The 273,188-nt window shown below is 25.5% G+C and overlaps 24 protein-coding genes, 4 long non-coding RNA genes and 2 other non-coding genes across 52 annotated transcripts; 15 read left to right on the top strand and 15 right to left on the bottom strand.

Moving 5' to 3' along the window:
- Nucleotides 1–29,584: 29,584 nt before the first annotated feature.
- TRNAR-UCU (transfer RNA arginine (anticodon UCU)) lies at nucleotides 29,585–29,657 on the bottom strand. The gene has a single exon. It is a non-coding gene; the product is annotated as a tRNA-Arg (tRNA).
- A 641-nt stretch (nucleotides 29,658–30,298) lies between these two features.
- Nucleotides 30,299–39,853, top strand: LOC107073080 (calpain-D). 2 transcript variants are annotated; one of them, XM_015333521.2, is made up of 10 exons: nucleotides 30,299–32,019; nucleotides 32,568–32,962; nucleotides 33,032–34,395; nucleotides 34,500–34,733; nucleotides 34,825–35,519; nucleotides 35,596–35,632; nucleotides 35,704–36,029; nucleotides 36,175–36,517; nucleotides 36,637–36,815; nucleotides 37,136–39,853. In XM_015333521.2, exons 1-10 carry the CDS (start codon nucleotides 31,352–31,354, stop codon nucleotides 37,314–37,316), a joined length of 4,422 nt encoding a protein of 1,473 aa, XP_015189007.1. In that variant the 5' UTR covers nucleotides 30,299–31,351; the 3' UTR covers nucleotides 37,317–39,853. The 2 variants fall into 2 exon arrangements, with proteins under 2 accessions (XP_015189007.1, XP_089034845.1); XM_089178719.1 differs by having other exon boundaries at nucleotides 31,572–32,002.
- An 8,462-nt stretch (nucleotides 39,854–48,315) lies between these two features.
- Nup58 (nuclear pore complex protein Nup58) lies at nucleotides 48,316–51,795 on the top strand. 4 transcript variants are annotated; one of them, XM_015333520.2, is made up of 8 exons: nucleotides 48,316–48,519; nucleotides 48,639–48,967; nucleotides 49,054–49,261; nucleotides 49,348–49,721; nucleotides 49,800–50,024; nucleotides 50,107–50,181; nucleotides 50,719–50,751; nucleotides 51,429–51,619. In XM_015333520.2, the coding sequence occupies exons 1-7, from the start codon at nucleotides 48,449–48,451 to the stop codon at nucleotides 50,727–50,729; spliced, it is 1,293 nt and encodes a 430-aa protein (XP_015189006.2). In that variant the 5' UTR covers nucleotides 48,316–48,448; the 3' UTR covers nucleotides 50,730–50,751; nucleotides 51,429–51,619. The 4 variants fall into 4 exon arrangements, with proteins under 4 accessions (XP_015189006.2, XP_015189005.2, XP_015189004.2 ...); XM_015333519.2 differs by lacking the exon at nucleotides 50,719–50,751 and adding an exon at nucleotides 50,328–50,350; XM_015333518.2 differs by lacking the exon at nucleotides 50,719–50,751 and having other exon boundaries at nucleotides 51,429–51,795.
- Nucleotides 51,729–55,030, bottom strand: LOC107073078 (protein FAM114A2). 4 transcript variants are annotated; one of them, XM_089178475.1, is made up of 7 exons: nucleotides 54,755–55,030; nucleotides 53,591–54,683; nucleotides 52,906–53,507; nucleotides 52,498–52,821; nucleotides 52,329–52,406; nucleotides 52,053–52,097; nucleotides 51,729–51,867 (listed from the first exon to the last, which is right to left on the bottom strand). In XM_089178475.1, the coding sequence occupies exons 1-5, from the start codon at nucleotides 54,761–54,763 to the stop codon at nucleotides 52,332–52,334; spliced, it is 2,103 nt and encodes a 700-aa protein (XP_089034601.1). In that variant the 5' UTR covers nucleotides 54,764–55,030; the 3' UTR covers nucleotides 51,729–51,867; nucleotides 52,053–52,097; nucleotides 52,329–52,331. The 4 variants fall into 4 exon arrangements, with proteins under 4 accessions (XP_089034601.1, XP_089034602.1, XP_015189002.2 ...); XM_089178476.1 differs by lacking the exon at nucleotides 52,053–52,097; XM_015333516.2 differs by lacking the exons at nucleotides 51,729–51,867; nucleotides 52,053–52,097 and having other exon boundaries at nucleotides 52,204–52,406; nucleotides 53,591–54,410; nucleotides 54,489–54,683.
- A 4,051-nt stretch (nucleotides 55,031–59,081) lies between these two features.
- LOC149030565 (U1 spliceosomal RNA) lies at nucleotides 59,082–59,244 on the bottom strand. Its single transcript, XR_016178660.1, has one exon. It is a non-coding gene; the product is annotated as a U1 spliceosomal RNA (small nuclear RNA).
- A 4,572-nt stretch (nucleotides 59,245–63,816) lies between these two features.
- Nucleotides 63,817–81,967, top strand: LOC107073073 (somatomedin-B and thrombospondin type-1 domain-containing protein). 2 transcript variants are annotated; one of them, XM_089178496.1, is made up of 6 exons: nucleotides 63,817–63,839; nucleotides 64,798–65,082; nucleotides 73,058–73,261; nucleotides 74,522–74,600; nucleotides 78,862–78,935; nucleotides 80,431–81,967. In XM_089178496.1, the coding sequence occupies exons 2-6, from the start codon at nucleotides 64,806–64,808 to the stop codon at nucleotides 81,093–81,095; spliced, it is 1,299 nt and encodes a 432-aa protein (XP_089034622.1). In that variant the 5' UTR covers nucleotides 63,817–63,839; nucleotides 64,798–64,805; the 3' UTR covers nucleotides 81,096–81,967. The 2 variants fall into 2 exon arrangements, with proteins under 2 accessions (XP_089034622.1, XP_015188990.2); XM_015333504.2 differs by lacking the exon at nucleotides 63,817–63,839 and having other exon boundaries at nucleotides 64,216–65,082.
- Nucleotides 81,968–86,042: 4,075 nt separating this feature from the next.
- On the top strand, nucleotides 86,043–93,563 carry PPO (phenoloxidase subunit A3). Its single transcript, XM_015333522.2, has 9 exons — nucleotides 86,043–86,300; nucleotides 86,805–86,997; nucleotides 87,092–87,315; nucleotides 87,864–88,066; nucleotides 88,420–88,837; nucleotides 88,923–89,051; nucleotides 89,137–89,464; nucleotides 89,646–89,878; nucleotides 92,362–93,563. The coding sequence occupies exons 1-9, from the start codon at nucleotides 86,187–86,189 to the stop codon at nucleotides 92,605–92,607; spliced, it is 2,088 nt and encodes a 695-aa protein (XP_015189008.1). The 5' UTR covers nucleotides 86,043–86,186; the 3' UTR covers nucleotides 92,608–93,563.
- An 18,109-nt stretch (nucleotides 93,564–111,672) lies between these two features.
- On the bottom strand, nucleotides 111,673–112,734 carry LOC149030564 (uncharacterized). The gene is made up of 3 exons (XR_016178609.1): nucleotides 112,654–112,734; nucleotides 112,457–112,544; nucleotides 111,673–112,306 (listed from the first exon to the last, which is right to left on the bottom strand). It is a non-coding gene; the product is annotated as an uncharacterized LOC149030564 (long non-coding RNA).
- An 8,494-nt stretch (nucleotides 112,735–121,228) lies between these two features.
- On the top strand, nucleotides 121,229–122,368 carry LOC149030563 (uncharacterized). Its single transcript, XR_016178608.1, has 3 exons — nucleotides 121,229–121,376; nucleotides 121,486–121,573; nucleotides 121,726–122,368. It is a non-coding gene; the product is annotated as an uncharacterized LOC149030563 (long non-coding RNA).
- Nucleotides 122,369–122,469: 101 nt separating this feature from the next.
- LOC149030562 (uncharacterized) lies at nucleotides 122,470–123,593 on the top strand. The gene is made up of 3 exons (XR_016178619.1): nucleotides 122,470–122,682; nucleotides 122,777–123,207; nucleotides 123,299–123,593. It is a non-coding gene; the product is annotated as an uncharacterized LOC149030562 (long non-coding RNA).
- A 39,772-nt stretch (nucleotides 123,594–163,365) lies between these two features.
- On the bottom strand, nucleotides 163,366–171,631 carry LOC107072596 (facilitated trehalose transporter Tret1). Of its 3 annotated transcripts, none has more exons than XM_015332656.2 (3): nucleotides 171,492–171,631; nucleotides 165,479–165,590; nucleotides 163,366–165,100 (listed from the first exon to the last, which is right to left on the bottom strand). In XM_015332656.2, exons 1-3 carry the CDS (start codon nucleotides 171,495–171,497, stop codon nucleotides 163,536–163,538), a joined length of 1,683 nt encoding a protein of 560 aa, XP_015188142.1. In that variant the 5' UTR covers nucleotides 171,498–171,631; the 3' UTR covers nucleotides 163,366–163,535. The 3 variants fall into 3 exon arrangements, with proteins under 3 accessions (XP_015188142.1, XP_089034597.1, XP_015188141.1); XM_089178471.1 differs by lacking the exon at nucleotides 171,492–171,631 and adding an exon at nucleotides 169,533–169,666; XM_015332655.2 differs by lacking the exon at nucleotides 171,492–171,631 and adding an exon at nucleotides 169,052–169,446.
- LOC149030561 (uncharacterized) lies at nucleotides 171,600–179,564 on the bottom strand. The gene is made up of 6 exons (XM_089178470.1): nucleotides 179,124–179,564; nucleotides 178,061–179,046; nucleotides 176,025–176,172; nucleotides 174,101–175,940; nucleotides 172,251–174,003; nucleotides 171,600–171,697 (listed from the first exon to the last, which is right to left on the bottom strand). The coding sequence occupies exons 1-5, from the start codon at nucleotides 179,230–179,232 to the stop codon at nucleotides 173,955–173,957; spliced, it is 3,132 nt and encodes a 1,043-aa protein (XP_089034596.1). The 5' UTR covers nucleotides 179,233–179,564; the 3' UTR covers nucleotides 171,600–171,697; nucleotides 172,251–173,954.
- A 503-nt stretch (nucleotides 179,565–180,067) lies between these two features.
- Bet3 (blocked early in transport 3) lies at nucleotides 180,068–181,156 on the top strand. Its single transcript, XM_015332637.2, has 2 exons — nucleotides 180,068–180,407; nucleotides 180,613–181,156. The coding sequence occupies exons 1-2, from the start codon at nucleotides 180,369–180,371 to the stop codon at nucleotides 181,108–181,110; spliced, it is 537 nt and encodes a 178-aa protein (XP_015188123.1). The 5' UTR covers nucleotides 180,068–180,368; the 3' UTR covers nucleotides 181,111–181,156.
- Nucleotides 181,157–181,298: 142 nt separating this feature from the next.
- Nucleotides 181,299–183,075, top strand: LOC107072583 (E3 ubiquitin-protein ligase RNF180). 2 transcript variants are annotated; one of them, XM_015332636.2, is made up of 3 exons: nucleotides 181,299–181,835; nucleotides 182,017–182,220; nucleotides 182,369–183,075. In XM_015332636.2, exons 1-3 carry the CDS (start codon nucleotides 181,647–181,649, stop codon nucleotides 182,369–182,371), a joined length of 396 nt encoding a protein of 131 aa, XP_015188122.2. In that variant the 5' UTR covers nucleotides 181,299–181,646; the 3' UTR covers nucleotides 182,372–183,075. The 2 variants fall into 2 exon arrangements, with proteins under 2 accessions (XP_015188122.2, XP_015188121.2); XM_015332635.2 differs by having other exon boundaries at nucleotides 182,017–183,075.
- Nucleotides 183,076–184,702: 1,627 nt separating this feature from the next.
- red (LysM peptidoglycan-binding domain-containing protein red) lies at nucleotides 184,703–186,444 on the bottom strand. Its single transcript, XM_015332663.2, has 5 exons — nucleotides 186,045–186,444; nucleotides 185,590–185,901; nucleotides 185,360–185,512; nucleotides 185,113–185,237; nucleotides 184,703–185,018 (listed from the first exon to the last, which is right to left on the bottom strand). Exons 2-5 carry the CDS (start codon nucleotides 185,764–185,766, stop codon nucleotides 184,784–184,786), a joined length of 690 nt encoding a protein of 229 aa, XP_015188149.1. The 5' UTR covers nucleotides 185,767–185,901; nucleotides 186,045–186,444; the 3' UTR covers nucleotides 184,703–184,783.
- Nucleotides 186,445–186,888: 444 nt separating this feature from the next.
- Catsup (zinc transporter catecholamines up) lies at nucleotides 186,889–188,922 on the top strand. Its single transcript, XM_089178713.1, has 3 exons — nucleotides 186,889–188,289; nucleotides 188,369–188,444; nucleotides 188,536–188,922. Exons 1-3 carry the CDS (start codon nucleotides 187,300–187,302, stop codon nucleotides 188,709–188,711), a joined length of 1,242 nt encoding a protein of 413 aa, XP_089034839.1. The 5' UTR covers nucleotides 186,889–187,299; the 3' UTR covers nucleotides 188,712–188,922.
- A 148-nt stretch (nucleotides 188,923–189,070) lies between these two features.
- LOC107072581 (uncharacterized) lies at nucleotides 189,071–191,509 on the bottom strand. The gene is made up of 6 exons (XM_089178714.1): nucleotides 191,326–191,509; nucleotides 190,932–191,100; nucleotides 190,691–190,839; nucleotides 189,626–189,794; nucleotides 189,337–189,510; nucleotides 189,071–189,208 (listed from the first exon to the last, which is right to left on the bottom strand). Exons 1-6 carry the CDS (start codon nucleotides 191,365–191,367, stop codon nucleotides 189,087–189,089), a joined length of 825 nt encoding a protein of 274 aa, XP_089034840.1. The 5' UTR covers nucleotides 191,368–191,509; the 3' UTR covers nucleotides 189,071–189,086.
- An 88-nt stretch (nucleotides 191,510–191,597) lies between these two features.
- LOC107072594 (uncharacterized) lies at nucleotides 191,598–192,350 on the top strand. The gene is made up of 2 exons (XM_015332651.2): nucleotides 191,598–191,738; nucleotides 191,861–192,350. The coding sequence occupies exons 1-2, from the start codon at nucleotides 191,618–191,620 to the stop codon at nucleotides 192,076–192,078; spliced, it is 339 nt and encodes a 112-aa protein (XP_015188137.1). The 5' UTR covers nucleotides 191,598–191,617; the 3' UTR covers nucleotides 192,079–192,350.
- Nucleotides 192,351–192,843: 493 nt separating this feature from the next.
- Nucleotides 192,844–201,086, bottom strand: LOC107072593 (uncharacterized). Of its 6 annotated transcripts, none has more exons than XM_089178710.1 (7): nucleotides 200,758–201,082; nucleotides 199,334–200,067; nucleotides 198,734–199,114; nucleotides 198,447–198,611; nucleotides 196,538–196,733; nucleotides 193,531–193,602; nucleotides 192,844–193,190 (listed from the first exon to the last, which is right to left on the bottom strand). In XM_089178710.1, exons 2-7 carry the CDS (start codon nucleotides 199,934–199,936, stop codon nucleotides 193,114–193,116), a joined length of 1,494 nt encoding a protein of 497 aa, XP_089034836.1. In that variant the 5' UTR covers nucleotides 199,937–200,067; nucleotides 200,758–201,082; the 3' UTR covers nucleotides 192,844–193,113. The 6 variants fall into 6 exon arrangements, with proteins under 6 accessions (XP_089034836.1, XP_089034838.1, XP_015188134.1 ...); XM_089178712.1 differs by having other exon boundaries at nucleotides 193,531–193,613; nucleotides 200,758–201,078; XM_015332648.2 differs by lacking the exon at nucleotides 193,531–193,602 and having other exon boundaries at nucleotides 200,758–201,079.
- A 905-nt stretch (nucleotides 201,087–201,991) lies between these two features.
- Nucleotides 201,992–205,461, top strand: Ttc19 (tetratricopeptide repeat domain 19). Its single transcript, XM_015332633.2, has 4 exons — nucleotides 201,992–202,680; nucleotides 202,809–203,071; nucleotides 203,152–203,459; nucleotides 203,546–205,461. Exons 1-4 carry the CDS (start codon nucleotides 202,375–202,377, stop codon nucleotides 203,737–203,739), a joined length of 1,071 nt encoding a protein of 356 aa, XP_015188119.2. The 5' UTR covers nucleotides 201,992–202,374; the 3' UTR covers nucleotides 203,740–205,461.
- On the bottom strand, nucleotides 205,275–210,670 carry Cka (Connector of kinase to AP-1). Of its 3 annotated transcripts, none has more exons than XM_015332654.2 (11): nucleotides 209,879–210,670; nucleotides 208,751–208,854; nucleotides 208,241–208,417; nucleotides 207,946–208,132; nucleotides 207,490–207,651; nucleotides 207,261–207,366; nucleotides 207,049–207,143; nucleotides 206,640–206,818; nucleotides 206,188–206,525; nucleotides 205,772–206,083; nucleotides 205,275–205,665 (listed from the first exon to the last, which is right to left on the bottom strand). In XM_015332654.2, the coding sequence occupies exons 1-11, from the start codon at nucleotides 210,143–210,145 to the stop codon at nucleotides 205,496–205,498; spliced, it is 2,097 nt and encodes a 698-aa protein (XP_015188140.1). In that variant the 5' UTR covers nucleotides 210,146–210,670; the 3' UTR covers nucleotides 205,275–205,495. The 3 variants fall into 3 exon arrangements, with proteins under 3 accessions (XP_015188140.1, XP_015188139.1, XP_015188138.1); XM_015332653.2 differs by having other exon boundaries at nucleotides 207,049–207,170; nucleotides 207,952–208,132; nucleotides 209,879–210,669; XM_015332652.2 differs by having other exon boundaries at nucleotides 207,049–207,170; nucleotides 209,879–210,668.
- On the top strand, nucleotides 210,577–212,709 carry LOC149030560 (uncharacterized). Its single transcript, XR_016178548.1, has 2 exons — nucleotides 210,577–210,703; nucleotides 211,027–212,709. It is a non-coding gene; the product is annotated as an uncharacterized LOC149030560 (long non-coding RNA).
- Nucleotides 211,718–215,448, bottom strand: LOC107072597 (SAP30-binding protein). Of its 3 annotated transcripts, XM_015332660.2 has the most exons (4): nucleotides 215,205–215,448; nucleotides 214,874–214,963; nucleotides 213,977–214,800; nucleotides 211,718–213,330 (listed from the first exon to the last, which is right to left on the bottom strand). In XM_015332660.2, the coding sequence occupies exons 2-4, from the start codon at nucleotides 214,912–214,914 to the stop codon at nucleotides 213,248–213,250; spliced, it is 948 nt and encodes a 315-aa protein (XP_015188146.1). In that variant the 5' UTR covers nucleotides 214,915–214,963; nucleotides 215,205–215,448; the 3' UTR covers nucleotides 211,718–213,247. The 3 variants fall into 3 exon arrangements, with proteins under 3 accessions (XP_015188146.1, XP_015188143.1, XP_089034594.1); XM_015332657.2 differs by lacking the exon at nucleotides 211,718–213,330 and having other exon boundaries at nucleotides 213,778–214,800; nucleotides 215,205–215,430; XM_089178468.1 differs by lacking the exon at nucleotides 211,718–213,330 and having other exon boundaries at nucleotides 213,778–214,963; nucleotides 215,205–215,431.
- A 1,233-nt stretch (nucleotides 215,449–216,681) lies between these two features.
- Gga (ADP-ribosylation factor-binding protein Gga) lies at nucleotides 216,682–223,027 on the top strand. The gene is made up of 11 exons (XM_089178467.1): nucleotides 216,682–217,490; nucleotides 217,749–217,909; nucleotides 217,988–218,221; nucleotides 218,306–218,479; nucleotides 218,584–218,803; nucleotides 218,932–219,279; nucleotides 219,377–219,488; nucleotides 219,609–219,955; nucleotides 220,033–220,199; nucleotides 220,305–220,415; nucleotides 220,506–223,027. Exons 1-11 carry the CDS (start codon nucleotides 217,379–217,381, stop codon nucleotides 220,596–220,598), a joined length of 2,079 nt encoding a protein of 692 aa, XP_089034593.1. The 5' UTR covers nucleotides 216,682–217,378; the 3' UTR covers nucleotides 220,599–223,027.
- Nucleotides 223,028–224,511: 1,484 nt separating this feature from the next.
- On the bottom strand, nucleotides 224,512–228,422 carry Art3 (arginine methyltransferase 3). The gene is made up of 8 exons (XM_015332644.2): nucleotides 228,263–228,422; nucleotides 227,695–228,036; nucleotides 226,676–226,845; nucleotides 226,391–226,546; nucleotides 226,115–226,302; nucleotides 225,746–225,972; nucleotides 225,270–225,629; nucleotides 224,512–225,174 (listed from the first exon to the last, which is right to left on the bottom strand). Exons 1-8 carry the CDS (start codon nucleotides 228,273–228,275, stop codon nucleotides 225,065–225,067), a joined length of 1,566 nt encoding a protein of 521 aa, XP_015188130.1. The 5' UTR covers nucleotides 228,276–228,422; the 3' UTR covers nucleotides 224,512–225,064.
- A 133-nt stretch (nucleotides 228,423–228,555) lies between these two features.
- Nucleotides 228,556–230,516, top strand: Pdhb (Pyruvate dehydrogenase E1 beta subunit). Of its 2 annotated transcripts, none has more exons than XM_015332646.2 (5): nucleotides 228,556–228,789; nucleotides 228,878–228,940; nucleotides 229,349–229,555; nucleotides 229,623–230,253; nucleotides 230,338–230,516. In XM_015332646.2, exons 1-5 carry the CDS (start codon nucleotides 228,778–228,780, stop codon nucleotides 230,484–230,486), a joined length of 1,062 nt encoding a protein of 353 aa, XP_015188132.1. In that variant the 5' UTR covers nucleotides 228,556–228,777; the 3' UTR covers nucleotides 230,487–230,516. The 2 variants fall into 2 exon arrangements, with proteins under 2 accessions (XP_015188132.1, XP_015188133.1); XM_015332647.2 differs by having other exon boundaries at nucleotides 228,558–228,749.
- On the bottom strand, nucleotides 230,502–233,007 carry Fibp (acidic fibroblast growth factor intracellular-binding protein). The gene is made up of 6 exons (XM_015332643.2): nucleotides 232,776–233,007; nucleotides 232,493–232,694; nucleotides 232,191–232,418; nucleotides 231,872–232,099; nucleotides 231,540–231,794; nucleotides 230,502–231,455 (listed from the first exon to the last, which is right to left on the bottom strand). Exons 1-6 carry the CDS (start codon nucleotides 232,858–232,860, stop codon nucleotides 231,377–231,379), a joined length of 1,077 nt encoding a protein of 358 aa, XP_015188129.1. The 5' UTR covers nucleotides 232,861–233,007; the 3' UTR covers nucleotides 230,502–231,376.
- A 2,119-nt stretch (nucleotides 233,008–235,126) lies between these two features.
- LOC107072586 (uncharacterized) lies at nucleotides 235,127–241,226 on the top strand. Its single transcript, XM_089178660.1, has 5 exons — nucleotides 235,127–235,299; nucleotides 235,449–235,609; nucleotides 235,894–235,985; nucleotides 236,119–236,297; nucleotides 241,204–241,226. The coding sequence occupies exons 2-4, from the start codon at nucleotides 235,449–235,451 to the stop codon at nucleotides 236,181–236,183; spliced, it is 318 nt and encodes a 105-aa protein (XP_089034786.1). The 5' UTR covers nucleotides 235,127–235,299; the 3' UTR covers nucleotides 236,184–236,297; nucleotides 241,204–241,226.
- A 2,557-nt stretch (nucleotides 241,227–243,783) lies between these two features.
- On the bottom strand, nucleotides 243,784–257,890 carry daw (activin beta chain dawdle). Its single transcript, XM_015332642.2, has 4 exons — nucleotides 256,817–257,890; nucleotides 248,514–248,771; nucleotides 246,369–246,751; nucleotides 243,784–244,713 (listed from the first exon to the last, which is right to left on the bottom strand). The coding sequence occupies exons 1-4, from the start codon at nucleotides 257,280–257,282 to the stop codon at nucleotides 244,561–244,563; spliced, it is 1,260 nt and encodes a 419-aa protein (XP_015188128.1). The 5' UTR covers nucleotides 257,283–257,890; the 3' UTR covers nucleotides 243,784–244,560.
- A 4,356-nt stretch (nucleotides 257,891–262,246) lies between these two features.
- On the bottom strand, nucleotides 262,247–271,011 carry CtsL4 (Cathepsin L4). Of its 2 annotated transcripts, XM_089178658.1 has the most exons (6): nucleotides 270,485–271,011; nucleotides 267,600–267,706; nucleotides 267,156–267,332; nucleotides 265,053–265,415; nucleotides 264,165–264,325; nucleotides 262,247–262,521 (listed from the first exon to the last, which is right to left on the bottom strand). In XM_089178658.1, exons 1-6 carry the CDS (start codon nucleotides 270,552–270,554, stop codon nucleotides 262,323–262,325), a joined length of 1,077 nt encoding a protein of 358 aa, XP_089034784.1. In that variant the 5' UTR covers nucleotides 270,555–271,011; the 3' UTR covers nucleotides 262,247–262,322. The 2 variants fall into 2 exon arrangements, with proteins under 2 accessions (XP_089034784.1, XP_089034785.1); XM_089178659.1 differs by lacking the exon at nucleotides 270,485–271,011 and having other exon boundaries at nucleotides 267,600–268,474.
- Nucleotides 271,012–273,188: the final 2,177 nt, after the last annotated feature.

Below are 273,188 nucleotides of genomic sequence, written 5' to 3'. Positions count from 1 at the left end.
TGATTTATTTTGTTATTAATATGTTATGGTAATTTTGATATTGAATTGAATTATATGACAATGAAATATAGGAGCAATTAATTTTCTGATTTATTATTTTTTTTATAGAAATTTTCTTATTAAATATGTTATGGTAATTTTGACATTGAATTGAATTATAATATGACAATCCAAAAGATTGGAACAATTAATTTCTTGATTTATGTTTTACTTACAAAATCTGATTAATTGATTTTAAAGGACTTATTTTCTGCTATAAAAAAAAAAATAAATAAAAATTTCTTTCAGAATTCTAAGGAAAAATAAGATAAACCTTTCGTAAGTTTATGGTTTAGTTATTACCGATAGTACCACTATAGTAGTATATATATATATATCTATATATATATATATATATATATATATATATATTGGTCACTTATATAGGTTGAAAAAAAGAAATGACATAAATTACATAATGAGTGAAACGAGCTTGTTTCTCTTACATGTTGACTTATATTTTCTGTGGTTATACATTACAAGATGAGTGTTATCATATATATTAATATATATATATATATATATTTCTTATACATATAATCTTTTATATTACATTATTGTTTTATATTTTATTTTAATTTATTATTTATCTCCTAGAGTAATTAATGTATGATTTATTTTTTATTACTTATCATTACGAGATAAGTGCTCCCATATATATTTTAATATATATATATATTTTTTTAATTTGGTTTTTTTTTTTTTTTAACCCTCAGTAATGTGTTGAGATTTAAGAATAACTTATGTTAGGACATTATGAAATCACGATGAGTTTCTTTCGTTATGTCGGTCAGGCACATTACATATATAAACTGATTGTGAGAAAAGATTGCGGCCATTGACTTTGCCATTTCCGTTTTACCAGCTTGTCTGCTAACTATAAGTAAAAGAAAATAAGAAAGAATAATAATAATAATAATAATAAAAGGAAGAAGAAGTAAAAGAAGAAGAAGAAGAAGAAGAAGAAGAAGAATCAAAAGACTTGATCTAAAGAGAAAACACACTTTTTTTTTTTATGATACTCGTATTAGTTTTATTTAGTTTGAAATACGAGTTTAAACAAGTTTTATATATCGATTTTATACCTCAACATTTTTTATACAAGTATACATATATACATATATATATATATATACAGGTGATTATACGAATACTAGATATTTCATTTTATTTGTTAATATCAAAAGTTTCGAAGTAATAATAAATGAAAGAAATAAACGAAGAAATTTTTCTAGATATTTATATTATATATAAAAATTTTCAAATTTATTATTAAACTATATATATATATATTAATAGGAAAGTTTTATTATTAAAAAATGCATCTAGCATAAGTAAAAAGATCAATCATTTTTATTTAACGTAAAGATATTTGAATTTATCAATTAAAAAATTTTTTTTTTACTTAAATATTATATTATATATAAATTAAATATATATTAAAACTTACATATTACGTTATATATCAATTTTTCTATATATTTATATTAAATATATAACATTTTTAAAATTTATTATTAAATGATTAATAGGAAAATTTTATTATTAAAAAAAATGCATCTAACATAAGTAAAAAGATCAAACACCTTAATACTCCACACTCACATTTTTATCTTCTTCTCTACTATTGCATATAAAAATAAATATAAATAAATATATTATGTTAATGTGAAGATACACACACATACACACACACAACAGTACCTACTGTGTGAAAAATACAATTTTGTTTTTTTTTAAATAAGGGTTACTTTTTTTTTTTTTTTTGAAAGGTAACAACAACAACAACAACAACAAGTACTTTTTATTTCTTTCGTTATGTCAACGGTTTTTGCCCATCTGCACACTCATACATGTACAAAAATACATGTGTAAAAAATCGTGTTTTTGAATTGAATTATAAAAGGTCCTAAGGTATATATATATATATATATATATATATATATATATATATATAACAGAATAGAGTCTATGCTTTTGTATTTGTATATGTTGAAAAGAAATGCACCCTAGGACGTAAGGATTTATTCTTTATATAAATGATAACAAAAAGATTCCCCTTACGTTACCTTTCCTCTGACCACACCTTTGAGAAAACAGATCTTCAAGAAAACTTCTGTGTGTGATCTACGATCCGTTGTTAAAAATATCCTTTTCTCAATACACATTCTTCATACATTTCTTTCATACTCAAACCATTAAAAATGACAAAAATTTATTATTTAAATTTATTATTTTTCCATTCTTTTCTATTTGTTTTTTTTTTTTTTTTTTTAAAGTAAATAATAATTAATTCAAATAATGAGTACAATAAAATGGTTTACATTATATATGATTTATTTATTCTGATAAATATAATTATGATAAATATATATATTAAAGATATTTTTATTTTTAATTAATTAATAATTTATAATAAATTATAATAATAAATATAAAAATATAATATAATAGTAAAAATTATATAATGATTAATTATTTACAGTATTATAAACTTAACATAAATTATAAACTTTTTATTAAATACAATTTTGATTTTGTTTCTTCTTTTATAATATAAATATTTTTTATACTATATAAAAATAATAATTTTATAATAATAATTTTTACATTATTTTTTATAAAATGAAACGATCGTACATATGCATATATATATATATAAATACGATCTGATACGATATGATACATCTATATATATCTATGTATATATATTATCCCAAATATATAATATGGTTATATACATATGTTATAAAACGGTAAATATATGTATATCGAACCACGTAATCCTTTTACGTCACTTGGGTCACGGAAGAAGAAGAAGAAGAAGAAGAATATCGTACTCGGTGATTACGTAAATCCAAACTTGATTACAGACTCGCATAATTTCATAGAAAGAAAGAGAAAGATGATTAAAAAAAAAAAAAAAAAAATGAAGAGAAAAGACGTTATCACGATCTTTGTATAAACGTTGATGATGTTTTCCTTCTTTTTGCATAAAAAAAAAAATATCTATTTTATGACGTCATTATTTGATTGATGGATAAGGCCAAATGTTTTTACATTTTTATATGTATGTTTTTTTTCTTCTTTATTATGTAAAATATCCTTTTTGTGTAAACTGTATCTGATATAATGCAGTTTTACTAAAATTATATCTATATATATATATATATATATATATATATATATATATATATATATATATATATATAATTGTTGTTTGCAACAAATAACCATATTATGTTTATTTGGGTTATTATATTATAATTATATTTGATATTATTAATAATAATTAATATTTATATTAAATAATAATATAATATATAATTATACATATTAAATATTTACCGTTTTACAACAAATATATCATATTATATGTTTGGGTTTATTATATTATAATTATATTTAATAATATTCATAATAAATATATATTAAATAATAATATAATATATAATTATAATTTATAATGTAATTATATTTTGATAATTAATTATCTTTAAAAAATATTAATAATATAATTAATTATAATTATATTATATAATTACAAATTATTAAGTTATATTTATTTATCCTATTTATAATAATTTAAATTGAATATTATATTTTTATATTATTCTTATATATTTTATAATATTATATTTATATAATAATATAATAATATAATAATATTTAATTTTATTTTATTTTATTAATTATAAAATTATAATAATATAATAATATAATATAATATTATATTTATATAATATTATAAAATATATAAGATATTAATATATTATAATATTATTATAATTTAATATTAATTAGATTAAAATTAAATTATTATCTAATATATTTAATAATAAAATAAATTTCTATATTTTATATATCGTTATAATTATAATAATATATTTAATAAAAAAAAAAAAATCAACAAATAAATTGAAAAATAAAATATACATTAATTATAATTAAATATTGAAATGAATTTAGATATTTTATTTATATACATAGATGATACACATAGACTATTTAATTAATTTATATATTTTATTATATACACATATAGATACACATACTAATATCTAGTAGTAAATCGATATTTATAAATGGCGATAGTTGTTCACCTTTAAACTTTAATGGTCCTTTTTCTTTTTTTTTTTTTTTTTTTCATAATAACATATAGTTTCTTCTTTCAACATAGTCAAAGTACAAAGCTGTAATAGAATTTAATCTATGTTCCTTTTAAATAGCATAACTCAGTTGACTAACTATAGTAGAAATGTGTTCAGTTACTTTGCTTAAGCTTAACTTTCTTTTACATCAAGTATATAGTTCTTTTGTTCTCATCGATATTTTAACGTTAAAAGGGTGCAGCTAAATACTTTTTCACACTTTTAACTTTGAAAGGCCGACAGTAGTACGCTGACGACAAATTACTATGATTATGATTAGAATAACCACAGTGACGAGGATAGTGACGAGGATAGTGACGATATGATAATAGTGACGATAATGATTTTTATTTTTTTTCTTTTTTTTTTTTTCTAGTAAAAATGGTTTGGTTAAGTTTTAAATGTTACTTTTGTTTTATTATTTAATTTTATATTATGAAGGATTTTTTTTCTTTTTTTTTTTTATTAAAAACAGTATAAGTATATATATATTATTTTTTTACTATATATTATTTTATTATAATATATAATACTATAGATTATTATGTATTATATATTATGTAATAATTATAATATATTATTTATTATTTAATTTAATTAATTAAATTTAACTTAATTAATAATTAAATTAATTATAAAAATTATTTAAAAAATCATAAAATTAATATATATATATATTATAATATATAATAGTATAGAGAGATTATTATATATTAATATAATATGTAATAATGATAATAATTAATTTCAATACTTAATAATTAAATTAGATATAAAAATTATGAAAAATAAATTATTATTATTAAAATTAAATTAATTATAATACTATATAGTATTATATAATATACATTACAAACTTGATTATTCCAATTGATCAAAAGATAATATTAGATATTTGACTAAAACAATGTTTACTTAATTAAATAATTAATCATAATTAACATTTACAATTTATATTTCTAATGAACAATTTTTAATTCAAATTATAATATATACTTAATATTATAAATAATTTTCACATTAAAAGTATCATATATCATATATTCATTTTTTCTCATGTATTATAAAATACATGATTTATGATTTATCTTATTATTACATAGACATAAATTCTAATTTATATTTCTCCAGAGCTTTTGCGAAGTTGGAAGAGAAAAAGATATTTACAAAAAAAAAATCAAAAAAAAAAAATATCTCTCGAGAAAATTATATTTGAAATGGATACGTGTAATATATATATATATATATATAGATTTATCTTTTAAAGTATGTATATTTCACTCTCACACTATCTGTTAATTATTTTCTTCTGTTTTTTTTTTTTTCATATGTAATACGTCAATGATTTTTATTTCTTTTTTTTTTTCATTTGTTGACGTCATACTTCTCTTTCTTTTACTTTCTTTTATCATTAAAATGATGAGATAATAATGCAAAAAGGTGTAGTATGTTTAAAACGAATGAAATTTGTAAGAATGTGAGTAAAACCGGTCATAGGCCATAACTCGTTCGATATAACACTGTATATATATATATACACCATGAAGAAAAATTCGAAATAACAAACAACGTTTGTAAATTTTATCAGAAAACATACGATAGAGTAATAATAAATGATCGATCGATTGATCGATCTTCCTGACCTTACCCTGACGTACGAATGATACAAACATATTACTTGATATTATAATTGCAATTTTTAATATTAATTTTTTGATTTTTTTGTTTTTTTTTTCAGAAATAACACGCTAATGTACCGTGTTTCTATTTATTCGAAGAAATTTCATTTTTTATCTATCACATTGCCAATTTCTAAAAGGAAAATTTAATGAGAGAAGGATGAGGAAAGAAAATTCATACATTTCTATAATGATTTGTTTCAATATAGAAGATTAATATAATTTTAATCTGTACTTTTTAGCTCACCATATATAAGAATTTGTACTTTTCAACCCACGAGATGCTAGAAACTGTAGTTTTCAGCCCACCAAGTGCAAGATTCTGTACCTTTAAGCCTACCACTTGTAAGATTCTGTATATTTCAACCCACTAGATGCAAGAGACTATAGTTTTCAGCTCACCAAGTGCAGGATTCTGTACTTTTAAGCCTACTACATGCAAGATTCTGTACTTTTAAGTCTACTACATGCAAGACTCTGTATTTTTCAGGCCACCACATGTAAGTTTCTGTACTTTTAAGTCTACCACATGCAAGACTCTGTATTTTTCAGGCCATCACATGTAAGAATCTGTACTTCTAAGACCATCACATATAAGATTCTGTACTTTTAAGCCTACTACATGCAAGACTCTGTATTTTTCAGGCCACCACATGTAAGAATCTGTACTTTTAAGACCACCACATATAAGATTCTGTACTTTTAAGTCTACTACATGCAAGACTCTGTATTTTTCAGGCCACCACATGTAAGTTTCTGTACTTTTAAGCTTACTACATGCAAGACTCTGTATTTTTCAGACCACCACATGCAAGATTCTATACTTTTAAACCTACAACATATAAGAGGCCCTGAAGGAGACCCTATAGGAGGCCTGAAAAGTACAGAATCTTGCATATGATGGGCTGGAAATTACAGATTCTTACATGTGATGGTTTAAAATGTACAAAAACTACCATTCAGAGATATTGATGAATGATATCAATGAAAATTTGTTCTCATAATTTCTTCAAGATTTGTTTTTATTTTTTTCACATCATCTTATTCGTTCACCTTTAAATTTAACGATGCATCAATTTGCATGCATGCACACGGGTGAATACGATTATGCATTTGTTTACGAATAACATTGCAATAGTAGGATTAGACGATGACACAACGTGCAATTACAATACGCAAAGTTACAATACGATCAATACATCAATTACAATACATCACTGATAATAATTTAGGTTTTCCCTTTTACCCTCTATTGTATTACTCAATCTATTTCCCTCCTTGTTTTTCTTTCGTTCCCATTAACCACCCACACAACCACCCACTTTTCGTATATTCCTAGTGGATCGATCGTTTTCATGCAAATTACATGAGTCGTCTAGTGTCCAGGACAAACTAACCATTTCTGTTTTACAATTTATACCTGTATTCGTGTAATATAATTGTGTATGTATTTTTTTTTTTTTTTAGTTTGAACAATTAGTTTTGTAGAATTTTTTTTTATATTAAACGATGACTATATGTTATTTGAATTGAATGATGATTAAAATTAAATAAAAAATATTATTTTATCACCTATCATTATCTAAATCAATAATAATATATTATATATAAATAAAATATAATAATATATGTATATAATATATATTATAATAATTATTATACAATATATATTATATTATATACTATATACATTTATAATAATAAAAATATTTATTATATATATTAGTATATATTTATTATTATTATTATTATTATTATTATTATTTATTATTAGTATTTTATTTAATAATATAATTTATATTGTATAATAACATATATATTAATATTATTATTATTATATATATTATTATATATATTTATAATATTATATTAATATAATTTATTATTATATTTTTATATTATTATTATATTTGTAATACTATATTAATTATAATTTACAATATTATTATTTTAATATTATTTTTATTATATATATTATTATTATTATTATACAAGGAAATTATGATACATTTTTATATAAAGAAAATCATTAAAAAAGAATATATCCATATATGTATTTAATGATACATTTTCACGTCTATTTTCATGAATAGAAACCAAATAAAAATATAAAAAGTAGAAGAAGAAGAAGAAGAAGAAGAAGAAATAGAAAAAGAAATAAAAAAACCACCAATGAATGAACCATTTGAATGAACAAAATGAGGATATAAAAATAATAATAAAAAATTAAAAAAGAAACAACTTTACTCCTAACATTGAAATACCATAAATACTTATATCATTTTTTTTTTCTTTTTTTTTTTTTTTTTAACATACATATAACCATATGAAAGTAAAAATGTTAGAAAAAGATAGATAGAATTAGAAAGAAGAGAAGAAGTAGGATATTCCCGGATGAATCAGTCTTTCGTTTTCAACCAACGACGAGAAGAGCCGACAAGAGGTGCTTTCCCTTCATAAAGTGCATACACACACACACACATACACAAACACACACACACACAAAATTCAATACGAATACAAATATTCACGTATATTCACACGTACACGTTTGTAATATATGCATCCATACAAACACATATATTTAGTCACACACAGAGTTAAATACGAATAGGAATATTCACGTATATTCACATATACGTTTGTAATGCATGCATACACACATGCATGCATACATACATACATACATATATACATACACAAACGAACCCCCTTCTAATTCGAGCGAAGCTTGTTGCCTTACGAATATACGTTCCTTGAAAACGTATTTGCGAGTCCAACGTTCGCGAGTTAAATTTATTCTATCCGGAATAGTAGAGGGGTAAAACAGGGGAAAGGGGACGGGGTGGGGGGGGAGAGTGAGAGGAACGTGGACACAGGAAAAGAATGAGGGTGAAGGGGGTCGAAGTGTGTGTGAAAAGGGGTTGTTGTTGAGTAAAAGAACTTTGATGATTAATCAATTTGCTTACGATATTTCATTTTCAAATGATTTCTAAATTAATATATATATTTATAGTTATAATATAATTATAATATAGTTATAATATTATAATAATAAGTTATAAGTTATAATAATATTATAATATTATATTATATATATATATATATATATAGTATTATTATATATAATATATAATATATATGTTTATAATATAATTATAATATAGTTATAAATTAAGTAAAAGTAAATATTATAATAATAAGTTATAAGTTATAATAATATTATAATATAATATTATATATATAGTATTATTATATATATAATATATAATAATATATAGTATATAATATAATATATATTATATTTATTTTATAATTAATATATATATGTGTATAGAGTTATAATATAATTATAATATAGTTATAAGTTAAGTAAAAGTAAATATTATAATAAATTAAAAGTAGATAATAATAAATTAATATATTATATATATATAATATTATTATTAAAAAATTTCATTTAAAAATGTATAATAATTTTGTTATATATAATAATGATTATATATAAATATAAGAGACTGTAGTTGAAACTCCTAGGAAATATACAAAGCTTGTAAGATACTCGAAATAAGATTATTTGCGGACAGTAGGATGATTCGATGGAAGTTCCCGTTGACTACTCTCATAATCCTATAACTATATCTATATTTTGTCGTAGTTATATGATCCAAGAAAATATTCTTCAATCATCCAACTTTACGTTATACCAACATCCTTCTCTTTTATTTTATATTTTGTTGTTTTTGTTTTTGTTTTGTTTTGTTTTGTTTTGTTTTGCAATATTGCAATAGAAACACAAACTACAAACAAATCATCTATTTAAGTACGAATAAGATAAAACGATGACGATGATGATGACGATGATGATGATTATGATAATGTAATGATGATGATGATGATGATGATGATGATGATGATCTCAATCAAATGAAACTCAATATTTCATTCCAAAATATTAAATTTGTATTATATTTATTTGATGCATTTGTGCGTCTCAACAAAGTTCATCTTCTCTTTCTAACTTTTATTTCTAGGTCATAGAATAGAATAGAAGAATAGAATAAGAAAATAGAATGAAACAGATTCGTTCTTCTTTCAAGCATAGAAAAAAGAAACCTTTTCCACGATTCTACGATATAAGAGATTATACTTCCTAAATCTTATTGTATACTAAAAAATGTAATGTAAAGAATGTGAATGCGAACATTGTACAATAGAAAAAAAAAAATAATAAAGAAAGATAGGAGAAAATAGAACGAGAGATAGAAAATGTGGAAGGAAGTAAATGCCAGGTGTAACGATGCATAAAAAGGAAGAAGATGATATTTTATCTATGTGTGAACTAATATTTTACTTATATAGTTTATATTATTAATTAATATTATTGAATAATATTAATATTGAGATCTCTGGCAGGGGCCTGGTTATGTAGCAATTCGACCTATCTATTCTAATTTTGAATTTAGCCACCAGATAGCGTATTCAAGTGTTGGAGAGATCCCACGTGGTGTAGCAATTCGATCTATCTATTCTATTAAATTATGATGATGTTAATGAGCTAATAATTTGAATAATACGTGGCCCATTGCTGGGCCCATTAATCGGCCAATGATCAACTACCATTAATGGGCCGATAATAACTGCCGGTAATGGGCCGATAATAAATGCCGGTAATGGGCCGATAATAAGTGCCGGTAATGGGCCGATAATAAGTGCCGGTAATGGGCCGATAATAAATGCCGGTAATGGGCCGATAATAAATGCCGGTAATGGGCCGATAATAAATGCCGGTAATGGGCCGATAATAAATGCCGGTAATGGGCCAGTAATAAATGCCGGTAATGGGCCAGTAATAAATGCCGGTAATGGGCCGATAATAAATGCCGGTAATGGGCCAGTAATAAATGCCGGTAATGGGCCGATAATAAATGCCGGTAATGGGCCAGTAATAAATGCCGGTAATGGGCCAGTAATAAATGCCGGTAATGGGCCGATAATAAATGCCGGTAATGGGCCGATAATAAATGCCGGTAATGGGCCGATAATAAATGCCGGTAATGGGCCGATAATAAATGCCGGTAATGGGCCGATAATAAATGCCGGTAATGGGCCGATAATAACTACCATTACTTTTATGTTTCAGGTAAGCCATTCTCAAGTTCTGATGGAGCTACCAAAGCACTAAAGTTTTAAGGTGTTTTTTTATACTACTGTTTTTGCAATAAAAAATTAATTAAAATGAAAAAATAAAAATTCATTTATATAGTTTAAGACTCAATTTAACAAACCCAACAACTTTTAGATCGATATCTTTTATAGTTTTCTTGGAAAAAATTCGCGAAAATAGCCTTTTTTTTAGGTGCTCAGAGTAGAAGATCCCCTTAAGGGATATCGAAATAATCAAAGGGCGACTTTTTTGAAGGGCATTCTCCTCACGAAAGCTCCTCTTATGAGTGTGGATGCAAGAGACCCTTCTGGTTGTCATGACAACCAAATAGAGAGAGAGAGAGAGAAAGGGAGAGAGAGAAAGAGAGAAAGAGAGAGAGAGAACTAGCAAGCAACCCCAATATACTACATACATATATATGTATATGTAAATGTATTTGTATATGTGCACATAGAAATGGCCTGTTCGTATAACCATGCGAAAGCAACCGATTAATCTATCCTCGGTGATCTTCGATGACTATGTTTATGTGTGCGTGAGTCCATCGACATTGAAAAAAAAGGAAGAAGAAAAAAAAAAACCCGAAGTGAATCGAATCGATCGAAAAACATGCCTAATCTCCCTTAGGAATAAATTTATCTAACACGAAAATAACAGCACGTATTTTTAAGTGATAAGTTCTTTCGAAGAAGAACGATCGATACGACATACAACTACGATTATGTTTGTTGTGTTTGTTTCGTGTATTCATTTTAGTAATAGTATATAACAAAAGTTTTTATTTTTTTTTTTATTTTTTTCTTATAAATTAACATTTTGTTTGATGAAATTATTTAGAAAAAAAAAAAATATATATATATATATATTTTTGTAATATATTAAATGTATTCAACAAGTTTTGAGTTTGTTGGGAAAGTTTTTTGTATTCTTGTTTTTAGAATAAAATGTAATAATATAAAATGTTTTCTATATCTTGAATAAATTTTATCGAATAATATATAATTATTATTATTAATATTATTTTCGACTTTATATGTTAAAGTGATGAGAAGTGAAGAATTTTTATATTTTTGTGATTTTAAACAAAAAAAAAATATCTTATATAATAATATTTATTATATTTATTAATTAAATTTAATTATTAAATTAATTCTAAACAAATTTTAAATTATTATATATATATATATTAAATTTAAATAATTAATATGATATAATAATTATTTATATAATTATTAAATAATATTATAATATATTATATAATATATTATATAATAATAAATAAATATTATATATAAAATAACTAATTATTATTATATAATATATTATTATATAATAATATATTAATATATATTATAATATACTTTTATTTATTATATTATTATATTATATTATATAATAAATTTAATAATATATAATTATATATTTATATTATTAATTATATTATATATATTATATATATTATATATATATATATATATATATATATATATATATATATATATATATATATATATATAATATGCAAATTAATATCTAACAAAACAAAATCAATGTAAAAATCATAATTAGAAAAAAAAGAAAAACAACAGAAAAAGAAATGATCTAACGACATGAATATAAATGATTTGTTATATTTTACCGAGTAACATTGTTCAAATCAAAATCATATTAAATGATAATCACTTTTCTTCGACTTTGCTCAGTTTAAAAGATGTTTACGCACTTTGTAAGTAATAGATAACGAACACGTTGTTTTATTGTATATTTTTTCTTTCTTTTCTTTTCTTTTCTTTTTATTTCTCTTTTTTTTTTCTTTTTTAACGATAGTGTGTTGTAGTACGACCGATCGAATAATTTATTTTTTTTTCTACAAGTGTTTTATTCGATTATCGTGCACTTTTCCATTCGTAAAAAAATGAAATGAAAAAAAAAATGAAATTTTTCAAATGATAAAAATCAATAGATAAATAATAGATGAATGTTACATCATAAAAAGATGAAAATGTTCTTCATTCGAATATTTTCTGAATAATATTTTAAATAGTTAATTAACAAAATCAAAAGAAGAATCTAAGAAATGGGGAATCCAAATTGTAGAAAATTTGTCTCCTTTTAGATAATTCAATGAGTAAAATCATTCTAATCTAATCTAATCATATCTGGGGTATCTCTAAATCTTAAAAAAAATTCAATCACATTGGTATCTTCGTTATGATGTATTAAACACCATCGATCTTATAATAGTGATCATAGTAAATTAATTCTTAAGTATATCTATACATATCATATATGTATTTGTAGGTTATGTTTTAAATAATTTAAATTATAATATTTTTAAGGTATAAAATTATTTTAAATATATGTATTTTATCATTTATTTATTTAAATTTATCAAAAAATAAAAAAAGAAATTATCAAAAGAAAAACAAAATAAAACAAAACATTTTGAAGTAAATGACTAAACAACAAAATTTCGTTATAATTTTCTGTAAATTATTTTAGATATATTTTATAATATTTTTATAATATAAAATTATTTAAAATATATGTATTTTATCATTTATTTATTTAAATTTATCAAAAAATAAAAAAAGAAATTATCAAAAGAAAAACAAAATAAAACAAAACATTTTGAAGTAAATGACTAAACAACAAAATTTCGTTATAATTTTCTTTATATTATTTTAGATATATTTTATAATATTTTTATGATATATAACATTATTTTAAATATATGTTATCATTTGTTTATATAAATTTATCAAAAAAAAAAAAAAAAAAAAAAAAAACAAGACAGTTATCAAAAACACGAAATCAGAACAAAAGAAAACTTTCCAATGGAAATAATGACTAATAGAAAAAAAAAAACAAAGATTCAATTTACTTTAGTAAATTATTCGTTTAGTCATTGAGTAAAAAATGAAAAAAAAAAGTAAAAAAAAAAAAAAAATAAAAGATATGACTGGTGACATTGTATACAAGTGGCGTGACACGTGTATGAATATCGATGAACCTCGTAGGGGGTCTTCTTTCCTATACTTCGTTTATATTAGGTTTAATTGAAGCAATGATTTAAATGCCCTCTAAATGGATAGAAGTCGCATTGTAATATTAGTCTGCCAATGTGTCTGATGACGAATATACATACGTCTCGATTAAACGATAATTTCATATATATATATATATAGATATATATTTAAATGTATACGTAGTTACGTAAACATATTTACATAACTTTACAAAGGAACACCTGTCTTTTAAACATTGATTAATCCCAAGTACAAACGTATTTAACGTATTTAAACCGATTATTATTAAAGTGATCCAATTGTTATATCATTTATAATATTTTTTATATAAAACATCTTGTGTTTTTTTATTTAATTAAAAAATAAATAAAAAAAAATAGAAAAATTAATCGTCGTATTTTATTAGTTCTATCATTTTTTTAATTTTAATTTTAATAATTATTTATTAGTATTCTTATTATGGTATTTGTATAGTATTTTATTATAGTGTTTATATAGTATTTTATTATAGTATTTGTATATTATTTATTTAGTATTTCATTATTACTATCTGTACTTACTGTATATCATTTATATCTTACTGTATATCATTTATAAAGTATTTTATTATAGTATTTGTATAGTATTTTATTATATTATTTATATAGTATTTTATTATAGTATTTGTATAGTATTTTATTATATTATTTATATATTATTTATAACATATTTTATTATAGTATATATATACTATTTTATTATAGTATTTATATATATTATTTATAATACATAATATTTATATATATACAGTAATTTATACAGTATTTATATTGTATTAAAAATAAATAAATAATACAATATTTATACAGTAATTATTCAGTATTTATATAAAGTAATTTATTATAGTATTTATAAAGTAGTTTATTATATATTATTTGTGTAAAGTATTTCATTATATTATTTATATACAGTATTTAATCATAGTATTTATAAAGTATTTTATTATAATATTTATATATAGTATATTATTATATTATTTATAAAACATTTTATTATATATTATTTAAATAATATTTTATTATATTAATAACATTAATATTTTTCTTTTTAATTACAATATTAATATACTTTATTTCATTTGTAATTCTATTTACTATTACAAATATTTAAATTACACTTATTTGTTTTATTTTTTTATAATTCAATAACATAAAAAATATTAGAATAAATAATAATTAAAATTGAAAACCCTATTTGCATAATCTCTCAGCAATTTGATATTACAATAGTAAATTCATTTGTTCCTATAATTATAAATAAACTTATGATTATCTTACAGACGTTAATGAGTTATTCTAATATCTCATATATTGTATTTTCTTTTTTTTTTGTTACATTTTTTTATATATATATATATATATTTTTTTTTTTTTTTAGTAAATATACAGAAGAACGTGTTCTCTAGTTCTTAATCGTTAAAATTAACTCTATCACATGAGTATAACTCGTGCTCGTTTATAACACGTGATTCCGGTGTTGCATTACCTCTTTGCTATTACATACAACACACACACACACACACACACAGATGTGTATATATATATATATATATATATATATACATATATATATATATATATATAAACATTCGTCGACGAAACGTATTGTATGTTTTAAACTATAACATGGTTTTAATACAAAAGAAATTGATTTGATTGATTAAAAAAAGAAATAATAATAATAATAATAATAATAATAATTAAATCATATAAAAAAGAAAATGGGAAATAATATTATAGTAATTTAATATGTAACATATTTAATAATCGAATAATATCTATAATAAATGTATACGTGTATGAGTGTTTGTACATTTTATACATTTTATGATTCTCTCAGTAATGTTTTATCTAATAATAAATTATGTTGAAGAAGAGAGAGAGAGATAGAAAGAGAGAGAGAGAGAGAGAGAGAGAGAGGAAAGACTAATCGTTTGAATTTCAATGACAAATAAAAAGTAGTAGTTTTAATTACGTGACAAACTATTATCTATATGTATATAGTATATACATGTTCTATATAGTATAGAATGTTCTGGGTCATTCGCACACAGTTGAAAGAAACATGACGTTCATTAGTGCATTTAAACGAAGTCAACAGAATGATTAGTACCAGTTTTTCAAGTAATATTTGAAACTTACGATGTCATATGAGACATTTTGTAGAAAATCATTTCTAAGAAAAGGTGTTTTAGTACTTTATCTTATCTTTTATTATTTAACATTTGACAATAATTAACATTTTAAAGATAAATAAAAAAATAAAAAAAGCATTTAAGTTATTTAATTTAAAAATAATTATATAGAATATTATTATTTTATTAATATTTATTATAATATTATAAATATACTCTATATTAAATTATAATAATAATATTATTTTATATATATATATAATATTTATTATTTTTATTATTATTAATTATTTATTATAATATTATAATATTATTATAATTTATTATAGTATTTATAATATTATAATAATAATATTATAAATATTATAATAATAAATTATATTATTATAATATATTAAAATAATATAAATTACAATAATAATATTATAATATATATAATATTTATTATTTTTATTAGAATATTATAAATATTATTATATTATTATATATATTAGAATATTATAAATATTATTATTATATATATTTATATATTTATATATTTATATATTTATTAATATTAATTACTTATTAATAATAATTTCTGATATGCAAGTATCATTATTTAAGTTATATTTTAATTTAAAAAAATTATACAGTCTTTCACTCATCATTCCTCATTTTAGAAATTTGTTTTATAAAGTTAAAAAAGAAATAATTAAATATTTTTCATTCAATGCTAAATATCACAGTATTATAATTATACTGTATTTTTAATGAATAATGTTTTCAAATTATTATTTAATGCAAAGTTTATGAGTATTATTACACATATATTTCTTGATATAACAATTTTATTTTATTTTTTTTTTTTTCAAATTATTTCAATGTAACAAACAAAAATTGTTGTATATTATATACGTCATTTAAAAAAAAAACATGTGTCTGTTTTTTAAAAGGAAAGAAAAAAAAATAAGGTTTTTTTTTTTTGATTAAATGTTAAGTAGGTATCATAGTATTATTCGTGAATAAGAATGAACTATAATATTATATGAACGACGAGTTTCTGCTCCGTTTCGTACCGAAACCCCAGACACTTTCACCGCGTGATCAGAGAACCGTAAAACGATGACGTGGATAATACTTTTGTAGAACTCGGTTCTTCTGTAGTTTCGTGCTGATCATTCTCACGTCTAAAGAAATCCACCTGTATGATAAAAAAATATCTAAAAACATATACATACACACATATACACACACATTCAATTGATAAATATCAATGTTATCATCATCTGGAAACAATTTGATTTCAAGTGCATATTTAAGTAGTAGCGTTGTTTTTAAACTGGTTGATAATCTCTGCTGCCAGCGGATGAATTTATTTTATTTTTTTTTTTTTTTTTTTTTTTTTAACAGAAAAACTTGATTTCTCATGTTTCGTATAATAATAATTCTATATTATTTGATATCACCCAACTAATTTATGATAAATACTGTCTGTGTATTCTGTGCATATATGTTTTTATAAATATTGCTTAATCATCTTCCTTATTTATGCAAACATATGTATACATGTATAACAAATTATAATGACGTTTTATTGTCTGCCACTTGATCGTATCAATTATTTTTCTTTTTTCTTTTTTCTCATTTATTTTCTTACCGATAAAACAGATACCTATATATATATATATATATATAAACGCGTTGAACAAAAGTATTGGTAGAAATGAATTTTTTTTTCTTGTTTTTTCTTTACCTCTCATAACTTTTATTAAAAAATTTCCGATTTTTATGAAAGATAAAATGATAAAACGTATATTATATTTTTATTTATATTATATAATTGATTTAAATATTTTTAATTAAAATTATATTGTTTTTTTTCCTTTTCTTTTTTTACAAATTTAAAAGAACTTTAAAAAACTATATTTTTTTCTTATTTTAGAAATAACATATAATTATTAAAATATACACATTTAATATTTTTTAATATTATTAAATAATTAAATTAATAATTAAATATATAATTATTAAAATATTATTTAATAATTATTTAATAATAAAATATAACATAAAAAAATATTATTTAATAATAAAACACTTTAATAATTAAATATATAATCATTAAAATATACACTTAATATTTTATAATATAATTTAATAATTAAATTAATAATCAAACATATAATTATTCAAATACACATTTAATATTTCATAATATAATTTAATAATTAGATTAATAATTAAAAATATGTAATTATTAAAATATATTTAAAAAAAAAAAAAGACAAATTTACCTAAAAAATTATATTTTATTTTATCTTTAACAATATGTACTTTTGTTCAACACTGTGCGCAGCAATTATCAAAAAGTGAAAAATATAAATGAAACGAGGCAGAGACAATGAACGTAAAATATTCCTCAAAAAAAAAAAAAATAATAATAAACTGTAACCGAAATATCCAATATTAATACCATTGAAATAGGCTAAGAATACTGGCTATGGATTTCGGTTTGACAATATAAAATATCATCATTTATGTTAGTCACTTTTGACAACTGCGCATTAAATACAATCACACGCAGACAACACTTTAGTGACTGTAGGTAGTAAATTTGGGGACGGAGGGGAGTTTAGAAAGGTTAAAGGTAGAGGGGAATTTTTTTTTATTTTGAAATTGGACCCTCTTCAAAAAAACCCAAAACCTGACATAAGAAAATTTGAAAGAATACCCAAGAATTGAAACAAATCGAAAATAAAACACCCTTTTTATTTTTACCCCTTGTGGGATTTGAACCTGCGACGTTGGGTTCCAAAAACGAACGTCCTAACCATTACCCTAAACTACAACTTCACACTTTTCATATTTAATATATATTATATGTTTAAATACAGAATATTATAAAAATTTACAATAATTTTGTATTTTGTTGTTTTTAGAAATGTAAAAAAAAATTAAAAAATAAAAAAAAACCTGAAATATTTGTTAATGATAAACTATTATTAATATTTAATCGTAAAAACGATGATGTCATAAGGTATGTATTGTATTATTTATGTGTATCAGATCGATTACGTGTTTTACAGCCACTCGAAAGATTATATTCGATAAGAAATGAACAAAATTCTTTTTTCAATGGGAGATAATTTAATCTGAGATATTTCATCGACTAAGATATATATCTTAAATATATATATATATGTATATAGGTACATATAAGTTTGTTTTTTTATAAATGTATCTTTAAGTGTTCAGTAATAACACTTTTCTTTTATTTTTTATTTTCTTTTTTTTTTTTTTGTACACAATTAATTAAAAAAGACCGTATATACAAAAATATAATAATACAAAAGATAATTAAAGGACCGATAAAATGAAAAATGGGATTCATTAAAGGAGATAACAACAATTTCTGCGTAAATGATAAGAAGCTTTTTTTGTTTTTTTTTTTTTTGTTTGTTTGTTACTTGAAAATATCTTTTTTTTTTATTTGTATTTGTCATTTCGTTTTACAAAATAAAAAAGAACAAAAAAAAAAGAAAAAAAGAATTAAATAAGACGTGTTACAAATGAAAGATACAATTTCATAATAAACGATTTGAAATATTGCAATTTATTTATTTATATTGAAAAATATTCTCTATAAGTTAATATTATTTTGTTATTTATGTTCAAATGATATTAATTAAATGTTTATTAAACTTTTGTATTATCTTATGTACATTTTATTTACACGTAAATATTATTTGTTCGTATAATTTTGTTGAAATTAAATAATTTTATTCAATTCTTTAACTTTAGGTTATTATTTTGTGTGTGTGTGTGTGTATATGTGTGTGTATTTATACTTTGAAATTATTTTACTAAAAAGGAAATTCTTGTTAAATATATATATATATATATATATATATATATATATATATATATATATATGTGCATTTGAAGATATTTGTACCCATAATTATGAAAAGTGGTCTATTGTAAGTCATGTATCTCTTGTTTCAAGATATTTCAAAATTTATACTTGAACACTATTGGAATTCTACACAATATTGAAATAACAAACATTATCTAACAATTTATTTTGTGATAATATCGATTTCAAATTACATTAAATTTATTTAGTTTATAATAATAATGTAATGCGTAATAACTGATAAATTAATTTTTTTTATTAATTTTGACTTATGTTAGACGACTATTTTCATAATTACGGGCACAATTGTACGTTTATATAAAAGGAATAAGAAATCAATGATAAATGAATAACTTCGTAAAATCGTTTGCTCTTTTTAAATGTCGTCACGTTTCTATAGTAAGGATAAATTCACGTACCGTTCGTTTCTAACAAGTAGAACTTTATAAGAATAACGGAAAAGGCCAAGCGAAAGGAAAGTGTTCTTCTGTTCTTTTCAAAACGAAGGAGAGCAACAGCAGCAGCAGCAACAGCAGCAGCAGCAGACAATGCAAAGATAAATACGAATAGAAAGATCCTTTTACATGGGTTGTATATCATGTGTAGATAACTAAAATAATCTAAGATGTTCTCTATGATTTTCTTATCAAATATTTAATTTAATATAATTCTAAAGTATTTAATTAATTATAACAACATATACAATAATACTACAATTTACAATGGAATAAATAAAATAATAATGCATAAAAATGTATAAAAAAGTAAAGTTAGTTATGTTATTATGTAAATCTGAAAAAAATGTACGACGTGAATATAGCTAAATAATTCAATTATAATACAACACCATCTATTGAAAACTTACAGTATCTAAAAATCTTGATAACCTTTAAATAATAAATGCTTAAAATTGCAATAAAAAATAACAAATTGATCAAATTAATATTCAATAATAATTTGTGGGAATTTAAATTAATAAAACAATATAAAATAAATACTAATAAACACACAAAAAATATATAAAAAGTAAACTTAGTTATGTCATTATGTAAATCTGAAAAAAATGTACGACGTGAATATAGCTAAATAATTCAATTATAATACAACACCATCTATTGAAAACTTACAGTATCTAAAAATCTTGATAACCTTTAAATAATAAATCCTTAAAGTTGCAATAAAAAATAACAAATTGATCAAGTTAATATTCAATAATAATTTGTGGGAATTTAAATTAATAAAACAATATAAAATAAATAATAACACACGAAAAAATATATAAAAAGCATAGTTAGTTATGTCATTATGTAAATCTGAAAAAAATGTACGACGTGAATATAGCAAAATAACTAAAATATAATACAACACCATCTATTGGAAATTTACAATACCTAAACACCTAAATAACCCTTAAATACAATCAATCTTTAAATTTGCGATAAAAAATATAAAATAAACGCGATAAAAACTATCCTATATTCAAAGTTGAACAAAAAATTACACGAAATAAAATACATTTCATTAAAATAGGTTAACTAATTTCGAAATTCATCACAAATCAACAATGTAACACACTGAATTTTTATATATTAATCCTTAAACTTGAATACCTTCAAGTAGAAGTAAACAAAATAATAATATTACATAAATAATAAAATAATAATCATAAAATAAGACACTGATTATAAGAACAATTATAAATAAGAAAAAAAATAAATAAATGACCAAGATGTGATTGGTATCTCTTCGTACAAGCTAGCACCGATAATTTGCTACACGGAAAATTCTGATTACTTCGAGTGATTCTTATATAACATATGTGTTTAGTATGTATACAAGAAACACACATATTTATATATATATATATATATATATATATTTTACATTTAAACACAAAACACGTATGGTTAATAAACACATAATTTGACAATGAGATAATAAATTAGATCATTAATGTTTTTAAAATGTTATATAATTTCTTTTTTGATTAGAAAAAAAAAACAAATTCATACAAAATTTGATATACTAAATACCAAGAGACAAATAATTTGAGATTTATTTGAATTATGGTGGTATGATGATGTGTTAGTGTATATAATAAAATAATAATTGATTCGAGGGATGTTGATTGTGTGAGTCAGGCATTTATAGTAATTCACAGTGGGTCATCATCGTTTAAACGTAACGAGGATAATAAAGGAGAGAGAGAGAGAGAGAGAGAGAGAGAGAGAGAGAGAGAGAGAGTAAAATAAAAGAGAGAAGAGTGAAAAGAGTGAAAAGAGGTGTGATGATAAAAAGAGAAGAAAAGAAGTTAGGCGGATAAATTCGATTTTATCTTGTCTCATCTGGAAGCTACTTGTTTCGTCATAATGATAAATCAAAAGCAACGCATTCTAAACCGGTTAGAAGTATCTTTATCTTAAGTAAATCCTACGTTAAACAATGAATGTTCAATTTCTTATATTCCTCTTTACATATTAAGATAATACACGAGCATAAATGCTATGTGCATGATTTATTTTTCTTTCATAAATATTTATTTTTATCATTAATTGAAAATTATTCATTTAATCAATTAATTATCAAGAAACATAATAAAACAATTTGATTTTATTTGATTTGATTTATAAATAGTAATAAATAAATTTGTGTATTATTATTATTATTATTATTATTAATATTTATTTATTTTTTTATTTATATAATATTATATATTTTAATATATGTTCTGTTATATTATATATATTACATTTAAATTACAATATATTTTATATTAATATAATTATACAATTTGTATATTAATTTAATTTATATACATACATACATATATATATATATATATATATATATATATATATATATATATATATATATATAATAAATAAGTAATTTGTATATTATTTATTTATTTATTTATAAATAATTTATAATTTATATTAATATTATTAATAAAATTTTTTATTTATTAGTTTTTACTATTATTAATATAATATAATATTAATATAATATTAATATTAATATAATATATAATATAATATATAATATTAATATAATATTAATATAATATATAGTATTAATATAATATTAATATATTATATAATATACAATATAATATATAACATATAATATATATTATTATTAATACAATATATAATAAATAATACAATTTATATATATATATATATATATATATATATTATTTATTTATTTATTTATTTATGCACGTAATAAATAATATATATGTATATTATATATTAATAAAATAATACAAAAATAATATTATAATATAATATGTATAATAAATAAATTAATATATTATTTCTATAAACACACGAATGAAAGGTTTTCTACTTTATAAATGTTGCTGATTAAATCTATGAAAGGATTCATTTCAAATGAAACACTCTGTATACTTTTCTGGTTACCTATTATGGTTAAAGGTTGTTTAATTAACCGTTTGCACCCACGTGTTATTTGTGTGGGCGACAGAAAAAGAAAGAGAAAGATATAGAAAGGTATACCTTAAACGGTGCAGGGTCAAAACATATTAAACGAGTGACGTCCATTGATTATTAATGACAACATTTCGATTATTTTCTACCAAGTGGCAACACGCATTGAATAAATTATAGTTTATGTACTACTATGATCAATATATACATTATATACTACTATGATCAATATATGCATTGTATACTACTACTACTATGATCAAAACATAACACACATTATTTATTAAATAAAACACAAACTATATTTCTTCAATTCAATTAAAATATATATTTTGTTTTCTTTGCAGAATAATAAAATAATCTTTGAAATAATTTGTATAAATTATTGTTATAAACTTCGGGAATTTTCTTAGAAAATTACCAAAGAGAACTGACTTGAATGATTTCTATTAATTCAAAATGGCGTACACGAAGTAATTTCTTCAATTGAGGGAACAGACAAATATTGCGTACAATGCTATTATATAATTTAATTATTATATAAAATTAAATACAAATTATACCAAATTATTAATTTATGTTTTATTAATTATTATATAAAAGAATAAGAAAAAAATTTTATTTTATCTTTTTATTATATAATTTATAATATAATATAATATAATATATATACAATTTTTTTTATATTTTATATAATTTAATTATCATATAATTAAATTTTATTTTTCTTATTAATTTAAATATAATTAATAATATATAATTTTATATGTTTTATATAATTTAATTATTATATATAATTAAATTTTATTTTTCTTATTAATTTAAATATAATTAATAATATATAATTTTATATGTTTTATATAATTTAATTATTATACATTAAAATTGTATATATTATCATAATATTATATTTTATAATATATAAAATTTAAATATAATTAATAATATATAGTAAATAATAATTCATTTAATATAAATTCACATTTATTGAAATACGAACATTAAACATAAATACCAAGAATAATTATTAAATCAATCTAACATATCAATGCACATACATAATTATCACACTCTCCCATTTCTTTTCTCCTTCAGAAAGTCATTGAATTTGTAACTAACATACGAGATGAGTTAGTAAGTTAGTTAGCTTATGAAACTTCTAAAAATAAATTATTTTGCAAGTAGTATACATGAGTCATTGTTTTAATAACGATTGAATGTAACGCGTCGATCACACGTTGATAACGCCTCATGTTTAAATTTATATATACTTTTTTTTTGTCTACTTCTTCTTCTTTTTAATTCTTTTATCGATGATCAAATACTTTACAATTAGAAAGAAAAGTATAGAAATATATATATATATATATATGTGTTATGTGTACCACAACGTATCTTCTCTTTTACCAATAATACTCGTTTTCATGATAACAAGAATAACACGAGTAAATATCATCACTATGATAAGAATAAAAACAACAAAAACTTCTTTCAACAATTTATTGCGAGAAAACCGGATTTTCTATATGATGCCATTGACCCATGTATATGTATATGTATATATATACGTATTCATACATGATTCACATAAGTGTGTGTATATGTGCTGTTTGATATGAAAAATATCGAAGTGTAATTATAGTCAGAATAAGAAAATATAACTATCTAAAATAAATATAATATAATACATCATTAGTCTTCTCGAAAAGTTCAATTGTGGATAACCTATTAACTTCCCCCCACCCTTTCATTCTACTTCAAATACTCAACATAACCTCTTAACTTAGGTCTTAGTTTGTCCGCACCCTCATTTGTATTAAAATGTAATCTGTATATTTTGTTTATTTAATTTATGCATTTGTACAATGTACAAAGATTTGTCTTTTATTACCAAAAAAATTGTTTTATAATTAATTAACAATTATAAATATTATTAAATATTATTTTTACATTATTATTAAATATTATAAAAACAATTTATAACCTATTAACTTCCCCCAATTCTAATGAAGATTAAAAAGAAATATCTTTTTATTGAAATATATTAATGATCCGAGAATAATTTTATTTACAATATTGTAATCAGTGATTTTTTCTTTTTTTTTTACGATAATATTTGACGATGATTATTTTGTATTTATTATAATTTATATATATAAAAAAAATATGAGAAAAAAAAAGAAGAAATTAAATTGATGAAGATTATGCGAAAATTGACGGAGACGAAATATGACGAAAAAATGATTTTTATTTACGTGGGATAATACATATATATATATATAGGACATAAATAACATATTATAGAAATAATTTCTTATCGGTGATAATGAGAGACCATCGTAAACAATTTTACGATAGTCCAAGTACTTTTTCTTATTCTTTTTCTTCTTCTATTTTTTTTATTTATTTTTTTTATTTTTTTTTTCTTCAAAAAATACGATATGTTTACCTCGAATATAAAAAAGTATCTTTATGTATGTGTAGATATACGAGCAGTGTGCATGCATGTTTGTGTGTGTGTATGTGTGTGTATTTGTACGATGTTATTTTCTTCCAGGCAAACATATTTTTCAAACGCGGAGGAGGATTTAAGGTCAAAAGTCTTTTTTTTTTTTCTTCTTCTTCTTCTTTTTTACTTTTCCTTTCATAAAACTTGACCACTCGTTGAGAAGAGAAAAAAAGAAAAAAAAAAAAGGAAGAAGAAAATATTGATCGATAGTAAAACATTTTTATTTTGTTCAACAAATTGATCTAAATTTATTTGAAATAGTTTTACGAGGAGAAAATAATTTTTTTATATTTTATGGTAAAAAATTGTGTCATTTGTTATACACGTTAATTGATATTTTTTATAAATGTTTATGAAAATTGAAACAATATATAAATTATATTATATTATATTATATTATATATTATAATATTATTATATAAATTTAATATTATTTATTTATTTATTTACTAAATAAATTATGTATTGTATTATAATATTATAATATTATAATAACCTATATATATATATATATTAACACCTAAAACTTTATAACCTAACCTTAAATTAACATATTATATTATTAATAATATAATATAATAATATAGTATATAATAATATAATATAATAATATAATATAATAATATAATATAATATATAATTATAATAATAATCTATCTATCTATCTATCTATCTATCTATCTATATTATAATAATATAATAATAATATAATAGTAATATAATAATAATATTATATATAATATATACTTAATTCTAATTATGCCCTAATATAATATTAGATATTAATATTAACAATATAAAAAACAATATAAAACAATATAAACAACATTATATATAATATATATTATAATATTATAATATATAATATAATATATATTATATAGAAATAAATTTTTAATCAAAAGAGTATAGTCAGAGTGTGAATTTGGGTTTGAACATAGATGAGATTTACTTGGCATAATATTTCCTTATTTATTAAGAAATGTACATAATTTGCAACACGTTGTAAGAAACATAAATATTCATCATTATTTTTCTTTGAATATATCAACGAAAAAGAGTGAGAGAGTGAAAGAGAGAGAGAGAGAAAGTTAATTAAGTTGGACGACACTTCGAATTAACTCATTGATCCACACGAGATTGAAATTTGAATTCTAATCACATAGTAGATGTAAGTCACGTTTCAAGGCTTGAACTTAAACACTTAACGTGCCAAAGCTTATTTCGATATGTAAATGTGTAACTTTTGTGTGTATGTGTGTGTGTAAACGTGGATAGATTTTATGTGGATTTTTTTTTTATTCATGTATTTTCTTGGCTCAACTTGAAAAACAGTTCTTATAAGAACGGGTTTTTTTATAGAAATAATTATGTACTCGTGTAATGTCTATTGGATATTTTCCATAGTTACTTAGAATTATTTAAATACTCTTTAAGATGAAAATTTCTATTACAATTTAACGCGTAATATTCGTAACAAAGTTTTAACTAATTGGCATTGGTCCATTTTGATGAAAAATATGGGAATAACATTGTGTAGAAATTACGTTTAGAAATGTTCTATTTAGAAACAACGATTCTCTTGGAATAAACAAATTTTGGAATAAACATATTTAAAATAAATTTATATATTTTAAATATAATTAATAGAAATTAATTTATATATTTTTATATATATTTAATAGAAATTAATTTATATATTTTTCATATTTAATATAATTTTATATATTTTTACATATTTAATAGAAATTAATTTATATATTTTTAATATATTTAATAGAAATTAATTTATATATTTTTATATATTTAATAGAAATTAATTTATATATTTTTAATATATTTAATATAAATTTATATATTTTTAAATATATTATTTAAATTAATTATATTTAATAAAAATATATATATATATATATATATATATATATATATATATATATATATATATATTTAAATATATTACAATTACTAACTATATATATATATATTTAAATATATTACAATTACTAACTATATATATATATATATATATATATATATATATATACTACTTAGTATTTGTAATATATTTAAAAAGTTATTTTTCAAATAGACTTTATTTCCACATTACAAATTAGAAATGATATTTATTTAAATTTAAATCAAATTAATTGATTACATTAAAAATTACTTCTCAAATATATATATATATATATATATATATATATATATCAAAATAACATATTCTTATTATTATTTTTTATACAAACTAAATATGAAATCTAACAGAAGTAAGAAAAGATAGAAAATGATTGATTCAAATGAACTAAACAAGCCGAACAAGAAGAAGAAGAAGAAGAATATGAAGAGACCTTCATAAATGAAAAGAAGCATAGACATATACTATGCTTCATTAAAGATCTCATAACTCTAATTTAAGTTACTTGGAAATAACTAACACATTAGTATGATACAGACAGGTTGCCTTATAAAATCGTTTGCGTAACTCGATTGAAAATACAGTTGTGTTTCCGCTTGTTTAATCTTAGATCGTATCTCTCCTCATTCGTGTTTTACAATTAGACTGACTCGTGCCAATGTTTAGATGACGTTTTTCTATCTCTCGAAGGCTAACGAACAAAAAAAATTAAAAATAACAAAACAAAACAAAACAAAAAACAGATATATAACATCATCCGTTTCATTTTCATGTAATTGGTTTTTTTCTTTTCTTTTTTTTAATTCGATATCATTCATAATTTCACCTACGAGTAAAACAACAACAAAAAATGAACAATAAATTTATTCGTAAGATAACAGACAGGAAAAAATAAAAAAAATAAAAAAATAAAAAGCTTTTTTTATCATTTCAATAATCATCGATTATTCTTAAATTTATGATAAATCATTTCATGATAATTAGATCTTGATCGCGTGTTTGTCGTTAGATCATATAGAATAAATATAATAAAAAAAAATAAAAAAAAAATAAAAATTAGAATAAATTAGAATGAGAGTAAACTAGATAAGTAGAGATTATAATAGATGAGGAAAATAACTAGAAGAGAATATTATTTACATTTTACAACTACGTATTCATTATAACGATTACAAAGTGAAATCGTATAAGAGGCGTCTAACTGTCTGGGCAAGCAAATCTCACACACTGGCTGTCGTCCAAAGACCAACAACGAGATAGTCTCTCAATCATTCGTATAATTTACTTCAATAGTGTGAAAAAAAAAATAATAATATACATGAAAATGAAAATGAAAATGAAAATGAAAATATTATCTCAACGTCTAATAACAAGAATAAACATTTAATACGTTAAATATGAATTTTCATTTATTCTATTTGATTTATGTATTTTTTTTCTTTTCTTTTTATTTAACATAAATAATAAATTTTGTAAATGTAAGAAAAAAATAAATAAATAAATCGTTGTTGTATCATAAGTAAAATAAATAGAAATTTAAAAAAAAAAAAACAAGAGCAAAAAGAAATTCATCCCTGGTGGGGATCGAACCCACGACCTTTGGATTAGAAGTCCAACGCGCTATCCTCTGCGCCACAGGGACTTGATGACAAGTGTTGCGTATCGACAATATTTCAGAAAAAAACTTCATTTTAACCTTTTATCACTAGATGTCGCCACTATTACCATTCAATGTATGCAGTAGCGTATCATAGTAAAAGAATGATAAAAATGTGAACGACATTTTTTTTTCTTAATCATTTAACATATTAAACATAATAGTAATAGTAAATTCATACAGTTTTTCTAGCATTTCATTAACTTTACTATCTTTTTCCTATCAAGTGTATATAAAATAAAGATTAAAATCAATATCTAATCCAATGTTTATAAATTTTATAATTACTTGAAATTAAGGTTATGTGCAATATCGTGTAATGCAATATATGTAAAACAAAAACTGTTTATAGGTAAAAAGTGTACAAAATTTTAATATATTCTTAAATTTATGAAATTTATAAAAAAATCATAAGTAAACATGGACATTTTTAAGATGACATTTAAACGTGGGCCATTAATGATACATCCCTGAGTTGCAAGTGTTGCAAATCCGTAGGAACGGAACGATCAACACAGAGGGAACCAAACCGAAGATATAGACTCTACAGGAGTATTTAGTTATATATATACATACATATAAAACATATGTATGTATGTATGTAGAAGTACTACATGTATGCATCTGTTTCTGTCTGTCTCTCTCTCTCTTTCTCCTTCTGCCTATCACCTTTCCAAACGATTGATCTATCCTAGTCTCTGTGGCGCTCGTCGACGAAGCATCATAAACAAAGTGCATGTTGCCCTGTGCCTAACATACATGTAATAATAAATGTGACTGTATGTGCAAGTGCAAATGTAGAGTGTGTGTGTGTATATATATATATATATATATGTGTGTGTTGCAGCAAGGAGACGCGTCGAGCGTCGTTGTCATTTTGCGTGGTTCCTCGAAGAGTGTGTATAATAAAGGATAAGAACACAATTGCACGGATTGTCATTTGACGTTCATCGAACAGTGAATAAAAAGAACGTAATTATTAATAATAATAATAATAATAAGAAGAAGAAGAAAAAGAGAGAGAGAAAAGTAGTAAGAAAAATGGGAAGGAAAACGACGAAAACGAAAATGAAGTATTTCGAGGGAAACAGAGAGAGGGAAAGAGAGTGAGTTGAGTGGAACCAAAAAAGAAAAGGATAGAAAAGTAAAAGGAAGAAAAGAAAAGGAAAGAAAGAAAAGGAAGAGACGCGTGTGTTGTGATTTCTGTGCGCGCGTAAGAGAGAGAGAGAGAGAGAGAGAAAAGTGGATGAGATCTAGAGAGAAAGAGGGGAAGAACAAGATGGCGGGCGAGAAACATATGACAAAGAACGGCGGACTACCGCCGTGGCCGAGGGCGATGTTCGCTCGGTTGTTCCTCGTCTCTGGGTATTGCTGATCCTGGATATATACAGGTTTTTTCTGGGCTAGATAAAGGGGTGTTTTTTTGGCACCGGTAGTGGTGTTCCTTTCGAACGGGAGTTTTCTATAGAAAACGAGAAAGAAAGGAAGAGCGAGCAAGAGGGGAAATAGTGTGTGTACGTGTGTAAGAGAGAGAAAGAGAGAGAGAGAGAGAGGGTTAGATATAAGGGGTGGAAGAAAAGGTAGATAGATATATAGAGTGAGGGAAGCAAGGGGGGAATCGTGACTGCCAAGAGAGTCGGTGATCCTGTGACCGAAGGAGCCATGACTACGCGTGGAGAATGGGCTCGATCGCATCGGTGTTGCAATGGCATTGCTCGGAGTGCGCTCTGATAAATCCAACGGAGAGCGCCCGATGCGCCAGGTGCGGCCTGGCACGAATCAGGAGCGATGACGAAAGGGCTAACAGACGACTCAGCACCGGAGGAGAGGAGTTGAATTCCGAGCGCGGGGAACCTCCTCCGCGCCGGATGAGACAGTTACGTCGTAAGGAGGGGAAGAAAGACCTCGAGGAAGAAGAAGAAGGAGAAGGGGAAGAAGAGGAAGAAGAACGGGCCCAGGAGGAACCGGTGCCACTGGAGGACCAGGAGGAAAAAGGGGGAATTCAACCCGCCGAAGAGGAAGCTATTGCTATTGCTAATGCTGCTTCTTCTTCTTCTTCATCATCGTCCTCCTCCTCGCCGTCGTCCTCATCCTCTTCCTCGTCGTCGTCGTCGTCATCGTCGTCGTCGCCGTCGTCCTCGGAATCCTTACCACCTACTCCACCACCGAGACTCAACTTTCACAGACTCTGTACCACTAACACTGCTACCACCACTACCATCACCACCACCACCACAACCACCACCATCACCACCATTGCTGAGAATCATCCAACAACAACTGATCACGAGGATACCACCATCGTCCGCGAGCCCAACGATTCCCTTGCAGTAGGCTTTTTTCAACGGTGAGGAGATCTCGTTCCCTCACCATTTTACCCTATTTGTTTTTTATTTATTTTTTTTTTTTTTTCTTTTTTATATATTTTTTTCTCTTCGTTCTTGCCAACTCGATGTCTGGTTCCATCTGTTTATCGATGGAAGATTCTTCCCTGCTATGAAAACATTGCACGCAGTACCTTGTTTATATCTTATAGAAGAGAACTATGATCAACAAATCTTGTTATGATCTTGGCAATGAAATTATATTTAGGATGCACACATATTCTTTCATGGTATTATTGTTTTTGAATTCTATATTTACATCTTTGTTGTCATAGGAATAACCGATATTCATTGTACCTATGACAACTTCTTGTTCCTTTATTGTTTTACCTTGGCACACACGAATGTATTATTGTCAATTTTATTTCGAACAAACCGTTGGCGTATTGTAGATTATTTATTTTATATTTTTTTCTTATCTATACCTCTTTCCAAAGATTTCTTCAAAGACAATTCTAACTATTATTTGTTAATGTTTAATAGACATCTTTTGTTTCTATTTATTTTGTAGCATTCGTAAGAATTCGTCTGTATCCAATGCTCTTAAGAAGAGATCACATTATGGTTCATGGAGTGGGAATATATCCGACAAAGAGCCACTTAAACGATCCACTTCTGTACCTTCCTTAGTGACACGGTGGACCTGCATTCGTTGTTTGTTGGATAATAGTTGTAGCTCCACATTGGTTTGTGCGGCCTGTGATGCTAGTTTTTCTATAGCCCAGCTCGACGAAAGACACATTGGAAGGGCAAGGAAGGGCAAAAAACTGAATCAGTGTAAAATCAAACAAGAACCTAAAGTAGAATTGTTGAAAAATGCAGTATTTGGAAATTTGAGTAAAAATTTGAACGCTGGCTATAGTATAACGTATGCTCCTGCTAATGCAAAGAGAGTTTATAACAAAGGTAATTAATATTTAAATGATGATTGTAATTTATATGATTGAATGATGTTAATAATTTGAATCTATTTAGGTATGGCACAATTGACAAGTATCAGTCGCAGTGAAAGAGGAAGAAACGTACGCGAGGAGTGGACATTACCTACACTCGAAACGATGGATCCAACGTCGCTTCCCTATTCAGATAATGCAGAAACTTCTCAACGTTCTCCAAAACGTCACAGTCCTTCTATGTACGAAAGAGTTAAATCCAAAGTGAGTCGTTCTTTGTCTAATGGCTCAGTTGTGCAAAAGCTCTCCGATCTTGTTATTCAAAGACCCACCAGCTTAGTAGTGTCAGAAGCACAAGATGATGCCTTGTGGAGTTGCGATAATTGTACTCTCGATAATGCATCTGGATTGGAGCAATGCGAGGCGTGTGAAGCACCTAGAAGCCCAGCACCGTGCAGTGGTGTTGTTATAAGTGTTCCTGCTTGGGAGACGCGTGCACTCTCTTCGGCAGGTCCACTATCTTATAGACGATCTTTCTCTGATGTTAATTCTATTACAAATGTTACTCAGAGGAAGACCATTAATCGTAGGAGTCTTAATGACGAAGAACCACCAGCGGTACCTCCACATTCCATTGGTTTCACTTCAAAACCAAAGTATTCTTATATAGGTATCAGCGAGCCTGACGTTCCACCACCATTGCCAAAGAAGCAAAGCAGCAAATTAGGTTTACTAGCCACCAAGGCACATAGCGAAGCTACCAGTCCTGTTAGTGATGTAGCCAGTGTGAGTCCTTTAAAACGTATGTGGACGTGTCAAAAGTGTTCTTATGCCTACAATCCCCTGTGGTCTGTGGCTTGCGATATTTGTGGTTCCCCTAGATCACCACCTTCTCTCACGCAACCTAGTTTAATAACCGTGACGAAGGATGGAGCTAGTTGTCCTATGCGAGTGCAGTCTCCCATAATAGTGTCACGAGACAGTGTCAGATATATCCCACCACCAAAGTCGGCTACCTTAGCTACTGCAGAGTCTGATTTGGACGATCAATTGGATCCTCCTTCTCCGGCCTGGACTTGTAAGAAGTGTACATTACTTAATGCCGCTTCGCGTACCACATGCGAAGCATGCGGCGGCTCCAAACTTAAAAGCATCATGCACTTAGAAGACGCTACGTTAAGGAAAGGGGAGAGTTGGGTATGCCCCTCTTGTACATTAAGAAATCCGCTGTCAGCACAAACTTGTAATGCTTGTAAGACGTTAGCAGACTTTTTAGAAGTGCCCAAGGACAATAGAATTCAAGGACAAAGAAGTCCAAGTCCAAGACTTTGTCAACTTGCTAATTCAAAAGTTGTTACTCCAAGGTATAGAAATTCCGTACGAAGAAACGGTTCCTCGATAGCTGACAAGAGACATTCAAGATCCAAAGATCCAAGTCATACTCAAGTAAGAACTTTCTTTTGTTTTTGGGAGAGTAATGTTTTATATTTTCTATGCTCTTTTCTTTCTCTGATAATGTTATGTGATTTTGATTTTTCTAACTTTTACAGTGGCAATGTAAGTTGTGTACTTATGAAAATAAGAGTACAAACAGAACTTGCGAAATGTGCCAAAATTCGAAGACCTTATCCGAAGCATCAGGTGATAGACTTAGAATTATCGAGCCTGGCACTAGTACTCTTACAATGCAACGTCAGGAAAGTGTGGTGATGGAAAATTTAAGACAATTGGAGGAAAGAGAAGCATTAGAAAAATGGGAACGTATAGTACGTTATTGTAAAGAGGTAAATATTGAACCTTTATTCATTTGAATCAAGTTCAAAAATCCTAAACAAATTATCAAGTTTCTATTTAATACTTCAATATTTTGTTTAGACGAACGAGCCTTTCGTTGACGATTCATTTCCACCAGCTCCAAAATCTTTGTACTATAATCCCGCGGATACGAAAGATAATCACGTAGTTCAATGGAGAAGACCTCATCAAATAAATGTTGATTCGAGCGTAGATTCTAAACTGCCATGGGCTGTTTTTAGAACACCCTTGCCATCGGATATTTCGCAAGGAGTATTAGGAAATTGTTGGTTGCTTTCGGCATTAGCCGTATTAGCGGAAAGCGACGAACTTGTTAGAAGAGTTCTCGTCATGAGAGAAACGTGTCCTGAAGGAGCTTATCAAGTTAGATTATGTAAGGATGGAAAATGGACAACAGTATTGGTCGATGATCTCTTGCCGTGTGATAAAAGAGGCCACTTAGTTTATTCCCAAGCAAAAAGAAAACAATTGTGGGTACCGTTGATAGAAAAGGCTGTTGCTAAAATTCATGGCTGTTATGAAGCATTGGTATCTGGTAGAGCTATAGAAGGTTTAGCTACGTTAACCGGTGCACCATGCGAAAGTGTACCCTTGCAACCTTCGGCGTTACCAAGCGAAGATGAACTTGATAAGGATTTAATTTGGGCACAACTTTTGTCCTCGAGACAAGCTATGTTTTTGATGGGTGCTAGTTGTGGAGGTGGAAATATGAAGGTCGACGAAGAAGAGTATCAACGAAGAGGTTTAAGACCTAGGTTAGATACTTTAAACTTCATTTCCTAATCAAAAAACATAAATATATTATTTTAAATATTTCAATTGTTATTCCAGGCATGCGTATTCTGTTCTTGATGTACGTGACGTTCAGGTTAGTTACAAATTAATATTGTAATCATATTTGATTAAATAATTCAACTGAAATGGAATCATTTTCTTTAGGGAATACGTTTGTTGAGACTACGAAATCCTTGGGGTCATTACAGTTGGAAAGGAGATTGGTCTGACGATAGTCCAATATGGACACCGCAATTACGAGAAATGTTAATGCCTCATGGTGCTTCTGACGGTGTATTTTGGATTTCCTTTGACGATGTATTAAAATATTTCGATTGTATTGATATATGCAAGACGAGAGTTGGTTGGAGTGAAGTTAGATTACGTGGTACCCTCCCACCGTTGTCATCTCTGAGGCATTTATCATGTGTATTGTTAACGGTATTAGAACCAACCGAGACTGAGTTCACATTATTTCAAGAAGGTCAAAGGTAGGAATACAAATGATTATTTTGAACCTTGTTGTCTCTCTGTATGCGTATGTGTGTATCGAGTATAAAAAGAATTGAGTATACAAAATGTATTCTTAAGAATTGTTTCTTTCTTGTTTATTTTGTTTGATATCATACCATATAGGAATTCCGAAAAATCTCAACGTTCTCAGTTAGATCTATGTGTGGTTGTATTTCGTACACGATCACCAGCAGCACCAGAGGTGGGGAGATTGGTTGAGCATAGCAAACGGCAGGTACGAGGATTCGTTGGATGTCACAAAATGTTAGAAAGAGATTTGTACATAGTCGTATGTTTGGCATTTAATCATTGGCATACCGGTATGGAGGACACGTCAAGTTATCCGGAATATGTTCTTGCAATACATAGCTCTAAAAGACTTTTAGTTGAACAAATTTCTCCTCCTGCGTTCGTTTTAGCCGATGCTATTATAAGTTTAACGTTAGCAAAAGGACAGCGACACGAGGTAATGTATAAATTTAGGGTTTGTTTTTTATTTTTAAATCTCTTAACTGAGTTATCATGAAATGTTTTTTCTGCATACAAATATGAATTAATCAAAGTTGTCTTTTTTTCTTTTTTTAGGGAAGAGAAGGTATGACAGCATATTATTTAACTAAAGGATGGGCTGGTTTGGTGGTAATGGTGGAAAATCGTCATGTTAATAAATGGATACATGTAAAATGTGACTGCCATGAAAGCTACAACGTTGTGTCCACAAGAGGACAGCTCAGAACTGCCGATAGTGTTCCCCCACTTCACAGGTCAATTATATTTCATAATGATTATATATATATATATATATATTAGGTTGGCAAGGAAATAATTTCGGCTTGCACCAATTGATAAAGTTATGTTTGTTTCATTATTCTTTTGTTAATGTTAGAATTTGGTTCTTTTGAGGTTTGATAGTTGACACTTTTTAGATTGCTACAGAAACAAATTCCGTATAATTTTGTTTACAACTGTTAGATTTTAGAAACAATTGAGTTTTATTTGCACATTAGAAAATTGAAATTACTTTCTTGCCAAGGCGAAATAATTAAATGAATTATTATATTTCAATTGTTATTTGTTTTTACAGACAAGTTATCATAGTCTTAACACAATTGGAAGGTAGCGGAGGTTTTTCAATAGCACATCGACTCACTCACCGATTAGCTAACAGTGGAAATTTGCACGATTGGGGACCACCCGATACCCAACATCATCCTCAAATAGATACTCAGGTCGAAGGTTTACACAGTCCTCGTTTAATCACGTGAAATTGAAAATAGTGTGTTTTACGACGACTGACTTTCGTTTAATACGCAGAGCAGCAGGGCCGCCGACCGACGCGTTTCAAGAAAAAAAGATTTAAAAAAATAACAGGAAAAAAAAGTGTTCACTTTTGTTCCCACAACAACAACAACAACAACAACAAAAATATCTTTTAATATTATTACAATAAGGAAAATGAAAAGAACAAAGAAGCAACGTAAGTTGAAAGATTTCGATTAAAGTGAAAATGAAAAAGATTTCAAATGTTGAAATCAAAATTTCTCAAAAAGAACAACATCAATGAAAAATGAATGGAAGATAGAAAAAGTAATATTAAAAACAATTAAACGTAGGAAAAATTCTTCAAGGCATAGTTAAAAACATCTCAATCCCAGAATAATTAATAAAATAAAATAAAATAAAATAAATAAATAAATTTTGTGCTTTCTAAACTTGACGGTCTCAAATTCTCACGAAGAAGAAAAGAAAATTTGTCCTTAAGGGGACGCAGATAAATTATGCTCGGCAACGTAAACGACAGAATACAATAATTAGAAGAAGAAAGAATTAAATTAAATAAATAAATAAAAAGGAAAAAAAAGAAGGAATTATAATAATAATAATTATAATAATTATAATAATAATAATAATAATAATAGTAATATTAATAATAATATTAATTATGATAGAGTTCACCGAAGTTAACAAATTGATAATATTTTCTTTTTTGCATTGATTGTATTGATTAATAAATTTCAATTTCGCGTTTTGAACGAGAAAGCACGTATTTTAAAAAAATAAATCAATCAATAAAAGGAACATACAAACGAACAAAAGAAAACAAAAAAGAAAGAAAAAAATCGGGGTGCTGATTATTATTATTATTAGAATATCCTCTGCTGCTGGAACCATTGATTCATAAAACAAACAAACATAATTTAAGAGAATAATAATAATAATAATAATAATAATAATAAAAAGAAAAATATTTATGCGAATTAAACAAACAAACAAACAAATAAACAAAAAATAATACACACAAGTTGAAAAATCTAGAAGTTGTTGCGTTGAGATCGATGCACGCTATCTTTTCAGATAATAATTACTGCCAAAGGTATATACAAAACAGATTTAAAAGAAAAATATATTAGAACACGCATTTAAAATAAAATATATAATTAAAGAGAGAAAAAAATAAAAAAACAAAAATACAAAAACAAAAATACAAAATACAAAAAGAAAAGAAGAAAAAGAGAAAATGATTGTGTTGTGTTTTTCAAAATGGACGGACGTTTGTCTCTTTTGCGTGTGCGTAGGGTGCAATAGCTTACATTTTACAATTTCACAATAATTATATATATATATATATATATATATATATATATTTCATTCAAACAACTTCTTTTGTAAAAATAGAAAAAGAAAAAAATACAGAATGAGTTTTCTTCTAAATATAATAATATGAAAATAAAAAAATGATAATAAAAAAATGTTTGCACTTTTATCTATTTTTATTATTATTATTATTATTATTATTATTATTATTATTATTATTATTATTATTATTATCTTCTAGCATATATTTCATTTGAAAATAACCAAAAGTGTTGGTGGTGTGCATTAATATCAACGAAACGGCTTGTGTAACGACACACACACCCACACACACACTCTTTTTGCTTGTTGATAACCAAACCCCACAAAAAAAAAAAAAAAATAAATAAATAAAGAAAAGAATAAATATGAAAGAAAAAGAAGAAGAAAAAGAATAAGAATTATTTTCTCAACTTAACATTTAAGCATCTCATTCATAAGAAATGAAATGACAAGTATAAGAATTACAAAAATAAAAAGGAAAAATACAAAACCTAATAAATGAAAAATAAAAATAAAATAATAATATAATGTAAAGATTAAAAAAAAAAAAAAAAAAAAAAAAAAAAAACAGAATAATAATAAAAAAGAAAAGAAAAATAATTGATAACTTTTAGAATTCATAATAATAAGGATTTATGAGAAAAGAGCACACAATGATGATTGATGATGATGATGATGCATAATTATAATAATAAACTACGATTAAAAAAAAAGACAAACAAACAAACAACAACAACATTGTTTTTTGGAATTGCTTCGAGTTTTTGCTTACAACAAAAAAAAAAAAAAAGAGAACGTTAACGTAATAAAATGTTAATTAGAAATGATAAATACGATTTTCAACAATTTCTCATTTCTCCTCACTGTGTTTGCCTATCGTGCATTTATATCGCTGAGAGAGAGAGAGAGAGAGAGAGAGAGAGAGAGAGAGAGAGAATTGCTTTTACATTAAATAAAAATAATAATAATAATAATAATGATGATGATGATGATGATGATGATGATGATGATGATAATTATGAAGATAACGATAATGACAATGACGAGATTATGATAATGATAATTATGATGAAGATGATGATGATGATGATGATTGAAGCTCATCCGCGACATGTACAAATGTAAGGAGGAGAAGATGAACTTTTGAAAGAAAAAAAAAACAAAGTTCTCTTGAAATTCATTCATTGAGATTATTAATTCTAGGCGTGTCGTTTAACTTGCCCAACATTATTTGTAGCTTTTCATCTATTTATACGTGGATAATGATGATGATGATGATGATGATGATGATGCAGTGCTTTAATTTATTCAAATTTTGTGGTAGCACATTGCTACAGAACCAAAGACACAACCCCTTCCTCCTCCTCCTCCTCCCTTACCCCCTTACCCCCTTACCCCTCCTTTCCCACCCTTGTTTTAGGAATATTAAAACGATGTTAATAAATATGTAATATTATTATTAACGCGTTCACTGCCATTCTATGCAATTTATCTTTATTTCACAATTGCGTTTGTATATTTGATTTGATTTTTGATTTTGTTGTCGTTGTTGTTGTTGTTGTTGTTCTTGTTCATTTTTAATTGTATTTATTTTGTGTGCTTGTTTTACTCGCTCTCTCTCTCTCTCTCTCTCTCTCTCTCTCTCTCTCTTGCTCTCTCTTTTGCTCTCTTTTTATTTAATTTATTTTTATTACATTTGAATGATTGAAAAGGAAACAGGGGGGGGAAGGAGGGGGGTACAAGTAATTCTGTACTTTTATCTCATCAAATTAAAAACACAAGAATGGTATTATACTTGTATTTCTTTTCCTTTTCAAGCTACTCAATTTTTAAATGATTTTTAAATTAGATCAATAATAATAATAATAATAAATAAATAAATAAATAAATTTGTTAAAAGTATTATCGTAATAATCTAAACGTAATTTTGTACACACACTTATGCAAAAGTGTATGTAACACATTCCCTAGTAGCAGAAAAATATTGAAAAAAAAAAATATTCAATACACATGTGTATTTAATATTTAACACGTTTCGTGTCACGTGTATCCCACCGGTGGTACACGTTAAACTTGTTCTTCAGGCCACGTGTACCATCGGTGGTACACTTACCATTTTATGCATTGAAAATATATGTTTATAATAAATTGAATTGTGTAAAAAAAAAGTATTCCTATTAAAATATACAAAATGGAGTATAGAACAAAGTAGTAAATAAGTTTGTTTAATTGTTATATATTTACAATAATTAATAATTACATGGTAATGTGATTGTTGGATTTTGTTAAAGCAAAATAAAATGGCCTGAGTGACTAGTCAGATATAAAAAGGGGCTTCTTGGCACGTAACGTGTTAAAATACATTGTAAATCTCTTTGTAATATTAAATACACATGATGTATTCAATATTTGTCAATATTTTGTGCTATAACTAGAGGCTTGATTATTTACTAATAAGTAATCATTGTGTAATAGCAAGTATGGCAGTTAGCGATGTTACAAAAATCGAATTTATGCTAATAATTTATATTACGCGAGTCACAACACACAGTTCTCCTCTTACATTTATATTTATTTTAAACATATTTTATATATATATATATATTCCTAAAGAATCAACAGTGCCGCCGCTAATTCACAAGATGAAGAAAAAGAAAAAGAAGAAGAAGAAGAAGAAGAAAAATGGAAAGAAAAAGGGGAAGAATAAAGAAAAGAAAAAGAAAAAAAGATTAGAGCACACGTTAATAAAATTAATTTTTTGTTGATTCATAAATTTGTAATAATAAAAATCTAAAAAGATAATTTGTTTTAGGAACCACGTTTTAGAGTATGTCCTATTATTATACACATACATACATACATACATACATACATGCATACATAAATTACACAAATAATACATTAATATGTATTTACCGATATAGACAAGAAAAAACAAACAAACAATAAAAATATAAAATAACAAAAAAGAAATAAGCATTTTGTGATCTTCGACGAGTTGAAGAAGAAGAAATTTTCATTCTCATCATAGCTTATATTAATATATATATATATATATATAATATCATTTTCCATTATAAAAAAAAAAAATTACAAATAAAAACAAACAAACAAATGGAAAATCGTTACGATCTAACATGGCATTGCCTTTTGTATCGCGAAATAAATAATTAAATAAATAAATAAACAAAAACAAATGTTAACTTGCAATAATGACACGAAGAAAAATAAAACAAACAAACAAATTGTTCTCCTCTTCTACGTTCGATTTTAACAAAAAAAAAAAAAAAAAAAATCGATTATTATTAATTAGCAATTTAAGAATTGTTATTGAAAAAAAAAAAAAAAAATAATAAAAAATAAAATATTAAAACATCGTCGAATCGATAAACCGTGTATTTTCACCGAGAGATTTATTTACATTGCATACAACAAAACACACAACATACATACATACATTTTACACAAATTTAACAAACAAAAAAAAAACAAAAATTTTAAATTAAATGTAAAGTCAAGAGAAGAAGAAGAAGAAGAAGAAGAAGAACACAAAATTAATAAGGGAAATAATAAAACACCATAAAAAAAATAGATGTTTGTAAAAGTATGGGAGAAAAGAATAAATGTAAGAAACGTTTTCGATATTACTCAAACGCTATAATAATAATAATAATAATAGTAATAATGATAATATAATAATAATAATAATAATAATAATAATAATAATAATTTTATGTATAACGAGTCTAAGGAAGAAATATTTATTAAAAAGTTCGAATATATGTAAAACTTCTTTCTTTCTTTTTTTTCTTTTTTCTTTCTTTTTTTTATATAACATTTTCTTTTTAAAGAAAAAATTTTCAAATTATTAATAATTAGATCAATTAAATGAATCTCATCATTTTGTAATATTTCAATACCAAAAATGTATATAAATAAAATTATATATATATAATATAATATAGTAGATTATATTTATATAATATTATTATAATTATAGTAATATTATAATTTATAAAATTAAATATAATTTATAATATTATATATAATATATTATAAATATATATTTAATTTTATAATATATAATTAATTATATAATATTATAAAATATATATATATATATATATATATATATATATATATATATATATATAATTTTATTTATATACATTTTTGGTATTGAAATATTACAAAATGATGAGATTCATTTAATTGATCTAATTATTAATAATTTGAATGATTGTACTATGGTTTTGCATAAACTTGATCTAATTTGTTCAAATATCATTTTCTGCACTCAATGAAGAATACCGTGATGTGACAATATAGTAATATCGCTGTGATCAGACTACGACGATGATCTTTTTTCATTCAAAATGAACGTGTCTAAACGATGCTTTTATTTTTTTGTTTTTCGTCATTAGACGAAATAAACAAGCAATAGTATCACCACAAAAATTTACCCCCTCCCCCCCAAAAAATAAGAATACTAATAATAATACTAATAATAATACTAATACTAATAATAATAATATTAATAATAATCCTAACAAAAAACAAAAAAAAATAAAGATACAACAAAAATAGTACAAAATACTAAACTTGCTACACATACATCGGTTTTATTTCTTTCATGGTGAACGAGGAATTACATCTCATGCTAAAATATGATAATAATAATTAATAATTAATAATAATAATAATAATGATAATTATAATATTAATAATAATAATAATAATGAATGCTAGTACGTGATTTTAAAAAGAATAGGAAAAACAAAACAAAACAAAAGTATCGAACAACTTTAAATTGTTTATAATTGTCAAGCCTTTTCCCCGAGTATCGAAAATAATTAGAATGTAATTAGAAATTATAAAAGAGAGAGAGAGAGAGAGAGAGAGAGAGAGATATGAACACGAAAGTAATTTACTTTCGTAATATAAGCGGTTCTTATAATAAAAATTAAAATAAAATTAAAAAAAAAAACAATTTAAATAAATAAATAAATGTTTCTTCGTTGTATAGTTCGGTAGAGTTCCGGTGCTAAATAAATAAATGAATTATTATTATTATAGGATCGTTTACACACGTGTGCACTTCAATTGTCACGTATTATTTAATAAATAATACTTCAATCAATATTTATTTATTATAAATATAGATATATAAAAAAAAAACATAAGAACAAATGAAAAAGAAATGATAGAGACATGCATTTTTCTTTGAACAAATGATCTCAAAAATTATATAATATTATATTATTTATTTATAATCAAATGAATAAACAAATTAGCTTGGCCTAAACAAATCTTTCTAATGTGTGAAATAATAATCGGCCTCGGAATGCAATATATATATATATATATATATTGGTTATTAAAAACAGAAAAACTTATTGTTATTGTTGTAATTTTTATTTTGTTTTTAAGAAAATATTTTTAGTTAATTTTAAGTTTTATTTCTTTTTTTTTTATGGGGTTTTTATTTTATATTAAATATATTATATGAGCACTGTACAAAAATAATATTTTATTAATTTCTAAAAAACTTGAGTAATAAATTGTTTAAAAAAAAGAAAAAAAAAGAGAAAAAAAACAAGGTGGCCTAATTTAATGGAAAAAATAATTTGATCACACGTATGAAATTAAAAAAAAAAAAAAAAAAATAATTAAAATATAATTTCACAATGTGGACTCATGTATAAAATAAAATATAATAAATTTACAATATATATATATATGTAATCAGTATATTTAATATACTGAGTTATTAAAAAAAAAAAAAAAAAAACAGAAATGTTTGATCGTTACCATAATAATAAAACAAATATTATTATTGTCAAAATTACACGTTGTTGAAACGTAAAAAAAAAAAAAAAGAAAAAAGAAAAAAAAGAAAGAAAGGAAGAAAGAAAAAAAATAAAAAAAAATAAAAAATAAAAACTTAGGCTCGTTCCACCGAAGTGTACAGCTTGTTGTTCATTGCATATACGAAAAAAAATACCATTATATATATACATACATACACATACATATAAGCATAAAACCTTTAATATAACCAGCAATATTTAATTATATAATACAATTTGGTAAACAAATGAACAAAAAAATACACTCTAGATATCTGATTATTCGTTTTGCTATTGTAAAAGCTGACCTTTAGTGCCATAAACTTAAATCACAGTTGATAATGATGATAATGATAATGATAATGATAATGATAATGATAATGATAATGATAATGATAATGATAATAAGAATGATAATGATAATAAAAATGATGAGGATGATGATGATGATGAGAAGAAGAAAAAGGATGAGTGGAAAGAAATGATGGTGGAGAAGAAGAAGGTTTGAATTGATTTTCATAAAAATAAAAATCATTAAAAAAAAGATAAAGCAAATAAAAAAAAAATAAAAAATAAACAAAAAACAATGAAGAAATAAAATGATAATTAAAAAGGATTTTTAAAATAGCACCTTAAACCGATCAAGTCAGTGGTAATAATATTTTCTAACGACGATTTTTCTTTTTCTAACGAACAAAAAGAAACAACAACAACAAAAAATGAATAGAAAAGATATACTATATATATATATATATATATATATATATTATTATATATATTTTACATATTGTATATAATATAGTTACCAAACGATGATATATATATAATATAATAATATAATATCATATTATATAATAATATTATATAGTATAATATATAATTTCAATTATATTATAATTAATATAATATTTTTTATAATATAAAAAATATTATACTTAATATATTATATTATATTATAAGTATATTATAATATAATATTAATATAATATAATATAATTTATTTTATATATATATATATATTATTAAATTATAATACAATATTAATATAATAATTATTATAATATATTATATATTATAATTATATTATAATATAATATTAATATAATATATAATAATTATATTATTATTAATTATAATTATAATATAATATATTATAATATATATATATATATATATATATATATATGGAATATAATATTATAATATTATATTATTATATAATATATAATGTATTATATATAATAAATATTATTTAATACAATATTATATATTAAATAATAAAATATAATATTATATTATATTTATATATATTATTTATAATATATATACATTGTACGTAGATTTATGGATAATTAATATAAATTAATTATATTACAAGGAAAGAAAAAATAAAATAAAGTAAAATGAAATAAAATTAAATGATATTAATAATTGTAATTATAATAACAATAATAATAATAAGAATAATAATAATATATACGCCTAATATATCGTTGGTATATTTAAATATAATATTATTATTATTAGCACGGCATTGTTGATATCTTTACATCTAATTGAATATTTAGAATAATCGCACGGCATCGCAAAAGTACCTAGGAATATTTAATATATTCTTTATTATATGAGAGAAAGAGAGAAAGAATGAAAGATTGAAAGAGAGAGAGAGAGAGAGAGAGAGAGAGAGAGAGAGAGAGAGAAAGATTGAGAGAAAAAAAGAGATAAAATTAAATGAAAACCCCATATAAAAAAAAAGGACACGTACTTACAAGCATAAAAAATAAAAATAAAATACATTCAAAACATATACACATAGATATTACTACCAACATGCAGGATATACATAAAATACATCAAAATTACATATGTATATGCATAAATAAACACATACATGCGTACATACACACATGCTCGCACATGCTCTGTCTCATTGTAATTTGTATGATAGAAACAATTAATATTGTCGTGTCAATCATTATGCATAAAAAAATATATATATATATATATATATATATATATATATAAAATACATAATTCATCTAAAATATCACCAGATAGTAGGAGGGAGCTATTTTAATCATTAAACTCTATAAAAAAAAGATATGAAAAAGATAAAAAAAAGGGAAATAAATAATTTAAAAAAAAAAAAAAAAAAAAGGAAAAGAAAAAAAGAAATACAAAATAAACGTTGTGTTTTACAGCGTAAAATTATATACCGGGTGTCTTCTAAAAAAAAAATAAAAAAAAATTAAATTCACCTTTCCTGCTACTGCTACTGCTACTGCTACTGCTGCTGCTGCTGCTGCTGCTGTTGCTTTTGTTTTTGTTATCTATTTTATTAATTAAATTTTATAATCGAATTATATGCTCATCTTTTTTCAGTTATGTATGATTAATTGATTGATTCATTGATTGATGAAAATGATCGATAAGAATTAATGATGATATTAATTAATTATGAGATTAAAAAAAGAAAAAAACAGAGAGAGAGAAAGATGTGTTGTAACGTTTTAGAAAATTGTTGTTTTTTTTTTTTTTTTAATGTGATTTTTATCACAATTTATATTGTATCGTAGATATTGTATGATATAAACAAATCGAAAAAAGAATTTTATTTATTACGGTCAAAGAAACCCGGAATGTTATTAACCGATTAATGTTACAAATCTAAAGAAAAAAATTCTATTGGATATAATCTGACAAAATTCTTTTTTGAAAAGAATAAGATTAAAAGAAAAAGATTAAACATGTAAAAGTATGAGAGAAAGAGAGAGAAAAAAAAGCTCATTTTTAGTCTTGTTCAACAGACGACTGTGATCATTTTAGAAATGTCACCCCACGTACGAAATTCACAATTCTCAACGTACGAAATCGAACCAGCAATCAACTTTGTGATAGTCTACTGTGTACCGAATCTGGTAAAATTCGTTAAAATAATCCCCAATTTTTCCTCTAGATAAGCTGTATAATTAAATTAGAACTTTGTCACGTACACGCAAAAGAAAGAAAGAAAGAAGGAAAGAAAGATGGAAAGATGAAAAGAAATAGAAAACAAAATAAAACAAACCAATAAAAGAAAAAAAATAAGAAACGTATTTAATACATTTAAAGATGATAATGATGATAATGATGATGAATAATATGGAAAATAAATTGTGTTATTCCCTGATTTGTATCACGTAGGCACATTTAATAATAAATCGAAATATTATCTATGTTTTTTTATATATATATAATATATCGTATGTATACCCCTTTTCTATTCAATCCACCATTTTTTTTTTTTTAATACAAAGTTAGCAAATTTGTATAAGTAAAAACCTACTTTAAGATTATTATACTTTCAAAAACTGATATTTATTTTTATTGTAAAAGAATATTTTATTTAAATGATTAAAAATTTATTTTATAATTATAATTATATATAATAATAATAATAATAATAATAATATTATATTTTATTTTATAATCCTAAAAAATGTGTTTCTGTGTATACAAATTTTGTAATGTTGTATTACAAGAAAATTTTTTGATTGTTTTTATTTGAACAGTGTCATTGATTAGTTTGTTTGTTTTTGTTATTTAATTAATTTACTTTTAAAATTGACAATATTTTAATCGTATCGTTTCTACGTATAATAATTTATATCAATACAAATATATAATTTATTATTAATAATATTTTATTTTATTTTTTAAAGTTGCAAAACAAGTAATACATATACGAAAGTATTTGGCGCGTAATTTTTAAATTTTTAATTCAATGTATTGTCTGTAGAGGGAAGTACCAGTCTTTACTTAATAGAAATTGTATACCTTTTTCTAATTTTGGAGGTTAAACACATTGAATTTGAATAGTATATTAAAAAGTGTAATTATTTATTATTAGTATTTAATTTTAATCCATAAAAATGTCATCGTTTACGTTCGGAACGCCTACTATAACCTCAAGTAGTTCAGGTTTTGGATTTGGTACTCAAAGGTATATAATATACTTTTTCATAATGTAACTTTGTATATTGAAATATTGGTATATTATGATAAAAATTAATAATATTACGATTTATAATGATAAATGTTTAATGATATTGGTTTAAATAGCACGTCTTTTACTTCAACGACACCTGCAACTGGATTAACATTTGGAACACCAACCCCAGCGGCTACTACCAGCAACTTAAATTTTGGTTTTGGAACAACACCAACAACTGCTACACCTAATCAACCAACTGGCACATTTTTAGGAACTGGAACAGCTACGACAACTGCAACATCAAACTTCTTTTCAACTCCGACAACTTCTGCAGCTCCATTGTTTACGGGACGTACTTTTGGAACGCCTGTTCAAAACAATACAAATACCATAAAAGCACCTATAAATACTACACCTGCTACAGGAGGTTTAATGTTTGGAACTTCTACCAGTACACGTAAATATTAATAATAACAAATATTAAAATATAATAATTAAATAAAATAACTCTGTACTTTAGCAAGATGATTTATATATTTACAGCATCCTTGTTTGGTTCTGTTAGTACTGGTGGTTTAGCAGCTACTAAATTAACAACCACTACAACTACCACTACAACTGCTAGTAAAGGATTAGGTGGATTAGATGTTTCTGTTAATAATAAAGGTCTTTCTCAAGGTAGCAATAGTCCAACTGCAGCGAAGGAAAATTTATTACCCAATGAATTGTGCCAAACCATAGATAAATTCAAGTAATTTCAAATGTTTTATTCTATATAAATCGATTATATTATTTATTTTAATTCTATAGATATTAATCTTCTTTCATTTTAATCAGAGAATTTGTGAAAAAACAGAAGGTTTTATCTTCCGATATAGCGAGAGGTTCTGCTAGACCACTGAATCGTTGTGCAGAGGATACAGCATCTTTAATGGAACTTTTAACAACATTGGCAGGATCTGTACAACGTGATCGTTCTTTTGCTGATAAACTGAAACAAGATACGGCTAAGGCATTACAAAATGCAGAAATAGCTCAAAGAACAAACGATACACCATCTGGATTGCAATATGAAAATAACGCACCACTTTTATTTTTTATGGAATTAGCAGAAAACTTTGAACACGACTTAATGTTATTTAGATCTCAAATTGAAACAACAGAGAAACATATACAAACGATGATGGCACCAAAGACTTTAACTCCACAAGGTATAATAATAATTATTAATTAGTTATTAAATAACATTGATTACAATATAAGATAAAAATTATATTATTTCTTTATAGAATTAACTATGGCTATGAGTAAACTTCATGAATCATTAGTCGCTGTTGCTGGAAAATTGCAAGGTGTACACTCAAAAGTACAACAACAGAAAGAACAATATTTAAATTTTAGAAAATACGTCTTGAAAGATAACACTAACGTTTTTGATGATATTAAAACAAACGATAAATCATTGGGAAACACTATGGGAAGAATTACTAGTGGGCCAACACCTTTTGGTCCAGGTAGTATACCATTATTATTATACTAAATATGTGTATATATATATATAGATTATATATTATTTGAATAATTTTGTTTAAATAGGCAACAGAAGTTTCATATCTTCAACAGCATTGATTTCTTCTCAAACTGCCAGTTTAGATGCACGAAATTCTTTAGGTAATTAAATAAGTGATTAACTTCAAGTAAAAATTGCAATACTAATTTAATTTCACGCTAAAGACTAAGTCGTCTCTTCTCCCTAAAACAACAACGTGTGTTATTCTCGTTGTTACAAATTTCCCATAAACATGTCCTACCTTCAGGTCTTGCGTGGATCTAGTGTAAGGTAGAAATCACTAACATTTAACGTCCGTATTAAGTACTGTAGAAGTAATTATGTATATAAAAAAAAGACATAAATCTGCTCTGTCCATTTGTCTTATTTAAATATATAATATACAGGATGTCACAGATTTTTCCAATCAAAAGATATCAGTGAATTTTATGTAAAAAAATAAAAAAAAAAAAACAAAAAAAATAAAAATAAAAAAAATGTTATATCCTTTCTTATTTTCATACATAAAATACACAGATAATTATTTGACTGGAAGATTAATCTCAGACATCCTGTATATTCATATAGTTTGTTTTTTTTTCCTTCGTTTATACATTATATTATTATTTTATGATTTGATTTTAATTTTGCGTTTGCAGGGGAAATGTAGAAGCTGTATTTTAGTTATTGAGGTATTCAATTTTACTTCTTTCTTTTTTTGTGTTATGAACTCTTATGGGAAATATTAATGGAAGCTTTCCTGTTTTAATATTATTGGGAACAAACTCTTGTGTTCATCGTCTATCGTTCATCGTTTATAATACATATGGGCAAAACAAAAAGAAACCAAAAAAAAGAATAGAAAAATAAAAAATGTTGTCTTGCTTTTTAAGGAATGGCTGCGTATTTTATGTCTGCTTTTAATTGCTCCTGCTTTTATCTCATCTCAAAGTTATTATAATATATTTGCATAATGTTATTTAAGAAGTGCTGGGTACAAAATTGAATGTAAAAGAAAAAAACAATACTTTAACAAATGTAAGTGCAACACCATCCGGGGTAAGATGTAGTCGATGTGATTCAGGAATTTTTCAAATTTAGAAAATGAAATTTGTAGTTACGTTAAAAAACTAACTAATTATTTCTATTATATTATTAATGTGTATATATATATATGTATGTAGATATATATATATATCTTCTACATATATATGTGGATTAAAATTGCTGATAAAGTGTGTAACTATCGTAAATCATAATTTTATGAATTCATGGAAAACATCAAACAGCTTCAGCTAATGTACGTACATTTAAGTTTACCATGATATTTTGAAAGAATTCAATTTGATTAATAAATATGTTGTTACAGTTTGGGGTAATACGACACCAGTTCCTTCTGCTATAAACTCAACCATAGATACATCATCGATCAAGCCACCAACAGCTAGTTTGAACTTCAATGCTCCATCAAATCTTACCGCACCTATGACAACTATCGAATCTAATGCTAATTTCCAACTACAGAAACCACCGATTGGAAATAAAAGAGGGAAACATTAAGTTTTCTTTCTTTTTTTTTTTTTTTTTAACATTTCTCTTTCTCTTATTTTTCATTACTCGTCGTAAAAATATTAAATATAATATTAAGTTGTCAACATCTTTTTTTTTTGTTTTTTGTTTGTTTGTTTGTTTGTATTCATATTGTTTTTAATTATTTGTAATATATATATATATATATCAAATTTTCATGCATGGTTATTTACTCTCGTGTCTATTTAATTTAATGAATACAAAGTGAATTAGAAAATCTAAAAAAATAATATACATATTTATGAACCATCACCTTATAATAAAGCTTTTCATGTATAAAATATATATATATATATATAATTGAATTAGGTAATTTTGTTTTTTCTAAAATAATTTTTCATTATATTTACATTTAAATCTTTCTATCTATTATTATGTTTTTCATATATATATATATACGAACCTGCATTTGTTGATTATGTATTTTTAACAAAATTATAATATTTTCCTGCAAATGAAAATATTATTTAATAATAATTTAACTATCTTTAATTATTAGATTATTATATATATATATATATATAACATAATTTATATTCTTCTCATGGACCATGTTATCGGAACAGATAATTACAATTTATTTATTAGTTTTTTTTTTCTTCTTTTCTTTTCCTTAATATTAAATAGTTCTATTTTACTATGTATTTTTTTTGTAATAAACAAAAATATTTGCATTTACCATTTATAGAGCACCGACTTGTAAAATAGGAATAAGTAATTTAAAAGCATCTTCAATGTACGAGCTTGCATTTTCAGCCTAAAGAAATAAAATCAAAAAAACGTAATATTAGCAACGATGATATTATTGTACATAACTTATAAGATATTTATAATATTTATATATTTACTTCGAGAAAAATTGTTGTTATATTAGCATTGATGCTGTCTGAATTATTAGACATTTTAATAAACTCGTTTAATACATTACAAAAGTTTGTAGCCAACAAACTAATCTCATCAGTTATGATATGCGTTAGATCAACGAGTGCTTCAGCTTCACTCGCTGTACTACGTCTTTCTTTAATTAAAAGTAACTCTGCAGTTTTGTGAAACCTCTCCACACTGACAGCAGTAAACTTTGCTATGGTAGAAATAGCATATTGAAAAATTTCTAGATTTGTATGAGACATAGGTGTAGCAAGATAAGAGCTAGATTTAGCTTCATTCAAAACCTATAAAAATAAAAAATGTATTCTCACTAAATAAGAAGTGTATAGGCAAGCAACAAATAGATATTGTCAATACAATTTTCTTACATGATCGAGTTGTTCGTACGTGATGGCAAGTTCTAAATTTTGGCAAGCATCTGCTAAACGACTTTTCAGATCTTTGTCTTTACTTGGTCTATTTTCATCATCATCATCTAAATCACAAAGCTCTTTAACTTGTTCTAATGTTTCTTGCAAATATACCAAATCCTCCGTGTCAAGGTTAATCAAATGCGATTGAATTTTAATGTTACATTGTTTCGACAACATTTCTAATGCTTCTAAATGAACCAAACCTTGATAATCGTCAAACAAAGATTCGAAATGAACTTTCCTAGCTAATTGTTTCTCTTCTATTGTTTTCTCTTCTGATTCTGCCTTCTCTTTAACTTCTCTTAGTATTTGAGATAAATTAGGTTTGTTTCCTTCGGTCATGAAAAATGCTTTCTTCTTTTTCAAACCAGGATCACCTTCTTGCAAAACTTCCATTGTCTTTTTACCGATAGCTTCTAAAGTGTCCAAACCACCACTCATTACTTTACTACCAGTTGATTCGACTAATTTAGTGATGGATGATACTCCATATAGAAAACTACTTAAACCAAAAGTTCCTTGCGATAAATTGGATACATTTTCTTTAGAATCTTTTACTGTAAATACAAATGTAAATTAGATAATTATTTATTTATATTAACATATAGTTATAGATTAAAAAAAGAATAATTTATTATACCAGGAATTACAGTTTTTTCTTTTTCATCTGTCTCTTTATCTTGTTCTTTTTCTTTTTGAGAATTTTCTATCATATGTGACTCGCTAGTATCCGGTATGTTTATCGTCTCTTCCAAAAGTGATAAACCTTGACTAACATGACTTGTCAAAGTAGAAACTCCAACAGTAGCAGTGTTTATTAATGAACTTACACCCCAATTACCCCAATTCGACCATAATGAATTATCAGAATCTTTGTCATCCATTGACAATCTATCTAATACAGGTTGAATTTTCTGTTCTGTCAAATCTTCTTCTAATTCAATGCTATTACCAAGTTTTTCCCAACCTTGTGGTTTAAATATCTCTTTAAATTTTTTATCAGACTTCAATTCCTCAGGCATGTCTATTTCAGGATCATCTGTGTCTGACAATTTACTGGAAACAATGTTCATACCTTTAATAGGTTCTTTAGAAATGACATTTGTCGAGGTTATATTTTCTTGAACATTTGTTGAGATTAGATTTTTTTCAATCACATTTTGTTCAATCGTTTTACATTTAATTTCAGATTCTTTTTCAATCTTAGTTCCTAACTTTCGAGCACCAAGTTTTTTAATACCATCAGTTGTTCTTCGAGGTCTTGACGACGTTTCTTCTTTCATATTAGTCTTAGAACTTACTTTCATAGAATTATCTTTAATCGTAGCTGAAGTTTTTGATGAACTATCTTCAACTATCACAGTTTTTGTTATTGTATCAGAACTAGCAGAAGCATTATCTTCCATTTTGTTTGTTAATACTTTAGTTTCCTTATCGTCAGACTTTTTAGTAACTGTATCCTTTAAATTACCAATTTTATCATTATCGGATGAAATTTCTCTTTTGTATGAACGATATCTAGGTTTTTCACAGATTACCATATTTCTCCTAGGTACTCGTGGAATGCATTCAGTGTCATCGTCAGATTCAGAATCAACTACCGATTGCATTGTATTCCATTTCATATCATCAACTTTAGTCTTGGAAGTTCCGCCATGTGCTAATTCCTCATCAGCGCTCTCAAAATCGTCACTTTCTGACGTTGCCATAATTATCATCAAAATTGAGGTTATCTAGAATTTTTTATTTTTTTTTATTTTTTTATTTATTGATATATCTCACTTTTTCGTTCTTTTATTATTACATTTATCATTCAATTGTGTGTTACATGTCGTATACTTATCATCATCATCATTATCATCATCATACGTCACGATGAATACACATGGTTAACAACATACATATAATTGAGTACTGTAATTCAAATTGTTTTAATCTATCACGTGGTATACATATAAAAACTATTATTAATATTTATATACAGTTATCGAACAACAACGTTAAAATAAATGCCTTCGTGGCACAACATCTGTTTTATTAAATGTCCAAACTGCGCATGCGAGATAACATTAATTTAAATAGACTCTCAAATGAAAACTAGTCCCTTTAAATTAACCTCAATTAATCCTCAATAATATTACATACTATCATCTTGTTTATCATCACTTATTATGTCAATTAATATATTTATTTAACAAATAATATTAAAATTGTAAAAAATATCATTGTTTCAATTATATTTGTAATTGTACAATTAAATATTTCATTTTATAGTTAATATTAAGACTCGCATTTAATCGACCAATCAACGACGTCTTCTTCGCGTATTGATACCAATTTCTCGAACTATTTTCCTTACTTGGAAGAAAACAAAAATATCGCAAATTAACTTTGGTTTTATTTTTTAATTAACATTGTTAATAACAATGAAAAGAAGATATTGCATGTGTTAGTCATTTCTTCTTTTTTTTTTTTTTTATTAATTATCGTTTATAAAAAGATTTTATATAAGAGAATTATTCAAATAAAATGAAATGTATCATTCTGCGCATGCGTATTCTTCGTGTAATTGTTTGAATTTCGCGCCATTTCCACATTTTAAAATTAAAAAGTTATTCCGCCTTTTTTCTATACTATAAATCAATGTATTTAATAAAATACTTTTAGATATTTTCTATGTAAATAAATAAATAAATAAATAATAATAATAAATAATAAATATATATATATATATTGAAAATCCTTACACAATTTATTAATAAAGCGAATATATGATATTAATTAATTTCCTTTCTTTTGCTAAAATAAATACATATATTCATATCATTTCAATATCATACTTTTATTTATCTTGAAACAAATTGCCTCAGAGTAATTTGAATTTTGCGTGATGGCATTGTTGCAAGTTCCGAGTGTAAACTCGTTGGGTAGTTCGCAAAAGGAATCGTCCTGAATATAATAGGAAGGTTTCAAAGGGGGGAGGTAAGAGTTATCTTCCTGGCGCGTGAGTGCAAGGTGTAAACAAGAGAGAAATAGAAAGATAGAGAAATGAGAAAGATGAGAAAGATAGAAGAAAGATGGAAAGATAGAGAGGAAAGGGGGATGAGTGAGTGAGAGAGAGTGATGAGAGAGAGAGAGAGGTGAGATAGAAACGAGACGGGCCGAATTGAATTCTTGCTCAAGTTGAAACAACCAGATCGTTGGGTATCGTTGATTAATCTTACTTCTGTCAGAACAAACAGTGTTTGTAACGTTACCACTTCCATATGCTACCCCAACATAGAAACCGTTTCAAAGATTGAGGACACTTTGGTTACCGACAACGACGATGGCAATTAATTTAACTCCATTCTAACTGTCCCAAGAGCTTTCTTAGTTGAGTTTATAACGATATTGACACGGTCCAATGGTTTTCTTTTAAAATACACTTTATCTATCTATCTCTTTATTTCATAGATTTACATCTATATTCCATTAGCCTTTATTATTTTTTCTTAATTATTGTCTTCTTATTATTTTCTAATTAAAATAATATTAATCCTTATAGGTTATCATAGGTTTTTGTGATGGAGGAAGGAATACAACTATATGAAATTATTAATTATTTAATTATTAATAAGATATTTTTATTGAAGTGACAACTTCTTTAGAATGGGTGTGATTTGAAAAAATGAATTATTTACTTTTCTTGTAATTATTATAAAAATACGCGCCTGTATGAATGCAACCCTCCAGACACACTTGGAAAATGTGAAAGATAGGCAACCCGTCATACATACGTGTATAAACAGTTTTGACTGCAAAAAAATTCCGTCCCATTAGATGGCGCTCGCAAGCAGCATTTTCAAAGTGTGTCTGGAGGGTTGCATGCAAACAGGCGCGTATTTTTATAATTACCTTAATAATTAAATAAATAATTACAAATTAAAGGTACAAATAATATTATAATATTATAATTTCATATCATTACATATTACTGTAATTATTTTATATAATAATATTTTATTAATAATAAACAAAAATCATAATATTCTAATATTTAATTATAATATATGAGAAAGAGAGAGAGAGAGAGAGAGAGGTAGAAGAGATTAATTTTGCGAAACACCCAATGTGTAATTTCAAGGTAAGAATATATGCACTAGATAAACCTTTGCCACTTTGTGTGACGAACTTAATGAGATTTCTGCAAAGAAACATCTTCCTTTCTCTTAAATTTATTTCTTTCATTAAAACATCTAATCATTTTTTTTCTTTTTATTATTTATTATTACTTTATTAAATAATAACGAGACGTTTCAAAAAAAAAAAAAAAATGATTTCCTCTTTTTCCGACAAAAATGTTCAACTTTTAAGTCAAACTATAGAAAAAAAAAAAAGAAAAAAAGAAAGAAAGAAAGAAAGAAATGTTTCATTACCAAATTTAATACGTCTGAAAAAGGGTTAAATTGTGACAAAAATACATACAAAAATAAATTTTTTTGTAAATATAAACTTTATATTTTATTATTATTATTATACATTGTCATGTATAATCAAATTGGAAATAAATTACGATTAAAATTATTCCTCTTTCTATTTTACACATTTATTTTGATTTTTATTTTTATTTGAATTATCATTGAATGTAAATGAGAATTTGGGGATGGACTTTTATGATAAAAAAAGAGAGAGAGAGAGAGATGATAAATATAAATGTAAAACAACCTTCTCTCTATTTTATTTACGAAGTTTTGATAAAGCCTGCTAATATTTCTCAAAAATAAATGAATGGGGTTTTCTCGGTTTTGTATTTAAATACGATATTTTATTCATTTATTGAGAAGGGGAAAGGGACTTTAAATTATTCTGTAAATTTCATAGTAAAAAATTTTATCTTCGAAATACTATTTTAAAATGCATATATATGTGCTAATGAGAGAATTATTGTATAATGACATATATATATATATATATATATATATGTATAAATCCTTTTATAATACCCACTGCTTAATTTTATTTCAAAACTTACTGAATAAAAAGACTTTGAACTCTAGAAAAATCCTTTGAGAGTTGTAAAAAATATGTTTTCTTATACTACATGTGAAAAAAATTAAATTAAAAGAAAAATAAAAACATTAAATGTTTAATACATCTTAATGAGAATCTTAGCAATAATTTTTCCTTATTAAATGTAACTTAGTTACTAGTTACTAAATATCCCTTTGACTGTTAGAGAAATAATATTGCTAGAAAAATCATATTGCTAAAGAAATTATACACACACAGTGGAGGAGGGGATTTAATATTTGTGATAATGAGAACCCCCTCTTTTTTTCGAGGTTTCCTTAATGCCAATTTAATAATAAATAAAAATAAAATCAAAAGAAATTAATTATATTGGCTAAAGAAATGATTATAATTGCAAGAGCAAAATAACATTTGTTTTAGGGAAATTTTATAATACTCTACATAGAATTTATATGGATAGAAACAATGGTATATTAATAATAATAATAATAATAATAATAATAATAATAATAATAATAATTAATAAATAATAATAAAAAGAAATTATATTGCTAAAGAAACTATATTGTAAGTGTAAAATAAAATTGCTCTAGAGAAATTTATAAATGCTACAAGAATTTATATATAACTATATAAAGAAAATAATATACTAATAATAATAATAATAATAATAATAATACTAATAATAATAATAAAAAGAAATAAATATTGCAAGAAAAAAAATTGCTAGGAAAATTTGTATAATGCTATAAAATTTATATAACTAAAGAAAATGATTTAATAGTAATAATAATATAATATTTAATAATAATAAAAAGAATTTATATTTCCAATAGTTAAATTAAATTGCTAGGAAAATTTATAAATGGCTACAAGAATTTCTATAACTAAAGAAAATGATTTAATAATAATAATAATATTTAATAATAATAAAAAGAAATTTATTATATTTCCAACAGCAAAATAAAATTACTAGGGAAACTATAAATGCTATAAAACTTAAATATCTAGAGAAAACTGATATTATTTCTAGTATTATTTTTAGGAATTTTATATTATTATTTATTAATAAATAATAATTACTACTAGAAAGAAAATTATATTTTGAAATTGAATTATCAGGGATAGCGCGAACGCAGTCCCTACTACCAAAAATTGTACGCCCGAGATATCCACATTAGGGATATTCGCAAGGGTCAGCTCAACCTAAGTGCAATGGAAGAGCCTCACCCTGGAGGAACCGCCTTGGTGATCACGGTAACCTCTGCGCCAGGTAAGTATGCTTTCCTTCGTTTCGGCAACCTATTTCAAATCATTTCAATAACGTAATACTAGCGAGAAACTTCAACACCCCATGCGAATACTAGCGACAATTTTTGGTACTAAAGTCTACTCTCTACAGGGAATCAAACACATGCTTGATATACATGTGCATACACACATATATATATATATATATACAATGTATATATGAATGTGAATTCTAATGAATCCTTATGAAATTATTTAAATAGGTTACGTTAGTTAATTAAATGTTACAGAATATTAAAACATGATGTTTCTATTATTATAAACATTCATTTTAATAAAATTACATTAAACTAAATGCGAACAAAACGGATGGGCGTGTTATATACGTTTCAATGTGTGCTTAAGTAATATTAAAAATAATAAATTTAAAATAATAATGAAAAAAAAAAAAAACATTGAAAGAGAGTTAATAAACGTACATTGATAGTTACGCTAGTTAATAACTTTTTTTTTTGTCGAATAAATAATGTTATTTTCCCTCGTGTATAAGAGTTCAACCCTTTTATTATTCAACTAACAATGGAAACACGTTCAATGTCATGGGAGTTTAATATAAAAAAAAAAAAAAAGAAATTAAAGAATATTCCTTGGAGATATTCTATGTGAATACGTAGACCATATATAATGCTTATAATTAGTGAAGAAACATTATATAGGGTGTCTGGGATTTTTTTCGGTTAAATGGTGTCGATGTATATTCTTAAATGAAGATATTATATTAGAAAATATATAAATATAGAAAATGTATAAATATATATAATATATAATTATATAATATATAGAAAAAAATATTAATGATTAAATATATATTAAATATATAAAATATATAAATATAAAATATATAAAAAAAATATTATTAATTAAATATATAATAAATATATAAAATATAATTATAAAAAATAAAAAATAAAATATATTAATAATTAAATATATATTAAATATATAAAATATATAAATATTATTATAAAAAATAAAAAATAAAAAATATTAATAACTAAATATATACATATATATATATATATATATATATATATAGGGGAAAAAATTCTGTATGGTATGCTATAAATATTAAAAATTATTAACAATTAAATAAAGAAAAATATAAGAAAATAGGCAAAACATAATTTATCTATGTTAACAATTTTCTTTCATTCCACTAATACAAAAAACTTATTAAAAATGAAAAAGAAAAGTAGTAAAAAAGAAATAAAAAAGAAATAAAAAAGAAAGAACAAGTTACAACCAAAGAAGGAAGGCATAGGACAATATTCTAAGAAGGTGCTGGTTTTGTAAAGCAGATATTGCTAAAGTTTTACAGTACTTTATAATCACGAACGACATAATCTTCCTTCCCTTTTACATTTCTCATTTCTCATTGTCCTACTGTACTTTCTTTCCATTTTAGTTTTCTTTACGAAATAATTAGCAATCGTTGCTATCGGTATTTTTGCGTTAACATTCAAAAACTAAACTAAATTACTTTTATTTCTTTTTATAATTAATTATTTCAAACTCATGTATATATATATATATATTATATATTTAATATTTAATATTAAAAATTGTAATATGAAATATTACAAATGAAAGTTTAAAAAAGTTGTTTACATTGGAGTTTAATATTAACACAATAATTATTTAAAATGTTTATATTATTATTTACCATTGCAGGTAACACACGGTTAATTAAATTCATTTAATTACCCCATACAGTTTACCGTTGTAATAAATGTAATATTTATCTCTGTACAGTACAAGAGTAATATTTATTAATAAAATCTTTCATTATTGAAAATGTATATTTTAGATGTGTAGCCTCAATTGGTCATATTATTCATTTGCTTTGCTCTTTATTATTATTATTAATAATTTATTAATATCGATTGTGTGTGTGTGTGACATAGATTTAAATTGCACAAATAATTTTCTATATTTCAATGTTATTTCATTTCTTTATTTTCTTACTTTCTTTCTATATGATTTTTTTCTATACGTTTAACGTTAACATTTCTTGTTATTTTTTTAAATATTTGACCATGTGAATTTACAGATGGACTGGTATAAAATTGCATCGAGAGAGATAAATTCCTGTTGATTCAATGTTAATTTGTATAAAAGGGGGTTTTAAAATTCGATAAAGTCGAAAATTCGATACGTAAAACTTTTGATAAAAATAATCCTTTATTGTTAATCATTTATTGAAAATAAATCAATAAATCTAACGAAGCATTTTAATTTTAATTTTAATTTTTATCTTTGTGTTTTTTATTTATTTATTTTTTTTTTTTTGAGAGAGAGAGAGAGAGAGAGAGAGAGAGTATGTTAAAAGAAACATATTGAATATTTCAAATATAAAAAACATTTCATTGATTTCAAATATTGAAATTAAATTGCCTTCAAATGAAAAGTCATTTAATAATTTTTCAATAAATAAGATTGGATTTTATCGGACTATTTTCACGAGCACACATCTTATCGTGATATTTTCAATAAAATTCAATCCTCAATACCCGGTTTTGACAACTTTGGAATATGGTACCCCATCTGCGAATTTCAAATATTAATCTACGCTTTTATTTTTCATACTTTTTTATATCTTTATTCATCACTTGTATATATATATATAGAGTATATATATAGATAGAGTATATATATAGGGTGTTTGCAAGAGAGAAATTCATTTTCCCTGGTTGAATATTTACCGAATATATATGTCTGTATATACATATATGTAAAATTCTCGTTCTTTGTGTGTATGTATCATCGATATTTGGTTGTTATGATTTATTGACAAATAATACATATGTATAATATTGATTATTTTCTAATGAAATTTTCATTATAATCATATTATTTTATTACTATCTAATAGTACTTACGATCATTTAGTATAGAATTAATTTAATATTAATTTCTATAATTTTGTTATCATTCACAAATATTATTTATTTTATTATTCAAAACATTTCATTGACAACAAGGTTATATCAAAATAAAAATATCATTTGAATTAATTTATAATACATTAGTCATTTACAATGACCAATATTATATAACTTATAAAAAAATGATTTAACATTTATAAGAAATAAAATATTACATTTAATATTAAACATTTTTAAGTATTACATTTTTTATATTATTTAGAGTAGATTTTGCAGATTTATTTAAAAAATTCTGATACACACACACAAACAAACACATCCTATTAATTATTATAATAATTATATATATATTTATAATATTATATATATTTAATATTACATAATATAATATATATGTATTTTTATATATACAATTATATATACTAATTGTTATTATTATATTATAATTATATATATATATATATATATATATATATATATATTTAATTAATAAATACATATAAATAATATATATACATATTTATATGAGTAATATATAATAATAAAAATATATATAATAATATAATATATTTTATATAATAATTATTATTAACATATTATAATTTATATATTTTAATAATATATATAATATAATATAATATAAATAATATATAACATATTATATATATTATATATAATATATATTAATATATATATATAATAAAAACATATATAATAATATATTTTTTTATTATATATAATATTATTATTATAAATAATTAATTATAATATATATGTAATTTAATTAATAAATATAAGTAGAGTATTTAATATATATAATGTATAATAATAATAAAAAATATATATATATATATAATTAAATAAATTAATAGTAATACACTAATAAATTATTTATATTAAATCATTGATCTTAATCATTGATCTCAATCATTGATCATCAATTGATTTATATCAAATCAATAATTTTCCATATTATATTAAAATAAAAGATTGCAAACTATGAATAATTAATCTTCAAATACGAATATACATTTAGCAGATCACGAATAAAAAAAAAAAAAAGAACAAAAAAAAATGTTAATTCGTCATAAAAGATAATCACTGAGGATTAAGGGGATGAGAAGGGACCATCATGTTATAGGGGGATATGGGGGTTGGTTTTAAATGAGGAATGAAGGAGGTTTAAACGTTAAGTGGTCGTACGTTGATAATTCAGGCATGCGCTCGTAAGGTGGCGGCTGGTTTAACCTGCTCAAGGGTTTTGTTAAAAGGATTCGTTGAAGTAACAGGACTATCAACTATCAAGGACGAATACGAATATTATAATGTAATATTATATCAAAGAATGAAAGAAATAAAATAAAAAAAAGAAAGACAGGGTGAATTGTGAAGGTGTGATGGGGATGAGTTTGTGAGTGAGTCAGACAGATTGGTGAAAGTATTAGTGTGTTTGTGTGTTTGAGTGTGTGTGTGTGTGTGTATGGGTGGGCGCGCGCGCACCAGACGCGACGTGTTAAAAGGGGGAGAATTGTGTGTGCTATCCCGTGATACGATGCTGTGTGGGTGGGGGTGGTGGTGGTGGTACACCCTCGTTCTCGTTCAAATCGCCTCAGTTCATTCGCGACTCTCTTGACACGAGGGTGAAACGGGAAACATCGCTTGTTTTTTTTACATATATATGTATATATATATATATAGATTTATATTGTATTTATGTAATATATAAATAATCGGGATAATAATTTGGCGATTTAAATCAAAGTTATTTGAGTGAAAGTGAAAGGGAGATATTTGATTTTGTTACTGTTTTAATTTATTTTATTTTATTTTATTTTTTTTTTTTATTAATTTGGTATATTTGTAATTTGCAATTTTTTATAATGTGATATATAAATTTTAATTTGCAATTTTTATGTATAATAATATAAATTTTAATTATAAAGGCATTTTAAAATTGCCAGTAATTAATTTTAATTTTTCTAATTTGTAATTTGTAATTTGTAATTTGTAATTTTTATATATATATATATAAATTGAAATTTTAATTAAATGTATTTTCAAAATTACGAATCATCAATTTTAAGTTTCAATTTGTTATTTTAATATATAACAATATAAATTTTAATTAATGGCATTTTAAAAAAATTGCGAGTAATTAATTTGAATATTTCTAAATTTGTAATTTGTAACTTGTAATTAATAATTTTGATATATAATAATATAAATTTTAATATAAACGTATCTTTAAAATAACAACTATCGGTAGGATATCAAAAAAAAAAATCATTCAACCAGAGAAACGAACATGTTGATTAAATATTTGTCATTATCGAAATTATCATCGTTATCATCCTTGTGTTATTGTTATTATTTTATTAAACGATGAACGAACGATTTATATTATAAACAATTAAATATAATTAAAATAAGAAAAAAACGATAGATTCAAATAATATCGTTTGATTTTGTTACACACGGTTGTTGTTGTTGTTGTTTTATTTTTTTTTCCTTTTTCTTTTAATTCCTTTTCTTTTCTTTTCTTTTCTTTTTTTGTTTTAGTTTCTTTTTGCAATATTATTTTGTTATCATTCGAATGGGGAATTGATTATTAATAATATAATATCACGTTGATTGGAAGAACACAAAATGATGTTGATAAAAAAGATGATGGATGTTACAATGATATTCGATTTATTGAAATTAAAGATCATTATACTCGGTTTGATTTTGTACATTGACACAAGTCAAGCCGGAAGTTGCAGTGCCGCTAAGCTTTGTTGTCAAGGAAGAGATTCCGGTTGTGTCATACAAAAAGAATCACCAAATGCCATAATCGAAAGCCCACGAGACAAACCTTGTTACTGCGATCACGCGTGTCTCAAACTTGCCGACTGTTGCGACGATTTTAAAGAAACATGCGGGGGTGAGTTTGATCAAAATCTATTTTTTTTATTTTTAAAACCAAATCCTTTTCATCAAAACCTGCTCACAAATAGATTTCCTTTTCTTTCTTTTTTATTTTATTTAAATAACTACTACTATTATAATATATTTATTTTTTTTTTTTAACAGCGGGTATTTTATTTATATAGTAAAATATTAATATATTTAATATATTATAATATATACATATAAAAATAGGTTTTATTTTTATTCTATTTAAATAAATACTAATATAATTAATTAATTTTTTTAATAGTTTATTATAAATAAAATTTTCTTTTTTATATATATATATTTTTAATAATATATTATATATTTTGTGTATATACTATATTAAATTTTTATTTTATTATTGTATATTTTATTTCATTTTTATTATATTATATGTTAAAATTAAATTTATTATATATTAGTATTTTAATATATATATATATATATAAATAAAATTAAAATTATTTTAAATAAATAAAATACTAATATTTTTAATCTATAATATATACCTATAAAAATAGGTTTTATTTTTTCTTATTTTTTTACTTTATTTAAATAAATACTATTATAATAAATTAATATATATTTTATAATATCTTATATAAATTATATTATATTACAGTTAGTGTGTGTAATAATATTTATATTATTTAATAATATATTAAATAATATAATATATAATAATAAAGTGTGTAATATAATTTATATCATAATAAAATATATAAATATTATTAATAATAAAATATTATTATACTAAGCTATTAACATTTCGAAATAAGTATGAATATTATTGGACAAGTTCTGTTAAAAGGGGGTTTGTTTGTAATTATGATTTATTTTTCCTATTTAAAAAAAAAAAAAACTTTTCTATTTCAACGAGTTTTTTTTTATTACATTTTTTTATTTTTTTATTTTTTTTTTTTATTTTATTTCTTTAGGACGAATTACATGTAAAGTTCTTTTCCTTTTTTTTTTCTTTTTTCTTTTTTACAGTATACAGGATTCAAACGATGCGAATTAAATTGAAAAATTTACATATTTTGCATTTCTTTTTTTTTCATTTGTCTTCTCTTTCGTGTATCATCAAAGTGTGTCAGCTTTTAATGTTCGATAATTTTGCAAAATTATTATACGAGTTAATTTTAAAGTGCACTTTTTTTTGTTTTTTCGTTTTTTCTTTTTTTCATTTTTTCATTTTTTCTTTTTCCAATTTCCAAGTTACATAATTGCGAAGTAATTTAAAGGTAATTAGTTACCTTTAAGCAAAGTTCACTTTGAACAAGTAGATGATAGAGAAAAGTTAATCATTTTTTTTTTCTGATATTTTTTTTCTGATATATGTATATATATATATAAGTATAGATACTTATCATACATAATATATGTAATATATAATTTTTATTTATTATATACGTGTATCATATATATTAAATAATATAAAAAATATAAGAGAAAATATCATAAAATATGTAATTTCGATTTGATGCTGTTGTTCGCATTAATTTGTTTCATGGAATTCAATCTTCAAGTAAAAAAAGAAAAACAAGAAATAAAATAATATAAAATATAAAATATAAAATAAAATAAAATAAAATAAAATAATAAAAATAAGAAAATAAGAAAATAAAATATGTAGTTTCGGTTTAAAGTTGTTTGCATTAATTTGTTTCATGGGATACAATCTTCAAGTAAAAAAGAAAGAAAAAAAAGAAAGAACAAAAATAAAATAAAAAATAAAAAATATAAAATATAAAATAAAAATAAAAATAAGAAAATAAGAAAATAAAATGTGTACTTTCGATATAATGTTGTTATCTGCATTAATTTGTTTCATGGGATACAATCTTCAAGTAAAAAAAAAAGAAAAAAAAAAGAAAGAACAAAAGTAAAAAATAAAAAATAAAAAAATAAAAAATAAAAAATAAAATATAAAATATAAAACACAAAATAAAATAAAAAGAAAATACACATGTCAGGTAAACGGATAGGTGTAGTAGGACTCGAGTACAAAATTGACGTGACGAACGCGATAAATTCAATGTGTGACGTTTTCAAACACATACGACAAGTTTTCCCACCCTCCCTCCTCCTCCTCCTCCTCCTCTCACCCTCAACCCCATTCGTAATCTCATTTAACGGGTTTTACACGCTTTTCACTACCATATAAGCGTAATAATATATTTATATACGTATATATGTTACAAAGAAACATATTTAATTATATACAATTGTAACACATACGTTTTCTATTATTAAATTTATTCAGATTCTTTTTTTTTTGTTTTTTAAATTTATTTCTTATAGGGGTGCCCCGTCACGCGTTGCTGTGGCTCACAATCAGTCCGATACACACGTCTTTAAGTCAACGAATTATCTTATACCGCCATCGAGACATATAATTGGCAATAAAATAATATTGCGAACTATAAATTGAGATATAAACTATCCTATCTTTCAAGTTGGATGAAACTGCACACAGTGTGCCAAATTTGATTAATATCGGTTCAGTAGTTTAGGAGTCCATTGTGGACAAACAACGTGACACCTAATTTATATCTATTAAGATTATATTTTTTCGTAATTTTTTTTTTAGCAGTAGAATAAAATTTCGACAAAATTTTTTAATACAATTAAACATGAAAAAAAAAAGGAAATGAATGAGAATGAAATGATTAAACGTTCAAATCGTGAATTATTATTAATATATGTATTTTTGTGTACACATAAAATATGTGTATATTTTTTTGTCTACAATGAGATACATTGATTGGGGGATGTTAAATACCTTGATAATGTGTTCGATATATCTCAAATGATAGTTAATTAAATCGAATGAAATATACTGCATATATTGTATTTTAAAAAGCACGAAAGTATATTAGTTTGATGTAAAAAAGTTTAGAGAAAAAAAAAAAAGAAAAAATTAATTAATATTCTTTTGTGTTGATTGTTTGGGGCAATAAAAATATGCAAATCATATGGAATAAATATGTCAAAGTATGCAAATAATATGCGACACATAGGACAAAAAATTGCCTTTTACGTTTTCTACAAAAGTCATATTAAACAACAACAACAACAACAACAACAACAACAACAAAACGAATACAAACATTTTAAGTAAGTTTCATAAAGGACAATATGAATTTAATTTATTATTGAATTTTTGAACAAAATAGGATATATTGTCGAATTTATATTATACAATATATTTTGTATTTTTAAATTATAATATCAATAGATTTTCTAAATTACAATATAAATAGATTCTAAATAATAATAATATTAATAATAATAATAATAATATATTAATTATTATATATTTAAAATATTTCATATATTTAAAATATTATTATTAATATGTAATAAAATTATAAGAGTAATTAATAATATATTAATTATTATATTTTAAAATATTTAACATATTAAAAATATTATTATTAATATGTAATAAAATTATACGAGTAATTGATAATATATTAATTATTATATTTTAAAATATTTAATATATTTAAAATATTATTATTAATATATAATAAAATTATAAGAGTAATTGATAATATATTAATTATTATATATTTAAAATATTTAATATATATTTAAAATATTATTATTATCATATAATAAAATTATATATAAGAGTAATTAATAGTATATTAATTATTATATTTTAAAATATTTAATATATTTGAAATATTAGTATTATTATTATTATAAAATTATAAGAGTAATTAATAATATATTAATTAACAATTATTTAAAGTATATATATCGAACATTTTATTTAATGTAAATTTTTGAAGTACAAATTCCAACGAAAGTTTTACTTTTTTTTTACTTTCCTTTTTTTTCTTTTAACATTTTTAATATTTCCATGTTATTAGAAATTCTGAGTATTGTACAGATGTAATTCTCTCTCTTTCTCTCTCTCTCTCTCTCTTTCTCTCATTCTCTTCTCTCTCTCTCTCTCTTTTTTATTCGTGAAGTAAGTTAGATGTATGAGAAATCGATATTTCGAATTAATAGGATTTTATACCGCTCGACCTAATTTCTTTCTTTCAGTTTTTTTTTCCTATTTTTTTTTTTTTTTTTTTTTTTTGAAAGAGAGGGAAAGACAGAGATAGACAGAAATAGAAAAAAAAATAGAGACAGAGAGTGAGAGAGTGAACAAGAGAGCGAGAAAGAGAAAGAAATTGTATCGTTTAATTAAAATCGTGAAAATTGCGTTTAAAGCAACGAACTTTGATGAGAATGGTAGAAAATAGAAAAAAAGAAAAAAAAAAATAAAAAATGAACACAATTGATAAGATAATTCTGTTAAATGGTGGTGGTGGTGGTGGTGGTTGATAGTGGTGGAAGGGTGGAAGTTTGTGTTTCTATAATTTTCCATTAATAAATTATCAATTATAAAATTTGTACTTTTAAAGTTTATTTTAAATATCATCGAATATTACTTTAAATAAACTCATCAAATTATGAACAATACAAATTTATTATTATCATTTATTATTATCATTTATTATTATTATTATTATTATTATATTTTATGATTATCGTTCATGCATTAAAATTCAAATAATAAATTGTTTTCTTTTTTTTTTTTCTATGAGAATTTATTACAACATTTTTATGAAGAACTATAGTTGTTCAGGTGAATTCGATAATGTTAGAGAAAAAGAGAAAGAAAAAGAGAGAGAGAGAGAGAGAGAGAGAGAGAGAGAGAGAGAGAGAAAGAGAGTGAGTGAGGGAGTGAGTGAGAGAAAATGAATAAGTACGGAAAAGGATTCATAGTGATTTGCTAAAGGATAGGAAAGGAAACTAAAGGAAGAGAGATGCAAAAGCTTTCTACCGGAAGACGATTAACTTGCTTCCGGGTACCGGAAGTTAAAGTCTTCTGTCATCTTCAAGACATAAGAAGAAGAAGAAGAAGAAGAAGAAGCTACTTAATTCATCACGTTTCTCTTATTATTACTTCTTACTATTACTAAATCGAGTGTATTTTAAAATACAAACATTATTTATCTTCTTATATTAAATCCTTAGAGAGAGAGAGAGAGTGAGTACTATGGACGCATATATGCGTTTGATAAAAATTATCAACCTTATTGTTTGAAGCATATACGTGTTTGTTAATATTAATGTAAATTAATATAATCTTTATATTAATTAATTTAAATTATATTCATAAAGAAAAAGTTTAATTATTAAATATAATTTATTATTAAAATCTATAGTTAATAATAAATTAATTTCGTATTATTATATTATTTATAATATATAATTAGTATATTATTAATATTATATTATATATATGTATTATTATATATATTATTATGTTATAATTATAATTTTATATAATAATTATTAATATATTATAATTATACATATATATATAATAGACATATATAATATATATAATATATTTAATTAACACATATAAGTAATATTAATATATATATATATATATACTTATATGCATAATAAATAATAATAAGAAATATATATAAATATATAATATATAATAATGAAAAAAAAAAAAAATATAAAATAACATATTTTATTATAAAACTTTAATTATTAAATATAATTTATTATTAGAATCTAGTTAATAATAAATTACTTCGTTCCTATAAAACATTTTAGTTCCAAGTATTCACCACTCAAAGTGTTAACAAATATCAAACCTTTCAACAAATTCTATTTTATATTACTGTTATTTCAAATCAATCGATTTTATTATTCATTTATTTTCAACTAGTTTTCAATATATATATATAAACAAATAGAAAAAAAAAAAACCATTTACTTTTGATTTGACAACTTCGTAAACGTGAAAAAAAAAAGAAAAGTAAACAAACAAAAGTAAACAACAAGCAAAAAAAACCTGACGTTTGGATGGTTAAATCGATTTTTATTTTTATTGTTATTATTATTGTTGTTATTGTTGTTGTTGTTGTTGTTAGAGTAAACGTTTGTTGGATATTTTTTCTTTTTTCTTTTTAAAATTACCTTCATATTTCCTATGCATCGAGAATAATAGAATTTGATGAGAGAGATTGTCTCACTATATAGGTGAAAAAAAAAAAAAACAAACACACACACACACACAGCCATATACATTTTGGTCTCGTTTTATTGGCATTGAAGTTCACCAAAGGCAAATGGATGAAATTATTTAGTTCTCGACGTACTATAGTCAATCAATCGATCACCACACCCCCTTCCTTCCTCCCTGTTTAAAGATCGTTGCTAATGTAAAAGGGAATAGGTTTTCGAACGAAGGAATGCTTGTGAAACAACAACAACAACAACACACACACACACACACACACACACGCACATAATAATATATAGGCTATATTCCTATCATTGTAATTAACAATACGTAATTTTGTTCTCATTCTTGTGAAAATATTTCTTGTTTTCGTATATTTCAATAGTTCAATTTTATCAAAAAAAAAAAAAAAAAAAAAAAATAATAAAATCAAATCAAATGAAATATATTATAAAATAAAAATATATAATATAAAATAATATAATATAAATATATAATATAATAAATATTATATTAAATAAATAATTACATTTAATACACCAAATTAAATTCTATCCACATTGATATTTAAATGATTTAGAATTAGAGTGAATAATCATCATTTGTCATTTTTATGGGTTTCAAATTATCGAAAATAATTGAAATTATATTTAAAATAATAATATGGGGGAGGGGTGTTAATATTATAATATATAGTATATATATAGCGTGATGTAATTGATTTATAAAAATAATTTATTAACACCTTATTATTATTTTAAATATTTTATAATATTTTAAATGTTTTTGATATTTTTTAAAACATACTTTATATTTTTAATAGACATTTCTTTTTTTTAATCTTTTTTTTTATTGTCATTTATTTCTCAAATCCACAAAATATTCGATAACATTTATGATTTTTTTTTCTTTTTTTTTTTTTTGTAGAACCGTTGTTTCGTTTCGTTTAGTTTCGTTTCGATAACAATTTGATTAAGAATAAATCTTTAGACATTTGTTGAAATCTGGCTATTATTTTCAACACGAATTCGATGGTTCTATTCACGAATGATGGACGGTCGAGGGGAACAGAGGGGGGTGGCTGGGAAACGAAGAATTCGTCATGAATGAATCGATCTGCCTAACTCTCTCTCTCTCTCTCTCTCTCTCTACACCAATACGTGTATATAACTATGTATATACACTGTATGCACTCCTATATATACATATATATACGTTTTTCTATTAGCTCTATTGAATTCTCAAAAAGACTATACGGAATATATAAACTTTTAGGTTGGTATTCATAATCATTTCTTTTTCTTTTTTTATTTTACATTTTTTAATTTCTCATCCCCTTCGTCCCCTCTTTCTCCACCTTTCTCTTTTCTCATTCTTTCTTTCTTTCTTTCTTGTTATTTTTTATTCGATAAAACAAATGTTCATTTTATGTTGTTTTTGTTATGTTCATTTTTATATTATTATAATAAATTTATAATATAACCTAATATATATTACAATAAAATATATTATACATTGTAATGTATATATATAATTTAATTAATAATTCATTAAATTAACTACCAAATAAGAAATGATTATAAATACATCTGTTAATTCTATCAAATATCATACTTTCAATTATTATTTTCAATAATTTTCAACCATAAAAATAACAAATTATTATTCACTTTTATTCAAACTATAATTCTAAATAATGTCAATATCAATATGGATAGAATGTAATTATTCAATTTATTAAATATAACCATATAAGAAATGATTGTAAATATTTATCTCGAATTCGTCTACACTTTTATTATTTTTTCAAAAACCTCCACTCCTTTTTCCCCCATAATTATTTTCTACAAGTGTATATTTAACATTAATGAAATATTTCATTTGTTTATTTTTTTGTTTTTGTTTACAGTGGTAGATTGTACAGTAAGCGAATGGAGCGAGTGGTCAGCTTGCAATACAGGATGTGGCAGTGGAACACAAAAACGTACTCGCAGTATAAGAAACTCTGAGAAAAATGGTGGAAAACATTGTCCAAGACTGGATCAAATCAGAAGCTGTCGAAGCTTTCAATCTTGTCATTCTGGAATTCTTCGTCCTTTGCTTCACGACAGGAGTGAGTGATCATCATTACGATAGTCTCTACAGTGTACACCATAAAGAAAAAATAAACCCCAAAAATTTGGCTTTACTTTTTCGTCATTCTTTTGTTCTCTAGTTTCATTCTAATAGATGCTACACGTAATTTTCCTATAAACACGATTTATAAATTATAAAAACCATTTTATCAATATACAAAGAAAAAAAAAAACAACTGTAATGAATCTTTGTAAAACATTGCATTTTGTAATATAATTTTTGTTTAATATTTATTTACAAATCTATGTGTGAGTGAACCCCTATCGATGTTGTAGAAAGTTTATTTTTTGTTTTGTTTTTTATATTGTTATTACACATTATTATAAAATATTTTATAATATTAATTCATTATATATATATATATTAATTTAAAATTAATTATTTTATTTTATTGAATTATTTTAAAATTAATATTCCCATTTTTTCTGGGTTTCCTTTTAGTCGCCTCTTACGACAAGCAGGGATTACTGAGGGGGTATTCTTCCCCGCCAACCCCCACGGGGTGTTATAGAAACTTTATTACCTATACTTCATTCGAATTTATATTTCGTCATTTCTTTTTTTTTCTACAGTTCTCTTTTTTTCCATTTAAATTCTACGCACTTTTTCTACTAGAAATTTTTGTAATTTTATCGAAGTGAAAACATCTTTAGAATGGGTGTGATTTGAAAAAATGAAACGCGGTGATGTAGTGGAAAAACGAAACCAAGATTTGCAAACATCTTTTAAAGTGTCTTATTATTTATTATACTTTCTTTGTAATTATTATAAAAATGCGCGCCTGTATGAATGCAACCCTCCAGACACACTTTGAAAATGTTGCTTGCGAGCGTCATCTGTCGGGACGGAATTTTTTTCTGCCCGAAAGATAGGCAATCCGTCATACATACGTGTATAAACAGTTTTGAGTGCAAAAAATATTTCGTCTCAGTAGATGTCGCTCGCAAGCAACATTTTCAATATGTGTCTGGAGGGTTGCATACGAACAGGCGCGCATTTTTATAATTAAATTAATAATTAAATAAATAATTACAAATTAAAAGTATAAATAATATTATAATAATATTATATAATAAATTATCCTCTAAACTTGTTTATTTGAAGGTTTTCACTTCTAACTTGTGTGATATGCACACACATGCTTTTTTTTTTTTTTTATTATTTTCTTCTCTATTTCAATTATGTTGAATCATACTTTTAGAAAATGCTTGACGATTATCGATTGATCTTTTCGCAGGTGTGACATTACTCTCCTTTTTACCTGCCGGATACAACGGTTCAGAAGTTGGCATTGGAAATGAAATACCGAAAATAAGGTAAGAAATATAATATACACGATGTGAGTAAAACAACAACAACAATATTGTGACATTAAACTTTATAATATTATTTGTTTTTTAATTCTTTTAATTATCGGGTTTTTTTTTCATTCATAAATATTTGTAAAACACCATACTTTTGATAACACATTGGATATTACATGATTTTCACTTAATATACAGTAGATTTAGAAAGTATTCGTACACGGATCAATTTGAAATAAAATGTTTTGAAATTGTAGTTTATTAAATAATTTTTGTTAAATATATTATAAAATTTATAGTGTGTGTTTATATTATAATAAGCTACTTACTTTATTAATTAATAAACTAACTTTTTTATAAACGATGAATTTACACATATTCTTGAAAGTATTTATTATAAATGTACGGAAACAAAAAATTATTTATTTTAAATTATAAAATTGAAAGAGAGAAAGAAAATGAAATTAATTTCTACAATTAATAAACACTTTGAAATTTTATATTTAACGTTAAAAACGTTAGAATTATATTAATAATTAAATAAATTAAAATTCTCCTATAAATAATATAGAGGGAAAATTATTTCTAAATTCAATTCAATCATTTTATAAATGGACTTCACGTTATTCGTAAATTTTTATATAAAAATCTGTTGTTTTTTTTCTCTTTCTCTCTCTCTCTCTCCATCGAAAAACCGTTTCAAATAATATTTTCTCGTTCGACTTTAAATAATACGTTTTTATGCAAAACGTCAAGCGAAATCGTGGTACAACTTTTATTTTTTTTTTGTCTGTTTTCAGTTACACGTCGTGCAATATTTCACGTACGTTTACTAAATCTCATTCGATGGTACACGACAGCTTTTTTTCTATTTTGGTTTGTCAGGTTCTTGTTTTTCTTTTTTTTTTTTTGTTTAATGTTTTATATGTTTAATTTTATACGACATCATTTTTTGGGATTTTATTTCTTGTTTTTTGTTTTTTTTTTGTTTTTTATTTTCCCAAGGATTTTTTTATTTTACAACGGTCGTTACTAACAGCTCGATAAGGGTGGGAAAGGGTTTGGGGTTTGAGTGAGGTGACAAAAAAAAATATATAAAACGAAATTCTATGTTGACAACATGATGAAAATTATTTCACGCATGATATATATACATATATATATATATATATAGATATTATATGATATATGTTATATATATTTTCTTATTGATATATAATTTATTTAAAAAATTATTTTCTATTTCATTACATCTATTGTAAAGACTTTCAAGAAAGAAAACTATAAATTCATCGTTTATAAAACATTTGTTAATAAACTGCAATTTCACAACATTTTATTTCAAATTGATCGGTGCACGAATACTTTCTACACCCACTGTATATATATATACATACATTGAAATTTACAAGTCTATCCATCGATCGAACGTTTATTTATTTATCCATCTGTCTATCTATCTATCTATCTATCTATTTATCTATCTATCTACCTATCTATCTAGTTACCAATCTATGCATGTATCCATGTATGTATGAATGTATGTATATATGTATGTATTACAACTTTACCATTTCCTGAAAATTTTCCATGAAAAATCCTACAAATAGATTCGTGGTACGAACAAAACGATGTTTATCTTTATTGATAGATCATAAAGTTAATAGTTATTTCGTTACATTCAAATCATACAGTTCTTCAAACATTTTCTTGTTGTTTATAAATCAATTTTTTTTTTCATACAACAATTTCAATATTTCTTTTTCCCCAATTGTCCTATTCTTCTATTACCGAACACAACAGTCAACAAAATAAATATATTCATATTACACATTTGTGATTTTTCTATAGAAAAGTAAAATTATAAAAGTACGAAAGTAAATTATCCTAAATATTGTATTTTTTATAATGTTCATATATTAAAAACAATAATAATATGTGACCATAATTATGAAAGTAATCTAAGTCATATATCTCTTGTTTCGAGATATTTCAAGATTTATACTTGAACACCATATAAATTCCATACAATATTGAAATAACAAATATTATCTAATGATTCATTTTTGATAATATCGGTTTCAAATTACATTGAATTTATTTATAGTTTATAATAATAATGTAGTGCGTAATAACAGATAAACTCATTTTTTTATTAATTTTGTCTTATGTTAGACCACTTTCATAATTATGGGCACATAAATATGATTAAACGTTGAAAATAAAAATATTGAATTATTTGTCATAAAGAAAAAAAAAAAAAGAAGAAAAGAAAAGAAAAAAACAAAGAACCAATTGCCATAACATTTGAATTACTTTTTTTTCTCTTTTTTCCATTGCCAGATCTGTGTCAAACTTTTTATATGAAGTCAATTTTAAAAAATAATTTATACCAGTGAAAAATAAAAATGTTTAATCAAAAAACAAAAAACAAAAAAAACAAAAAAAGAAAATAAAAAATCAAAGAGAAACGTTTAAAAGAAGAAAATCCGTGTATATAAAAATGGGTTCGTTCGTTCAAATTTTAAACAATGATCAAAAGAAAGAGAAAAGGATTAAAAATATAAAACAAACTGTTGGAAAAGAGAATCTCTCTTTTTCTCTCATTGTTTTTTCTTTAATTTTATCCTTTTTCTTTTTTTCTTTTGTGAATATACACCCCTACATCCCGTATATATATATATATATATATATCTATCTCGTATTAAATATTAAAATGTAATATACGCGAAATATACGAGAATGAAATAGGAAAATATTCTCTCGCAAGTCCGAATTTCCAGAAAAAAGAAATAATAATAATCATAATAATAATAATAATAAAACGAAATAAGAAAAAAAAAAAAAATAAAAAAAAAATAAAATATATAAAAAGAGAACAAAAACGTGGTGAAATGCAAGAGTACTACTATATACCATAAAGAATCACTTTGTGTTAAAAGTGAATATTATACATACGTACGTATGCGTAAATACGAAACGTGTATATGTTTCACATGTATATGTATGTGTATACGTATGACCCACATATGTCAACGAAAGATCTTTTTAACTCTTTTAAAAGGTGAATTTATCTCGATAGACGCCAATCACACGATTTTGAAAAAGTATTTCGATGACGTGTATACGACTCCATCAACAATGAATTTATATACTTCATATATATATGTGGGTGTATATACGTGTATATATATATATGTATATCAATGTCGTTCTTGTACAAACATTTTTCTCATTCTCTTTCGCAATATTTTTGATTATTTTCTCTCTCTCATTCACACTCACATACTCACACACTTCCAACTGCGGTTTTCCCTTATTTTCCATCCAAAGAACGAATTTTTATTTTTTTATTATTATTTTTTTGTAGTGTACGGTAACAACCAATCCCAACGTAGAGTACTCGAAAAATAATGATGATTTTCATGTTTATTCGTTATTTATCGTATATTTGTTACCACTTTAAAAATAAAATTGCCACTCGAGACACAACGATCATTCATATCCTACTACACAACCAACCAACCAACCAACCAACCAACCAACCAACCAACAAGCCCTAGATTCGTTTGTTATACCTTATATGGGATGATATTGTTTAATAAATTGTTTTATCCAAAATATCAGAGAAAAATATTTAAAGAAATAAAGAGAAAGAAACGCAACAAAATGTCATTAACAAAATGATAATTTTATTATCAAACATTTCCATGATGAATCAAAACAAATGGGAAAAGAAAATATTTTATATCGTTTTAAAATAATTTATTAAATAAATTGTGTGATCGAACGAAAAAAAAAAAGAAGAAAAAAAGAGATATAATATGGGGATAATGAATCTTTCCCTTTCCCTCCCAAAAAGAAAACAAAATTATTATTTTTTTTTTTTTAAATAGAACGACTGATTTTTAATATAATAATATTAATAAAATAAAAGTTTTTTTTTTTAATAATTATCATATTTTTAAAAAAAGAAAAAAGATAATAATATTTTTGTAATTTACTTTTATAATTATTGTTTATATATCAAAATCAAAAAGTCATGAATTATTTTATTATTTATTTTATTATTTGGAACACACGTGATTTCTTTCCCCACCTCCACCCCCCAAAAGAAAAGAAACAAAATGATGATTTTTTAAAAATAAAACGAATGATTATTATTTATTAGAAATAAATTTATGTTATTTGTTCAATTGATATGATATAAAATACGATCGAAGAGTATAATAATGTTAGTTGTAATCGAATATATATTTCATATACCTTTCAGCCATAGGTGTGTTGCATTCACTATCGTGCGTGCTTCCAAAGCTTGCAAACGGATATCATCTTCCTTGGCCGAAGGTAAGGATAAATTTCATATAGACCAATATATTATTATTATTATTATTATTATTATTATTATTATTATTATTATTATTATTATATTCAACATTGTTTAATAGAAATAGAAAATAGTGCAAAACACACAACCCCAATTAAATTTCCTATTATTATATCAATGTCATATTATATTACGTATAATATTATGAAATATTTACAATTAATTTTTGCAACCTATGAAAATGCATAATCGAATAAATCATTAAAAAGTAACGTGATTGAAAAATCTATATTACAAAAATTTATTTATATTTAATTCATTATTTTATGGGTATTTTATTTCAATAAATAAACAGATGCACGAATATTTTTATTATTTACATCTATATTTTATTATTAAATATTAATCAATGAATATTCACAATACTGACCAAAAATATTTTTAAATATTAAACTTACATAAAAACAAAACAAACAAAAAAAAAAGAAATAAAAAGCATGTTTTTTGTTTTTAGTAAAAAAAATCTTGTATCAACGTTTTCCTATAATATTTTCCTTGTTTTTTTTTTTTTTTTTCTACGTATGACACCGGTTGGCGAATAAAAGCAAAACAAAAGAAAACAAAAAAAAATAATAAACAGAAAACCGCAAAAAAAAAATCAAAATAATAAAAAATGTGTCCGATTTCGCACTGGAAAAAATAATCTCAAAAGATTTTCCTTTTTCAAATAAAAACACCGTTTCTTTGTCCTCAATATTTCTTTTTTTTTCTCTATTTCTCTCTCTTTCTGCAGAAATAAACAATACAATACAATATTGGATAGGTTTCAGATAGGTATTAATAAAAAAAAAAAAAAGAAATGATTTGAACTAAAAAAAAAAAATTGCAAGTAATTATTTAAAAAAAAGAAAACGATAAAACGCCACTAATTTTCTATTAAAACTAATTATCCTAATTGCCAAAAAAAAACAAAATACACAAAAACTTTTAATTTTAATATTAGATATTTTCATTGCAAATATTCAATGAATATAAAATTTCAATTAATCAAATTATTCAAATTAGTCAGTTAATTAATAAAAAGAAAAATTACTCAATCTACAAAAAATTACAATGAATCATTCCAAAAACAAAACAAAAAACACCACTAATTTTCTATTAAAACTAATTATCCTAATTGACAAAAAAAAAACACAATAAATTCTCCTAATATTAAATGTTTCATTGAAGATATTTTATACCAATAAAATTTTAATTAATTAAATCATTCATATTAATCAATTAATTAATCAAAAGAGAAACTACTCAATCTAAAAAAAAAAAAAAATTACAATTAATCATTACCAATAAAAAAAAACACCCTTAATTTCTTATTAAAACTAATTATCTCAATTGTCAAAAAACTATCCTAACTATAAATTCAATAACTTTTGAAAATATTCATTGACAATAAAAATGTCCATAGAAATGAAATGACATTAACATTTTTTTTTCTTCTCATTTCCTATTTTTCAGGTACCAGAATATGCGTGGAACGACAGGAAGATGATATGGAAGAAGATAAACAAATGAAAAATGAACAAGAAAATGATGGAATTAATATTAGTAATAGTAATAGTATTAATAATAATAATAACAATAATAATAATAGAATGACTAGTAGTATTAGTAGAATTAAAAGTAGTATCAGTAATAGTATTACTAGTAGTAGTAGTAGTATTAAAGAAGGTAGAAGGAGAGGAGGAAAGTTGTTCGTGGGTATTGGCAGATGGAAACTATCGACGTCCGTTGATGCCGGAAGTGCTGTTAGAATTGCTATGAATTCGAGCTGCCATGGTAAATGGATAGGCGATTCTAGGCATCTCATCGATTGCTATGATCCAACTTGTACTGATAATACTAATACTACTACACGTTTACGCGTCGATAAACGTCTACGAAGAAGTTTACGATTCAACGATAATCATAATAATAATATAATCAATGATAAAAGCCATGATGATAATGATAATGATAATGATAATGAAGATTATAATAATAAGAAGGATCACAATGAAGATGACAATTATTTACGAAGGACCAAAACTATTAAGGAAAGGTGCAGAAGAAGGAGAAGGGCCAGACGACGAAAGAGAAGCCGAAGAAGAAGACAACACGATCATTTTATTGTCAAATCCTAATTCTAACTAATAATAATTAATTATAATTTATTTTAGTAATAATTAATATGTATTTATATTACTATGTAACTAGTAATTTATATTATTTACTATAACTATAGTAATAATTAATTATGATTATTTTAATACCTCGTATATATATATATATATAATAATATATTTGTATTATTATTATTTTTCTTTTTACCCATATAACGACGTTGTTGAGACCCAACAAATGTTTTCATTCCTTTTTTGTGCAACAACATAAAAATAACATTTTGTACTTTTATTTTTTTCTCCTATTAATATTAACCATACGAAAAAATAATAAGATAGAAAGAGAAAGAAATAATATGTTTCTCTATTGTCGATATGAACAATTTATGAATACAAAAATGAATATTATAAATAAATGAATAAACAATTGAATGTATGAAAAACCTGTAAACGAAAAAAAAACAAAACAAAACAAAAAAATAACACACGCAAACACACATAGAGAGGAATTCATCGCGTATAATATTGTCATTTATCTAATATTTTGTATTTCCTTTAATTTAATCCTCTGTAATAAGGTTCCTACTTGATAAAAAAAAAAAAAAAAAAAAAAAAAAATAAGAAAAAAAAGCACACACATACACATTTTTAATTATCGAAATACTATTATACCGAGTAATTTCAATAAAATAATACAAATATGTAAATGAAAAAAAAAAAAAAAAAAATACAATTATAACGAAAAGAAAAAAAAAACAAGTCTCAAATAATAATAACAAAAAAAAAACTTAATGTATTAATTATTAAATAATAATAATAAAAATGTTGTTATTATAAAAGGGATATTAAACAAGAACAGTAAAAGGATAATAAATATCGTTGCATGATATGAATTATGTATTATTACTATTATTATTATTATTATTATTATTATTATTATTATTAATATTATTGTTAGGATAAGCTAAACTATTTATTAGAAACGATTTAGACAATTAGTTATAACGGGGGAATACAAAGTGATTAATCAGAAATTGGATTAGGAGAAAGGAAATCAGAGGATAGGAATTCTCGTAAATTCCAAAGGGTTGAAGAGAACCCACCAAGTTTCTAGGAATATTCGTCGATACACACATGCCAAGTTATGTTATCGACATTGCGAGAGAGAGAAAGAGATAGATAGAAAGAGAGAGAGAACTAGATAGATAGATAGATAGATAGATAGATAGATAGATAGATAGATGGATAGACAGAAAGTTCAACGACGAGATGAGCAAAATGTAAAAGCACAAACCCCCGTTAATAAAGGGCACTAGCATTACCATTAAAGCACTACCATTTCAAAGATTATTTCCACGACTGAAAGAAACGTTGTTTTTTTTTCTTTTTTGATACTTTTCTTTCAATATATATATATATATTTCAATACACAGGGTGTCCGAGTTATTATTATTTTCCTTTTTTTTTATTTTTCATTTCCCGATTAAATAGTATCAAGTGTATTTATTCTATTTATTTTTAAACTTAAAATAAGAAGACAATGTTTTACAGATCGTTGTGTTCGAGTTGTTTTTTCTTTTTCCTTTACCGATTAAATTCTATCAAGTGTATTTATTCTATTTATAATATGCAAGTAAAGTAAGAAAGAAAATGTTTTCATAGATCATAAGATCATTAAAAAAGAATCTTCTGATATCAATAACAAAATTGTTTTATATTTATTTATGATTAGAAACAGTCTTATTAAATTGTCATTTAATTAGGTTAATTTGTGTATCTTTTTGTTTTGTTTTTTATTTATAAAGTTTCCTTTTTCAAAGATTATTTAACAAATATTTCAATCGATATTAATTCTCTCTAAGTTTTATAATATTAAAAAAAAAAAAAAAAACATAATAAAAGTGATACTTAAACGATAATGAGAAGAAAAAGAAGATGACAAATTTTCTTTGAACGAGTAACCAAAAGATAAAAAAAAAAGAAAAATATTGACAAAGAGGTAAAGAGAAAAGGTATAATATAATAAAAAAAAAAAAAAAGAAAAAAAAATACAAAGAAAAAGAAAAGGAGTGAGGGGTGGGAAAGAAGAAAGTGCATAAAATTTGCAACGTAAAGGAAAATAATGAAGGTTTACAGTAAGAACTTGCAACTTATCCGAGTTTAAGTGAAAAGGGTTTGACTCGATTTAACAAATAAAAAGAAGAAAAAAAAATATATAATAATAAAATTCAAAAGAATAAAATACAAAGTAAGGATAAGAGGGGGAAAAATGAAGGTAAATAGTAAATATAGTAAAGTAATATAAAAAAAAAAAAAAAGAAAAAAAAGTAAATACGTATAAATCAATGAATCCCATAATTCATAGTTTCACGACACACGTATGCAAGATGAGATCTCAATTTTCACGTGTAAGTAAATAATAGTCAATATTTAAAAAAAAAAAAAAAAAAAAAAAAAAAAATAGAACAAATCATTTTTGACATATTTATTTTCTAACATTTTCTTCACGTTTGTTGGAAAACAAAAACTTTCAACTTTCTTATCAACGTTGCTATGATATTTTCTTGTTTATGCTTTTTTTTTTATCTATCTCGTATGAGATTGGAGAACAATAAAAAATGTGTACGATTTTACGTTTGAAAATAAAAAGATAAACAAACAAAGATTTTCCTATTCCAATATAAATATTGTTTCTATTCACCTCACCCTCTTCTTCTCTTCCACCTGTACATTTTTCTTTTTTCTTTGCAGAAATAAAACATTGGTTATACCTAGTGTATTCGAGTTTATGTTTACTTTTTCTTGTCATAGTCGTCGTAGTTGTTTACAACGAATGACCATCTCCCCTATAGGATATAGTTTATAAATATATGTATATATATCTTTTTTTTCTATGTTGGTTTCGGTTTTTTGTAATCTCGGCTAAATCGTTGTGTTCGACAACGACGATTTAAAACGTACCTCGTCATCCTTATCAAAAAAGATCGTCGGTCTTGGATAAAGGTGTACCCCCCTGTCCCTTTCCATCAGTTTTCCTGGTATTGCGGTATACGTGGTAAAACAAAGATAACTAATATTCCTTTTATATATATATATATATTTTTTAAACTAATTTTAATGATAATCTTTCTTATCGTTGACGATTTGAAATAACAATTATTTCAAGAAAACAAATAAAATACTTAAGCTATAATAATCACTAATAATACTATTACTAATATTACTTTAATAATTATATATACTACTATTAATACTATTATAATATTACTATAATATTACTAATGATACATTACTAGTAATAGTAATTTAATAACCTAGTAATATAGAAATAAATATAATTCATATAAATATATATATATATATATATATATATATATATATATATATATATATATATAAATTAATTAAATTTTAATATAAATTTAATAAATTAATATTAAAATACTCTTTTTAAAGAAAAATAATAAAATAAAATAATAATATTAGCAATAGAATAAACTATTATCAGTAATGTATTACTAATAATAATTAATAATAATACATTATACATTAATAATAATTAATGTAACTTTATTACAAACAACTGACAAAGATGTGAATAAAGCATCCAAACTGTTTTTTCTAATGCAACATCTAACCATAAAAAGTTTATTTTTCATCGATGAAATTATTTTACAGCAACATTGCAAAACATCGTATTTTCACAGAAAAATCTCAAACACCCTGTACATAACAAACGTCGTGTATGTGTATTCTTTATAATTTACTCCTATAATTATCATTCATTTTTTAAAATGTATTTTTTTTCCTTTCATGTCTTCACTTTGCTTATGTAAAATTTTTCTCTATTACATTTTCTTTTATTTTATTTTTTTACTTAGCTGTAAATGTTTCATGATCCTAATACGGTGTCTACAAAACCACTCGCGATAGAAATGTATAGTGAAAGCAAAAGATCATTCAATGGAAGAGGTTCCTCCCGTGATTGAATTGCTTTCTCTCTCTCTCTCTCTCTCTCTCTCTCTAGTTTTTTTTTTTTTTACTTTTTTATCGATTTGTATATATATACACACATCGAGTATCATCAATCTCGAAGCTTAGATAGATAGATAGATACAACGAATGGTTTTCTCTGTAGCATGATCAAATAGTCGATTTCTTTTTATGATACTAATAAAGATGTTATAGTTGATTTTCGAAAAGATTGATTAGAAAATTTCATTTGTTAATGTATCATCCCTATATATTGGGTTGGCAAAAAAGTAATTTCAGTAGTAAGTAAATATACAATATATATATATTATTATATTATAAAATAATATAAGTATTTTAATAATTATATTAATTATAGTACTATTAATTATATTAATTATAGTACTATTAGTTATATTAATACTAACAATAGTATTTAATAGTATATATATATATATATATATATATATATATATATATATAAATATTATTAGGTTGGCAAGAAAATAATATTTCACACTAGAAAACCGAAATTACTTTCTCTTGCCTTTGTAAAAATTGAAATTAATTGAAATATCAATTACAGCTACGTTATTATAATGTTTACAAATTATATTTTCATTACAATTGAAATAATTATTTTCAATAAAAAAAAAAATATGGAAAATATCAAAGAAATTTTATAATTAAAAAAACCGGGACAGTATTTTAAAAGAAAACAGGAAAAGATAGAAAAAAAAACAGGATGAGAATTTGTTAGATAGAGGGGAGGGTGGTTTAAACTTACATTAGAAGATATATATATATATATATATATATATATATATATATATATATATATATATATATATATATATATATATATCTAATATGTATATTTTTTTTTGTATTTAAAACGGATTTTGCGGTTGGTATGTCTGTTATTTTATTTCTTGTCTACCACACTATATCCTGGAACAAGTAGTATATATATAAGCAAGTAATTATGTTCAATCTCTTCAAAAGAAGTTTTGGAAACCTAACGTGTTAGGTTTCAATCTTCGTTTGTAGAACTTTTAGTTAATTCAAACAGAAAACAAAAATATTTCATTTCAAATTTCTTTCTCTGTTATTTAATTGAAATAACAACACCGCATCAAAATGGGGAGCAATGATAAATCTGGAATACTTTATCTTTTTGATCGTCCCGCTGAACCCGTTTACGTACCTAAAGGAGAAAAACGTGTGGCTTTTGACATACCAGCTGATTATTTGGTAATGTATTAATTTTAATTACATTATTTATACACATTATACTGTGTGTAACATTTGTGATTTTAAAAGTACAAGTTTCTATAACAAGTTTTTTATATAAAAGTTTTTTTCATAATAAAATAAAATTTGACAAATTCATCATTAAATATTATCAATGAAATTTGCATTAATTTAAATTTATATTAATTTTTTTCATTCTATTTCGATATTGTTTATTTTTAAACACTGTTATTAAAAAAATAGTTTGAGAAATAGAAAAATTATTATTAATAATTAAATATAAGAAATAAAAGTATAATAGGTTACATTTTACACAGATATTTATCATTATTATGTTTTTATTTTATTATATATTTATTATTATTATTATTATTATTTTGTTCATTTATATTATATATCATTATTTAATTTTACTTTAAAATCCTATAATTTGTAATTGTTTTTTTTTCCAAACGATTAAATAATTATTTATATTTTAACATGTGTGTGACATTTTTTTTGTAGCCTGACCAATATCAACCAGCTGCCGTTGACATATTTAATCGATTCGGTGAAACAACCGATTCTAAAATACCTGTAAAACAAATTAGTTTACCTGATCTAAGTATTCCCATGCAACTTGGACGTAGATCACCGTTCTCATTATTCATACCTGCTCATCGTAAAGTAGCTGCACGTTTAATCGACATATTCATGGGTTTGTAATTTCATTAGATTCTAATCTTTCTATTTGTATACGTTTTAAATCATCGATTAACATTTATTGAAAATGAATTTGTTTTGAAATGTAGGTATGAGAACATACGAAGATTTCTTATCGGTCGCGGTTTATTGTCGTGATCGAATGAATCCGAATATGTTTATTTATGCATTATCAGTTGCAATATTGCATCGTCCTGATACCAAAAATTTACCGATTCCACCTTTACACGAAGTATTTCCTGACAAGTATATCGATGGTGGTATTTTTTCGCGTGCTCGAGAAGAAGCCAACGTTTCATCTCCTGGTCAAAGGGTAAGGATTTTTCATTTAATGGAAGTTTCTAAATTTATATTTAGAACTATATTTCTATTTCTTTTTTCTAAAGTTAATATAATACGTAATATTTTATATTTTTTTATAAATCACATAAGTAAAAACTGACACTCATGTAACCCAAGATAAATAGAAAAGCGTTGATACATAAAAAGCTTGTATATTCTAATATTTACAATACAAATATAAATGATAAAAATGGTTAGAATTAAAATTATTAAAAAAAACAATTATTAGAATTTGTATTTTTACGAGTCATGTAAAAAAAAAAAAATTAATACACGTAACTCATGTATAAATAACAACGTTGATATATAAAAACAAAATTACATATTCTGATTAAAGAGCAAAGATTTAAAATAACAAAAATAAAAAAAATTTCTACAAAAATTCCTAATTTAAAAAAAAAAATAAAAATAAATCAAATCTGAAACGGGTGTTTAGCATATAATAATTTAGGAATGTGGGTGGCTATTGCATATACAAAAAAAGATTGAACAATATTTGTTCTAACGTGTTTCATTTAGATTCCCATTGAAATCCCAAGGGACTTTACTGCTTCCGATTTAGACGACGAGCACAGAGTTGCTTATTGGAGAGAAGATATCGGGGTCAATCTTCATCACTGGCATTGGCATCTGGTTTATCCGTTCGAGGGCGACATGAAAATCGTTAACAAGGATCGACGTGGGGAGCTCTTCTACTACATGCATCAGCAGATCCAAGCAAGGTAGTAAGCACCCCCAGTAGTAGTATCTAGACATAAGCCGAATAGATCGTACCTATTCTCCATACTATTCCCCATCAATATACCATACCATATAGTCTCTTCTAGCTTTCTCTACACACATTCATAGCTAATTAACTTTTCATCTCTTACATCGTAGGGAAGGAAATCCCTTTGATCGTTAACTCTGACCAATTGTACGGTTTGTTGAACGCATATTTGTCGGATAACACACGTTTTGCGTTTAATCATACGAAAAACGATTTATATCGTTTCATTGATTTTTACAATCAATACAACGTCAAATGACAAATTTATTTGTCTTATTTTTATTGATATGAGTGTATTCTTTTCAGATATAATTGCGAACGTTTGTGCAATCGATTGGGACGCGTAACTCGATTGATTAACTGGCGAGAACCAATTCCTGAGGGATATTTTCCAAAGTTAGATTCATTGACTGCAAATCGTAACTGGCCATCCAGACCAAGCGGTGCCGTTCTTCGTGATATCAACAGGCAAGCGGATCAATTAAATTTTGATATTCAAGATTTGGAAAGATGGCGTGATCGCATTTACGAAGCTATTCATACGAGAATGATAACCAATATCAGAGGTGAAAAAATACCACTTACGGAAAAAGAAGGTATCGATATACTTGGAAATATCATGGAATCTAGCATTCTATCACCTAACGTCAATCTATATGGGGATCTTCATAATCTCGGTCACGTTTTGATTTCTTTCGTTCACGATCCTGACAATCGTTATTTGGTAAGGACAATTTGTTTATTATTAATTAAATTATTCGATGATGAATGGGTGTTAATTTTAATCATTGGTTTGTTTATTGTTTCAGGAATCTTTCAGCATTATGGGTGAACCTGCTACGGCTATGAGGGATCCAGTATTTTATAGATTCCATGCATTCTGCGATGACGTATTCCAAGAACATAAAGATACTTTACCCGAGTACAACGTAGATCAAGTAAAAAAATTAAAATTTTTTGTAGTATTTTTATTGGCTATTGGGATTAATAAATTTTGATTTATTTGTTTGTTTGTTTTGGTAGCTCGATTTTCCAGGAGTAGAAATAACTGACATTCGAGTGACTACTGCGAATCAACCCCCAAATAATTTAGCCACCTTCTGGAACAAGAGTGATATCGATTTATCACGTGGTCTCGATTTCACTCCACGTGGACCAGTCCTCGTCAGATTCACTCATCTCAATCATTCTGATTTCACTTATACGATCGTAGCAAATAATCGTAATAATTCACCTAAAAAAGGTACCGTACGCATATTCATGGCACCTCAACAAGACGAACGTGGATTACCATTTACATTTAGACAACAGAAACATCTCATGATTGAAATGGATAAATTTACCGTTTTACGTAAGTCTATTAAACAATATAATTATTATCATTTAATTTATTTTTAACTAGTATTATATTTTATCTAAAAACCTGCGTATAGAGCTAACTTATCGGAGAAACCTTTTCAAAAATTATTAACAGTGTTTACTTCGTTCGTTTACTTTTTTAATTTTCATTGATTTAATTGATATTTTTCTAGTACGTCCTGGACAAAATACAATTCAACGTAGTTCAACCGAATCCACGCTAACAATTCCCTTCGAAAGAACCTTCCGAAACGTTGATGAGAATAGACCAATCGGTGGTGATAGTCTGGAACAGTTCAACTTCTGCGGTTGTGGCTGGCCCCAACATTTGCTTATACCAAAAGGAAGTAAAGATGGATTTCCGATGGATCTTTTTATCATGATTTCCGATTATACCGGTGATGCGGTAAGTTTTCATATATTTTATATTTCTTTCTGTTGCACAAATAATATACTTTAAAAATCATTTTCAATATTACAACACTTAATACTGTTTTTACGCGATAAATAAATTCCCAAAAAATACTTTGTTTTAATTCAAAAACATAATTTAGTAAAGAAATAAATATATATTCTTCTTAGAATTTTTATTAAATAAAAGTTGTTCTATAAAAAACAGAATTGAGTATATTCTAACGAACAAAATTAACTACAAATAAATATTCAGCCAAAAAATTCCTATCGACTTATTGAACAATCTAATAAATACAAATATATTTTATTATTTATGAAAGATCCTATATTATCGTTCATTGTTATTTAATGATAATAAGCGATCAGACAGACAGACGGACGGACTGACGGACATACTAGCATCATTATCATTGAATTTATAATCTAATTACAAGATACCCTTTGGCATGGATCACAATAGAGCTTCAGTCATCTACAATTACTACTACTACTACTACTACTACTACTACCTTTACGTTGATCCTTCTGATTGACTGAGTAGAACAAAATCCCTTTGTACAATTGAGTTCATCAGACGTGCATATTTAATCGTCCATGAATGAAAATGTTCTTTCTTTCTTCATTTCTCTTTCCCCATTTTTTTTCCTACCCTTTTTTCCTCATTCTTTGCCATTCTCATTCGTATCGAATTACATTTAAACTATTGAATATTTATAACTTATTCATCAATGTAGAAAATTTTTAACGATCTGTTTTTGGTTTTTTTTTCTTTTTGAACTGACCTGTTTAACTCATTACTCGTCACAATACGAAAATGCATAACAAAGAAATGAAATTAACTGTATAATGATATTCATATTAATCAAATAGAACTATTTTTTGATTTGCTTTTAAAACAGAAAATTAGAAAAAAAAAACTTGTAACATTAATGATTAGAAATCAATCAAAGTGATCGAATATTCGATCAATCTTAATAATTGTCTGAATCTCTTAGTTATTATGTTTGTTTGTGTATATGTATATATGTTTATATACGTATATGTGTATAGATCTTTATACTATAGTTAGTTCATGCCGCTAGGGATATTCGATAACCGATATTCAGGAACGTTGTTGCTTTGCGTTGTCCGATTCCGGGCACGATGGGAATTATCGAAACGTTGGAATAGTCACGCAAGTTACCCTGTTTAAACTGGTATTCAACCTGATATACACTACACTAACGGTCAAAAGTTTTTAATTGTTTATAACATTTAAAGAATATTTCTTAGCCCATTCGAGACCACATGCACACCATGCGTGCAATTATATTCTATTATCAGTTATTTTGAATAAAGTATTCATTGAAAAATAAGACTTTTTTAAATAAAATTTGGTATTGTAAAATTGGCAATACAATAAAAAAAAAGAAAAAGAAATAACTTCTAAGAACCGTGTTCGAAAAAAGTTATAAATTTAGTTATTAATTATAAATTAAAGTTATTATATCGAATGGATTAAGAAAAATGAATATTTTAATAAACATACACCAATTTTATTAATCCCACATGTTGTAATTTTTAATTATTGGAATTTATAAATAATCTAAGATTTAAATTTTCATTTGAAATTATTTTCAACTTATATCTAAGGTGAATCAAAAGTTTGTGCGTGTTTTTAATTATTGAAATTTATAAATAATATAAGTTCTAAATTTTGATTTGAAATTATTTTGAATTATTATTTAAGGTGAGAGAACCACAAAAGTTTGTGCGTTGTTAAATTAATATTTCCAAAATAAATTTGACAAAAACATTATGGAGTTTCAAAGTAAAGTTTTAACATTATAAACGTACCAACTTTTAGTTCACCCTAATAGTATTTTGCCACATATCAATATTAAATAATTGATACTTAGATAAAGTTTCTATTTAATATTCTATTTCTTACTAAATCTAATTTGTAGAGTTTTCAAAAAATAATAAGAACCAATAAGAGAGAAAATGAAACGATATTTGTTGAATAAAAGCGATATATACTAATTCATAAAAATAATTTGTTGAGTATATGATATTATGGTAGATTGAAATTTTTATGGAAGATGAGCAATATCAATTACAAGCTTTTGACCGATAGTGTATGTGTAATTTTGATTGATCTGCTTTCAGAAACACACATAAACCTATATTGATTCGTAGTAGTTTGTTTGACGACATTTGATTGGATCGTTTTGATTAGATTTTTTCATATTCGAACTCATTTCTTGCAAATCTATTATACCTCTCTAAAACTTAAATAATATTTTTTATAAACATATGTTATAACTTTTAATTATCTAATTATTAAATAATTAATTTCTAATTCATTTCTACTCAACCCTTAATACAAACAATGTTTGTAATTAATTAAAAAAAGTAACGTGAACAAAATACTTCTAGAATCTAGTGTTAATTAAAAAATAGTCATATTTCACGATTATCATTCATGTTTAATAGGTTGAACAGGAAGAATCAACGGGTTGCAAGGATGCCACGAGTTTCTGTGGATTGAGGGACCGCAAATATCCGGACGCACGTTCAATGGGTTATCCCTTCGATCGCAAACCACGTGCTGGGGTTGATAATTTGGCACAATTCCTAACCGGCAATATGGCGATCACTACGGTAACCATAAGATTCACCGATGCTGTAGTACCACGTACTAGATCTGGAAGTTTTAGTAACACCTTGACCTTTAATTAACAACAAAATGCGATTTCTTTTTCCTCCTGGATATTCATGGTTTTTTTTCTTTTCCTAATATTTAATCGTTTACTTTAGTTAATGGCTTAGAACGGGAATATTCGTAATTTCGCGATACAATCAAAAAATTTTAACCTCAAGGAAGAACCGAAATTTTGTTTGTTTGTTTATTCAATATCGGATTGAAACAAAAATATTGAAGAAAAAAAAAAAAAGGTAGAAGGATGATAGTTTTAATTATTTCGAGTGATTGTTAACCCCTTTTTAGATTTCATATAAATTTCTCGCTCTTCTATGGGATTTAAAAAAAAAATCATTTTTACAGGAAGATAGGTTGAACAATTTTGCTTTCATTTTTTTTCTTTTTTAATAAAAGTGAGATGTTCGAAGGAAATTAAACAATACTTTTCTATGTAAAAGGGGTTTCAAAACTTTTCAATTCGCCCACAATGTATTCGATCTATGAATCTTTGATCGATAGAAGAATAGAGAATATATATTTCTATTATATTCTAGGATTTATTTTTCTAAGGAATAAGAGAACACATTTCAAAAGGTTCTCTCAGTTGACATGATAAAAAAAAAAAAAAAGAAAAAACACACATAGAAATCGAAATCGTACGGAAAATCGAAATGTTATCCGTTTGTCCCTTTCTCTCTCTCTCTCTCTCTCTCTCTCTCACTTTATTACACTATTTTTCTTTCTCTCTCGTTCTCTATTCTTCCTAGATCTGTTATCATCTTTTTATTCCATGTTTATTCGTGATAACGATATCCCCCGTTCTTGTTACTTTCATCCCTTCTAATATTTTATTCTATTGGGAAACTTAGATTGTAAGAAGCAAATGAAAAAAAAAGAATTAAAAAAAGAAAAAGAAATAATAATAATTATTATAAATAGTAAAAAAAAAAAAAATATGTAATATGAAATAAAGTATAAAAATGAATTATGCAAATTGTTCGATGTACTTTTCTTTTTTTTTAATTTTCCTTCTACCTAAATCACCCTTGTTCCACCCCCTACTCCTGTGTACTCGTATTAAATACTTAAATCACTCTTTCGTTAGTTTCTTTTATTTTCCTATGGAATTTTTTTCAATTGTATATATATTATTATTGTTATTATTATTTTCTTAATCCATGTTTTACGTTTAATTTGAAAGATCGGAGGATAATCATAAATCCTTCCAACGTCGTCCACCCTCTTTCATTTGAAATATTTTGTCTTCCGTATATATAAAAAAAATAAAAAAATAAAAAGACAAATACTATGATTTAACTACATATACGCAATATAATCCTAAACGGGTATATACTGACGTTATAATATCCTGGGAAATGTTATATCCTTTCTCGACGTTTTCTTTCCCCCTTTTTTCAAATGCATTTTATTTCCCCCAAGCAAGCAAGTAAAAGAAGTAAACGTTTTGTTTCTATAAGAGGAAAAGTCCTGCGGGCTGACAGACCGAATGCGGATTTACACACCCGAAGGAGAAAAAGAAAAAGAAAAATATATGTATACATATATATTTACTACTACTATTAGTATTATTCTGATACGACGTACAGTTACACGACGAAGATGGATATACGCGTTTGTGTTACACCCCAAACCACCCCAACTTGAATTTTCCTCTTGGAATAATCCTTCAGTTTTTTTTTTATCCTTTTCTTTTGTTTTTATTTTTTTATGTTTCTTGTTTTTTAAATCTTATACACATTCCCACATACTCGAGCACGCAACAAACTCGCGTACGCCTATTCACCCCTTTTTACTCAAACATTCATCTCCCTTACTCTTTCTTTTTTTTTTCTTTTTTTTTTTTAATTCCATTTATACCCTTCCATCATATATTCCGTACCACACTATCTTCCTTTAACTTTTTCCAACGTGTTTATAATTTTTTTCTACCCCTTTCTTTCTCGCTCTCTCTCTCTCTCTCCATTTTTTTGCTCAGTTTACAAAAATATTATTGCTCTCAAGAGAAAACAAGCTGGGTAAAAGGTAAATATACATAAATATTGCAACGTTTTGATCTCGTATTTGTATAATAGTTATTACAGCATTCGTTTGAACCAATAAAGTAACGTCTGAATTTCATGTAAATAATAAAAAAAAAAAAAAAGAAATATTTTAAGAATATATTTCTATATTAAAAATATATTCTTATATATGACTACGTGATTTATTATTTATACACGAAGAAATATTATCTACAACAATTCTTTTTATCATTTAACATTTATTTTCATTAGGTTCTATAAAATAACGAAAATTTATGTTTTCCATTATATAAAAATAGTATTATATTACATACATATATATATATAATATGATACTATTTATTTAAATATTAAACTTTTTCACAATTACTCGACGTTATTTATTGCTCAATTTATTTCATATCCTTTTAAACATATTTGATTAAACCTTTATATAATACATCATTTGCATTACAAAATTTAATTATTAATAATTTCATTACAAAATGGATATCGTGTTAAAAATAATCTAATTAAATATACTTTGAATAGGGTCATAATTTTGTCATAACGAAGTACTCGTAATTTAAATCTAAAAAAAAAAAAGAAAAAAAGAAAAAAGGGAAAAGTGTGACTTGATTTATCATTTGAAGTATTATAGGAATTAAAAGGGAAAACACCCCCGCTTTAAATCACGATTCACAAAGTACAGAAGATTCTCGATTATGTTACTTGGATTTCAATAAAAATGTTCTCTTTTTATTTCTCTTTTTCAACGATTATTCAAAGACGAACGTTTACATTATTGTCTCGTTTAAATTCATTATGTTTATTCGAGTCACTTGTTAAACGTAAATGAAATCTCACCTAAGAATAATAACTGCATTATCTAATGCATTTAATTTCCTCCCTTAAAGGTACTGAATATTTGATTGTTAAACATAAAAGATGAATGAACTATATAACTCAGACAAAGTAAAATGTAAAGTATGTGAGAGAGAGAAAGAGGAAGAGTTAGGATTGATAATGAGGTACTACACTAATTAGAAGCAATTATAAATGATTATGCATTTGCATTAAGTATACAAATATATATACATTATATACACATATAATACATACAAACAATTCTCATTTATCTCACATAGTAAATACTTGAAATACACAAGCATGTATATGTGTACATATATATGTATATCTATATACTACAGAGTGTCACAGGAGTATTCTCAACCGTATTGTCAATTGTAAACAATAAATATTTGTTTAGAAATATCTTTACACGTAAAAACATATTTCAAGAGATTATTATTCATTTATTATCTTTATAATTAAATATCGATTTTTTATAATAAAAAGAGAATACTTAATTAAGTGAAATTTAATTGAAATTATACAGAAAAAGCTTTGATTATAATAACTGTTCGATTTATTTACAAATTATCGAGATCGAAATTAATCATGTATCACGCATACGAGATTCAATATTATGATTTTCATTTAGATTATTGATTATATCGATAACATATAAAATATGTTTGTATAATAGAAAGTACGTATAATGAAATAACATAATACTAAAGAATTCGTATAACAGGAATACGTATAATCAAGTAGGTTTGTTGTTATGTTTTTGTTTTATTTAAATTATACATTTACCTGTATACGATTCCACAGGTTATTTTATCTTAATTTGAATTAATTAGATGTTATAAAGTTACGTGTATGTTTTCTTCGGTTTATTGAGAATGTATACATAAACACGTATCGTCTTTAATAAATAATATTGATATAGTTCTTTACTTTTAAAATAAGTAACAACATATTTCTATTCTCATTTCGTATATATTCGATATTCAATTGTTTCAAATTTAACGAGCAACCCCTCTCACCCCTTTTATAAAACATATTTGTTTAACTCTACAACACATACAGTTATATAAATATGTAATAATATTTATTATATGCATATTGCATTGAAAAAAAAAAAAAAAGAAAAGAAAAGAAAAACACAAAAAATTATTCGTACGTGAAATTTTTAAATACACACCTGTGTGCACACATATAAATGATATTTTTAAAAAACGTTATGTAAATGAATATGACCCATTTCTTTTTATTATTTAAATGACAAAAAAAAATAAAAACAAAAATATGTTTTATATTAGACTCTACTTTTATTATTTTTCTTAATAAAAAAGATTCGAAATAATAATAATAATAATAATAATAATAAATTTAATAAAAAGAAGACTTCTATGTATCAATAGGATCACGAACGTAAAATTGTGACGTTTAATCATTTTAACGTGTCAAACGTCTTAAACGATAAGGTGTGCAATAAGAAGAAAGATCTTCCTGTATCATGAAGAAGTTTAGAAAGTAAGAAGTCGCGAAGTTCGTGGTTAAAAGAATTTCTATCTCTTCTTTTGAAAGAAGCGTGGAAGGAAATCTTTTTTTTCTTATTTTTTTTCAATATAGTTCTCGTTGGTAACGTAGGCTCGATAAACCGAGGACAAAAGAATCGAATTACTTAGGTCAACGACTTTCTAAAGTCTGTAAAGCGGAAAAAAGGGTCTTCAAATTAAATAGCAAGAATTTAATATGGCTGCTTCGTTCGTCCATGGCTTATGTCGTCGTAATGGTGGTGGTGGTGGTGGTGGCGGTGGTGGTGGTATAGGAGGAAGAAGTTGAGGAGTCCGTAAAGAATCATAGAAGAATAAAAAATTAAAAAAAAAAAAGATGAAAAGAGTGCGAAAAGAATGTCCAAGATTCAATATTTTTCTCTAAAACTTTATAAGAACTTTTATATTTCATTTGGATTAATCACAACTTTTCTAATATTTATTTTTCTTTAGAATATGATCAATTAAATGGCTTATTTGTACGTGAATATTTTTTATTTGTTTTAGAAAATAATTATTCATTTGGATTTATAATAGGGATAGATATTTGCATTATAGAGTTAAACAAATTAATATACAAGAAATCATAATACAATTTGTTATTTATAGTCAACGTTTCTCATTAGATTTATTATTATTATTATTATTATTATTATTATTATTATTATTATTATTATTATTATATTTATTATATATATTATATAATAAAATAATATATATTAAAAATATATGTTCTAAATATTAACTCATAATGTTTGATATTAATTTAGATTTCGAACAAAATTTATAATCCTATCCACTTTCTCAATCTCGTGAAATTTTGCAGTTCATTTAAAAAGTAATTCATTTCATTGTCCCCTTTGCTAGTATATCTCTTTAAGATCTCAGATGAAAAGAGAGAGGAAGAGAGAGAGAGAGAGAGAGAGAAGGGTGGTGGGAGTTTGAAAAGAATATCTAAGTAGCTAGAATATTTTGTTAGGACTAAATTGAAATTAATTACGAATTTGAACAAATTTACAACCCCTTCATCTCCACCATTCTATATCTCTCTTTTTCACTCTTTCATTTTCGAGTAATTTGCCAGTTCATTTAAAAATTAATTCACTTCATTGTCCCTTAATTGTACATCTCTTTAAAGAAATTTCATTCGAATAATTTCAAAACGATATCAAAAGACGAGTAACTGGATTTGATTTCATTCATTCACGACTTCTTCGAAAATTTCATCTACAAAATATATTTCATTTGAAACGATTTTTTCTATCTAAAAAAAATCCGATAACAATTTTGCAAACGAACGAAAGAAACGAACGAAAGAACGAAAGAACGAACGAACGAACGAACGGATAAGGTAGACACAAAATGAAGGACAATTTAATCGTAATCGTTAAAATCTCCCTGCCTATCTGCCTACCTACCTACCTACCTACCTACCCCTAACATTGGATCGATACCGGTAGAAAACGAGAAATAAAAAGGAATAGAAGGAAGAAAAAAAGAAATGGGGAAGAGAAAAGACAAGGAGACAAATTTCCTGGCACGAGCTAGCGCAAAAGACCAAAAAAAAAAAAAGAAAAATAAAAACAAAGAGGATTGGTAGAGACAAAATAGAAGGATAGGGGAGGAAAGAAAAAGAAAAAAAAAATATAAAAAGAATGAATGAAAGAAAGAAAGAAAGAAAGAGAGAGAGGGTAAAGAGAAAGTGCATAAACGTAGCAACGTAATAGAAAAATAACGAAGCTTTTCGTAAAAGCTTCTTCCACAACTTACGCGAGCTTACGTGCAAGGTGGATGGGTTTGACTTGATTTAAAAAAATCGACAAAAAAAGAAAGGAAAAAAAATTTCAAAAGAATAAAATAGAAAGTAAGGAAAAGAAGGGATAGAGAAAGAGAGGGTGAGGGAAAAATGGAGGTATAGTATTGAATAAAAGAAGAGAGGGGGTGTCATAATTAATAGTCTCGTGACACGTATGCACGACGATAAATCCCTGAGTTATATTGAGCGTCAAGTGGTGAGAAACTATGCAAATAACCTGCTGAGTTTAACTTTATAAGTTTAATGATTAACGTGCCCATGAGAAAGAGAGGGAGAAAGAAAGGGAAGGGTCATGGGATAGAAAGAAACTTAAAGAGATTGGTTTAAGTGAGAGTGATCGAACAAAAAGAAAAAAAGTTTCTCTGGTGTCAAATTATATTAAGCTTTGATAATAAATAATTAATTAAAAATTTCAAAATTATTTATTAATCGAGAAAACAATATTATTATCGATTACATTCCCCCATAAGATTTTTTTTTTTTTGGAAACGAGAAAGTAGGTAAATAGGTATGTGTGATAGAAGAGGAGAAAAAAAAGAAAAGAAAAGAAAAGAAAGGGAAAGGGTTGATGACAGTATGCTAATTTTAAAAGGGGGATAATATGTCGAGTAGTCGCGAGATAAGAGCATCATCATCTTCCTTTCTGTCTCATATACATTCACATTCATTTTCGAGAAAACGTTTCTTGCGTTAGAAGGTTCGATTCGTCCTCGTACGTTCAACTTCCTGTCCAATTACGTTAATTAACGTAATTGCGAAAGGGTAGAAAAGGGAATTTAATGCGCAAAGGTACTCGAACGAAACGAAACGAAACGCTTCGCGAGACGAGAACGATGACGTTTAAATAACGACGACGATGACAAATATATATATATATATATATGTATAATACATGTGTGTATATGTATATATGTGCAGGTGTAGAGACGAGGACGAATGGGAACGATAATTAATCTTTCACAGTCCATAAAAGAGGTATAAACTTTGCTACCACGAGTTTACGAGAACCATATGTGTGTATGTAATTACTAGCAAAAAGACTGAAAACCACCAATGAGAGTGAGTGAGATACGAGAGAATGAGAAAGAGAAAGAAGGAAAGAAATTATATAATACATGTTTAACTTCGGTCTTTTTATTCGCGTTCTACTTTTCTAATCACAATTTTTTATTCCTCTAATTTTTTTCTCTTTAACCACCCTCCCCCCATTTGCTCGTATTTTATTTTCAATTTCATGACATTTAATTGAAAATTTGTAATCTTCTCAATTCTCAATACGAGCTTTCATAAACTTATAAGTTATCTATTTTTAATGTATCAATATTTTAATCAAATACACACCATATTTCTATGAGATTTATATGGGAAATTAGTTTTCTAGAAATATCTTGTAAATCGAGATTATATTAATATGTAGATAATTTAGTTCGTTTAGATGTTGAATAGTATCTGTTCTCGAAATAATTATATATATACATATATATAAATAAACCTTATAAATATAATATCTTTTACCGAACACACATTTAATATGCATTAACATTTCATCATGTGAATTTGGACATTCTTCAATTTCGGTATTTCATGTTAACACATATAAAAAGACAGGTGATACAAGTATGAGTACAAATAAGTGTGAATAAGGGTGAAAAAAGGAATGAAGGAGCTAGAGAGTTAGAATTAGAAGTTACTATATGTCAAAATGATGAAAAAAGCTTTCCTACTATTGAAAGTAAATTGGATATCCGAACGAGGATCATTCGAGAGATCATTCGTATAGAAGATCATATCTTAAAAAAATAAAAAAAAATAAACTCAAAGTATACTCTTCTACGGAATTCACGTGACTCTAGCGTATTCGAGTGGACGTGCTTATTGCACGTAGTCGTTCGATGTATGTTGCACTAACAGACTCTTATTTTTATTTTTCCTTTTCATTCTTTTTTTTTCAATTTATTTTTTCTTCTTCTTCTTCTTCTTCTACTTCTACTTCTACTCTGTAAACTCTTCAACTCTTCTCTTGGGACGAAGAAGGAATCGAAAGTAAGGGAGAGAAAAGACTTTGTACTTAACTCAGAAAAGATTCTCTTGGGAATTAAAAAAAAAAAAAAAAAAGAAAATACACAAAAGAAAGATAGAAAAGAGAGATAGAGAAAGAGAGAGGAAATTGGTAAAGATTTGTCTATCAACATTTTGTTAGTTTTTATACTTCACTTTACAAGGATTATTTTTTCAACTGGGGGGAAACCAATTTGTAGATTTAAATTGTCAATTTTGAAAATATAATCCAATTTGTTAATTTTACATACTTTCGTTTCATATTTGTTATATTTATTATTTATCATTATTATTATTATTATTACTATTATTATTGATTAACTTTAGAAGAAAATTTGACACGAAATGATAGAAATTATCGATCGTATTTCAATTTTTTTCTTATTCGCATGAAACACTCTGACGATTCTCAACCTCTCCATCTTCCTATTCCCTCCCAACTCTTTTTGGTTCTGTCGAAGATAAATCAAGTTTGTCTGGAGGTGTACCCGTCGCGTTCGGGTTCGGGACAAAGTTATTATAGTTTTCGATTCGATTACATCGTCGATGTACCGACGGTTAACAGCGGGTAAAGATGGAAGGGTCAAGGGAGAAAACGAGAGAATCTTCTTTCCACTCCTGTTTCTTTTTTTCCCCTTTTTTTCTCCTTCTTTTTCTTTTACTACTTATTCATTTTTGTTTTCTTTTTTTTTTTTTTTTTTTCTTTTTTTGGGGAGGGGGGTTCCTTCAGGTTTCTTTACCTTTTTCTTTAGCACCTTATCGTTCTCGTTAAAAAAAAAAAAAAAAGAAGTTAGCTAAGCTGGTTTTTATCTACCTACCAACCATGCTGTTTTCACTATCGATCCAAACAGACATTCTTCTTTTAAGAAGACATTTTTTTTTTTCTTTTCGTGGTCGAATTTATTATCGACAGTTGGAAGTTCTCTTTCTTCCTTTTTACTTTATTTTTTTTAATCTCTTTTTATCCAATATATTTTTAAGATAATTTTTTTACTTGCAATTAGATAAGAAGAAGAAAAAGAAGAAGAAATTATGGGCGATTAAAAATAATATATGTAAGCTCTTGTGATTGATTATTCGTTATAACAAATTTGAATATCGATGGTATTTGATTTAGGTATATGATAGAATAGGATAATAGCAATCAATTTTTTCTTGACTTTATCATTCTAATCAATTTCACAAATTGGAGTTCATTAAAAATTTTTATTACAAAATAAAAGAAAAAATTTATTCACCATTAAATTTACATTTCTTATGCTACATTTTGTGTCACATGAATAATAAGCAAAAAATAATTATTTTACTATTAGATTTTATATTGTTTTAATATAATAGTCATGTAAATTATTCTAATCAACTCCAATTTGTTGTAAATCGTTTCTCTTCTATTTTATTCTCTTTCCTTTTCCGTAAACGAGTCACTAAAGACGAGTTTTCGCGTGGATAATGGAAAAACTTTGGGTCCTCGTTGCATCGTCGTATACGATGCACATAGTCTTGTATACATACATATATACATATATACATATATACACATAGGTTTTCTATTCTTTTCAAACACGAGCTCAACGTGATAACGCTGTAAACGTTGTCGAGAACAATGTCTGTGTTTCAGGTTGGCATTGATGTAGAAACTCTCGCGACGACGACAGGTGCATTCCATTTTCTAACGCTTGACGGAAAACGGAGACAATCGTGTACGTCAGCCGATATACTTTATAGCAGTTGTCTCTTTACGAAAGATACCCTTCTTTTCCTAACATCCTTATATCCAACTCCTTACCCTCTACCCTACACATCATTTATCCTAACCTTTTATACATATATACTTGACAAAATTATTTATTATGTTTATTTCTGAAAAAAAAAAAAAAATTTCTATTGGATAAATAATTTCATTGTAGAATCATTTAATATTTAATTAACATTTCTTAACCAAGATTCGTGAGATATTTTCATTTTTGTTTAAAAATGTGCAAGTATTAATTAATAACTCTCTCTCTCTCTCTCTCTCTTATCGTTTATATTATAAATGATAAATGTGTTTATTTTATTTCGATTCTATATAAATAAATTATTTATTTTATTCATATACATGTATATGAATAAGATGTTAATTACAATTTAATTAACGTTAATGAAATTATGGGCTTATTTTTGTTTTTGGCATAAAACTAAGTAAAGATAATAATTTTCCTTTTCTTTTTTTAAAATCCAAAAAAATGTTTTAACGAGAAACATACAAATTTTATTTAAAAAAATGAAAGCTGTTAATTGTTAACTCTCATCATTTATATTAAAGAGTTTATACGTGTTAATTTAATTTCATATATATATATATATATATATATATATATATATAGAGAGAGAGAGAGAAATAAATGTATATACGAATGAAATGTTAATTAGATTTTAAATGATCTTAATGAAAATATATATTTTCTTTCGAAATAAACGAAATAAATAATTTTTTGATTCCTAAATTTTATTTAACATCAGTACTGAAAAGTTCAAACGATAGAATTACAAGTTTGATTACAAATGAACAAATTAAAATGCAAAATTAAAAAGCAAAGTATTAATGTAAAAATTAATGGTTGATAATGACATGATTTCGTTATAACAAAGTGTATATGAAAATAATTATTGTTCTTCTTTGTAAATAAAAATAAAATATCGTTTGAAATTATCGATGTTTGAAAAAATAAAAAATAAAAAATAAAAAAAAAAACAAAGAAGAATAAAACGTTCACAAAGTGTTGTTACTCATGTCAGAGAAACACGATGAAAAGTTGATAAAATTAAAACGACCGGAAGAGTTCTGTAGCGTACACATATACACACACACACATTGTTCGTGTATTCGACAGACCGAATTTACTTTCGGACGAGTTTTTTTTTTATTTATTTAAAAAGGTGACAACGGAACGAGAGAAAAGAAGAGAAATGGAAAGAAAAAAAAATAGAACATAGAAAACACCATATCGCATAGTTAGTTTTCCAACATTTTTTTCACTTCGAAAACTCGTCGGTTGAGTTCTCGTCTTTTTTATTATTATTATTATTATTATTATTATTATTATTATTATTATTATTGTCATTATTATTCTTTTTTGTTTATTTCTTTTTACAATCTAAATCTTAACGGTGAAAAACATTCATGTTGTATCTTTTATCTTTTATCTTTTATCTTTTATCTTTTATCTTTTATCCTATGCCCTTAGTTTCTCCTTTAGACAAGAAAAGTTTCTTAAAAGAAAGGTGTTTCTTTAATGTTTCAGAATTTTTCTAATTTATTATTACGTTATAAATATTGTCGAAGAAGAATCGAGTCAAATTAGTTAAGAAGAAAAAAGAAGAAAGAAAAGAACATTTTTAATGTTACACTACCGTTAAATAAAATCATTAAAAGTAATAACAAATAAAAATGAATGATGCTTAATAAAAATTATTTACGTTAGTTAAACTCTTGTACGAGAAAAATTTTTCTTTAATTTTATTTTTTAATTTATTATTACGCGACGTTTCGTTGTTGTTAAAAAAATGAATTGGTTCAGAGTTAACGAAGAAATTTATTTTGTTCCATCAACGAAACGTAAAGAATCAATTATTGAAATAATAAAAAAAAGGAAAAGAAAAATAATATTGAAAAAATAAAAAACGAAGAATATTTGTATGATACATAAAACGAAACATTATATTTCCGTTAGATAAATTTCAGATGAGATTGTTTAGTAGGACATTAAATAACACGCCGAGTTTCATCCCACATATAGAAAATTTTCTTTCAAGCTTTATATAAAACTCTATTCAACTTTTATATACCTTATATCAATACATAAAAGCTGTATATATATATATATATATATATCTATGCATAATGTACAATACATATTAATTTATTATTTCGTCAAATTTTATCAGTGAAAAATAAGTTTGATACATAGCATAAAATTTATTATATTTTTGCTCGAGATATTAACGATCGAATTTTACGACATAATAAACAAACAAAAAAGTAAAAGAAGAAAAAAGATGAATAAAAGAAATACATGGAGTTTTAATAATAATTCAAGATGAGATTATTTAATAGAACGTTAAAATATCACATGTACTGAATTTAATAGAAAATTTTCTATTAATTCTCGATATAAAGTATGTACTTTAAATACATTGTACAATACATATACAACTTTATGTATAACAGATATATGGTATCGAATATAAATATGTTCGTGTCGTGTTACAATTTTCCTTCTATTAGAAAACGATGTCACGCATCATCCTTTTTCATTGTCATCACGTTAGCCTACTTTTTTTCACCAGATCATAGAAATAAATTAGAAGAATAACGTAAATGTTAATTAAATAAAATTATTCAATGAATATTATATTAACCAAACTGAAATAAACTATATGTATAAATAATGTATATGTATAATATTATACTATATATTAATATTCATATATAAATATAACTATTTAATTATTTATACATATATTACTATGTAATAAAATTTGAATGTAAAAAACGACGAAATTGAGGATGGAGAAAAAAATTGATTAGGTGCTTTTATATATATATATCTTTGTTTTCTTTTTCTTCTTTTTTCTTTAGGATCAAGTGAATGGTAGTATCAGGTTTGATAATGTTAATGATACTTCGAAAAGTGTATCTTTCAAGGTTCAAGGATTGCACTCCTTAAAAGAGAGAGAATGAAAAAAAAAGAGATAAAAAAATTTGATGGTAGGGAAATAGAAGGTTCGATTTCAATGAAACCAAAGAAAGTATAGTATAGTAGTTTCATCCGATGAAAGGAATTTCCTTTTTCCTTTTCAAACTATGTTTATCGGTCAAATTCTCTCTTCTATTTATTTTATTTATTTTTTACTTTACTAAGAAAAATGAATAAACGTAATAAAAAAAAAGAAAGAAAAATAAATTTACATTTATTCGTATAACTGATACAAAAGAAAATAATTTATTTGCATTATACGTTAGATCGATTTAAATAATGAATTAGGTTACAATTTTTTTTGCAATTACGTTAGTAATTATTATTGTAAATATATAGGCAATATTTAAAGGTACAATGAATGTTTTCATGGATTACTACAAGTGTGCAAAATTTGAAAAAAATCTAAAGGTGGTCTATCTGACTATCCCCTGGTAAGAGTATTACTACCATTATTACTATTACTATTACTTTTATTATTACTATTATTATTACTACTATTATTACTATTACTATTACTACTACTATTATTATTGGAATAAGTACAAGTGTATCATTTTCAAGGTATCCAAGAGGGAAGAAAAATATCTTAGAAATTCGATAACGGCAGGTAACTGCTTCCTTTTCTTCTTTATATTTTTCCTATCACGTATTCCCTATAATATTACATTTATCAATGAAGCTAACTCTATGTAAAGGAACGATTTCAAGATGTGAAGATGTTCTGAATATGTTAAAATGTGATACTTTTCTTAACATTCTATGAAACGAAATTATTCTGTGATTATAAAACAAGAAATTATATAATTTCGTATAGACAAATGTTAACATTTAATACATATTATATAATAAATTAATTATTTTCAAAGATAATTAATTAACTAATACATTTTAAAATATAATCGATTAACAAAAAAAATAATATTAATTTCTCTAATACATTTAGTATATTTAAAACTTCGTTTAGAATAAAATTCACGTTTAATAGTAATAAGGTAGTAATACATTACGCATGATAAAATTGCTAAACAAATTAAACACGTTGTTAACGCAAATGTTGGTATTTAAAATTATAACAATAATTATACCACTAATCGATCAAACATGCAAAGCTTGCCGGGCAAATAAATTATTCCTTCCTATCATCTCCGAACAAATTATCTACGTAAATGGTATTTAAAATATAAATACAAACAAAAATAAAATAAAATATTCAAATAGCAGTTATTCAAATAATTTCCTTTTAATCGAATTTAAAATATTAATTTATATTAATTCTACATTTACTTAAAAAAAATATATGAAAAATTTTTGGTACATTTAAAAAACTATATAAAGCTATTTATATTATAGAATTTTAAATAATATTTGCGAAAAAACGCAGATAGAAATATCCCATAGATTTTTACTGCTTTAGTTGTAGTAGTGTATAAGTCTGTACTTACAGGTACTGTCTATTGTCGCCGATATGGACTGTAAAACAATTTTAGAAAACGAATCATGAACGATTTCGAACAATAGGATTTCAAATAACAATATATATATATATATATATATATGTAATATTAGGTTTTTATGTGTGCCTTCAGAAATGCCATTATACATATATTGAAAAATGAAACAATTTTAGAAATTCAAATAGAAAAAGATCTCAATGGTTTGTTGTAAAATCCAACGATGATCACCTGTAACAAAAAGAAAACTATATTAGTTATAGAATCAAGCGATATATAGTAGCCTAACATATGAATCGTCCAATTCGCAGATGCACCTTTAAAATTGAATTCTCTATTTATTTTTATCAAATCTCTATTTAAAGTTGCAATAAAATTGAATTGAAATGTGTGATTTTACATTTACAAAAAATAAAAAAAATAAAAAAGTAAAAGTAAAAATATTAAGTTACTAGAGAAAATAATATCTATTAATTATTATAACTAGTACTTTTAGGCTACATTATATAGAAAAAAGAAATTACAAGTTTAATAAAATACGATTACAGTGAAAAATCTTAAAGACAAAAAAAAGAGAGATTACTTTAATATTCAAAAGACGATAATTAGTGTTTCAAAATGTGATAAAAAGGGAATTTAAATATTTTGACTCGAACTAACTAAACACATATGCATCTTTTTGACGATATAGACACGAATTTGGTGTCCCAAGGAGATGGAATGGTCCATCATCTCCAATTACAACTAGAAATTAATGACGAGCAAAAAAGTAAAACAATAAAATATAAAATATGACTAGAGAGCCCTTCTCTAAAGGTTCAAACTTGCTGTTGAACCTTTGAAAATAACTCAATAGCCTCAGTAGTTGCCCTCTTGAGCCACAATTAAGTGGGGGCCTCTTCGGCATTAAGCCTCTTCTTTCTTCATTCTCTGAAAACTGCATTTGGACATTTTCTATGTGCGAGCAAGATAAAATCTCTCATACTAATTTTGTAAATAAACTCAAATTTTGTTATGATTCTAATTCTCAATTATGCAAAAATTAATTTACATTTCGCGTTGACTTTTCTAACTCGTGGACCATCAATGAACTTAGAGTTCATTGACCATACACGAGAGAACATTTAATCGAATGTCCAAGCAGATAATAATTTCCCTCGATGACCTAATAACACTTCGCACTTTTAACGTCGAGTAATAAAATCGAATTGAAATAAATAGTGCAATAATTGTAATGCATTTTCTTGTAATACTTTAATTTCATTAATTAGTTATATTTAATTATATCACATATTTCTAGTTGTAAGAGGAAATCGCGATAGTGCGTAGTGCTAATCCTGAAATACTTAAAGCTAAGTATCAAATGCATCAAAGAATTTGCGAATTTGATTCGACTCTATCTCGTTTGAGGTAAAATCGAAGTAGAAATAAGCCTTTCAAATGGTTGCAAATACCTTTGAATCATGATACATAATAAAGATCACAGAATAGTCACAAAATAAATGAACAAATTAAGCATAATAGAATGAGATGATAAAATTTTGTAGCAATTCTGTATAAACCAGGAGGCGAAATTTCCACTCCGGAGTGGAAGCAAGAAGTCTAATGCCTTTCCTGGATCCTACCTACTTAAAATTAAAGTTTTCCCATTCATTCTGAGAAGTATGCTACCTGCCTGCCTATTATCCATATTTTTACCCATTTTAAGAAAAACCATACATACCCACCCACTCACTCCACGGTTCTCACACATACCACCAGGGTGCAAAAGCCTAAACTAGAGAGCATGCCCCGGGGCACCTCCGACACCCTAGTTCAACCACGTTTTCTAAACTTATATGCTAATGGGTATACGTACGTTTTGCTGTAATCGACTGCCAAGGCTAATGATTATTGCATAAAAAACTAAAGCAAAAATACAAGTATACACTAGTATATATATGCATACTAGTTATATACGAGTATGTTGCCACAAATAAATGTGGGGACTCTACTATGCAAACGATTATCAAAAAAAAAAGTTATAAATATTTAATATAAATATAAGAATACAAAAACGTGATATGTTGTATTAATGTGCTTTGAGTATTTAATGATGTATTAAATGAATAAAAAATATCGCGAACGATGTACAGTACACACTACCTAATACGCACACACAGGTGTAAAGTACATCGTGCAATCACTAGCACAATAACAGCCGCCAATAGGGGAGAAAACTAAAACTAAACCCACGCTAACTGTTTCTCACCCATACGTGTAACTCCTGGGCACACGCATAAATGAGAACGCAGAAAGTATGGGGGGGAGAAACGGGGGATTAGTATATTAGAAGCTGAAAATCCTGATCTAAAAAATATGATTAACACATATATAAATATATCAAAAGATTTTAATAAAAATTCATCTAAGCGACTAAGGACTCTACAAGTCATTTGGTGAATAATGACTTAAACAAGCGAATGAAAAAAAAAGTTACCCCATATGAAACAATTATTGTTTCGAGGTAAGGTTGTATTAAAAGACTCTACAATGATGATGGATATTTTTTGCAAACCTCGGACGACTTTTTCATTAAATGGCTGTTCTAATTAAAGAACTGGGCTTTGAGCCGCCACTTAACTGCCAAAGTCTATCCGTCGCGAATGAGTTTGTCTTCTTGCTCATTTATTTAAAATATTAAAGTATCGATTACTTGATTAATATCAATAAATTATTCTCGATTAGATAAACTAGTACGAAGCAATGCATGTAAGATATTTATTATATGGTTTTCTGGACGAAAACGAGTAAATTAATGCTCGATTTCATCACTACTGACCACGAAAAAAAACGTAATTAAAAAGAGAGTGCATTTATTAATTGCATTATTAATTAAATGAATTTAACCGATGAGACAAGAAAACCTATCCTGAACTAATAATAAAACATACAATAAAACATACAATAAAATATACAATTTTCATGAGTAACTCCTAAAAAGGAATTACTCATGTGCTCGTCAATAATTTATTTAAATAATTACAACCAGTAACTCGTGCCGATTAGGACCTTTCATCCTCGGCATGATTGAGCACTGGAGGGACTTTAAATAAAAACTTACGGTTTAAGAAGTTCTGCGATGGCTCCAAAACACTCCTACTTCGCAGCAAGTATTGTAGTCTGACGATGGAAGTCGATACTCGATTTGCCATTGAAGAAGATCCATCGAAGATCCATCGGAGAATTCATCCAACATCTTTGAAAGGAAGAAATTCCATGGTTATATCTGTATAATAAAATAGAACAAAACGATAAGTTATCTGGAATATTATCCAAAATACTATAAAATAAAATCGAATAAAATGTAAATAAAAATGAATACTTACAATGCATTTCAATGAGATGCAGCTCTATTGCACCATGGTAATGCACCTCGCGTGAATCTAACAACGCGGTATAAACGAAAATAAGAAACTATAGATGAGTTTCTTATCGCGAAACCGAAATTTTATTATACGACGAACAACACTGACTCTAATTCGCGTTTGATTTTAACTTATTACTCGCCCGATCACTGATTCTAGACTGCACTAATTCAAAGACTGCATTGCTCGCAGTCAAATGCAAGAACAAAAATTTCACTCCCAGTCACTTCACGTGGGCCTTTCGTGCACGATTGCAATCTGAAACTGAAATAAAAAGCAATACTATTAATATCATTACTATTACAGAAAATCATTAAAATTTTTAAGGAATTATTTAATAAAAAAATATACTCACTTTAAATCTTTATTAATGAATGCACAATTGGTCTCCTATCCTTAGGATGACGATGACAATGCACAAATAATGACTTTAAAACTGCATTACATTCAATTAATTCAATTAACACTAGACTTATGGACTGAGCAAATTTGATTCATTTCAAACTTTTTTGTTACATATATATAAAATAGAAATATTTTAAATTAATTGTAATTTAATAAAATTTAAATTTAATTAACTTTAAAGTAGAATATTTTTTAAAATTATATGGTAATTTTTAATGCTGTAATGAAATATACATAAATATTAATTCCTTTCCTCTATCCATTTTTTCATTTAAACAACGTTTGTAAATTTTTAAATAATAGTGAACAAATCTAGTGTTAAACGAATTTCTAAATGAATTTAATAAATAAAATGGGAATATATACCATTCCAACGATGATCTGAAACACAAATAAAAATAATATTATATAAATCGTTGTTATATAAAAATTTCTATAGTTATTGAGAAAATTTTTAATAGAGAAATATACTCACTTTGATGGATGCAGGATGAATGCACGATGGGTCTCCTACCCTTAGGATGACGATGAGCACATGTTTAAACAGAATAAAAGAAACTTGCGAGTTTCTTAACCGAGCAAACGAAACTTTAACATACGACGATCAACACTGAATTTACTTGTCGACTTTTTTATATTTTATTTTAACACGATGCAACACACGAGAACCTCATTGCCTACGCGCTCGATTGCAAAGATTTTCTGAAACATAACAAGAAAAAGAACAATTAATATTATTGTTGTAATAAAAATCAATTGAAATTATCATAGAAATGTTTGATAGTAAAATATACTTACTTTTAGTCTTCGTTGATGATTGCAGGATGGGTATCCTACCCTTAGGATGACGATGTATAAAATAAAATTAAATAAAAAGTCTGAAAAGAGCTGAAACATACTAAAGACTATATTACAATATTTCCTGTAAATCATTTCTGAAGGCAGGGCACACATTAAAACCATTGAATATTTTTGATAGAATGGTATTCAAGTTATTAAATATTTGTGAAATTTATCAAAGTATGCAACTATTTGCTTGCTAAATTACATACAAAGTATGTAATGCTAGTAAAAATATTAATTAAAAATCTTTAAAGTTGTCTAAATAAAACAGTAATTGTATCAGCAAACTCAATAAAGAGTAACATAAAAAATAAACCAGATTTTATACCATTCTATGCAATGAAAAGCTTTTTAAACTATTAAAATCAAAACGATAACGTTAGAAATAAAATTATTAAATAATTTAATACGATTTATTTTCGTAGATGTTGTCTCGTTGAAAGATAGAAGACGAATACGAGGTACGTTACTACATAACCTTGGTAGAGGAGATCTCGGGAGTGTCGAACGCTCGGCTATTATACCTATGTTATCGGCTGTTTACGTTTTGTTGTCGGAAATTCGACGAAGAAAATTCCTCGAGAAATTCCTGGAAACAAAAATACACATTTATAATAACTTATATGTCGAGTGTATTGTTTTCTTATTCTTTTTCTCTCTCTCTCACTCCTTCTCTCTCACTCTTTCTGTAGTATTTCTATATGCTTATATGCTTATATTTAAAAATAATAATGCTCACCTCGCCGTACATGGAGAAGATAAAAAAAGTTGCCACAAGGTTAAAATATTAGTGAATTCGTGTTATAACTCTTCCCATGCTTAGAAAGCTAAAAAATAAAAGTAAAATATGAAAAAACTCACGTATAACATTCGTTATATATAACATCATATATATAACAGGAAGGTGTACGTTAGATAATTAATTGAAACAATTACCTGAAATTAACGGGATAACAAAATCCGCTGCAACACGTATACAGATGACAGATTAAAAAATTCGAAAGATTCGCCATATTGTAGTGTATAAAACAGGCGCATAAGACTGGCGCGAAAATACTGCATGCGCGAAAATGATGCGTAGTAGATCTTCTTTCCACCTATAATAAAGAAAAATTTCGAAAGATTAAAAATACGATATAGAAGCATAAAAATTGTCAAAATATACTCAAAAAATCAAAATCGATCCTTTTATCCTTTATATATTGTAATAGAAAGGTGTGAACCTTACAAAATATCTTTTAATTACCTGATTTTAACGAGACGATTACACTCCGATGTGTTCTCCACGAAAGACGCCATGAAACTAAAGAATTCGGACGAAAGCTTGGCTGTGATTGGCTAATTCATGTTTTTAAACATGAAAAGGGTCCTCACAGCTTCTTACACGGACAGAATCTGACCTTCTTTATGACCACGCTGGTCAAACTACATATGATAATTTATTTATTAAATAAATTAAAAATCATTTCTATTTTTCTAATAAATGTACACAATACTTATAAATATTCTAAAAATAATGAATAGAATAAAGACAATGTAGACATTAAGAGATCTTTGTCGTTTTGCATAAAAGAATACAATCGTATAGAAGAGAATTGTCGATATAAAAATGTCTAATATAAAATGCAGCATATGAAAGAATAAATTGCCAAAATCTGTATCGATAAAGAATCTTTACAATTTAAATACTTTCCGATATACATAATTGTTTTAAATAAATTTACAATAACGTTTATACACGATTCACACACGAAGATTATTCCACATGTTTTTCTATGCTATAAGATACTACATTCTCTTTATCTTATTCATTATTTTTAGAATAATTATGAATAATGTGTACATTTTATTTGTAATCGAAAAAAGAAACACAAATTTATAACATATCAAAATTGTTTTCTATTTCATGTACCTTAAATCCTATGAAATATTTAAACCAATGTATATGCCTAGAAACAATCTGAAATGTAATTAGAGAATATTAGAATGATAAAATAATTGTTAAATAATTAATATAAGTGCATATGTTATCTAATAACTTATTACATATGATCTATGTACCTTTCCCTTCAAGATTCACCTTTTAACTGAGACATTATCCTCTATAAAAATACTTTTATTTTAATGTTGTTTAGGTTATTTTTCAAATTTGCCCATGTATGCAACGCAAATAACATTCGAAATAAACAGAATTTCAGATTATAATTCTCTTATTTTTACACTCTTTTCACTCTACACAATACTTTACACACTTTAATTATAAACATTACAAAAATAATGAATAAAATAAAAAAAGAATACATAATAAGAACGTTATCTCATTGCATACGAGAAAATAATCATGTAGATAAGAAACTTTTTCAAAGAAATTAGTAAAACAATTGACAATCTATCGCTTGCCAACAGTACAAAAGTCCCTATTATCCATATCGATAATGTAAAAACGCGCCTTTATGATGAGGATTTATTTTTATAAGGATGGCAAGCGAAATATTGTCAATTGTTTTACTAAATTCTTTGAAAAAGTTTCTCATCTACATGATTATTTTCTCGTATGCAATGAGATAACGTTCTTATTATGTATTCTTTTTTTATTTTATTCATTATTTTTGTAATGTTTATAATTAAAGTGTGTAAAGTATTGTGTAGAGTGAAAAGAGTGTAAAAATAAGAGAATTATAATCTGAAATTCTGTTTATTTCGAATGTTATTTGCGTTGCATACATGGGCAAATTTGAAAAATAACCTAAACAACATTAAAATAAAAGTATTTTTATAGAGGATAATGTCTCAGTTAAAAGGTGAATCTTGAAGGGAAAGGTACATAGATCATATGTAATAAGTTATTAGATAACATATACACTAATATTAATTATTTAACAATTATTTTATCATTCTAATGAACGGCTCAGTCTATAAATAAATTTCGAAGAGGAAGGAACTCCGAAAATATATTTCACACTTTTAAACAATTATTAATACTTCTATCGATTAATTAACAATTATTTTAATATTCTAATACACTCTACTTATATTACAAATAATTTAACACTCGAAGTCATCACTGCTCATGAACAATAAAATAATTACATTAGAATAAATAAAATAAAGAAATCTGTACGTTATAATATTGAATTTTCTTTATTAGAATTATAATTATCGTTGCACACATGCTCGAAATAAAAAAAAAAAATATAAACAACTTTCTAATTAGTGTTTAGTTTTAAAGAACAACGGCTCAGTGTATAAGTGAATTTCGAAGAGGAAGGTACTCCAATAATTTATCTCGTACTTTTAAACAATAATCGGCACTTCTATCGATTAATTAACAATTATTTTAATACTCTAATACACTCTACTTATATTACAGCATAATTTAACACTCGTAGTCATCACTGCGCATGAGCAATAAAATAATTACATTAGAATGAATAAAATAATAAAATTTGAACGTTATAATATTAAATTTTCATTATTAGAATTATTATTATCGTTACAGAAATAATCCACATAAGAAAAATCATAAACAACTTTCTAATTAATGTTTTGTTTTAGAGAACAATGGGTCAGTCTGCAAGTGAATTTCGAAGAGGAAGGTACTCCAATAATATATCTCGTACTTTTAAACAATAATTAATACTTCTATCGATTAATTAACAATTAATATAATATTCTTATACACTGTACTTATATTACAGGACAATTAAACCCACGAAGAGTCATCACTGCGCAGGTGTGATAAATTAATTCTATTACAATGAATAAAATAATAAAATTTAAACGTTATAATATTATAAATTTTCTTTATTAGGATTATTACTACAGTTGCACACGTGCTCGACATAAAACAAAGTCATATAAACAACTTTCTAATTAATGTTTTGTTTTAGAAAACAATGGGTCAGTCTGCAAGTGAATTTCGAAGAGAAAGGTACTTCGAATATATATTCCGTACTTTTAAACAATATTTGACACTTCTATCGATTAATTAACAATTATTTAAATATTTTAATACACTTTACTTATATTACAGGACAATTAAACACTCGAAGTCATCACTGCGCAGGAACAATAAAATAATTACGTTAGAATAGATAAAATAATAAAATCTGTACGTTATAATATTGAATTTTCTTTATTAGAATTATTATTATCGTTACAGAAATAATCCACATAAGAAAAATCATAAACAACTTTCTAATTAATGTTTTGTTTTAGAGAACAATGGGTCAGTCTGCAAGTGAATTTCGAAGAGGAAGGTACTCCAATAATATATCTCGTACTTTTAAACAATAATTAATACTTCTATCGATTAATTAACAATTAATATAATATTCTTATACACTGTACTTATATTACAGGACAATTAAACACTCGAAGTCATCACTGCGCAGGAACAATAAAATAATTACGTTAGAATAGATAAAATAATAAAATCTGTACGTTATAATATTGAATTTTCTTTATTAGAATTATTATTATCGTTACAGAAATAATCCACATAAGAAAAATCATAAACAACTTTCTAATTAATGTTTTGTTTTAGAGAACAATGGGTCAGTCTGCAAGTGAATTTCGAAGAGGAAGGTACTCCAATAATATATCTCGTACTTTTAAACAATAATTAATACTTCTATCGATTAATTAACAATTAATATAATATTCTTATACACTGTACTTATATTACAGGACAATTAAACACTCGAAGTCATCACTGCGCAGGAACAATAAAATAATTACGTTAGAATAGATAAAATAATAAAATCTGTACGTTATAATATTGAATTTTCTTTATTAGAATTTTAATTACCGTTGCACACATGATCAACATATATGAAGTCATATAAACAACTTTCTAATCAATGTTTTGTTTTAGAGAACAACAGCTCAGTCTATTAGTGCATTTCGAAGAGGAAGGTACTCCGAAAATATATTCCGTACTTTTAAACAATAATCGACACTTCTATCGATTAATTAATAATTATTTTAATATTCTAATACACCCTTCTTTTATTACAGCATAATTTAACACTCGAAGTTATCACTGCTTATGAACAATAAATTTATTACATTAGAATAAAAAGAATGTTAAAATCCAAACGTTATAATCTTGAATTTTCTTTATTAGAATTATTATTTCCGTTGCACACATGTTCAACATAAAAAAACAGTCATATAAACAACTTTCTAATTAATGTTTTGTTTTAGAGAACAACGTCTCAGTTTATAAGTGAATTTCGAAGAGGAAGGTACTCCGATAACATATTCCGTACTTTTCAACAATAATCGATACTTGTATCCATTAATTACCAATTATTTTAATATTCTAATACACCCTTGTTTTATTACAGCATAATTTAACACTCGAAGTTATTACTGCTTATGAACAATAAATTAATTACATTAGAATGAAAAGAATGTTCAAATCGGAACGTTATATTATTAATTTTTCTTTATTAGAATTATTATAACCGTTGCACACATGTTCAACATAAAGAAACAGTCATATAAACAACTTTCTAATTAATGTTTTGTTTTAGAGAACAACGACTCAGTTTAGAAGTGAATTTCGAAGAGGAAGGTACTCCGAAAATATATTCCGTACTTTTCTATAATAATCGATACTTCTATTGATTAATTAATAATTATTTAATTATTCTAATATACTCTACCTATATTACAGCATAATTTAACATTCGAAGTCATCACTGTTCATGAACAATAAATTTATTACATTAGGATGAAAAAAATGTTCTAATAGGAACGTCATATGAATAATTTTTCTTTATTAGAATTATTATAACCGTTGCACACATGATCAACATATATGAAGTCATATAAACAACTTTCTAATCAATGTTTTGTTTTAGAGAACAACAGCTCAGTCTATTAGTGCATTTCGAAGAGGAAGGTACTCCGAAAATATATTCCGTACTTTTAAACAATAATCGACACTTCTATCGATTAATTAATAATTATTTTAATATTCTAATACACCCTTCTTTTATTACAGCATAATTTAACACTCGAAGTTATCACTGCTTATGAACAATAAATTTATTACATTAGAATAAAAAGAATGTTAAAATCCAAACGTTATAATCTTGAATTTTCTTTATTAGATTTATTATTTCCGTTGCACACATGTTCAACATAAAAAAACAGTCATATAAACAACTTTCTAATTAATGTTTTGTTTTAGAGAACAACGTCTCAGTTTATAAGTGAATTTCGAAGAGGAAGGTACTCCGATAACATATTCCGTACTTTTCAACAATAATCGATACTTGTATCCATTAATTACCAATTATTTTAATATTCTAATACACCCTTGTTTTATTACAGCATAATTTAACACTCGAAGTTATTACTGCTTATGAACAATAAATTAATTACATTAGAATGAAAAGAATGTTCAAATCGGAACGTTATATTATTAATTTTTCTTTATTAGAATTATTATAACCGTTGCACACATGTTCAACATAAAGAAACAGTCATATAAACAACTTTCTAATTAATGTTTTGTTTTAGAGAACAACGACTCAGTTTAGAAGTGAATTTCGAAGAGGAAGGTACTCCGAAAATATATTCCGTACTTTTCTATAATAATCGATACTTCTATTGATTAATTAATAATTATTTAATTATTCTAATATACTCTACCTATATTACAGCATAATTTAACATTCGAAGTCATCACTGTTCATGAACAATAAATTTATTACATTAGGATGAAAAAAATGTTCTAATAGGAACGTCATATGAATAATTTTTCTTTATTAGAATTATTATAACCGTTGCACACATGATCAACATATATGAAGTCATATAAACAACTTTCTAATCAATGTTTTGTTTTAGAGAACAACAGCTCAGTCTATTAGTGCATTTCGAAGAGGAAGGTACTCCGAAAATATATTCCGTACTTTTAAATAATAATCGATTATTCTATCGATTGTTTAACAATTATTTCATTATTTTAATATACTTTAATTATTTTTCAGATTGTTTCAACGCATATACATTAATTTAAACGTTACATACCTATTAACATACTTTGCATAGAAAATAATTTTAATATGAATTTATTTTTTCAATTTATCAGATAACTGTCTTCAACTTGATTGCGTTCCTAGATCGGAAGGTAATATAATATACTCCAATTACTTACATTGCAAATAAAATTGTATTAATATTCATTAAAAATTTCTGTTTCAGAAGCGGTTTAATGGGTAGCGGGTAAATTTTTTGTTCGTAAAGGGTGGTACCATTTACAAATAAAGAATTTACTTCAGGGATGCGACCCTGCCCACGCGAGCCATGATTCTATCTTCTTACTCCCAAGGATAGAATCATGTTCATTTAACTTTTAAACTTGAACTACCGTCCTTTTTTTTCTTTTTTTTCTTTTTTGGCTTTTTGATATGCATTGATAGATATGCATTTAGCATGGGAAACTGAAGCTTCATTGTAAGGGAAGGCATCTTCCGCTAATTGTTAGACGGACCCAAGGATTCATTTCTGTAAGTTCGCAATAGTATACGGTGTTGGACTGAACATTTAGTGTAGGTTTCTCCTAAATTTAGAGTCAGTGGACTAGCCCAATCGGGGGGAAACCACTTAAAAAAAAAATCGTGAAAAGTTCCGCTTTAAAAGTTATACCCATCCCCCCTTTTTTCCTATCCCTTTTATGTTTTAACTCTTTTTTATCCCTTTGTTTTCTGTTGCAGATTGGACTATGGTAAGGAAACGACCACAGGTAAACCAAAGGAGGACCAAAAAGAAACAAGAAGTGGGCTTGGTAATGTAAGATAGTATAAAATAATTATTTGTATAAATAAAATGAAAATTTGTATCTTTATATAATTCTCTTTGTAGCATCGCACATGTGCGAACATCATTATTTTTCATGTATTTTCTTTATTTATAGGTTCCATGGAACAACTCATAATTTGTATACTCTTTTTAATTATTATACTTTATTTTATGGAGATTTAAAATTATGTATATAAATGTATATAGATTGTATTTCTATAAGTTGAAGTTATTCTAGGGTGTGTTAGTTTTAAGTATCATCGATGATTTTATTGAATTTCTTTTTAGATTACACTCCTTGTCTTTCATTTTGTATTTTTTAATATCGAAATTTTTCTCTGGTATTTTCGATAATAATTTTAACGATTTTTTGAATGGTACTCTTATGGTGGGGCCTAAGAGTTAGATTCATTTCTTTGAATTATATTCGGATGTGAGCATCTTTAGGATGCACATCCCTCTTGGGTCTTCAGAAGCGGTTACCTCCTCGTGGTTAGACCTGGGCAATGGTATTTTACTTTCCATGTAATGTTTAACATATTTTGATATGTTTTACATTCCATTGCAAGTAAAATCCAGCCAAAGACCGCTTACCATAAACATTATAATTGTAATTAGTTTCTGTAATTTTCCAATGAACATATTTTTATTCCTTTCCTTGGCTCATTCTATCCATTTCATCTCCAGAAACTAATTACCTAATAATGTTTTTTAATAACTTTTATAATGTTACAGGCATTACATCGATAAAACAAGAAATCTTTTATTGTAATATTTATTTTATTTAATTTCAGGATAAAATTATTTTTGTTATAATGCATATTTTATTTTTTAAAGCAGGTTTCTACTATCTCACAATTTAACATATATTAAATAGAAAACAATTTTGATATGTTATAAATTTGTGTTTCTTTTTTCGATTACAAATAAAATGTACACATTATTCATAATTATTCTAAAAATAATGAATAAGATAAAGAGAATGTAGTATCTTATAGCATAGAAAAGCATGTGGAATAATCTTCGTGTGTGAATCGTGTATAAACGTTATTGTAAATTTATTTAAAACATTTATGTATATCGGAAAGTATTTAAATTGTAAAGATTCTTTATCGATACAGATTTTGGCAATTTATTCTTTCATATGCTGCATTTTATATTAGACATTTTTATATCGACAATTCTCTTCTATACGATTGTATTCTTTTATGCAAAACGACAAAGATCTCTTAATGTCTACATTGTCTTTATTCTATTCATTATTTTTAGAATATTTATAAGTATTGTGTACATTTATTAGAAAAATAGAAATGATTTTTAATTTATTTAATAAATAAATTATCATATGTAGTTTGACCAGCGTGGTCATGAGGAAGGTCAGATTCTGTCCGTGTAAGAAGCTGTGAGGACCCTTTTCATGTTCAAAAACATGAATTAGCCAATCACAGCCAAGCTTTCGTCCGAATTCTTTAGTTTCATGGCGTCTTTCGTGGAGAACACATCGGAGTGTAATCGTCTCGTTAAAATCAGGTAATTAAAAGATATTTTGTAAGGTTCACACCTTTCTATTACAATATATAAAGGATAAAAGGATCGATTTTGATTTTTTGAGTATATTTTGACAATTTTTATGCTTCTATATCGTATTTTTAATCTTTCGAAATTTTTCTTTATTATAGGTGGAAAGAAGATCTACTACGCATCATTTTCGCGCATGCAGTATTTTTCGCGCCAGTCTTATGCGCCTGTTTTATGCACTTCAATATGGCGAATCTTTCGAATTTTTTAATCTGTCATCTGTATACGTGTTGCAGCGGATTTTGTTATCCCGTTAATTTCAGGTAATTGTTTCAATTAATTATCTAACGTACACCTTCCTGTTATATATATGGTGTTATATATAACGAATGTTATACGTGAGTTTTTTCATATTTTACTTTTATTTTTTAGCTTTCTAAGCATGGGAAGAGTTATAACACGAATTCACTAATATTTTAACCTTGTGGCAACTTTTTTTATCTTCTCCATGTACGGCGAGGTGAGCATTATTATTTTTAAATATAAGCATATAAGCATATAGAAATACTACAGAAAGAGTGAGAGAGAAGGAGTGAGAGAGAGAGAGAAAAAGAATAAGAAAACAATACACTCGACATATAAGTTATTATAAATGTGTATTTTTATTTCCAGGAATTTCTCGAGGAATTTTCTTCGTCGAATTTCCGACAACAAAACGTAAACAGCCGATAACATAGGTATAATAGCCGAGCGTTCGACACTCCCGAAATCTCCTCTACCAAGGTTATGTAGTAACGTACCTCGTATTCGTCTTCTATCTTTCAACGAGACAACATCTACGAAAATAAATCGTATTAAATTATTTAATAATTTTATTTCTAACGTTATCGTTTTGATTTTAATAGTTTAAAAAGCTTTTCATTGCATAGAATGGTATAAAATCTGGTTTATTTTTTATGTTACTCTTTATTGAGTTTGCTGATACAATTACTGTTTTATTTAGACAACTTTAAAGATTTTTAATTAATATTTTTACTAGCATTACATACTTTGTATGTAATTTAGCAAGCAAATAGTTGCATACTTTGATAAATTTCACAAATATTTAATAACTTGAATACCATTCTATCAAAAATATTCAATGGTTTTAATGTGTGCCCTGCCTTCAGAAATGATTTACAGGAAATATTGTAATATAGTCTTTAGTATGTTTCAGCTCTTTTCAGACTTTTTATTTAATTTTATTTTATACATCGTCATCCTAAGGGTAGGATACCCATCCTGCAATCATCAACGAAGACTAAAAGTAAGTATATTTTACTATCAAACATTTCTATGATAATTTCAATTGATTTTTATTACAACAATAATATTAATTGTTCTTTTTCTTGTTATGTTTCAGAAAATCATTGCAATCGAGCGCGTAGGCAATGAGGTTCTCGTGTGTTGCATCGTATTAAAATAAAATATAAAAAAGTCGACAAGTAAATTCAGTGTTGATCGTCGTATGTTAAAGTTTCGTTTGCTCGGTTAAGAAACTCGCAAGTTTCTTTTATTCTGTTTAAACATGTGCTCATCGTCATCCTAAGGGTAGGAGACCCATCGTGCATTCATCCTGCATCCATCAAAGTGAGTATATTTTTCTATTAAAAATTTTCTCAATAACTATAGAAATTTTTATATAACAACGATTTATATAATATTATTTTTATTTGTGTTTCAGATCATCGTTGGAATGGTATATATTCACATTTTATTTATTAAATTCATTTAGAAATTCGTTTAACACTAGATTTGTTCACTATTATTTAAAAATTTACAAACGTTGTTTAAATGAAAAAATGGATAGAGGAAAGGAATTAATATTTATGTATATTTCATTACAGCATTAAAAATTACCATATAATTTTAAAAAATATTCTACTTTAAAGTTAATTAAATTTAAATTTTATTAAATTATAATTAATTTAAAATATTTCTATTTTATATATATGTAACAAAAAAGTTTGAAATGAATCAAATTTGCTCAGTCCATAAATCTAGTGTTAATTGAATTAATTGAATGTAATGCAGTTTTAAAGTCATTATTTGTGCATTGTCATCGTCATCCTAAGGATAGGAGACCCATTGTGCATTCATCAATAAAGATTTAAAGTGAGTATATTTTTTTATTAAATAATTCCTTAAAAATTTTAATGATTTTCTGTAATAGTAATGATATTAATAGTATTGCTTTTTATTTCAGTTTCAGATTGCAATTGTGCACGAATGGCCCATGTGAAGTGACTGGGAGTGAAATTTTTGTTCTTGCATTTGACTGCGAGCAATGCAGTCTTTGAATTAGTGCAGTCTAGAATCAGTGATCGGGCGAGTAATAAGTTAAAATCAAACGCGAATTAGAGTCAGTGTTGTTCGTCGTATAATGAAATTTCGGTTTCGCGATAAGAAACTCATCTATAGTTTCTTATTTTCGTTTATATCGCGTTGTTAGATTCACGCGAGGTGCATTACCATGGTGCAATAGAGCTGCATCTCATTGAAATGCATTGTAAGTATTCATTTTTATTTACATTTTATTCGATTTTATTTTATAGTATTTTGGATAATATTCCAGATAACTTATCGTTTTGTTCTATTTTATTATACAGATATAACCATGGAATTTCTTCCTTTCAAAGATGTTGGATGAATTCTCCGATGGATCTTCGATGGATCTTCTTCAATGGCAAATCGAGTATCGACTTCCATCGTCAGACTACAATACTTGCTGCGAAGTAGGAGTGTTTTGGAGCCATCGCAGAACTTCTTAAACCGTAAGTTTTTATTTAAAGTCCCTCCAGTGCTCAATCATGCCGAGGATGAAAGGTCCTAATCGGCACGAGTTACTGGTTGTAATTATTTAAATAAATTATTGACGAGCACATGAGTAATTCCTTTTTAGGAGTTACTCATGAAAATTGTATATTTTATTGTATGTTTTATTGTATGTTTTATTATTAGTTCAGGATAGGTTTTCTTGTCTCATCGGTTAAATTCATTTAATTAATAATGCAATTAATAAATGCACTCTCTTTTTAATTACGTTTTTTTTCGTGGTCAGTAGTGATGAAATCGAGCATTAATTTACTCGTTTTCGTCCAGAAAACCATATAATAAATATCTTACATGCATTGCTTCGTACTAGTTTATCTAATCGAGAATAATTTATTGATATTAATCAAGAAATCGATACTTTAATATTTTAAATAAATGAGCAAGAAGACAAACTCATTCGCGACGGATAGACTTTGGCAGTTAAGTGGCGGCTCAAAGCCCAGTTCTTTAATTAGAACAGCCATTTAATGAAAAAGTCGTCCGAGGTTTGCAAAAAATATCCATCATCATTGTAGAGTCTTTTAATACAACCTTACCTCGAAACAATAATTGTTTCATATGGGGTAACTTTTTTTTTTCATTCGCTTGTTTAAGTCATTATTCACCAAATGACTTGTAGAGTCCTTAGTCGCTTAGATGAATTTTTATTAAAATCTTTTGATATATTTATATATGTGTTAATCATATTTTTTAGATCAGGATTTTCAGCTTCTAATATACTAATCCCCCGTTTCTCCCCCCCATACTTTCTGCGTTCTCATTTATGCGTGTGCCCAGGTGTTACACGTATGGGTGAGAAACAGTTAGCGTGGGTTTAGTTTTAGTTTTCTTCCCTATTGGCGGCTGTTATTGTGCTAGTGATTGCACGATGTACTTTACACCTGTGTGTGCGTATTAGGTAGTGTGTACTGTACATCGTTCGCGATATTTTTTATTCATTTAATACATCATTAAATACTCAAAGCACATTAATACAACATATCACGTTTTTGTATTCTTATATTTATATTAAATATTTATAACTTTTTTTTTGATAATCGTTTGCATAGTAGAGTCCCCACATTTATTTGTGGAAACATACACGTATATAACTAGTATGCATATATATACTAGTGTATACTTGTATTTTTGCTTTAGTTTTTTATGCAATAATCATTAGCCTTGGCAGTCGATTACAGCAAAACGTACGTATACCCATTAGCATATAAGTTTAGAAAACGTGGTTGAACTAGGGTGTCGGAGGTGCCCCGGGGCATGCTCTCTAGTTTAGGCTTTTGCACCCTGGTGGTATGTGTGAGAACCGTGGAGTGAGTGGGTGGGTATGTATGGTTTTTCTTAAAATGGGTAAAAATATGGATAATAGGCAGGCAGGTAGCATACTTCTCAGAATGAATGGGAAAACTTTAATTTTAAGTAGGTAGGATCCAGGAAAGGCATTAGACTTCTTGCTTCCACTCCGGAGTGGAAATTTCACCTCCTGGTTTATACAGAATTGTTACAAAATTTTATCATCTCATTCTATTATGCTTAATTTGTTCATTTATTTTGTGACTATTCTGTGATCTTTATTATGTATCATGATTCAAAGGTATTTGCAACCATTTGAAAGGCTTATTTCTACTTCGATTTTACCTCAAACGAGATAGAGTCGAATCAAATTCGCAAATTCTTTGATGCATTTGATACTTAGCTTTAAGTATTTCAGGATTAGCACTACGCACTATCGCGATTTTGTCTTACAGCTGGAAATATTTGATATAATTAAATATAACGAATTAATGAAATGAAAGTATTGCAAGAAAATGCATTACATTTATTTCAATTTGATTTTATTACTCGACGTTAAAAGTGCGAAGTGTTATTAGGTCATCGAGGGAAATTATTATCTGCTTGGACATTCGATTAAATGTTCTCTCGTGTATGGTCAATGAACTCTAAGTTCATTGATGGTCCACGAGTTAGAAAAGTCAACGCGAAATGTAAATTAATTTTTGCATAATTGAGAATTAGAATCATAACAAAATTTGAGTTTATTTACAAAATTAGTATGAGAGATTTTATCTTGCTCGCACATAGAAAATGTCCAAATGCAGTTTTCAGAGAATGAAGAAAGAAGAGGCTTAATGCCGAAGAGGCCCCCACTTAATTGTGGCTCAAGAGGGCAACTACTGAGGCTATTGAGTTATTTTCAAAGGTTCAACAGCAAGTTTGAACCTTTAGAGAAGGGCTCTCTAGTCATATTTTATATTTTATTGTTTTACTTTTTTGCTCGTCATTAATTTCTAGTTGTAATTGGAGATGATGGACCATTCCATCTCCTTGGGACACCAAATTCGTGTCTATATCGTCAAAAAGATGCATATGTGTTTAGTTAGTTCGAGTCAAAATATTTAAATTCCCTTTTTATCACATTTTGAAACACTAATTATCGTCTTTTGAATATTAAAGTAATCTCTCTTTTTTTTTGTCTTTAAGATTTTTCACTGTAATCGTATTTTATTAAACTTGTAATTTCTTTTTTCTATATAATGTAGCCTAAAAGTACTAGTTATAATAATTAATAGATATTATTTTCTCTAGTAACTTAATATTTTTACTTTTACTTTTTTATTTTTTTTATTTTTTGTAAATGTAAAATCACACATTTCAATTCAATTTTATTGCAACTTTAAATAGAGATTTGATAAAAATAAATAGAGAATTCAATTTTAAAGGTGCATCTGCGAATTGGACGATTCATATGTTAGGCTACTATATATCACTTGATTCTATAACTAATATAGTTTTCTTTTTGTTACAGGTGATCATCGTTGGATTTTACAACAAACCATTGAGATCTTTTTCTATTTGAATTTCTAAAATTGTTTCATTTTTCAATATATGTATAATGGCATTTCTGAAGGCACACATAAAAACCTAATATTACATATATATATATATATATATATATATATATATATATATATATATATATATATTTGTTATTTGAAATCCTATTGTTCGAAATCGTTCATGATTCGTTTTCTAAAATTGTTTTACAGTCCATATCGGCGACAAGAGACAGTACCTGTAAGTACAGACTTATACACTACTACAACTAAAGCAGTAAAAATCTATGGGATATTTCTATCTGCGTTTTTTCGCACATGTCTTAATATATACCTCATGTTTTAAGTCACACTAAATATTTTCGGGGACTACTTTAATTGTATAGAATTTTAAAAAAATCGGAACGTTACCTACCTGATTATCATTTGTTAATAGTAGCAATAATAGTATTGGTATAATAGTAGTGCTCTTACTTGTTGTAACGTTAATAGTAATAGCATTCATGGTATTTTTATTGATAGTATAGTAGTATTATACTTTTACGATTTACATGGTCGACAATGCGAATTTCTGATCGAATTCTCTCATGGGTCATCGATTGTGGATGCATTGAAAGGGATGTTAAAACATCCCGTAGAATTTGCATTTATACCTGCACCGCGACTATACTGCTACTGTTATATCACCTATCTATAGATCATAAATTTATCGTTCTTGACCCCCCTATGGATTAACAATATCTTTTTCTTTGAGCATAATATTTATGGGGTCCATATTTCTTCTCCTCTCAAAAAATTTTTTTAAACCGTATTTTTCCACTAACTTTCTAAATTTTGTCTTTTGTTCCATTTGTTTTTTATTAATTTACCTACATCAGATGAACTATCTAACTGGATAACTTTATAATTTAACTATATTAGGGTATCGATGGTGATATTGGAAAGTGGCCAATAATATGGGAAACCATAATGTCACGATAAACATAATAATAATAATATTCGGTAAACAAGAAACCATACACTTGTGATAATAATAATAATAATAATATTAATAAAAATAATAATAAAAATAATAATAATAATAGAATGTAACGTGACACGTTATCATATCGATTCGTATCACGTGATACGCGTTTCTAAGGTGTCTTTTTTCAACGTTCGCGGAATATTAAACGCTGATTTTGCGATAGTGATCTTAAGAGGGAACGACGTTGACGTACGATCTTATCGAATTTTCTCGTGCAAGCTGTTCTTACTCTCTCTCTCTCTCTCTCTCTCTCTCTCTCTCTCTCTCTCTCTCTCTCTCTCTCTCTCTGTATATAATATCTTTCTCTTACTTTTTCTAACTTACCATTACTTTATCACAAAATATGTGTGGTGGAAGAAATCTGCTTCTTCCCGTGGCTCCCTTTTGCAACTCGCGAAGAATTTTTCTTTTCCGTTTCTTTTACTAATATTTACGACATTTTACAGTTTGTTTCGACAATATTCTCTGCAAAAGTTTGGTATAACAAAAGAAGAAAAAAAAATTATTCGAGTGGAGAGTGGGAGAGAAGAGAGATATTTTTCGCGAATTTCAAAATCCGAATTCTCTAAGTTTGATAGATAATAAAAGAAATATAAAGTTGTAAAGGAAGATCGTAATAGTAGGGGGTGGTTTCTTTTATTTTGAAGATGTTCTATTTTCATAGTTTTTTGAGATCGGTATTTTTTTGAATAAATTCTTAGTATTTTTGTTAATATCAATTTTAGTACGTAATACAGGAGTTAGGGGAAAATTATTTACAGTAGATCTGTAATTTAATTATTAAATTAGTTATTAAAAAAATATATAATAATATTTAAAAATAAATTTTAGTATATATATATATATATAATATTTGTGATAAAATGTTATTTCAGTATAAGAAATTATTTTTAATAAATAAAAAAAGACTGTAACGTTTACAATAAATTCTCATTTATATGAATAAAATATTAATACGAATATTATTTATTAAATAAACGTTGATTAATTGTATTTAAATAAATTATTATAATTATATTCAATCGGTACTGATATTAACAAAAATACTACTCGCAATAAATAAAAGTATTATAAATGTATCTTTTAACGAAACATGTTGTGAAACTCTTGTTATCGAAGTTTCTTTAGTGTACTATGACTATGTAAATATATGTAACATTTCGATTGACAAAACCGTAATATGTAGTACTAAATATTATAGTAATTTTTCTGTCAGTCAATGTACCACTTGTTACGTTTCAATATTTATGAACAACGCGAGTAACTTTCTAGGAAAGTTAGATTCCGGCCAACCAACTGCATGAATATTAAAACAAAAGCTCGTGTTCTTACCTATCGTAGAAACAAAACCGACAATTCTCTTCCACTAGGACGAACGACGACGTTTTCTGAAGAAAGTGAAAATCGATCGAACGAGAAAACTTCTTATTTATTGTTTTAAGTTTCAATCGGAACATCCGTTAACAACATTTTCTCTTGCTTTACACGTCTTTTATTTTTCTATTCTTTCTTTTTTGTTTTATAGATAAATCAATCGATTTTTCCTTTTCTTAACAAAAAACCAAAAAAATAAAATAAAATAGGAATATAATAAAAAAATATTGGATGAAGAAGAAATAGGGTATAATAAAAAAAATATGCATTATAGGTGTTACATAAATTAAATTTGCGTAAATAAATCATTATTATTGCATAAATAATTTTAGATAGAAATTTCTTTCATTAAGTTTATTATCAGTTTATTTTACAATTATGTTTTTATTACTTATCTGAGTTAAAATCCTGTATCCATGTGAAATTTAATAGTAATAAATTTAAAAATAAATACTATGGGAAGATCGTAACAAAAGTTATAGGTTTTTTTATTAGGATTGTATTGAAACATTTTCTTTATTTTTTGTCGATATTAAAACAAGTATATAATCAGTTTTTTTTTTAAATATAAATTTCAGTATTCATTATAGAAATTGTAAGAAAAGTATTTAATTAATACGAACGAACGAACGAACGAGAAGAAAAAGGTATATTTAAAAAAAGAAAAAAAATCATATTAATTAAATCTCGAAAAGAAAAATGACATCGCGCAAGAAGTCTACCCTCAATGATTTAGATTTTTCTACGTAGATCGAAGTGAAAATTCGACTGACGTTTGAAATGCCGACAGTTCTCGTTCGTTTTGCAGATGAGATCGAAACGTGAACAGATAAAAAAGTAGAGTTAGGACGATTGAACGAAAAGGGGAATAGAGACACGTATATATATATATATATATATACACACACACACACACATGTATATACATATGTATATACTTATATAAAGGGTGTAAAATTTTAATTAATCTATGGTACTATTATTAAAAAAGAAAAATCATTTTTGTATGAAAAGAATTCAAATATTCGCGATTATTTGAAATAAAATGTTGTCATCAATATCGATTGTTGTTTTGGAATTCAATAAGTTTATATGAATCTATCAATATGAACACCCTGTACGTATATACATATATATATATATATGTACATGTATATGTATTATATATAGAAAAGTACATAGATAGAACAGACTGAACGGCCAGCTCAACTGTTGGGGCAAAAAGGCAGGAATTTACAGGGATACCACCTTTCTCTCTTTCTTTTTCATTCTTTTTTTTTCTCTCTCTCTCTCTCTCTTTCTCTATCCTTTTATTCGTTCGTTGGTACGCGCGTCAGCGCTCGTATTGTCCTCCCCTTCGTTTCGTTTCGTTTCTTTATCCCTTTCTCTCTCTCTTTCCTTTCACACTCCCCCACGGGAAGAGAATCGGCCAGGTTTTATTCTGCTCGAGTTCCGTGATTCGGAGAATCTGCCAATTTATCTCTCATTCTCACAGGAAAATCGAAGAAACCAAATTCGAGTTCATCATTTTTCTTTTGTTTTGTTTTATTTTTTACCGAAATCATCGTAAAAACATCCCTTAATTCAAGTAGTCTCATCGTTCGGTCATTTGAGCAATTGTTTTTTATTTTTTGTTTGTCACAGATTTCCTTATTGTTTTATCAATTCTATCCTTATTACAATTTGCTATTAGCAAATAGGATTAAATGGCAGGCAGGGTAGTACGGTGGTTGTTAAACGAGAAACTGTAGGAAAATGAAGCAAATATCGTGCCTGTAGATAGGCAACCCAACCCGTTTACGCAGTCTGCATGCATCAGCCCCGTATGTGCGGTTGCATATTTCCGGGCGTCCGACCAAGCATGAAAACGAGGTAAAATCAAGTAAAGAGAAACGATAGATGTTACTAATTTTTTTTTTTCTTTCTATTTCTGTTTTTTCTTTCTTTCTTTTTTTTTCTTTTTATTACATACCACGAGCATAAGTATAATGTAAAGACGTATACGTAATGTTGAATATAAAAAGAACATTTCAATATTTTAGCATGAAGGAAATGTGGAAATGTGTTCGCGAGGACACGATTCATATATAAATATATATATGTATGTAGAGATGAATATATAACTACGCGTATATATATGTAGTAGAGAATCGATTAGAATAATTACATTGATGAAAACTGGCGTATACAATTTAAAAGTTCGAGGTCAGAAGGCTTGGAAAAAGTAATTTCGTTATTTCTTTTTTTTTTTCAATTATAAATTATGTTTTAAAAAATTAGAGAAGTCTTTTTTAAGTAATCCTGAGAACAATAGGATTTTGATAAATTCAATTTTTTCGTGTTATTTCCTATGTTTTTAAACAGCAATTAACATTCGCCAGTACTGTAGTATAATCCTCTTCAACTGAACGAACTATACACGGGTGCATTCTCTAAAATCGAGATTACCAGAACAAAATTTGTAAAAGGAATATTGAAAATGAAATCCTGACGTTAACTTTAAAATATCATCTCTTTGCAAAAGAACCACACAATTTTTGTTCTCGTTCGAATCGTATTATTATTATCCTTACGGTAATAAAAAAAAAAAAGAATACAAAGAAAATGTTTACTTTGATTATTCTATTTTGCAATACAATGGCCCCAAAAAAATAGTATTTAACGTATTAGTATTATAGTATTTTTTAATTTAGCATTTAATTAATTGTACTATTTAAAAATAGTATTTTTAAAAGGTTCTAAATCATGTTTGAAATGCCTGTTGATAGAGTGTAAAATGATTTTGTGGTTTACAGTAGGATATTAGGTATAGGTAAACACTATTAACGGAATGTTTCTACGAAAAAGGAAATTACTTTTCGAACGAGCCAATTTATTGATGATTTCGTATGTTCTTGGTACTTTGCCAAATGTATATATATATATTTTGGATTCCTTTGAAGTATGGATATAGTTTAAGCAAAATCTAGAATATTCTAAATTACAGATTTCCTTTGAAAGAAACTGAGAGAGAGAGAGAGAGAGAGAGAAGTAGGTGTTTGATTTTCGAATACATATATATAATGTATATATCTGTTTATATTTCGTATATTTACTCCTGTCTTCATTTTCATCTTTGCTAAGATTAATTATAGTTGTGAGAATTTATATTATTCATATTTATTCATAAGTTTTTTTTTCTTTTTTTGTAAAGTTGTAATTAAATAATATTGTTTTCTTTTATATACTTGCTTACATATTTTGTTTTACGTTTGCTGTTTGTTGAATTTAATTATAGAAGAGATAATAAAATCAATTTGATGAGAAAAAATATATTATGTATATTTTTCTCGATTAAGATAATAATTTCATTATTTATTTATAAAAATTTACATTATTATTTTTGTTTCTTTTTTATTACGATTTAATTGTACCATTTTTAATACATTATTTTCATTTTTTTTCTCTTTACCAAAATTCGATTACAGAGAAGAGAGAGAGAGAGAGAGAGAGAGGAAAAAGTAATTATTTCGATTGAAATAACAATTTCATTTAAATTTTTTCTTATAAATACTCATTGATTGTTTTTACTTTATTTTTTAAAAAAACGTTAATTAATATTCTTTCTAATTTTTTCCTCTTTGAAAAAATATTATTTTAAATATATATATATATATATATATATATATATATAAATTAATAAATTATATAAATATTTCGATTCAAGAAATTACAGTTTATTTATATTATTTTTCTAAAAGAGACCTAATTGAAATACCACCGCGCCTCGAATATAATTAAAAATTTAAAAGATTAAAGATATATATATATATAATCATTTAAATAACTGAAAAGATTTATAAATAAATAATGAAAATTAACCACGCATCCATGGAGTTTAGGCGAGAAAACTTCTTTCTGATTACCCGTGTGTCGTAGGGAGGAATGATTAATATCAGAAACGGTATGAATGCTTTTAAAGAAGAGAAAGAGAGAAAGAGAAGGAAAGAAAGAGAGAGTAAGAGAGAGTATGTCTGCAATTAGTTTGAAATATCGATGGGTCTGAAAAGCAAGGAAGGAAGGAAGGAAGCAAGGATTGAAGGAAGGAAACACACATACAAATACATACACCACACATATAAACGTATATATACATACATTCATAAAGTATACGCTTACATGTGCGTTAACTCACGTCGACATTTTCCCAAAGTACGATGGCTGACTGAGAGGAAGCAAACATCGGGGACTATGGTTGGGTTTAGTTGGGTTGGGTTGGGTTCAGTTGGGTTGGGTTGGGTTGAATTGGGTTGGCTGTCGCGTGCCGGGTATAATTCAATGCCGATATAATTAATTGGCAGTCCAAGTTCGATCGATCATTTTTTTTTCTTTTTTTTTCTCTCTCTCTCTCTCTCTCTCTCTCTCTCTCTTTCAACGTACACATTTCCTCTTTCTTCTCACCCCTTTCCTCTCACCCCCTTTCTCCTCTCATTTCTCATTCTTCTTTTTTATTACTTTCTTTCTTCCTTTCTTCCTTTCTTTTTTTTTTTTCATTCTCTTTCATTTTTTATTTTTCTTTATCTCAGTTTGTGTTGTAGCGATAAAAGAAAATTTACCATTAGAAAAATCGTTTGCGTGATATAGAACACAAAGAATATGGGATAAGAAAGTAAAAATAAAAAGAAAATGAAAGGGAATAAATAAAGAAAAGAAAGAAAAAATGAAATAGAAAAGAGAAAAAGAGATTGCGTGTTAACACCGATCGTTGTTATCCAGTACCTCAACAAAGGACTACTAACTATCCTTTTATTTTTTATTTTTTTATTTTTTATATTGAATCCAGGGAATAAGGGTTTTTTTTTTGTACTATTTAAATAGAGAAGAGAATGTAAAAGTTTTTTGTTTTTAAGATAAAACTTAGATTATCCAAAGTTATCGATGAACAATAGTCCTTGATTAAATATTATATATAATTGGATATTATTTGAGATATTATATTTATTTTATATAAAAAAAAAAAAAAAGAAGAACTTAATGTTTTACGTTTGCATATTGTGTCATTCGTTTATTATTAAAAGATAAACCTCTAACTTTGTGTAAATTAAAAAAGATATGCAAATGTTTCTATGCAACATGGATCTTTTTATTTCGTAAAATTCGTTGCCTAGAAAGGGTTAAAAGAATTTTTAAATAATAGAACACAAATATATATTTTGTAGTTATTGTAGTGGGATATTTTATGACGATTGTCAAACGTAATTAATATTATCATAGAGTTATAGTTTATCCTAAAGAGAAATTTATCGAGAAATTATATAGAATTTATATATGCTCTTTAGTTTTTATTTTTATTTATTATTTTTTTTTTTTTTTGATTGTTCTTTTCTTTTTTGGGGAGAAATCGAGAACATGTCTTTTTTCCTTTGGGAATCAGTTCTCTTTGTACAACCACTTTACGAAACTAATTCGTATAGTCTCTTTCTCTCTATCTTTAAGAACGAAATTAACATTGTCTGTGTACTATTCTCTATTTCTTGCTTTATTTAATTCTTCCTTGTTCTTCCTTCAGTAATTCTCTTTTATAAGATACGTATTTAATTAATTCGAAATCTCGTCTCGACCCTTTCGATCTTTTGTAAACAACAATTTCTATTCAATTGTACCAAGCACACAAGATTTCATTTTATTCGATTTTCTCATTTTCTATTTACGTATTCGCTAAACAACACAATTGTTTATTCATTATCTTTAAAGGGTATTATAGAAAACAAAACAAAAAAATCATCAAAATACACCCCTAATTCTATTTTGACGTGAACATTTTTATTTTTTTTATTTTCTACATAATTTTTATTTAACATAATCGAATGAAATTCTAAAAAAAAAAAAAGATTTTCAAAACTCGTATCATTTTTGGTAATTGCATGAATCTTCTATTTTATTTTATTTTTTTTTTAATTGTATTCTTTGAAAACAAAATATAATAAATCATATTCGTCAAATAAATCAAATATCGTATAATAAAAGAAAATTAGGTGTATTTATTTGTATGTCAATTAAAAATATTCAAGTAGATTAACAAATCTTTGTTCATTAAGGAATAACTGACACGAATTTAATACTTCATCCAATAAACTGATTGAATTCATTCAATACGTGGAATTAACAATACGAGAAGTAATATGTAAATGGATTTCATCACTTTGACGAGCAAATAATCGCTCTTGTCCATAGGTCCATAACGATTTCCGAAGTGTTTTCAATTATATTTTATATCAATACATAGTTTGTATATATTCCATAAACATATATATAGAATATTCAATATGAAACAGGGAACCTCTCCATCAGAGAAAATTGCAACACGTAGTAGTAATTTTATCAAAATAATTCAACGATTTATTTAAATGCATTTTCATTGATTTGTACAATCAATTGAATGAAGAAGAATTTCTCTTTAATTTTTTTATTTCTTTATTATTTCAAAATCAATCTATCTAACAATAAAATGAAAATAATATTAATTTGTTCGTAAAAGTAATTTCGTATGTTTTTTGTATTGTTCGGTAATAAATAATAAACAAGGTTATTATATCATATTCAAAATTCAAATATAAAAAAAGGTTTTTTTAAACGATCGAATTTAATGAATTCAACTCATCAGAAATCTCTCATGTTGTTATTCGACAATTAGCATCTCACCATTGACGTTTATTTAACCGTCAATTCACCCTTTCGAACTGAATGACCTATACATTAAGTGAATATTTCAAATATTAATTACCAGAACGAAATTTGAAAAATCAATTTGGAATCCTTGCGTTTTAATCAACATATTCCCGTTGGTTTCTGTATAAGGCATACAATATATGTTCTCGCTTGCATCCTATTATTATTATTAACCTTACGGTAATAATAAAAAAAAAAAAAAAAAAAAAACAGAATACGTTGAAAATGTTTATTTTGATTTTTTTCATTTTGCAATACGATAGCCCCCAGAAAAAAATTAAATATTTAACGAGAAGGTTTTAAATTACATGTGAAATGTTTGTTGGTAGTATGTACAATGATTTTGAGGTTTAGTATAAGAAATTAGGTATCGATAAACATTATTAATAGATTGCTATTGTCAAAAACGAAAATTGACTTTTAGAACATATAAATAATATTACACTTATATTATAAAAATATTAATAAATTATTATTTAGAACAATATATACATATTTTGCGATATGGTCGCAGTATTTCATACTTTGTCGTAAAAGGTGACTAAAAGGGAAATCACCCCTTAACTAAAAACCTCTTCTTTATCTCCTCTTTCTACTCTTCCGATATATAATATTGACTACGTATAACAAACATAATATGAACAACGAAATGAATTAATATATACTTACAATATATATTTTTTTATAATAAATACATATATATTAATGTATACATATGTATATATGTGTAATGATTAATTAATAATGGTAATAAGTGTCGAGTTGTAGAACGTTCTCGTGTAAATTGGTCGTGTAAGTTTGTCACTTCTTTAAGAATAGACCTAACATAATACATATCCCGCAAGTCATGTTCTCTCTCAAGTATAGCAATCATCAGGAAGATCGATATCACTGAGGGAAACTTGAATGCTACGAGTACTAAGTGTCCCTAATTAATTTTGCATTACTGTCAGCTCCGTCTGCTCCTTATATAACCAACGTTGATATAATTAATCGCTTTCCAACGTTCAATCGATTATGTCATATTCTATATACATATACTGATTATATATAATACATACGTGTGGATAGATATGATGGATAGATAGATAGAAAAAAAATTATTGAAAATGAATCATTGAAAGTGTGTACACTTTTTCTTTTTAAAGTAATCTTAATACATTATTTCGAATATTTAAATATTTGATTGATGTGGAAAAACAAATAAATAATAAATATTAAAATATAATAAATATTGGATAATTCTTTATGGGCTAAATTTCTGTTCTTTTTTGTATTCAAAAAATATTCATTTAATGTTAAATCAATAAATATCAAATTATAAATACAAAATAGAAAAGTTTCCAAAATTTTATTACAGTGAATGCATATTGTAATTTATGAAATGTTACAATGTCTTACAACATATAAAAGTTTAAAAATAAATTTAAAATTTAATAATAATAAAATTTTATACAAAATAATTTGTGTTTGGCATTAAACGTAAATATAAATTGTATCTAAAATATTTTATTGTTATAAATCTTATGCACCCAACTCTATGTTATTTAGAATTTCATTTATTATATAACAATATGTTAAGTATGTTATTTAAAATTTATCCTAGCCCATAAAAGGATTAATAATAATAATAATAATAATATGATTAGTTTTATTATTCATTCATTAGATGTTAAAAAAAATTCATCATTTAATTGAATCATTTTCTTTTCATTCTTTTTTTATGTATTTTTCATCTTCTGAAATGAGAGTAGGTTTTAATCCTGATTTGTCAATAAGATCATAAAAAGAATGATCAGAAAATGGTTTTTGTTATCGACACTTTCGTATATGACTAATTGCTGAAATAATTAATCATTCTTATAATCGATTGCTCGTTGGAATTGTATTCTTCCGATTCTCAATCGGGAGTGAGGATATGATGGTGATAGTAGGTGGTGAATTGGGGGTGGATAGAGGGTTGATTTCAAACGTCAAACATTTTTCATCGTTTCTTCTCTTCTTTTATCTTTTTTATTTTTATTACTTTTTTTATTCTTTGTTTTTTGTTTCCTCTTTCTTCTTTACTTTCTTTCATTCCCTTTGTCTTTTACTCTTCACTTACGTTTCCACTTTTAATTACTATCCTTGTTAGCATTATTTCACCGTTATTTTTGCAGGCTCGCGTTCAGGTCCAAGTTACGGGCCAGTTTTTCTTCCCCATCCATCTAACATATATATATATATATTTGCTTGCTACATTCTTTCTTTCTCTCGCAAAACCTTTTTTACGCGTGCCCTTTTTAATTAAACCATTTTTATATATTTTTTTTTGTTTCTTTCCTTATCGCGATAACATAACATTCGTCTACGTAGGTAACGACAGATTCGCACGGTTCCTTAATTACGACATTTAAAACAATACTCGTAAGGAAAAGGGTAAGGAAGGGTAGGGAAAGGGAGAGGTATATGAAATTTCTATTTCATATATTTTCCATAGAATTTTATTTTCATTGTTTTTCCATTTTTTTATAACATGTATACAACATATACTTATTAGTATAATTATAATTATTATAATAATAATTATTATTATTATTATTATTATTATTATTATTATTATTGTAAATATGTTAGAGAAAAGGGAATTATAATTAATTAGGTAGATAATGATTTGCAAGGTAAAATTAATTTATTCATTGAATTATTGGGCCAGCTCGATACTTCGTACACTTGGGTCCATTTATTATACTTTTATCTGTATGTGTAAACATGTGAATTTGTTGTGTGTGTGTGTGTTTGAGTAAATATTACGTGTATATATATATATGTCAGTCGAAAGGATATAAATGATCTTTCTATTTATTTAATTCTAGCAGACAGCAAGCTTTTACAAGTGCAATCTCTTTACCTTTCCCTTTCCTATTTCCCTTTTTCCCTCGTACAGTTGTGTAGAGTATCTCATTAATAATAATACGGTAATCAAAAGCTCCAATTATTAATGTTGAAATAAGCATGACATGTATGTATATCATTGAATCGAACAGACGTTAGTTCGTATACATCCAATTCTGTCTATTCATCTTTATCTATCTGAAAATTGCTATCATTAGGAACAAATATAATTATCAACACGCACACATACACACATCACAGTGTACAATGTGAAACTCGTTGATTCGTAATAAAATTAATTTGATTAAATAAAAATATATATATAATATTAAAAAATATATTTATATGATATTAATAAAATTTCTAGAATTAATTATTTTCATTCGTACGACATAATTTGTTTATTTAAAATTTGTCTTAACCCCTTTAGAACCTGTGCACATTGTAATGTACACATAATACTTTATTATGTACATTATAATATTATATAATATTATATAATATTTTTCAGGACCTTCTTAATGTTAAAATTTTTATTTAAATATAAAAATAATAAAATAATTCTTTTGGAATAAAATTAACGTAGATCTTTTCTTCTTTGCTGAAAGTAAATTAATTAGTAATAGAATAATAATTGATCCGGTCGATAATTTTCTTTAATTACAATATTGGAATCCTAAATGATCTGAGATAAATTTTTTTAATTTTTTGATCCTTTTCCAGCAAATTAAATGAATGAAATATATCAAATGAACGCGATTTATAAAATACTTTCACGTATATATATATATATAGCTAACTTATCTATGTATATTTAATTTTTTCATTTTCAACAGGGGTTACAGGCTTTAATCTACCGTTCAAATACAATGGAACGAAAGTTTCAATGAAATTTTCCAAGTCGTTGATATATATATATATATATATAAAATATAATAAAATGAAAAAAAAATAGTTGGAAATTATTTTCTCTGAATATACAGGCTGTGACAAAAAACTTTCTAATGGAAAATATATTTATTGAATCGATTATTAATTCTTTTATTTCCATTAACCCTCTTTATACTTTTATACTAATTCTCTAGTTTATTTGTTTTTTCTGTTTTCTTTTGTATCATTAAAGCTTATAGAAAATGTTGATCTTGATTAGAAACTTTTTGACATAATGCCTGTAGAGTTTTGAATATTTTGTAAAACGGTAAGCGCATAATTTCAGATAGGAATTATGGTCGTGGTCATGAGAAATTTGTCAAGTTGGTAATACGAATGATAACGACAAAGACGATTACAAGTCTTGTCAACCCTTGTTGGTAGGGTAGGTAGGTAAGGTTGATGTGAGAGAGAAAGAGAGAGAAAGAGGATAATTCAACGCCGATTAGAAAGTCTCACGAACTGTAATTTACTGTGCCATGAAATCAAAAGGGTTAAAATCAAAATAGAAAATAAAAAAAAAATTCCTTTTTATTGTTTCGTCAACATGAATTGTCTAGAAAAAAAAAAAAATAAAAAAAAGATTGAAGAAGAAGATAAGGATGATGATAAGGATAAAGAGTAGAAAGGGAAATAATAAGGGTGAAGGGTAAAGGGAAATAAGGGATAGGTTGGAGGAAAATCTTCTCTCTTACTTTTGACGGATGAAATCTGACAAAACTTTTCCCATTTACATACCTCTTTAAATTTAGCACGTCCGTAGGATGATGTTCTCTCTCCTCCTACCATAACCTTTCTCTTTCTTTCTTCAACTTTATTCTAGTATTTCTATCTTTCTTCTATACACGCCCTTTTCATATCACCCTAGGGATTTCTAAATAAACCAGACACCTTTTCAAATGGATTCTCGTCTGAAGAAGATACGACGACGATGAGCTACGATGATAACTTTTCGAAAAAATTTTTCTTTATCAAATTTTATCAATCCTACAAAATATAATATATATATATATATTTTTTATTACATATTTATTATATATGTTATTTGTTAATTTGAGAAGATTTTTCTAAGTGTTTTTTTTTTTTTTTTTTTTTTTTTTTTAAATAAATCTAAATATTTTGCCTTTCACCGACGTATTTGGTATGTGTTGACAAATGACTCTGTGTGAATCTTGACATTCACCAATGTTGATCTTTTACGATACCACACATTCACGCACACACACACACATATATATAGGTAGATTTTATTGTTAGCAATAAAGAGGTCGATCGTATTTTTTGACGAGGTCCATAGTAATAACTATTTCGTTTAGATTAGGTTAGGCTAGTACAAATCTGATGCGTATCGTTTCCTATCAACAACAAGATCGGATTTAAACGCATGATTCTTACGACAATCGATTTGTACCAAGTCCTTTTTTTATTCGTACGTGTGTGTATTCGTCCACGTATGCGTACGTGTACGTGTATTCATTTTTTGTTTTTTTGTTTTGTTTTATTTTGTTTAGTATATATGTATATAGTTGTATCTATTTTTTTTTTGCCCAATCGAAGGACATTGTATCAGATTTTATTCTTCGAAGAGGTGATGGTGGGAGGATCTCTTATCGTTCCATTTCACATGATATTGATCCCTAAAAACGTTCCTTATTCCACCAGGGATTCTTCATCTTCATCCGGTGATTCCCCTTTAAATCTCTACTTTCTTGTTCTTCTTTCTTGTTTTTTTCTTTTTCCTATTCGAATTCCCGGAGTCAGAAATCCGTACGACCTCGATTACTATACCAGTAATCCTAGACGATGAGGATAAAGTCGTGAAAAACGTACTTGTAAGTATAGTACTTTTTAACACTACCGCAACATGTAATATCACGCTTACACGTATTATATATTCGTATAGTGAGTGTATGTTTTGTAATATAAAAAATAATTTTAAAAGAAATTATTACTAGATGATGATCATGATGATGGTGATAATAACAAATTTCAGGGTTTAATATTTTTATTAAATAATATAACAATACGTTTATATATATATATATTTGCACACTAGTTTCTCTTTTAATTTATTTTCTTTTTTATTTTGTTTTTGCTTTTCTTTTTTTGTTTTTAAGAAACTCCGTATAATAAAAACGCGAGCCATGAAAGTACGTTTCGTATAATTTTAAGTTTTCTCTATACTTTTTCTTTTTCTTTCTGTTTTTGTTTTTTTTTTTTAATTCCCCTTTTTTCTCCTTTTCAGAGTTGATAATAAAAAATTTTTCTTTTATTACAAACAGACACGTTAGGAAAAAAAATGCCCGTTAGTTTTGTTTCGTTGGTACACTGGCTAGCAATTAAATTTTGGTTTAATTTTCCTTTTTTTTTTTCTCTCCTTCTACCACTCTTACATTTGTAATATTCGTAACACGGAGAGTTCTGTGTGTCCTATCTCCTATCATTTTATTTTATTTCTTTTCTTTTCTTTTCTTTCTTGTTTCTTGTTTTTTTCTTTTTTTTTTCAGTTGCGCATACGTTTATTATTTTAACGAAGGAAAATTTATATTAGACTAAATCAAATGAAAGAAATTACGTGTCATAGAATTTATTATATTTATATATATTGCGTCTATTCACCCTCTACACCCCAAACTCTTATCAAAGTTTTCGATCTAAGCTCGTGAAATCGCAGAGGCTTTCAAATATATCCAGGTAAAATAAGTTAGAACGGGTGTAGAGAGAGGGAAAGAAGGTTGAGGGGCAAAGATCGGAAGAAAGTTTTCATGACGGTAAGACGTATTAATAAAATACCTCCGTGTACTTCGGTAAATCTTTCAAGCTATTGTGTTGTGGGTGTACCCCACTCTCAAGATAGATATCGTGACCCCGGGAACACGATAACGTGATATCCAACTTAAATTCAACTTAAATTCCAACTTATAATAGACTTAACTTTTGAATAATTGAAGTAAAATAACTAAACCTCTCGTCTACTATCATTGCAAACAAAAAAAGAAACAAAAAACAATTAAATAACGAACAATAAATTAATTGCATTTATGTGTTCATATTTTTTTTTTCTTTTTTTTTTTTTTTTAAATATTAATCAAAGTAAAAATTCTACGTGTGTGCACGTCTCTGTTAGTTAGATAAGAATTTTTGAAAAGTATATAATGCTGTTTATTTTTGAAGCAAGTTAGGGTTGTGGTAGGACGGGGGGTTTATATTTAAATATCCGAGATTTAGTTGGTGTTAATTAAGATTAATGAGTTGCTCAAGAAATCGAGACCAAGTTCCCGCGTGCAGTAATTAGCAGTCTACCTTAACGTTGGGTTCCTTCCCTTATATAAGGTAGTCCAAGCTTGGTAAAGCAAAGTGTCGTAGAGAAAGAGAAGTCGGCCGCCCGATCCTCCAACCAACCTAGTCTAGGTACTTGTTACTCAAAGAGATTTTCCTATCCTCTCTCACCACCCTTTTCTCAACCCTTTTCATCTTTCCTTCACCTTCTCTGTCTCTGTCTCTCTCTCTCTCTCTTTATATATAACCACCTATCTTCCTTTTTGTGTTTTATCTCTTATCTTTGACATTCACTTTCACCAGTTTTATCAAAATTCCTACTTCATATTTTTATTATTATTTCAATTCTTTTTTATTTATATTTTTTATTCGAGTATTAGAACAAACGTTGAATATTTCAATCTTTTTCTTGTGATATATTTTTTATATTAGAAATATTTTGACAATTTTTTGGAATAACACAATTAGATATATTTGTAGGTATATTTTAATTTGTTATGGGCCAAATTGTTGTTTTCTTGTTGGTTACATAAAAATTAATTATTTTACAACGTTTGCACTTTTTTTTTTTTTCTTTTTTGTATAAAAATTTAAGTATGAAATTCCAATTAATAATACAATTTGTATTTGACGTGTTAAAAGGTGTAAATTCTATCTAAGGCGTATTATTTTTGGATCTCCCTTTTGCAGGAAAATTATATTACTTAGAATTTCATCATTGAATAATTTTCGAAAATAGGTCATAGGGCGAGTAAAGTGCTTTTGGTTCGTCAAGATAATTTACCTTTTCCAAGAATAATAAAAAAACTAATACTACTTTCTCTTGAGATGTGGTATACCGATTGTCTCTAACAATTTTACTTTTTTCTTGTGATTTTAAAGTTTCTTCATTCATTCTTCATACGTTTCTCTTCGTCTATTAACTTTTTCACTATTACAAACTTCGAAACGTACTCGACAATGAAATTTAATTTAAAAAAAAAAAAAAAGTACATTGAAATAATTGTAATACTGAGTTTCGTAACACTTTTAAATCATTAATATTTATTTATTCGTATTCTACTTTATCGCAAATGCAAATTTACTTTAAAAAAAAAAGACGCCCTTCAGGCGTCAACAGTAGTTTTGAATTTTAATCTCAAAAGGGGGAAGAAATTAAATTCAATCGTTTCTGTTTAATAATTTTTATACGCCTTCGGTGATAAATGCTATCTAGATGATTATCTTCATCTAAATTACAATCTAATAATGAATATAAATATCTATTAACATTAATAACACTTCTAATTATTATTCTCTTTTTATTTTTATTTTTTATTTTATTTTATTTTATTTTATTTTTAAATATACATTTTGCATAAATATTATCATATTTCAAATATTAATACTTAAAATATTATTATAATACGTAAAATATTAATACTTAAAAAATGTAATAAGAATTTACTTCAAATTTCAATTTATCTCTCTCTCTCTCTCTCTCTCTCTCTCTCTCTTTTTCTCTCTTTTACTTTCTTTCAATCTATTATACCGTATTCGAAGAGTTTCCCCAGCTTACGTCCGGCACGTAAGGAGAACTTAATCGAACTTCTCCACCCTAACTCCCACCCACCCCTTCAATCTCCTCGATCTCAGTGTGATTAATATATATATATATTTTTTCCTCTTATTTTTTCTTTTTCCTTTTTTTAATTTTTTCAATATTAGTTATATATTAATAAATATTAAATATTTAATATTATTTAAATAGTATATTAATTTTTTATTATTAAATTATGCTAATAATGAGAATTGAAGTAATTTTTATTTTTAGTTTCTTTTTCGTTTTCTTTATCATTAATAGCAATCGAATAATTTAGGTGACCATTTTAATATGCCCTTATCCTTTCCATACGTGCTTTGATAATTCAAACATATGCACACACACAGACACATATATATATTACCAAGGTATAATATATGTATATATTCACTTAAATTTTGGCATAGTATACTGCAGTCCGCATACTCGCATATTTAATAAGATCTTACTATCTAACTATTCCATGGTAGCAAATGTAAGCAGCCCCCCTTCCTCCCTTCTTCTCCCTTTCCCTTTTTGCCCTTCAACCTTCCTCTTTAGTAAACCCTCCGTTCTCTGAATTTTCTCTACTCTCTCTTCTCTTCTTCGATGACTAGGAAAGTATTCGGGTTACATGTAAAGCCAGTTTGCCTCAGGCTTTTCTAGAAAATCAGAGAGAGGTAGAAAGAGAAAGAGAGAGAGAGAGAGAGAGAGAGATTCAGTACTTTAATACTTAGACTTACTTATACTTACTTGTTTACTTGCATTTGCCAATATCGAAAAAGAAAATTTTCTTCTGGCAGATTTGAAACGAAAGTTTTTCTCTTTCGGTGATATAAGTTATCAAAAAAAAGAAAAAAAAAAAATATGTACAAAACTACAAGATAACTTTTAACTATGTAGATTTTAGATATGAAGTATGGTAAACTAGATGGTTGACTTATTTCAAAGTAATATTATATTCGTCAGGATGATATTTTGTGAATATTTTGAAGACTTATTTTATGGTGTTAAAGAAAAATACGAGTGTAATTTATTGAAATATAAATAAGAAATTTGAATGTAAAGAATTTTTATTTGATTTTATTTTATTTACAAGTTAACTTTTAACTATGTAGATTTTAGATATGAAGTATGGTAAACTAAGATAGTTGATTTATTTCAAAGAAATTATTATTCGTTAGGATCATTTTTTGTGAATATTTTTAAGATTTATCTTATGGTGTTAAAGAAAAGTGCAAGTGTATTGAAATATAAATGAGAAAGTGCAAACAGTTTTCATTTTATTTTATTTAAGTTTAGTTTATTTCATGTTATTTTATTTTATATTATTTTATTTTAGTTTAGTTTAGTTTATTTCATGTTATTTTATCTTATTGTTTATTTATTTTTATCTTATGTTTATTTTATCTTATTTTATTTTAATTTAGTTTATTTTGTTATTTTATTTTATTTTATTTTATTTTATTTTATTTTATTTTATTTTATTTTATTTTATTTTATTTTATTTTATTATTTAATAATAAAGAAACGAAATATATAATTCTGTATTTTCAGAGAATATGTAATTTATATCTTTATAGGACGATCAAATAATGTTGTAACATTTTGCATATCATTACAATCTTGATACTTCTTTTTCTTTTTGTATCTTTCTATCTTTATCTTATCATATATTCTTCATTATGTTGTCGAGAAAAATATAATCAAGAAATGAGTATATATAAATATAGTATGTATACATGGGTTAGTTAGTATTACCTGGACACACGATCGTGTGGTACTCTCTGGTGGTAGCGTTCGTTAGTTGAAGTATGTTCGGAGGGTTGAAACCCAGGTGAAGAGATAAAGTTGAAGAAGAAACCCTCGACCCCTTTCTTTCTCTCTTTTTCTATTCTTTTTTTCTTTCTTTACCTTGTCTGACTTTTTCGATGGAAAAAGAGAATACCGTGAGACAATGGGAAGAAAGAGGTGTTACACTGTCACACATACACACATTCTTTTCTTCTTCTTCTTGTCTCTGTCCTTTCATTCTTCTCCTCTTTCATCCTTTTTTCAGACAATTTTTATATGCCAGCTAGTAGTTGAAGGACCTGAAAGTCGTCGCCCTTGAAAAGGGGGTGAACGTTAAAGAATAATGAGAATTTCTTCTCACAAAGTTAGATAGATAGATAGATAGATAAATATAGATACTTAGATTGATAGATAAATTAATTTAACTTCTTCTTCTTTTTTTTTTTTTAGAAAATTTATTAAATGTTTAATTATATTATTATTATTATTATTATTAATTGGCATTAGGAACTCGAAAGTGTTCATTGCCGCAAATACCAACAAAAATAATAATAATAATATTTAATAAGTAACAAACAAAAAAACGAATTCATTTTGCAACAAAAACGAATAGATAGATACTTAGATTGATAGATAAATTAATTTAGCTTTATTTTTTCTTTTTTAATTTATTAAATGTTTAATAAGTAAGAAAGAAGAAAAAGAATTTGCTTTTCAACAAGAACCCCACGTCCACTCCTCCTTCTACCACCCAAATCCCCTGGAACTCTTTCTGGTCGTTCAATTAAATGATAAAAAAGAAAAATAATAACGCACTACCACCGTCGAGGGAGTTTTGGGACGAAAAAAAAAATGAAAAGGAAAATGAAGATAGAGTGAGTGCATAAAGAAAAGGTGGTGGTGGTGGTGGTGATGGTGATAGTGGTGAGAAGGAGAAAGAGGGGTGTTGAGTGAGGAACTGAAAGAGGGATGGTTTACGTCGATACGAGAAAAAGGGATGAAAAAGGGACGACTACGAACTACGACTACAACTACGACTACGACTACGAAGGTCGCCAAGGGATCGAAGTGTAACCCGACTTTCTTTGCGATTTCCATATGAAAGAGAAACTCTCTCTCTCTCTCTCTCTCTCTCTCTCTCTCTCTCTCTCTCTCTCCTCTCCTCTCCTATTCCTCCCCTTTAGAGTTTTTTCTCTCTTTTTCTTTCTTCCGTGGTTTTTCCCTTGGGCCCTGACCCGCTTGCAACAGTGAAAAAGATCCTTCCACGTTACCCATCTCAACTCGTTATCCGCACTTTCCTTACAAGGAAAAGATAAAAAAAAAAGAGAGAGGGAGAGATAAAGGGGTGAAATGAAGAGAGAGATAAAAGAGAAAGAAGATCCGGTTGAATCTTTTCTCCTTCTCCTCTTCCTTCTTTTCTTTTTTCTTTTTCTTTTTTTTTTCTCTTTTTCTCTTTCATTGTCAACAACTCGTACTACCACCACCACCATCAAAATCACCACCACCACCACTACTACTACCATTACTATCATCACCACCCTCACCCACACCCTCGATTGAAACACGAGAAAACGAGTGTTCTATCTTTCTTTTCTTTCTTTTTTTCCACCCTCGCACCCTTTTCTCTCTCTCTCTCTCTCTCTCTCTCTCTCTCTCACACGCTATCTTTTTCTTTCTTTCTTTCATTCATTCAATCTATCTGTTCTTTTTAACTTTTGCAGAGTTTAGAAAATAAAGAAAAAGGAAAAAAAATGTAAAGAAAAATAAATCGTGTGACGCTTAGCGTCGCGTCGCTACACTCGAAGCTAATTTTACACTTCTATCTACCCTTTCTCCTGTCCCAACCCCTTCGCGAGCTCTTCACTTTGCGTGAATTTGAAAAGGCTTACCTAAACGATGTATACGTTTCTACAGGGTGTCTAATTATAAAAGAAATATTTTGTATTAAAATACGAAACGATAATTAATACAATCTTTTTTTATATTTTCATTTGCATTTTTCTTTGTTTTATAGATACATATTTAAACGAAAAAATATTAATAAATAATAATTATTTATTAATATAAATATAAAAAAAATATAATAATAAATATAAATATTAATAATAATAATAATAATAAAATAATATATAAATAATTTTTGTTGTTGTATTTTTGGAAATTTAAAAAAATCAAATTATTATATTTTAAATATTTATCTATATTTTATTAAATTTATTACATTTAAATTTACTAAAAATTATTCTAACTAAATTATTTAGTTAATTAGTTATTTAGTTAAATTATTTAATAATTATAATAATAATAATAATAACGTATATAAAATGAATATAATTAATTAGATCAATTAAAATAGAAATGAATGGAGGAACACCGTATATATACATATATAGGTGTGAATAGACGTTTTCCACTTTGGTAAATCGAACACGATCGATCTAAACGATATATGTTGAGTTAGAAAGAGAGTTTGAGAGTTTGAGTGAGTGTGAGAAGCATGTTCTGTGTTTGGAGTATTTGTCAACGCGAAAGGTGCGTGCAAACGATAGTAATCGAGCGGTATTTAACGCTTTAGTCGACCATATCTAATCCCCCTATCGAAATAGAATAGAACGAACGTACCAACGTACGTACGTTGCTGACGTACTCGTAACCAAAGTACTCGAATTTCAAATTCCAAGTTTGTTTCTACACTTTTCCCGCCGTCAACACCATCGTTTAAAATAGAACCCCATATTCAACCTAAATCCCTCGACAGTCAAACTTCAACGTGAGGAATCCTTTGAAACGCACGGTCATGAATTTATTTGCTTTCTTTTTATACTTTATTTTTTATTTAAGTGAAAACTTCCTTAGAATGGGTGTAATTTAATAAAGATTTCAATAAATAATCTAGAATCAACTAGAACCCAGAAATTGGTGGTTTTTGTTTTTTTACTACGTTTATAATAGTTGTGACCACAATGTAAGTAAGACCCCTAGTATCGTTCCACTTTGCAGTTCACTTGACATATAAAACGCAAGTTGTATTTATAGGGCCCAGTAAGGGAAAATAATTGAGCAAATCTGATTTAAAAAGTCATAAGTTTCAACCTCGTCATAATTATTTCTGATACATCGAGGTTAAAAATAACTAGAAATATTAAACGAAGTCAAATAAGAAAGTAAAAGAGAAGTTGAAAAAATAAATGTATAAAAGAAAAAGGAAAAGAAAAAAAAATATGAGATCTCAAGAAGGTTCGCGTAAAAAGGGTTTACTTTAACGAGAAAGCTATGCGCGTGCAGCTTTACTATAATATTCTTAGTATATATTTTATCCTAGTGGTAAAACTTAAAAGAGGTAAATTCCCAAGAGAGTAAAAACGCTTTTGAAAACGATTAAACTCGAAATAGGAGAGAAAGAGAGAGAGAGAGAGAGAGATGAGGTTAGGGTGAGTTGGAGGAGGAGCAGCAGTTTGCGAAAACGAATTTAAAAGTTACTAACGTTTAAACACTCCTTCTTTTACAAAATGGCCGAAATATACAAGAGAAAGAAGAAAAAGAAGAATAGTCTTTGTGGTTGAAACCTTAGAACTTTTCCTTTCTATTTGCAAGTAAGAAAGCAAGCAAACAACCAAGTAAATTTTCTTTCTCTTTCTCTTTGTATTTCCCTATCAAAAATTGAAGATAAAACGAGACGAGGAAACAAACAAACAAACAAACAAAAAGAAAGGTAAAAGAAGAAGAAGAAGAAGAGTTAACAAAATGGCCTAGGTGAGAATGGTCATCGGAAATAAAAAAAAAATAAAAAGAAAAGTACTACGAGACAAAGATAAATAATAAATAAAAGGGAAGGTTAAAACAAAGACGTATATGGATGAGGATTCCTTCTCTTTCGTTTGTTACCTTCCTACCTACCACGTAGAAGAAAATAACCAACCGAAAAAGGGACGTGGAAAAATATAGGAAGGGTGGAAAAGTGTTGAGCCAACCATTGGACCGTTTTAACGATGGCGTACCCGTTTCTCTCCCCCTTTTCTTCTCCTCCATCTTTTTTATTTTTTCTTCATTCTTCATTTTCTTTTTTTCTTCCTATATATACACACACACATATATACAGTTGGGAATAACATACATGCATATACATGATTCCCACATTGCGTATACCCCCTCATCTCCCTCACCCAGACAGACATTGGTTTACGGAACTTGCATCAAGCAACTCTCCCCACCCTGTCTGTCCTCCCTTTTCCAGGTCTGCTGCCCTTCGTTTGTATAGAGAACCCACCGAGGAGAGAAAGAGTACATTATGTAAGCTCGTGTAAAGCCATCGTGCGTTAAACGAAATCCCTCCCCATAGTGTATACCCGACGGACGATGAAAATCCCGCCTTTTCACCATTCACTGTACTATACCATATAACCTCCCCCTACTCTCCTCTACACCTACTACCTTTTCTACTTTTTAACTCTTTCTTCTTTATTTCTATGTGTGTGTGTGTTTTTTTTTTTTTTTTTTTTTTTTTTTTAATTGAAAATACCAATGTCTCGTGTTCAATGAAAAGAATCAATTTAGCCAATGCATGCATTTATTCGGTCAATAAATCAATAAATTACTCAGCTCGTGAGGTTGCTGTCTAAAAATCAGGATATACAGGATATGATCCTGATATTTATATTAAGATTAGTTTAATTCATATCATATATATTTATATATTATAAAAATAAAGAGAAGAAGATTTTATTTTGAAGAAAAATATCATATGACATAAATGATAACGAAATTGTGGTCTAACGTTGAGTATACCAAATCTGTTCAAAAAGCATTATAATATGCAAAAGAGGACCAACTAAGTACAGTAGAGGGATCCCTTATAACGCAGTACCTCAAATCCCTATTATACAGATTTTACCTTATATGAATTCTATTTTTATAAAAGGGAGAAAAGAGATTTTAATTGTGAAATTATTTATTTATTATATTTTGCAACATATTCTAATTAATGGAATGTTCATTTTTTATTTTATTAAAATACTGTAAAACAAAATAACATGTACATTTTGTAGAAAATATTGTGTAAAAATTAAACATGTACAATTATTCATTTACATACTTTTCTGCTTTCTTCTTTTTATTTATTTTTTATTTAATAGAACATTTCAAAATGATTTCAAGATAAACATCGTTTAGTTGAAAATTTCTAAATTAAAATCTACATTTTTTACATATTCTCCATTATTTCAAAACTAGAACCAAAAACAAAACAAAACCAAACAAAAAAGAAAAAGAAAAAAATTAGGGTTACGGTGGGTAATTAATTGGATAATTTTGACTTGTAAAAAAAGAAAGAAAAAAAAATAGAAACTAAGAGAAAGAACAAAAAAACAAGAATAAGTAGAATTATACAAAAAAAAAAAAACCAAAAAATAAAAAAAGAAGATGCTTTTTAAGTTGACAAAGGTTTCTGTTTTTGAACGCATTGTTAACGCCACAAGAGGGCAATCGTTTTTCTCATTCTCTTCTTTCATGCTTTCTCCACTACTTAAAATATATATACACATATCTCTTTCTCTCTTTTTACCCCCAATCCTTCTTTATTTCTCTATACATACACACAAACGCAAACACCTATATATATATACATTTACTATTTTCCACTACTTAAAATAAATACACATATCTCTTTCTCTCTTTTACTCTCAATCCTTCTTTCTTTTTACATATATATACATACATACATACATACAAACACATACACACCCATATATATATATATATATATATATATATATACATTTACTACGTGCTGTGTTATTCGAGAGAAAGGTGTAGTCCTGTTAAAGGATATACACACTCTTATCGCTTACACTTCGTGCCCAGAATAAATCCTTCTCTATATGCACACACAAACACATACACACATATGCCCACCACATACCTATATACAAACTTGGATATACATATATATATATTTAAACTTAGATATGTACATAAGTTCCAAGGGTTGGAAATTGGAATTTAAATCTAACGCGTGAGCAAAGAGAAAGATAGAAAGATAGAAATTCTCCAAATCGTTTCCGATTAGAGATAACTTTATCCGCTTTTGTGTGTTTCTTCATTGCTATATGTATATATATGTATATTTGGATATGTACACATACATATGTTTACATAGATATTTGTACATAGATATGTGTGCATAGATATTATATATAGATGTGTGTATTTAGATTGTAATAGTTTAGAAAGTTAACTAAATTCGCAAATTGTGCGAAAACCACAAGGGGGTTAGCTATGATAACGTTCCAATCTCTTCCTTCTAACTACCCCCTTACACCCCTATACACACCCCCGTTCAAACGAAACTTTCTTAACCTTTGCGAAACGCATTCTCTCGCGTTTAACGAAGACATCGAATTGTTCTAAACAAGTATTGAATTAATAAGTTTTTTTATTTACATTATAACGAATTATTAATATTTTAATAATTTAATAATAATAATAATAATATTATTATTTTAAAATTTATTAATTATAATTAATATTAATTAATATAATATTACAATTTTTAATATTATCTTTAATTGATTAGATTTTAAATGTAGTTATCTTGAAAATTTTAGATTATCTTTTTCTAAGGGATGTTTTGTTCACACATTTTAGGATGTTAGATAATTATTTTGTAAAAAGTTTATTTGTAAATCAGTCACACACGCACACACACACACACAACACAAAACTCATAGTCATTGACTACTTAATAATTTTATATTCGAAATATTTTATAATACGAATCTTTTTATTTTTTTTTTTTTTTTTTTAATAAATTTATTATTTAATTGTATTGATTTGAATGAATTTAAAATTCTTAAATTTTAATATTATCATTTTTAAACTAATCATCTTTTTATAGTTTATGTATTTCCAAGTATAAATTTAATATTTAATTATGTTATAAAATTTAAATTGACTAAATATATATACGAAATGTTGATTTTTAAGATAAAACACATTTAAATACGAGATCTTTTTATTATATTATGTAAAGAGAGAGAGAGAGAGAGAGAGAGAGAGGGGTAGAGAAAGGAGAGAGAGACACTTCAAAAGAAAATTAAATTCTAGGAGAGATACGTATACCTCGTTCGTGTCTCTAAGAATTTTCTAACGTTGGCTCGTTCTCGAAATATTTCGCAATATATAATCGAAGAAGAAAAATCGTATCACGTCAAAAGTTATCAATGTCTTGGAAAATCTTTGATAAATAAATCGAATTATTTCTTTCCCTTGCCTTCTATCTTACAATCCTCTAAGAGAACAAAGTAAAGGATTATTTATTTTAAACATCCAAAATCTAATAATTAATCTAATAATAAATATAATGTATCATAAATAATAAAAGATAATATATAAAAACTAAAGAATAATTTATTCTTATAAAAAAAAAAACGTAATAAATATAATAATAATAATAATAAATATTATGTCAACCGTAGCTCATTAAAAAAAAAAAAAATCCCCTTTGAAAAATAATTATTCAACGTAGTAGAAGTACATCATAGTAGATCGAATATCAATTTCAACCCTTATATCATTTTATAATCGTAGTTATTAAAATATTTCAAAGTTTATGCTTTGTCATTTTTATTTTTTATTTTTTCCTTTTTTTAATCTTGGAAAATGATGAGCAAAAAAATATATATCGAGCAAATTATTAAAAAAAGAAAAAAAAAGAAAGAAATAAAGCAAGAAGACAAGGGGTGGGAATGAGGAATAAAAAAGAAGAAGAAGAAGAAAAAGAAGAAGAGGATAATGAAGACAAAAAATATAATCTTTGAAGGTTGGTACGAGAAAAAAAAAATACAAAAAAATCCCACCCACGTCTAGCCGGTTAATATCGAAAGAGTATCTCTCTCTTTCTCTCTCTCTTTCTTGTTAGTTGATTTTTCGAAATAGGGGGTGCATCAGAGAGAGAGAAAGAGAGAGAAAGAGAAAGGGGTAGAGAGATGCGTGGCTTGCGCACTTTGCTTTTAGCAGGGACCTTTTAACCTATAATCTCGTCGACGTGTATATCGATTTATATACAGGGTGGGTCGATATTTAAAGGGGGGTTAGTTGGTTGCATTTATGTGTCGAACTAACCCTTTTTCACTTTACTTTTATCGTCAACGTTTAATATTTAATTTTATTTTTTTTTTTTTTTTTTTTTATTGTTTTTTTTAATCTTTTATTTCCTACCTTTTTTTCTTAATTTCTTTTAATTTCATATTTAATTTGAAATAATTCATTATAGATCGATCAATTATTAAGTAATAATATACATAATAATAATTTATGAAATATATATTTAATAATTAATTTATTAAAACACAATTTTATATTTGGTTTTTTTTTTATGTTAATTTGTACAATTCGAAGTTTATATTTATAATATTATTTTATAATTAGATGTTTCATTTCTTGAAAAATAAACACTATCTCGTGAAGTTTATTGAATAAATAATTAATTAAAAAGATTGAGTTGAAATATGAACTTTAATATATTAAAATATCAAAGTTTAAATGTGTAATTAAATAATTTTAAATTAAAAGTAAACTTTGTATAGTTTTTTTTTTCATTTTTTTTTCTTTTTTCATAAAAAATGTCAAAAATTTCCTAAAACATAACTTTAAAAAAGTTTTAACCTTTACTATCACGTTACATTTTATATATAATATATATATATATATATATATATATATATATATATACATTGATTATAACGTTATATACATTCCTTCTTTCAATTTATATATTACATGTCCTATATACATAACTACAGTCTCTCTGACATGATCGAAGTATACAGTAACTTTTTTTCAACGAAACATTTATGATTCGTCAATTTGTAAAGAGTTATTTCAAATTTTCAACTATTATCTATAATATAATTGTTCCTTAAATTTCAAAGATCAGAATTTATTTCAATAAAAAAAAAAAACCACATACTGTGATCAAAAAGTAAAATTACTTTAATTTCAACGAAAGTTACTTTAAATAACAAACGTTTTTTTTTTTTTTTTTTAGCATATCGATATACACAACCAACCATTTGTTTTTTTTTTTTTTATTTTTTTATTTAAATTTAATCATGTTATTTTCCAATAACAATATTTGTTCAATCATAAACAGCTAATAAAATTAATAAAACAAATTAATAAAAAAAAATTAATTAACTTATTTAATAAAAATTAATGAACAAATAAATAAAATTAACAAAATTTCTAAAAGAATTTTCTCTTCGAACACTTTATATTATTTTAAATTCTAAATCGTAAATTTGTATATGTCAATTTTATCAAATAAATTATTAATAGTATTTTTATATTTATTATTTGCTTAATTAATTATTACTATGATAAACTGTTATTTATTTTTTTATTAAACTATATATATAATACTAATTATTAATTAATTATTTGAACTATTAATTTGATTTTAATCATATTATGGATTGATGAACAAATTTCTAAAAATAATTTCATTGAAACATTTAATTATATTTATTTAAATTGATCAAACGTTTGATATTATTTGATATCAAAATTTATTATTTAGATCACCCTGTATAATATACAACTAACATGTGAAAATACAAGCACCAATTCAAAGTTTGAACTTGTTATTTCTCATTTCACGTTGAAAGCAAAACACACACACAGAGAAAGAGAGAGAGAGAGAAAGAGAAAGAGAGAGAGAGTGGCAATTTCTATTCGGATGCTTTTGAAATTTCACTTTGTTAAAGATAAAGACACGTAACATCCGTTGAAATTTATTTCATTGTTCTTATTCTTGTTACTGTATCCATGTTTCAACGATTGTCTATCATGAAAATAACCTATTTCTAATGTTTTCTCTTCTCTATTTCACTTTGATTTAAGTTTATACCTTTGATGCAATTAATTAGTAAGTTTCAACGTGAACATACATAAAGGTATTTAAAGATTTGTATATTTACAGTCAAAGATGATATACACAATATTGTATTAAATTATCAACTAAAAAGTTTGTTATTCCTTATACATTATATTCAAATAAAATAATACAATATTTTAATAAAAAAAAAGAGAATTATTTAATATCGATGATAGTATGATTCAAATGTTGAGTTATTCATTTAGGATGTTTCACGTTAAAATCGTTTTGATTGATTTAGTATCGATGCACCGATGCACCGATGCACCGATGCACCGATGCATTTCTCAATTACTTTTCTTTTTTTTTTTAACGAATTTTCAATATTAACAATTATTTATGATATATACATATAAATAAAATAAAATCAAATAAAATAATAGAAAATAACAGAAAACTCAATTTTAATTTTGATTTTACGATAGAAAATAAATTCTATTATAATTATTAACAATTTATTATTTTAAAAACAAAACATATATAGTATAATATACAAATATGTATAGGTACAATATATAAATTTATATTATATTATTTACAATTATTTATAAAATAATTTATTTATTTTTATTTATATTTAATTTATTATTATTATTATTATTATTATTATTATTATTATTATTATTATTATTATTATTATTATTATTATATATATATAATTATAAAATTTAATTATTATAAAATTAATTTATATTATATTATATTATGTAAAATTAAATTATTTATATATATATATATATATATATATATAAATAAAATAAAATCAAATAAAATAATATAATAATAATATTATAATATATAATATTTAAATATTATTCATATATTTAAAAAGTAATTTATAAAATAATATAATTTATAATCAAACCACATGATATTATAATCAATATAAATATAAATATAAATATATATATATATATGAGTACCTATAAAAAACTCGGTGCTAAAAATTCCACTGATTTATTGGTCAAGCTAATATGCATATATTGATTTATTATTATAATTTAAAAAAGAAAAAAGAAAAAAAAACTAACACACAACTTCAGTCCACCCTGTATTTAGCCATCAATCTGCATTAATTTATCTTCTCTCTTTCTCTCCCTCATTCTAATTTCTCTTGATATGCATTGACAATTTTTAACGATAAATTAACAAACGTGCTCTCTAAATAAGAGTTAGCAACGTGTAAGAAAAAAAAAAAGAAAAATAACAAAATAAAAGAATGATATAATTTAAACATTTGTAATGTGAAGATTTTTCTTTACCTAATTTATTTATAATTTTAACATGTAACACGTTTCCATTTATTATTTATACACACAAACATACACGATTCCATTTATTTATGCACACGTTAATATTATTGAATACTTTGCATTACTATAAAAAAAAAAAATAATAATAATAATAATAAAATAAAATAAAATACAAGAACAAACAAACAAACAAACAAAAAACTAATCAATGGTGTGCATGGGGGATCCTAAAAAAAAAAAACGTCGTTTCACCGATAAGAACAACTTTTTCGCGAAATAAAATAAAAAAAAAAAAAAACTAAGGACAAGAATTAAAAGAGAAAAAAAGCAAAAACAAAAATAAAGTAGAAAAAGCGCGAGTTTTTTTTCCCATGGTGGAATATAAAATTTACGATAGCGATTGGCTGTTAGAGATGCGATTTGGATTAGAACTCTAGCTGAGAATTAACGTTCGTAGGACGCCATAAAACGAGACCATCAGAGGCACCCCTTCACCCTTCTACTCTCCCTTTCCTCCCTTACTTCTCTCTTCAACCCCTTCAACCCTTCATCCCCTCAAATACTTGATCCTTGCTAGGGGAAATTGGAGGTGGCCTGAGTTGAGATAAACGAGGCATTTCTTTTTTTTTGTTTTTTTATTTTATTTTGTTTGTTAAGACGAATTGAAGAAAGAAAATAACCAAAAAAAAAAAAAAAAGAAAGAAAAATACTCGTGGGGTTGGATGGGTAACTTTTAAATCTTTATCTTCCTTTTCTTTTTTTTTGTTTTTTACAAGAACTTACCCCCTTTTTCTCTTTGTTGCTTTTCATTAAAAAATTCGTTAAATTGTTCTTTTTCTTACCATTAAAATATTTTTTTTTTTTATTGTTTTTAAAAATCCTTTTCATCTAGTTTTTCTTTTTTAATTCTTTTTTTTCCTTTTTCTATTATTTTCTTTTCTTTTACTTTTCATAACTGTTCGCTGAACAAATTGATTGTCTTTACAAAAGAAAAATAAACGAACTGAGAGAAAAAAACGAGTGAGATATATAATATAAAAAAAGAAAGAAAATAACAAACAAACAAACGAATAGAAAAAAAAAAAGGTTTCTCATATAAGAAAAAAAAAAAAGGGTTGAAGGTAAAATAATTTTTATACAATTTTTGACAAACAATTTAATTCTGAATAAATTATATAATAAATTTACCCCATTGACTGCCAACTACGAGATATCTCGTAGTATTATGTATTGCAATTGTAGATTAAGGGGACCTTCTACTCTGAGCACCTAAAAAAAAGGCTATTTTCGCGAATTTTTTCCAAGATAACTATAAAAGATATCGATCTAAAAGTTGTTGGGTTTGTTAAATTGAGTCTTAAACTATATAAATGAATTTTTATTTTTTCATTTTAATTAATTTTTTATTGCAAAAACAGTAGTATAAAAAAACACCTTAAAACTTTAGTGCTTTGGTAGCTCCATCAGAACTTGAGAATAGCTTACCTGAAACATAAAAGTAATGGTAGTTATTATCGGCCCATTAATGGCAATTATTATCGGCCCATTAATGGCAATTATTATCGGCCCATTAATGGCAATTATTATCGGCCCATTAATGGCATTTATTATCGGCCCATTACCGGCATTTATTATCGGCCCATTACCGGCATTTATTATCGGCCCATTACCGGCATTTATTATCGGCCCATTACCGGCATTTATTATCGGCCCATTACCGGCATTTATTATCGGCCCATTACCGGCATTTATTATCGGCCCATTACCGGCATTTATTATCGGCCCATTACCGGCATTTATTATCGGCCCATTACCGGCATTTATTATCGGCCCATTACCGGCATTTATTATCGGCCCATTACCGGCATTTATTATCGGCCCATTACCGGCAATTATTATCGGCCCATTACCGGCAATTATTATCGGCCCATTACCGGCAATTATTATCGGCCCATTACCGGCATTTATTATCGGCCCATTACCGGCATTTATTATCGGCCCATTACCGGCATTTATTATCGGCCCATTAATGGTAGTTGATCATTGGCCGATTAATGGGCCCAGCAATGGGCCACGTTTTATTCAAATTATTAGCCCATTAACATCATCATAATTTAATAATCTATATATCATCATCTTCAGACAGTTATATATTTCTCTATGTCTGATCCCCCGAAAAATATACCTGACAATACGAAGGATTATACAGATTACAATAAAAAAAACTGCTTGAATAAACAATGAAGGACAAAGGGATTGAACAAGATAAGAGTCGTCCGTGCGCGCCGAACGCTCAGGAAAGCGGTCCGAGGTAGTTACGTTCAGGCACCAAAAATGTAGTTAGAGACATCGGATCTTTTTGAAATTTTAACACAATATTTCTACATATATATACATTCGAAAAATGTAAAAAAAAAAAAAAAATTTTTTATAATTGCAAAGTAGAAGGTCCCCTTAATTACGAATGATTATTTGCGTTAAGAATTATTTAAAAAGTTGAAAAATAAAACATTTATATGGTGTAAAAAAAATTGAATTATTAATTATTGTAAATATCATTACATTATTATATCAGTAACTTAATATTATTATATTTTTACAAATTTAAGGCAAGACGCTCGCTCTAAATATGTCTGCCAGTCAATGGGTTTAAATTGATTTTCAATTTTTCTTTTTGTCTTTTTTTGTAATGTTTTAAAACGTTATTCTTTTTTTCTTGTTTTTTTTTTTTTTTTATTTATCGATTTGGATAAAATGAGAAAAGGGGATAGAAACATTTAATGAAAAGTAACGTTACCAAATGATAGTAGGGTAAGACTCTTAGGTTGGTAATCGTGCAAGACACATTCACCGATTTAAAATACGTAATATCTTTTCCGAATCGAATATACACTAAGCCTTTCACCACCACCATCACCAACACCATCACCTTTCAACATTTTTACGTTGCTTTTACCCCCTTTAGATATGTACACCACCCTACGAAAGTTCTACCAGAGGGGTAGAAAGAGTTCTACACCTCCTCCTCTTCCTCCTCCTTCTTTTGCACTTTCTTCCTTTTCTTGCAATTAAAGTGAGAGCGTTCCAAATGCATATTCTCTTTTCAAGTAATTGTCCTATCTTTCTTTTTCTAATTTTTCCTTGTTTTTTTTTTTTTTTTTTTTTTTCATTTATTTTTATTTTCATTTATGAGTATGAAAAAAAGAAGGGGGGGAAAAAAAGAACATTTCTATCTTATCTGCTTTTTCTTTTTCTTTTTTTTTTAATGTAAAAGTGCATTCGATATTGGCATAATTTTATATTATTGTTTTTATATTATTTGTGGAAACATACACGTATATAACTAGTATGTATATATATATATATATATATAGTAGAGTATACTTGTATTTTGCAGCAATTTTATTTGCAATAATCACTAATGCAAAATTGCAAAAAAAAACAAATATCACATAATATAAATTATATAATAAATAATAATATATTATTATTTAAGTTTATGCAAGGAATAAATTCTTGCGAGAGAATGTACATCCTATCCTTATATATTGAAGTAATAGTGAATCTCGTTACGAAGGATTTTAAATATCTAATACTATCGCATAATCCTATCAATATCAGACTATTTCTTTTGATCTCAAGTACATATAATAATATATTATATATTACATATATTTGTGGAAATAAAATTTTCTAACGTTCAGCAAGAGATTAGTTATGAAATGAAAACCATTTATTTTAGATTTGAAACAACCAGTATATATTACATCTATGTAATACATATATATATACTGTTAAATACATTTATGCATGTATATACATTCGATCTCATTATCCTTTGAAATCACAAATTACATGTCGCCGTAGGGCAACTATGTGTGTGTCCCCCTTTATTAATATCCGAAGTCTGACAAAGGTAACTTAATATTCGCTTATAAACGTAGTAAAGCACTACCACTTTAACAACAACACAAGGACTATGACGACGTATATCGATAAAGCATCTTCAATGTCTTGATTTCCGGTTAACAAAACAATCATTGAGAAATCAAGTAGTCAAAGAAGAACTGTGTTACCTTTATTTTAACACGTTCCGTATTAAATAAATAAAAAAAACAACATGTGTTCAGATCACACGTGTTATAAGTGAAACTTTCAAAAAAAAATAATATTTTAATGTTACTTTTATTTTCTATACCACCCCCATCCCCATTCTCACATCCTCAAGAACCAACCATTCACCCAAAAATAACCCATCCCTCTTCCCTTTCTTTTATCACTCATACATATCCACTTCCTTCGAGCTAACTGACACAATTTAATTAAACTTTCTATCCCTTCGTACAGACAATTTCCGCTTTTTCCCCTGTTTCGTTCGTTATCCCAGATTTCAACTTCTCTAAAACAGAAAGAGAGAGATAGAAAGAGAGATGAAGGGAGAGGGAGAGAAAGAGGGATATCATTTCCTGATCATTATCATTATATCTGGACTACGTATTGAAGTAAATTCTCTTTCTGCAATCAGGAATATTGTTGCTCATGTTGCATCTGTTACCTTTCTTTCTTTGTATTTCAGTATTTTAACTTGAAGTAATTGAGATTATAGTTCTATGGGATTTTCAAGAGATAACTACTTTAGAATGGAAGTGATTTTTTTTTTGTTCTATTTATTTATTCCCTTATTTCTATTTCTATTTTTATTTCATATAAAATACTAAATATTATTCTAAAAATATGCATAAATTAATTACAATATTAGAGTTCAATATTTATAATTATTTATAAAAAAATATTTGATTTGCAAACATTTGTTAAAGTGTTTTATTATTTACTTTCTGTGTAATTATTATAAAAATGCGCGCCTATGTAAATGCAACCCTCCAGACACACTTTGAAAATGTTGCTTGCGAGCGTCATCTGTCGGGACGGAATTTTTGTTCTGCCCGAAAGATAGGCAACCCGTCATACATACGTGTATAAACAGTTTTGAGTGCAAAAAAATTCCGTCCCAGTAGATGGCGCTTGCAAGCAACATTTTCAAAGTGTGTCTGGAGGGTTGCATACCTACAGGCGTGCATATTTTTATAATTAAATTAATAATTAAACAAATAATTACAAATTAAAAGTACAAATAATAGTATATTATAAATCAACCTCGAAACTTGTTTATTTGAAGGTTTCACTTTCAACTTGTGTGATATGCACACATGTTTTTTTTTTTATTTATTTCAAACAAATTCAACATTAAAAATTCAAATTTATTATTTTACTGAAATAATTGAGATTATAATTTAATGGTTTATTTTTGTTTTTATTTCTTTTTTATTTTTACATTATTATTATTATTAAGATATAAAAAATAGTATAAATGTGTTTACATCTCATAGGATAAAATTAAAGTTGATAATAGGTTTGGATTTTGTAAGATTTTCAAAAGGTTTTGTGACTATCGAAAAAAGAAATAGAAATATAACAAAGAAAAATTACATTTTAAATAAATATATATAGAAATATATATTTATATAATATATATGCATACAATAATAAAGAAACAAAATTGAACATAAGTTTTGATTCCATGTTGTTACCTGATCAATTAAAAAAGACCACGATCAAGATTGTTATTTAACAAAAATCTTATTACATATTAAACGCTTGCAATATTTATCCGATACTCGTAAGAATTAAACTTCAAAACCGATATAATAAAACAGTTTGAAGAAAGTTATTTATGAAATGATTTCAATCCCCATCTTCTTCTTCTTGTTCGTCATAAATACAATATCGATTTTATAAAATTCACGAGTATAATTAACTTTATATTAATAAATATTAGCTTAGGTGGTGTATATGTATATGTTGATTAAAAACAAGACGAATAGTTTTTGGAAAAGATATTTTTATTAACAAACGAACAATACGATGGATTCTTTAAATAACTATGATGAAAAAACAAATTGATCGATTGTCTATCATCGTCAATAATAATTAAAAAAAATATTTGTTTAAAGCACCGAGTCAAAATATGGCCACGGTGCAAATCCTTCCGTCACGCATTAATTGCATCTTCCAATTGGTCCAATCGACGAGACGACGATAATTTTCTCGAAGTAATAATATTATTGTTATTATTTTGATTATTATTATAATTACCAGCCAATAATCGTTGAATCTCACGGAACGTTCTACCTTTGGTTTCCGGTAATAGAAAGGTTACCATTAAGAATGCCAATAAACAGGATGCAGAAAAGAAATAATAAACTGCATAAGCACCTAATATGTCACCTATCACTTGATACAATTTCGATACGGCAAAACCAAGTACACCGTCGAACACCGTAACAATTGCACCGGCTACACCTTTAACTTCGGTTGGAAAAAGTTCACCGATCAGTGCGTTGGGTAACGTACCCAATCCTATTTGAAATGCAACTTGAAATAATATAACAACAGCGACTGGAAGAAAATTGGCGGAAGATACGTCAACTTTTCTAGCATCCAACATCAAATAAATGGCAAGAATGGCCAATGTAATGGACGATCCTATCGTCGAGAATATAAGTAATGGTCTTCTTCCTGCACCTTCAACAGTTGCAGTAGAACAAGCACCTGACACTAAACCAACGGCTAATACGAGTATCGTAGCAATGTTAGAATCAATGCCTACAGATGAACGTTTGAACAATACTTCTAAATATTGTATCGTACTGAAATTACCACTTAATTGTTGTGCAGCTATTAAACCGAGTATTATGCAAAGTGCACGACTATTGGTTGGTAATAACATTAATTTGAGTTTGTTCATGACAATCTTCAGACCATGTTCTTCGTTAATTCTATTGTTGTTGTTGTTATTGTTGTTGTTAACACTGATTGAGGAGGAATTAGAAATAGATGAAGAAGTAGTTGGTGCACCGATAACTTCGTTATTATCTAATGCCAGTTTGTTGTTATCCTTGGAGTCCTCGTTGGAACCAGCTTGCAATGCTAATTCCAATTCTCGTCTAGCTTCGTCCTGATCTCGTATACCTTTGAAGAATGCCAATGATCTTGAGGCTTCGGTTTTGCGACCACGTGCCGCTAAGAAATGTGGACTCTCCGGGAACCAGATGAACGTGACGATGAATAGAATTGGTATGGTCAATAAAACGATTACCAATGAACGATATGAGATCCATGGTCCTATGCTACATGTTAACAATGATCCGGTGAAAACGTTGACTGCTATCAATGTACCCAATGCTCCTCTGATATTAACATCTGCCACTTCTGACACGTACATCGGATTGGTCGTGTACGATACACCAACACCAATTCCCAATATAACTCTTGCGACGTATAATGCTGATACCGATGTTGCAAAAAATACTATAGTCCAACCGGCTATGTAAAAACCGCTTGACAATAATAAACATCTTTTTCTGCCATATCTGTCGGCCAAGTATGCACCCAAAAATGGACCAATCATTGAACCGATAACTGTCAACGAAACTATCCACGATGATTCGTCTTCGGTTATTCTCATCGGTGCATCGCTATCCTTTGACATTAATTTTGATAGACTCGTTGTGGTCCAACCATAAACCGTTCCAACTGCTACCATCGATAGGGTTGCTGTAAAAGTTGTATCACGAATATTCTCGTTTATTAGTTTATTCTTAATATATAATGTTTTATATTATATTAATTATATATAATTATATTTATTATATTTTAATTATATTATCATTTTTATTATTACAAATAATTAAATATAATCGTTCATAGATTTATTCTTAAAATAATATTTTTTTTTTTATTTCTTTTAGTTTATATTTGTACACTCTTGTTTACGTCATGTTTGTTTGTTTGTTTGTTTGTTTTTGTTTTTTTTTTCAGTATAAAAATATAATTACATATAATATTATACATTTTATATTTTAATTATTAATCTAATTATTATTATAAATAATGAAATATAATATAATTTATAAATAAACATTGAACACAAACCTGAGATAGAAGCTAGCCATTGTCTCCAACGTGTTCTTTGGGAAAAATTGGACTTTTCTATGATCGTATGTTGTGATGTTTCACTTTTTGGTGTTTCCTTGGGTAAATCGAGCTGAAAACAAAACAATAAATATTATTATTATTATTATTATTATTATTATTATTATTATTATTATTATTATTATTATTATTATATTATTATTGTTTTAATTATTCTAATTATAGAATCAGAATAAAAATATTCAATCAAAATGATCGATCATTCGGTGAACCAAATTGAGATCGAATGTCTACAAAAAAAAAAATAGTAATTCGAGATACATTGAACATATCGATGACGTATTTTCTAATCTAATCTAACCAGCTGATAAAATGTTTCTTCTTTCTACCCTTCCCCACTTCTCTTTCTCTCTCTCTCTCTCTCTCTCTCTCTCTCTCTCTCTATTTCTTATTCTTTTATTGGAATATAAACAAACACTTAATCGAACAAAACATAGAATAATAAATGGAATAATTTATCAGAAATAAATTATTGTATCACTTTAATGTCATACAAATAATAATAAAACACATAATGAGGTATCAATTTTTTATAAACACACAGTTTTTTTACAAGAACCTCTTAAGAAAATAATTTGTTTGAAAGTAAGAAAGACAAACCCTACACATTCTGTATTACGAGGAAAAAGAAATATTTTTATCCCATAAAAAAATAAGATAGAAGAGAATGGGATATTACAGGAATATTTTAAAGAATAAAATGTGAAATTCAGTGAGACGTTAAAGAAGCAGGGAGAGAGAATACGTGTGCTAGGACAAGATGAAGAAGAAAAAGAAAAAAAGGTAACTATAAAATATAAAAAAAAAAAAAAAAAAAAGAAGCCCTATACCATAGTCCTATAAAAATATATGCTTTTACGTGATAAGACATTACAAAATAAAAAGAGAAAGTAAGAGAAAGAAAGAGACACCGCCATGTTTATTATCTTACATAGTTTAAAACATTAATCTTAAGGGAAGAAAAAAAATAATCGATGTTTGCCAAGTTGTCTTTCGTGAAAATTGGCATGAAACGAGTATTATAATAAAAGAAAAAAAAAAAAAGAAAAAATAAGGAAAGGAAGATGATTTTTATGGAATAGTTTGGTTGAAGGTGAAGGTGAAGAGAGGGGATGAGGATGGGTGGTGGAAATAGATGAAGGGAAGGAAAGAGAAGGGATGGGATGGGAGAAATAGGGTTGTAAAATATAAAATTGAAGGATAACAGACTTTTCCACGTCACAAGTGATAAACTAGATCGCATTAAAGGTACTTTTTAAAGGTAACAGCAACGTAGAGACAGGAAGACAACATAGAAACACTACTGGCTGTTTTTTTTTTCTGTCTATTTTTAGACAAGAGGGATGAACAAATTGATCGACGATAAATCAAAATCATTCTTCTTCCTTCTCTTCAAAGATCACTCTAAATTTACTTATTTGTCAATAACATTTGATAATAATTAATGTCAATAGATGAAATAAGATTTTTCACGTTTCCCAAATATTAAAGATAACATTAATAATTATAATAATTTTGTAATAATAAGTAATATAATATAAATAAATTAATAATAAAGGTTATAATAAAACGAGTGTTTCACGTTTCTCAAATATTTAATTTAATATTAATAATTGCAGTAATTTAAATAATAAATAATGTTAAACAAGATTTGCACGTTTCTCAAATATTAAATATAACATTAATAATTATAATAATTTTTTAATTAAAGTTATTATATAACGAGATTTTCACTATCCCCAAATATTTCATTTAAAATTAATAATTAAAGTTATATATAAAACGAGGGTTTTTTTCACGTTTCTCAAATATTACATCTAAAATTAATAATTATAGTAATTTTTAATAATGAGTAAGTTAATACAAATAAATGAATAATTAAAGTTATTATAAAACATTATAATTAAAGAAACATTAATAACTGTAGTAATATAACAAAAAAATTAATTAATAAAATTGAAGTAATTAGAAAACATTACAATCAAAAGAAATACAAAAAGAAAAAGTTATAATAAATATATAATGAATGTAATAAATGTAATAAATGTAATAATTATTTAAACAAATATAAAACACTACAAATAATGTGTTAAATTTTAAAAAGAAAAAAATAATTATTTTTTCATATAAATAATGTCGTGTGTTATTAAACTGATCATTGTAATAAAACTGTGCGAAATAAAATGAGAAAAGAAAAAGAAATAGAAATTTTATTAATAGAAATAAAAAAAATAAAAAAAAAAGTAAAAAAGGGGAAAGAGAAAAAAAAGAAGAAGTGGTAAGCTTTAACCTATTTGCAATAAATCTATTTTTAAAAAGTAGCATCGATCGGTCGAAGCAACATCATCATCATCCGTTACACCGAGTATTATATCTCTTTAAAATATAAATCACATTTTAAATAATAAAAGATAAAATTAAAATGTAAAATATGGAAACATTAAATAATATCTTCTCTACTCTCTTTCTCTCTCTCTCTTTCTCTCTCTCTCTCTCTCTCTCTCTCTTTCTCTCTCGTTTTCTATTTCTTCAAATAGACGAATTCTATAATTAGGGTTGACCGTATTTCATTCGAAATTCTTGCCACTTTGGTTGTAAGAGAATTTTCATAAATTCAAATATCATATTAACAACGCTTAGAATTATGAAATCAAAACAATAACAACAATTCAAATCGAAACGAAATTATTCAATGTTATTAGATAATTAAATAAATAAAAAAAAATAAACAAAATCAAAACATAAATTATCAGAAAAGTATATGGAAAAAAAAGAAACAAAACAAACGACAGTTACGCAAGAAGCCATTTGTAATTTTTCAAATCAATCTCGCGTAAAATAAGATGGACGATCGATCGATCGATCGATCGATCAATTTATATTTCTTTTACTTAAAAAAAAAAAAAAACAAATAGATTAAAAAAAAAAAAAGAAAAAGAAATAGGAAGAAAAATCATTGTAAAATGCGCAAGCGCGAACATTATAAGCGCGTGCGCGTATTTTCGATTTTAACCTCGCGGCATCGTTGAGATTTCGAAAGGTAGTCTCGTGGTGTGTTGTTGTACACCCGCGCGCCAAACATAACCTCTCAAACAGAACAAAACGAACAAATAAAAAAAAGAAGAAGAAGAAAAAGAAAAAGAAAAATATAATATCCGAAAAATGGAATTTCCAAAAAAAAAAAAAATAATAAAACAACTTTCTCAAAGAACTAGACAACAACAACAAATAAACAAAACAAAAAAATTCGAAAATCAAATTACTTTTAAATTATATACCAAACACACACACGCATACAAACACCACGTGTATAAAATAATTCTTTAACCCATTGCATCCCTTTTTTCTCTCTCATCTAACTTGTCAACAACAAGTACAACACCCCCTTTCATCCACCTTCGATACGATCTATCTTTTTCTATGTGACACACAAGAGGGTTATTATTAATTACAGGAATGATTTTGAAAAAAAAAAGAAAGGGACGTTGATTTTTAAATTAAAATGACACTTACCAAAGGATCAGTTGTGCCAGTCATCCTTCTCAAGGATAATCTCACACACACACACACTCTCTCTCTCTCTCTCTCTCTCTCTCTCTCTCTTTCTCTCTTTCTTTCTTTTTCTTTTTCACACTAACACTAAATCACGTTCCTGTTTCTTGTTCGTTGTGTGTTGAGGTTTTGACGTTGACGTTCGGGGATCGATCGAAACGAAAAGAGAAAGAGAAAAAGGAAAAAAGAAACAAACAAAGAGAGAGAGAGAGAAAGAAAGAAGGAGAGAGAGAAAGAGAGAGAGAGCAAGAGAGAAAGAGAGTGAGAAAGAGAGAGAGAGAGAGAGAGTGTTTAACGTTGTGCACACGTGAAATCGTCTCGAACATCGACAACGTCCTGTGCTTCTTCGAAAGAAACTCTCACCTTCGTCCTCCTTCACCACCCCCCTTGTCTTTCTCCTCCTCCTCCTCCTCCTCCTCCTCCTCTTTGAAACTCATACTACCTCCTTCTCCACCGACATTATTTCCTTCTCCTTCTATCTATCTATCTATGTTTCCCTCTTTTTCCATGTTTTCCTCCTCCTCCTCCTCCTCCCAACCAACGTCGCGTCATTTTAGCTTTTCACTCTCTCACGGCCAAAGCAAGCAAGCAAGCAAGCAAGCGTCTTCTCTTCGTGTTATATTTGCGCGCACGCGCTCAAAATGGAAACCACACGAGGAGAATTTCCTTTTTTCTTCTTTTACTTCTTCTACCTCTCACTCATTCTCTCTCTCTCTCTCTCTCTCTCTTTCTCTCTCTCTCTCTCTTTCTCTTTTTCTCTCCCACTGTTGGTAGTCTAATCGATATTTATAATTGTACCCACGGTGATTCCCGTTTTATTTCACTACTACGACTACTACTATTACTATTACTACTACTACTACTTGCTTGCTTGTTCTTACTTACTCTCTTCTAATTCATTCGTATATTTTTGTTCTATTTTTTTTTCGTTTTGGTCTTCTTTTATATACGTTTTATATTGTATGTGTGTGTGTGTGTGTGTGTTTGTATAAATGAGTATATTATTTTATAGTATATTATCATGTTGAGCGCCACGTCAGTCATTGGTGACTGACACTAAACTTTACGTTTAGGCCATGTCAGTCACAGGTGACTGACACGTTCAAACCAGTTTTTCAATACAAACCCTAATAGCACAAAATATTGGAAAATATTGAATACGTGTGTCGAATTAATATTAAAAATTGAATCTTTTTTTTAATATTAAATATACGTGTATTCAATATTTTTCAATATTTTGTGCTATTAGGGATGTAACGCCTGTGGCCTGACGGAAATTTCCCTAAAAATTCGCGTGACGCTCAACATAGTGTGTTATATATAATATATTATAGTATAATATGTATAATTATTATAAAAAATATATATATATATATATTAATATATTATGAAATGATTATTATGCGAATAATGGAATGGAAATATTGATGTGAGTGTTCCGTTTTTTTAGAATAAAATAAAAGTTAATATTTTCATATGCATGCTGCCCTCAACTTTCGCACAAATTTTTCTGAAGCTTTTCCTAAAGATGAAAAATTGAACCCGGTGTTTGTCAAAACGGACAGAACTTTATGGTAAACATAATATATATATGAATAAAAAACAGATTTTTTGTATTTTTTATTCGTATGTATGCGTGCATGTTGTGTACTACATTAATATCATATTCATCGTCAAATGATAGTAAGAAAAATGAGATGGTAGGAATTTTTCATTCCATTTTATGAGATAATCACTGTTATGACTCCTCCATACGAATTTAGAACATTATCTTTATTGACAATGTATACAGATGTATTAAACCTAGATATTGATACAAGATATATATTATCTTGTATTTATCTTATATGTAATTGTAAGGAATATCAAAATTATTAAATTATTATTTAGGTTAAATATAATACTTATTTAAATTGAATATGTTATATTTGAATATTTTGTAATATAATAAATTTAATTTAATATTTAATAAATATTAAAATATTTTATATAATTATTAAATATCATTATATTATATTATTAAATATATATATATATTTAATATATATATTTAATTTAATCTTTTTATTTTGATATTATTTATTTAAATTTAATATATTATATTTGAATATTTTGTGTGTAATATTATTATATTTAATATTTATAAGATATTACATTTTAATTATTACTTAATAATAAATTTAATTTAATATGTAATAAATATTAAAATATTATATAATTATTAAATATCATTTATATTTAACATAATAACTCTTACATATATTATTACTTACCATTAACTTATATATTATATATATATGTACAAGTATTATAAATAAATTACTCAATTATTTATTTAACGAGATTATAAATATCTATTCTAATTTAAAAAAAAAAAAAAATTAAACTTTGTGTTCCTTACATTCATGACGATGATGATTGTTGGTAGAATTGGAATTGAATGTTTCAAAAAATATATATATACATATATATATATTTTTTTTTGTTTATCTTCTTTTCACCAGAGACCAATTTATTCGTTTTAAACGATTAATAAAATACTTTATCTGTGCCTGCTGCCTGTTTGAACTTTTTTTTTTTTTATCTCATATCTTTATGTCGAACACACTGAAAACAGATAAACGAAATAACGTCGCACTTACTAAGTTCTAAGTTCGTATTAATCACTAACACACTCGCGATAATTTAACAAAAAAAAATGTAGATAAAAAAAGTCCACTTATTAAAGTTACTTTTTATTTCTACGAGAGAAAGAAATGTAAATGAAAGATACTTTAAGTGAAGAACACAATTAGTTTGGAAAATAAGATTAAGATAACGAAAGTATACACAGTAAAAAGATTTTTTTCGAAATGTCTAGATTATAAAAAAAAAATTAAAAAATAAAAAATAAAAAATCCGAAGATAAATGATATTTGATTTATGATAATAAACAAAACGCATTAAAAATAATATTACGAGATGAAATATATAAATTTATATAAATTATAATATTATACGAATCATTATATTTATTATAAATGATTTTATTTTAAATTATTATATAAATTTTATTATATTTTAAATTATTATATTATATATATATATATATAAAAATTGAACAAATGATTGAAAGTAAAAGAAATTTGTTGAAAGTATATTAGAGAAACAAAGAATTTACTGAATGCAAAAGGAAGCAAAAAAAAAGAAAGAAAAATAATTAAACACCATATTGAATGTGAAATAATTAAAACACCATATCGAAATAAATTGATATAAAAATGTCTATGTACAGAAGACACAAAATAGATACACTTGAAAACTGTTAAGATCCACGAATAGAAATGAAAGAGAAACGAGAAAACCGAGCACGTCTCAATAATATTAATCAATTGTAATCAACTTTTCTATCCAGTGTATAGTGTTTCTCAATCAACTATTTATTCACTCACTAACACTAGTTTACTTTAAATTGTTTTTAATCGAATTATCATTAATTACTAAGTTCTATACGTGATGTTTCTACAGTTAACTCGTCTTCTTCTTATTCTTCTTCTTCTTCTTCTTATACTTCTTGTTCAGTACTGAATGTAACATGGAAATGAAAGTCAAAAAAATAAGAAGAAAAAAAACAAACAAACAAAATGAAGTAGGAGGAGGAAGAAGAAGAAGAAGAAGAAGAAGAAGAAGAAGAAGAAGAAGATTCGATAAAAGGTAACATTTTTACTTCTACACTTTTCTCACTTTTCTTATCAGAAAATCCTCCTCATTTTATCCCCCTAACCCCCCTTCCCTCCTTCCCTCTTGCTACCTCTTTCTACCACTCGTCCTCTTCCACTTCCTATTTCTTATCCTTCTACTTGTTCTCCCTCTTCTCTTCCTTCACCATTTATCTCTTCCTCTACCATATGTTTGTTTCTTTTTAAATATAAGAGAGAGAGAGAGAGAGAGAGTTAGATAGATAGAGAGAGAAAAAGAGAACTATTACAACGTAATCTCTCGACGTTATTCTTTTTTATTTATTTTCATCGAAGTTAACGTTACGACCTCTTTCTATAAAAATTCACCATTTTATTTCTCGTACCTTTTTCTTATTTCTTAATTCTTCTTGAATTATTGAGGTATAATTGAGAAATCAAAAGAGGATTTTTAACGATGTCAAATGTTTAAAAGATAATTAGAAAGAATTATAAAAGAGAGAGAGAGAGAGAGACAGACAGAGAGTGAAAAGGGAGAAAGGATTTTGTGTTATCTTTAAAAAGAATGAAAAAGAAGGGATGAAATTTTATATCTTTAAAATTTAGTATCACATTGTTGGTATCCAATGAATTTTGAAACTACTGAACCGATCTTAATGAAATATTTTGTTTATTTTGTGTGATTTTTGACAACTTAAAATATGGGATAATTTTTATGTATAGCATTTATATTATATTTATTTATTTATTTATTATATTATTATATTTATACTTATTTATAGAAACTAATTACCTTATAATGTTTTTTAATTATTTTTATATATTTACAGGAAGGTATACCTTATCTTAGAATTTCACCCATTGAACCATCAAACCTTTCCTATTTCTTTCATTTTCTTTCTTTTCCCTTATATCAAGTATTCTTATATGAATTAGCATGCATGTGAAAATATACTTGCAAATAGATTATACTCTTATGGTGATGGTTTTTTTGTATTCATTTTATTTTACAGAAAATAATTATCAAATCATTAACAAAGTCTTTTTTTTTGTAACTTTTTATTATTAATTTATATACTGTTTAATATTTATTTCATTATTTAATATCATCACTTGGTAAAATTATTTTTTATTTTTAATTTTATTGAGAGACTGTTGCCTAACAGACCCTGACAAGAAAGTGAGTCTTAAGTCTTAATTGTGCTATTAGTGCTTAATGGAAGATTTGAATGATATCTGTGAAAAAAAGAAAAAGAAATACATAGAATAGTTTATACTTTATGTGTAATAAATTTCAAAGAAATATATATATATATATATGAGTATGTATTACACTTCATGTACTATTTCTGAACAATAGAAACAATAAGTGGGTGATTCGTCACAGATGCTGCATACGTAAACCGTATCTTGGTGTTTGTTACATTTTTGGCATAATTCCTTCTGGGATTTGTTCTTCTGGGATTCTCTTGATGGTGTCATTTTGATTAACAAATGTTCAAGTCCTATTTTTGGCTTATATGATACAAGTTCTGGACAATAACTCCATGTATTCAATAAACTATTAATTATTGATAAACGAAAATCGTATATGGACATATCACGTAATGAAAACATATTGTACAGATGACGTGCATTTTCTAAAATTAATTGCAATAAATGTATAAACAATTTCATTGGCCATCTCATGTTTTTTCTTTCCAATGGATAATGAGATAACAATTGTTCTTTCTTATTTATTCTTCTTGCGTGTGTATTGCATTGTTTTATTGGAAGTGGTATAAATTTCATGTTTTTTCGTTTAGCTTTGATTAATACCGTATCATTTTGATATTCATTAGAAATATAGAGAAAATCTCTCGTATCTTTCCATTTGCCAATCATTACACCATTGGCACATTTGTAAACACTTTCACCTTTATTTAATTTTGCTTGAATAACATTTTCCGGCAATGTGTTTCTATTTGTTCTTAACATACCGGTACAATGGGTTTTATTTTCTGTTAAAAGTGTTACAAGTTCAAAACTATTATAATAATTGTCCATGTATACGCTATGACCGGCATTTAAATATTCTTGTAAAAATTTCATAATCTTTTCACAATTCGTATTTTCATTATAATCATCCAATTTATCCGTATGTATTAAACATTTTAAAACAATACCAGTTGGTGTTGCTATAGTCAATATTTTTCCAAATGTATTAACTTTATCTGTTACATACTGACGAAGTATTAATTGTCCTTGATACAATACAAAAGATTCGTCCACAATAATTTCACGTTCTGGATAATAAATTTCGGACATTCTTTTATTAAAAAGATTGAAAATATTTCTTATTTTGTTTAATTGTTCGTCCAATGACATTTCATATTTGCTTTGATACGTTGCAAAATGTAAAGCTCTTAACAATAATGAAAAACGTTTTTTGCTCATTTTCATTGTAAACGTATTTAAACCGAACATCGTATTATCGTTCCAATAATTATTCGTACGATTCAATCTGATAATTCCCATGTACAAAATTAATCCAATAAATACAAGTATTTCATCTTTCGTAACTTCTTTCCATGACTTGATACGATAACGTTTCATCATCTCTGGACGTTTCATCATTTTAACGCCATAATTGTTTGTATGAATAATTATTTCGTTTATAATATCGTCCGTTAATATATGTAAAAAATAATTCAATGGAAGATTTCCCGTAACAACTGGTGTCAATTGTTGTAATCTTTTAAATGAAAATAATTTCATTGATGTCAAATCATTTGTCCAATGAATATTTGTCGTAACATTGAATTTGTTGTTCTCTTTCTTAGAATTCGATGAGTACGCATGATCTTCTTGAATTTTAATATTATCATTCTCAAATAATTCATTTGTCATAAAATCGGTTAATTCTTTCTGAGATTTCAAATGATCTTCAATGGGTCTCAACAAATGAGTTGCAATATTATCATACTGAAAATCATAGATTGTTTGTTCGTAAACAATTCGTTCTAGTTCAAGGGGTTCTGGTTCTTGAAACGTCAAAGATTCTTGTATATTTTCTTCGTTTAATACATCGTCAGAATATTCAGAATCATCACTGTTCAATGAGTTCAAGTTTTCAGAATCAGTAGTAATTGTTTCTGTCTCAAGTGATTTTAAAATAACTTCTTCGTCTGGATCTAGATTTAAAATATTTCAAAAAAAAAAAATCATTACTGTTGTGAAATGCACATTTGTTGAAAAATCATCGAAATAAAACTCACCCATAAACTTGTCGGGAAAAATAGTATCTAAATAATTTAAAAGTTCTTCATCTGAGTTTTTACATTTTGATTTTGTTTTTTTATGGGAAGTTCGTGATACATTTTTATTGTAATTGCGCATGTTAATTGAAAAATTAATGCAAAGAATCTAAATTACAACAACAAAAAATAAAATAAAAAAAAAGAACAATGGAAATTTACACATTTAAAAAAGTCAAACTTATTGTTTTTATAATTACACCCATGTAATTAGAACACAAACACTTAAGAAATAATACATACTAACTCTAAGACGTATTATTAACATAAATACACATGTAGTAACGTGATTGGTTATTAGTTGATTATATCAGATAAATCATTAATATTTGGCGTCTCTGTCGAGTATATTAAATTATATTCAAACAAAATATTGTGAGATACTAACGGATATTTATGGCTTATTTACATTACCATTACATTCAAAGATGATGGTAACATCAACAAAACCGATAGTTTCACTGATTTATACTTTTAATAATGAATATTGTTTAATATTGTTTAATATTGTTTTCGAAGCTTTCTTTTTTTTTGTATAAGTACACTCTTTAACAATTAATAGTTTAGATTAATTAATATTTATTTTAAAAAGATATTCCGTGTTTTGATAGAATATTAACTAACTAATATTTAAATAATATAGTACATTTTTACATTTAATTTAAACATTACAACGCGAATTCATATATCGTGCGTTTATTTAGATTTTTATTTAAATAATATGTAATATGATCAAATATATGAATATTTATTATATAATAATAATAATAATTATTTTATACAAAATAATTGTCAAATAATCGAGAAAATCTTGTTCATTTTTGATCCTAAATTTATGTGTTATTTTCTTTACAGAACTTGTCGTCAATTCAAATAAAATCCTTTAAAAATTAACCCAAAAAAAAAACAAAAAAAAACAAAAAAAAAGAAATCATTTTTACATATATTATTATAATTGAGAAATATTATTTCATCGTTCAATAAAAATTTATATTAATGATATAAATAAATATCATAAATAGAAAATAAAAAAAAATTAAAAAAAATAAAAATATAAAAAATAGATAAAAATGTATGATGTGTACACTTCTTTAAAAAAATAAAAAGCAACTGAATATTTATACTGTATGAGTTATTTTGACACATTCTGTACAGAAAATTGGTTTTTCCTCGCATACATTGCAGATGAAATTCGAGAATTTAATTATGCCTTTGGATTTGCAACTATCGCAACGTTTTCTATTCCTCTTACCATAGATTTTTTTTAATTTGATTACATCCACAACATGAGTACTTTTTTGATCTGTAGTATATAATGATTGGATTTTACACAATTTGTTGGTAGGTTTCATCAATATACTTTCAATTATAAATAAACGAAAATAATCTAGTGATATATTTTTACATACAAATTGATTATATATAATATATGCATTTGTTACCATTAATTGCAATAAATGTATAAACAATTTGACATGACATCTAATATTATTCTTTTCTAATGGATAATAAGTTAACAATTGTTTTTGTTTAATTAGTCTTTTTCTTATATTTATATTACTTTGATTTATCGGTAATGGTATGAGTTTAGTTCCATTTTGTTCAGTTTTAATTAAAATCATATAATTTTTGTACTCGTTAGAAATATAAGTACAATCTCTCGTATCATTCCATTTACCAATCATTACGTCATCGGCATATTTACAAATACTTTCTCCTAGCATTAATTCAATTTGAACTACCTCTTGCGGTAAAGTTTTTCTATTTTGTTGTATATAGCCGGTAAAATGTGTACGTTTTTCAATAAGAACTTTGGCAAGTTCAAAACTATTGTAATCGTTATTTGAATATACACTATGACCAATATTTAAAAATTCATGTAAACATTCCGTTACTTTCTCACAATGTTCATTTTCGTCATAATCATCTAATACACCAGTATACATTGAACATTTTAATACAACACCAGTAGAAGTTTGAACCGTGAATATTCTTACGCCATATTTGTCATATTTATTTGGTATATGTTGACGAAGTAAAAATTGACCCCGCCAAAATGCCAATGATTCGTCCAAAATAATTTCACGATCTGGACGATATATTTGTAACATTCTTTCATTGAAATAATCAATGATATTTCTTATTGCACTTAATTGATCATCCTTATCATTGGATTGTTTTTCTCCAAAGTGCAACATTCGTAATAATAACGTAAAACGTTTGTAACTCATGTTATTTGCAAAAACACGTAAATCGAACAATTGTTCCTTTTTCCAATAATCACTCAAACGATCCAATTTTATATTTCCCATATGTAAAAGTATTCCACAAAAGATTAGAATTTCGTCTCTTGTAACTTCTTCCCATGATGTTAATTCATAATATTGTCTAATTATTGGACAACTTAACATGTCAGTGGCATAAACATTTGTCTCATTAACAATATGATCAATTAAATCGTCAGTCAATAATTGTCTAAACATACTCGTAGCATCATTTACAGGAATACTTTCGATATTTCTATCGGAACTTTCAAAAGGAAATAATTTCATAGACGTTGTATCATTTTCCCAAACAATTTTTTCTGAGATAACGAATTTCTTTTCCTGTAATTTCTTTGTCGATTGTTTTGCAATTTTATTCTCATCTATTTCAATATCAGGATACTTAGAACATTTAAATGTATATTCTGTTTCTCGAAGCATTTCAAGTTCTCGAATATCTTCTTCGTTCGTTTCAAAATCATAATATTCAGGATCATCGTCGTAAGCCATGTTTTCTTGTAAAATACTCATATTTTCTTGTATAACAGTTTCGTCTCCCTGAAGCCACGAAATATCTAAAACATCATTTTGAAATAGTTCATAATCGTAACATTTCAAATGATTCTTAGAAATTTGATTTTCTAATTTTATATTAACGTCTTCTTGTTTAACAGATTTTTCTTTCTGATGACACGAAGGTCCTACAGTATCGTCGTTATCTATTTCAATATTAGATTATTTAAAATTATCACTGTGAATAACGTATTATTAAAAATCATTAGAATAGAATTCTTACCTTCAATGTTTTCCAGTTCAGGGTATAATAATTGTAGAAGTTGTTCTTCTTCTAACCATCTTGAGTTCATTATTTCAGATTTTAATAACTTTGATCTATCTATATTCATATTAAGAGGATATTTTACGAAGAATTTAAATGAAATAATTAAAAAGTCACAAATTCACCAATGAAACCTTTTTATTAATACCCCTATATATACAAGACACACATTTAAAAGTTAACGTTAGATAGACTAATGCTAATATCTATTATTAAACATAAATACTACCACATGTAGATACATGATTGGCTATCAGTTGATAATATTTACCATATTAAATACTAATGTGTGTGATTGAAAACAAATATTTGATTGGGGATAAAGTTTCTTCATAATTTATTGTTCGATGATTTTAAAATCAAAAGCTATGACAATATTTTATTGAATCTGTAATTGTACTTGCATACGTATGAAAGGTGACATATTTTTTAATAATTAAAAAAAAAATAAATTATGATGTTAATTTATTTCAATCAAAAATGATTGTATCTTGAAGTTTTGTTAGTACATTTTGCTATCTTTTATTTCTCAATAATAATTTGCTATGCAAAGCAAATAATTGCAATGTTCATATTGTACATAAAAACTTAATTAAAGTGTACCTTATCGAATATAATACTTGCTTTAATTTTTTATTAATAAGCAGAGGGATAAGAAAAATGAATGAGACAAATAGGCAATATTTTTTTTAATGAAATTTATTTTAAATATGAAAAAAATCATGTTTCGAACTACTCAATATTTGGAGTGTTACATTTATTTGATCCTTCCATTAGTTTGGTATCGGATGACCATTTAATGTGCATTCAATGTGCATACAATGTGCATTCAATGTGCATTCGTGTCCTTGAAATCGAATTTCGTGCAAATAGTAGTAAGTGCTTCCATCTAGCAGCCATCGTCGTAACTAAACGTTCAAGAAAAACTCTTACACACTGTAAGGAAACTAAACGTCATTTATAACTGCAAGCATTATATATTTTGCTTGATAAATTTCGTAAATCTTGTTTATATTAATATATAACAATATGTCATCTTTCAAAAACCATAATATATATTAATATTATTGTAAAAAGTTTTGATGTCAATTTTTTAGGTTAGTTGTTTCAAGTTAAATAGTTTATTAATTGAAGTGTGTTTAACAAACAGTTGTAAAGTGTTGTAAGTTGTCAAAGTTGTAAAAGTTGTAAAAAGACAACACGATGTCACGTACAGGAACTAAACTGGAAGCAAAAAAAGTTGTAAGTTTATATTATTGAATATATTAATTATTGTTTTTTATTTCTTAACAAAATGTATATATGCAATTTTACTAATGAATAACCTTTATTCAAATTAAATCTATTAATTGAAATAAATTTAATGAAGATTAAAGGAATTCATGAAAATTCTTTATAATTATGAAAGAGACAGGAAGGAAATTTTCTTTATTTTTACATTTCACAGAATTCTGAATTATTCACATTAACTTATGGAGCTCTCGTTGCACAATTACTCAAAGATTATGAGAATGTAGAAGAAGTTAATAAACAATTAGATAGAATGGGATATAATATGGGAATTCGTTTGATAGAAGATTTTCTAGCACGTACTGGATCTGGACGATGCTATGATTTCAGAGATACATCTGAAAAAATTCAAACAGGATTTAAAATATATCTTGGAATAACACCAACTATTACAAATTGGAGTGCTGCTGGAGATGAATTTTCTTTATACTTTGAAGCTAATCCATTAACTGAGTTTGTTGAGTTACCAGATCATTGTTTAAATTTGAAATATTGTAATATATTAACAGGTATATTAAGAGGTGCTTGCGAAATGGTACAAATGGAGGTTGCATGTTGGTTTGTTCAAGATCAATTGAAAAATGATACTATTACTGAATTACGTGTTAAATTTATTAAAAGGTTAGAGGATGCAATACCTGCTGGTGAAGATTAAATTCTTATTAATATTATAATAATAATATTATTATTATTATTATTATTATAAATAAACAAACTTTATATTAAAATATTCTTTTATTGGATATTACTGTCATAATAGTATTAATGATTTAATACAAATATACATATTTATGTGAATGTATAAATAACAAATTTAAATACATTAATTTATGAATTATTGGTTAAATTAAGAAACTAATGTTTTTGATTCAAAGATCTTAGTACTCATTTTTGTTTATAATAAACCTTATGTCACATTTGTGAGTTATGTATAATGAAAAAATAAAAAAATACATAGATCATATATATATTTATATAAATATCTATTAAAATTCAAAAATAAATACATTCTTATAATAGTATATCTATATCAATAACAAATCATGTTTATCAGACTGATAACATAACCTTAAAAATGAAAATGTAAAAGGATCATAACAGATTTTAATTTGATCGTGCTGTCATAACCTAAAAGATTTGGTATAGATTTATAAGCATATGAAATATTATTTCAATTAACGATTTTTTCAAATGATTGAAATTAAGTGTAAACATTGTCGTAAAAATTTGTTTCAAAATGAAAGTTTTACAATACTTTCATCCCATAACGAAGATATAAGTAATATTGAACATACAGAATGTGGTGGTGATTTTATTGAACATTGTTTATACATGTCTATGGAAAATCTGCCAACATGGATACAGAAAATAATAGATCAAGTAAAGTCAATTTTTCTTATATATATATAATATATTTTCATACAAAATAATAGTTAATCAATACATATATATATATATATATATATATATATATATATATATATATATTATGTGTGTATGTGTACACATAGGTTATTTATTCATATGATAAATATAAATAAATATAATAATATCTTTGTAGACATCCTGGACGAAAGGAAGATTAAATTGCCCATTTTGCAATACTCGATTAGGATCATTTAATTTGGTAATTGATACTAAATGTAATTGCAGTAAATGCATAATGCCCCCTATTAGATTGATTCGTAGCAAGTTGGATGTAATAAATGATAATAATAAGAAGTTAACAGCGATAACAAAGATGTGTAACAACATGAATTTACAGGTACCTAAATAAGTAATTAAAGATCATATGTTGCTAATATAAAAAAAGAATGATAGCAAACATAGATGAAGTAAAGATTAAATCTTAAAGTTGGATATATAGAAATATCATATTCAAATTGTAATATTTTATGCTTTTTTGTTTTCAGTAATCAATAGCGAGCAAAATGCATATAAAAATAGAAAATAAGTTTATTAACAACATCATGGTATTCTTTGAATTATTAAATTGTTGTTATATTTATAATTCTTTACAACATTTATTATATAAAGCAGTATGTTATTATCATCATCATCATAATCATCATTATTATCATGCATTCTAAATAATAATATTTTCGATGTGGCATTTTTTTTTTTTTTAATCTTATCATGTAATAAGGGTTTTCTTTTCTTGTTTTTAAACTATTCTAATTTTTGTTATTACAATTAATATTTAATCGTTACATCAAATGAAGTGATGCATTACAATTCCAAAGCTAACTAATTGTAAGATAGGAAGATTGTAATATTATCAGTATTCTGCTATCGTAGCATTCTGAAGTTCTTTATAACAGAAAAATTATCTACTTGCACTTTTGCAAGCATAGATATTTTATAATAATTACATGTAAATATATTTATATATATATATATATATATATACAGAATACTTATCAACTACATCGTACATAATGAATAAATGGATATGATATCATCGCATTTCTTAAAATTATAAATTGCTATTATATATGGATATAACTAAAATATTTTTGTGTTTTTAAGTGTTACAAATATTAATTTCATATCTTGTAAAGAAAACACAGTACCCCTTCAACCCAATAAAAGAGAAAATAATAAAGACATATTAATTTAATATTTTAATCTTATAAATTAACTCACATAAATTATCTAAAAAAAAAAAACAAATCATAGATACTTTTTTAAATCTTTGGTTTTCTTTCATCAAAAGTCAATTTAATTTTACTTTATAATTATTAAATATATTAATAGGTATATCATAAAAGTGTGTCGACTGTACGTGATTTAACAAGAAATAATAACAAAAAAATATAAATATATTCTGTTTTCTCTTAAAGCATGTTATTTTTAACAAGCATAAAGAAATGTAATAATCTTGTATTATTATTCTGCCTTTTTTTTTTTTTTTTCGTTGAATAATATTATTTTTGGATAATTAACAATTTTACGATTTATAATTCATCACATAACAATTTTATAACAATTTAATTAAAATCAAATATTAATATATATATATATATACTTTTTTATATATCGTACAATAGAAAATGTTCATATTATAAAACATTAACAAAAAATACTTTTCATTGAATATGAATGAAAATAGAAACAAGCTATTTGTACATAAACTACAAATCAATAATAAATGCGACAATTTGAATGAATTTTAATACATAATATACAAGAATTATTACAAATTGTGCTTTTTATTATAATAAAGAAAAGAAATTAAAATCGATGAAAAACTTTTCACGTTCCCATTTTCTATACATTTATAAAATGTAATCATAACTTTACATAGAATAATAGAATTATAACAAATTTAACAGAAGAATATTTAAATACCACCAATACATTTTTATTTTCTTTTTGGCAGTATTTACTTTTTTTCTTGTTTTATTTATTTTTTTTTTTATATAATTTTTTTTCTTTTTATTATTTTCTTTTTTTGTAGCTAGATTTTTTTTCTTTTTTTTTTTTTTTAACATTACGAAATAAAATTCACATGTATGTATATAATGCAACAAATAGCTTAATTTTCAATAGTTAAACAATATTATAAATAACTATAGAGATCAGTGCTAATAATATCGAAAAATTGTAATAATTATAATTAGGAAGACTGATATTATTATAGCACAAATAATAATTTAACAATAGGTAATATCATTTTACTATATCTTGAAAAATCATTGTAATTTACCATTTAAAATAGTTCCTATTGAAACTATATATTGTCTTTATTTTGCTGTAAATGTGATGTATATTATATCGTGCCTTTTAATAATATATTATTCAATATATTATTTATGCAACGTTAATTGCAATTCTTTACTGTTGGTACACATTACAATGTACATAACAAGATGTAGCATTTATTTACATACTTTAAGAGAATAACAACAGAATTATTATATAATGTGTACAAATATATATCAAAGGCACATATGGTAAATACTAAAAATTCAAAGTATTTGGTCGGACAAAGCTGATTGACTCTATCTCTCTCTCTCTCTCTCTCTCTTTCTCTCTCTCTCTCTTAGTCTTTTTTTTAAATATACTTTTAACTGAATATGAAACAAAAATAATTTAATATTATTTCATATGCAATTAATATCCACAATTTCTATCGTACAATGGAGATGGATATTAAATGTAAGAAATTATGGTATGACTTCTCAACGAAGATGTTATTTTGATAATAACTTATGCCAAGTAAAGAAATGTTTTGTACACATTGATACCTAAAGTGCTCTTTTCAGCAAGGTCTTTAATAACATCTGCTGAATTGTAAAATATTATACATTAATAAGACTTAGATGCTACAATTGGAACATTTCATCCTGTTGCTGTTGAAGTCTTTGTAACGACGTTTTAACTTTTCTTCCCTGGGTCATTACTACAGCGGTGGGAAAATTTTGCGTATCACTAGAGGATGATGATAGCCTTAATTCTGATGAATGAGCTGATATATTGGTATTCGAAGAAAGCGAATCTCTAAATTTATTGGATGATTTTCGTTGTTGTACATAAGTGTCATTACCTTCATTACAGAATCTAAAATATAAGAAATATTTAAATATATCTACATACATATAAGGATAATAATGATGCATATTATAGTATTTCAATGATCATTGTATTAACTTACTCACTACTTCCTTGAGTACGTTTAATTTCTTTCTTAACATTAGCTATACTAGAATCCATTTTAGCTAAGAAGTCGTCAGCTGTACTTTCATCGTCTAATGGTGATGTTACAGATGGACTAGATACCTACATTAATTAATATCATTTTTATGAAATTATATACAAGTTACAGCATAGCAATGAAGTTAAATATTTTATATAGATAGATAGATATATACCAATGTTAAATCATATTATAATTTACTTACATTTTGAGAAGTGTTACATTCTGAATCACTGTATGAAGCAGATTCAATGGATGAAGCTAATGGGCTCTCTGCACTAACAGGTATAAGGAGATATTCTCTTAAAAATAAACTATCTGATGCCCATAGTCGATTAACTCTTCTTATTTGCTCAGTCTGTAACAGAAATATTGAATAATTAATCTAATATCTATCCATGACAATATCAATGAAAGGAACTTTGAAATACATACTGTAACACCATATTTAAGTGCAATTCCTTGAAGTGTATCCGTAGATAAAACAATATGTTTTATTAAACTCTCTGTTCTGGTCATGTGTTTAGCTGTACTTCCATACTTTCTTAAAGTTTTCCCAGTATCTGCAATGCACCTACGTTCCTCCATTTCTCTAGAGCCATTCCATTCCATTGTATATTCATCGAGTGAACATATTAGACAATGAAGCAGACATAGTACTTCTTATTATAATGGTACACAGAAAAATTTAGGTCAGGTATCATAATGGTATAACCTATCTAGGTCATTTTCAAGTATACAGTGCATCTGTTTTAAAACATTACATTGAACAAATGATCATTAGAAATAATTCTAATATAATATGTGATATTTCATTTTTTTTTTGAAGATATCATTTAAAGATAATATCCTTATCATCAAATATTATAATATGAATTTTGTTCACTTACGTGTATACAATTAACCATAAATGATTTGAAAAACACACAAGACAAATTGTATTATTTCATTCTCTTGTATCGCACGTGATTTGTCATGAGAATATGTGTATTATACTTGGTGTATCTTATTACTCGAATAAATATTACGACACATTCATTTTAAACCTGCACATCTATCTGCTTTCACTTTCTTTCTTTGCTTAATATTAGTCAATGGAACTAAGAGTAACATGCGCAACTAGGGGTCACTTAATCGTGACCTTTTAATTTTTTGTCACTTTCCACGAATTATAAAAAAGAAAACTACTTTTATGTACATAGATTCTATAATATAACTAACAAATACCGATCTATTATTTTCTGATGGTTTCACACTTTTGAAGTTTCATCTAAATCAAAGAAGATTTTTACTTTATCGACAGAGTCACACATATAAATATATATTTACAATTGTACTTTAAACAAGTAACATATGTAGCCAATCGCAGAAGAAGAAGAAGAAGAAGAAGAAGAATATCTTTTTCAATTATAATAAAAAGCTTGTATATTATTTATTTAATATTTAAATAAGTTTCTTTTTTAAAACTTATCTTTCTCTCTCTCCATTATTCGTTCAAATGTTTTTCAAATGTTTATATTGATTTATGCACTTTTGAAATATTAAGTTATTATTTAAAAATCTTGATAATATTCGATCAAAAAGATAATTTTATTTGTTATATAAAAAATCATTTTCAAATATGTTTATGTATATGTATATAATTATATATATATATATGCATTTATATAATATATTTATATTAAGTTATCGATCGAGTAAGTTTTGAAATAGAATGTATGTGTGAACGAAGCTTAATGTTTGATCTTAAATGAACTTTGATTTCTAGGATGAGAGATTACACAAAGATAAATAAATAATCATTAATTGTAACATAAAAATACTATGAGGATTTAAAATAAAGAAATGATAAAGATTTAGGGTAAAATAAGTCGTATGTTTTTTTATCTATTGTGCCTCTTTAACATCGTTTTCAAGAGTTCGTTTCGCTAGGTGGTAGTTGCTATTGAGTTATCATACGTACATTTCTATTCAATGGCGCCACGTTAAAAAGAAAAATAATTTGAATGTTTATTAACGAAAATTATATTAATGTTGATTCGTTAATGACGTTCATGTTCACGAATACGGATGTTGGTATATAGAAAACTTGATTATCTTCTAAACTATATTTTGTAGATTTTGAGCTGAGTTGGCATAACAATAATGGCGACACAGATTGAAAAGCAGCAACAATCATTGAAAATAAAAAAGTGGATTTACAAAGTGGTAACTGTTGTGTTTGTAATACTTGTGTTTTTAAATCTACCGGCTATATGCCAATCACATGGACACGATGAATCACCGAGTTTCAAATATTCTCAAGAAGCCAATAAAGAATATTTGCTAAATCAGCATTCTGAACTGAAACATGATCCAGTGCAATCACAACAATTTAAAAAGGTTCATGTGCACGTCACGCATGATGAACATCAAAAGCACGATGATGATGATGATGATGATCATCATCATCACCATCATGAATCAACTAATCTTCCTACTAATGAACGTAATGAGATAACGTTTAGAGCAATGGGTTCTACCTTGCTCATTTCTATAGCACCTTTTTTTATATTATTTTTTGTACCATTAGACAATAGTAAGGAACGTGAACCATTATTGAAAATACTTTTGAGCTTTGCATCGGGTGGTCTCCTTGGTGATGCTTTTCTACATCTTATTCCCCATGCATTAGTTCCTCATTCACATGAATCTTCACATGAATCTTCACATTCCCATACGAAAGGCCACCAACACGAAGAACCTGATCATAAACATGATATGTCAGTTGGTCTGTGCGTTCTATTAGGCATTACTGTATTTTTAATTGTCGAAAAAGCTGTACGTATGATAAAAGGTGATCATGGACATTCTCATACTATTAACGAAACTAAGAAAGAATCTGACAAGAAGAAAGGTGCCTCTTCAACTGTCAAAAAAAATGCTGAATCCAAGAGCGATATCAAAATTGCAGGCTACCTCAATTTAGTTGCAGACTTTTTGCATAATTTTACAGATGGTTTGGCTATAGGAGCCAGCTATTTAGCTGGAAACAGTATTGGCTATGTAACAACGTTTACTATTTTATTACACGAAGTACCTCATGAAATAGGTGACTTTGCTATTTTGGTTCAAAGCGGTTGTAGTAAGAAAAAGGTAATCAATTGATGAATATGTGATTATATTTCATTTCTTATTTCTTGTATATTTATTTATTGTATTTTTGATTATACAGGCCATGTTGCTGCAGTTGACTACTGCAATAGGTGCTTTGTTAGGGACTTATGTGTCCTTATTAGCAGAAGGAATGGGTAAATTAATGAGATCTTTATTTTCAAATAAAATAATCAACAGGTGTTGATGTGGATGTGTTTAAGTGACATTAATATTTACATTTTTTAGGAGATTTTGCGACAATGTGGATTCTTCCGTTTACTGCTGGAGGATTTATCTATATTGCTACTGTCTCTGTGATACCAGAATTGTTAACTGATACTAAGTTTTGGCAATCAGTTAAAGAAATAATTGCACTTCTTGCAGGAGTATATATGATGGTACTTATAGCAGAATATGAATAGAAATCTATTTTTCAAAATATGGTCTTTTTAATAATACATTTATTATTTTCTTTTATTTTTTTTTTTTGTGTTTTGTTTTTTTTTTGTTTTTTGAATAATATTATTATTAATATTATTATTCTAATGATATTTGTTCACAATCTCAAAAATCACTAAACACATGATTGTTACAATTGGTACGTACGGTATATGAAATGATAAAATCATGAAATTTATTTATAAATGATGATATTTTAATTGTATAAGATTTGAGATTTTGTATTAAATTTATTTGAAGGTAAACTTTTCAATCTATTCGTTATCTCTAAAGAGATAAAAGAAAGAAGAGATGATGAGGCACATTGGTTGTACTCTTTTTTTTTTTTAAATTTAATCTTATCCTTTTTGTTCAGGATTACTTATCAATAATCCTTTTTCTTTCATAAGTTTTTTATATTCCATTTGTTTCTCCATTTGTTTCCTCTTTCTCTCTTGACGCATTAATTCTTCTTTTGATACTATAATAATTTTTACAAATAATTATATTATTAAACAAATAAATAAAATAGTATTACATTATTAATATCTTCTCGTAAGAACAATAATAGCATATATATATATATATATTTAATCTTTTTATTCTTACATTTTTTATTATTAACATCCACTTGATCTAGAAGAATATTGGATTTTGAATTTGATTTTGAATTGGATGTATCTTTAATACAAATTCCATCATTCAAAGATACTTGATTTTCATTGGATTTAGAAACTTCTGCTACTTGATTCGATGGACTTGTTTTATTTTCAGATACTGCTTCTAAATTGATTAGATCAAAGGTATATATTTATTTTTTATTATTTTTTTTTTTTTTTTTTTTTTTTTTTATACAAATAAAAATCTTTCAAAGAGAAATGATAAAAAGATTGATTACCTTTTTCTTCCTTTGGTTCCTTAATATCATGATTAACTACTACAGAAGGTGATTTGTTTTTAGGAGGAATAAGAGAATTTGAAAGTTCTTTGGAAAGTTTTTTAGCTGTTAACTTTATTTTACCACCAAAACTGCATAAAACTTTAACTAATGCGTCATTGTAAGAAGCCTAAAAAGAAAATATAATATAAATACATTTTACTTTTTTCACAAGTGAAAACTTCTTTAGAATGAGGATTCTACGAAAAGTTCAGTCAATGCACAAATGTACGAAAAATTTTTTTTCAATTTTTAAAAATCAATGAACTACGAAGAAATTAGTCAATGCATGAGTCTATGAAAAGTTCAGTCAATGATCGAATGTACGAAAAATTTTTTTTTCAATTTTTAAAAATCAATGAACTACGAAGAAATTAGTCAATGCATGAGTCTATGAAAAGTTCAGTCAATGCACGAACGCACGAAAAATTATTTTTCAATTTTTAAAAATCAATGAACTACGAAGAAATTAGTCAATGCATGAGTCTATGAATAGTTCAGTCAATGCACGAACGCACGAAAATTTTTTTTTCAATTTTAAAAAATCAGTGAACTACGAAGAAATTAGTCAATGCATGAGTCTATGAAAAGTTCAGTCAATGATCATTGATAATAGCTAGTACCGCTAGATGGCAGCACATAGTTAGTTTACAGTCGGTAAGATAAAGAAATAATAGTTAGAACCGCTAGATGGCGGCACATAATTTACAGTCGGTAAAATGAAGTAATAGTTGGTACTGCTAGATGGCGACACATCCTCGATCATTGACTAATTTCTTCGTAGTTCATTGATTTTCATAAATTGAAAAAAAAATTTTCGTACATTCGATCATTGACTAATTTCTTCATAGACTCATTGAAATTTTAAAAAATCAAATTTTTAATAATAATCGATGTCATTTTACTTCTAACACGTGTGATCTGCATACATGATATTTTTTAATGCAATTTTAAAAGAAAATTTGAGTGTAATATGTAATAGTAATTTATATAATAATATACATATTAATATATATTTTTACTTACAATTCTGGCACAATGTATAGCTTCACCTTTGACTGGTCCTTCCTTAATACTATATCCCATGTCTTCGTGATAAATTCCAGAACTTAATTCTATTTTAATTATTGTATGACATCCAACAATATAAACACCCCAGGCAGAATCAACAAAATCTGAAAATGAGACATGAAATCTAATTCATCTATCTCTGTTTATTCTCTTTCATATATTTTACTGTGAAATGTATAATATTATACAGATATACCTAATGTTTGATTACAAACAGAATAACTCCATTTTTCTTCTCCAAATATTTCATTTGCTGCTGACAATAATGCATCGTTCACACATTTTATCCTCTGTAATTGTGTAACTAATGGAAGATTATCTTTTATTTGATGTTGTATAGTTTTATGATCTGGTTTTGCATTTGGCTAAAAAAAAAATATATTAAAATTTTAACATACATTAAATTTAATGTATGTTAAATACAAGATATTATTTTATATATATATATATATATATATATATATATATATATATATATATATATATATATATATATATATATATATATATAGATAGATATTATTTAAATACAAGATATTATTTTATCCAAAGTATATTTATTTAAAAAAAGTACTATACTAATTACTTACTATTTTAATACATGATGGATAATCATTCGTATTGTTTGACATTTCTTTGAATAACTTTTGTTTATTTTGGAATGATATCTCCAAATTCAAAGATGTTTGTTTACTTAAATGATAAAGAAGAAACTGTTGCAACTAACGCATCTAACGACAGTTAAGAGAACTAACACGTTTGTTTGACATATGTCATGAAATGTTAGGTTAGAATTTGTTACACTCGTTACAGTGTATCGTTTTTATTAATAATTTCTTTCAAATTTAATTAATTTAACGTAATAATTAATGTTAAATCAATATGTTTGGAAATAAGAAACAAAGTTTACCACCTAGACCTAATTTTCCAAATCCTGAACATATATTAGAAGATCTTTCCAATGCATCAGCTGATGATGTTGCATTTAAAGTTATGAATGAAGGTATATTATTGAATGAATACAAAATTACTACTATTATAATATTATTATAAATAATTATATAAAATATGTTTCTTTTATTATGATTTTAATAAATGTTCGAGGTTATAAAAATAATTTTTCAGACAACATTCAAACAGAAAATGTATATATTTTGACCGATCACAATAATTCTGAGGATATTTACAAAAAAGTAAAAATTTATTTAAACGTTAAAGAACAATTGAAACAATTGGAAATTATATTAAAGAGAGAACAGGAACAATTGGAAAAAGATAACGAAGAGATAAGAGCACTTGCTGATAGTATCAGAAAACAGGCACAAGCTGCTCTTATAACGTGACATATATATATACATATATATATATATATCTTGTCAATTAATAAAATTAATTTACAAATGAAGGATTATGTTTCATCGTGTATATTATATATATATAAATGTTATTTTTAATTATATAATTAAAAATTATATTTTCATCTAAGCGTCAAATAATGTAAGCCGTGATTTATTGTATACAGAAATGTAAATCATTTACAACATAGCATAGTTGTAAATATTCTAACTATAAAATTGTAAAGGAAACTATGACTGATTATTATAAATTGTGTGTATTCGTATTTAGATATAATATCACCGATAAATATTGTTGTGCAATTATTTTAAGTAAGGCACAATTTTTGTTCCTTTTAATATCTATGAAAACCATTGATAAGTAGTATCTCTTATTAAGATTTAAAATATTATTCATATATCTGTTTCGAATAATCGTTAATCCTATCAATTTCATTTACATAGATTATTTCTTATCGTATTGTACAGATTTTGATATGGCTGTCAATTGTATTAGATAAAATTCTTAGTAAATTTATAATTTTCATGATCTTTTTTGTTTTATACTTTTTTTTCTTTTCTGTTATCTTTCTAATATAAATTAAACTTATTTTACCAAATAAAAAATATTTATACGTCTTTAATATTGTTTTTGTAAAATTATTATATTCGTCGTATTTTATAGATCTATCTATCTATCTCTTTTATGATTATTTCTTATCAAGTGCAACCTTTAAATGCTTATCATCATTGTAACATAATATAAACTATTAATAGTTTTATCACACTTTCTATATTAAAATATGAAGAATTATTTGAATAGTGCACAATATTTTATCTTCAATAGTGCACAAATCTTAATCTCTTCTATCTATTAAATCTTTTTATATAATACTTAGTTTTGAAATATCTTCAAATCGTGTTCTTATAATATCATGCGAATTCATTTTAGTGCTTGTATACCTTATTTAAATATGTCAATTGGAATGTATATTTATATAATTATATATATATATATATAAATAATAAACATAAAAAGAGAAATCAGTAAGCTGGTATCGTATCAAATCGAACCATAGGATCATTGAAATAAGCACACCATGTAAAACCAGGTGGATATCCTGAAAAAGTCATGCATAAGTTTATATTAGTTTTATACACACCAAACGATATCACGTAAGTAAATTAAAATCATAATAAATGAGATCAAACAAATGATAAATTATTAATAAATCGTTTGTCGACATAATTAATGTCAATTGAATTATTAATGAATTTTTTTAAGATCTATCTTATTTATCTTTAAAGCCAAAAGTAAGAAATAAATAGAGAAATGAATAAAATTGTTAGATGTATAAAATATTAGAAATGATTGTTTAATATGGATTGATAATTTATCATGCAACATATATATATATATATATATAGACATGATTAGCACATAATATATGCAATACTTACTTAGTATCATACATTTTATAATTTTGATTAAGTTTCGATTCAATGACGAGATATAACGGGAAGTTCCAACACCTTTTGTCCGGCTGCATGCAGGGGAGATAATTAATTAGTTATATTTGTTAATTAAAGCACAGGATTGTTTCATTTCTTTTTCTTTTTTTAAAGCAAATATTATATAAATAAATAAATATGCACAGATAATGATTAGTCATTTGAAAAAGATATGTATATACATATACATTATTATTATTATTATTATTATAGGCTGTGTTAAAAATGAAATATATTTAGCTTATTTAAACATTCAATATAATAATATATTTTGTTGTTTTTTTTTTTTTTTTTTTTTTTTTTTATGTAGGAATACAATAAAGCATAGAAGAAGAAACACACACGCGTAGATATTTTGTCAAATATAAAACACGCGCAAGTAAAATGTTATAAATATATATATATATATAGTATATAATATATAATCAAATTATAGGAAGTAATCTTTCAACTTTTACATAACACAAAATCTTTATTTCTTGTGCTGTGTTTTCTATGTATGGCGTAATACAAAATACATATATACCAAATATATACGTTATCAATTTTAAGTACACGGACCTCCTTTCTGTGATCAATTTTTATCATCATATATAAAATTGATTTATTATTTAAAAAAAGAAGAAAAAGAAAAAGACATTCGTGTTACATCGTGTTATCCATAATTAATTATAAAGATCGACTATATACCCAACTGTGAGCACATCGTATGTATGTAAAAGATACAATGAATTATGCAATAGAATAAACTATATATATATGTGTTTACTACTTTTATTTTTATCTTTATTTTTTTGTAGAAATGTATATAAAAAAAAATGTATATGTATATAATTAAGAAAAACAAAAAAAGAAAAATAATATACATCTTTCTTCTATTCATGACTGATGGTAACATATGTGTAACTTAATTAAGTTGCAATACTCATTGTATAATCTTTTTTTTTTTTTTGTAATTTGTAATCCGTTGCATTTAATGCAAATGAATTTCTATCGATTACAACAAAATTATACGTACATACGAAGGGTCGTCACACGCACGCCATAAACACAAATAACAATTTTTATAACAATATGTAAAAATGATTAATTATTATATATGTATATATATGTATGTATGTATGTATGTATGTATGTATTTATGTATTTATGTATGTGTATGCATTATCCTATTTTATAAAATTTAAACAATTCTGTTTAAAAATGAATTTGATGAAATTCAATATAAATATTCGTCGTTATTTATACAGTTTTTTTGTTTTTTTGTTTGTTTTTTTTTCATATTTATAATTATGAACTTATATTTTATAATCGATAATATATATCTTTTACTTTTAAGGACGGAAACAACAAACATCAATTTTCATTTGTGCACATACATATTAAAATGTGTCTATAATTAAATCTTTATGATTTTAATTTACTATACGTTTGATCATATATTCATATATAGATAAAACTTAACGTTCTTAAACTATTCGGGAATGTTGTATGATTATCCCATAAAAAAAAGAACATGATCTTAATTAATAATATGCCAATTTTATTTTTATTAATATTTTATTATTCTCTTTTTTTTTATATATATGTATGTTTTTTTTATCCAATAATTTAATTTAACATCAATGATTTGTGTGTTGTTGTGATGTTTGTTCATTTATAAAAAATTTTTCAATCAATTGAACATTTCTTTTTTTTTCTTTCTTTCAATATTTCAATGTTTTTTTTTTTTTAACAAAAATATTAAATATATATATATAAAAACGAATTAAAGTATAAAACAATTCTTTTTTCTTTTTTTAAATTAAATTAAATTAAAAATAGCGAATGAATATTACTATTATGTATAATCTTTTTTTTTTTTTTAAATGATGAGATTAAGATGAAATTAAAAAATTCATTGTAAAAATCAGTCTTAGACAAAATTTAAAAAATATCTCTTGTGATATGAAATTTTGAATGATCTTTTTTTCCTTTTTCTTTTTTAAATTTACTATCATTAAATGATCAATATGTTTTTTATATCATAATAGACATTAAAATACATATATGAGTTTAACATATACTTATAATCAATATATTAATATGGCAAATACTATAATGGCTTATAATTTTTATTAATGTATTTATCAAAGATATTCAAAATGAATATATTTCTATTTTATTAAAAAAGTGATATGTGTATCAGATACATATATATCTATATAACTACGGTATAAGAGCAACAAGTACATTATCAATAAGTAAATAAAACATTTGTGTCGAATAAATAACAAAAAAACTAATAAATGTATATACAACTACAAAAATTAAGACAATTTTCGTTTCATGTAATTAAAAAAAAAAAACAAACAAACAACAAACAAACAAAACTCCAAGAAAAAATCTAAAAACAAATTGAAATAATACAATTGAAAATATTTGGATTTTTTTGTTCAAAAGTAAATGAATGATATATCAAAAAATATACGAAATTTCTAATAAAATTCAACTTTATGCGTTATATAACACATTAAAATGATTCAAATTCAAATATATATATATATATATATATATATATATATAATTCTTAATCAATAATTCATAATATAAATGGCAATTATATATCATACTGTATTATTCTATGATAATAAATTTATAATGATAGGAGATATATATTATCATTATTATTATTATTAATAATAAAAAAAATATATATATATAACGAAACGTGATTATAGATCGTACTATAATCGATAGAGAAATTATATATTTTTTTTTTGGAAAGATTATAATATCAATGAATATAATAAAATATATATATATATTTAAAATTTGTTGTTGTTGTTGTTGTTGTTCTGCTTAAGGTGCGTGGTATGATGCATATAACACTTTTTAATATCTATCGTGGTATATATATATGATTACCTAAAGTTAAAGTTTGGTATAAAAAAAAACCTTGATAACGTTAACTTGCCTCTAGGTTTGTATTTGAGATGATCCTCAATAAATTGACAAGGGCAACGGGCGGAGACGCAATGACGTGGTGGTACAGAAAGGCCTGCGATGGTTCTATTACGATCCTGTGAGTCTATAACCAAATCAAGTCTGCGACGCACAAAACGACGTGCCCATCGAGAAGCATACCTCAGCAACAGCAACTCCGCCCGTTCCTGCCAACACATACTATCATCATTCGATATTCAGATTGGCATAATTTTTTTTTTTTATTTATTTATTGATATAATAATCTTCCTCTTAAATCCGAAAAAAATACTTTTCTCTTTCTTTCCTTTTCTTTTCTTTTTTTTTTTTCAAACGAATATATTATATCATAATAACAATTGTCTTCTCTTACAAATTTTAAAACAAATTGATCGCTAATATAATGCTTAATACAATGGACGGTATTTCTCTTTTAATTTTCATATAGAGAGAGAGATATGAAAACAAAAAAAAAAACTAAATTAAAATGAAAATGTCAATATTCATTCGCTATTTTGTAAAACAAATATTTGTTTAAAACGTTCATTTATCTTGTCTCACATTAAACAAGATATAAATTTATAATGATTAAACAATATCTTATTTAATTTTCAAATAAAATTTTTATAATTATAACTCTTCATTTTTGTGTTATATATATATATAAAAAAAGTTAGAATAGATTAGATCTACTATAAAATATACTTATTTTCTTTTCAATTTGTTATCGTGGAAGTTATTTGTTATATTAATTTCTACTAACTTTTATTTGATTTTAACGTTTACTTAATTAAAAAATTACTCCCATTACCAAAATATATATATGTTTATATTATTATATTCTATATTAGTTAATAGATTGTTTGAAGGTAACGCGAATTGTTGCATTGTTCATTGTTTGAATGCTAAACACAACATTTTTTATATCTCAAATGTAATCATTTAGACACAATTACTTTTGTGCGATAACATTATTTCTTTCTTTCTTTCTTTTGTTTATAGAAATATTAAAAATGTTATGTGTATTCGTAAAAAAAAACCCATCAAATCCTAACTTGCTATAGTTGCCTATGTAATATCAAATTCAATATTTAATTGAAATAGAACAAAATAATTACTTGGAAATAAATGACCTCTGTAAATATTTCTTTTGCCATAATGTAATACTAGTTTTTACTGTAAACAGAGGTCATAATACTTTGATATAATCCGTGCATGTTAACGAAGCGCTAAATAAAAGCAAATTATAGAATCGAGAAGAAATCTATGTCGAATAAGTAAAATACGGAATGTGTGTCTTAATGGAATTCTTACTTGTATCGTTAACATAACAAAAGTCTCCCTAATATGCATAAACATATTACCCTACTGTGCATTATTTAACTTTATAAATTTATAAATTGTTATATATATATATATATAATAACTATTGTATAATAAGTACATGCGGAGAGATAAGTATTTATATTATTCTCATATGCCCCTATCTCTTAAAAAACTACTCCATCTGGGACAAAAATCTCTGCCCTGTACACGTGGCTTGTTACGCAACCATTCTTCAATATATTGACACGGACACAAAGCAGATGCGATATGACGTGGGGAAGAAGGATTTCCACCATCTTCATCGACCGTCCAATCCAGACGTCGACGTAAATAATCCTTTGCCCAACGTTGCACATAACGGCATAATACTTGTTCACTTTTACCCTAGTATTTTATTGTCATTTATAGTACTAAATATTTATATGATATAATAATATTGAAGACTATTCAAATGTATTATTTGTGTATGTGATAAGATTAATGTATATGATCACTTTATCAAAGTTTTGATGATTTTTAATGACAAGAAGTATTTATATATAAAATCAAATTAAAAAAAATGTCATTTTGTTTACCTGTTTTCGGGAAATTCGTGTTGTCGTACTGCCTTGTATTACAATGTCACCATCATCAATATCCATTCGTTGCTGTAATTCTCTTTTGCGTTGTGCATCATTTTCATTACTTCTAATTATTCTTCCTTCACATTCTTCACGTTCTATCACCTCCTGAAGCTTTTTCTAATCAAATCATTTTTGTATTACTAATATTATAATATATATGTATGTTATATGTATTTAAAAATATATATGCTTTTTTTTTAACAATCTCATTACTTACAATAATAATGAAAGACACTTACTATACAGTCTGTGGTATCAAAGTATATGAAACATAGATTAACTTTATGGCAGGATATTTTTCCTCTGTCATCCAATCCAAGTAATATCTTATGTCGTAATAAATGCTTGTTAACTTGTGCCATACATTTTTCCAGATTATGATTCAATTTGATTTTGATAAACATGCAAAAGAATATTGCAGCTGCATTTAGGACTAGCCACATGACGCCAAGCCCGAACAATGTAAGGCCAGTTACTCCGGAAAAGAGCAAACCAAGCAATACGACAAACGCAGTAAATATCCAAAGGACAAGTATTCTCTTATAACATACATTATACATATTGAAACGTACATCGTTTACAAGCAACTCCATTATATGCACATAGTCCTCAACAGTAAGCTGCAGTATATATGTGTGTGTATACAAATAACAATTAATATAATTTTTGGTTTTTTTAATATTTTAATCATTATAGTGCTTGTCATAAGTCTGAGAATGTAGTTTTGTTTTATTGAGAAATAAACACAAGTTTCATGTAAAATAATACGGACTTTTGACAAGTAGTATATCATATGAAAATGAATAAAAAGAAAAAGAAGAAGTTAAAATAATATTTACCGTTAATCCTTGTGCCATTAATTCTTCGGGAACTAATTCGGGTCTAAATTTAGCTGGAGTTATCCAAGGCCATCTGGTATTAACTGGTAAAAGCGTAACAATAGTATCACCATTTGCAAATCCTTGTCTAATGTTTCCAATGGGTGTACTTATAACATTACTAGGATTGTTTCTGCCATTAGATACATCTCGCAAATCCACTGTCTTTAAAGAAGCACTTTTTGGATCTGTTACTTTAACATCGGACGGAACATTAAGATCTGTACTATCGGAAACAATTGATCGGCTTAATCCTGATCTATCTAAATTTATTTGGACGGATTCAGTTGCTATCACAGCACCACTATATTCATTATTAGTTTTATTAATAACTTCTAAATTTTCAACCGTTTTGCCAATTTTATCAACGTTTATTGTTACGGATTCTGGCTTTATCACCGCTGGAGTATTTCTTTGAACTTTATTTACATATTTTGATTCATCTTTAGATACTGTCTCGCTTGGTTCAACTTCCTCCTCAAATTGGACCCAACTTTTAGTTTTGGAAGTGATATCGGAAGGACTCACTTCCGATGCATGATCAGTCATATCTTGGGAACTCATGTTTGTTGTTTTGTAAAGTGATCGAATTTAATTAGAATAATATTTCTTTCATTCAACTTCTTGTTAATTTTATTTTTAGAATTGTTCGTATATTTCCCAGGTTTTTCACAATATAATACTCTTCTTTTAATCTGCAAATAAGAGATCCAATTAAACAATATCAATAACAATATATTATACAAGTTTTAAACAAAATAATTGACTATTTCAAATAAAAATCAATGGAATAACAAAAGAAAAAAAAACAATAGAACAAATATTGATACCATTAACTGTTTAAAGTTTTGTGTCTTTAGTATGAAAAGAGTTAAGAAGAAGAAAAAAATAATTAAAAAAGAAAAAGAAGTAACAAATATACAAGAAAATATGAAAGCAGTATAATTTCCAGGTATTAGGAATCGACATATGTTTGAAGAATATTTTCTTTTTTATTTTTTTTCTTCCTTTTTTTAGCCACCCCCCCCTCTCCACCACCTTTCAAAAGTAACGACACAACAAGTATTAATTATCAATTACAAAAAAAACAAATGATCTATAATTATCTATCAAACGTATATATATATATGCGCATACTCATGCATATATATCATTGACATTCATATGTCAGATATAAAATCGTACGTTAAAAAATAATACACACGATAGTGAGAAGAGAATGAACACATTTGTACGCTTCTGCATTATACGAATTCCTTTTAGACATGTTTTTTTTTTCTAAATTAATTATCGTTAACATTCCTTATACTATTAATTGCTAATTCGTCGAATAATTAATAATGAATGAAGTTTAAAAGGATTGGTTTGATTTTTTGTAAACGTACCTGCTGCGATACAACCTGTCTCATGACCGCGAGGTGAAAAAGTACGTAATGTACGACATCAAGGTATATGACATGGAGGATGAGGTGAGGCCAGGGAGGGGAATAAATAAAGGACACAATACGTAAGCACACGACCTCATGTTCCCCACTTCATCCCTTCTCCCTCCTCTTTCCAATGATGTACATATCTCTCTGTCTCTGTCTGCCTCTCTCTCTCTCTCTTTTACTCACATTCATTCATTCTTTCTCTTTTCCTCTTATTATTTTCTTCTATATAATTATTCTCCCATCAAACTAGGTAACACACGATTACTAATTTGTAATGCATACGAAATTACTTCTTTCCGACTATTCTTATCATTCCTATCCTCTTTTTTTTTTTTTTTTTAACATATATACATATGTATGTATATATATATATATGTACAATTCTTTTAAATTGTTTTAATTTTAAATTCTCATTATTTTCGCATTTATTTTCTATTTATATAACATTATTGATAAACAAGTAATGAGATTTAAATTGTTTTGATCAATCATAGATAAGGCTCTTTTCTATTGGTTAATTGATTAACAGATCATTTTAAATTCATTAATAAAAATATGATATAGATAGGCATTATTTATGATTTTTTTTTATTATTATTATTATTATTATTATTATTACGTTGATAAGAAAAAGAAATCTTATAGTATACTGATAAAAGATTATTATCTTCATATGAATAATTTAAATACCATGTATTTCTAAACTGATTAAATCGTATAATCTAACACTTATCTCGCGCTATTGTGCGTGACTCATAATAACCTAGTTTTATTGACCAAAATTTTGAATGAGATTTGCATATTTTTGTTTTTATAACCTAAAAATTATCTATTTTTGTATTAATAAGTATTGTTATGTAATACTTGACAATTGTTGATTATTTTTTATAAAGCGATTGTTATTTATTTTAAAGTAAAATTATTTTTAAATAGTAAGAAATCGTGAACATACAAAATAAATATAAATAATAACATTTATTAATTTAATTTGATTAAAGTTTGCCTATATTTATTTAATTACATGTTATTTATATTAAAAATATTTGTTAATAATTATTTAAATCATGCAGAATAAACAAATTTTATTTGTCCAAATTTAAATAAAATTTGTCCAAATGAACCAATAACGTGAGAGTAAATTACTTACCATACTGCGCATGCGCAATATCTGTATGATTTGTATGTGCGCATTAACCGAGTAAAATGATTTATTAAAACTGTATAATATATTGTATTTATATATTATTATTTATTTATAAAATTGTATTTAATATAGTAATAGTTTATACTTGCTTGCAATAAATATTTCGACAGGAAAATACGTAAATATAAAAAAAAAAATCTTATAAATAAAAATGTTTACATAATTAATAATAAAATATCATTGAAGAGTTTGTTAATAAAATTAATTTATAAATTAATACAAATAATCAGTTGTCTTCGATATTATATTAATATTTCTATACTTCTTAGTGAATATTATTGATTGTGTGGAAAACAAAAATTAAATTTAAAATATAAACAGAGGTCTTTTTCATAATTGTAATAGAAAAATAAAGCATAACATTAATGATGTATTGTAGAAAAATGATATTTAATGCATCACGGATAGTTGGAAAATATATAAAAATAAATAAACATTTTAAAACTAATATACCAATAATTTATTATAGTTTATCTATCAATAATAATTACAAGTATTTATACAAATCAAATAATAATGATGATAATAATAATAAGAGAAATGGTAACACAACTCATTATCGTTTCCTTTTGAGCGGTCTGTTTTATTGGATGCTTAACTTTAATAATAATAACGATGAAGAAGTTCCTGAACTTATTATGACTATTAAACGTTCGATATTAGCTATGCAGGTTGCGTATAATAAAATTCTATAGATGTACATGTATAGAATTACATTTCTATACATGTACAACGATATACATGTAACATCAGTGTGTGCATTATATTTATATAATAGAATTTATATTATTTTTTCTAGAGACAAGAATATAACAAAGCTGAACAGATGTTACATGTCGGTTTGAGAGAAGCTCAGGTTCTACAAGATGAAAATGCTATCACTTATATTTATGATTTGCTGGCTAATGTCGCATTTGAGACGGGACAATTTAGAAAAGCTGAAGATTTATTCCTCTTGGTTATAAAAAGATTATTTGCCCAAGGGATAAGTATGGAAGATGTGAAAGTCTTACATATTAGTTTAAAGTTAGCAAATATATATGAACATACAGGAGACAAAGAGTAAGCTTATTTCTCTTCTCGATTCAATTAAAAGAATATTCCAATTTTATTATATGACGAATGAAATATTTTCTTTATAGAAAAGCAGAAAGTGGTTATCAATACTGTGTAGAAAATATACCAATTCTTTTGGATAAAGATCCTGAAAATAAAGATATATTAATATTGTTAGCTATGACTTACGATTGGTATGCAAAAATGCTTGAATCTTTGGGAAGATACGCAGACGCTTATAAGTATCTTGAACAATCTTATGACATATGCGTTAAAGTTCATGGCAAATTTCACGAGCAAACAGTCTATTTACTTAATACATTAGGAGTCGTAAGTTATCTAATGCAAAACTATGATAAGTCAATTGAATATTTAACTACTGCTATAGAAATAGGTAAATTATTATACATTCAAGTAGTTTTTATCTCTTAATCATTTTAATTAAAGAAACATAATATTATATTAATTTAATATTTCTAGGAAGAGCTTTGCCAGATATGGTTTCTTTAGGTTTAATTCATGTCAATTTAGGGGATGCTTATTTAAAAAAAGGTTTATATGCCGAAGCTAAGAAAGCTTGCACTAATGGTCGAATAATAGCTAAAAGTAAAGAGGATAATGAATGTTTAGCGGAGGCTAATATATGTTTAGAAAATATTAAAAAAGTAATGTGATTTTAATGAGTATTATTTTAAAAATAAATAAAATATTTAGATGTCATTAATAAAATATTAAAATAGAATTTGTGAAAGGAAGTGTGATTATAAATAATGAAAAATATAAAACAATTTTTACGTTTATCCAAGAAGAACTTTAATTCTGTTAATGTTTGATTAAATGTTCTATTCTCTATTCTACTTTATTTATTTTTTTCTTTCCTAACCGTAATATTTATCATTACACTTACTTTTAATAATTATTATAATATAATCTAAAATATGAGGGAGGAAAAAAAGTAACTTTCGAATTACCTTAATTATTCCTCAATCACAAAAAGAGAGTAGAACGGAAATTAAAGTAAAATATTTGTTCTAGTTTACAATTTTAATTTCCGTTATTTGTATATGTTTAAATATAATTATAACGCAAACAAAATTTTATTTATTTCTCGTGTAATATTTAATAATATATATATATATATATATTTTTATATGTACTTGTTTATATATATATATATCTAATTTAAATATTTAAGGTACAATTCTTTCTTTAATCGAACCATTCTACAAATCTCTTCAATTTATCAATATTACTTAATCTACCAATGTAGTTAATTAATATATAAAAGTATCTGAATACGCATCATACAATTAATTCTTCATTCTGTTTATTGCATGCAATTCGGGAGGTATATATAATTTATATTTGTAAGGATTGCAAATGATAAAATGACGGAATGAAAAATTTCAATACAAAATGTTAATTATAATACGTTACACAGATGTCTATTTTTAAATACAATATATTACAGAGAAACACACAGTTATAATTTATTGTTATTAATATTATATCTATCATATTATAGTACTCTTAAAATTATTTTTATTATTTAATATTATCATTAATCATTATCATTATTATTATCAATATTATTATTAATAATATTATTTTATTATTATTATTATTATTACTATCATTATTAATATTATTTTTTATTTTTATTATTATTATTTTTATTATTATTATTATTATTATTATTATTGTTGTTCTTGTTGTTTTTGTAGCTGTTAACGTATGCTGACCTTAATAAATTGAATATGTAAGGTAGCATAAAGAAAATATGTAACGGGAGACTAATGTTGCTGTATGTTTTATAAAGACAGCTTCATCATCAATTATTATATTAATCTCCAGTATCTGTGCAACAGTAACTGTGATCTCGATAATAAATAGTTAACATAGGGATAAATATTACGCTATCGCGGCAGTGTGCTTCCTGGATTTTGGGTAAGGGGCATTTATCCTCTAATTATCAGGATTATTATACCAACTAATATTCTACAGATAGACCCCTTTCCGCTAACCCAAATTGTTGTATTATCATCATCATTATCATCATCATCATCATCATCATCTACTTACTGAAAATCGTATCAATAAGCAGCATGTTGTATATGTAAAATTATTGTTTTAGATGAAAAGTGGTGACATGTTTAGTTTGTTTAGTTTAATAACGCGAGAGCCTACGTTTTTTTTCTTTTTTCATTTGTTTTTTTTTGACTTCAGTTAATAATTATTTTATTCTATTTTTCTATCTATCTTTCTCTGGTTTTTTTTTCTTTCTTTCTTTCTTTTAAACAGGTGTGTCAAAATGGTAAAGTGATAAATGCTACAACAAAATTTAACGTGTAATACATACGAGCAAAACTATCTAAAAAGATTGAGTACAAAAATTGCTCAGCAGTAGAAATGTATATCTCGATTTACACTTCAAACAAATACTTTGGCAAGAGCGTCAGCTCCTGCGCTTGCAATAAATGGTCTTGACGGGTGGAACGCAACGTCTAAAATACTTTCATCAAATTTCTTCCGATGCGCCGTTATTTCTTGAACACAAGTTTTATTATCCATATTCCATAATCTTATACTGCAATCATGACCTAAAGGAAAAATATAATCATGAAAATAATAATCATTTTACGTATCCTCCTCACACACAAATGTTGTATACTTGTATCAAAAACATAATGAAAGTTAATGACTCACTTCCTGAAAGTAAATAAAGACCATGGGGATCCACAGCAAGACTAGTAACAGCATCTAAATGTGCAACCATAGCATGAGCAAGAGTTGCCGAACGATGATCATAAAATCGAATATGTCGATCTTCGTGTGCTGCAACAACTAATGGTAAAGTTGGATGAGCCACGACACGATTTACACCTTTAGTTTCATTGGCTTCTAGTCGAGCTATAACAGCGTCAGTCTCTGAATCAAACAATACACAAGCCCCTTCATATGCCACAACTAATTTGTGCGGTTCGTCTCTTATAAAATCAACAGATGTTGGTATTCCATCTGTAAATAATCAGACAATTATAAATACATTGAAGTCATTAATAAAAAAATAAATGAATATAGGGTATATTATATTATATTAAAATATTATTTAAATAACGGACCTTGTTCAGAAGTATAAGTATTAAGAAGTGGTACTTTGCTCTGAGGACTCCACAGTTTCACTGTTCCATCAGCACTGATGGATAACAATTGTGAACGAGGCTGATACATAGCTAAGCCGCAGATAGCATCGGTGTGTCCAGTTAAAGTTTGGCTAAGGACACTTGGATCATACGAATCATATGGATCTATATTTGCAGATGGAAGTGTCCAACAATGAATCATACCATCTAAACCACCACTGTAACAACGACTTCCAGTACTGTCCATAGCTAAACAGAGAACTGGACCTGTATGGGATCTGAAGGTATATAATGGCTCTACGTCTAGTGAAGCTGACCTATAAATAATTAATGAATTATCATTATATGTAATATTATTTTAAAAAAGAATGTTTTTATCATTAGAATTTATTTATATATACTATGATTTATTGAATATATTAATGACATACTTTTTGGCTGGTACAGTTTTGTGTAAATTCCATAATTTTAATGTATGGTCGTCACTTGCAGTTATAAGGACAGGATCTGTAGGATGGAAGACAAGTGCTCTGACAGCATCGAAGTGAGAACGTAATGTATACTTTGCATTCCATGTCTTTCGAAATGTTTCTTTTGTTGTTGTTACCATCTGAATAGAAAAAAGAAAAGAAAAAAAACAATTTGTAATAATAATACAAGTAATGAAATTAATTCTATCATTACATAATCTAATTGATCACATTAAAATATGTGAACTTACATATGAATCCTTCCTCTATAACTTTTGATAATTCAAATATCTTACTTATGCAATAAATATAACAATTTCAAAAAAGTTCATGTGAAATAATTAAATAAATATCTATTTTAGTAACTTACGTCATATGATACTTCCGCTTCATTGTTTACACATAATTGCTCTAATTCTCCCAATTCCAATGCGGAATCACCTTCTTCAGTGGGACGCCTTGGATCTGTTTGCAAACTTCTAGGTAATGCATCTGTATAATATATTTATATATAGGATAAAAAGTAGAAATATTTTTGTTTATTATATAATAAGAAATATAATGAATGAAAATAATACTAACTCCAGCCTGGTGGCGGCGTTTCTTCAGTTTGGGTAGATAGTAGATTCAGTTGATTTAATACTTCTTCTGCTTCAGCATCTACATCTTCTGTTATAACAAATGATGCCTGAAAATTCACACATTCAATTTTTATAATACTCATTTATAACATTTTCTTATTAAAGTCAAATATATTTGCTATAAAGAAAGATTAAACGAAAAATAATAAATAGTAATAATTTGATATTACCTTATTTGACTTAGATTCTATATTTGTGTCATACATTTCATCTTCTACATCTCCCTCACCCTCTTCCATATCCATATCGGTTTGTGGTAAAAATTCGAAACTTGCCATAACAGCTGCTTCTGTATCTAATATCATTGCTTCTGCTATTGAAGAGGGTTGTTGCTGCAATTTCCATAAAAAAGAAAACAAAAAAAGAAAAAAAAATTAATTAACATTAATCAGAAAAATTCGTGAAAATAAATGTCTATAAATTATCCAGAATAACAAGAAAATGTTGCATAAAAGAAGACGTTTAATAGAAAAAGAAAAAAAATTAAAAACAAAATAAAAGTTGTATTTTAAAGATATAAACTATATAATATAAATATTATATAAATACGATGCACAACAATACCTGATGGAATAATAATTTGGGAAGAAGAGTGTGCGAGTGTTAACACATATAATGTTATTTACCTCTACCTTTTTTCCAGGAGTTGTTCTTCGCGTATTATTTTTTGCTTTAACAGATGACTCATTTCCATTTAGAGCTGGTGTGTTCATATCATCGGAGTCCGTGTTATTATTTAAACCAAGAAGAGATCTCACTCTGTTTGATCTTACGTCTATTATTGTTTCGGTATAACCAATTTCTTGTAAATATCTGTAATTATTATCAATTGATGATAAATATTTGATTTCTTCTATACAATATAATATATTGTTTTTGATACTCATATATAATTTTTTCAAATGAATACTTGAAACTTACTGCCTCAATAATTGACGACCCTGTTTCCAGCTAATGTTACTAACAGACGTAAACGGTGCTTCCCCATCACCACCACCACCACCAGTTCCTTCTCTACTAGCACCAGTACTACCCTCTTCGTATAGAGGTGGTTCGATGACCACGTCAGCTCCATATTTTAATTTGTGATACCTTGCTCTAAATATATAAAATTATTTCTTCTTTTTTTTTTTAACATAAATGTATAGAATATCAATTCGTTAGGAAAATATATTGAACATTTTTATTAACTCCTTGCACTATAATAACATGTGATATTTATGATACACTTTATCACATATAAATACAAAAAAAGAAAAATACGAGTTTTATTTCTGGCGAATTTTATGGGTCAAATATAAAAAGTACAATTTTTTATGTAAACAAGAGTGTGTAAATTATAGTGCAAGGAGTTAAAAAAAAAAAACAAACAAAAAAAAATTAGATATTTTCAAAACTTACATTTAACATACTTAAATACGATTAACTTACCGCTCTTGTTTTAGTGCATATTCTAACATTTTTATTCTCCTTACTAAATCATTTTTCAAATTTTCCTGTCCCTTTCTTTCACCTTGTAAGAAAGCTATCCTAGCCTATAAAAGAATTATTGATTTGAGTAATCGAGTTGTCAACATTGTTATTGATAAAATATACATTACAATATTTATTCTTTTATTTCTCAATGAAATATTATTATTTTGAATAATCAATAATAATAATAATAATGACAATATACTTGTGGGTACATTAAGTTCTTATCTATATCAGGTGTATATAAGTTCTTTTTTTTTATAGTTTATTTTTATACTACATTTATACAAACTTTTATATAAACTTTTATATCTATAAAGGCCCTTCTCACTCTCATTCCCTTTTCAGTCCTCCCTATATTTATTTTCTGCATATATCCCTTCCTGTCTCTCTCTCTTTCTTTTTTTCTCTTTATCTCTTTATCTCAATTCATCCAAATCTCATTTAATTTTTTTAATATCTCATTGAATCAAAGTTTATGAGTCTCAATTGTGAAATATCTCATATAATAAATAAATGATGATTTACAAATATTAACTTATACAAAATATTGTTAAATATTAATTAAGAATTTATTGCATCATTAAAACAATGTATAAATAAAAAAAAATCGTAGAAAATGTATTGAAACCAAAAAAAGAATTGTTCAACAAATTAATTGAAAATAAATGATACAAAATATCAATAATTATTATCGAAGTTTCAAATTGAATGCATCATTAAAATTATATATGTATATATATATATATATATATATATACGTATATAAAAAGAAGAATATAGTATTAAAAAATAATATTGCAAAGAAATTAATTGTTGAAAAATTTGACTTTTAAAAAAAAAAATATATATATATAGAAAGAGAGAGAGATAGAGATAGAGAGAGAGAGAAAGAGAAAAAAAAAGAAAGTAGCAATAATGAACATTAAAAAAAGAATAATACTATAGCGTATCTTTGTGTACTATAGTTCTTTATGTCCTGTCATAGGACATGTGAAGTGATGATATCTCGTAATAGAATATGTATATAATAAATAGTATATGAATGACAATAGTTAATGAAAATAAATGATTAAACATATATACCTGAAACTCAGCTCTGTCAAGTTCCCACTGTGATCTTTCGAGTTCAAAACGAGCCCATTCGTGTTGAATGAAATGCAGAATACCAGGCATGGAGTATTGTGGTCTCTGATCTTTGGCATCACCATTGCTGCCATTGTCACTACCTTGATGCTTGTTATTTGTTAAAGAAACGTTAGCACTACCAGATAATTGACCGTTGTGATTTTGCGACGCAGAACTGGAGTTCTCCTCCATCGTGGAACCACAAAACTGGCTGGGTACCTTCATTTCATGAAACGGCAGCCATTACAGCATCTCCTCTTTCCTCTAGAGCCCAAAGAGTGCTCTTCGGTCGGATAATATGTTTCGATCGAGTTTTGAGAATAAGAAGTAATTATTACGCATGCGGCAGTGGTGAGGCAGCAGCCGATGTGCGCCCAAATTATACTCCGATCTTTCTTTCTCTCTTTCTCTTCTTAATCTATCTTTCTCTTTCTTTCTTTCTTTTTTTCTTTCTTTTTCCTTTTACTCTTTCTTCTCTTTTTCTTCTTCTTTTTCTTCTTCTTCTTCTTCTTCTACTACTAATACACTTCTCTTCTATTCTTTCTACAATACGGATTTAGTTCTATCTCCTTTATTCACGTTCACAAATAATAATAATATATTATACACTTAACGTTAAAAACGATTAAATCCAATAGACATACACATTGTTAAGAATTATTTATCTAATAACTACTTCTTCTATTTCATTTTTTTTATACGTATATTTCCGTGTTGATGATGAGCCGCGCGATCTCACCCTTTGGATCCGTGTGTGCTCTCTTCATCACTTGGAAAACATGGGTGCGTACTCTTTCTCTCTCTTTCTCTCGAACAGGAAGAATGATCGCAAGTGACAACCAGCTAAACTTTCAACCAATCACAGATTCTAACGAATTATAAGAGAAAGGATGTTCTGATTGGTTAAACACTTTCACAAACCTACCGTTGACCAACCAATTGAAATATTTCTTCAATCATTTATATTCGTTTACTTTCTTACCGTAAAGATAGAAAATATTTATTATATAAATATTATTATATATATATTATAAATATATATATATAAAAAAAAGAAAAGCATTTTAGAAATAAAATATAAAATAAAAATTTCATATACTTTTCAGAAGTATTCGAAAGTTTAAGAAAGTTCGCGGGTTCAACAGTCTATTTGCGCATGCGCATGCGCACGTCGCGCTCTATTTGTTACTGCGCATCGCCGCTCATTTCACCGCAAATTTAAACGTATGTAAATATTTGGATATATATATAACACTATCATTCAAAATAAAAAAACAAAAATGTTTATCATTGTTTGCATACGATTGTTTGACTACATTAAAACGCGATAACATTGTTTAATATTTACTTGACATGCGATTATTCTCTATTATTTCTATTACAGGTACTCGATTATAACAAGTCAATTGGTAAAAGATTATATACAATTTTTTATTTCTTTTATCTGTAATAAATGATAAATTGTAAATCGATAACATTATTATGTTATATTTAATTTTTTTCATTATTTTTTTTTCTTACTTTTTCTCTTTTCACTTTTTTTTTAATCCTTTGTATTTAATAAAAATAATAATAATATTTATAATAATTATAATTATATTAATAATAATAATAATAATAATAATAATAATTTTTTTCTTTCTTTTTAACCGAAAACAAGTTCACATGTCTTTACAAACAGTTCACCTAAGTAATTACAATATAAAATAAATTTATTTATGCGATATTTATTAATTAAAATTTTCTTTTTTTCTTTTTCTTTTTACTGAACAACTCTAGCGTTCATAACTGTCCCCCTTCTTTATTTTTTTTTTGCAGCGTATTATTATTATAAATTTAGAAATCGCGGCAGTAGTATAATTTTGTTTTATATAGAACGGGTTTAACAGTTTATGGTACAACTTTGAAAAAATATAGTCGTTTTGCCTGAAAGTGTAACTGACATTACAAGAGATTCATAAAACGTATCATCATCATCATATATAATAATTAAACAATTTATATATTAACGTTACTCTTTTTTAATATTAGAATATTAAAAAAGGATCGATACCTAAGAAATAATAATATTATAATTCAACGAGAGCATAATAATAAAAAATTATTAATTTTCGTTGTTGTTCCGAATACATAATAATTGAAATATGATTTAAATGAATAGAATATTTGAATTGTCAGTAATACTTTTAGGCCAACATTGAATCCTTATAAGACATATATATAATAATTTTTGGGTGTTCAGTATTTTAACTATTAACAATAGTTCTCACAGTGGACCAAAGATTAAGAAGAGAGAGAAAAGAAAATATAAACACCTACCTTCCAACAACTGGGCAAAAATTAATCTAAAAAGAAAAATTGCTTTTTTTCTTTTTTTTTTTTCAAATGATCAAAATGGAAATGCAGAGTTTACAAATTCTTTTTCTCATTCTACATAGTTTTACTTCTAATTATTTTCTTTTCTTTTCTTTTTTTTTCTTTTCTTTTCTTTTCCCACGCAAGAGGTCTTTTAAATAGGACTTTGATCTCTTTACTTTACATACTATGGCATTTTGACTGAAGATAATGATGTATACAAAACACATCTACAATTAAATACCACATTCAATGTATATTCATCAACGTGAAAAAATAAGCCTAAGAAACGAGAGAGAGAGACATATAAAATCTGTTTTGTTATCTCTCTCCCCATCTCTATCTCTAGTCTCTCTCATTCTCTCACTTTCATTCTTTCTCTTTCTCTCTCTCTCTCCCCCTTAATCATATATTAAATAAATAGACATAGCTCATGTGTTGATAAATATTTTGTACAATTTCCCCATGTATTTTGCATGGATATATAATTAAACCCTGAAGATATATATGTATATATATTTTTAGTTTTGAAAGGTTGTAGAATAATTTTTCTATAAAAAAAAAAAAAAACGAAAAACGATTGCATGAATGTGGTATAAGTTACATAAATGAGTAAGTAGATAAGTACTGAGAACTTTCTCTTTTATATGTACAATGATGTCTTTGTATAATGCACAGTTCAGATATTGATAAGAAAGTATGTTTCAATCAATCAATCAATCAATCAAACAAACAAAACAAAAAAAAAAATATATATATATATATAAAAAAAAAATGAAACACGCAATTTTGTTACCTATTTATACAACACTGTAGAAAATTCTTGCAACTCCAGAGTTTTTGTATCTGTATCTTAATATTATTGTTGCATAGATACTACGAACCACAATATTACAATTTAACAACTTCGAATAATTTTCTATGCATCTAAGCATATAGGTTCATATGCGAAACATCTTACACGATCACACTTCATATTTTGATGTGATGCTTAGATACAGATTTGTGTGTGTGATACTTATATACATAATTTATGCATATCTCCTGGTAAAAAACTGAAAAATCAAGAATGCATTATTATTGGTTGTGCAATTTGAACTTAGATGCAAGTTTGGTTTGTTTTCACCGATTATATGGATGGATACAATATATCAACTATTTAACGCAGACTTTTTCTAATTTTAATCATTAAAGAAACATAAATTACTGTTATTAAAACAATATCATCTAGAGCGTGTGTCAACGTGCATTAAATCCCAAAGGATTTATTTGAAATTCCGATCAAAGCATGTTTTTTTTTTTTTCTTTATATTCAACGCATTGTTTGTATCATGCTAATAAAACGAAAATTGGTGATCAATCATCGCAAAAAAGTTTATGGTACTTTTATATAATCACATATAAAAGAAAAAAATAGAAAATGAGAAATACGCTTGATACAATGCACATTAATGTAAACATGTGAATTCAAGTCAAAAAATGTAAAAAACACATGAAAAGTATTTGTTTCAAACAAATAGTATTTACAATAAATTTACACGATATGTTACAGTCTTTTCTTTGGTAATGAACCAAAAGCTGATATAACAGTTGCCTTCGTACCAGTTGCAGAGGACGTTAACGTGGTTAAAGTTGGTTGAGATAACAAAACTGTAGGTTTTACTGACACAGTGGCACCAGTTGCAACTTGATCCCACTTACTTTTTCTTTTTTTAGCATCCTCTTCTGCTGTATTGGAAGAATTGTTTGGTCGTTTTGCAGTACCTGATACTATCTCGATTTTAGTTTTCTCCTTTCTAGCCTTCTCAAGTTTGTCCATCTCCGCTTTTTGTACCTTAGCCAATTCCTCGTAATAAGAATCCCTGCCCCATTTAAACGGATCGAATCTGTCTGGAGGATAATTTGTACCCAGCTCGTTGATGCTACAATACTGAATTAATTTTTCATAAATAGATGGATTTCTAAAATCTTTCCTTTGCTGTATGACTTTATTCATATCTAAACCGCCGCTCTCCATTTTCCTAAAAAGTTTAGTTATTTTTTCTTGTAATTCCGGTGGACATTGACCTGGTGGCTCAGGTGGTATGACAACTCCAAAAGAATCTATTTCCCCATCTGAAACTAATTCTCCTTGACACGAGGGAGACTGCTCGGTAGTCAAGGAAGGCCTTCCATTTTCTGAAGGCTGTTCCTCAACCACCATCGGCACAGCTCCTTCATCGTCGGAAACTATTGTATCATCAAAATATGAAACCAATCTCTGCACCTTTGATGTTACATCAGTTACTAAGGTGGGCGCGTTCGGCAAGTTGCTTTTAGACTTGCCACCAAGACTGGAAGCAACGTTGGGACTATTTGAGGCTGATCTGCCAGATTTGGGACTGGTGAGAGCCTGGGGCTGACCGACTTGGGCATTATGCGGGGCGGCCCCCTGGGGAGTGTTCGAATTCTCCTGAAGGTCGTCTTCCACCCCGTCTTCGCCCTCCGAGTCGGTATAGGTGGCCGTGAGAGATGCCAGAGCAACACTTTGTACAGACATGGTTAGTTGGCTTTGAGTGTCCGCCGTACTACCAAGCAATATTTTGTGTTGGAACTCACCGGTGTAGCGTCGTGTTGTTTACTGTAGGGCTTAAAAGCATGTACAGCTATCATGAATAAATGCGCCCCAACATATATTGGAATGTTAATCTGTAAATCAACAAAATATAATCATCATTAATTATTAACAAACCAAAACCAACTGTCCAAACATGTGATATAAACAAAACAAAAAGAAATGATAAAATTAATGAAAAGATAATCAATAGATTTTAGTTTTATTAGAATTGAATTAAAAATGTTGACCATTGATTACGTACAAATAAAATTCGATTAATAACACGTGTTAGGTTAAGTTACTTATTCTTCAAACGTTCTAACTAAAACTAACCTGAATTTAAGAGTCCACAAACACCGTAGTTACACTATACTCATATCTTTATACATTATGTGCCATTCTTTACATATATTAATAGTGAGAATTATTAATTAATTCCACAAATACTATCAACGCGTAACTTCAGAAACTTAGCTTTGTTGCAAAATCCGAAGCGTACATGCGCAGAAAATAATTATTCCATCATTGACTACGCAACCAATAATAAGAACTCTTCTTTATCACGTGGTCATAACACATCTGCACATAGTTTAGATTATAACCAAATTAAAATAGTATAAAGAGAGAGTATAAATTTTATACTAGCCTTTTAATAGGAACACTATCTTAAATAAATGCTGTGTTATTCAAATTACTGATACGAAGTTAATCACAAATTTGATCAGTATAGAAAATGTACATTGGCGTGCATTAACGGCGCATGTTGGGTATATCCCCCCTACCACTTTACTAAATCTCTCTTTCAATACAGATTCTAGTATTGTTTATTTGCTGCAAGTGTATCTTTTTAATTATTATATTTAATTTATTCCAAAATCATAAAGTTTATTTTTAGAACAATAGTATTAGTATATATCTACTTTAAATTCCTATTTAATTTAAATAATTTTGTTGTAGAAAATTTAGTAATATTTTTAAACTAAGCTTTTAACTATCTTTTAACTTATTTAGTTAACAAAATTGATATGATTTGAAAAAGAGATATAGTTTATTTCATATTATTAATATTAAAAATATTAATATTGTTAAGATTATTAAAAATATAAAAAAATAAAAAATGTATAATTCTAAATAAAAAGATGGGGGCTTAACAAATTTTACGTACGTTCCTGTATGTTGATGCAATTGCCATCTATCGATGAAGTTATGAACTAATTACGTACAAAAATGACGTATGTCATTGAAATAAATTTGTAATTTTTAATTAATAAAAACATTAAAACGTTAAGAAAAATTAATTTTATATTTAAATTATACTACAGAAAAATATCAGAAAAGTATCAATTTCGTTATTATGACAAGTTTTAAATTATTTAAAAACAAAAATTTACCATATTTTTTCGTCAAATAAATAATACGAATATAGGGAATTTTTTTAAACAAAAATGACAATAGTGTTCCAAATTGATTATGCAGATTACAATACTTTACAAAGTTTTTTTTTAATTTCAGATTTTATTTCATATTTTAAATTAATATAAAATAACTTTTAACATTTAAAAGTAAAAATTAAAGATGAAGATTCTTTATATTATTGTATGTACTATTTTAACAAAAGACATTGGACAGTATTGTTTTCTTTTATGTTCAAATTTTTAGAACAATTTCTAATTGATTTTCTGATCATCCATTAAAAACAATATTACCTTGGTAAGCTAAAATCTACATTTTAATTTATTTTAATAATTATTTTAGAACAGTTTTGTATATTATTAAATTCGTATGAAGTCTCTATACAAGCATATGTTTGATATTCAACTTTGAATATACTAAAAACTTAAATATAAACTAGAAAGTAATCTTCAATTTTTTATTTACAATTGTTCATTAAAAAACAATACAATATTTAAGGTAAGTCACAATTCCTATTTGTAAGAAATTTAATAAACAATATTATAAATGTTTTAATTTAAATTTCTAGGGTGTTTGAAGGATACAGTTGTATGTATATGTGCGTGTGTGATGTAGTAATATTTGAATTTTTGATTAATAATTATCGAATAATAAATAATATTAATCAGAATACAGTAATTGAGGTTAAGTAATATCCATTTAAAAAAAAAATTAATAACAACAAAATGTCATAAGGAATTTAATGAGAATTATGTTTGGGTGTTTTAATGCAAGTGTATATGTATATGTGTGATGTAGTAATATTTTTGACATTTACATTAGCTACTCTGTTTCTTGTAATCTGCCTACCTAGCGATCTTTGATTCTGTGATAGAACAGCTGTTTACTAGAGAATTGTCGGCGATGACTATACAATAGAAATAAGAAGATAAAAGTTAATTAAAATTCTAAATATAACTTAATTAATATTACCAAATATTGAAGTGAATAATAAAAATAATATATAATCGATAATAACTTTCCATACTATATATATATTTAAAGTTTCTGTTTAAAAGAAGGAATAAAATTATCGGCAAGTGATTCAAGATGACATGGTTGTGTTATTTTATCTGTCATTAAGGTATTCGTCTAATAACAAGTTTAACGAAGTAAATAAATCTATTAAAATGGATGTTGTAACAACCAGTCTTGAAGCTTTGATTCGTAAGTATTATTCAATAATATAATATCTAACTCATTTGTAAATAAATGTGTTGTACGAATGATTACTAAAATAATTCTATTGTTTATCAATCAATTTTCTAATTTTACTTTTATATATCTTTATTTTATTGTTCATTAAACGTTTGTTATGTATATATATATATATATATATATATATATATATATATATATATATTTTAGTTTATTTGTAGAAACAAACAAATAAACAAATGTAATATTGTAAAATATATTTTGTAGAAAGAGCTACGAATCCACAGAATCAGAAATCTGATATAGCAGCTATCGAAGCGTTCTGTGTTATGGTTACGAAAGAAACAGAAGGTGTTCAAATAGGCAGTAAATTATTAGCAACGCACATTCAATCATCCAATGAATCTGAAGCTCTTCAAGCTCTTACAGTAAATATATAATTATTAATAATTATATATAAATGTATGTTTTTTTCTTTTTAAATAATTGATTTTATTTTGATACAGATGTTAGATACATGTATGAGAAGATGCGGTCCAAATTTCCACGCAGAGGTTGGAAAGTTTCGTTTTTTGAATGAAATGATACGACTTGTATCACCAAAATATTTAGGTAATACAACTCCTGTCGCTGTACGTCGAAAAGTATTACAGTTATTGTACTTATGGACAAAAGAATATCCACGAGAATCAAAAATCAAGGAGGCATACGAAATGCTTAGAAAGCAAGGAGTCGTAGAGGTTGGTCTTATTGATCTACTTACAATATTTTTATAAAATCAAATATATCTAATATCTGAAGATTAAGACGATATGAAACTACAGGAGGATTCAGTACCTATTATAAGTGATATAGATGAAACCTTTAAAACACCTAAAGCAAAGAATGCGATATTTGAGGATGAGGAAAAATCAAAGTTGTTACAGAAATTATTACAAAGTAAAAATCCTGGTGATTTACAAGCTGCTAATAGATTGATCAAAACTATGGTAAAAGAGGTAACTAAAAGAAATATACGACTTTGTTACATATTTTTGTTTTACATTTGTTTTTGAATATAATATTAATATAAATATATATATATATATATTTTGTTGTGTAGGACGAAAGAAGAGTACAATTGAATTCACGAAGGATTATGGAACTGGAATCAGTTCACAATAATGTCAAATTATTATCTGAAATGTTAGATTCATATAATCAAAATGAAACTAGTCCTGAAGATCTTGAATTAATGAAAGAACTTCATCAAGCTTGCGAACGTTTAAAACCCACCGTTTTAAGATTGGCTAATGAAACTCAAGACAGTGAAGAAATGCTTGGTAAATATTTGATTAATTTAAATATAGTAATATATTGAATAATTTTTATAATTATATTTTGATATCAAAATATAGTTATTATTATTATTATTTTTCATTATTATAAGATATAAGTATGTATATATTAGGTGATGTACTCGCAGCGAATGATGCATTGGGTCAAGTATTTGATAAATATACTGCTGTGATAATTCTCGGTCAAAAATTTACTAAAACTAATATTAATAATGATCCATCATTATTGGATTTATCTTCTCCGATTGATTCTGCTAGTTCTGAATGTACTTCAAATGTAGAAACAGATAAAACTAATAATACAGTGACAACAAATTCACAATCGGACATGGAAGTTCTTGGAGATATATTTAATTCTTTAGGAAAGTCTATGGATTTTTCTTTAACTGCAGATACAAATATTTTAATGCCAGAACCATTGATTATGGATCCGATAAATGCTCAACAAAATGGAAAGAAAAGTATGTGTACGTGTTTATTAAATTAATAATTACGAATTATATATAAGTATTATCATTTTATTTTGTTAAAGTTGGCGATAATGCTGATACACCTGAGAAAAAATGGATAGCAAAGCCAGAGCATTAGAGGAATTAAATGAATTGGGAGAATCTCTCCTTAAACAAAGTTTGTCATATAAAGTGGCAAAAGAGTTGCCTTCGGATGGAAAGTTAGTGATAATGATATAATATTATTAATATATGTTCTTTTTATATTTATTCATGTTTTACTTATTTTTATACTATAATCTTCATATTTTCTTTTTTTCTTTTTTTCTTTTTTTTGATAGAAAAATGTCTTTAGCTAATGTTGGTAAACTTCAATCAAAATTTGATCATCACAATTCTATGGGTTTAACTTCTACGAATAATAATGCAACACAACAAAATATAATAGATAAATCAAGTAAAAATGAAAATGATAAAGTTAAAAGAGATTTAATATCTCCTAGTTTTCTTAATGGTGATGATACATTAGTCGATGTATCGCAACCTACTGATAAAAATAAAAACATTGAAACAAGTGAAAAAAATACATCGACAAAAGTAAACGATATACCAGCATTAACTTCTGATTCTGAACCAATGATCAAGTCTCTAGCTGATATTAATGTTAATCTTCAAGATATTAAACCAGGTATATATATAAAAATATTGTATATATATATATATTTATGTTATAAGTGTACATATTAATTGTATCTTTTTGCATAGGTAAAAATCCACCAATAACAGTAATAGAAGAAAAAAATGGTATCTCAGTAGTACTTCATTTTGCACAAGACAGTCCAAGACCAGATGTTTCTGTAATAGTAGTTACAACAATGAGTAAAAATGCCAAACCACTTAGCAATTATTTGTTCCAAGCTGTAGTACCTAAGGTAATACAAAGATAAGATCAAAATTAAACTCTTATTCATTATGTAATAAGCATACTATTTTAATTTGATATTTTTTAATATATATATATTTTTTTTTACATAAAGAAATGTAAGTGTAGACTTCAACTTCCTTCTGGTACAGAATTACCAGCACATAATCCGTTTCTTCCACCTTCAGCGATTACACAAATAATGTTAATTGCAAATCCACTTAAGGTAAATACAAAATATTATAATAATTTATATATTTTTTATCTTGCATATATGATTAAATGTTATAATTTTTATATTTGAAAATGATTTTAGCAATCAGTATCTTTAAAGTTTATGTTGAGTTATACGATGGACGATGAGACTTTTACTGAAATGGGTGAAGTGGATAGACTTCCACATCTATAAAATTAATAAGATCAAATAGAACATAAGAAGAATGTGAGTAATATGACGATAATGATTTTTTTTAAATACAAATGAAAAGTATTTCTGGACTGAGCATTTACTACTACATTTCACTCCATTATATATCACTGGGACAAAACTGAATCTTATTAGCATAAGTGAATGTGGAATGTTCTTTTATTACAATCTATATACATATATTATATATATATATATATTTTTTTTTTCCTAACATTTCAAAGAACAGTCTCTTAATAATGCAGACATTATGTAGGTATAGAAAAAAAAGTATTTACTTGAATTATTTCCAAAAAAAAAGTAATTATGATTAAAATACAATTATTTGCCATATTGATAAACAAAAAACAAACAAAAATATTTATTAGTGTAAAGAGAATAAAATTCTAAATTAAACAATGCTTATTAAAATATTTCCAGCTATAAAAAAAAAAAAAAAAGAAATGATTTGTTATATAAAGAAAATGATTAAAGTACAAGATATATAATACTTATATAGCACATATTTATAATAAATTGTTGAAGTGATATTCATGTTTAGTACGTATGCTATTATACATGATGCAAAAAAAAAAAGAAAAGAACAAATAGAAAATTAAAAAGACACATTTCAAAATAATTTCATCTTTACAAACTAATATTTCGTTATATTAATTTTCTACTAATTGCCAGAAAATTATTTCCTTTTTCACGATAATTGATGTATCTATCGAATATAAAAGAAAAAGAAAATATTGTTGAAGTGAAATTAGTTGTAATCTTATAAAATATTATATTTACACAAATATAATTGTATCTTTACGATAAAATGCAACAGTATTAAAAATATCTAAGCATCTGTTATTGAAATGAAATATTTTTTCAAATTAAATGATAAATCATTTCATTACAAATTTCAATATGTTTGTGTTCGTTCAAATTTATAAATGCATATGCAATTTGATTGATTTAACAAATTTTCCTAAAACAATTACATTCGTTTTTTAATTTTAAATAATATTTTCTTCAATATAAATATATATATATATATCCTCTTATATATTGGAAATTAAACGAATGTAAATTATTGTGATATGTAATATTTATAATATTACAGCATAGATTATTAATGTTTGCATGAAAAATAGAATTATAAATGAAAATATGAAATCACCAATGGAAATTTTTTAAAACGTATAACACAAGTTTTTTTATTTGGATAAATTCTTTTCTATTAATTTGTTAAAAAGATTTTTCTTGAATTTTTGTGTCAATTTTATATTCGTTTGATTCTTTAATTACAAATAAAAGCGATTATTTGTTAAATACTAATTATAAATAATATTAGAGTTACTTTGTTACGTTCGAATTGGTATTATTATAATTATTACATCGATAAAGTAATAATATTTTTTATTGAAACAGATGTTTCAATTATTAATTGATATCACATTTGATGAATTTATAACATCGTTTTCTGCAAAAGTTACTTTACACACAAATTAAAAACAGGAATTGTAAATAAAAAAGAAATGTAATATGGCTTTGAGAAAACATTGATTAATATTGACTGAAGTTATATATATAATATATACACAAGAAAAATATATATATATATATTATAATAATTAATTGATATTAATCAATATGAATATACATAAATACTACTAATGTTATGGAGATATAAACTGATGATGCATTCATATATATCTATAAAAAGACATTTGCAAATAGGAAACCATAATGATTTTTGTATTCTTGAAACTTTCAAAGTATAATTATCAATAGAAAATTGTGCACTAGCATTTGTAATTGTTTGAAGTACTACCTTGGTTCTTTTATTCTTTCTATGTATTTTTTATTTTTACTTTTATTTAAAAGTAAATCCTGTGAGATCTTTGTACTTAATATTAAAAGTGATGCTTGAGGCTATGGTAGTATAATACATATGTATGCGTGTATAAAAAAATCATTAATTTAAAAATACCAAGAGTTCCATATTGACGAGTTTATATCTCATATTTCATATTAGATATATATGCCTTCCTAATTTTTTTTTTCACTAATTAAAAAAAAAATAAAAAAAAAATAAAACATAAATAAAGTTGTAATATATTATAAGTATTTAAGATCTCAAATATAAAAGACTACATGTAGAAACATTAAACAATATGTGAATTGAAAAGCACGATATCCATATACACAAATTAGTGTGTAACACATTTTCTTAGGATAAGGAGCCTTGAATGGTAGTATAGAAAACAAATATATTGGATATAATCATTAAATATGTGTATAACCGATCGATCGAATGATTAAAAAATATTCTCAGGTAAATTTACTCGATAATTAACTGAGAGAGAGATACAGTTGTTCTTTTACGATATATACAATTGAACGAGTAAATAAGTGTAATATTTAAAGCTTGTTTTTTTTTATATATATATATATAGGTATTTTCAGAACTTTGTTTTAACATTCATTTTGTTTCTCTTTTATATCATATTAAATACAAATATTTTTAAGAGTATTAGTTATTATATTATATTTCTTAAAGTACAGATACTTACTATGAAAAATGAAATTTATTCTAAAAAAAAAAAGACAAAAAATAAACTGATAGCAACTGTGGGTATAATATTGTATATGAAAGTTTATAAATATTACAGAATCTTTGATACCGTTTGTACAAATAATTAATTGTATGTTATACTTATTATTATTATTATATATATATATATATATATATATATATATTTCATTTCAGTTATTTCTCATGATACTTTTGCTTTTAAGAAGTTCTGAAACTGTAAATGTCTACGATTGACTAAAGTTATGCCATCAAATATTTGAAACGATAAAAATGTAATATTATATTTTATTTCTATAGAACGAACATAGTAAAAAAAATAAAAAAAAAAAACAGAAAGAAAGAAAGAAAGAAAAAAGAATAAAAAAAACAAAAAAAAAGAAGGTCTGATGAAAATATTATATTATCAATGAATATTTATTAATTTTGTTTCTTTTGTTTGTTTGTTAATAGTTGTTATTGTATTCTGGTATATAATATAAGATATATTTTAAGAAATATATTTTACACAGTTGTCTCGATATTAAATTATATCTGCAAGTAATAGCACATAATATATAATATGTATATTTAAGTGATTAATAATGAAATACAAGTTTAATTACAAATTCTTTATCTACTCTTTGTTTTTTTCTATCGTATCTTTTTTGTTTTCTTTTTTTTTTATAATAGATAATATCATTTTAATTTCGTTGAAGAAGACAACATTGTAGCTTAATGTATTACAGCGATAAGAGATTATTGTTTTTATATGCCTAAAGTAAATGTGTATAACATTACATATAGTAAATTTAATTAATTAATTTAATTAAATTTTGTTGGTTTTTTTTTTTTAATTTTAATATTTTCAATAGAATATAATATTATTATTATATTCAAATGAATAATATTAATTTATAATAGATACAGAGGAGGAGGCATATAATATTTTGTTACATAGTATATTATTATTCTAAAAAATGTTCATGCAAACGTTTTTAGCATATATTAAATGCTATTAAAAAATACTTTATTTTAATTCTCTCTCTCTCTCTCTCTCTTTCTCTTTCTTTCTATGTTGTTTAAACTTTTGTAATATAATATTATTATTATTTTTATTGTTACAATTTGACTAAAAGTAGCTTCATAGCAAATGTTTGAAATAGTTTGGAAAAATAATGGTGGTCCACGATAGAGAATAAAGCTAAGGCATATAAGGTGGTAGGATTTTAAGCGATGCTTAATAATATAAACAGTTCGTATATGTGTATATGTTATTCGTAGAACTGTTATTTAAACTATGATCTAAAAATATCTAATGAAAAAAACTAAGGCCACTCATTTTCGTTTATTTTGGTTATTGTTTTTTTTTTGTTTTTTTTTTTGTTTTTATTCTGTTAGAAGGATATTATTTAATTGTTTTTTTTAGGATGGAACTCTATATTTTAACTGCATGATTATCTTTCGTTTATTTTAAAAGCGTATAGTCTTATGAAAATATTATTTGTCCTTCTCTTTGTTTCAGAATTAATCATAATTAGATAGAACTGTTCTTCTAATGCATGAAAATTATTTTAATGCTGATACAATCCACAATGGAATGTACAAATTGTTCAAAAAAAAGTAACAAATTTTAAATGTGTTCTACGATGGCAGTAGTAATTTCTAAATGATATCTAAAACATTATTAATTTTGTTATTGTGTGTATGTGTGTGTGTGTGTGTGTGTCATCTATTAAAAATTAAAAATAAAATAAAAGAAATAAAAAAGATTAAAAAAAAGAAAGAAAATAAAAGAAAAGAAAAGAAAGTTGAATAAACATATTAAAGAGTATCGATTTGATAAAGATAGAAATTTTTGTTTAATAGACTTACAATGCAAAAGCATATCCATTAAAATCTAATTCATATAATAAACTTGACTAAAATCTTTGATGTGAATGGTAATGATCAAACCACGAACATCTTTAATATGCCTGCGACATATTAATTTGCCACTTAAGACTTCACCTATAATAATAATAATAATAATAATTTTGATATTATTTCTTTTTTATACGTTACAAGTTATAATGTTAAAAAATATATGTTAATTAAAATCTTACCTTCGGTTATACTAATAGGTTCTTTTAAAGAAAATACTGTTTGTTTCCAGTGAGTTGGAGGAGCATTTGGTCCAGTACTAAAATTGATTGCAGTTTCTAAATCAAAGAATACATCAAAGTAACCAATTATCGCAGTTAATGATCCGGTTTTTTTCACAGTTAAATTGAAAGGCGCTGAGAAGTTAACACAATCTGTAGTGACTGTATATAAGTCAAATGTCTGAATTTCGGCGGGAGTGGTTATAATATATTCAGGCCTACAAATTTCTATGCTTGGTTCTTTCAAAACTTCGTTTTTCATGCAGCTCATTTTAAAACCGTAGACGTTTGACCAATAATCAATCAAATCTACGTATCTTTCTAAAAATGAATTTATCTTTCATTATTTCTTTGCAATATAAATTGACAAAAAAATATTCGAAAAATTATAATAAGATTTGTATAACATCGATTTAAAATATTATTATTTTACTAACGTGTATCACCACTTCCAACTATACTCATTGAACATCTGTTTGGCATTAGTACACCATTAGTTACTAAATAATGATCCCTTGCATAAATAATTGTGTCTAACATTCCTTCGAATAACAAAAAATATCCCATCCATTCGGAAATAATTGCATCTACTTTTTCTTCTCCAAGAGTGATATCCTCCAAGCGACCTTTCTTTAACGTAATAACGTTATCTAAATTATTTTCCCTAGAATAAATATGAAATTAAAATTATAACATATGTTTTTTATACTTTTATTATCATACTCTCTTTTTTTTTTCTTATGCAAATACGAATAATTAAATTAATATATATTTTTTATTTTTTTATTTTGATTTATATTAGATACCTTACAATATCCATAGCCTGATATATTACATCAGATTGGTCAACGCTAATAACTTTGCGACAACCAGATATTGCTGCAAACATAGATAGAATACCTGTTCCACAACCAACATCCAACATTATACAATTATTAAATCTAGTTGAATTTGAAAACAATGCATCACGATAACTTTTTGTTCTTATTGAATCCTACAAAGAAAAGAAAACGTTATATATGTAATAATATATATTTTATACTTAAAGAGATATTTTATATAAAAAATAAATATATACATACAGTCAACATTTCATGATGAATAGCAAAATGACTGTACGTATTAAAATATCCTTCATCGGCATGTGAATTACGTTTTGTTTCAATTATCTCTTCTACGTTTTCTTGTTCGTCATCCAAAACTAATTTTTGTGCTTGCTCTACCATCTCGTTCACTTGCTGAAATTATATTAATACATTAATTTTAATATCTTTATAGAAATACATCTAGCATGATAAAGAAAAAAATTAATAATAATAAAAAAAAAAGAAAGTCATATACAATATACAATGATCACATCTTAATACCTGTTTAGCTAAAAAGCATGCTATTTCACGTTGTTCTAGTTGTGCTTTAAGTGTTTGAATCGTCCTTTGTAGCTCAGCAAAATGTGCTTCCGATAAAGTAACGCACCCATTCTCTGAATTTACAGTGTAACTAATAACGTTTACAGGTTTTTTTTCTAAATCTTCGACATCTTGAAGGAGAAAAAAATATTTGTACAGCAGACACATATGCACGTATATGTGTACATGCACACGTCGCGTATAACATTACCATTTAAAACTATTAAGTGTAAATTTAATATTGGTATTTAATGAAATTCATTTAAGAAATATATTGTGTTTTGCGTATTATCAATAAAGGTACGTACTAGCATCGCGTTATTAAAACAATTAAATTATCCAATATATATATATATATTTTTTTTTCATTTATTAGTAGCAGTACACATAGAAGCATGTTCTGAGAACTATCCATGTTATCAACGTTATACGTTAATCTCACCTGATATTATGCCAATTATAATATCAGAGTAATGTTGAATTTATATTACGTTATTTGGTATTTGTTTTTTTTTTTTGTATAACATTTGCATGCATCATTTTCCTATACACATAATATGTTGTATCAAATCTATGATTAATTCATTAATTAACATTGAAATGTTGACAGATATAAACTGTCTATTACTCATGTACTATTAGTATGTTAACTATACACAACGTCACTGCATAAAAATGCTACTATATTACAATGAAACATAAACTGATATACAGGGTGTCTTGTAAGTACGAGAGAATAGGGTGTAATACTACATGAAAAATTATATGAACAAATTTGATTTCATATTTTCTATTTAGTTTTTCATATAGAATCATCCCTGTGCTCACTTGTACTATCAGTTACAGGACATCCTGTATATATTTATAAGTAAATTACAATTTTACAGATTAAATTACAAATGACTGCTATACATTAATTTTAATGTTAATATATACTTAGCCAATAGCATAACTAACATCATAGATATATGATAGCTTACCATACATTAATAATGGGTCATCCTCTATAACAGGATATAAATATTCATCATTCTGCCAATCTTTTATACATAATGTATTTAATTGTTCTGGTTGAATATTTTTTTGTCGAATGAAATTGATTAATTTAATATATGAATAGGTATCAAGAGAATGTTTTGTTATAAAATTGCTTAAAGCAAAATTATGAAGTACTTCAAGATGCTTCAATGCATTTGTTATTCCATCAGTAGTATCTTTACAAAAAAGACATGTAACAGTTTGAGCATCTTCATTAGTTTCACTCCAATCATCACCACTATCTGCATCACTAGTTTCATCCATTTCAATGACCGGCGTTACTTCTATTAAGAATAAAAAATAAAATATAATTAAAAATAATTCTATATATATAAATTAAATAGAATAATAAGTATTTTAAAGTTATTATTGCACACGTACATATATAGATTGATTTTAAATATAAAAAGAAATTTAAAAAAATGACATAAAATTATAATAATTCTATTATATATGATCAAATAGAAAAAAGATTAAACATTAATGACTAAATATATATTAATTCTATACCTTGTTCTGTCATGATGAAGATTATAATATTATTGGATGCTCAAGATTTTTTTATACATAATGTTGTATATAATGATTTTTTTAAGGTTAGAAAATCTATACAATGCATAAACTACTTTTTTATAAGATTACCAACAAAGCATTATATTAAAGATTGATAGAATCAGTAACTTTTGATTACACACTATAGAATTAAAAACGTTTCTGCGCATGCTCGAAATAGTCTTTTTTAATTGGTCATTATTTTATGGACTCATTTACATAAATTTATCATGAGAATCAATCCATCGTTAACCTTGGCTCCATTAATATATGAGTTACGTTCATATTTTTGGTCGTAGTGGTGAAAATTAATTGAAATCCAGATTTAGTGATCCCTAATAAAAGGCACCAGGTGTAAGGAACAACGTTTAACGATCTTAATAATAGTCAGCGTTGTCTCGTTCAAGCTCGTTTGTTTCATTCAGAAGGCCTAATAATGCTTACGGTAAATACAAGAGTTCAACAAGGCACACATGATTCAAGTAGTAAGAAATATTTGACGTCTGCTAGTTGAATAATGAAAGTATTTAACTAATCGTTCTCTTTTTTTTTCTTTGATTGTTTTTTTAATAGACTGCCTTGAGAGGGATCGTACGACGATCATTTTCGACATCAAAATGTGCCCCAGCACAACAGGTTCAATATTTTATTCATATTTTTCAATTGTTAGAACATAACCTTTAATTATAATGTTTTACATATTATTACTTTCCAAAGATATATATTTATGTATTGTGTGTAAAAACAATGAATGAAACTTTATTCGTTGAATTATTTTCTATACTAATTCTTTTAATAATTATTTTTATATTTGACATTTATTTAAAAAATGATTATCTAATAGTTTTACTTGTTGAAGGACAGAGAAGGTCACATATTTTTAATTCTAATAATGTAATAGTTTTTGTTTGAATACTGATAAAGATAATCTTTAGATTCTGTGGAATGTCATAATTGATATGGTATTTTTATGTTCTAACGTTGTCATTTATTAAATCATTCTAATAATCATGTAATAAATATATATATATATTGTTACCATAGATGACTGTGCGAGATGCTTTAAACTCTGCCCTGGATGAAGAAATGGAAAGAGATGAGAAAGTGTATTTACTTGGTGAAGAAGTAGCCCTTTACGATGGTGCTTATAAAGTATCCAGGGGTCTATGGAAAAAGTATGGTGATAAGCGTGTCATCGATACACCGATCACAGAAGCTGGTTTTGCTGGTATTGCTGTTGGTTCTGCGATGGTAAGTAATAAGCATCATATAAATATTAATATAATCTAAAGGGATTATTCATTCTCATCTGATACAGGCTGGGCTTCGACCAATTTGCGAATTTATGACTTTCAATTTTGCTATGCAAGCAATCGATCAAATAATCAATTCGGCTGCTAAAACTTATTATATGTCTGCGGGAAAGGTTAATATACCAATTGTCTTCCGAGGTCCAAATGGTGCGGCTGCAGGTGTTGCTGCACAACATTCTCAATGTTTTGGTGCTTGGTATAGTCATTGTCCTGGTTTAAAGGTAGTTTCGCCATATAATAGCGAAGATGCTAAAGGTTTATTAAAAGCTGCCATAAGGGATCCTGATCCAGTTGTCGTATTAGAAAATGAGATCCTCTATGGAGTTCAGTATCCAATGTCTGACGAAGCATTGGATAAAAATTTCGTTTTACCTATAGGAAAAGCTAAAATAGAACGTGTTGGAAATCATGTTACTTTAGTGGCACATTCCAAGGCCGTCGAACAAGCTCTTGAAGCAGCTAATGAACTTGCCGGAAAAGGGATAGAAGCTGAAGTTATTAATCTTCGTTCTCTTAGACCATTAGATATGGATACCATTTTACAATCAATAATGAAAACAAATCATTGCGTTACCGTAGAACAAGGTTGGCCACAGTGCGGCATAGGCGCGGAAATCAGCGCAAGAATCTCAGAAAGTAAGTTTATATTCTTTGTTTATTTATTTAATCTAAATTTATATTTAATATATATCTAATATGTATTGTGATAAATCTTTACAGGTGAAGCCTTTTATCATCTAGACGCTCCAGTAGTTCGCGTTACTGGTGCCGATGTTCCTATGCCATATACGAAAAGTTTGGAAATAGCAGCATTACCACAAGGAGGCGATGTAGTATTTGCTGTAAATAAATTATTAGGGGTAGAGTAATGAATAATAGAAATATTTAGGTATAATTAATATCCTTTTGTTTCTATTGTTCCTTTTCCTTTAAATTCAATTTTTAGTACATTTTTTTCTTTTACTTTTAATCTTTCTATTTATAAATAAATACATATAATAAGTACAAAGTTTTAGAAAAGGAAATAGAACAAATAACTTCAACACAAGATCAATCCGAATTGCGAACATTTGTCGTCTCTCAATGTTCATGACTTACAATTAGATTTTAAACGAAATTAAATACGACATAATATGTTTTTTTAACGACTACAGAAATTACAAAATCAAAACAGAAAATCTTTACGCAAAGGTATTCGTAAAGTTTCAGTGAATATTTAAACAATAAACAATTATATATATATTCACATTATAAAATATTCTTCAAGTATATAATACAATCACATATTGAATATTTATAAAATCCACATTTTAGGATAAATATTTTATTTATTGAACAGGATATATATTTCAATGTTAAATTATACTATTTTATTATATATATTTAAATTATATACTTTGCAATTTCTTAATCTCTTTTTTTTACACATGCAGATATATTGTTTGAACATTTATATTATAACATGTTTGTAAATATGATAAATACCAATATACTGCCATATTTGAAATTGCAAATTGCCTTCACTTAATGAGTTTGTGTTTCTAAAACAGAAATATATCAAACTCTTGCTGTACACTCATCAACATAATTAATCATATTTCAATATGCTGCATTTGTTTATTTATTACTTATTAATGAGTAATAAATGAGTATATCCATGTATCAATAATTTGTCTTTCCACTTGTATGTTGTGACATGTCCCTTTTAAATATTTATCACATTTAATTTGTTTGTTGTTTCTGTGCTCGTTGTTATTGGTCATGTGTGATACATTCGTAATAAGCAACATGTTACAACTGTCATGTAACGTTCAAATGCATCTCTAATTTCAACCTCTCTGGAAAAAAAAATATATATATATATAATTCAATTGAAATAATATTTTATGTGTATAGAAAAGTTCAACGATAAATATTAATACCTCAAAACATCCATATCCAATGCACATTGTGTATAAACGGATAAGAAGTTTCTAAGATCTGTATGAGACCAATTAACTTGTTTCCATGGTTCTATACATCTTTCAACTAATTCTAAAAAGAAAAATCTTAATTCTCTAGATCTGTGCAGACTACAGCCTATTCCTAAGATAGCTCTCGTGTAAGAACGAAAATTTGTATCAACCTCTTGGTATGAACGTTCAAGTAACATCGGTTTAAGTTTGATGCACACCAAACTGAAATGTATTTATATTAAAATAACTAGTATTCATTCATATATATTATTTTTTATATTATGTTATACATAACTTACTGTTTATGATGTTTATCGTTTTCTAATAGTACTCTACATTCAGCGAGTTCAACCAAAAATTCTCTATCAAGATCGGTGTCAAAATACTCTGATCCAACACATCGATAAGTCCAAGCTGCCATCATGCTATTAGCACAATGATACAAATCAGGAAATGTGAGAAATTGCAATTTTCTTTTATTCATTTCAAATCTTAAACAAGCAATGAATACTACTGCTCCATAACGTCTGTAAATATTAAATTATACATTTATTTATATACATATATATATATATATAAATAATATAATTAGAAATGATAAAATGAATCTGTATGTACTTGGCAAGATCTTCAGAAAGTAAGAAATGTTGTCTGATATTAGCGACTAAAGATCCTGGTAAATCTTCAACAACTTTGAAAACTCTTTTGACATTATCGTACTGTCTACGACAACTTTTTAAAGTAATTCCAGTCTTTTCCGATACCTCGTCCATGTCTTTTCTACTTTTGGATGTTAATTTCTTTCCCAGTAATTCTCGAACAACAACATCGTCAAATTCATAGTACCTATAAAGTAATGGAATTATAATAATTTTCATTTTATTATACAAATAGATAAATAAAAAAAACTATATTCTTACATTTCAATAAGCATTTGACTAGTTTGTGGTTCTATTTGAAACGACAGTTGTTCAGTTGCTAATTTTGTTGGAGTATGAAGTAATTTTTCTAAAAGTGCATATGTACGATAATGATCAAGGACATCAGATGTTACTAGATCTAAGGGTGCATTAGTTAATAAACAAATTCCACGTTGTTGTAATATATTAACTGCATCACTTGCTGTTGAAGAAATATTTGTCATATATTTGATAACATATAGTTAAATATTATAATGTTAATCGAATTTAATGAAAAACTTACAAGAGTTTCCATCAACCCATAGTTGATAGATTTCAGGATCAACTAGAGTATAATTACTTACAAAAACGTCAACGTCAGACATCATTTTTTAAGGTTATATTCAAATACATATGCAATTACATTTTTTTTTATATATATACATATATTAATTTTATTATTAATTACATATTTGTAGTATTTATCGTTTGTTATTATTTTATAAATATTCAATATTTTCTAGTTTATATCAATTTCTTTAAATAACATTTATATATTTATATTTGAAATGTCAGACAAATAACAGTTTTAGGTTAACAAGTTTTATGTGTATAATTATTAATTTATCTATTAATTTTTTTTATCTAATTATTATTACGAATGGGTCTCTTTATTATAATATTAATTATTTATATCTTATATTAATAAATATGCACATAAACACTATTTTTTTTTAGTCGACTACAAAATACGTTTATCAAATTTAAAGAGTTTTTTTCACATGGATAATCATACAATTTTATGTTTCTAAATATAATTTAATAATTTGTGGTTAACAACAATATAAAATAGTTTTATAATAGATTTATTTATATTTTTAATTTTATATTGTTGCTTTATTATAAAAATAATATTTACATGAATGAAAAGAGAAAGAAACATAAAATGTTATCTATTGATAAAATAGAAATGATATTTTATCGACGAGAAATAATCGGTTGGTAATAGTAGTTCATCTTAATTAATTTCGGTACCACCAGTGGGCAATAGTAGGTACTTTTAGCAATGACAGTATATATAGTATAACATACTAATGATCTCAGTGCTATTCAAACATATTAACAATTATTTTAAATAGCAAATGTCTTTCTATTTCTATCTATCTATCTATTTAAATATTAATTTCAAAATTATTCTCAGTAAAAATCTCACATATTAATCTTCCTGTTCTTCTGCTCTTTAGGCAACCCGTAATACAATGGTGTATAAACAGTTAGGGTAGAAAAATAATTCCGTCCCAACAGATAGCGCTCGCAAGCAACATTTTCAAAGTGAGTCTGGAGGGTTGCATCTCTCTAGGTATAATGTTTTTATAAATAATGATCAAAATTTAATTTTAATTTTGTAATTAATACACTATGTAGTTGCACACAAACATACACATATAGAATAGAAAAAACTGTATACTATATTCTATTTCATTCTCTCTTAGAATAAATCTTATAGATGTATATATATTTCTCTTTTTCTCTTTTTAGTACTGTAACTATTCACACACTTCATAGTGTGTATTTTATTCTATAAATAATAATAAACTATAAAATGTATTATATTATTTTATTAATTATAACTATAAAGTCATAATTTAGGAATAAGGCTGTCTTTCGTACGTTTTGTTTTTCTAAATGTAGAGTTGGTATTATAAATCTTGATAATAACCTTGTTTTCTCATTATACTTAATATCATTAAAAGAATGTATATATTTGTATATGTGTATGTATTTGATTCTGGTGTATAGCGGGTAGCATGTTTTATTCTTTCTATCTTCTTTTTCTATTATTCTCTCTCTCTCTCTCTGTCTCTGTCTCACTTTTACTATTTCTCTATTTCTCGGGGCGTTTCACTACTATTCTCTCTTTCTCTTTCTTTCTTTCTTTCTCTCTCTCTCTCACTCTCTCTCTTGTTGAGTCTGTCTTTCGTAGAGAGGAGGAAGGAAACGCTCCAGGAAATTCATTTGCAGAGACGTGGCACTGCGCGGCAAAACACGAATGATATATTTACATGGCGTCGAGGGAGAAACCGGCGAGATGGATTTACTCGAGAGAGCTTTATCGAGCGTTACGAGCTACCGTGCACGACGTATAAAGCGTACCTTTCGAGAAGGAGAAAGGGATCCGAATAGATGGATAGATAGATAGATAGATGGATAGGTAGATGGGTAGATAGAATAAGAGTAAAGATTATTGTTCTTACTAATTTTTGCTATTTTAGATTTTTAATGGGAATTATATTTTGGTATTTTGTATTTGTATGGTTTTCAGATAGATAGATAGATGGTTAGACTAGATATCTAGTTTTACACTGTCCTGTAATAAAAGTAGAGTGTATTAAATTGTAAGGATTCTTTATCTATACAGATTTTGGGAAATTATTCTTTCATATGCTGCATTTCATATTAGACATTTTTATATCGGTGATTCTTTTCTATACAATTGTATTCTTTTATGCGAAACGACAAAGTTTTCGTAATGTCTATATTGTCTTTATTCTATTCATTATTTTTAGAATATTTATAAGTTATGTGTACATTTATTAGAAAAATAGAAATGATTTTTAATTTATTTAATAAATAAATTATTATTTGTAGTTTGACCAGCGTGGTCATGAAGAAGAACAGATTCCGTCCGTGTAGGAAGCTGTGAAGGCCCTTTTCATGTTCAAAAAGTTGAATTAGCCAATCACAGCCCGTCTTTCGTCCGAATTCTTTAGTTTCATGGCGTCATTCGTGGAGAACACATCGGAGTGTCATCGTCTCGTTAAAATCAGGTAATTAAAAGATATTTTGTAAGGTTCACACCTTTCTATTACAATATATAAAGGATAAAAGGATCAATTTTGATTTTTTGAGTATATTTTGACAATTTTTGTGGTCCTATATCATATTTTTAATCATTCGAAATTTTATTTTATTATAGATGGAAAGAAGATATACTGCGCATCATTTTCGCGCATGCAGTATTTTCGCGCCAGTCTTACGCGCCTGTTTTATGCATATCAATATGGCGAATCTTTCGAATCTTTTAATCTGTCATCCGTATATTTGTTGCAGCGGATTTTGTTATCCCGTTAATTTCAGGTAATTTTTTCAAATAATTTTCTAAATTAAATCTTCCTATTATCAAATGATGTTATATATCAAATGATATGTCATGTTACATAATCAAATGATATATAACAATTGTTACATATCAAATGATATATAACAAATGTTGTATATCAAATGATATATAAAAAATGTTATATATCAAATGATATATCATGTTATATAATCAAATGATATATAAAAAACGTTATATACCAAATGATAACTACATGCAAAATTTTTATATGTGAGTATTTTCATATTTTACTTTTTTTTAGCTTTCTGAGCATGAGGAGAGTTACACCACGAATTCACATACCTAACCTTTTAACTTTGTGGCAGCTTTTTTATCTTTTCTATATATGGCGAGGTGAGCATTATTTTTGTTAAATATAAGCATATAAGCATATAGAAATACTACAGAAAGAGTGAGAGAGAGAGAAGAATAAGAAAACAATACACTCGACATATAAGTTATTATAAATGTGTATTTTTATTTCCAGGAATTTCTCGAGGAATTTTCTTCGTCGAATTTCCGACGACAAAACGTAAACAGCCGATAACATAGGTATAATAGCCGAGCGTTCGACACTACCAAGGTCTCCTCTACCAAGGTTACGTAGTAACGTACCTCTTATTCGTCTTCTATCTTTCAACGAGACAACATCTACGAAAATAAAGCGTATTAAATTATTTAATAATTTTATTTCTAACGTTATCATTTTGATTTTAATACTTTAAAAAGCTTTTCATTGCATAGAATAGTATAAGAACTGGTTTATTTTTTATGTTACTCTTTATTGAGTTTTCTCTGTTACAATTACTGTTTTATTTAAACAACTTTAAAGATTTTTAATTAATATTTATACTAACATTGCATACTTGATGTGTAATATTGCAAGCAAATAGTTGCATACTTTGATCAATTTCACAAATATTTAATAACTTTAACTTTTAATTATGTCAATTCTCATAGATCATTAAATTATTTCTTTCTATTTACCATTGAATATTTTTGATAAAATATTCAATGGTTTTAATGTGTGCCCTGCCTTCAGAAATGATTTACAGGAAATATTGTAATATAGTCTTTAGTATGTTTCAGCTTTTCAGACTTTTTATTTAATTTTATTTTATACATCGTCATCCTAAGGGTAGGATACCCATCCTGCAGTCATCAACGAAAACTAAAAGTAAGTATATTTTACTATCAAACATTTCTATGATAATTTCAATTGATTTTTATTACAACAATGATCTTAATTGTTCTTTTTCTTTTTCTGTTTCAGAAAATCATTGCAATCGAGCGCGTAGGCAATGAGGTTCTCGTGTGTTGCATCGTGTTAAAATAAAATATAAAAAAGTCGACAAGTAGATTCAGTGTTGATCGTCGTATGTTAAAGTTTCGTTTGCTCGGTTAAGAAACTCGCAAGTTTCTTTTATTCTGTTTAAACATGTGCTCATCGTCATCCTAAGGGTAGGAGACCCATCGTGCATTCATCTTGCATCCATCAAAGTGAGTATATTTTTCTATTAAACATTTTCTCAATAACTATAGAAATTTTTATATAACAACGATTTATATAATATTATTTTTATTTGTGTTTCAGATCATCGTTGGAATGGTATATATTCACATTTTATTTATTAAATTCATTTAGAAATTCGTTTAACACTAGATTTGTTCACTATTATTTAAAAATTTACAAACGTTGTTTAAATGAAAAAATGGATAGAGGAAAGGAAATTATATTTATGTATATTTCATTACAGCATTAAAAATTACCATATAATTTTAAAAAATATTCTACTTTAAAGTTAATTAAATTTAAATTTTATTAAATTACAATTAATTTAAAATATTTCTATTTTATATATATGTAACAAAAAAGTTTGAAATGAATCAAATTTGCTCAGTCCATAAATCTAGTGTTAATTGAATTAATTGAATGTAATGCAGTTTTAAAGTCATTATTTGTGCATTGTCATCGTCATCCTAAGGATAGGAGACCCATTGTACATTCATCAATAAAGATTTAAAGTGAGTATATTTTTTTATTAAATAATTCCTTAAAAATTTTAATGATTTTCTGTAATAGTAATGATATTAATAGTATTGCTTTTTATTTCAGTTTCAGATTGCAATCGTGCACGAATGGCCCATGTGAAGTGACTGGGAGTGAAATTATTGTTCTTGCATTTGACTGCGAGCAATGCAGTCTTTGAATTAGTGCAGTCTAGAATCAGTGATCATGCGAGTAATAAATTAAAATCAAACGCGAATTAGAATCAGTGTTGCTCGTCGTATAATAAAATTTCGGTTTCGCGATAAGAAACTCATCTATAGTTTCTTATTTTCGTTTATACCGCGTTTTTAGATTCACGCGAGGTGCATCACCATCGTGCAATAGAGCTGCATCTCATTGAAATGCATTGTAAGTATTCATTTTTATTTACATTTTATTCGATTTTATTTTATAGTATTTTGGATAATATTCCAGATAACTTATCGTTTTGTTCTATTTTATTATACAGATATAACCATGGAATTTCTTCCTTTCAAAGATGTTGGATGAATTCTTCGATGGATCTTCGATGGATCTTCGATGGATCTTCTTCAATGGCAAATCGAGTATCGACTTCCATCGTCAGACTACAATACTTGCTGCGAAGTAGGAGTGTTTTGGAGCCATCGCAGAACTTCTTAAACCGTAAGTTTTTATTTAAAGTCCCTCCAGTGCTCAATCATGCCGAGGATGAAAGGTCCTAATCGGCACGAGTTACTGGTTGTAATTATTTAAATAAATTATTGACGAGCACATGAGTAATTCCTTTTTAGGAGTTACTCATGAAAATTGTATATTTTATTGTATGTTTTATTATTAGTTCAGGATAGGTTTTCTTGTCTCATCGGTTAAATTCATTTAATTAATAATGCAATTAATAAATGCACTCTCTTTCTTATTACTTGTTTTGTTCGTGGTCAGTAGTGATGCAATCGAGCATTAATTTATTCGTTTTTTAAATAAATGAGCAAGAAGACAAACACATTCGCGACGGATAGACTTTGGCAGTTAAGTGGCGGCTCAAAGCCCAGTTCTTTCATTAGAACAGCCAACTTAATGAAAGGAGTCGTCCGAGGTTTTGAAATATATTAATTAAATATATTAAAAAATATTTAAAGTCATTATTTATGAAGTAACTTGTAGAGTCCTTAGTCGCTTAGATGAATTTTTATACAAATGTATTTATGTATTTATGTCTTAATCATATTTTTTAGATCAGGATTTTCAGCTTCTAATATACTAATCTCCCGTTTCTCCCCCCCATACTTTCTGCGTTCTCATCTATGCGTGTGCCCAGGTGTTACACGTATGGGTGAGAAACAGTTAGCGTGGGTTTAGTTTTAGTTTTTTCCCCTATTGGCGGCTGTTATTGTGCTAGTGATTGCACGATGTACTTTGCACCTGTGTGTGCGTATTAGGTAGTGTGTAATGTACATCGTTTCGCGATATTTTTTATTCATTTAATACATCATTAAATACTCAAAGCACATTAATACAACATATCACGTTTTTGTATTCTTATATTTATATTAAATATTTATAACTTTTTTTTTTTTTGATAATCGTTTGCATAGTAGAGTCCCCACATTTATTTGTGGAAACATACACGTATATAACTAGTATGCATATATATACTAGTGTATACTTGTATTTTTGCTTTAGTTTTTTATGCAATAATCATTAGCCTTGGCAGTCGATTACAGCAAAACGTACGTATACCCATTAGCATATAAGTTTAGAAAACGTGGTTGAACTAGGGTGTCGGAGGTGCCCCGGGGCATGCTCTCTAGTTTAGGCTTTTGCACCCTGGTGGTATGTGTGAGAACCGTGGAGTGAGTGGGTGGGTATGTATGGTTTTTCTTAAAATGGGTAAAAATATGGATAATAGGCAGGCAGGTAGCATACTTCTCAGAATGAATGGGAAAACTTTAATTTTAAGTAGGTAGGATCCAGGAAAGGCATTAGACTTCTTGCTTCCACTCCGGAGTGGAAATTCCGCCTCCTGGTTTATACAGAATTGTTACAAAATTTTATCATCTCATTCTATTATGCTTGATTTGTTCATTTATTTTGTGACTATTCTGTGATCTTTATTATGTATCATGATTCAAAGGTATTTGCAACCATTTGAAAGGTTTATTTCTACTTCGATTTTACCTCAAACGAGATAGAGTCGAATCAATTTCGCAAATTCTTTGATGCATTTGATACTTAGCTTTAAGTATTTCAGGATTAGCACTACGCACTATCGCGATTTCGTCTTACAGCTGGAAATATTTGCTATAATTAAATATAATGAATTGATGAAATAAAAGTATTGCAAGAAAATGCATTACATTTATTGCACTATTTATTTCAATTCGATTTTATTACTCGACGTTAAAAGTGCGAAGTGTTATTAGGTCATCGAGGGAAATTATTATCTGCTTGGACATTCGATTAAATGTTCTCGTGTATGGTCAATGAACTCTAAGTTCATTGATGGTCCACGAGCTAGAAAAGTGGACGTGAAATGTAAATTAATTTTGTAATAATTGAGAATTATAATCATAACAAAATATGAGTTCATTTTTAAAATTAGTATGAACAATCTTATCTTGCTCGCACATAGGAAATGTCCAAATGCAGTTTTCAGGAATGAAGAAAGAAGAGGCATATGCCGAAGAGGCCCCCACATAATTGTGGCTCAAGAGGGCAACTACAGGCTACTGAATTATTTTCGAAGGTTCAACAGCATGTTCGAACCTTTCAAGAATGGTTCTTTAGTCATATTTTACATTTTATTGTATTATTTCTTTGCTCGTCATTAATTTCTAGTTGTAATTGGAGATGATGGTTCATTCCATCTCCTTGGGACACCAAATTCGTGTCTATATCGTCAAAAAGATGCATATGTGTTTAGTTAGTTAGAGTCAAAAACATCAAAAATTCCCTTATTATTAAATTTTAATTTTCAATTAACGTTTGGTGATTATTAAAGTAATTTTCCTTTTCTTGTTTTGTCTTTAAATTTTTTCACTGTAATCGTATTTTATTAAACTTGCAATTTCTCTTTTCTATAGAATAGTAGTTTAAAAGTATTTTATAATAATTAATAGATATTTTTTTTGTAGTTACTTTATATCTGTACTCTTCTTTTTTTTTTATATGTATATATTTTTATGTAAATGTAAAATCACGCGTTTAAATTTTAAATTATTGCAACTTGAAGTAGAGATTTGATAAAAATAAATAGAGAATTCAATTTGAAAAGTGCATCTGCGAATTGGACGATTCATATGTTAGGCTACTTCTGTATCACTTGATTGTATGATTAAAATAGTTTTCTTTTTGTTACAGGTGATCTTCGTTGGATTTAACAACAAACTTTTTTAATTCTTCTCCTGTTTTTATTATATATGTATAAATGCATTTCTGAAGGCACACATAATAAATATAACATTGAATATTTGCACGGGTTTACAAAAAATTTTAAATATGTTTCTTAATAAAATGTTTAATTTATTAACATTTCTGTTTCAGATTTAACAAGAAGATTTTTAATGGTAATTATATTTTAGTATTCTTTATTTTCAAGGTTTTCAGATTGGTAGGTAAATAGATAGATAAATAGATGCATAGGTACGATGATTGATGGGTAGATGGATAGGTAGAATAAGATATATATATATATATATATATATATATATATATATATATATAATAACTTACTTATATATAATATTTTATTTTATTATTATATATACACAATTATATATATAATTAAAAATAAGATATAATATATCTTCAATCATTCACAATTTATTTCTTAATAATTATTTCTAATAAAAGAAATATCTATGCGTTTCGATGCGAAATGTTTTTCCATTAATAATATTGACGAAATTTTTCTTTATTTTTGTTTCATTGGTAAAGTAAAAAAAAAAAAAAAGAAGAATTCTAATAAATATTATTTATACGTATTTGTATTGTGTATATGTGTGTCTCGTGTTTATAACTCGTGAATAGGAAAAATAAGTACGTGGGGTGATGATAACGTTATTAAAGAATTTTTCGAAATAAAAAAACGAAAGAAAAAAAAAACGATAGAAAGTAAAAGAGATAATTAAGTAAAACTATATAAAAAAAAAAAAAAAGAAAAAAAGAAAAAAATTGGAAACCTTGACATCTCGCATCATTTAAAATTCCCATATTACAACTTCGTTGCCATTTCTCTATCTTTCTTTCTTTCTTTTATTTTTTTATATATTTTTTTCTTTTTAATTTTTTTACGTTACGTAACACAAATGTTAATGTTTTATGTTTATAATGGCTTGTCGTTATCTATTTCTTATGATAAATGTTACGTTTACGTTACTTAAACTCGACTATTAATGTTCGTCACGTTTCAACATTCAATATAAATAATTATAATATTGCTTATTTATGCATTATTATTGCATTATTATTGCATTATTATTGCTAATATTCGTTCAAACATCCCTACATATTACACACGCACACACAAATATTGAAATTATGTTTGTCATATTTGATATACATATATACATACATGTAGAAATTTACTCATTTATGTTTATTATAATATGCATATTTACACATACATACAAAAAATTTCCACGCGTGACACGTGCGATGCAGTAAATGATACGATTAGGTTTCTTAAAGATCAATTTTTTATTTTTTAAAATCTATTTCCTATTTGTGTGATTGAAAAAGGAAAGAGGTATAAGTAAGATTTTTTTTTTCTCAATTTTATCTTTTAAATATTACATTACAGTATAATCTGTTTTTTTTTTTTTTTTTTTTTTTTGGTAAATATTTCTTCATAAATAACAAAGTTTGAATTATTTTCAAATGAAATTAATATTATAATATTTAGTTTTTAAATTAAATTTAGCATTTTCTAGTTTATTAAATTTAGTTAATTTAGTACAATTAATAAATTTCGTATTGTACATTTATTTATTTATTTATTTATTTATTTCAAATAAACAATATTTATTTGATAAATATAAAATTTGATTTACTTACAATTAGAGATATTTATATATATATGTATTTTCAAACGAAATATTTATTATATTAAATAATTATCATATTTGATATTAATTACCTCTTTCTTTATTTATCTCTATAATTAATTATTTATATTTATACAAACAAACAAACAAACAAACAAACAAAAAAACAAGAACATAAAATCTATAACTCTGATAAATATTTGCTAAAGAGAATACTGTTGTGGTCTATACCTTTCTTTCTTATATTTTTGTTGTTGTTGTCTATTATTGTTTTTTTTTCTTTTTTTAATTTTCTTTTTACATTTTCATTTGTAATCGTTTTCAAAAATAATTGGAATTTTCTATTTTAATATTTACAAAAAAAAACAACTCTTTTTCGTCAGTTAACATATTCGAATACTTTTTATATTCATCTTTTTTCTTTTTTTTGTATTTATTATTCAAAATGAATAATTTTAAGATAAGTAATAACAACGTATTCTAAATATTACACAATTATTCTTGGTTGTTTATTAATAAAAACAATTTATATTTTATTTAATATAGAAAGTAATTGAAAAACAAAAAAACAAAAAAAAATTATTTCAAATAATTTTTAAATGTAAGAAAAATATAATAAAAAGTGTAATATTTAAAATTGTTCACATATTAAATTATAACAATTTATATTTAAATATACATATATATATATATATATATATATATGTATATACATATGTACGGTTCATACAAAATGAAAAAAAAAATTAGAATAATTAAAAAATAATCGAATGTGTCATTATTCCTTATCTTTCTTTTTTAAACATAAATATATGTATATAATTATAAAATACACATGCATACATTACATACATACATATATACATCTATACATTCATACAATAGATACAATTTGAAACGATATAAATAACACGTGTAAATCAAATTTAAGATATAAAAATGTAATTAATGATTTTTATGTTGAACATAGACGAAATTATAACATAAAAATATATTTATAAAATAATAATAATAATAATAATCGTATAAAGGGATAATATAACAAAGAAATGTTTTCTCATCAAAGCTATGCTTAAACTTCTCTCAATCCCATAGGATTTACTTTCCTTACTTATCTTCCACCATAGGTCGCTATAATATGGCGTAACGAAATTCTTGATTAATATATATATATATATCGTACATTCTTCTTTCTCTCTTTCTCTCTTTCTCTCTCTCTCTCTCTCTCTCCCTCTCATATCTGCCATGTTAATTTTGTCTACTAATTTCCCATGGCTCCGTTGCTAGCATTCTCGATTTTACTTAACAAACGTATATTTCATTTCGAAGATGAATTTTAATCATTCTTACGAATTCTTACTCTCATTACATTTATATATATTTAATTACAATATAATATAATTAATTTACAATATATATATATATATATATAATATATTTAAAATAAATATCATCATCAAAAAAAAAAAAAAAAAGAAATCAATAACTTCAGTGAAAAATAAAAAATAAAAAATTTACACACATATATACATACATATATATATATACTATATAAATATATATACCTGTTTTATTTAATTTTTAATTCGATGTTTACCTGTACGAAAAAGAGTTCTCGTTTGAAAAAAAAAACATAAAAATAAAATATAAGAATAAATAAAATTGAAGAATGTCTTTGTATACAAAATTCGCCTATCTGTGTGTTGTGTGTGCGTATTTTCAAAGCACAACTAATATAAACTTAAAAGTTTTTAAATGGTGTCCATATCAATTTGATTTTTCTTCTTCTTCTTCTTCTTCTTTGTATTTTCATTTTTTCGTTGTCTTCGTTTGGACGACAAAAAAAAAGTTATTGTCACATACAACCACAAGCTTCTACCACCATGTTAGGCAATGTCTTCTGTTTTATTGTGCTGTTAGTGTCGATGTATAGTAATTGCATCGGTGAAAATTGAGTTGGCGAACAACACGGTACAATCTCATCTTCGCGATGCACCAGATTCCATTTCTGTAATAACCCAGAATATATATATATATGTATATACATGCATTTTTATTTTGTTCATATTTTTTGTTTTAACTAGACAATGATTTTTTATTTCTTTTTTTTTTTTTTGCGAATTTTGATGGAATTTTTAGAAAGGAATTTAACCTTATAATGAACATAATTGCAAATTTATGATATTTAAATAACAAAATTGTTACATTTTCCTGATGTTATATTTATTCATATTTAATAGACAATTTTAGACAGTTAATAGACAATGTTTCTATTAAATTTTGTTATTTGTTTCATTTTTTTTTATTTTAAAATTTAATTTCTGAATATTATTCAAATTTACGTTAAAGATTTATTTAAATTACTTTTTTTTTAGAAAGAATTGATTAATTTATATGGTGTAAGTTGAAACGATAATGGTGTTATTTTTATTTTATTAAATTATCAAGAGAAGAAAAAATAAATTTGATATATGATATTTTTATATTTTATATTAAATTATATTATATATGATATTTTAATTAATGTTTTCAAATATTTTAATATAGTTATGTTATATATATATATATATGATATTTTATATTTATATATTATTCATTTTTATTTATGTTCAAACTAAGGGTGTCGTTTTAAAGGGTTGACAAGAATATTATCTTTGCTTTTTTATTTTTTACTTTGGAAAAAAAAAATGTTAATTAAATGTTTTCAGATAGTTATCTTTTTCCATCTTATTAGATATTACGAAGGATAGAAGGACTTGACGTATATAACAGAGTTTTATGTTCCAAGATAATGGAGTCTTAGCTTGCTATTATCGTTACGAGTTGCAAACTATATTGCCCACATTATAGTATAGTCAGTTATAAGGTTACTCGTACTTTTCTTCAAACGACTTTTATTAACAATTAATGCTACTAAGAAACGTTCATGATATTGCATATACATTAGATGCATTGCGTATATACACACACACACATATATATATATATTTTTATATATATGGTTTTATTATACTTTGTGAAAAAAAGTTTTATCTGCAGAATTCTTTTTCTTTTTACGTCAATTCGTGAAATATCTTTTTGATGTTACTTTTTAATATTGTTACTTAATCATAAAATAAATTCTTTACAATTCTTTGAGAATTGAATAGTATTTTAGTGATGTTAAAAAAAAAGGTAGAAAGATATAATAAAAATATGAATTTAATTAAATTAAATTTTTGAAACAGAAAACAATAAAGGTAAAAATAAAGATAATAAAAAAAATGCAATAACTAAAAAATGATTAATTTAAGAATTTATGAAAAATAAATGATTGCAATTGAAAACAGTATTTAGTAACATATTCACAAGTAATAAATATAAATTAAATAAAAACAAACACACGAATACGAAAAATGTATTACAAAAATGAATAGTATAGAAACATTAAAGTATAAGCAATAAATATATAATAAATATAAATAAATAAATAAAATAAAAATTAATATAAAAAATTACTAACCCTAATAATGTCGTTATAGTTGTGATACACTAACAGTATTTAATATTCAAGTAATGAATATAAATTAAATATGAACAAAGACGAATACGAAAAATGAATAGAATAGAAACATTAACGCAAGCAATAAATATATAAAATAATAAATAAAATAAATTACTAACCCTGATAACGTTGTTATAATGTGATCCACTTAACGTCAAGGATGCTACCGAGGTGCATGAACCCCTGCAAAAATATGCATGATAACCGCTAGGATGTAATATCCAATCACCCCAACCGATATCTTGAAAGTCGATGAACAATTCGTCGCGACAACATTCCTTCATTTTTGGCATACAATTAGAATTTCTTTTGGGCCTGTTTTCTTGTGGCAATGGTGACGTGTGTATCACCAAAAAGGGTTTTAACGTTTGTTCGATTGATACAGGTGCAGTGTCACGATCGATTGAACAGGTGCTGCAGGCTATTTGCATCGCGTGGTTCAACTGATGTTTTTCCACCCACTTTCTCACCGTAAAACCCACGTCCGTCTTTACCCAACCCTCTAAAAAAGAAAAGAAAAGAAAAGAAAAGAAAAGAAAAGAAAGTAATCAAAAGATAGAAAAAACAACAACAAGATTGTGAAACACGTAGAACCTTTTCTTCCATCTATTCCTTCTTTTATCTTCTGCTTTTTTTTTTATTTGTTTTTTTGTTATTTTGTTTTTTTTTGTTAGTACTATGAACTACTTTCTTACTTTTCTACACGTTTTCTCCATTAGGATTTCTAATTATCTACTTAGAGAGGTTGGGGATGGCTAAGATAGGAGTAAAAGATAAAAGATAAAATTGTATGTTTTCGTTTTTAAAGTGCATACGATGGATAAAAGTATTGTTTTAATGTTAGGTGATATGTTATAGGTAATGAAAGATATAATATAATTATAATATATAATTTAAATAACATATATAATATAGTAATAAAATAATAAATAATTTATATAATTTAATATAATTTCATTATATTATATAATATATTAATTATTATTATTAGATTATATTTTATTTAATTATATTACATATCATACAATTGATCAATGATTAATTAAAAAAAATAAAAAAAATATATATAATAAATAAATAAAATAATCCGATACACACACACACAATTGTGTTTTGTTTATATTCTTCCAAAAGAAATAATTTGAATTCACATGTATTATTGAAATTTAATTGATTTCTATTATTCTTTGTATTAATCATGCATAATTGACGTTCAAAGTATAAAATGATAGATATTAATTGCATGCATATAAGTTTATTCAGTTTTCCTCCCCCCTATTGAAAGCAAAGTCCTTTTAACGAGTAAATATAATACATCTGGCATACGTGACAAACTATAGTCATTAAATACGGTCGTATAATAACACGATACGAGAATATCAACGCAATGGTAATATATATATATATATATATATATATTTTTTATTTTTATTGTTTTTATTTTTTTTATCCGTGTTACTTTTCTTCTAAAGTCTAAAGTCCGATCGTTAGGTAAATCTGCCTTAAACTAACTTGTTGTTGTGATGGTTTTAATATCTTAATCGGTTTGTGTATATATATATATATATATATATATATGTATTTCAAAAGAAATATTATTATACGAATCATGCTTGTGTGTGTGATAATACTTTGTTTAAAAAGGTCACTGGTTTTTTCATTATATCTTTCTTACGCATTTTTTGTTAATCTGTGTGTGTTTATGAGATTATATTTCTACAAAGTTACTAATTATACATATGTAATAATATTACAAATGTTTTTATTGCATATTTGCATAATTATGTAGTATTTAAAAATATATATAGGTATGAGTATAAATATTTTATAATAGTAAATCTTTAATTAATTATTTTAGATATGATATTACATATGTATTATTGTAATTTAATTTAATATATATATTTTTAATATTTTATTATTATATTACATATATATATTTATATAAATACACATATATATTTAGTAATAATTAAAAAATAAAAATATATATAAAGTTAATAAATCTATTTATTATATATATATAATAATAATATAAAATAATAATAAAAAATATAGAAAATATTAAAAATAATAAAATAAATAAAAATTTAGAAAGTTTTTTGTAATAAATATTCAGAGAATAATTTGAATTAGTTTTTCAAATACTAAATTTTCTAAATTATATTCTCCACGTGATTTAATAATAATAATAATAATAATAATAATAATAATAATAATAATAATAATAAAATGTTTAATATTAATTATTGATTTGTTTTTACCTCCAATATCGGTGTCGAAAATAGCCATAATATTGTTCTTTTCGAATCTTTCACTTTTGTCCCAATGATCCAATTCCGATAAGACAAAAGTTTGATTTAAGTCGTCGTTTTCATCGTACTCTTTGTAAAACCAAAGTTCTGCCGAAGTTACATCAACGTATTGCATTTCGTTCGACAGGTAAAACGTAAAACAGGCAGCTGGACTGAAACCTGTCAGGTGATTCGAACTTTGTCGGCATTTTTTTGAATCTGCTATTCCTGCAAAAAAAAACAAAAAAACAGAAAACTAAATAAATAAATAAATAATTAATTATTATGATCATTAATTTTGATCATTGCAAAATTGCAACGATGATAACATTTTTAAGTTTTAAGTTTTAAGTTTAAAGTTTTAAATATTACAAGAAATAAAAAGAAAAATCAAAAGAAAATAAATTAGGAATATTATTTGTTGAAATAATCCAATGTAATTTAGATCTGTAATAATTTTTATTTAAAAATTATCACTGGGTGATAAAGGTGGGGTTGGGAATGAGAAGTAGGGAGAAAATGATTAATTCGTTCTCAAGGATGTATTAAACTGACCCATCTCTTTTGTTTGAACTTAAATGTCAGGTGAAAATATCCAATTACCTTTGTCGAGGTATAACGAGCACGCATCTTCTCGTGGCGATCTTGTTACAAACTAATTTAGTATCAATGTTGGCCAACCACTAATATGTCATTCGAGAAACCATCCTTTTGTATTTTATATTAAAGATTTTATTTTTAAAAATGTTTATTTAATATAATTCTAAGAGATTTATATTAAGATCGGTTCAGGGGTTTTGAACATCATTGGAAACTAATAATGTGACTAAATTTTTTTATATATATATATAGAGATATATTTTATATATTAATTTAAATTTAATAATACATAAATTATATATTAATTAATTATTAAATTTATATAATATTTTATTCATTAAAATAATACATAAATACTATTAAATTATAATTAATTAATTATATATATATATAAATTTAATAATACATTTTATATATTTATATATATATATATATATTTTAATTTATATATAATTTAATTTAATTAATAATATTTATCATTTAATTTAATATTATAATATATTTATTACATTAATAGTAAATAATTCCCGTGAGGGGGCGGGTAAGAATACCCCCTCAGTAATCCCTGCTTGTCGTAAGAGGCGACTAATAGGGAACAAAAAAAATAAATAAAAATCAAACCTATGTGCATAATATATATCCATAATTATTCATATGACTATGTATGTGTATATTTATGACAAAATTAATAATCTTAAATATGAGAAAATTGATAGATTTCTATTTGAAATCCGTACGTGTATGAGCTTATGCGTTTGTCCTGAACGAGTATGTAGTTAAACATATGTGTGTGTATGAAATATGGCAATGCATTGGCAATAGTGTGTCAGTCGAGGGTCATCGATCATTTCAAACTCATCTTTTTATCTCTTTCTCTCTCTCTCACTTATTCCCTTTTTCTATTTTTTCTTCTTCTTTCTCTTCGAATATGCAGAATCTCTATTTACACTGATACATGCCCTTCACATTAGAATAGAAATCAGATCAATCTAAATTTTTTTTTTCTATAGGGGTAAGGAGTAGGAGAAGGATAGGGGAAAAATCGATTACCGTTAATAAATTTCTTCTTTTTCCTAACAGAGATTAAATAGATTTATATCATGAACATAGAGTAAAATAGTTTATGACATATTGAATATGAATAATTATATGGGGGTAGAAAAGGGGTTAAGGGGTAAAGGGGGAAATGGGTAGAGGGGTGTTGGTATCCTAAAAGTTATTTTATTAAATTAAATAATTGATAATATTTTTCTAATAATTATATATAATATAATTTATATATATATATATATATATTAAATTTTATTATAATATTAAAAATTTTTAATTATATATAAATAATTATTTGACAATTATTTATAATTTATTATAATTATAAATTATATTATAAAATATATCGTTCGATATTTTGTGATTTAATAAATTGTTATAATTATCGTTACAACACATATACGTATAAATATGTTTAAGTATTACAAAATATATTTTTGAATTACAAATGTAGAAAATAAGTATTATACAATTCTAAATTGGTATAAATAGAATTAAATGATTTAGATTGTTTACAACTATTCGAAGAATGAATCATTCTACGCAAATACGTAACATGCAACACGCGTTTAAATCGTAGTAGTATAGGAAAAATTATTGCAATTACATTTCCTCTTTCCTTACTCACCACCCCCTCAGTTAGTTTTACATTTTTCTATTTGAGTTTTCATTTTGTATTCTTTAATTGTAAATTTCTTTTGTTTTTTTTATTTTCTTTTTCTTCTTTTTTTGTCTTGCAACTATGTTTAGTCGTGGTATGTTTCTTATCGTATTTTTAAAGATTGGAAAAAATAATAAAGAGAGAGAGAGAGAGAGAGAGAGAAAGAGAGATAAGCTAATATCAGTCGACAATCTATTTTTTGAGCTTAAAACAGAAACTTTGTTATTCTAATTTGATCTATTTTCGTAGATGCGATCTTACGTAAAATGATTATAATTAATTATTAATTATATAATTAGAAAAGAAAAAATGCAAAACTTTGTAATTAATTATTTATCATCATATCGATTGCAGAATTAATTTTATTTTATTAATTGTCTCTCAATTATTTTAATAATAGTTTATTAGAATTTTTTTAATTAATCCATATATTATATATATATATATTAAAATATATATTATTTTATCTATTATTTTATATATTAAAGAAAAATAATATATATACATATAATATTATAAAATAAAATTTTATATAATATTTATATAATTTAATAATATATTAAAAATATATATCTTTTAATAATTAATATATTAAATATTATTAAATTAATTATTTTATTTTATTTATTTTATTTATATATCTTAAATAAATGATCACAGATATTACCAAATTAAACAAATACAATAATAAAATATATTTGATAAAGTTGAAAGAGAGAGAGAGAGAGAGAGAAATAATTGAAATAATTAATCAAAAAACTTTGAAATAATTTTCAATAATATTTGAAATCAAATATATTACTATTTCTTCAAATGTCTCTGTCATCTTTCCTTTTTTTTTGTACATTTTTTTTTTCATTTATACGAAGAAGAATGCAGTTAGAGGGATATGAATATTGCATAATTGCATCATTCTCACTGTCTCTCTCTCTCTCTCTCTCTCTCTTTCTCTCTTTCTGGTCTTTCTTTTAACCGTGAAAAAAGGGAAGAAAAAAAGGGGGTGCAAAGAGAGGTGTGATGGGGGGTGGGTGGGTAGGAGGGGAAAAAATGAAAAAAAATAAAAAGGTATAAATGAGGACAAGTAACAATGACGTCGTCGTGAAGAGTCCACTCCCCAGTAACGTAGCAACGCGGACCATGAATTTCAAATTTTCCACGACGATGCAAACACTGAAACCCACTGAGCCATTTCATGTTACAATCTATACATCCATACATACACACACACACACACATTTATACACCCATTTATACACGCATATATACATACACATTTAACATTATATACATTCATATATAACATTTATATAAATTTTATGTGTGGTTGTAGGTGTTTATATATATTATAGTATATAAGGTACACATAGACACAAATATATATTTAATATTATGTGTAGTCGTATATAAATAGAGATATATTTTATAGATACTTTTATACAATTTACATTTATATAAATTTTATATTATATTATTATTTTGTTATTATTTTATTATATTTATATATATATATTTAAAATTATAATATAATATAAATTTAGAATTAATAATTATATAAATTTATATAATTAATTAATAAAATAAATAATAATTTAATACATTTATAAATATAATATATATATATATAAAATTTAATATATAATAATTATATATATATATATATATATATATATATTTAGTATATAAGGTAAATATGTAGGTGTAGATGTATTCGAGAGAAAATTAACGCGAAATTACAGCACCGAATCACAATTCTCAACGACAAGTACGCATTTTAATGGACCCTGAGCGTATTACAGCATCGTTGCATTTTTGTTTGTTTTTTTTTTTATTATTATTTTTTTTTTTCTAAAGATAGAACTTGGACGTTAAAGTAGCATGATAATTATCAAAGATGCAATAAATATATTATAAGTTCTTCTTCTGAGAAATTGAGATCGTACAATGTTTATCTGCCATTCAAGGAGATCTCTTTTTCTATTTTTTCTGGAGATTAGAATTATGTCGGAAGATGCGTAATTTTTTTTTGAGATTAATTGCATTTTTTGGCTTTCTTTTTTTGTTTTATTTTGTTTTGTTTTGTCAGTACTTACTACTAATTATGTCATTGCAAATTTTTCATGGGTAATTTTAGGATGATTAACTTTTGCTTATGTTTAATAACGTGATACAAAATTATTTTAATTATATAATAAATAAATAAATATAAAAATGAATATATAAATGAATATAAAAATAAATATAATAAATGAATATAAAATTGAATATAATTATAATGAATATGTGTATGTGTGTGTGTATGTAAAATAATATAACGAATAAAAATAAAAAATCGATTAGTATTATACAAATAAAAAAAAAAAACAAAAAAACAAAAGAAAGAGTAAAGAACTAAAATAAAATAAAATGAGTAAAAGGTGTGTGACATTCATTGGTGTCTAGTATAGTATAGTGTTTGATAGGGACGATGAATACTTCCGGTTCAGTGGGCTAGACGACCGTGTTCGGTATAATTTAGCTCTAGGATTGTTCTTCTCGAATTTGAAATCGGGTAGCGAGGTTAACGAGGCCAAACTTTTGCCTTACACACATTTATATATATAAGAGAGAAAGAGAGAGAGAGAGGGAGAGAGAGAGAGAGAGAGAGAGAGAGAGATACTTTCCTTTAGTCTTTGTTAGCGAATCGGTCGTTTGCCGAATTTCAACCTAAAGTTAGATAATAAAGAGAAAAGGATCGCGAGAGTTGTGTTACACTAGTAACAGCAGCTGATTTCGACCAATGCCGTCCACCATTTGCTTAAATCGAATTATTTCCTTACCTAAAGTTTCTCTACAAAAGCTTACTACAAGGTAGAATCCCTTTTGTGTTTTATCTCGTGTTTTAACCAAAATCCCCATAAGATTTTCAAAGAATTTAACAAATTGTACTAGGAGATGAGTTTGACAACTAAGTCGTCTAGGGACATTTTTAAAATATGATTAGAAATTAGATATATCAAGAATGTATGGTAACATTACATAAATTATTATATTATATTAATTAAATAAATTTATTTTATATATATATATATATATGTTAATTATGTTAATTAATATAACATTATTTCTATATCGATAATTGTGTAATTATATTTGTTTTATTTTGTTATTATTTTTTTTTTTGTAATGATTCGGTGTTTTATGTTATAGTAATGTTATAAATTATACATACATATGATATACTAATAATTTAAATTATATTAAATTATTATTATATTAATAAAATTAATTTATTATATATATATATATATATATATATATATATATATATATAATGTTAATTATGTTAATAAATATTTATTATTAATATTATTTCTATATCTATCCTTGTTAATTATTTCTTTTATAATGAACCGGTGTTTTATATATACAATAGTAATATTATAAATTATATATATATATTATATACTAAAATAATGTAATTAAAATATATTAAAGAGTGTATATATAGAATTATATTAATTTCATTAAAATATTATTTTTACGAGTGTGTTATGTTATATACGTTTATCGAAGAAAAAAAAAATTATTTCTTTTTATGTAATTGATATAGAAATAAGTTGTTGTTGTTGTTAAAAAATAGAATCTCAAATTGACAAAGATTCTGTGTATTTGAGAATAAACATAAATAAGTATAAAAATTGTTATTTAATCAAATTTTTAGTCACTTGATTCATGTTAACACTCGATAAATTTGATTATCTTATATACTCTCGGTCATCCATTTAGATCATTCTTTTTTTTTTTTTATGTCGCTTCTTTTAATATATGTGTTTACGAATATTTGCGAATACGATGATGAAATCTCTTGTATCGATTTTATTCTTATATATATATATATATATTTTTTTTTTTATCGAACAAGGCTCTTGGCTCTTTAGTTTCCAAGGTTGTAAAAGCATATTTAAGTGACGATAGGTCAGTTTCCTTCCGTTTGATAAGAATTCCATCCCAATTACGTTGTTTGTATAATAATATTTATGAATTAGAAAAAAAATCTTCTCTAGAATTGCAATTGCAGGAAGTCAATCGATATGATCATACGATAAATTATTAAACAAGGTTATAGTATGTGTCAGTTTAAGTTTCTTCTCTATTACGATTACAATTCAATAAACATCCAATAAATATTTATTATTTACAAGTCAAGGTAATATTTATTAAATTCAATTGCATCTATAGGATATGTTTTTAGCAACATAATAAAATGTTATAACAATTACGATCGTTTAAATTAAAATATAGTATATTTTAAAGTTTGACCAAGTTTTGTATTATTCAGTTGTAATAAGTCAAAGTGTTAATATAAATTATCAAATTGTTGTAAATTTATATTGTAAATATATATGAATGAGATTATAGATAAGATGATTCAAGTAATTATCTCCTTTTAAATATAACACTTGTTATATACTTCTTTTATAAATATATATTATAATTAATTTATATATAATATATTATATATAATTAATTTATAATTGTAATAGAAATTTATATAATATAAAAAGTTATATTAGTTTTTTTTAATAAATTCTATATATATATAAATACTATTATATTATATTATAAATTAATAGTATATTATATATAATTAATTTATAGTTATATAATATAAATTTATATTATATAAAAAGTTGTATTATAGTTTTTAATATATAATTATAATAATCATACAAATATATATTATATGTATTATAAATAAATACATATATAAAATATGCTATATTATATATATTATAATTATTATAAATAAAAGTATATATATATATATAGATAAAATGTATAAGCTTTGTTCGTTATCTGTCATACCATCAAATAATACAAAAGGACAGGTTTTTGCGGCCCGTTAGATTCCATTTATGTTCTATTAAAGTTTTACAGTAATTAGAATCGTGGTAGCAATTAATTAAATATCATTGATTTCTCTTGACGAAGAGGATAGTGAATTGAAACAAGATATATATATATATATAGAAAGAGAACGAGGTGAGAGAAGGGGTGGGTGGTAGGGGGTCGAGAAGGGTGCAAGCAAATTAGATTTTACATATATATATATATATATATATATATATTAATCCTAGTGTATGGGGACCTGTTGCATAGCTTTTTGAATTGTATACACTGACTAAAGAGGTATTAATAGATTCTTCTTTTGTTTTTTGACTAAACTAAATAACGTTTTTTTTCTCTCCTTTTTTTTTCTTTTTTTTTTTTTGTAACAAACTTTTAACATACAGCAGCAATTAAAAAACCTAATGCACGTATACATATTTTACAATGTTGAGGGGTATATGCATTTCTCTCTATTTTTACATTATTAAAAAGTTTTACCATGAATACTAATATAAATCTTTTTAAATTTCATTCATAATTACTAAATTCTCGTATTATTCGTATTTTTTTTGTTTCTTTTTTTTTTTTTTTAGACAAATCGTGTTTGTATCTTTTTATAAAACGCGTAAATATTTTTTTTTTCTGAAGGTTATGTTAAATCGTGTTTCGAATAAATGCTGTTTATCATCTGTGAAATTTTATCTTTCAAAAACAAAAGAAACAGAAACTGAAAAAACGTTGAATGTTAAATTGTTTTTAATAAATAATATGGAATATAAAAATGTTTATTAATGAGTCTAAATTGTGTCTTATAGTAATAATTATTGTATAAAAAATGATTTAGTAAATTAAAAAATTATAATCAAAGATACAAAAATTTATCTAATATAAATTTGTGTTTTATCAATTGTAATATATTAAACTAGCTAGGAATAAAATAGTAATTTTCAAATGACAATAATTAATAAGAAACGCAATATATATATATATATATATATATATATATATATATATATATAGATAATAATTAAATAATTATTAATAATTCTTAATAATAAAAGAAAAAAAGTAAAGTGAAAGGAAAAAGTGTTACCTTCGTTTGGAAAGACGACGATTTGATCGGTTTTACCATAAAAACTTTCGGCCGATTTTTCCGGTTCAAGTGGCATGCCGGGTCGAAGTTCGAGCACGTTGCCGTTTATCAATGGCTTCGGCAAGGTCGACAACGATATCGACACATCCGGAGGCTTAGAAAGCCTCAATTTCTTTAGGATCTGTTGCTTAACGTATTCTACCCTCAATACTGTTTGTATAGGATTTTGATCGTTGACAACAACCACCTTGTTTTGAGTACAATCCTGACATCCAACACCACCAACACCAATACCACTAGCAGCATTTGATTCCAAGGAATTTGTCGTAGTAGTTGTTTGAGTGGGTTGTTGTGGGTACAGTGATTTCCAAACGCTCATCAAGGGATTACTGACCCTAGGCCAGTCAGTCCCTATTGATATAGTTGGTACAAGATATAGTAGGGGTAATAAAATAACAAATCGCATCTTTTTTTTTTTATTTCAGTTTTTGAGTGTGTGGTGGGTTGGTTTTTCTTCTTTTTCTTTTTATTTCTTCTTCTTCTTCTTCTTCTACTTCTTTGTTTTTTACTTCTTTCTTCTATCACTATTTTTCTTTATTTCACGTTTAATTAATAATAGGAATGAACCAATTGAAATTGTTTGAATCACACACCTTTTAACAATAATAATACAATGTTCAAGAAGGATAACGTACCAATATCATCATAATTAAAATACTTTCCTTCCACTCGATCAAATTTTTCAAATAATTTTGAATACTCATCGATCCAGATATTTATTTCCAGATATAAATTTTCAATCAACTTGATCCTTTTCATAGAGAATTATAAATCATACAAACAATTAAGATTTAAAGGAATACAAAAAATAAATCAAATTGTTCAATAATAATTAAATTATATTTATAAATATTTTGAGAAATTTTTTTTTAAATGTCAAAATGAGTATAAATAAAAAAACTGATGAAAATTGTTCGTATGTTAAGAAAAGAAGAAAAGAAAACCTTTTTTCCATAAACTTTTTTCGCGAATGTTCCGGGTAACGCGTACGCGTGAAGACTGGAGGTGAATCTTAACTGGTTGGTCCAATGATGTATAGTTGACTGTAAAGCAAGTAATATGAACTTTGACCCTCATACAGTCAAAGCAACTGCCGATTGGACGAAGACGGATAGTACTGATATCAACGAAAGCAAAGCACGCGCCACAAACATGCCGCCGACTTCTTCACACAACTGGAATTCCATGTCATTTATAAAACCAATAAACTGAGATTATATTGATTGGTTATACGGTAATTATAATGATAACTATAATTATGATGTTGATGATGATGATGATGATGGTTTTTTTAGAAATTAGTCAGATATTCACACGCTTCTTACATATGTTGGGGGGAGGGGTCATTGTACTAATTTTATAAATTTATACTTTTCAAAATCTTAACATAATTTTTAGCAATTATTTCATCATTTATTTGTATCGTGATATTTAATTATTATTTTTCTTTTTTCTTTTTTGGGGGAGGGGGAGGTAAATATTTGTAATTTTTTATCTCGTGTGAATTATTTTATTAATGTAGATTTTGTTTAATAAGTTTGATTTGATGAATGAATTAGAAAAGAAAAAGCAAAAGAAATGAATAAAAGCGTTATTAACGAAAAAAAAGTGGTGTAGGCATGTAAAGAATATGAGTGCCAATTTTTTATATTATTTTTGGTTATTTTATCACATCTAGAATATATAAATTATTAACATTATTATATATTAAATAAAATTCTAATAAAATTCTAATAAAAGAAAATTAAAAATTTTAATATTTAATTATATTAAATTAATAAAATATAAATATATATACACAATTATATTTTCTCACTTATTTTATTGTAATTTTCGTTGTTAATGATAAGTTAAGAGGAAAAAAAAGGTTATTGTCCTGCAATTTCATTAATCGTACGTTAAACTTATATGTATTATTTTTATTATTAATTACTATTGGGGGATTTCTAAATCAGTAGAAAAACAACGTGCATATAAAAACGTTAAAATTCTTGACAGATAACAGTAAATGAAATAAAAAAATTATAAGAAAACAAAGGAACAGAATTATAAGTGAAAAGTGAAATCACTTTTACATTCGTTTTAAAAACAACGTGAAAATATTTGTGTTGTTTACACATAGTAAGTTTTAGCACACAATTCTCCTCTTACATTGCCAGATTTAAGTTTTAATCGGTCAGAAAGAATAATAGCTGACTATTTACGAACACGATGATAAGAATATATTATAACGTAAACATACGTTTGTATTCCCTAACAACACCCACATCTATACACATACAAACATTTATATATATATACATATTGAATCGTATGTAAAAAGTTTGTTTCTTTTTTATTCATTTAAAAAATACGAGAGAGAAAATAAAACTTAATTTATAATAAATTAAAATATAATAATTAAATTGATAAATAAATAAATAAATAAATTCACAAAATAAAATACGAATATAAATTAAAAATATAAATTAAAATTAATAATATAATATAAAATTAAAAATATAAATTAAAATTAATAATATAATATAAAATTAAAAATATAAATTAAAATTAATAATATAATATAAAATTAAAAATATAAATTAAAATTAAGAAAATAAATTAAAATTATAAAATTCGTTGTTTTAACATACCAACGTTGTTTTAACATACTAACATTGTTTTAACATACCAAAATATATATATTTATTTTAACAAGATGAATTTTGTTTAGTGCACTTTACTCTTTCTCCTTCTCTCTCTTAATTCTTTATCTTATATTATTATTATTTTCTTTAGGCTTTCTCTCCTTGATATTTCCATAAAATCTAGTGGGCCAGGAGGAGGATAAGCAACGTTAACTTTGGACAATTTAATAAAACCATTTGCATTCCGACCGGGCCGGGCCAGGCCGGCCCGGACGGCCCGGCTTCTCGATTAACATGATTTACGATTTAATATTTGCGCAAGTTGAAACTCTCCGTTGCTTTTATTCCACTGTGCTAACCAGTTTCCTACAGAAAGAGACAGGGGGTGGTGGTGGAGGTGGGAGGGGGAGTAGGAGGAAAAAGAAAAAGGAAAAAATGAGACAGAGAGAGAAAGAAGAACCGCGGAATGAGAGATAGATACAATAGAGAATGTAAGTGAAATAAAGATAGAGATAGAAACAGAAAATGAGAGAGAGAGAGAAAATAAGAGAAAGAGAAAGAGAGAGAGAGAGAGAAAGAGAGAGAGAGAGAGAGAGAGAGAGAGAGAGAGAGAGAGAAAGTTGAGTATTCTCTACGAAAATTATCTCGACGAATGCAGTTGTGGCAGAAATTTCGTAGGAGTAGATATATATATATATATATAAACATTATACATATTATAATATATATATATAAAAGTATATGTATAACATATATATGTATATATATTTTTATATATTATTAATTTTTATTTTATCTAATAATTAATAATAAATTTATATATATAATTTTATTTTATATAAAGTATATAATATATACTTTAATATACTATATAAATAAATAATTATAATATTATTAAAAGTACATGCATACCATATATATATATATTGAAAGTATATGCTATATAAATATATAAATATAGAATATAAATATATATTTTATATATATATATATAAAATGTATCTTTGTTTGGTGGTTCGTTCGATACGCGGAAATTGCGCAAGCATTGTGCGCGCGGTTCGTTGACTCGTTAATAATACTGAATCATTTCTCACTTATTTATTTTTATTTTTTTATTTTTTATTTTTTATTTTTGATTAGTATTATTTGTGAACTCGGGTTTTTTTTCTTCTTTTAATTCTTTATAATTCATTTAGATTATTTTGTATAAGTGGTTCGCTGGATTGGTTGGGAGAGGCAAAAGGAAGGGAAGGGAAGGGTCTTGTTTGAAATAAGTTTTGAATTTCGTCAAAGTTTCGTGGTTAGTCGGCACAGATAAAAGAGAAGAATGTGTTTTACTGATTAAATTATCTCTCTAATAACTTTTTGTCTTTTTTTTTTTCTTTTTTTCTTTTACTAACAATAAGAGGAAAAGAAAAATAAACGTTCGTTAGGTATTTTTTGTTTTTGTTTTTGGAATTATTTGAATATTTTTGTAATATTATTGTTATTAGTTTTTTGATTGAATTTTTTTTATCATTAAGGTGAATAAGTGATTAAAGTGATTAGGTATACGTTGTATAAAAATATTGATTGATAAAATGAATACTTATCGAATGGTTTGAAATAAAATATGTATCAATAGAAATTACGTACAATTGTACAAACTTCAAATTATTATAACTTGATTAAACATTAAAATATAAATATACATTGTTGGTATTCGTTGAATTCGTATTAATATTCCTTACAACTTTTGTTAAACTTTAAATATCGATTATCAATAAAATAAATTTATTATTATATATTCCTATCTCTCTAAAAAAAAAAAAAACCAAATAAAATAAAATAAAATACGTAAAATGTAATATAAAAATGTTGTTAGTAAAATTTATTATTTAAAAATATAAAAAATAGGATGAAATATATTTCTGTATAAATTGTTTGAATATGAGACACTGGGTATACTAAGCTTTCATAGTCTCATTGTCCAATTTATCCTTAGGCTACACGTAGGAAGGAAAGGAAGGGTTGTGGAGAAAGGTTGTGGAGAAAGGTTGTGGAGAAAGGTTGTGTGCTCAGAGAAAAAGAGAATTTATTCGTCCTTATGGACGTACTCCCTTAAGAGCATCCAAGGTAACGCGAATGTGTACACATATTTCAGGATAATGTAACTTTCTGAATAACGAATTATTTTCATCCAACGTCATACTATCTATAAATCGTATTACGTAACTTGTATTACAACTTTAAAAAAAAAAAAAAATTTATTTTCTTTTAGTTTATTTTTTTTTAGTTATATTCAACAAAAAAGTTTCGTTTCAATACAAATCAATAATATATTTTACATGTTATTAAATTAAATTTTAAATAATTAATATAAATTTGTTTTTCTTTTTTATTTTCTAATAAATATTCAAGATTAGTTTATGTATAATAATTAAAAGAAAATTGATAGTAGGAATGGAATAATAATAATTGTTGGATATAGTGTAATGGTAATATAGTTAATTGTTTTTTTTTTTTTTTAATAATAATTAAAATAAATTTAATAATACTTGATATAGTATTATTAAAAATAGTAATTATTTTAGTAATAGTTTAGTAATTAAAAATAGTAATTATTTTAGTAATAATGAATTAATTAAAAATGGTAATTATTATAGTAATATTTTAGTAATTATTTTAGCAATAATTTAAGTAATTATTTAATTAATAATTTAATAATTAAGCTACCATAAATAATAGTAATACTAAAATTTGTTGTCATATCAATTTATTCATGTTTTATTTTTTTTTCTTATTTCTTTAATTGGTCAATAAAATATACAAGTAATATATTATTCAATTTTGGCATAAGCAGCATAATTAGCAATTCCGCAACGATTTTTGTGTCTTGCCAATCTCATGTAACCACCCTCACCCCAATGTTCACCCCACCAATTCTTCAAAATCCACTCAGTTGGGGTATATCCAACGATTAGTATAGCATGATTTACAATATCCGAGGAACATGCAACGTCATCATAAACGCCTTGACTGTAAAAATTTATTATTTTTTATTATTTAAACATAGATAACAATAACATTAATATTAACAAATGTTTTACTTTTATGTGTTTCATTTTAAATTGAAGAAACAATTTTTATTATGAAACAAATTTAAATAATATCATTTTATATATAACACGTAATATTTCAATATAAATAATAATAATAATAATAATATCTGTATGTATTCTTTTATATATCCAATACAAGACATAAAAAAAAATATAAAAAAATAATCTTACAGTATGCATAAATGTTTTGGAATAAAATAGACAATGCAACGAGAATGCAAATTTGATTTCTTGGAAATGAAAGAGAAGTTCGATGACTTTGAGTATTACTCGTCGTGAAGATTAGTTTTATTTTTTGCCATATTTTTATTTTTTCCCCAAGGTTATCGTTAAGAAATTAATCGTAGTACTTTTTTTGTTTTTGTTTTATTTTTGTTCCAAAGATTTTCGAGACGTTATTTATGTATTTTAAATATTACCAAAAAAAAACAAAAAAAATAAATAAAAAAGAAATGAGAAACGTTACGCGGTTCGTGATAAAGGTCACGTTCTTCCAAAAAAAAAGAAATTATGATACATTATGATATATGAAGTACTATAAAAAGTTAATTGATTATTTCATTTAAAATAATTATTAATATACGACCACCAACGATGAAATTATTGCGTAAATATAAAAGTAAGTAAAGAACGAAATAAAGAAATTGATTTTTTTTTTATTAGTATCATCATTATTATTATTATTATTATTATTAATATTATTATCATTGACTACGGTCAATGAGTTATGTTTGATAGTATAATCCAGTTGTGTTTCAATTTAATTAGAAATTGTGTATATTATTAAATAATTTAACAATTATTTATTAACATAAATATATTTGAAAAAAATGTGGGTCAATATTTATATAAAATTATATGTTGTGTTATATATTTAAAGTATTGTTTTTTTTAATTATTTCTAAAATTATCTTACGATTTATCTGAATAGTGTTCGAATTCATTCAAATTTTTATATATAATATTATGATAAGAAATTATATAACATTACGATTATTTATTTTTATTTTAATTCGTATAATCGTAGTATTAATTTAATTAATAACACAGATATATAAATAAGATTATAAATAATTATTAATATAATTATATTTTTATAAATAATATTTATATTATAGTATTTTAGTAGTATTAAAATTTACATTTAATTAATAACACGATAAATAATTATAAATAATTTTTAATAATAATTATAGTATTAAAATTAATTTTTAACTAATAACAATATTTAATTAATAATTTTATTTATAAATTATACCTTTAAATAAATATTTAATTAGAACATAAAATGTAAGATTATATTGTTTTAATAAATATTAATAAAAAAAAAATAATTTATTGTGATAAAATGAAATATTGAAATATCAAAATAGTTTTTATTTTTTTTTTATTTAAAGAATAGATTTCTGTCTGTGTGTGTGTGTGTGTATTTTTTATTTCTTATTGTAAAATAGGAATTATTAATAGGTATGAATTAATACGCAGAATATATTTTATTAACTCTTAGGGACTTTCAACTTCGAATGAAAAGATAAATTCGAAAATATATAATTTACTCACTGATAAAGCTGGAAGGTCTTTGGGTTCGCATTTATTGATGCTGCTACTGGACCAATCGTTGCAACAGCCACTTGCAATGCTTTTTCGTCACGTGCTGGTAAAACTGCCCACGATGTTATGTTAACGATACTTTGATCCTTTACGAATTTACATTGACCTTGCTAAATAAAATACGAAAGGAAGAGAATATATTTTATTTAATATATTTTAAATAGAAAAATCTTACACAATTTTTTTTATTAACTTTATTCTTTGATTTTCTCCTGCAATAAATTTCAATTATTTTTTATTACGTAGGTAATTGTTCGTGTAATTATTATTATTTTTTTTTATTCTTACAAGTTGCACAATTATTATATCATACTATATTATTTTTATTTTTATGCTATTATATTATTATTATTATTATAATATTTTTATTTATTTATTATTATAATATTATTATTAGATATTATATTATATTATATTATATTATTTTTATTTATATTATTATACTAATATTATTTTATTTATTTATTGTATTTATTATTAAATTTTTATTATTATTACTATATTTATATTATATTATATTATTAGATATTATAGATAAGAAGTTCATTTCAGGTATACCCTTTTAGGGTGTTTACCCCGAAGGCCCCCCTACATGTATTATTAGATATTATATTATATTATACAATATATCTTAAGTACTACACAATAATAATAATAATAATAATAATAATAATTAAAAAAAATCTTTCACCAATTAAATATTAAACCTTAAAAATTGTACAATTAGTTAGTTAGCAATGGGTTTATTTTAATAATACGAAAAATAATTAATTAATAATTTATTTAAGAAAAATAAAATATAACAAAAAAAAAAAAGAGTGGATAATGGACACTTACTTTACCCTTGTAAGGATAAGTATCCTGACGCATAATTCCTTTAGATTTCTCAAGATATCTCAAGGTATTCCTAAGGGAACCCCCGTTACAACCAATATTCCCAGTGATCGTACTGCAATCAACCAATTGCTGTTCGCTCAATGGTATTAGCATGCCAGTCTGTTTAAATAATTGGCCCTCTATCGTGCCAGCTATTGAATATGCATAACAGCTTCCACATTTCATTTGATTCACTGGTTTCGTCACAAAGCCACGTTCTCGCCAATCCAAGTGAGATGGTACAAGTTTTGGATCGTTAAAGGCTGATGAAACCAATTCGTCGTCATCGGACACACGTCTTCTTCTACTTGGTCTTAATTTTACCTACACAATTTTTAAACCACAAAGAAGAACAAAAAAAAAAAGAAAAGTAAATAAAAAGATTAAAAAAAAAACACTTTGATTTTATTTCGAATTATTAAAATTTTGATATGAATAAATAATAATGGTTGTAAAACCATGTATGTGACACTGAACTTTTATATATATATATTTTTAATTAATATTTTTTTAATTTAATATATATTTTAATTTTATTTTATATTTAAAAAAATTTTTTTTTTATATTTTATATATATATATATATATATATATATATATATATATATATATATAATTTAATATTATAATATATTTATTACATTAATAATAAATAATTCCCGTGAGGAGGCGGGTAAGAATACCCCCTCAGTAATCCCTGCTTGTCGTAAGAGGCGACTAATAGGGAACAAAAAAAAAATAAAAATCAAACTTATATATAACTATTCATATAACTATGTATGTATATATGTATGACAAAATGAATAATCTTAAATATATGTCAATATTTCGTTAAAATTACTTTTGATAATTTCAATTACTTTTATTATTTATTTTAACAATATACAATAATAATAATAGATTGTAATTAATTCAAATAATTATATTAGATTACTTTTCTAATAATAGTATTTGAAAATACTCTCATTTAAATAAAATATCTATATATATATATGTATCTATATAAATATTTAATACAGTAAGAAACTTAATCGTAAGATTTAAGAAAGTCTTAAACACGTTATCACGTAATCGAAGATTTACATATATTTAAAAGAATATAAGTTATATATGTATGTGTGTGTGTGTGTGTAAATATCGTTCGATCGATAGATTGTCTTAACGTTCTCGTTCTCATCTCTCTACGTTTCCATTATCACGAATGTGAGAAAGGTGTAATAACACGAAGCACGAAATTTATGGATGCTTCCTAAATAAGCTATCTCGGTTTAGTTCTTTACTCTATGAATAATTTATAGAGCCTGTTGTACATGATAACAAGCCGTACACGATCATGCCAAGTTTTATAATATTAATGACGATCATATATATATATATATATATCCAACATGATTCTTCAATACTATATATATGTATAAAATTTACAATGTGAATATGCATATATAATGTGTAAAGTATTAATAACATATATATGCTCATAAAATATAGAAAAAAGAATTTATAATAAAAAAGATTTTAATAAAAATTGTATAAGGTGTTCTAAAGATTGGTGATACAAGTTTAATCAGAGAATATGGGGGTTGAGTTTATATAACAAATTAAATAGAAAATATAGAATATCCATTTGTATGGAATTAAATTTATAATAAATAGATTTTAATAAATGTTATATAAGGGATTTTTAAAGTTGGTAGTACCAGTTAATCAGAGAATATGGGGGTTGAGTTTATATAATAAATTAAATATAAAATATAGAATATAATTTGTATAGAAATAAATTGAATAAAAATATAATAAATAAATAAATTTTAATACAAATTATACAAGGTGTTTTAAAAATTGGTGATACAAATTAACTTAGAAAATATGGGGGTTAATTTTATATGACAAATTAAATATAGAAAACATAAGATACCAATTTGTGTGTTTATTTTTTTATATTACATGGGAACTTTTTGTTTTAGAAAAAATGTTATATATTATTATCAAAGATAATTATTGTCAAATACGGTATAACTAATTTGTTTATCTATTGTATAAGGTTTAAAAAAAATTCTTACCAACCATTTCTCGTACGTACTGTTGAGTGCTCAGATCTGCGATATGGTTGTCTCGTAACGTGTAACCGTGGTGTCCCGCAGCAGCCATTAAATTGTGTTCGTAAATCTTCACGAGATTTTCTTCCCACTTGATTCGTCTCGCGTTCTCGAGATTTCCGCTGTATGTCTTGTTGAAGTGTGCCTGTTTTGTCAGGATTAACGATCGTTCACATCAATTCTTTTTTTTTGTCAATAAGAAATATTACAAATTTTTATTTATATTTTATTGGTGGAAGTAATTGTGAATCTATATTTAATGTTTAATTAACTAACTATGTGCGTATTAGGAAGTTTTTTTTTTTTATATTTGTCAGACATTCGTGCATATATTTTAGTAATTTTCTGTTTAATTTGTTTTTTTTTTTTTTTTTTTTTTTTTTGTAGAAATTTTTATCGAAGATTTGTTTACCTTGTAAGCTCGCCAATAGTCGTCAAGTTTGTTGGAAAACTTTGGTGGTAATTGTTTGTAATTGTTACCAAATAATTGGTATCCTTTCACTTGTTGTAATAGTATTGCTAAGAAATATGAAAAACACAAAATCCATCGTAAACGAATCATCGTTGTAATGTTGTATAAGATCAACTGAATTAAATTTCAATATGTTATTTTACTGTCGGTCAGTTTAAAAATTTGATGTTTCAGCAAGAATTATTAAATTACACCATCGTATCGTTCGTAATTTATTAAACATTCAAACGTATATGTATGGAAATTTTAATAAATATTACAACATTTGCAATATTTCATTTATTGTATTCGTATTTTAATTTGATTCTTAAGTTATGTAATTTTATAATTTACACATCAAAAATTTCTCATTTTGTATATAATTATTTATTTATTTACTTATTTATTTTATACAAAATTTTTATCACTCAAAAAGTTGAGGAAAAAAAAGAAACAATTGTATTTATAAAGATGCAATATTGCTTCAATTTGTCAGTCAGGTTTTGCAAGATGATGATGAAGATAAGAGAAAAAAAAACGGAATAAGAAAAAAAAAACTAAATTGAAAGAGAAACATTGCCACGGTCCTTTTAGCATCCAGAAGAGTGCATCATCGTTTTTTGTTATTTATTTTTTTTATTTTCCGAGTAATAATTTACGTTTCTTTTCGTTAGTTTCAATATTTTACTTGCGTGTTACCAACAAGGCATATATATATATAAATTTTATATACAAGGTGTTGCAGTTTTATCCACAAAAATTTTACCATTATATTTTAATAAATACAAAAAAATTCATTTGATAAAAGTTTTTTTTTTTTTGTTTATAAATAAAAATTCATCGATGAAACATCCCAATTTGTTTTCATTCAATATTTTTTGCAATTAAAAAAGAATTTAAGTGACTACAATTGTGTATAAAATTTTTAGCTTATTTTTATTTATAGAATATTGGTGGTAAAATTTTGTGGAAAAAAAATTGGGACACCTTGTATATATATATATATATATATATATACCAATGTGAAACGAGTAAAGGTAAGGACGAATTGTCTTTTTTTGTAAGCACGTATTCGTTAGCGATACAATTTTCATGTTCCATCGATCGTGTCGTGAATTTATATTTTTTTTTCCTTTTCTTCGCCTCCTTTATTTGTTTTTTTTATTTTTGTGCAACACATTGATTAATAAGTGAAAAGACGTCAGTTTAAATAAAAGTATCGGTGGTTTTCAAATTTGTTGCATTCATTATCGTTATCTGGCAGGTTGATACGATAAGCATCTCGTTTGATCGAGATATATTTGAATGTTTTTAACAAATTTTAATACTCGTTTTTAAAATTGGGGTTTCCTTTTTTTTTTTTTTTTAAATTGCATCCAAAATTATGTGCAATATCTTTTGCAATATTATTTTTAATTATTTTTATACATTTTGTGCATAATCGTATTGAAATGTATAATCAATGAAATGATATTTTTAACGAGTTTGATTTATTATTGAATAAAAATTAGAATTTAGATAAATGCATTTATGAGAATAAGATAGGATACAATGCACACAAGTATTTTTTTTTTAGACAATATTTATTTAAAACATCACATTTATTTCAAACTGTATTCAAGATGAACATATTTTATTTATAATTATATTATTTTTCTAACAATTTTGTTATCCAAAGTTTCGAATAATTTCTATTTACAATAATTATTGTAGAATATAATTGTACAATGTGAGAGTGAGAGAGAAAGAATGAGACTAGTACGTCTAATACTGCTAGATGGAGATAGTTAAGGCAAACGAGAGTACAGTAGTTTTTAGCGCATGCGCGTTACTAATTCGCGATACTTATGAGTTTGTTGCTTTATTATTTCAATCTTTATTATCAATTATTTAATAAGTTTATTATTTCTATTTAATAATGAAATATATAAATAAATTCATAAAAGAAACACATATTACTCACAATGTATTTAAATAATTTTCTTAATCATATTTCTAGTTAATATTAATTTCACTGGTTTACTACTCCATTGCATCTTCATTCGTTATTCTTATCCCGAGTATAATAAAACGCAAGATTTATTCGTCTGTCTCTCTTTATTATATTTTTGATCATTCTATCTCCCTCACTCTATAACTGTCTGTCAGTTGCGTTAAATGCATATGTATGTATATATATATATATATATATATATATATACTTGTGCGGTTTATATATCGGTGTGCGCGCGCGCCCGAGCGAACTGGTATCGGTTACCCCCCACTCCTTATAATTGGTGTATAGTTTCCCCTCTCTCTTCCTCTCACTCGTGCACTCTCTCGCTCACTCGTACTTACCATTGGACGTATAGTCGTCGTCGTGTCGTCAGCAGCGACTTGCGCGTGCGAGTGGCGAACTGCGCTTCGCATCGCACTGCGCGCTAGCAGCGCGCACACGCGCGCGCTCAGTGATCGCGATTCGCGACATCCCGCGGGACTGGGAAGTCTGCCGTGTTCACACAGTTGCACCCAAATTTTTTTTTTTTTGCTTCCACGTTCGTCCTCTCTCTCATTTTTCTTTTTTGTTTTATTTTATTTGTTTTTATTTTTATTTTTATTTTTTTTTATTTATTCGTACAATATTTTTTTTTTGCTTCTTTCCCTTAACGCCCCCGTTCTCCCGCCCCCACTCCCCTCCCCCTACCACGTATTCCCAATCCGGTCTCTTTCCTCTACGTTGTTTTAATTTGCACACGTTGTGTGTATTATTATTATTATTCGCGTTTTTTATTTGTTTATATTGCATTACTTTCTAATATTTATTTTTTTGTTTTGTTTGAAATTATTTGTTTTTTTTTGTTCCCCACCTTTTTCATAGTTACGATACATACACACACATACACATACTTCGTTGGTAGATCTTATTAAAAATTTCATTATTGGTGTACGAAAAAAGTATCGGCGCCATGTTGATTTGTGCAACAGAGAAGAAGATTGACATACGAAATTATTAATAAGAGAAGAAGAGAGGGAGAGAGAGTGTGTGGAGAAAGAGAGGGAAACGAGGATGGTAGAGAGAAAGTAACGAAGATGAAGAGGAGAGAGATGGAACGATAGTTTTCGAAAGGAGGAAACGTGTCTTTAACAGCAAGAAAGAGAAAGAGAAAGAGAAACATATATCTATATATATACACGTCAAGTATAACTTTGTGTACGAAGAAAAAGAAAGTTTCTTTAAGAAAAACCAGCTGTAAAGTGAAAAACAAAACAAAAATAACAATCGGAAAAGAAGAGAGTTTTGTTGCAGTTTTTTTTTTGTTAATTTTCTTTCCTTTTGTTTTTTTTTTTTTTATTATTTCTTTGAATTTTGTTTCCCTCCATCTTGGATCTTAGAATGGATGAATCTGGTATCGATATGGGATTCGATCTCGCTGCTCTTAATGATATCGATACGAATGATCAACATGGATTTGGTGATGACGATTTTGAACAAGCACTGTCACTTCTGTCAACTACTACGAAAGATTTTATGTATTACGAATTGAAGAGTCGTGCTCCTGACACCGGCAGGTACGTTACTGACCAATTCAACTTTTACACATTTCGAACCTACCCGCGCTACTTGTTTCCTCATCGTATCGACCTTTGCGCATGCGCGTCCAATTTAATCTCTATTGTATATGTTATTTTTCTTTCGTTTATTTATTTATTTATTTATTTTTGTTTTTTGTCCTTATCTGTTTCCTTCTTTTACAATTTTTTTTTTTTTTTTTTTTTTTTTACAGTTATATTTGAATTATTTATTATTTGTCATTTACAGCAAGTGTCTTTTTTTTCTCTTCTTCTTAGATTAAATTTGTTTTCCTTTACACGTGTCTTTTTATCTTTTTTGAGATTATACATTTATAAGCTTTTGAGATAAGTGATGATATTTGTTTCATTTTGATTTTAAATATGTCGTTGGTTATTCGAGATTATTATTATTATTATTATTATTATTATTATTATTATTATTATTAAATTGTTTTTACTTTTGTTTTTAATGAGACAAATATTAATCATTTATATTTCTTTGCAATACTCTTTGCAGACGAAATTTATTGTGTTTTTCTTTTTCATTTATACTTTTGTTTATCTTTTTAAGATAGTATTGAATTTAGGTGATTAGAATTTATTATCTTTATCTTTATTAAATATATATCTATAAAAACTTTGTATCTATGTTGTTTTAAATGCAAGATAAATAAGATATTTATTTTGTATTTGTATAAATTGATTCAAGAGTTTCTCAGATAATTTTAAAAAATCAATAATAAAATAATATAACAAGTTTAAAAAATTAATTTACTTTTACAAAATAATTTCGAAAGTAACTTTTGACCTACTACGAAATAATGTTTTTTTTTTTTTTTTTTTTAAATATGAAGAAAATAAATTGAAACTTTCAAAAAAATATTCACTTATTAATATTCAACATGTTTATGTGTATACTTAATTAATATTCTTCAAACATAGAAATAAAAAATGTTGTACGACTTGTTAGGACGAGTAATTTACCAAGTTAGAGGAGAGAATACTTTTTTTTTTTTCTTTGTTTGTTTTTTTTTTATTTTTTTTTCTTTATTCTTTATTTTTTAACCAAACGATTAACCCAAATGACTGAATAAAACGAGAATAGAATTGTTAATAAGAATGTGTTGAATGTAATTTCTTAGTACAGTTAAATGATCAACGTATATATACACACACACACACATAAGAATTTTAATTGAACCAATATATACATGAGATCGTTGAATAAAAATCAATAAAAAATAATATTCATTGGTGTACAGTAATCAATTGAACAATTGAAAAAAAGAAAAAAAGATCAATTATGATGATGATCGATTATAAACGAATGAAACACTTGTGTGTTCAATAATTTAACAATTAAAAAGGGAATACAATAGATTTTTTAATATTTTAAGTTCAATTTATTATCTTCATATGAAGATAGATTGTAAATTGTTGAATTACAAGAAAAAAAAAAAACGGAATTTTGAAGTTTGAAAAATCGAAAAATTGAAATTGTTTTTGTTTTATGTTCAAAATTTTTCAACTCATTCGTTCATATATTTGTTCAATATATTAAGAGTTGTGTTAATCGATAATAGTAAAGTTTATATATATATATTATGTGTATAGTACTAATAGTTTTCTCTTTCATGGATCTTTGCCAAGTTTAAATACGACTGAAATTTCGTAGTTCCCATGTACGTATATGTATATGCGTCACGTATATACATATATATATATATAGGTACAAGGTGAGGGCCAAAAATTCCTAGGTGAGCCAAATGTTCCTAAGTGATTTAAAAATCAATTACTTCTTCTTTTTTTATTTTTCTCAAATCTTTCAAACTTATTTTATTTTATTTTTTTCTGAATAAAATTCCCGAAAAAGAAAATATTAGAAACATTTACAGTTAATTTGTTATTATATTTAAATATATAGAATAATAATAATAATAACAAAGTTATATAATATATATATATATATATATATATATATATATATATATATTAATA

This window comes from Polistes dominula, unplaced genomic scaffold (genome assembly GCF_049000335.1).
Source record: "Polistes dominula isolate Pdom_NZ unplaced genomic scaffold, Pdom_raw_medaka contig_11, whole genome shotgun sequence".
Classification (NCBI taxonomy): Eukaryota; Metazoa; Arthropoda; class Insecta; order Hymenoptera; family Vespidae; genus Polistes; species Polistes dominula.
Note: the sequence above shows the minus strand (reverse complement) of the source record. Positions and strands in the feature narration are given on the sequence as shown.

Coding starts and splice junctions, on each gene's coding strand:
- LOC107073080 (XM_015333521.2), top strand. CDS start 31,352: ATGGGCTCGATCGCATCGGTGTTGCAATGGCATTGCTCGGAGTGCGCT. Junction 35,633..35,703: donor TTGATGTACGTGACGTTCAG/GTTAGTTACAAA, acceptor CATTTTCTTTAG/GGAATACGTTTGTTGAGACT. Junction 36,030..36,174: donor TTATTTCAAGAAGGTCAAAG/GTAGGAATACAA, acceptor CATACCATATAG/GAATTCCGAAAAATCTCAAC.
- Nup58 (XM_015333518.2), top strand. CDS start 48,449: ATGTCATCGTTTACGTTCGGAACGCCTACTATAACCTCAAGTAGTTCA. Junction 49,262..49,347: donor CAAACCATAGATAAATTCAA/GTAATTTCAAAT, acceptor CATTTTAATCAG/AGAATTTGTGAAAAAACAGA. Junction 49,722..49,799: donor AAAGACTTTAACTCCACAAG/GTATAATAATAA, acceptor ATTTCTTTATAG/AATTAACTATGGCTATGAGT.
- LOC107073078 (XM_089178475.1), bottom strand. Junction 53,508..53,590: donor AGAAAAAACTGTAATTCCTG/GTATAATAAATT, acceptor TTGTATTTACAG/TAAAAGATTCTAAAGAAAAT. Junction 52,407..52,497: donor TAACAACAATTTTTCTCGAA/GTAAATATATAA, acceptor TTATTTCTTTAG/GCTGAAAATGCAAGCTCGTA.
- LOC107073073 (XM_089178496.1), top strand. CDS start 64,806: ATGATGTTGATAAAAAAGATGATGGATGTTACAATGATATTCGATTTA. Junction 65,083..73,057: donor TTTTAAAGAAACATGCGGGG/GTGAGTTTGATC, acceptor TTTTGTTTACAG/TGGTAGATTGTACAGTAAGC. Junction 74,601..78,861: donor AATGAAATACCGAAAATAAG/GTAAGAAATATA, acceptor TATACCTTTCAG/CCATAGGTGTGTTGCATTCA.
- PPO (XM_015333522.2), top strand. CDS start 86,187: ATGGGGAGCAATGATAAATCTGGAATACTTTATCTTTTTGATCGTCCC. Junction 87,316..87,863: donor TTTCATCTCCTGGTCAAAGG/GTAAGGATTTTT, acceptor TGTTTCATTTAG/ATTCCCATTGAAATCCCAAG. Junction 89,052..89,136: donor CCGAGTACAACGTAGATCAA/GTAAAAAAATTA, acceptor TTGTTTTGGTAG/CTCGATTTTCCAGGAGTAGA.
- LOC107072596 (XM_015332655.2), bottom strand. CDS start 169,075: ATGACTGGCACAACTGATCCTTTG. Junction 165,591..169,051: donor CTGGCACAACTGATCCTTTG/GTAAGTGTCATT, acceptor TTTTGTTTTCAG/CTCGATTTACCCAAGGAAAC. Junction 165,101..165,478: donor ATGGCTAGCTTCTATCTCAG/GTTTGTGTTCAA, acceptor CAACTTTTACAG/CAACCCTATCGATGGTAGCA.
- LOC149030561 (XM_089178470.1), bottom strand. CDS start 179,232: ATGAATATAGATAGATCAAAGTTATTAAAATCTGAAATAATGAACTCA. Junction 179,047..179,123: donor TGAACTGGAAAACATTGAAG/GTAAGAATTCTA, acceptor ATATTGAAATAG/ATAACGACGATACTGTAGGA. Junction 174,004..174,100: donor TCAGAAATAGTACATGAAGT/GTAATACATACT, acceptor TTTTTTTCACAG/ATATCATTCAAATCTTCCAT.
- Bet3 (XM_015332637.2), top strand. CDS start 180,369: ATGTCACGTACAGGAACTAAACTGGAAGCAAAAAAAGTT. Junction 180,408..180,612: donor AACTGGAAGCAAAAAAAGTT/GTAAGTTTATAT, acceptor TACATTTCACAG/AATTCTGAATTATTCACATT.
- LOC107072583 (XM_015332635.2), top strand. CDS start 181,647: ATGATTGAAATTAAGTGTAAACATTGTCGTAAAAATTTGTTTCAAAAT. Junction 181,836..182,016: donor TACAGAAAATAATAGATCAA/GTAAAGTCAATT, acceptor ATATCTTTGTAG/ACATCCTGGACGAAAGGAAG.
- red (XM_015332663.2), bottom strand. CDS start 185,766: ATGGAATGGAATGGCTCTAGAGAAATGGAGGAACGTAGGTGCATTGCA. Junction 185,513..185,589: donor CACTTAAATATGGTGTTACA/GTATGTATTTCA, acceptor TTTCTGTTACAG/ACTGAGCAAATAAGAAGAGT. Junction 185,238..185,359: donor AATGTAACACTTCTCAAAAT/GTAAGTAAATTA, acceptor TAATTAATGTAG/GTATCTAGTCCATCTGTAAC.
- Catsup (XM_089178713.1), top strand. CDS start 187,300: ATGGCGACACAGATTGAAAAGCAGCAACAATCATTGAAAATAAAAAAG. Junction 188,290..188,368: donor GCGGTTGTAGTAAGAAAAAG/GTAATCAATTGA, acceptor TTGATTATACAG/GCCATGTTGCTGCAGTTGAC. Junction 188,445..188,535: donor CTTATTAGCAGAAGGAATGG/GTAAATTAATGA, acceptor TACATTTTTTAG/GAGATTTTGCGACAATGTGG.
- LOC107072581 (XM_089178714.1), bottom strand. CDS start 191,367: ATGTCAAACAATACGAATGATTATCCATCATGTATTAAAATA. Junction 189,795..190,690: donor CTATACATTGTGCCAGAATT/GTAAGTAAAAAT, acceptor TTTTCTTTTTAG/GCTTCTTACAATGACGCATT. Junction 189,511..189,625: donor GGAACCAAAGGAAGAAAAAG/GTAATCAATCTT, acceptor TAATCAATTTAG/AAGCAGTATCTGAAAATAAA.
- LOC107072594 (XM_015332651.2), top strand. CDS start 191,618: ATGTTTGGAAATAAGAAACAAAGTTTACCACCTAGACCTAATTTTCCA. Junction 191,739..191,860: donor ATTTAAAGTTATGAATGAAG/GTATATTATTGA, acceptor ATAATTTTTCAG/ACAACATTCAAACAGAAAAT.
- LOC107072593 (XM_089178709.1), bottom strand. CDS start 199,936: ATGAGTTCCCAAGATATGACTGATCATGCATCGGAAGTGAGTCCTTCC. Junction 198,612..198,733: donor TTGATACCACAGACTGTATA/GTAAGTGTCTTT, acceptor TGATTTGATTAG/AAAAAGCTTCAGGAGGTGAT. Junction 193,603..196,537: donor TCTCAAATACAAACCTAGAG/GCAAGTTAACGT, acceptor GCCGGACAAAAG/GTGTTGGAACTTCCCGTTAT.
- Ttc19 (XM_015332633.2), top strand. CDS start 202,375: ATGATGTATTGTAGAAAAATGATATTTAATGCATCACGGATAGTTGGA. Junction 202,681..202,808: donor GTTCGATATTAGCTATGCAG/GTTGCGTATAAT, acceptor TATTTTTTCTAG/AGACAAGAATATAACAAAGC. Junction 203,460..203,545: donor AACTACTGCTATAGAAATAG/GTAAATTATTAT, acceptor TAATATTTCTAG/GAAGAGCTTTGCCAGATATG.
- Cka (XM_015332652.2), bottom strand. CDS start 210,145: ATGAAGGTACCCAGCCAGTTTTGTGGTTCCACGATGGAGGAGAACTCC. Junction 208,855..209,878: donor TTGACAGAGCTGAGTTTCAG/GTATATATGTTT, acceptor ATTCTTTTATAG/GCTAGGATAGCTTTCTTACA. Junction 208,418..208,750: donor TATGCACTAAAACAAGAGCG/GTAAGTTAATCG, acceptor TTATATATTTAG/AGCAAGGTATCACAAATTAA.
- LOC107072597 (XM_015332657.2), bottom strand. CDS start 214,914: ATGCTTTTAAGCCCTACAGTAAACAACACGACGCTACACCG. Junction 214,801..214,873: donor AACAACACGACGCTACACCG/GTGAGTTCCAAC, acceptor GTCTGTACAAAG/TGTTGCTCTGGCATCTCTCA.
- Gga (XM_089178467.1), top strand. CDS start 217,379: ATGGTTGTGTTATTTTATCTGTCATTAAGGTATTCGTCTAATAACAAG. Junction 217,491..217,748: donor CAGTCTTGAAGCTTTGATTC/GTAAGTATTATT, acceptor TATATTTTGTAG/AAAGAGCTACGAATCCACAG. Junction 220,416..220,505: donor TAATTGCAAATCCACTTAAG/GTAAATACAAAA, acceptor AAATGATTTTAG/CAATCAGTATCTTTAAAGTT.
- Art3 (XM_015332644.2), bottom strand. Junction 225,973..226,114: donor CAGGCTATGGATATTGTAAG/GTATCTAATATA, acceptor TATTTATTCTAG/GGAAAATAATTTAGATAACG. Junction 225,630..225,745: donor AGTTGGAAGTGGTGATACAC/GTTAGTAAAATA, acceptor ATTCATTTTTAG/AAAGATACGTAGATTTGATT.
- Pdhb (XM_015332646.2), top strand. Junction 229,556..229,622: donor TTGCTGTTGGTTCTGCGATG/GTAAGTAATAAG, acceptor CATCTGATACAG/GCTGGGCTTCGACCAATTTG. Junction 230,254..230,337: donor CAGCGCAAGAATCTCAGAAA/GTAAGTTTATAT, acceptor AAATCTTTACAG/GTGAAGCCTTTTATCATCTA.
- Fibp (XM_015332643.2), bottom strand. CDS start 232,860: ATGATGTCTGACGTTGACGTTTTTGTAAGTAATTATACTCTAGTTGAT. Junction 232,100..232,190: donor CTTTCTGAAGATCTTGCCAA/GTACATACAGAT, acceptor TAATATTTACAG/ACGTTATGGAGCAGTAGTAT. Junction 231,456..231,539: donor TTGGATATGGATGTTTTGAG/GTATTAATATTT, acceptor TTTTTTTTCCAG/AGAGGTTGAAATTAGAGATG.
- LOC107072586 (XM_089178660.1), top strand. CDS start 235,449: ATGGAAAGAAGATATACTGCGCATCATTTTCGCGCATGCAGTATTTTC. Junction 235,610..235,893: donor TGTTATCCCGTTAATTTCAG/GTAATTTTTTCA, acceptor ACTTTTTTTTAG/CTTTCTGAGCATGAGGAGAG. Junction 235,986..236,118: donor TCTTTTCTATATATGGCGAG/GTGAGCATTATT, acceptor TTTTATTTCCAG/GAATTTCTCGAGGAATTTTC.
- daw (XM_015332642.2), bottom strand. CDS start 257,282: ATGCGATTTGTTATTTTATTACCCCTACTATATCTTGTACCAACTATA. Junction 246,752..248,513: donor TTTCGACACCGATATTGGAG/GTAAAAACAAAT, acceptor TTTCTTTTTTAG/AGGGTTGGGTAAAGACGGAC. Junction 244,714..246,368: donor ATTATAACAACGTTATCAGG/GTTAGTAATTTA, acceptor GGGTTATTACAG/AAATGGAATCTGGTGCATCG.
- CtsL4 (XM_089178658.1), bottom strand. CDS start 270,554: ATGAAATTTTTAATAAGATCTACCAACGAAGTATGTGTATGTGTGTGT. Junction 265,416..267,155: donor AACAGTACGTACGAGAAATG/GTTGGTAAGAAT, acceptor AAAATTGTGTAG/GTAAAATTAAGACCAAGTAG. Junction 262,522..264,164: donor AAGACCTTCCAGCTTTATCA/GTGAGTAAATTA, acceptor AAATTTTTACAG/TCAAGGCGTTTATGATGACG.